This window comes from Vipera ursinii, assembly GCF_947247035.1.
Source record: "Vipera ursinii genome assembly, chromosome: 2".
Taxonomy (NCBI): Eukaryota; Metazoa; Chordata; class Lepidosauria; order Squamata; family Viperidae; genus Vipera; species Vipera ursinii.
This window is the reverse complement of record NC_139513.1, coordinates 291,593,223-291,859,427: the sequence shown is the minus strand read 5'-3', so window position 1 is coordinate 291,859,427 and position 266,205 is coordinate 291,593,223. Positions and strand designations below refer to the sequence as shown.

The 266,205-nt window shown below is 46.7% G+C and overlaps 9 protein-coding genes and 1 pseudogene across 13 annotated transcripts in view; 4 read left to right on the top strand and 6 right to left on the bottom strand.

Moving 5' to 3' along the window:
- Positions 1 to 46,592: 46,592 nt before the first annotated feature.
- Positions 46,593 to 66,890, bottom strand: LOC310635687 (ribonuclease P protein subunit p25-like protein). 2 transcript variants are annotated; one of them, XM_083354908.1, is made up of 4 exons: positions 66,876 to 66,890; positions 51,670 to 51,850; positions 47,316 to 48,189; positions 46,599 to 46,719 (listed from the first exon to the last, which is right to left on the bottom strand). In XM_083354908.1, the coding sequence occupies exon 3, from the start codon at positions 48,176 to 48,178 to the stop codon at positions 47,648 to 47,650; it is 531 nt and encodes a 176-aa protein (XP_083211034.1). In that variant the 5' UTR covers positions 48,179 to 48,189; positions 51,670 to 51,850; positions 66,876 to 66,890; the 3' UTR covers positions 46,599 to 46,719; positions 47,316 to 47,647. The 2 variants fall into 2 exon arrangements, with proteins under 2 accessions (XP_083211035.1, XP_083211034.1); XM_083354909.1 differs by lacking the exons at positions 51,670 to 51,850; positions 66,876 to 66,890 and adding an exon at positions 50,031 to 50,249 and having other exon boundaries at positions 46,593 to 46,719.
- A 6,832-nt stretch (positions 66,891 to 73,722) lies between these two features.
- On the bottom strand, positions 73,723 to 79,599 carry LOC310634681 (NACHT, LRR and PYD domains-containing protein 12-like; the record flags this gene model as incomplete). The annotated part of the gene is made up of 3 exons (XM_083353216.1): positions 79,463 to 79,599; positions 78,955 to 79,009; positions 73,723 to 75,155 (listed from the first exon to the last, which is right to left on the bottom strand). The coding sequence occupies exon 3, from the start codon at positions 74,998 to 75,000 to the stop codon at positions 73,723 to 73,725; it is 1,278 nt and encodes a 425-aa protein (XP_083209342.1). The 5' UTR covers positions 75,001 to 75,155; positions 78,955 to 79,009; positions 79,463 to 79,599.
- Positions 79,600 to 86,279: 6,680 nt separating this feature from the next.
- Positions 86,280 to 109,065, bottom strand: DCTN3 (dynactin subunit 3). 3 transcript variants are annotated; one of them, XM_083354914.1, is made up of 7 exons: positions 100,326 to 100,492; positions 94,776 to 94,862; positions 93,539 to 93,619; positions 91,248 to 91,331; positions 88,828 to 88,886; positions 87,964 to 88,022; positions 86,280 to 86,774 (listed from the first exon to the last, which is right to left on the bottom strand). In XM_083354914.1, the coding sequence occupies exons 3-7, from the start codon at positions 93,579 to 93,581 to the stop codon at positions 86,684 to 86,686; spliced, it is 336 nt and encodes a 111-aa protein (XP_083211040.1). In that variant the 5' UTR covers positions 93,582 to 93,619; positions 94,776 to 94,862; positions 100,326 to 100,492; the 3' UTR covers positions 86,280 to 86,683. The 3 variants fall into 3 exon arrangements, with proteins under 3 accessions (XP_083211040.1, XP_083211039.1, XP_083211041.1); XM_083354913.1 differs by lacking the exons at positions 94,776 to 94,862; positions 100,326 to 100,492 and adding an exon at positions 108,067 to 109,065 and having other exon boundaries at positions 93,539 to 93,625; XM_083354915.1 differs by lacking the exons at positions 94,776 to 94,862; positions 100,326 to 100,492 and adding an exon at positions 98,563 to 98,845 and having other exon boundaries at positions 93,539 to 93,625.
- A 7,403-nt stretch (positions 109,066 to 116,468) lies between these two features.
- Positions 116,469 to 117,282, bottom strand: LOC310635007 (ribonuclease P protein subunit p25-like protein; the record flags this gene model as incomplete). Its single annotated transcript, XM_083353545.1, has 1 exon — positions 116,469 to 117,282. The coding sequence occupies exon 1, from the start codon at positions 117,210 to 117,212 to the stop codon at positions 116,469 to 116,471; it is 744 nt and encodes a 247-aa protein (XP_083209671.1). The 5' UTR covers positions 117,213 to 117,282.
- An 8,206-nt stretch (positions 117,283 to 125,488) lies between these two features.
- On the bottom strand, positions 125,489 to 128,052 carry LOC310634680 (ribonuclease P protein subunit p25-like protein; the record flags this gene model as incomplete). The annotated part of the gene is made up of 2 exons (XM_083353215.1): positions 128,047 to 128,052; positions 125,489 to 126,204 (listed from the first exon to the last, which is right to left on the bottom strand). Exon 2 carries the CDS (start codon positions 126,191 to 126,193, stop codon positions 125,489 to 125,491), a length of 705 nt encoding a protein of 234 aa, XP_083209341.1. The 5' UTR covers positions 126,194 to 126,204; positions 128,047 to 128,052.
- A 1,873-nt stretch (positions 128,053 to 129,925) lies between these two features.
- On the top strand, positions 129,926 to 137,271 carry LOC310635005 (NACHT, LRR and PYD domains-containing protein 3-like; the record flags this gene model as incomplete). Its single annotated transcript, XM_083353541.1, is given in 6 exon segments — positions 129,926 to 130,490; positions 133,577 to 133,653; positions 133,657 to 134,288; positions 134,290 to 135,108; positions 136,654 to 136,824; positions 137,101 to 137,271. Coding segments are annotated over 6 exon segments (2,430 nt in total). The 3' UTR covers positions 137,267 to 137,271.
- A 206-nt stretch (positions 137,272 to 137,477) lies between these two features.
- Positions 137,478 to 247,440, top strand: LOC310635679 (uncharacterized protein). The gene is made up of 5 exons (XM_083354896.1): positions 137,478 to 137,821; positions 140,472 to 140,642; positions 141,603 to 141,718; positions 160,795 to 161,682; positions 246,185 to 247,440. The coding sequence occupies exons 2-4, from the start codon at positions 140,488 to 140,490 to the stop codon at positions 161,394 to 161,396; spliced, it is 873 nt and encodes a 290-aa protein (XP_083211022.1). The 5' UTR covers positions 137,478 to 137,821; positions 140,472 to 140,487; the 3' UTR covers positions 161,397 to 161,682; positions 246,185 to 247,440.
- LOC310635676 (ribonuclease P protein subunit p25-like protein) lies at positions 177,687 to 247,440 on the top strand (annotated as a pseudogene). Its single transcript, XR_014494481.1, has 4 exons — positions 177,687 to 177,857; positions 178,172 to 178,342; positions 182,676 to 182,791; positions 244,703 to 247,440. The product of XR_014494481.1 is annotated as a ribonuclease P protein subunit p25-like protein (transcript).
- LOC310634679 (NACHT, LRR and PYD domains-containing protein 3-like) lies at positions 233,115 to 241,109 on the bottom strand (the record flags this gene model as incomplete). The annotated part of the gene is given in 7 exon segments (XM_083353214.1): positions 233,115 to 233,199; positions 233,319 to 233,489; positions 233,766 to 233,936; positions 235,519 to 235,580; positions 235,584 to 237,202; positions 239,945 to 240,270; positions 241,036 to 241,109. Coding segments are annotated over 7 exon segments (2,451 nt in total). The 3' UTR covers positions 233,115 to 233,171.
- Positions 247,441 to 261,672: 14,232 nt separating the features above from the next.
- Positions 261,673 to 266,205, top strand: part of ENHO (energy homeostasis associated) — an 8,021-nt gene continuing 3,488 nt past the window's right edge. Inside the window, exon 1 of the mRNA XM_083354921.1 lies at positions 261,673 to 261,716. The gene's annotated coding sequence lies outside the window, so the exon portion shown is untranslated. The remainder of the gene's footprint in view (positions 261,717 to 266,205) is intronic.

Genomic DNA, 266,205 nt, shown 5'->3' with positions numbered 1-266,205 from the left:
CAAGCTGTTGGTGAAACACTATCCACGGAAGCCCGGTCTGGGGATAAAAACATGGGCAGCAGACCTGGTAAAACCTCGACCGGACATTCAAAAGATGCGAGGAGTTGGATTATGTCGAGCTCGGTCACTTCGGAATTTAAGCCTTCAGGCCTTGAAGAAGCTGGAGGTCCACCTGACTAAGAAACATTTAGAAGTGCGCTTGGAAACCTTCCCTGCTCTCCCACGAATCTCATGGCGTTGTGTGTGGTTGTCCACAAGCCAACCCCTTCCCAAGCTGATCCTTCCTGGTCTCAGGACCCCCCAGACTCGTAGCCCCTGCCTCTCCTTTGACTTGTCAGCCATGGATCAGATCGAAGTAACTTTGCAACGGGGTCGCTTGGTGTCCCTCTGGGGCCTGGGGCTAAAGTACGTGGAGACATTGGCAGCTATGTGTCCTGGTGGACCTTTGTCTTCAGTCAGGTTCAAAGAGATTCCCGTTGAGTTTTCAGAAGTCAAGTCTCTGTTTTTCAAAAATGCGGTCAGAGAAAACTTAGAAATGCATGTTAAGAAGAAGAGACTACAACATGAGTGGGGATATTGTACCCTGGTCCAGAGATCCCTTAGAAGCTTAATTGGAGAACCACCCAAGTGGCATCGCGATCTTCCAAAGGCGGTGACTCAGATTTCCTTGCTTCATCTAGAGTTGCATTTCCTTTCTGAGAAAGTCAAACAAAACCTGGAGCTCCACATTCAACGGCTAAAGTTACAGCGAAAGTGGGGCATCCCTCAGAAAGTCCATCAGTTTGTAAAGTTTTTTCACTCACTACTTCCAGAGGAGAAACCTCAAGCCACATTTGGAGAAACTCAGGTGGAGAGTGGAAGGTGGGAAGAAACCAACATTCTCCTCCCAAATAACACGGGATAATAATAATAATTTAATTTTTATACCGCCCTTCTCCCGAAGGACTCAGGGCGGTGTACAGGGCAATACAATAAAATACAATATATAAAAATGATGTCTAGAAGATCTGCTTAGATATACTCTGGAGACTCACCTCAAGAAAAAAATCTCTGGAGATTAAGTTCCAGTTAATAAGATATAAGAAGTTTTCTGGCCCCATCGAACATGCTTTTCTTCCTAAATGTTCCCTTGTGTCCTCAGAAATCAAACCCAGGCCATCTTGCTTGTATTTTCTGGAACAGGACATTGTGGAAAAGATGAACTTGAACATTAAATGCAAACAATTAATGCATCTTTGGGGTCTTCCCAGTATCTACACTAAATCCTTAAACAAGATGTTTGGCAATGTTCTTGTAGGAAGCCCACCACTAGAGATGTCCAAGCTCAGGAGGTGGACTCTGGAGAAGAATGTTGGCCAGGAGAGTCAAACAGCCAATGCAATGGATTCCAGAACAAAAGAACTGAGATTCTCAAGGACAGCTCCATGTTTTGTCCAAACAGAGATTTTGGACCTTCTGGAGATGCACGTTCGGCGCAAGAAGTTACAGCATGAATGGGGATTACCATCCATGGTTCAAAAATCTCTTCAGGCCTTTGCTGCACTCCCTTTAGAACCAGAACGGCTGCTGGAGGGACTTGGCATTGCCATCACCGCTTCGTGGGGTGTATTAAAAGTGACAATTAAAATAACCAACAGCTTGTTCTTCTTGGGTCTTGTGACGCAGAAACTACTGGAGGCTCACATGAAGAACCGAACTGCAGTCCATCGATGGGGTCTTCCCAAGCGTGTCCAGGAGTCACTGAAAATGTTTCTGCCCCCTGCTTCTCGTTCCCAGGTTGAGGGCGACCAGGGTCAAGCCGAAACCCCACGGCATGCCTACAACCGACTCTTCCAGACTGCCTCAAAGCCATGGCACAAAGCAGAACACATACATCATGTAACCACAGTCAAGAGGGCTCTCCCCAAAGGTGATCTTCTAGGAGAAAGATCCCCAGGAAAAATCTCAAGGTCTGGGAGAGAAAAAATGGCACTTGCTGAAGAGACCACCCCAATGTCCCTTAAACAGGAAGACCTGGAATTTATGGGATTACATGTACAATAGAAGAGGATCCAACACGAGTGGGGATTACCTGCTCTTGTACACAAATCTCTACAGGCTTTTGCACCAGTCCCACCTGAGCCTCAGAAGAGGTCCTTCAGAGGTCCAGGTCTACAGAGATTGGGAGATGGAAGAAAAAAACACAGGGGGGTACAAGTCCCATCATCTCTGAGTAAAGTACTGGTCCCTCCCCATTGTTTGCATTTTTTTAGTCAAGATGCAAAAGATCACCTGGAGTCCCATGTGAGGAGTTGGATCAGGGAACATAAATGGGGCCTTCCTCAACTGATCCAAGATTCGTTGAGAGCAATGGTTCCTCCTCCACAGGTCTCTGATGAAAAACCCCACTGTGAACGTCATTTGAGATTCCCACTGCAAGAGGGAGCTCATGCTTCCCATTCCAGAAGAAAAGGATCACCATGGTGGACTTCATCCTGGAAAGAAGCCACCATGAAGCCTATGAAGAACATCCACCAGAGGAAACCAGATGCAAGAACTAGTTCCAGCTTTCCAGTGGCTGCCATCAGATCCCCAGAGGTGAGGCTGCTTTTCTACATCCATACGTCCTGGGATCTTTTGGAGTTTCATGTCACCCACAAGAAGATCCAGCACGCTTGGGGACTGCCATCTGCTATCTTGAAATCTCTGCGCATCTTTGCTCCTTTTCCACTTGGCCTACAGAAGCACACCAGAAAGAGAACTCAGAGGAGTCCAACAGACAAGGCAGATTTGGAAACGAAGGCCCAGCAGCTTTGATTCCTCAACACAAATACACAGGAACATCTGGAGACCAGTGTGAGGACCATGGTCATAAAGCATAAGTGGGAGATTCCAAAACGGATTCAACATTCATTTCATCCATTCCTGCCTTCTCTCCCCTCTTCCCAGGTTCCAGCACAGCCTCACTGGCCTTGCAGGTATAGACCATTTCAAGACACATCATCTCCCCGAATTTCAGTGCCATTGCAAAAGGCAAAGCACCATTTGGGGGCGATGAAGATACCTCCCAAAGCATTACAGGTTAAGACAGGGGGGACTACTGAAGCAACAAGGTTCTTATGTCCCAAAATAGTGCTCTCTTTCCTCCCCATTGAGGAGAGGGACCTCCTGGAATTCCATATCCAACGAAAGAAAATCCAGCATGCATGGGGCTTACCATCGATGGTGGTTAGATCTCTCCATGTCTTTGCCCCATATCTTCTTCAATCAGAGAGGACTACTGCGAAAATCACATCTAGGAAACCAAGAAGGGAAAAAATAGATGTGCAGATCCTTAGTCAAGACCTTGTTTTCCTCAGCATTGAGATGAAAGAACGCTTGGAGGCCCATCTGAGACATCGTACATCAGAGCACAGATGGGGCCTTCCAGAAAGAGTTCGGCAATCTCTGAGGGACACTGTGACCAAGATTCCCCCACGGGATAGAGGAGAAGTGCAAATCCTCAGTCAAGACCCCGATTTTCTCAGCGTTGAGGAAAAAGAACTCTTGGAGGCCCATCTGAGACATCTTACATCAGAGCACCGATGGGGACTTCCAGAAAGGGTTCGGCGATCTCTGAGGTTGTTCTTGCCACCCAGATCTCCTTCTTGCTTTGAGATGACTGGATCCCAGCCTCTCTTGCCATATCCACCTTTGTGCAGCCTTCAAGGATTTCTAAGGGGACAGAAGAACCTCAAATCCTGCCACTTTCCTCTCCTTCTGCATACAGAGGACAGCCAAGCACACGGGAAAAACCACGACGAAGTACGGATGACTGGAAAGAGTACCTTTAATAGCAGGATCTCTAAACATGAAAAAAGTCAGCGTTGGGAACCACTCGTCCCAACACTTCTTTTAAACGCAACTACTAATTGAGTAATAGCCCCACCCGTCAGCTCCACCCTCCCCTACGCAGACCAGCATCTGCCTAAACCACGTAAAACCCCACCCCTCTATCCTGTCGCCCCACGCCCCGCTTCCGCCTTTGGCGCCGAAGTCCATACTGCGCGAAAGAAGGCGTAAGTCCAATATCCCCCTCTCTCACCCCCTGGAATCCCTAACGTGCTCCCCTCCACCAACCCTGTGTTTCGTGTCACACCCGTTGTTAAGGCTGGCGTGACTCCCCCATGTGTGACGAGACCCGCTGTCGGCCGCTCAACAACCGTCCGGGCAGGGGCAGGTCCTTCGCCCCGCGCTGCCGGCTGCCGATCAGCTGTGCAAGCAGACGCGGCCTCGGAGTTGGCGCCCAGAACCTTCGTCAGCTGCCGAGCAGCTGAGTGAGATGTTGCGGCTCCAGCGTGGGCGCCCGGGGCTTCCTTCGGCCGTGGATCAGCTGTTAGGCGCGGCTGCGATACGGGCCTAGCGTGGGCGCCCGGGATCCCCATTGGCCGCTGAGCAGCTGTCGGGCGCGGCTGCGGCTGTGGCTGCGGGCGGTGACGGGAACCCTCACCCGGTGAGAATGTCGAGCCCGAAGGGCTCGACAGTCGGCCCCTCCTACCAAGGCTCCTCCTGGAAGGCAAGATGGAGAAGTCAAACAAGCACCAAGGAGAGCAACAGTTTCCCCTCGACCCCCTCCCGAGGGTTTACCAGGGTGCCTCTGGTGGAACACCTTAACTAATCTAGGGGCCTGATCATTCGATTCCGCCACCCAGGATGCCTCAGTAATTGGATACCCTTTCCAAAGCACCAGGTATTGCAGTCGCCCTCTCCGCCTCCTGGAGTCCAGAATCTCCTGTATCTCATATTGTCCATCGCTCACAGGCCCAGGCCCTACTGGATCCCCCCGGACAGGAACAGGGGCTGGTTTTAGTAAGCTGCCGTGAAACACGGGATGCACCTTGCCCAGAAATTTAGGCAGCCGGAGGCGCACCGTAACCGGGTTGATGATGTGGGTGACCTGGAAGGGGCCTATATATTTAGGGCCGAGCTTCTTGCTAGGTAATTGTAACCTCATGTATTTTGTAGACAAGTACACCCAGTCCCCAACTCCTGGAGTGTAGAACGGTTGGCGCTTCTTATCTGCTTGGGCCTTTACGATACTGGCTTGCTTGTTCAGGGCCTCCTTGGTTGCTGCCCATGCCTTTCTCACTTGTAGCATCCACTCCTGGGGTTGACAAGGGGAAGCCGATCCCTGATCGCACTCGGGAACAGGAGGGAAGTCGTAGCCAGACACCACTGTGTACGGCGGGAGACCAGTACTACTGTGCACAGCGTTGTTGTGGGCGATTTCTGCAAACGCCAATAGGTCAGCCTAGTCTGCCTGCTGGTACGAGACATAACTGCGTAGGTATTGCTCTACTGCTGCGTTGGCCCGTTCAGCAGCACCGTTCGTGCAGGGATGATACCCCGAGCTTAATCCCTGAGATGACCCGATGAACTGGAGGAATTCACGCCAAAATCTGGCGGTGAACTGTACTCCTCGGTCCGAAATAACACGTCTAGGCGCCCCGTGTAAGCGGTACACGTGGGTAATAAAGAGCCAGGCCAGACGCCGGGCCGAGGGCAAGCCCCTCAACGGAACAAAATGGGCCTGTTTAGAAAACAGGTCAACTATGGTCCAGATAACAGTGTACCCCCGGCTCTCTGGTAGGTCAACGATGAAATCCATCCCGATGTCCTGCCATGGCCGGCTGGGGTCCGCCACTGTCTGTAAAAGCCCCGCTGGTTTCCCGGGCTGGGGTTTGGCCATAGCACACGTGCGGCAACGCTGGACATAATCTTTGACCTGCCGCCTCATCCCGGGCCACCAGAACTGACGTCTAGCAAGGTGCAGAGTTTTCAGGAACCCGAGGTGTCCGGCCTGCTTGGCATCATGACACCTATAAAGTACAGCGTTTCGCAGGGTCTGCGGCACGTACATCTTACTCCCATACCAGGCCAGGTCGTCCCGTCGGGTTAGGAGCTGCGGGTGCTGCTGTAGCCAGCCATCTCCCGCCAAAGCTTTTTTCAGCCGCTGTTCAAGGTCAGCTACAATCCTGTCCTGTACAGCCCGTACCATCTCTGGGCCGAGAGGAGGGATAAGAGCTTGCACCACCTCCTCCCGCTGGTTGTCATACTGCGGAAGCTGCGAGAGGGCATCCGCCAGGAAATTCTTCCCCCCGGGACGTATTTCAGGGTAAACCTGAACCGCCTGAAATACAGGGCCCACCGTACATGCTTAGGGGCCAACTTACGTGGGGATTGCAGGGCTTCTAAATTTCTATGGTCCGTCCATACTTCGAAGGGCTTCTCTGCCCCCTCTAGGAGATGCCGCCACGTCTCCAATGCCCACCGAATGGCGTAGGCCTCCTTTTCCCAGATAGCCCAGGCGCGTTCGGTGGTCGATAGCTTTTTGGACGCATAAGCACAGGGTTGCAATGCGCCTTCACTGTTGTGCTGCAATAGGACAGCTCCGACTGCCACGTCGCTAGCATCTGCTTGCACAACGTATGGCGCTGCTGGGTCGGGGTGCAAAAGTATGGGCTCTCGGGTGAACAAACCTTTCAGGGTCTCGAAGGCCCGTTGACAGTCTATGGTCCACGTTACACGCAACCCTGGCCGTGGTTTCACCGCTAACTTTTTGGTTTTTAACAAGTCTGTTAACGGAAGAGCTACTGCAGCGAAAGATGGTATGAATTGGCGGTAAAAATTGGCAAACCCCAGGAAGCTCTGTAGCTGTTGTCTGGTCCCCGGGGCTTGCCACTGCAGTATAGCCTCCACTTTCTTTGGATCCATTGCAATCCCGGCCGCCGAGACCCGATAGCCCAAGTAGTCCAGTCGAGACGCGTGAAATTCACATTTTGATAATTTCACGTACAATCGTGCCTCTAGGAGTTTCCGCAGAACCTGGCGCACAAGGGCAACGCGCTGGTCCAGTGTCTCCGTATATATAAGGATGTCGTCAAGATACACGAGCACCCCCCTATATAAATGTTCATGCAAAACTTGATTTATTAGTTGCATGAATACGGCGGGGGCCCCCTGGAGTCCGAATGGCATTACACGAAATTGGTAGCTGCCCAATGGGCAGTTAAACGCCGTTTTCCACTCGTCTCCTCTCTTGATACGCACCTGATAATAGGCCTCGCGCAAGTCCAAGCGGGTAAACACCCTCCCCTTAGCCAGGTGGGACAACATGTCTTTCATTAAGGGCAGTGGATACAAATGTTCAACACACACTGCGTTGACCCCCCGGTAGTCCACACAAAGACGCAGGCCCCCGTCTTTCTTCTCCCTAAAAAGAACTGGTGCTGCCATCCGCGAGCGAGCTGGTTGTATGAACCCCCGTGCAAGATTCTTGTCGATGTAATTCCGGAGTTCTGTCATCTCCCGTGGGGTCATGGCATACATCCGGGGCTTAGGAAGTTTGACCCCCGGCTCCAGCTCAATCGCGCAGTCCGTCGGTCGATGGGGAGGCAAGAGATCGCATTCTTGCTCACTGAAAACCTCGAGGAATTCGGTGTACTCTGGCGGTACGTGTACTTCAGCCCCAGCCCTACAACTCTCCCCCGGCTTCCCTGGCGAGCCAGACGTCCCCGACTGCTCATGATCAGGGGGCTGTGGCCCAATCCCTAAGCGAAGGTGTCGACAACCCCCCTCCCACCAAATGGTCGGGCCCCACCTGTCCAGCCACGTTAGCCCCAGAATCACCTCCTCCGTCATGGAGGGCACCACGATGAACCGCAACCGTTCCCAGTGCTCCCCCATATCCAGCCGCACGAGTTCTGTGACATGGGTGATTGGCACCCCCCCCAGAAGAGACCCATCCACCTGCTGGAAGCGTATTGGATTCCTCAGCCGTACCACCCTAACACCCAGTTTAGCCACCACCTTCCGGCTGATGAGACACCTCGTGCTACCCGAATCAATTAAAGCCTTAACCTCCATCACCTCCCCCGTGGCAGGGTTTGTTAACGTAACCGGGATTGAAAATGGGCTAACCGAAGCACTTACCATGGGGTCCTCCTCTGGTCTATCCCCGTGCTCGCCCGGGGGTTGTGCTCCTTGTTGGGATTGCTGCCGCAACCACCCGGGATGCGGGTATAGGGCAGGCGGCCACACGGTGCCCTGGCTGATCGCACCTGAAGCAACGCAGAACGGACCGTGGTGGCTGGACGACAGGACCCAGCGACGATGGTGACGGCTTCTGCACCTGGCCCTGCGACCTCGGCGGGACCTGACGGGAGTCTCCTACGGCCCGCACACGGCGTTGGTCCAAGGTCCCGGATCTTAGGGCGAACCACAGGTGGGGCCTCTGCCAATTCCCCCACCTCAAGGGGCACAGCAACCCCAGCTGGCTCCTCCCCTCCTGCCACAGGCACACCACCCTGGGTCCCCTCAGCCATGGTAGCAGGCAAAATGCAGAGCCCAACAGAAGGAGTGCTGTGCTAAATGAATGCTGACTTACTGTCAACTCCTCATCTTCGCCGGATCAACAAGCACACGGGAAAAACCACGATGAAGTACGGATGACTGGAAAGAGTACCTTTAATAGCAGGATCTCTAAACATGAATAAAGTCAGCGTTGGGAACTACTCGTCCCAACGCTTCTTTTAAACGCAACTACTAATTGAGTAATAGCCTCACCCGTCAGCTCCACCCTCCCCTACGCAGACCAGCATCTGCCTAAACCACGCAAAACCCCACCCCTCTATCCTGTCGCCCCACGCCCCGCTTCCGCCTCTGCCGCCGACGTCCATACTGTGTGAAAGAAGGCGTAAGTCCAATATCCCCCTCTCTCACCCCCTGGAATCCCTAACGTACTCCCCTCCACCAACCCTGTGTTTCGTGTCACACCTGTTGTTAAGGCTGGCGTGACTCCCCCATGTGTGACGAGACCCGCTTTCGGCCGCTCAACAACCGTCTGGGCAGGGGCAGGTCCTTCGCCCCGCGCTGCCGGCTGCCGATCAGCTGTGCGAGCAGACGCGGCCTCGGAGTTGGCGCCCAAAACCTTCGTCAGCCGCCAAGCAGCTGAGTGAGATGTTGCGGCTCCAGCGTGGGCACCCGGGGCTTCCTTTGGCCGTGGATCAGCTTTTAGGCGCGGCTGCGATACGGGCCTAGCGTGGGTGCCCGGGATCCCCATTGGCCGCTGAGCAGCTGTCGGGCGCGGCTGTGGCTGCGGACTGCGGGCGGCGACTGGAACCCTCACCCGGTGAGAATGTCGAGCCCGAGGGGCTCGACAGAGAGGCACTCTAGAACGGTTGACTCCTCCTCTGAAACCTTCATTTCCTAGAAGGGAACTGAAAAAGTCTCGTAAGAGTTGTCTTTCCTGTCATTCATCAGCCTCAATCTCCTCATCAAAGTCTGATAGACAACCAAAATGGCCAGAGAAAAAGAAGAAAAAGAAGGAAGTCTTATGGAAGGGAGGGGAAGCTGTAGTAGGTGATTCCTCTCTACTAGCAGAAGACAACGAAGCCCAGGATTCTCCTTGGTCCTCAGGAGACAACATGGAAGAGTTGGAAGAGTCCTTAGGAGATAACATGGAAGAGTTGGAAGGGTCCTCAGGAGACAACATGAGTCATTCTTCTCTCCAAGAGCCAGAAGCTGTCAAGATGTATTACAGGCCGTGGGAGGCACATGTTCAACCATATCATGCTCCTATTTCTCAACAAGTCTCATATTTTTCCCCACACCATATTCATGTTCCCAATTCCTGCTACGAGGATGTTGTAGCCAGATGTTAAAGGCAAATCAGGAGGGGGCATCATGCAACACAGAGCAGTAGGCTACAAAGGAGAGGAAGTAGGCTTACATGGAGAGAGTTCCTTGACCATTCTCTGGAAGAAGCAGCCAGGTGCCAAACATTTTTTAGAACCCAACTGCTGGACCATTGGTTCTCCGACTGCGAGAGATTCCTCTACCTGCAACTCCTTCATCCTCTAGAGGAAGAAGAAGACCACAGAAGACCAAGATGTTCAACCTCCCAAGGAGAGTAGAAAGGGCCCCCATCAAAATCAAGACTTTGTAAGGACAGATGTTGAACTTCAGGTCCATCATGAAAGTTGTAGCTTGACCCTGAAGGCAGATAGTGAGGAAGAGGGGAGGATGGAGAGAGTCACCTTTTCCATCGCTAAGGAGCAGAGCCTTTTGTCCCTAAAGACCCTGTCCCAAGGCAGCACAGAATGTAAACACATGAGGATAGATGACTGGGATCAAGGAAGAAGGCTGGAAGTGAAGTGGGAAGATCAGAACAAGGGAGCAGAAGAGTCCTTCAGAGAAGAGATGGGCAGCTGGACATGGGCTAATTCCTCAGTAGTGAGACAACCCCCTTTAGCTGAGGACTCTGCCCCTTCCTTGGTGGCCCTCTCAGAAGAAGCAAGAGTCATCATCAGTGATCAGCTTTGCAGCGGAGTAGCAGAAGTAGTTGTGGGATCACCTAAAGATCATGGTGTCCTAAAACCAGGTGAAATCTCAGAGGGTAAGGATGTGGTCATCTGGCAGAAAAGGCAGATTCCAGTAGACCTCATGCAAGCAGGAGCTGTGGGGCAGGCGAGTGGGGTCCAACGTCCTCTCCCTAGAGGGATGAGGCCTATCAGCTGTTCACCTGGAAGGCCCCCAAAAGCTAGGAAGAAGAAACAGGTGAAGGTAAGCTGGTCTTCCAAGGAAACACACCAATAATGTCTTGTCATCAGAAGGCTGGCCTTTGACCCGAAGCTCAGCCAGACTTTGGAGGTTCCTAGGCAAGGAGCCAACAAGAGACCTCAAGAACAGAAGTCTTCGAATAGCGAAAAGATTACCATGTTGGGTAACATCCTGGAGAAGAAATTGAACTTGCAACAGGGGCTGTTCATTTGAAGGCAGAGCCCCAGACAGAAGGAAGAGGAAGGAAGAGGCCCAAAGAGAGACAAAAGGGAAGGCACAGGAGGACAGGGAGGGAGATCAGCATCATCCACTTCTGTGGACAAGCGGAGCTCCACCCTCACCAGCATCCTGCAGGGGAAGCTCCATCTCTGCAGGAACCTCCTGCTCAAGCAGAAGAACTCAAACTATTCCTACTAAATGGCTTTCCAATCTTTTCTTAAAAACCTCCAGGGATGGAGCACCCACTAACTTCTGAAGGCAAGCCTTTCCACTGAACAACAGAGTTGGAAGGGGCTTTGAAGTTCCTCTAGTCCAGAGGCTCCCAACACCCAGGCTGATATATATAAACGTTATATCTGTTTAATGTTATTAGTTATTGTTAATGAGTTGGTTACATGAGGTAAATACGGCTGGTAAGAAAATGCGGCAATTTGACAGCTGTCAAATTGCCGCCGGCTAGAGTGCAAGCGCGATAGCTGACAGCACAGCACGAGGACTCTAGCTGTCAAAACGCCGACACAGCCGATTGGTCCAGCTTCCCGGCGGGAGAAGCCGAACCGCTGATTGGAGGAACCAACTTCCAGCTGGCTATATAAAGAACTCAAACCGGCAGAGTTTTGCCGGGTGTACCTCAATAAACCTGTAACCCGAGCCTGCTGTCTCCGCGTGATCCTTGCACCCATGAGCCACTTCACTGGCGACGAGGATGGGATCTGCTTGCTGAGCTGAAGTCGCTTAAGCCTAGGAAGGGAAACCTGGAGGCTCAGAGCAAGTCACTAGAAAGGAAGTTATAACTTCCACCACACTCCGGCAAGCAGCGCAAGGACTTAGACAGCATGGCCACTTTCGGTCAGATCCGAGAATTTGACACTCAATACCCCGAACGTTGGGAGTCGCACCTGGGCCAAGTGGAAGGGTTCCTGCTGGTCAGTAAAGTAACCGAGGACCAAGCCAAAGCAGCAGCCCTCCTGTGCTTGAGCGGGCCCGCCGTGTACAACGTGGCCATAGGACTATGCAGTCCAGAACCGGTCGCACAGGCGACCTACGCTGAGCTTACCGAGAAGCTCAGCAAACACTACATGCCAACGTGCTCGGAGATTTACTGGAGGGTCCAGTTCGTGCGTCGACGCCAGCTACCTGGAGAACCGGCAGCCGACTTCGTAGCAGGAGTCAGGCAAGCCGCCCAATGGTGTCAATTTCCGGACCTGGAGGACCGGATCAGGGACCAATTGGTCATAGGGCTGAGGGACGAAACGCCTCCAGAAAAAAATTATAGCAAATCCCACCCTGAATCTAACTGAAGTCACTAGAGAGATTCAGGCGTACGAGGATAGTCACCCCGGAGACCTCGTACAAGCCGGGAACGGACAACTCGGAGCGGTGAACCAGGGTGAGATAGTTCCCAGAGACGGCGGGGAACTTGAATACCTAACTGATGTGGATGCTATCCACCGACGATTCGAAAGACTACAAACACGCAAAACCGAGCGAGGAGAAGGGGCAAGACCAAAAAACAACCCCAGGGAACCGCGAGCCACCTGCGCCAGCTGTGGAGGGAACCACATCAGAACCTCCTGCCGGTTCCGGAATGCCAAATGCCACAACTGTGGCAAATCCGGACACATTAAAACTGTGTGCCGAAGCCGGAATCGTGAGGACCTCCACGAACTCGAAGCAACGTCCTCAGGTATGAGACTCCAACCTTCCCCAAAGACAAAGCCCCCCAGGTACCTAGTACAGGCGGTAGACAGGGACGGGGAAGTAGGGGAGGGCCACCGACTAAATCGGAAAGTTAAGATCAAAGCCAGGCTATAGGGACTCCCCTGTGAGCTGGAGGTAGATTCCAGCTCCTCAGTCACCCTAATTTCGGGAAAAACATTTAAGGAAATTTGCCAAAGGAACCGTAGGTAAATTCCATTAAAAATCCCCCAAATTTATCTAGCGGATTACCAAAAGTCCCCCATACCTCTGAAAGTCAGAGCAAAATTTTTCGTGGAATTTAAGAAATTCTGAGGACCCCTTAACGTCCTAGTCACCCAAGGGGACCGATCCAACTTAATAGGGTTGGATTGGTTCAAGGCTTTAGGCATTAGATTAACAGGGGTAAACACCACACAGGCCGCAAACCTCGACAACGTCTGCAAACAATTTGCAGACGTCTTCGACGGTTCCCTTGGCGAATATACAGGGGCCCCAATCGCTCTTAAACTAAACCCCGAGGTCCCATCCATAAGAAGTAGGGCAAGGAGGGTCCCATTCGCCCTTAAAAAGAAAATTGAGGACGAATTGGACCGCCTAGTCAAAATAGGAGTCTTAGAGCCTACCGACAGAGGGACCTGGGAAACCCCTATAGTTACCCCTATCAAACCCAACGGCCAAATTTGATTATGTGCCGACTACAAAGCCACCCTAAACCGGGCATTAAACGCACATGCTTACCCGGTCCCCGCGGTGAAAGACGTCCTCTCCGTCCGTTCCGGTGCCATTTTCGCCAAGCTTGACTTGGCACAGGTGTATTTACAGCTCCCGGTAACTCCAGAAACCGCAGATGCGCAGACCATCGTTACACACCGCGGGGCTTTTAAAGTCAAACGCCTCCAATTCGGCATTTTGGCAGCCCCGGGAATTTTCCAAGAGATAATGGAAAAAACACTTAAAGGGATTCCTGGGGTATGCCCCTACTTTGACGATGTCCTCATCGCTGGTGAAACTAAACAAAATCTGGCAGACCGGCTATCAGCTGTTCTGAGCAGATTCAGAATGGCAGGTCTCAAATTACAAAAAGACAAATGTGCAATTGGAGTTCCCTCAACCGAATTCCTGGGATACAGAATAGATGCCCAGGGAATCCACCCTACCGGCACCAAGATTAAAGCCATCAAAGCAGCCCCCACGCCCAAAAACAAACAAGAGCTGCAAGCATTCCTTGGACTCTTAAACTTTTACCACTCATTCCTCCCCCACAAAGCCACTCTAGCTGAACCCCTACATAAGCTTTTGGACAAGGGGAGCCCATGGCTCTGGACACCAGATCACGACACTAGCTTCCAAGCCTTAAAGAACACCCTGTGCGACAGTTCCACCATCACCCTATTCAGAGAGGATCTACCCCTATGCATCGCTTGCGATGCATCCCCGTACGGAATAGGGGCAGTTCTCAGTCACTTGCAAGAGACGGGAATTCAAAAACCTATTGCCTTTTATTCCAGGACACTCACGAAGGCAGAAAGAAATTATGCCCAAATAGATAGGAAAGCTCTGGCCATCGTCGCTGGAGTTAAAAAGTTCCATGATTACCTATATGATAGGACTGTAGGAAACCTGTGATATTTCTACCTTAGGCTCACATAAAATGGCGCAGGTCTGGCTCAGGGCAGAGACAAGTTTCGTTTCTGTTCATAAGTTGCAGTTTACCAGAAATCAGATGACCTTGCTACGTGCAGACGGACAATCCCGTTGGAACACGTACAAGAAAGTAACACATACAAGAAAGTTACAGGAACAAAGACATTCCATACAGGGCTATAGCTGAAATGTAACCATTGCATAGCTGAAATGTAACCATTAGATAACTGCGTGTTGCTTGTATCTCAATAAAAGAGAGCTTGGGACTTTGGTCTTGGCCCTCATCCCGAGAACGCTCAGAGAGACGTGTCCTCATTTATTGGCAAGTTCATGAGGAGCCCGCCAGGTGCGAAAAACCCGCAACTGCTGACCCCGACGTGATCCGCCACGAGTGGATACGTTTCTGACGGTCTCCATACTCATCGCCTGGAATAGGCTGTGCACCCGATCTCGCCTCGTGAAGACGACGATCCATTCGTGAGTATGGGGAACAAATTTTCTAAGCAACAGACAGCGCATCTGAAAGAGCTTGAGGAAATAGTCAGAACTTCTAATATTTTACTTAAAAGTAGTGGCAAACAATTACCAGCAGTTTCAAAAAAGGAGTTGATTGCCTTGATGGAATATATTTGGGAAAATACTCCGGCTTATCCGGAAAAGGGCTCGTTGAAAACAGGGACTTGGAGAAAAATTGGAGAATGGCTCCACGAACCTCCTCGAGCACTTCCAAAAATACTAACAGCCTGGCGAGTCTTAATGGAAAGTTTGTTGATTCACGAAAAGGGACTCAAAGAAGCCTTTTCCGTTTCTCCGGCTCCCCCTCCTTATGAGGAACCTATTCAGCCGGGAGAAACTCAGCAGGGCACCTCAGCTGCGGCTCCCAGTGCCCCTCAGGCTCAGCCAGAAGTAATTAACAATTATCCTAAAGAAGGAATGGTGGCAAATGCTAAGATTCAAGGTACTGGTAACGGTATTTAAAGCACTCCATGGCATGGGGCCGGAGTACCTCAGGGAACATCTGCTGCCGGCATCAAGCTCCCTGCGCCCTGTGCGTTCCCACAGAGAGGGTCTCCTCAGGGTGCCACCGATCAGAGAATGTCGATTGGTGGCCCCCAGGGGGAGATCCTTCTCTGTGGGCGCTCCGGAGCTGTGGAATCAGCTACCGGTTGAGCTCCGGATGGCGCCCGATCTTCGCTCCTTTCGTCGCGATCTTAAGACATTTCTGTTTGTACAAGCCGGCCTAGCCTGAGGGGGAGTGTTGGGGTTATTTTATTTTTTGTTTTTTAACTTTTCTTGGGGTTTTTAGTGTTGTATTTATATTGTTTTTAACTAGGGCAATTTGTTTAATCTCTTTTTTAATGTTTGTATTCACTATTTTATTCTGCCCTGTGAACCGCCCTGAGTCCTCAGGGAGAAGGGCGGTATATAAATGTTATTAAATTAAATTAAATTAAATTAGACAGGCCGCCCGATCAGGACAGCTAACATTGGAAGATTTGTCTTGCTATCCAGTAAACATCCAGCCAGCTCCGGCAGCTGGAGGAAATGCTGTTCACACATATGAAGGACTGCAATGGAATGTAGTGAAATATCTTTAAAAAGCCGTTGCTTCATATGGCATTCAATCGCCTTTTGTACAAGGACTTTTCGTTTCCATGGCCGCTACTTATGTGATGGCCTTGGTAGACTGGAAGTCCATTGCACACATGATACTGACACCTTCACAATATGTAGTTTGGGAATCTGAGTATAAAAAAGAAATAGAGAAAAAAATTCTTGCTGGATTACCCCAAGGGGTAGATAGGGATCAATTATTTGGCACGGGACAATTCGTTACGAATGACCAACAGGCTCAAAGCCCAAGGGAGGCTTTTAATTTGATACAGGAAGGGGCTTTAGCAGCTTTCCGCAAGATAGATGATCCTCATGGAAAAGCTAAAATGTCTTTTGCAAAAGTTTATCAAGATCCCAATCAGGCTTATTCAGAATTTGTGGATAGACTGCAGGAAGAAATAACAAGGCAAATAGACAATGAATATGCCCGAAATGAACTCCTGTTGAAATTGGCTTATGAAAATGCTAATGAAGACTGTAAAAAATTGTTAAAATCAATTATTGCCATGCCAAATGCCACTCTTGCTGATTATTTAAACGCATGTCGCATAGTAGGCACAACGGCATATTCTATGGATGCCCTGGCTATGGCACTAAATAATGGAGGACAAAGAAAACCAATGGGAAATTGTTTTAACTGTGGCAAGCCTGGACATTTTAAAGCACAATGCCGGGCACCCGGTAGAGGAGCAAATCAGCCTCAAAATAGCTCCTCCGCGAAAGCAAAAACAGTCTGTCCTCGCTGTAAAAAGGGATTTCATTAGGCAAATCAATGCCGCAACTCTTCTTCATCTGCTCCCCAAGATCAATTCCAGGGAAACTAGGGGGGGCGTTCAGCTAGCCCAGGGGTGTCAAACTCAATTTCATTGAGGGCCGCATCAGCATTGCAGTTGCCCTCAAGGGGCCAGGTGGGTGTGGCCTGGGTGGGTGTGGCCTACTGGGTAGGTGTGGCTAGAGTGCGTATGGCCTACTGGGTGGGCATGGCCAACTCTACATCGTTTGCATCAAGGGTGCCTATGCGGGCCTGGGCAGGAGTGGGACAGATCTGAGGGTCTCTGGCAAAAGGAGGGTCTCTGGGCCAGGGCCAAGGCAGTAGGGGCCTTTCCCTCACTGTTTCCAGGATGGATTCGCGGGCCGCATGAAACCACTTCACTGGCCGGATCTGGCCCCCGGGCCTTGTGTTTGACATGTCTGAGCTAGCCCAACACTAAAGGCTGACTTTTCACAATCACATCCTGATGTTTTTAATATTGTTACATCAGAAGCCCTGGAAATCAATGTGCCTGGGATGGTTTATTTTTTGCCAACTCGGCCCGACCCTCAGGGTCCCCAACCACCAAATGCTCCTTTGTTAGTGTTTCCAGTGCGAGACCTCATGGCTCGGGGAATTTTGGCCTCGCCTTTTTTGCGAGATTCAAACGATTTTTCATCCGTTGCAATGGCGGTTACCGGAAACACACCCACTTCTTTTCAACAGGGAGAACTCGTGGTGACGGCCATTTTGATTTCACCTGCCACACCCTTTCCCTCCTTTCAAATGGCGGATGCACTTGCAATTGAAAAAACGGTTCAGGATGGCCGCCCTATGATGACATTTAAAATTCATAACTGGAACTTTTCTGGTTTATTGGACACAGGGGCTGATGTTAGTGTCATTCGAACAGAAGAGTGGCCGGAAAATTGGGAAACAGAAAGTGCTCCGGCAGTGAGAGGAGTGGGGGGAATTCAACACGCTGTCCGCAGCAAGCAGTGGCTTCCGGTAACTTCCTCTGCTGTGTCTTCTATTGCCTATTTTCAACCTGTGATTTTGCCCATTCACACAAACTTGTGGGGAAGGGATTTGATGTCACAATTTCAAGCAAAAGTGACCCTTGAGTAACATGTTTCAGACCATTCAACCTTTAAAGCTTCATTTGAAAACTGATACGCCCGTTTGGGTAGACCAATGGCCATTAACTCAGAAAAAATTAAGAGCTTTAAAGCAATTAGTAAATGAGCAATTGGACAATGATCACATTGAATCTTCACACAGCCCTTATAACACTCCAGTGTTTGTCATTAAAAAGAAATCAGGCAAATTGAGCTTTTTGCACAATCTCAGAGCCATCAATTCGATTTTGAAACCAATGGGCGCGCTACAACTTGGCTTGCCTAATCCAAATTTAATTCCTCAAAATTATGATTTAATGATAATTGATTTAAAGGATGCATTTTTTTTCTATCCCATTGTGTAAAGAAGACAGACAACCTTTTGCTTTTACATTGCCTGTTTTTAATAATTCAGAACCTGCCCAAAGATACCAATGGAAAGTTCTGCCTCAAGGCATGCTTAATAGCTCCACCATGTGTCAATGGTACGTGGCAAGTGTTGCAGCCATATCGTGATAAGCATCCACATTTTTTGGTTTATCACTATATGGACGATATTTTAATTGCAGCACCAGGCCTCAAAGGAACTGTTATGGCAACTTTTGATTTTTTAACAAAAATTTTAAATCAGTTTGGATTTTTTGTCAGTCCACAAAAAGTTCAACACATGTCGCCTTATTCCTACTTAGGCCATAAGCTTTTGTCCACAGCAGCTTTTCCTCATATTCCAAAATTATTTTTGCCATCAGAACCAACATTGGTACAATTGCAGCAATATCTAGGAACCATTAATTGGGCAAGACCATATCTGTCCTTAACAACATCAGATTTGTCTCCTTTGTTTAATGCCTTGACCTTAGGAAAGCATCCAGCAAACACAATTTGTTTGTCAGAACAACATATTAAAACTTTGCAGTTAGTAAATGATGCCTTAAAAAAGGTCTGGGTAGATTGTATGGTTATCGATGTTCCTTTTGCTGCTATTATTTTAAACACGCCTGGACTATTTACTGCTGCTATCGTTCAATGTGCTAACCAATTGAAAATTTTGGAGTGGATTCATTTATCCCATACGCCCAAAGTTTCTATTTTAACCAGAGAAGCCCAATTGGCTCAATTGATTTTTAAAATTCGTCACCGAACGAAAGCCTTGATTGGGCTGGAGATAGACACTCTTTTTGTGCCTATGTCTTTGCAAATTTGGGAATCATTTTTTCAAACCTCAAGTGAATTGCAGTTTTCCTTAGCTGATTGGCATGGCAAGGTTTCTTGTCACCCACCACCCGATTATCGTTTGCAAATTGTTCTCACTGTACCCATTGACTGGTTGTCACCCTTGTCTCCTCACCCCCTATATTCGGCTGTTACAGTTTTTGCAGATGGGAGCAAGGAGTGTGGCGCCTGTGCCTGGTTGGAGCATGGTCAGTGGATAACCAAGCAAACAACACCCCAGCGGTCAGCTCAAAAAGCTGAATTGGCTGCTTCAATTTTGGCCTGTCAAATTTTTTCATTTCAACCTTTGAATCTTATTGTGGATAGCTTTTATGTTTATCACACAATTCAAGTGATTTATGGATCTTATTTATCCCCATCCATTCAACCAGATTTGTTACAACTCTTTTTAACCTTGCAAAATTTGGTTTTTGAATGCCAACATCCTGTTTTTGTTGCTCACATTCGTAGTCATCAGCCTTTTCCAGGTTTTTTGCAAGAGGGAAACAATGTTGCAGATCAGGCTGCCTCCGGACCTTCCGCCTGTTCCTTGCAACCCCTCACCCCCTGGGAAAGTCATTCATATTTTCAACAAAATTCCAAAGCATTGCAGAAGCAGTTTGGCATCACCGCTGCAGAGGCAATTGCAATTCACCAGCAGTGCCCAACCTGCAGCCAACAAGCAACTGCAATCCCTATGGGTGTCAATCCAAGGGGATTGGAGCCTTGCCAAATTTGGCAAATGGATGTCACACAATATGCACCATTTGCCCCATGGAAGTATTTGCATGTTTCAAGTGATACCTTTTCAGGATTCATCATGGCCACCCCCCAAAGAGGAGAAGCCACCAAATATGTCATTAATCATTGCATTCGGACCTTTGCAGTGCTGGGATGTCCAAAAGAACTCAAAACAGATAATGGCCCTGCCTATAGCAGTCAAGCCATGGCAGAATTTTGTCATCATTGGCAAATAACACACAAATTTGGAATTCCATATAATAGCCAAGGCCAAGCCTTGGTGGAAAGAGCTAACCAAACCTTGAAACATGCTTTAGATCGCTATAAAAATCAGAACGGGGGAAAACGAAGCCCCAACCTCCCAGCAGTGCAAGAAACTCTTAATCTTTGCCTGTACACTCTAAACTTTTCAAACTTGACTGGCTATCCCTTAACCACGGCTGCAGAGCGGCATTTTTCATCTCAAGTTGCAGATCAGCCTAAACCCAAAGTGTGGTATCGCCAACTTCCAGACCTAACTTGGAAAGGCCCCGCAGACCTTCTCACTTGGGGAAGAGGCTACGCAGCTGTTCAACTGCCAGACAAAGTGCTGTGGATCCCCGGTCGTCATGTTCGTCTGTATCATGCCTGCACAAACACAACTGCAGCACCCATTAAAGATGACAGCATGGTTTGTGACTTTTTTCAGCTTTGTTCTAACACCACTGACTGATGCCACTAAAACACAATTCCATCTGAAAGCTTACCCCAGACGTCAAGTTTTGCTGTCTACTCAGCCTGCAGTATTTCATTGTGCCTCCACTTCACCAGCTATCCCATCCCGTTCTTTACAATGGCTCACACCTTTGACATTGGTTCCAGTCAAAAATGACTCTTTTCACACTGTTTTTATTCAAGACTCAGTGCTAACCTTGATTCTTTTTCCACCCATGATCAATCAAACCAACTATTGGTGTTTTGGCTATGACATCATTGATAATTTTGAACATTATTGGATAGGGGTTCGAGTCATTTGGCAGCCACATCCTCGCCCCTCTCGATCCCCACACCATGGGGTGATACTTGGCCCTACCTTTGTTTATGGACATACTGGCGATATTGTTTATTTTCATTGCTCAGATCACTCTCAACCTTATTGCCCCATTGCATGGACCCAGAAGGAACAACCTGTTGTTAACAACGAGTCTATGGTCATTTACCATCATCATCCATGTCGAGTTTTGTTTCAACTTATTGTTAGCCCCAGGACCACTGGCTTCTATTATTGTCAAGGTTTCAGTAGAGGACGCCAATTTAAAGACTGGGTAGGACTTGCTTCCATTGATAACTTTGCTAAACCTGCCCTCTCCCAGGACTTGTTTGTTTACACGCATCGTTATAAGACCAAGGCAGGACAGATGAACACGTATAAAGTTTTGTCCTGGCGTCAACGTTCCACTGATACTCATACTGAGGGACGATGTGAACTCTGTATGGTTACCACCAAGCTAGGTACAACAATAACCAAAACATTGATATTATGCAAAATCGATTGGCCCTCTCTTAGCTAAAGAAGGGGGGGTATGTGGAAAATTTAATCTTACAAATTGTTGTATTGAAATTGATGACAGTGGGAAAGTGATTCAGGAGATCACAGACAAAATGATTAAAGTAGCTCATGTTCCTGTCCAAACTTGGAATGGTTTTAACTTTCAGGAATTATTTGGCTCCTGGTTTCCCAAATTACCTGGTTTGCAAGCTATTGTAGGTTTAATTAGTATGATTGCTTTAGGATGTATTATTTTACCTTGTGTTTTACCTATTTTTGTTAGAACTATCTCCAATAGCATTTCATTTATAGCAGAACAACGTGCCATCAAGCATGTAAATGCCTTGTGGGAAAGAAAATATCAGTTATTGCCTCAAGAAGACCTTGAGTCAAATACTACGGACCGCGCCATTGAAAAGGCCTCCTTCGTATTAGACACAGATGGCGAACAGGGCCAAAAGAAAGCCTTATGCTTAGCAACGGAATGCACCACATCTCTCTCCTCCTGAGCCCCTTGGGTCAAAAAACAAAAAAGGAGGAGATGTAGGAAACCTGTGATATTTCAACCTTAGGCTCACATAAAATGGCGCAGGTCTGGCTCAGGGCAGAGACAAGTTTCGTTTCTGTTCATAAGTTGCAGTTTACCAGAAATCAGATGACCTTGCTACGTGCAGACGGACAATCCCGTTGGAACACGTACAAGAAAGTAACACATACAAGAAAGTTACAGGAACAAAGACATTCCATACAGGGCTATAACTGAAATGTAACCATTGCATAGCTGAAATGTAACCATTAGATAACTGCTTGTTGCTTGTGCGTTGCTTGTATCTCAATAAAAGAGAGCTTGGGACTTTGGTCTTGGCCCTCATCCCGAGAACGCTCAGAGAGACATGTCCTCATTTATTGGCAAGTTCATGAGGAGCCCGCCAGGTGCGAAAAACCCGCATAGGACATTGACCATTTTTACCGACCACAAACCCTGTTAGGCATATGGTGTTAGCCTACAATGTTGGGTTGAAAATATATTAACCGTAATGCTATGGCTTTAAGATGTTAATTGGCCAATGGGTGTGTAAGTGTTCTCATGGCCATAAGAGGAAGCTAGTAACGTAGCTTCTCTCTCTCTCTGAATTCACTGATCTCTACTATTACTGTTTTTGCTCTGTTGTTGGTTTACTACTGTTGTAACCTGAACTGTGTATTGACCTATGGACCGGTAAGAAGACTTTGTAGTTTGGACTGTTGCTATTGTTTATGACCTGGACTGTTTATTTTTGACTGTGCATTTTTGTCTTTACACCACCTCAAAGTAAAATACTTTTTGCTTTTAGAACTCAGTGTACTCCTGTGCGTGACTTTTACTACTCTCAGTACCCTTCCTTGTCTGTGCAACTCTTTGGTAGCACAAGGAGACCCTGCACAACAAATTCCTTAACACTGGTTATGGGCCCAGGCCTGTACTGAGAGTTAGTACACACAGTATTCCTAGCTGAGTTTGTGTTAGCTATTTGGTGTAAAATGGCACAGGAACTGTTGTCAGGCATCTCCTGGATAACCCGGTTGGATGGGACAAACTATATTTCCTGGTCCACAAAATGCTGCTTGCTTTTAGTTTTAGTTTTAGTTTTTATTAAATTTTTATACCGCCCTTCTCCCTAGGGACTCAGGGCGGTGAACAGGGCAGATAATAAAAGTACAAAACTACAAAAGTTAAAATAGAATTAAATTAATGCCCAAGATAAAACAGTAAAATATACAAATATTTAAAAACCCAAATTAACTCCCCATCAGGCCAGGCCAGCTTGTTCAAACAGGTGGGTCTTTAACCCGCGCCGGAAGGAGCGGAGATCCGGTGCCATCCGGAGCTCCACCGGCAGTTCATTCCATAAGGCCGGGGCGCCCACAGAGAAGGCCCTCCCCCTGGGGGCCACCAGCCGGCATTCTCTGACTGGAGGCACCCTGAGGAGGCCCTCTCTGTGGGAACGCACAGGGCGGAGGGGGGTTGACGCCGGCAGCAGGTGGTCCCCGAGGTATTCCGGACCCATGCCATGTAGAGACTTAAAAACCATCACTAAGACCTTGAACCTCACCCGGAAGACAACTGGTAACCAATGTAGCTCGCGGAGCAAAGGTGTAACATGGGAGTACCGGGAAACTCCCAAGACAACTCTCGCGGCCGCATTCTGTACCAGTTGGAGCTTCCGAGTGGTCTTCAAGGGAAGCCCCATGTAGAGAGCATTACAGTAGTCAAGGCGAGAGGTCACGAGCGCATGAGTGACCGTACACAGGGCATCCCGGTCCAGATAGGGCCGCAACTGGCGCACCAGGCGAACCTGGGCGAAAGCCCCCCTAGTCACAGCTGCTACATGATCTTCCAAGGTAAGTCGTGAATCTAGGAGGACTCCCAAGTTGCGAGCCCTATCCACGGGGGGTAACAGCTCACCCCCCATAGAAAGAGATGGAACAATTTGAATGTCCCGGGATGCCGGAATGTACAGCCACTCAGTCTTGTCCGGGTTGAGTTGAAGTCTGTTCCTCCCCATCCAGACCCGAACCGCCTCCAGGCAACGGGACATCACAGCGAGGGCATCACTGGGGTGGTTTGGGGTAGAAATAAAAAGTTGGGTATCATCAGCATATTGATGATACCCAACTCCAAAACCACGAATGATCTCACCCAGCGGTTTCATGTAGATGTTGAACAGGAGAGGCGAGAGAACCGACCCCTGAGGAACTCCACAAACGAGAGACCTAGGGGCCGATCTCTGGCCCCCTGCCAACACCGACTGCGAACGTCCCAGGAGATAGGAGGAGAACCACCGAAGAACTGTGCCTCCCACTCCCAATCCCCTGAGACGCCGCAGCAGGATACCATGGTCGATGGTATCGAAAGCCGCTGAGAGGTCTAATAGGACTAGGACAGAGGAACATCCCCTATCCCGAGCCCTCCAGAGATCATTCACCAGAGCGACCAATGCCGTCTCCATGCTGTACCCGGGCCTGAAACCCGATTGGTACGGGTCCAGATAATCCGCTTCATCCAGGACCAGAGGGAGCTGGTGCGCCACCACACTCTCAACAACCTTCGCAAGAAAGCGAAGGTTGGAGACTGGACGAAAGTTGTTCAACACAGCTGGGTCCAAGGCAGGCTTCTTGAGGAGGGGTCTCACCACCGCCTCCTTCAAGACGGTGGGGAAATTACCCTCACTCAAAGAAGCAGATATCACCGCCTGGAACCAGCCTCGTGTCCTCTCCCTAGCTGCATAAACCAGCCAGGAAGGGCACGGGTCCAATAAACATGTGGTGGAGCTCAGCCTCCCCATAATCCTGTCCACTTCATCAGGGGTCACAGAATCAAACTCCTCCCAGATAACATTGACAAGACCGCCCGTGTCCTGATCGTCAGACTCTGCCCAGCTGGAGTCCAAACCGGTCCGAATACGAGCGATTTTGTCCGACAGATGCTGACCAAACTCCTCGGCACGACCCTGTAAGGGATCCCCCCTCACCTCCTGATTAAGAAGTGAGCGAGTCACCCTAAACAGGGCGGCCGGGCGATTATCTGCGGACGCGATGAGGGTGGAGAAGTAATTACACCTCGCCACCCTCATCGCAGCGAGATAAGACCTAATATAGGTTCTTAACCGCAATCGGTCGGATTCGGATCGGCTGGACCTCCAGCAGCTCTCTAGGCCCCGTTTCCGACGCTTCATCTCCCGGAGCTCCGCGGAGAACCATGGAGCTCGTTGGGATCTGCGCCGGGTCAGGGGCCGCAAGGGTACAACTCGGTCCAGTGCCTCAGTGGCTGCCCTTTCCCAGGCTTCCACTAAGGCATCCGCCGAGTTGTGAGCGACGGAAGCAGGTGGGGATCCCAGCACTGCCTGGAACCCATCAGGGTCCATTAAGCGCCTGGGGCGGTACCATCTAATTGGTTCCGTATCCCCACGGCGGGGGGTGGTAAAACGGAAGACCAGCCGCAGGAGGTGATGATCCGTCCATGACAGGGGCATGATAAATGGAGAGCCCCCACCAAGATCATCCAGCCAACGTCCAGATAAAAAAACTAGGTCCAGGGTGTGGCCTCCCTCATGAGTTGGTTCAGAAATTACCTGCGTCAGGTCCATGGCCGTCATGGAAGCCATGAACTCCCGAGCCAACTCAGATGACCCTCCCAGGGATGGTAGATTGAAGTCACCCAAAACTAAAAGTTTGGGGAACTCAATCACCAAACCGGAGAGGACATCGAGTAGCTCAGGCAGGGCTGCCGCTGTGTGACTAGGCGAAACGTACACCAGCAGCAAGCCCAACTGCGCCCCCGAACCAAACCTCAAAAAGAGAGACTCACACCCGACTATCTGAGGGACGGTGGTCTCCCGCGGGCATAAGGTCTCCCTAATAACTACCGCCACTCCCCCGCCCCTACCATGAGCCCGGGGCCGGTGTAACGCTCGGAAACCTGGTGGGCAAAGATCAACCAAAGGGACCCCACCCTCTGGGCCCAACCAGGTTTCGGTAATACAAGCCAGGTCCGCATGCTCACCCTCCACCAAATCCCGCACAAGGGGAGCCTTATTAACCACGGACCTGGCATTCAGGTACACCAGCCGGAGCTCAGGAGGCTGCGCATCCTCGCTCCCGGCACCTCGGGGAAGAAACAGAGGGTTGGAGCGCCTCACCGCTTGTAAACAGCGGGGACGGCCCTCCCGGTAACGATACGGCCCTCTGTCCATACGCCTGCTGCCATACCCCAGTGTCGTGGGAATCGGCAATCCCACGACCCGCTCCTGAGCCCCAGATGTAACCACACCCCGCTCCCCCCGAACGCAGTCAGACCCAGGCCTGGCCTGCACCGTGGTTGTATGGCCACCCCCCATAGTCAAACAACCATTACCCCCCGCCCCCCTCCCTAACCCCCTAAAAAATTTAACTAAAAAAGTAACCAGGGGCCTCCTATTAAATTTGGATCGAGAGCCCCTGACCTTACCCGGCCATCTCTCAGGGTCCCAATAATTGGGCCCCTCATCGAGACTGGGAATGGCGAAAAAGGCGGGACGCACCCAGGAGAGGGGGGCACCCCTGAGGGCGAGCAAGTCCGTGCTGGAGTATCTATACATAAGTCCAACAAGTCCAGATAAGGCAGTCCCATAATGGAAAAGTCCAGTAGGAGGTTCTAAAGGAAGGGAGTAAAACATTCAGGCCATCAACCAACCTACTGCCACCAGGTTGGATGCTCCCGGGGGCAGACCCCAACCCGTCCTCCCACGACCGGTCGAGAGTCTGAACCAGGGGGATGGTCAAGAATGTATACCCTGGGTGGGGCATAACCCATAGAGCTCCCACCTCTATGGGAGTGCCGATGTGAAAACAGGCCGCTCTCCCACTGCGGCCTGCACCCAGGTCCGTCCCAGTCCAAAGGGGAATAGAGAGGCAGATGGAGAGTTAGTAATTGGCAGTCCACCGGAGCTGCTACGGCCCTCGCAGACCAGATGGAAAAGCACCGACCACCGCCATATCACTGCCGATGGAACGGGCCAGCAAGCCCCGAAAACGCCGTCGTCGCCATCACCGTCGAAGGCCGGAACAAGGCAAACGAAGCAGCAACACCACCGTCGTCGCCGCAGTCGTCCTCTCCACTGCCAAAGGCAGCCCGAGGACGCCATCACCGTCGCCACCTCCGCCGCCGGCAGCGGCTCGAAAAACAATACCAGGGACATCTCTGCCACCAAGCTGACCAGCGGTCGTCCCCTCCACCGTCGAAACGGCCCGAAGACGCCGCAGCCGCCGAAAGCGGCCCGAGGCAGGTCCAACAGAGAGCTCCCCGCCGCCGCCGCCGCTAACATCGCCGCCAACACAGAAGGGCCAAAATAGAGGCGCCGATCAGCTGGAGCTCCGAGGCCACCGCCGACCAGCTGGAACTCCGAGGCCGCCGCCGACATCGCCGCCAACACGGAAGCGCCAAAATGGAGGCGCCGATCAGCTGGAAGTCCGAGGCCGCCGCCGATCAGCTGGAACCTCAGAGACGCCGAAAACCGCCGAGAGCCAGCCAGAAGCAACAGCGCTACTGCCCGAAGCAGCAGAGAACGCCGTCACCACCAGCCACAACCCGTCAAGAGCAGCCCAAGGCAGTCCGGAGACATCGAGGCGAAGCAGCCCGGAGACGCCGAGGCTGTAGAAACCGGCAGGCCGAAACCAAACACAGCGAACACAGCGGCAGCACAAACGAAGCAGATGGAAACAGCGGGCGAAGCAGCAGACGGAGCAGATGGAAGCAGCCACTCACAGACGGGAGAAAACGAACAGCAAGCTACCTCATTCTTTGCCTCTAAAATTAATAGTCTAAATCCCCTACCCAGGGGCTCAAAATGACCCCTGGGGGGCTCCCAAGGGACGCCCAGCAACCGGAGCTCGCGGAGCTCAGCCCAACACGTCCGCCATCTTAGAATAGAAGTCCTTCTTTTCCGCAAAGAAGGACTATGGACTGTTGTAAATAACCCACCAGATACTACTGCTTGGGATCCAGATGACGAAGAGGATGCAAGGAAGATAGACGACTTTAAATGAAGCAATGAGAAAGCTCTTTGCATTATTGGACTAACACTGAATGACCAGCAGCTTGTCCATATTCATGGTGAGGAGTCTGCTGCAAGGTGTTGGGATGTTTTGCAAAGCTTTTATGTTCGTGACAGTGTGGGTGCACATATACACCTTACACGTAAGCTGTTTAGGGCTCGTCTGCAGAAGGATGGAGATATGCTGACGCATTTAAATTACATGAAGGCAATTTTTCAAGAGCTTCATGAAAAGGAGCTGATTTTTTCAGAGTTGCATCAGGTCTACATTATTCTGTCTTCTTTGGATGAGAGTTATGATGGGTATGTTTCTTCTTTGGAAGTCCTGACCAGAGAGGAACTGACTTTGACTAACATTACTGGGAGACTGCTGGAAGAGTCCAGAAGGAGGCGTGACAGAGACCAGCTGAGAGAGACACAGCCACGAGAGGAGCAGCCATTTACCACTGCTTACAACATCAAGAAATGTTATTCTTGTGGGGCTAGAGGGCATATAGCCAAATTCTGCAGAAAGTGTAGAAAACAGAATGTGAATAGCAGTGGAAAGGCTAAAAAGAGCATTGGTTTGGCTATTTCTGGTGAACCAACATCCAGAAACAATGAATTGTGGGTTGTTGATAGTGGGGCTTCACAATGCATTAATAAAGTGAAAGAGAGGTTTATTAATATGAAAAACAGCAACCAATATGTTTCACTAGCCAATGGTTGGAAGATGAAGGCCTCTGGTGAAGGTAATTCCTATTGTCCATGCATTGATGAACAGTTACCTATGTTATATATACCTAAACTAAGATTCAACCTGTTATCTGTAAGGAAATTGGTTAAAGTTGGGTTTGTGGTAACATTCAGAGGGGAGCAATGCACTATTGAGAGGAATGGAACCTGTGTAAATGCTAATTTGAAAGATGGTTTATTCGTTCTCACAAGTAACCAGGTTAGTACAGTTAAAGCTAACTCAATATGTGAGAATAAGAAGCCACATGATGAATGTATACATTTATTGCATAGGCGGTTAGGGCATGTGAACTTTAACTCACTACGTAAAACAGTTGAGTTAGTAGAGGGAATTAAACTGCAGCCATGTAGTAAGTATTTGAATTGCAATGCCTGTAATCAGGGAAAGAGTAAGGCAACTCCTGCAAACAGGATAAACAGCTTCAAAACAACTGTTCCTTTGGAAGTTGTGTTTGCTGATTTAATTGGACCCATGAAGCCAAGTTTAGATGGGTCATGTTATATTTTAAGTAAATTGGACCACTACTCTCGTTATGGATTTTGTTATCTACTTAAGTCAAAGGCAGACACTTTCCAACAATTTGCAAACTGGCTGAAGTTCATGGAAAGGAAAACAAAGAGAAAGGTTCAGTGCATAATTACTGATAATGGTACTGAATTTACAAACAAGCGTTTTGTTGACATGTTAGAATCTGCTGGTATTGAGCATAAACGTTCAGCCCCTTATAGGCCTCAACATAATGCATTTGTTGAGAGACGTGGGCAAACGTTACAAGCATGATGAGAACCATGTTAAGAGATTCTGGCTTGACAGATAGACTGTGGGGGGAGGCAGCAAAATGTGCAAACCATGTTCTGAATATAGTTGTTAATACTTCTACTGGTAAAATACCATATACTGTACAATATGGCATGGTAGAAGACCAAACCTTGATTATCTGCACACGTTTGGCACCCCAGCTTGGGTCCACATTCCTGCACAACTCAGGATTAAAGGCCAACATAGGGCTAGGCAATTATACTTTGTAGGTTACGAAGCTAACCACAGATCATATCGTTTCTGGGAACGAGGCACAACTAATGTATATAACAGTTCTAGTGCAAAATTCCTTGAGCACGTTGGTTGGGATAGGTTAGAGCAAGTAACCATTAATACTGATCCTCTAGTGTTTGAGGACTCCCATGATAACGTAACTAGTAATGATAATGCATCTCCTGTAAATATAAAAGATGAAGAGGAGATAGGGGAGATTAAAGATGAATCAGAGAAAGGAAAGGAGTCAGACATTCAAAGCCCTGTAATTCCTTGGCGTTCAACGCGTATCAGACGTCCACCTGATCGCTATGAAGCAAATGTAATATGTCAAGTTAGTGTAGAGCCATCTAACTATGATGAGATCAGGATGTATCCTGAAAAGGAACAGGCATCATGGAAAGCTGCAATGAACAGGGAGTTGAAGTCTTTGCAGGATCTTAAGGTTTATGTGAAAGCAAAACTGCCACCTGGTGAGCAAGCTATAGGTTGTAAATGGATATATAAGATAAAGAAGGGTGTAGATGGAACTATAACCCATAAGGCACGTTTGGTTGCACAAGGTTTTGCCCAAACTACTGAGGATTATGACGAGGTGTTTGCACCCAGTCTGAGGGCAACTACTTTAAGAGCAGCTTTAGTATGGGTGGCATAAAACCAATATATGGTTAACCATGTAGATGTTGAAACTGCATATTTACATGCTCCATTGCAACATACTATTTATTTAAGAATACCACCAGGATTGACCAGTGATAGAAACCATGATTGTTGGGAGTTAAAGAAAAGCCTCTATGGATTGAAACAATCAGGCTATGAGTGGAACAAATGTATAGTTAATGAGTTAAGTGCATTAGGTTTTGTAGCCAGTAATGCTGATCCTTGTTTGTTTAGAAGAGAACACAACGGAGCATTATCTTTTCTCTTATTATTCATGGATGATATTGCAATAATAACAAAAACTGAGTTAGAAGCACAAACTATCATTTCAAGATTGCAAAATAAATTCACAATTAGAAATCTTGGGGAAATAAGCCACTATTTGGGGTTAGATATTGTGAAAACAAATAGGGGTTTTAAGATTTCGCAAGCCAGTAAAATATCTCAGTTATTAAAGAGATACAATATGGAAATGTGTAAACCAGCAAAAACTCCAGTGGCTATGGATTTTAAGGACACTAATGTTGAGAGTCCTGTATTTGATAAGACTATGTACCAATCTTTGATAGGAAGTCTTATGTATTTGAGTAATTGGACTAGACCTGATATTTCTTACTGTGTAAACCAATTAGCCAGGTACAACAATAATCCAACTGTTAGACACTGGCAGCTAAACGAGTATTAAGGTATTTGAAGCAAACTATTCACTACTCGTTATATTTAGAGCCAAATCGTGAGTTAATCCTCACAGCATATGCAGATGCGAGTTTTGCCTCTGATACAAGCACTCGTAAATCTACTTCAGGGTTGGCTATAATGCAGGGTGATTCTTTGATTGGATGGAAGTCCATCAGACAAAAACACATAAGCTTGTCTACAATGGAGGCTGAATTTTCATGTCTGTCAGTGTTATGTACAGAACTGCTAGTGTACAAACAATTATTGTTAGATATGGGTTTAAATGTAAATGATCCATTCATTGTGTATGAGGACAATCAAGCTGCGATAAAGATGGCTAATAATGCTGCAGTAAGAACAAGATCTAAACATACTGATCTTCGTTATTTAAATGTCAGACAATGTGTCAAGGATAAATTAATACAGCTAGAATATTGTTCATCTGATGTAAATATTGCAGACCATTTTACGAAGGTACAAAGTGCTGTGAAGCACAATGCTAATTGTGAAAGAATGTGCATAAGATTGTAAGAGTTATATATTATTCTACCCAAAGGGGAGAATGTTAGGCATATGGTGTTAGCCTACAATGTTGGGTTGAAAATATATTAACCATAATGCTATGGCTTTAAGATGTTAATTGGCCAATGGGTGTGTAAGTGTTCTCATGGCCATAAGAGGAAGCTAGTAACGTAGCTTCTCTCTCTCTCTGAATTCACTGATCTCTACTATTACTGTTTTTGCTCTGTTGTTGGTTTACTACTGTTGTAACCTGAACTGTGTATTGACCTCTGGACCGGTAAGAAGACTTTGTAGTTTGGACTGTTGCTATTGTTTATGACCTGGACTGTTTATTTTTGACTGCGCATTTTTGTCTTTACACCACCTCAAAGTAAAATACTTTTTGCTTTTAGAACTCAGTGTACTCCTGTGTGTGACTTTTACTACTCTCAGTACCCTTCCTTGTCTGTGCAACTCTTTGGTAGCACAAGGAGACCCTGCACAACAAATTCCTTAACAAACCCCTTCTAGGCGTCTTTACATGGAACAAATTAACCCTGCAAATCCTGTCACCAAGGATATTATGATGGTCGACTTTTCTGTCAGCCTATTCGTACGAACTGGTTCACAAACCAGGGAAGGAATTAGGACACGCAGACGGGCTCAGCAGACTGCCCCTACCCACTTCAGACCCCGACCCGGCTCCGGCAGGGCACATCCTAGCGATTTCAGTACTGCCGGAATGCCCACTAATGGCAAAGGATATATCCTCTGCCACAGCCACCGATAAAATCTGCAACAGAGTGCTACATTGGGTTACGGCAGGATGGCCGGCCACATGCCCCGGACAAGACTTCCAGGCATACATCACAAGAAGACAAGAACTGTCGTCCCATTTAGGATGCATTCTGTGGGGAAACAGGGTAGTAGTCCCAGAGAAACACAGGGAACGAACCTTGCTCACACTACACGAGGGACACCCGGGGATAGTCAAGATGAAAGCCCTGGCCAGAAGCTACGTATGGTGGCCTAAAATCGATAAAAACATAGAAGACCATGTTGCAGGGTGCTATCCCTGCCAGTTAACCCGCTCAGCCCCCCCTCATAGCCCAACACATAGATGGGAAACGACCAAAAACCCGTGGTCCCGGGTTGACTTAGACTTTGCAGGACCCTTCCAGGGAGAAACATTCCTTATTGCAGTGGACAGCTATTCCAAGTGGTTAGAAATAGTACCAGTCCACAGCATTAATACCGCCACCACAGTACAGGTGCTTCGGGGGCTTTTTGCCACACACGGCCTCCCAGATGTCTTGGTCACCGATAATGGACCCCAATTTACGTCTCGTGAATTTCAGATATTCACCAAGGGCAACTGTATTAAGCATATCACATCAGCTCCGTTCCACCCCTCGTCCAATGGATTGGCAGAAGTTATGGTGAGGTCCACCAAAGATGCCCTCCGGAAAATAATTAAAGGCAACTGGCACCGACGACTATCCCAATTCCTGCTCACCCAGCACACCACCCCATGCACCACCACGGGGAAATCTCCGGCAGAGTTACGTTGGGGACATCGACTCATCACTAGGTTGGATAGAATGCACCCCGATATAACCTACACCGACGTAGAACAACCCCTGCCTCAAAGGTCCTTTCCAATTGGTCAAACTGTGCGCGGAACTATGCTGAAGGACCTAAGTGGCTCCAGGGGGTTGTCATCGACCAAACAGGACCCCTTTCATATCTGATAGACACAGGGCGTAATGGTCACATCCGCAGACACACCGACCAATTGAGGAGCCGACAGCCCCAAAACATCACTCAAACGCCGCAACATAACGGGGCCACTCAACAACCGGGACCTGAACCCCTGCACCTTCCCGTATCAAACCAACCTAGACTGGGGGAAAGGGTGCAAGAAAATGAAACACCCCGTCGCTCCAGCCGGACAAGACAACCCACAAACTACTTACAGGACTACGAATGGACAGGCAGCAATCAGCAACCAAGGGGCAGGGCTAACACCAGTTCGGGGGAGGGGTAAGGGGTGATATATATAAACGTTATATCTGTTTAATGTTATTAGTTATTGTTAATGAGTTGGTTACATGAGGTAAATACGGCTGGCAAGAAAACACGCGGCAATTTGACAGCTGTCAAATTGCCGCCAGCTAGAGCGCAAGCGCAATAGCTGACAGCGCAGCACGAGGACTCTAGCTGTCAAAACGCCGACACAGCCGATTGGCCCAGGTTCCCGGCGGGAGAAGCCGAACCGCTGATTGGAGGAACCAACTTCCAGCTGGCTATACAAAGAACTCAAACCGGCAGAGTTTTGGCAGGGACACGGAGAGTGGCGAGCGTGCCTCTGAGCCAGTGCAGAGGGCGTGGGGCGGAGGATTGGGCCCTTTCTCGGCCAGAACCCGCACCTGCCGAGCACCGAAGCGGCGGTCTTTCCCAGGGGGGGAGCCTCGCAGATAGAATATCCCTGTTGCTGGAGGCTCGCTCGGCCCCTTCCCGGGGGCGGGGGAGGGGGGAAAGGTGCTGGCTGGGAAGCCTTGGCGTGGAGTGGGGCTCGCATTGCAGTCGCGACTGCGGGAGGGTCTCAGTGCCCTAGCAGGGCACGACTTCTGGACCTCGGGGTGACCCTCCTGCAAGGTTGAGCCGGGCCAGGACGCTTCGCGTCGGACCGGAAAGCGAATCGGGGCTCAAAGTTGTGCCAAGTTTTTCAGCTGTTAAAAAAAAGGAAAGAAGGAAGGAAGGAAGAAAAGGGGGGGCGGTTCCTCTTTGTGCCTAGATCCACTCTGGGATTTTGGGACACCCCCCCCAAAGTGGGTTGTTTCCTTGGGACCCTTTGGAGAGGGGAGGGGGTCAGCGGCTTCTTCCACAATGCTTCCAGCTGGGATTTCCTCGTGGTCTCCCATCCCTCGCTGGCCTGAGGCTGGGAGAAGGAAGCGAGGTAGGGGTGGCACAGCCCTTCTGATCCCGGCGCCAAGGGGCCCCGCCTGCCCCGGGAACATTTCGGAAATTCTGCCCCAAATCGCATCCTAGAAGGAGTCCCCTGGCAGTACTTCACACATGTAGAAGACTTGCAGGTATCACAGAGATGGCAAAGGGGCCTTTTGAGGCTTTAGGCTTTTCTAGAACTCCTCTTGAAGTTACTAGTCCACAAGCAAACCTCCTACATCCATCTCTCTCTCTCTCTCTCTCTCTCTCTCTCTCTCTCTCTCTCTCTCTCACACACACACACACACACACACACACACACACCTCTTTTGTTTCCTTAAAGTTACAGGTTGCATTCTGGGTGAGGCGGGCGAAGCAAGAGTCCCGGCTCCCGTCATTTCCTACCCTGAGAGCACTCAAATGTACCCCATATGGTTGTCGTGCGATGGGGGAGGGGCTGAACTATCCTTGTTGGATGCCACAAGTGCCACTCTGTGTGTGTGTGTGTGTGTGTGTGTCTTTCTGTATGTGTCTTTTGTGAGATCTGCTGGAGCAGCTTAGTAGAAAGTCTGTGCAGTTGTACTGGAAATATAGCTAGTCCCTGACGTAACAATCATTCGTTTAGTGACCATTCAGTCACAACAGCACTGAAGAAAGTGACTTATGACCAGTTTCACGCTTATGACCATTGCAGCATCCCCGCGCTCACGGGACCAAAATACAGACGCTTGGCGACTGACTCGTACTTATGATGGTTGCAGTGTCCCGGGGGTCATGTGATCAAAATTCAGACGCTTGGTGACTGACTCGTACTTATGACGGCTGCGGTGTCCCGGGGTCATGTGATCCCCATCTGACCAGCAAAGAATGGGGAAGCCAGATTCACTTAAGAATTGTGTTACTAGCTTAACAGCTGCAGTGATTCACTTAACAATCGTGGCAAGAGAGATCGTAAAAAGGGGCAAAACTCACTTAACGACTTATCAGAAATGTTGGGCTCAATTGTGGTCGTAGGTTGAAGACTAGAATTTATTTGCGGGGTTTTCTGGGTTGAGGTGGACCAGAAAACTGTGGAAGCTCAAGATTAGGAGAGCCTTTCCCCTGGAAATAAGCTTCAGAGTTGTTTTCCCAGGTCATGGGAGGTAGTGAGTTCGAGTTGATCCCGCTTGCAGTGGTACATGCAATTGAAAAATAGCAAATCCTAACTCCAAGAGCCAACCACGTAAGAAAGCATTTTTAAAATTGGTTTCCCATCCTATGCAATCTGGGATCTCTCGATGCCTTACACATGCAATAAAGTCGAGCATCAAAAGGCCACCACGGTAAGCTAACAAATTAAAAAAATAGATTTATTTCTGAGCCAGCATGGGCCAATGTTTCTCAAACTTGGCAACCTGAAGATGTTTGAACTTCAACTCCCAGAATTCCTTAGCCAACACTGCTTCCCCATTAACTTCGCAAAAGGGGATTACATGACCCCGAGACACCATCATAACCCTGGGACTGCTACAGTGGTCATGTGAAAAATGGTCATAAACCACTTTTTTCAGTGCCGTTGTAAATTCGAACAGTCGCTAAACAAATGGTCGTAAGTTGAGGACTAGCTGTGTTTTTCCGAGATTGGACTTACAAGTCTCTTTTAAACAAACCAACTACCCAGATTATCTGACCTGGTTTTCCCTTTGCCCACCCCCTGTCGAAACAATTTGGACCTTAGCTTAGAAAGTACAGGTAGTCCTCGACTTACAGCCAACTGAGTCCAACACCTCTGTTGTTAAGTGAGACATTTGTCAAGTGAGTTTTGCCCCATTTTACAACCCTCCTTGCCACAGTTGTTAAAATGAATTATTTTGGTTGTTAAGTTAGTGACACAGTTGTCAGAAAGTTACAAAAGGGGATCACCTGACCCTGGGACAGTACTTATGAATCAGCTGCCAAGCATCTGAAGTTTGATCACATGACCATGGGGATGCTGCAATGGTTGTGAAAGTGTGGAAAATGGTCATAAGTCATGGTTCCAAGTGCCGTTATAACTTCAATGGTCACTAAATGAACTGTTGTAAAATTTATTTATTTATTTTTTATTTTAATTCCATTTATATCCCGCCCTTCTCCGAAGACTCAGGGCGGCTTACAAGCTTAGCAGTAGCCTTCATTCTATGTATATGCCTGCTTATTAGGGCTTTCACACACCCCACAAGCGGCATTATTACAAAGTCAGCTTATTGCCCCCAACAATCTGGGTCCTCAGGGGAACCTCTTTTATTTCTGCCACTGAACTACAAATGCTTTCTTTTGATGTGTTTCTTTAGATCGCAAGAAGAAATATAAGAGGCACATCCAACAGGTTTTTCAAAATCTTCCTCAACTGGGCCCACACCCCAATCCAAGAGTGACCCTGCAAGAGACCTATGTAGATCTTCTTCTGAAGAGGAGACCAGATCTGCCCCAAACAGGTCATGAGATTATGGCTGTGCAGAGAAAGTACTGGGAGATGAAGACCCATCTAGAAGGTGGCCCGAACGTTGATCTGGAGAATTTATTTCATCCAGATCCTGAAGGAGAAAACTCCAAAACTCTTTTGTTGCTTGGACCTTCTGGGGTAGGAAAAACCACAGCCACGTGGAAGTTCATGTTGGACTGGGCATCAGATAAACTATGGCAGACCAAGTTGGATTATGCCTTTTATATCTCTTGCGATGCGCTCCGCTGTGGCACCAAGTTTATGAGTGCAACGGAGATGATCCTCAACAATTGTCCTTCAGGAATGGTATCCATGGAGGATGTTTTGGCCAACCAAGACAACCTCCTCCTCATTGTTGATGGTTTGGAGGACCTGAAGCTCTCTCATGTCCCAATTGATGGGCTGGACAAGGATCCCCATCAAAAGCAAGAGGTGGTGAAGCTGTTGATGGGTCTGCTCAAGAAAAAGATCTTTCCGAAGGGTCACCTCCTGGTGACCACAAGGCCCATGGGTGTACGCTCAATGTTGAAGTATCTGAGATCACCACTCTTGGTGGAGGTTTTTTCAACAAAACCCACAGACAGAACTTCTTCAAGGTATCCCAGAAACTGCAACACTCACCGAAATTCACCTGCATCTCCTCCTGAGTTTCTTGGGTACCTTTTCCAGGCAAAGTCACCTGGAAGACCTGTGCTGTCTAGCAAAAGATGGGATGATCCGCGGAACAATGGTCTTCCGTGAAGAAGAGCTAAAGGAACTCTTCCTTCCTTCCTTCCGAGCAGATGAGGGTCCCAGACCACAGAGCCAACGAGGAGAGCGACTCTCTCTGACTCCCACTATTCTTTATAGCAAGATTCTGAAAATGTTGGAAGTGTCTGATTCTCAGTCTCTCAGAAGGGTGTTGGTGTCAGACAAGCAGCCTTCGGGACAGGGGGTGTCGTCTGTCTGCAGGAAGGGAGTCAGAAAGTCAAGATGGTCAAGGAGGAACCAACCTGGAACTAAGGAGAAATTTCCTGGCAGTGAGAACAAATTATCAGTGAAACGACTTGCCTTCAAATTTCGTGGGTGCTCCACCGCTGGAGGTTTTTAAGAAGAAATTAGACAACCCTTTGTCTGAAATGGCATAGAGTCTCCTCCTCAAGCAGGGGGCTGGACTAGAGGACCTCCAAGGTCCCTTCCAACTCTGTTATTCTGTTTTCCTGATGTGAATACATCATTAAATAAAATGGCATTTGCCCTCTTTCCCAAGGTAAAGGTAAAGGTAAAGGTTCCCCCGCACATGCGTGCTAGTCGTTTCCAACTCTAGGGGCCGGTGCTCATCTCCGTTTCAAAGCCGAAGAGCCAGCGCTTGTCTGAGGACGTCTCCGTGGTCCTGTGGCCGGCATGACTAGACGCCAAAGGCGCACGGAACGCTGTTACCTTCCCACCGTAGTGGTCCCTATTTTTCTACTTGCATTTTTACGTGCTTTCGAACTGCTAGGTTGGCAGAAGCTGGGATGAGTAACAGGCGCTCACTGCTACGCGGCACTCGGGATTCGACCCCCCAAACTGCCAACCTTCTGATCGACAAGCTCAGCGTCCTAGCCCACTGAGCCACCGCGTCCCTTCTCTTTCCCAAACATCGTCCTAAAATGGAAGACTCTAACCAGGAAATGTTAGAAAAACAAAGGAAAACCATGAGAAGGAGGCTTTGGTCTTCTTTGCTTATTTTAATTTATTTATCCCATTTTTAAACTGGCCATCTCCCTCCCTCCCACTTCCTTTAAAAGCTTTGGATAACAAGATTGGGCAAGGATTACCCTAACTTAACTGTCTGCCTTCTTTGCTCACCCTCCAGGAGCTGTATAAAAACGAGGCATTCCATTAAGAAATTGCAAAATAGAGGCTTTTCCTGAAAAAAATGTCCTTGGCTTTCCAGGCCACAGGAAAAACTTTGATGGCCAAGGCGTCTGGAAGACATCTCTGACTAGAGGGGAAAAACCATGGGATAAAATGCCAGCGAGTCCCCCTGTCAATAATTCGATGTGACACTGGCCTACATTTTCCCGCACGCGCCTGTTGACGCAAGCATTGCTCGGTCTGGGACCGTTCGGCTCCCCCCTTGAGTTGCCCAGCAGTCACCAGAGCTGAGAATTGCACTTTCACCCCAAAGGCAGATTTTGAAGGTTAGAGGAAACCTGGGACGACCTGAATGAATGAAAGAGGTCTTCATAAATAGACTGGTGTGTCCGGCTTCTCAGCCCAGATTCAGGCAAAGCAAACAGAGGCACTTTGGGTGTCTTGCATGGAAGAAATTTAGCCCATGTTTTCAGGCATTTCCTGAAGGCCAGACGGGTGGGTGTGGATCCCACCTTGGGGGAAGGGGGGAAAGATATTCCCAAGGGCGGGGGCCATGGCAGAAAAGGCTCTTTTTGGACCCCACCAGCAGCAATTCCTCCCCTGGCAGGATTTGAACATGTTCCCTTTGCAAGTGGGGCAGGCCGATCCCACTGGCCAAGACGGTTCCTTGGGTAGCTGGGCCCCATGCCATGAAGGGCTTGGAAGATAATCCCAAAATGCTTTTCCACAAAGCAGCTGGACTTTCTCGTTTTTCTCCGAAGACGTTTCGCTTCTCATCCAGGAAGCTTCTTCAGCTCTTGACTGGATAATGGGGGAATGGCCGGATTTATACTCCTGGCAGATAGCTGATCCTTTGCCTTCTTTTAGAGCAGACATGTCAAACACAAGGCCCGGGGGCCGGATGCGGCCCGTGAAGTGGTTTCATGCAGCCCGTGAAGCCATCCTGGAAACAGTGAGGGAACGGCCCCCACTGCCTTGACCACATGAGTATGTGTATGGTTTTTAAAAAAGGAGGTTAAGTTGCAAAGAGATGTGTTAAAAGCTTTGTTAGGCTTAACACCCCTATTCTGAATTAAAAAACGTCCCGGTTCCTCTTGACACAAACAGGGTGACGACATCAGGCTCACCCCATTTCTGTGATATTCTTCCTCTCCTTTGGAGGGCACAATTAAAAAGAATAATTAAGTTTCACCTCCTTGCCTTTCCTCAGGAGCAACCTGCGTACACTCGGTCTGGTGTTGGTTGAAACTTCTTTTATGTTTTAAGTGAAAACCTGTTCGGCTAGAGAGGCGTTTTGCTTCATCTCGGTTTTATTGTTCTGTGTTGGAATTACATTGATTTTTGTAAATACTGCCTGGAGATGCACTTTGGAACAAAAGGGCAGCTTCTAAATTCTCAAAATATAATCGTTAATCAATGTGCAGACGGGATGGAAGTCTTTCCCGTGGGAAATGTGGATCTATCCAGGAGGTGAATCACTGTTTGTGGCTAGTTGGCCAAAAACCTGGTTGGTCCTTGGGGGTCCTGAGCTGATGGGACGATAAGAAACACAGGGGTCCCTTCTGCTTGTCCCTGATACTTTCCATTAGCTGGTTTCACCAGAAGTGTCCCGGCAACAAAACGTAACACAACACGTGAGGAAAAGGAAAGAGCCTTCAGATGGAATCAAAGAACTCAGTAAGGTTGACCAAGCCTTAATGTTCTTTTGCGAACCAAACCAGGAGCCATCTTAATGTGGAGTTTCAGGTGCTCTATTGGTAAAGGTAAAGGTTCCCCTGCGACTCTAGGGGCCGGGGCTCATCTCCGTTTCAAAGCCGAAGAGCCAGCGCTTGTCCGAGGACGTCTCCGTGGTCATGTGGCCGGCATGACTAGATGCCAAAGGCGCACGGAACGCTGTTACCTTCCCACCGTAGTGGTCCCTATTTTTCTACTTGCATTTTTACGTGCTTTCGAACTGCTAGGTTGGCAGAAGCTGGGACGAGTAACAGGCGCTCACTCTGCTACGCGGCACTCGGGATTCGACCCGCCAAACTGCCGACCTTCTGATCGACAAACTCAGCGTCCTAACCCACTGAGCCACCGCGTCCCTCTACTCCAGACATGTCAAACACAAGGCCTGGGGGCTGGATCCAGCCCGCGAAGTGGTTTCATGCGGCCCGCGAAGCCATCCTGGAAACAGTGAGGGAACGGCCCCCACTGCCTTGGCCCTGGCCCAGAGACCCTCCTTCTGCCAGAGACCCTCAGATCTGTCCCACTCCTGCCCAGGCCCCCATAGGCACCCTTGATGCGAACAATGTAGAGCTGGCCATGCTCACCCAGTAGGCCATGCACATTCTAGGCATGCCCACCCAGTAGGCCACACCCACCCTGGCCATACCCCCCCTGCCCCGAGGGCAACCGCAGTGCTGATGCGGCCCTCAATGAAATTGAATTTGACCCCCCTGCTCTACTCTATTGGTAGTCCTTGATTTACAACAGTTTGTTTAGTGGCCGTTTGAAGTTACAACAGTACTAAAAGAAGATATTTGTTGTGATTCAGGGTCAGCCTGTGGGTTCGGCAGTTGGGTCGGACGACTCAGAGGAGGAGGGGGGGTGTTGAAGACCTTGCTGAGGGGGTTGAAGATCTTGCTGATGATAGCCCTCAGCCAGGCCCCTCCCACTTGGTCACCACGGAGGCCCAGCTGTGTGAGCCTGACAGTGTGGATGAAGATGACCCACAGCTGGCCCTGTTCAAGGACGCCCGACGCAGGAGGCAGTCAATTAGGAGTAAACAGAGGAAGGCAATGGGGCTTCTCGGAAGGAGGCAGAGAGAAGCCACGCCCTGAACTCTATATAAGGGGAATGTCTGGGAGGGCTGGTTTGCTGAAGGCAACCGCTCGGATGGTTCATGTTTCTTTAAGCTTCTGTTTCTTGGTTCGTGTCTTGTTTGTTTTTGTTGCAATAAATTTGGCAAGCGTATTCCAGCCTCTTGCCGTTTGTGGAGGGGTTGTCCCTGCCTTTTCTGCAGGGCCGGTAGCAGGCTGGTACAGAACAATATTTAGGACTTTTCACACTTATGACCATTGCAGCATCCCCAGGGTCACGTGATCAAAATTCAGCCGCTTGGCAACTGGCTCGTATTTATGACAGCTGCCGCAACCTGGGTCATGTTATATCCCCTTTTGCGACCTTCTGACAAGCAAAGTCAACGGGGAAGCCGGATTCATTTAGTAACCGTGATAGTAACTGAACACTGCAGTGATTGACTTAACTGTGGGAAGAAAGTAAAATGGGGTAAAAGCCACTGGAAAACTGTCTTGCTTAACAATGGGATTTTGGACTCAGTTGTGGTCGTAAGTCAAGGACTATCCGGTATTAAATTCCGACATTCAGTTCCAGAGGAGGGAGTGAAAGTAGCCTGAATGCTTTTTCAATTGTTTTCTGCAATAATCTTGGCTGCGACAACCTTACTCTTTTAAGAGACTTAATTCAGACCCCAGGTGTAAAATTTCCCTGTATGGGCTTCCAACGCATGACATTTATTTTTATGCGCTCCCCTTAATCACCTGGGAGTTTAAGATTTCAATCATGACCCCCTTCTCCCTTCTGTGCTTCAGGCTGCTGATATTCGTGTTTTATTTGACCTTGTCATTTTTGTTGCCGCTCTCTGGACTTGTTGCTCAATCTTATGAATCTCTTTTTAAGTGAGGTCTCCAGAACTGGACACAGTACTCCAAGTGGGGGTCTGACTAAAGTCCTAGGACCTCCCTTTTCTTGCTAGCGATTCTTTTAGCGACACATCCCAGGATTTGGGTTGTCTTCATGGCTGCCTGGCCACACCGATTGTTCATTTTGCAGTCATCCAGAAGGATAGAATCAAGATCACATGAAGCGTTAATGCCATTTTATAAGGCCTTGGTAAGGCCACACTTGGAATAGTGCATCCAGTGTTGGTCACCACGATGTAAAAAAAGATGTTGAGATTCCAGAAAGAGTACAGGAAAGAGCAACAAAGTTGATTCAGAAGGTGGAGGCTGAAATATAGGAAGAACTGTTGCTGCAGTTGGGAATGTCTAGTTTAATGAAAAGAAGGACTAGGGGGTGACATAATAGCAGTCTTCCTTTTCAGAGAAGAGGAAAGGGTCAACCTATTCTCCAAAGCACCTGAAGGCAGGACAAGAAGCAAAGGATGGAAACTTATCAAGGAGAGAAGCAACCTGGAATTATGGAAAACTTTTCTGACGGTGACAACAAATAACCGGTGGAAAGGCTTCCCTCCAGTTGTGGGTGCTCCATCACTGGAGGTTTTTAAGAAGAGACTGGGCAGCCATTTGTCCGGAATTGTCTAAGGCCTCCTCGGGGTTGGACTAGACAACCTCCAAGGTCCATTCCAACTGTTATTCTGTTATCTGCAATGAGTGCTCCTAAATCTTTTTCTTCTATTATTCTAACACTGTGCCCCCAGCGCTTGTTTTTCCCCGAGTGTGTGATCTTACATTTAGAAACCGTGAACTACAATTTCCACATTTCTGACCAATTTTTCAGCAACGTCAAATCATTTCCCATGTTATAAGTACCCCATCAACTCTACTACACACCTTCGTGTCCTTAGCAAAAAACAAGCAAACCTTCCTTAACAATCCTTCTGTTTTATCACTTACAAACACACCGAACAGGACCTAGGACTGAGCCTTGTGGTACATCACTTGTGACTGGTCCTGGTCCATTAACAATCACACGCTGGGATTTATCCCTGGGTCAATTTCTTATCAATTGAAACACAGAGTGGCTAAAACCTGGCCTGTACAACTCGAGCTTGTTATGTGGAACTATATCAAATGCTTTGCTGAAATTCTTTTCTAATCTCTTATCAAGATTTACTAAAATTCTTCATGAGTTCACTCAAGTGCAGAATGCTTTTGCATCCGTGCATATGGTTGCAGCAAATAGCCTCGCTCTGATCTCTCCTGCACTTTCAGCCTGAATTCAAGCCCAGTCTCAAGCTATGATTGTAGAAGCAGAAATAAATGTTCCCAATTCTGCAATTTGACTGCATTAAATCCAAATATACTAGATTCAAGAAAGCATCAAGTTCAGCAAGAGATAGAGCAAGCAATGAACTGGATTTTTTTTCTTTAAAAAAATCAAGATAATCCATCAGGCCATAATTTCAGTGGAAAGGAAATGTTAGATGTCGGAGGGCACTGGGGGATTAAGAACAATCATTGTGGGCAAAGAGCAGCTTGGCAACTGGCATGTCTTTTTGATGGTTGCAATGTCATGTGATCCCCTTTGAGACCTTCCGACTAGCTAAGTCAATGGGGACACCTGATTCGCTTTACAACCGTGATACTAATGCTGGAGTCATTTACTCAACAACTGTGCGAAGAAAGGTTGTAAAATGAGGCAAGTCACTTAACTGTCTTGCTTAGCAACATAATTTTTTGGCTCAGATGTGGTTGTAAGTCAAGGAATATCTGTAATTCTTATTTCTCGATTCTTTCTGTTCTCTTAGTTTTTAGCTACATGTTGTCAATCTATGACTGCTAAATCTTTGGCACAGTATATTTGAAAATCCAATGTCATGAACTGTAGAACATTATCAAGGAAATCTAGAAAAAGAGCAAGACTGTTTTGGTTAGCAGAGATTACCTATAAGCTGGATTCTAATAATTGGAAGTATTTACTGCTTGGGCATTCAAGAACATTCACACTGACAGAATTTTACAACATGCTTAACTAGGTCAGTTCTGCAGTTCCACCACCATCCTAAACTTGCTAAGTGGACTTACTATCATTCATTTTGTGCCAATCATAATGTTCTGGAAACAGGCAAACTTTTTCTTCTTTCAGCAGCAACTTCCCAATTCTCATCTGAAATGTGTTTCAGTTGTGAATTTTTATCTCAGATCTGTGAGATAAAAGTCACTTTATGAGCAGAGATGACATTACAAACTCAGCTTTCTTAGCTCAACCTGTTAGCTGCTCTGACTGATCTTGAAACAGTTAAGCAGCAAAATGTCTGGAAAGTGAATGGAAGACCACTAGAATATTCCAGGAGGGCTGTAGGCCTAACTGGAAACTTGGAACACACATCCTACAAATTATTTTTGAATGATGCCCAAGAAAAGAAGATCAAATCTCTTTGTTTCAACTCAGAAAATTGTGGTTGGACACTGAGAACAGAATGCTAGACAGCTAAGGCTTTAGGCTCCTAGGTTTTTGTTATGTTGTTAATAACGAGATGCGAGCCTCAAAAGTACTAAGAATGTGATTTTTTTAATGGTTTGATTGAATACAAATAATCCATCAGTATTGTCAATGCAGTCAAACAGATAAAATTCCTGCCCCTGCCCACTCGAGCATCAGTGCTTTCAGAGGTACATGAACTTACATCAGCTACAAAGGGAAAATGCTCTTCATAACATTTTACATTTCCTCAGGCAACACTTATGGAGGGAAACAGAATTACTGGAGATAAGTATCAGCAAGTAGCAACAACCCTTTCGTAGATCAACATTTTTCAAACATTGAAAAAAATAATTAAAAATTTAAAAAATAAAATAAAATAGTATTGTTGTGCAATCTTACATCTATTTAACAATCAAATAACCTCAGCATTTTTCCAACTGTCTTTTTGGGCAATCGAGACCGCCTCATGTTTACGCTGAATCAAATCTTGAGTATACAGGAAGGCAGATGCTTAGGTTACAAGGGGGGGGTTGAAGTTGAAATCCATGAGTCATAAAAGAGCCGAGGTTGCCTACCCCTGACCTAGGTTGTGTCATGTAGCACCACCTGGGCCCCTTAGCCGTTTTACCTTTAGATGGGACAGGCAAAGATGTTCCCCAAAGAGGTCCAATGTTGGGACAATTCTTCTCTGCAGGGACCACAGAAGACAGTGTCCGTCTGACGTCCTACCAGCGTCTCCGTCAATTGCTCTGCAAAGACCTGCACTGCCAGGTGTGCCTGCGAGTAGCTCAGGACGCCTGGCAGCTAATTTATTGGCAACGCACAGAGCACTGTGTCCACACCAAATCCAGATTGGATGCAGAGAGGCCATGTCTGTCTGATGGGACCAGGGAGTTTGGCTTTCGTTTTGCAGAAGGGAAGACCCCGTTCTTCCAGCCATCAGCCAGGGAGGTCTTGGAGATGCACCTTAGGAAGAAAAGGATACAGCACCAGTGGGGTCTTCGTTTCCTGGTCAAGAGTTCCCTGAGGAACTTCAGTGGCCGCATGTCCCCACTGCGTCCTTCAAAGGCTGTCACTCAAGCCTCCGTCTTCCCTCGAGAGCTACTTTTCCTTCCTCCAAAAGTCACCAACTTCCTAGAGTTCCACCTTCAGAGGATGAAGCTCCAAAAGAGATGGGGCTTGCCCAGAAGAGTCCTTGAATCGTGTGCCTGCGAGTAGCTCAGGACGCCTGGCAGCTAATTTATTGGCAACGCACAGAGCACTGTGGCCACACCAAATCCAGATTCCTGCTTTCTCCCAGGCCTTGCAAGGAAACCAAAGTCTCCACTGCCACCTCAGTAGAGGAAGAACATGAGTCCTGCCTCTGGTCCTCCAGTGTGACCTCTGCCTGCCTGGGACCTATTTCCTTTGGCCCAGAGGGCACAGCATCCACTGATACAACCCAGCATGTGGCAAGTGTCGCAGCAGGGAAGGCAGCCTCGAAACGTAGCCTCCAGGATCGAAAGACCCAGGGCAGTTTCCTTGGGGAGCTGGACGTTTACACGGAGGACCTCTCGAGCTTGTCCTCATGAGACCTCCTCCATCAGTAGCTGGACAGATTCTTCTGGCCCCTCTACCATCATCTTCAGCAGACTGAGGAGCTGCAGGTCCCTTAAGCACCACAAAAGGGTCCTTCAAAAGCAGAAGAGTAGCAGAAGCTCCAAGCCAGCTTCTCCCGAGGCTGCCAAGGTAGAGGAGATGCACTTTCCATCTGTGTCCGTCTCCTTCATGGAAGAAGCTATGATTCAGAGCTTAGAGTCTCACTGGCTAGCCAATAAGCTCCAGCATCTGCTGGGGATGTCCTGGATTCTCCTCAGGTCCCACAGGAACTTCATGCCCTCTGCTCCAGTTTCCTCCTTGGGGAGGCCCCTGGGGGTCAGGGTTGTGGTGAGAAGGCCTCAGGTCCTCGCCTTTGTGGCCACCAAGACCAAAAAGAAGCTGCTCTTCATAACATTTTACATTTCCTCAGGCAACACTTATGGAGGGAAACAGAATTACTGGAGATAAGTATCAGCTAGTAGCAACAACCCTTTCATAGATCAACATTTTTCAAACATTGGAAAAAATGATTAAAAATTTAAAAAATAAAATAAAATAGTATTGTTGTGCAATCTTACGTCTTTTTAACAATCAAATAACCTCAGCATTTTTCCAACTGTCTTTAGACATACTAAGCTGCACCCTCTGCATGTTGGGCAATCGAGACCGCCTCATCTTTACGCTGAATCAAACACGATAATCTTGACTATACAGGAAGGCAGATGCTTAGGTTACAACGGTGTGTGTGTGTGTGTGTGTGTGTGTGTGGTCTCCAAACTTGACAACTTGTGGACTTCAGCTCCCAGAATCCCCCAGCCAGCATGCGGTCTGGGAGTTGAAATCCACTAGTTTTACAGTCGCCAAGTTTGGAGAGCCCTGTGCTAAAGCCAAAGAATACCACGAAAAACAGGGCCTCCTTCCCCTGTCACTATCCAATTTTGGAACCAGGAAATACCTGCCCTTTCACAGAATTAGATCCTAAGGTAACATCCAAGTCATCCACTGAGGAAATCAGGCAAACGTCATAGCTACCTTCTTGGTAAACAGGCACAGATTTTACACATCTCCTCCAACCAGGAAGGCTTTTTTTCATCATTATTGTTTCGACCACTAGAACAATCCACCAGAGCATTTGTTTCCCTCTGAAAGGAAGAAAAGAGCCCTTTTGCTAGATGCCGATGATCAACCCGACCCAGGCAGTTCTGAAATCTCAGCCTCTTTTCTTCCGCTTCCTTTAAATCAGCCTCTTTCCATTCCAAGGTTCTCCCTTTTTCTCTCTCAACACGAAAAACTGTCCGGCTTTCTTTTGCTCTGTAGGTTAAGTAATTCTGTCAGCTCGACTGAGGCTTGTTTTGGGATTCTTATCAAAAGGCAGAGGAAGGGTGCTTTCCTGCATGGCCTGCCCTTCTTCTGCCCCCCTTCTTCCTTTTCGGCTGACTTTGGGACTCCGAATTCAGCGTTTCCAACCAGAAAGCATCAAAAGATCCCGGAGCCTGATAACCTGGCTCCTGATGATCTAGGGGCTCTTTGCTCAGCAAAACGCAAATGGCAGGGATATTTCGTTTCACAGTCAAGGGATCCAGTCCAGCCTCTGGCACAATCGGTTCCCAGATCTCCTCTATTTGCTGAAAGAACACTTTTGTGATCTGATGAAGATCCTTGAGCCGCCGCTTCATAATCTCCACGCAGGTGATGGTCTTGTTGATGGCTTTGCCAACCCCGCTGAAGAGCATCTGTCTCGTCGTCTCTTGCTCCATCTTGCCAATGGCATAGCCCATCAGATTCCGGATCTTGCTTCCATCCTTCACTTTCATTTCAATGATGTCTGAGGGCAAGCTGGTGAAAGGGAGAGGAGAAGGCTTCTCCACTACCTTGGACTTCTGGTAATTCTCCATGGTTTGCAGTGCTGTAAGGAACAAGGACAGAAATGGCATTTCAGGATCCAATTATGCTATAGGATTACGGATGCAAAGTCTTAGAAATCTGGGAATTTACCCCACTGAACACGACGAGGTTTATCCCCAGTCCCTTGTTCCATCTTCAAGGGTGATAAAAACCCTTCAGGCATGGGCCCAGGTTATCCTTATTGTGCTAGCAGAAGAGGTCTACTGCAGACCATGGCACTCAAGACATTCCAGCTGGTGGGGGCCAGGAGAAGAGCGTTTTCTGCTGTGGCTTCTGCCCTTTGAAATATCATCCACCACCCCGCAGGTGAGATTTGCACACGTCCTGAAAGGGCCTGAAGATCTGGCTCTGCCAGCTGGCCTGGGCCCCCAACTGGGGCATCTCACTCTGGAGGTGGTTAATGTGCTAAGACCCCACCTCCTTTTGTGCATCTTCTTCCCTTTCTTCCCAGCTTGCAATTTCAATTTAATCCTAGTGTTAATATTTATGGTTATTACACTTAAATGTTTCATCTTGAGCTTTTTTTTATTGTAAGCTGCTTAGGGTCGGCTCTAGGCTAGATGGGTGGCATGTAAGCCCCAATAAATAATAAGAATAAAAGGAAAAAAGGGAAGGAGATAACTGTACAATGAAACAATAATTACCGAAAACACTGTTTAGCAAAGACAAGCCAGATCAATGTTTCAACTCACTCCAAGGTGCCTTCGTCACATTAAAGCATCCTTATTCCTGCTCTTATTCACACCCTCGTTAACAATGCATAAGAGGAAGCTTCAGTCACCCATGTATAACTAATGCTTTTGGCTTGCTTTCAAAAGTTGTGGGTGCCGCATCACTGGAGGATTTCAAGAAGAACAAGAAAGAGAAATGGGACCTTGGGAGTCCCAGTGGACGATCATTTAAACATGAGGCAGCCATGTGCAGCAGCCGCCAAAAAAAGCTAATACAATCCTGGGTTGTATAAACAGAGGTATAGAATCAAAATCATATGAAATATTAGTACTGCTTTATAAAGTCTTAGTAAGGCCACACAGTATCCAGTTTTGGTCACCACTTTACAAAAAAGATGTTGTGACTTTGGAAAAATTACAAAGAAGAGCAACTAGATGATTAAGGGCCTGGAGACAAAAACATATGAAGAATGGTTGCAGGAATTGGGTATGGCCAATTTAGAGAAAAGAAGGACCAGGGGTGACATGAGAGCAGTATTCCAGGATTTGAGGGGCTGCCACAAAAAAGAAGGGGTCAACCTATTCTCCAAAGGACCTGAAGGCAAGACAAGAAACAATGGATGGAAACTATTCAAGGAGCAACCTGGAATTAAGGAGAAACTTCCTAACAATGAGAACAGTCGATCAGTGGAACAACTTGCCTCCAGAAGTTGTGGGTGTTCCAACACTGGAGGCTTTTAAGAAGAGATTGGACAGTCACTTGTCTGAAATGGTATGTCAGGGGTCCCCAGACCCCAGTCCGTGGACCAGTACCAGGCTGTGGCATTCCAGCAACCGGTCCGCACAAACAAGCAAAGCCCCATCTGTGGGATGCAGGCAGCACACAAAACCATGCACCTTCCGGTCCGTGGAAAAACCTCTCTCCACGGAACCGGTCCCTGGTGCCCAAAAGGTGGGGACCTCTGGTATAAGTGCCTGAGCAGGAGTTTGGACTACAAGACCTCCAAAATCCCTTCCAACTCTGTTATTCTATGTAATGTTGCTTATGTGCAGCAAGTGAATTTTAAGCCACCCAAAGACACTTTGCAGATTGAGATGGGCAGAATATAAATGTCATAAAAAATAAATGTTTTATTAAGCAGAGCAGGCAAACAAGCGTGTGCTGGTTTACCTTTAAGCGTTCTTCATTAATATCTCATGTTCAACAATCAGTGCTATGCAAATCTAGAAGAAAATGTTCTGTCATTTAAGCCATCAATTTTAATCAGTTGATGCAATCAGTATTCAATTAATCACACAACTCCATCCTCTCATTTCCTTTGAAAGAGAGGACGAGTTGCTGATGTACTTTTAAATGGAATATTAGAGAAAGCCTTGTACCACAGGTAATCTTTGACTTATAACCATTTATTCAGTGATCATTTGAAGTTACAAGGGCAGTGGGGAAAAAAATGACAAGATCATTTTTCACACTGCAGCCTCCCCAAAATCCAGATGCTTGGCAACTGTCTCACATTTATGACAGTTGCAGGGTCACGTGATCCTTTTGTAACCTTCTGACAAGCAAAGTCAACGGGGAAGCCAGATTCACTTAACGACCGGGCGACTAATTGAACAACCCGTTTGATTTACATATATTATTTGGGCTGCAGCGAAACAATTCACTAATATTCCTGAATTACTGTAGCGAAGTAATATTATCTAAGACTATCACTCTGTGCTTATTATCTGGATTACAGAGACCATTCAGTAATATTCCTGAATATATTAGCGAATTATTGTGGTGAAGTAACTCACCAATATTAATCAATTGCTGATAATGAAATAATATTGCAGATATTTTGGTTTGTTTGAACTGGATCCCCTTCTTTTGCAGTGTACTGTATAAATGGTCTTTATGGGGGTGGGAGGAATGTTGGCTCGGTTTTTCTCTCAGGCCAGGCAGGCCCACCTCGCAGGGTTGTTGTGGGGAAAATAGGATCAGGAAAATTTGCTACCTTGAGTTATCCCAAATACATAAAAAGCAGGATAAAAATTCCAACAAGGCGAAATAAAAATTAATAAATTAAATAAAAACGCACCTCACGGCAAAGCACCGAGCTGCGGATTCCCCTCAGAACTGCTGAGGGACCAACCCGGGCTGACCCAGAAACATGTGAACGCGGCCCCGGACTTTTTTCACCTCACCACTGGTCTCCCTAGGCTTCGGGCACTCACCCCCATCATCCCCAGCCCACGCCTTCCTCCGCTCACCGAATTGCCGCCGCCACCGGCGCCGCCGGGCCGCAACCAAAATGGCGCCCACCCGGCTTCCTCAGCGCGAATGATGGACCACGCATGCGCTACAACGCAGAGCGCGGGGAAAGACTCGCGCCTGCGCAAAGAGGGAGGGCCGCCCTTTTCTTCCTATTGGCCAGAGCTGATGTGGGCGGAACTCTCTCTTCCGGAACGCCCCCGTCGCGTGGCTTTAGAAGCTTGTAAAAACTCTGCCAGGTTTGCTTCTTCCTTGACCAAGAAACGTGGTTTATCGTGACTCAGGTTTTTCCCATCGTTCAGCTTTTGTATAAATCTGCTCGGGGATTGCTTATGGTGCGGTGATCACTTTCATCAATATTTTTATTTTTCTTTTGCAGTCAAGGCTCTTGCAATTGTTATTTGTGTATATTGAGAGCTATATGCAACGAAAATCTCAGTTTAATGTATGCCGATTTATTTATAGCACAATAAAGTTCTTATTCTATTTTCTGTAAACATAAAAGGGTGCAACTTGGACTTTAGTAAGACATTTGATAACATAGACCACAACCTACCACTTGATAAGATAGGAAAATGTGGGCTAGCCGCACCAGATGGATTTGTAGCTGGCTGACCGGCAGGCAAAGTCCGCGTGTGGTCCTCAATAGAACCGCATCTACATGGAGGGAAGTGTGTAGTGGGGTGCCCCAGGGCTCTGTTCTGGGCCCAGTGCTCTTCAACATCTTCATCAGTGATCTGGACGAGGGAATATATGGGGAACTCATCAAATTTGCAGGCGACACGAAGCTGGCAGGAACAGCCAACACTCCAGAAGACAGGCTTAAGATACAGAAGGATCTTAACAGATTTGAACATTGGGTGCTATCTCACAAAATGAAATTCAATGATGGAAAAAGTAAGGTTCTACATTTAGGCAAGAAAAACCAAATGCACAGGTATAGTATAGGTGGTACCTTGCTCGATAGTAGTAACTGTGAGAGGGATCTTGGAGTCCTAGTGGACAATCACTTCAATATGAGCCAGCAGTGTGCTGCAGCTGCCAAAAAGCCAACACAATGCTAGGCTGCATTAACAGAGGGATAGAATCAAGATCGTGTGAAGTGTTAATACCACTTTACAATGCCTTGGTAAGACCACACTTGGAATACTGCATCCAGTTTTGGTCACCACGATGTAAAAAAGATGTCGAGACTTTAGAAAGAGAGAAGAGCAACAAAGATGATTAGGGGACTGGAGACTAAAACATACAAAGAACGGTTGCTGGAATTGGGTATGTGTAGTTTAATGAAAAGGACTGTGTGTGTGTAACATGATAACTAGTGTTCCAATATCTCAGGGGTTGCCACAAAGAAGAGGCAGTCAAGCTATTCTCCAAAGCACCTGAAAGCAGGACAAGAAGCAACGGATGGAAACTAGTCAAGGAGAGAAGCAACCTGGAACTAAGGAGAAACTTCCTGATAGTTAGAACAATTAACCAGTGGAACAACCTGCCTCCAGAGGTGGTGAATGCTCCAACACTGGAGGTTTTTAAGAAGAGACTGGACAGCCATTGGTCTGAACTTGTATAAGGTTTCCTGCTTGAGCAGGGGGTTGGACTAGATGACCTCCAAGGTCCCTTCCAACTTTATTATTATTATTATTATGATTATTATTATGTTTATTATGATTATGATTATTATTATTATGATTATTATTATTAAATACAGGAAGAATCCCCTGGCAAGCTGAACATACTGACTTGGAAAGCTACTTGGCAAAAGAAGAAAGCTAGAATTAGATTCAAGAGATTTGACTCGATTTACCAGATGGAGTACTATATGATTAAACACTTGTTTGAATATGGTTAAAAGAATAGATAAATTTTGGATATAGAGGGGCCCTACAGTAAGAGGGATAAGACATGCAAGTAGTATAGTATCTTTTATAACATATGAAATGTAAAAATATTGGGATGGTGTGTGTGAATGAAAAGTTTAGCTGTGTAAAGGCAATTAACTTTGAGAAAATCATGACTGATAAAAATGGTTTGAACACTGAGGGAAAACTAAGCTTAAATAAGAATCTTGAAAACAGGACACATAGTGACTCAATAAGATGGCCTTTATAAATGCAATTGAAACATAAGCCAATTAGAAAAGATGTTATACGTTGATGTTATTGTTATTTGTACAAACCCAAGAAAAATGTTTATATTTAACCTTGAATGCATTGAAAGTATTGGATTTGTTTGATGTTGACAAAAGGGAGAATACTACTGGAAGAGAAGATCAAGGAAAAATATTAATATATTATGGAATTTTAGAAATTAATTATTATTGATTGTTTTTAAATATACGAACCCAGACAACATGCTGTTTGCTAAGCAATAAAAGATTGTTATTGTTAAAAATCAATAAAATATGTTAAAAAAAGAAGAGGGGGGTCAACCTACTCTCCAAGGCAGGGCAAGAAGCAACAGATGGAAACTAATGAAGCAGAGAAGCAACCTGGAATTAAGGAGAAACTTCCTAACAGAGTTAGAACAACTAACCAGTGGAACAACCTGCCTCCAGAAGCGGTGAATGCTCCAACACTGGAAGTTTTTAAGAAGACACCGGACAACCATTTGTCTGAAATGGAATAGGGTCTCCTGCCTGAGCAGGGGGTTGGGCTAGATGACCTCCAAGGTCCCTTCCAGCTCTATTCTGATTTTCTAAGATGATAAACTCCAGATGATAAATGTATAGACATGAGGGTGGAGCATCATGAATTCTAGCAAGTAGGTGAGGGCTTTTCTATGTGACAATTTCCAGGAAGAGGATGATGAGGGACTTTTGAGATGGGGCTGGCATAGTGCTGTGTGGTGACCTTTATGATGCGCTCAGAACACATCATACAAAGACCCTGTTTATCTTTAAACCCAGCCCAGGACTTTAGCTATCTGGATATTTTTTTTCCAGTATGGAGCTGGCAGCTCCATGTTTTGGCATTTTAGCTCTTCAGAAATTGATTCTACTTCTCGGCAAAAATGCCCCTTTGATCTTAGTTTTCTTTATTATCTGGAAAATCTTGAAAACTTTCACAGTGTGGCGTGTGGCTTTTGAGCTGATCCAAAGCAGCTTGAAATTCCTCTTGGACCCTCGTAAATGGTTTCCCAAGGCAGAATCTGTAAGTTTTTGAGACATCTGTGCCATAGGGAAGAAGTCATAGGGAGAAAAATGTGACTTTTCTTAATAAGATGAATTCAAGGCCTGAGTCTTACATCTGTAGTTGAATATGCTGAAGAAACCTGGTGTATAACAGACTAACAGACTTGGAAGGGATCTTGGAGGTCATCTAATCCAACCCCTTGCTCAGGCAGGAGACCCTATACATTTCAGACAAGTGGCTGTCCAGTCTCTTCTTAAAAACGTCCAGTGTTGGAGAGCATTCACAACTTCTGGAGGCAAGCTGTTCCACTGGTTAATTGTTCTAACAGTCAGGAAATTTCTTCTTAGTTCCAGGTTGCTTCTCTCCTTGATGAGTTTCCCATCCGTTGCCTCTTCTTCTGCCTCTGGGTGCTTTGGAGAAGAGGTTGACACCCCTATTCTTTCTGGCAGCCCCTCAAATATTGGAACAGGGCTTTTCAACCAGTGGTACGGGTACCACCTGTGGTACACTGGCACCTGGCAGGTGGCACACGACCATCCTAGAAAAGTAACGGGGGAGGGGAATGAGCTGAACCAGTGGCAGCACCGCACAAGCCTGAGCGAAACATGGCTGGAGCTGCAGGGCTGTCAGGGCTCAGCGGAAGCACCAGGATCAGCACCAGGCTCCAGCTGGAGCTCGGCACTGATCCCGGTGCTTCTGAGCCCAGAAGAAGTGCTGATCAGCTGGAATGTTGCAGCATCTCCAGGGTCTTGTGATTTACATTCAGAGGCTTGGCAACTGATTCATATTTATGACGGTCACAGTATCCCAGGGTCATGTGAAGTGACCAAAACCTGCTGCAACCACCCAGCAGAGGGGGAGAAATAAAAAACAAACAGCCCCCCACCCCCACTGCCAATCCTCAACAGAAATGCTCACAACAATGAAAACCTCGGACAGGAGGAAGAGCGCCACCGGGTGGGCAGGCAGGTGTCTTGCTTGGTTGTGGCTTGGGGGGCACTTTTTCAGTGCCGTTGTAACTTCAAACAGTCACTAAGTGAACTGTTGTAAGTCAAGGCCTACCTGTACTTAATCACTTTTTTCCACCTTGCTAGGCGATTGGTGGTACTCGGATGTTGCCATATCCTAAAAGTGGTACAATGGGTGAAAAGGTCGAAAAGCCCTGAGTTAGAACATTGGGTGTTTCCTTTGCTGTCCTTTCATGACCCAGCATTCAGAGGCCTGCAAGTGACCAGAGAGAGAGTGGGCATCTGGACACATTCACTGTCCCCTAAGTCCTGGTCATCACTTGGAGAAAAGATTTTCTTTTTTCTTTTGTCTCTTTGCAGATTCAGCAGAAAAGTGAGGCCAGCCTGCAGGAAACTAAAACCATCGGAAAAGGTTTTAAGTTGTTTCAAGCATTTAACCCACCAGTTTGTTGCAGTACTTTTTCTGTCTGTCTGTCTATCTATTCATCATCTTTCTCTCCATCCCTCTATCTCTCCATCTCTGTCTGTCTGTCTATCTATCTATCTATCTATCTATCTATCTATCTATCTATCTATCCATCATCTTTCCATCCCTCTATCTCTCCATCTCTGTCTATGTATGTATGTATGTATGTATGTATGTATCTATCTATCTATCTATCTATCTATCTATCTATCTATCTATCTATCTATCTATCTATCTATCTATCCATCTTTCTCTCCATCCCTCTATCTCTCCATCTGTCTGTCTGTCTGTCTATCTATCTATCTATCCATCATCTTTGCATCCCTTTATCTCTCCATCTCTCTCTGTCTGTCTATCCATCATCTTTCTCTTCATCCCTCTATCTCTCCATCTGTTTGTCTGTCTGTCTGTCTGTCTATCTATCTATCTATCTATCTATCTATCTATCTATCTATCTATCTATCTATCTATCTATCATCTATCTATCATCTCTATCATCTCTATCTATCTATCATCTATCTATCTATCTATCTATCCATCCATCCGTCCATCCATCCATCCATCCATCCATCCATCCATCCATCCATCCATCCATCCATCCATCTATCTATCTATCTATCTATCTATCTATCTATCTATCTATCTATCTATCTATCTATCTATCTTTATCATCTCCCTTTTTCTTTATCTCTCTATCTCCCTAGCTAGCTATCATCTTCTCCCTCTCTCTGTCTCTTTCTTCTGTTCCCTTCCCTTCAGGAAATCCCTCCTTAGTTCTAGGTCAGGGGTAGGCAACCTCGGCTCTTTTATGACTCATGGACTTCAACTCCCAGAATTCCTGAGTCAGCATAGTTGAAGTCCATGAGTCATAAAAGAGCCGAGGTTGCCTACCCCTGACCTAGGTTGTGTCATGTAGCACCACCTGGGCCCCTTAGCCGTTTTACCTTTAGATGGGACAGGCAAAGATGTTCCCCAAAGAGGTCCAATGTTGGGACAATTCTTCTCTGCAGGGACCACAGAAGACAGTGTTGCAGCAGGGAAGAAGGCCTCGAAATGGAGCCTCCAGGATCGAAAGACCCAGGGCAGTTTCCTTGGGGAGCTGGACATTTACACGGAGGACCTCTCGAGCTTGTCCTCCAGCACTTATGAGACCTCCTCCATCAGTAGCTGGACAGATTCTTCTGGCCCCTCTACCATCATCTTCAGCAGACTGAGGAGCTGCAGGTCCCTTAAGAAGAGAGTCCAGCTGAAGCTTTGGCAGCTGCCCAGGAGGGTCCAAGAGGGTCTCAGGCAAATGAGGCCACTTCCTCTGCCCAAGAGGGAAACGTCTCTAGTACCGAAACAGGGCAAGAAGGCCAAAAGATCAGTGGTGACAGGTCCACCATTGCCCCAGAGATCATTGGCTGTACTTCAGATGAAGATGAAACTCCACCTGGCTAAGAAGTGTGTCGAAATACAAGCAGAGGTGTTTCCAGATGTGGCCCTTCGCTCCTGGAGACTCTTGGCGCGTTTGACCGCCCAACCTCTGCCCAAGCTGGTATCTCATGCGGACAAACCCTTGCAAACTCGCCTGGTCTTCCTCCCCTTTGAGCTCCCCCAGGAGGCTAAGAAGATGGAGATGGTTGTACAGAAATGGCCCCTGAGTCCCTGTTGGGATTTGGGAAAGTGCTACGTAGAGTCCCTGGTTGCCATGGCCCCTCCTCCATTTTCCTCCAAGCCCTTCCCATGCAGAAGGGAAGCTTCTGAATTCTCGGGGGCGCAGACCCCCTTTCTCCCGCAGCGGGGGCGAGAAACCTTGGAAGCCCACGTGAGAAAAAAGAGACTGCAGCATGAGTGGGGTCTCCCGAGTGTGATCAGGAGATCTCTGAAGGCTTTCCTGCCGAGCACGCCCCCACGTTCTTCCGTCCTCTACAAGACCAGTAGCCGCGTCAAAACTCTGCCACGGAAACTTACCTTTCTTCCCGAGGACACTTGCATCATCCTGGAGTTCCATCTTCAGAGGATGAAGCTCCAGCTGAGGTGGGACTTGCCTAGAAGAGTCCTCAAAACCTGTCGACGGCTGTTGCCGGATGTTCTTTATAAAGAGAAGAGAGTGGCAGTAAAGCCCTTTTCTCAGCAGCCCAGATTGGGGATAGGAACACCACCAGGGCACCTTGTAAGGCCCAAGAAGAAAGAGGAGAAAATTAGGAAAAATCAGGGTCTTCCGTTATGTCCAGCTCAGCCACTCCTCCTGTTAAAAATGAAAGTCTTGAAGAAACTGCAGGTCCACCTGACGAAGAAACATTTGGAGGTGCGCTTGGAAAGCTTTCCTGCTGCCCCACAAATCTGGAAATCTTGGTGGTCTCAAAGACAACCTCTCCCCAAGCTTATCCTTCCTGGTCTCAGGACCCCCCAAACTCGTAGCCCCTGCCTCTCCTTTGACTTGTCAGCCATGGGTCAGATCGAAGTAACTTTGCAACGGGGTCGCTTGGTGTCCCTCTGGGGCCTGGGGCTAACGTATGTGGAGACATTGGCAGCTATGTGTCCTGGAGGACCTTTGTCTTCAGTCAGGTTCAAAGAGATTCCCATTGAGTTTTCAGAAGTAAAGTCTCTGTTTTTCAAAAATGCGGCCAGAGAAAACTTAGAAATGCATGTTAAGAAGAAGAGACTACAACATGAGTGGGGATATTCTACCCTGGTCCAGAGATCCCTTAGAAGCTTAATTGGAGAACCACCCAAGTGGCATCGCGATCTTCCAAAGGCGGTGACTCAGATTTCCTTGCTTCATCTAGAGTTGCATTTCCTTTCTGAGAAAGTCAAACAAAACCTGGAGCTCCACATTCAACGGCTAAAGTTACAGCAAAAGTGGGGCATCCCTCAAAAAGTCCATCAGTTTGTAAAGTTTTTTCACTCACTACTTCCAGAGGAGAAACCTCAAGCCACATTTGGAGAAACTCAGGTGGAGAGTGGAAGGTGGGAAGAAACCAACATTCTCCTCCCAAATAACACGGGATGTCTAGAAGATCTGCTTAGATATACTCTGGAGACTCACCTCAAGAAAAAATCTCTGGAGATTAAGTTCCAGTTAATAAGATATAAGAGGTTTTCTGGCCCCATCGAACATGCTTTTCTTCCTAAATGTTCCCTTGTGTCCTCAGAAATCAAACCCAGGCCATCTTGCTTGTATTTTCTGGAAAAGGACATTGTGGAAAAGATGAACTTGAACATTAAATGCAAACAATTAATGCATCTTTGGGGTCTTCCCAGTATCTACACTAAATCCTTAAACAAGATGTTTGGCAATGTTATTGTAGGAAGCCCACCACTAGAGATGTCCAAGCTCAGGAGGTGGACTCTGGAGAAGAACGTTGGCCAGGAGAGTCAAACAGCCAATGTAATGGATTCCAGAACAAAAGAACGGAGATTCTCAAGGACAGGTCCATGTTTTGTCCAAACAGAGATTTTGGACCTTCTGGAGATGCACGTTCGGCGCAAGAAGTTACAGCATGAATGGGGATTACCATCCATGGTTCAAAAATCTCTTCAGGCCTTTGCTGCACTCCCTTTAGAACCAGAACGGCTCCTGGAGGGACTTGGCATTGCCATCACCGCTTCGTGGGGTGTATTAAAAGTGACAATTAAAATAACCAACAGCTTGTTCTTCTTGGGTCTTGTGACGCAGAAACTACTGGAGGCTCACATGAAGAACCGAACTGCAGTCCATCGATGGGGTCTTCCCAAGCGTGTCCAGGAGTCACTGAAAATGTTTCTGCCCCCTGCTTCTCGGTCCCAGGTTGAGGGCGACCAGGGTCAAGCCGAAACCCCACGGCATGCCTACAACCGACTCTTCCAGACTGCCTCAAAGCCATGGAACAAAGCAGAAGACATACATCATGTAACCACAGTCAAGAGGGCTCTCCCCAAAGGTAATCTTCTAGGAGAAAGATCCCCAGGAAAAATCTCAAGGTCTGGGAGAGAAAAGATGGCACTTGATGAAGAGACCACCCCGATGTCCCTTAAACAGGAAGACCTGGAATTTATGAGATTACATGTACAATACAAGATGATCCAGCACGAGTGGGGATTACCTGCTCTTGTACACAAATCTCTACAGGCTTTTGCACCAGTCCCACCTGAGCCTCAGAAGAGGTCCTTCAGAGGTCCAGGTCTACAGAGATTGGGAGATGGAAGAAAAACACACAGGGGGGTACAAGTGCCATCGTCTCTGAGTAAAGTACTGGTCCCTCCCCATTGTTTGCATTTTTTTAGTCAAGATGCAAAAGATCACCTGGAGTCCCATGTGAGGAGTTGGATCAGGGAACATAAATGGGGCCTTCCTCAACTGATCCAAGATTCGGTGAGAGCAATGGTTCCTCCTCCACAGGTCTCTGATGAAAAACCCCACTGTGAACGTCATTTGAGATTCCCACTGCAAGAGGGAGCTCATGCTTCCCATTCCAGAAGAAAAGGATCACCATGGTGGACTTTATCCTGGAAAGAAGCCACCATGAAGCCTATGAAGAACATCCACCAGAGGAAACCAGATGCAAGAACTAGTTCCAGCTTTCCAGTGGCTGCCATCAGATCCCCGGAGGTGAGGCTGCTTTTCTACATCCATAGGTCCTGGGATCTTTTGGAGTTTCATGTCACCCACAAGAAGATCCAGCACGCTTGGGGACTGCCATCTGCTATCTTGAAATCTCTGCGCATCTTTGCTCCTTTTCCACTTGGCCTACAGAAGCACACCAGAAAGAGAACTCAGAGGAGTCCAAGAGACAAGGCAGATTTGGAAACGAAGGCCCAGCAGCTTTGGTTCCTCAACACAAATACACAGGAACGTCTGGAGACCAGTGTGAGGACCATGGTCATAAAGCATAAGTGGGAGATTCCAAAACGGATTCAACATTCATTTCATCCATTCCTGCCTTCTCTCCCCTCTTCCCAGGTTCCAGCACAGCCTCACTGGCCTTGCAGGTATAGACCATTTCAAGACACATCATCTGCTCCCCGAATTTCAGTGCCATTGCAAAAGGCAAAGCACCATTTGGGGGCGATGAAGATACCTCCCAAAGCATTACAGGTTAAGACAGGGGGGACTACTGAAGCAACAAGGTTCTTATGTCCCAAAATAGTGCTCTCTTTCCTCCCCATTGAGGAGAGGGACCTCCTGGAATTCCATATCCAACGAAAGAAAATCCAGCATGCATGGGGCTTACCATCGATGGTGGTTAGATCTCTCCATGTCTTTGCCCCATATCTTCTTCAATCAGAGAGGACTACTGGGAAAATCACATCTAGGAAACCAAGAAGGGAAAAAATAGATGTGCAGATCCTTAGTCAAGACCTTGTTTTCCTCAGCATTGAGATGAAAGAACGCTTGGAGGCCCATCTGAGACATCGTACATCAGAGCACAGATGGGGTCTTCCAGAAAGAGTTCGGCAATCTCTGAGGGCCTTCCTACAACCTAGATCTCCTTCTCATCCTGGGATGACTGGATTCCAGCCTCTCTTGCCTTTACCACCCAAATCCTTACAGAAAAGTGGACCTGATTTGCAAACCACAGACATCTATGAACCGGTATTGTTTAAGCCAGAGCAGAAGACTTTAGAAAAGCCCAAGAGCAAAGTTGGCAATAAGAGACGGAGAGCAACAGGCAAGTCTAGGCAAACTAAAGTCCAGATTTGCTCCGGTACCAAGACAGGGCTCTCTTTCCTCCCAGAGAGCAGCCGGAACCTTCTGGAATTCCACATCCAGTGGAAGAGAATCCAGCATGCATGGGGCTTGCCATCAACAGCGCTAAAATCGTTGCAAGCTTTTGCCCCACATCTCTTTAAAGCAGAGAAGATCACCGCAGACACTGTGACCAAGATTCCCCCACGTGATAGAGGAGAAGTGCAAATCCTCAGTCAAGACCTCGATTTTCTCAGCGTTGAGGAAAAAGAACTCTTGGAGGCCCATCTGAGACATCTTACATCAGAGCACCGATGGGGACTTCCAGAAAGGGTTCGGCGATCTCTGAGGTTGTTCTTGCCACCCAGATCTCCTTCTTGCTTTGAGATGACTGGATCCCAGCCTCTCTTGCCATATCCACCCATATCCACCTCTGTGCAGCCTTCAAGGATTTCTAAGGGGACAGAAGAACCTCAAATCCTGCCACCTTCCTCTCCTTCTGCATACACCACCAGGGATTACATGCCCAGTGTTGAAAATATAGTGAAGTGGGAAGATCAGAACAAGGGTGCAAAAGTGTCCTTCAGAGAAGAGATGGGCAGCTGGACATGGGCTAATTCCTCAGTAGTGAGACAACCCCCTTTAGCTGAGGACTCTGCCCCTTCCTTGGTGGCCCTCTCAGAAGAAGCAAGAGTCATCATCAGTGATCAGCTTTGCAGCGGAGTAGCAGAAGTAGTTGTGGGATCACCTAAAGATCATGGTGTCCTAAAACCAGGTGAAATCTCAGAGGGTAAGGATGTGGTCATCTGGCAGAAAAGGCAGATTCCAGTAGACCTCATGCAAGCAGGAGCTGTGGGGCAGGCGAGTGGGGTCCAACGTCCTCTCCCTAGAGGGATGAGGCCTATCAGCTGTTCACCTGGAAGGCCCCCAAAAGCTGGGAAGAAGAAACAGGTGAAGGTAAGCTGGTCTTTCAAGGAAACACACCAAGAACGTCTTGTCATCAGAAGGCTGGCCTTTGACCCGAAGCTCAGCCAGACTTTGGAGGTTCCTAGGCAAGGAGCCAACAAGAGACCTCAAGAACAGAAGTCTTCGGATAGCGAAAAGATGACCATGTTGGGTAACATCCTGGAGAAGAAATTGAACTTGCAACAGGGGCTGTTCATTTGGAGGCAGAGCCCCAGACAGAAGGAAGAGGAAGGAAGAGGCCCAAAGAGAGACAAAAGGGAAGGCACAAGGGGAAAGGGAGGGAGATCAGCATCATCCACGTCTGTGGACAAGCAGAGCTCCACCCTCACCAGCATCCTGCAGGGAAGCTCCATCTCTGCAGGAACATCCTAAAAGGAAAGCTCTGCTTCTGGAAGAAAAGCCAGGAACTTTCCAAAACCAGGAGAACTGGGAAATATGGTGGGGTGCAGGGACAAAAATTGGGGACCGTTAAGTAAATTGGCTCTATTCTGCAGTACCTTTTCACCAATAAACCTTTATTTTTGGCAATGTTGTGTTTAGGGTCTGCAGTGCCTGAAAGAACAAAGAATAAGGTTGGAAGGCACCTTGGAGGGACCTTGGAGGTCCTCTAGTCTAACCTTCTGCTCAGGCAGGAGAACCTATCATTCTGGACAAATAGCTGTGTAGTTTCTTTTTGAAAGACTCCAGGGATGGAGCATCCAGAATGTCTGGAGGCAAGCTTTCCACTGATTAATTAACAAAAATAACAGAGCTGGAAGGGACCTTGGAGGTCTTCTAGTCTAACCTCCTGCTCAAGCAGAAGAACTCAAACTATTCCTACTAAATGGCTTTCCAATCTTTTCTTAAAAACCTCCAGGGATGGAGCACCCACTAACTTCTGAAGGCAAGCCTTTCCACTGAACAACAGAGTTGGAAGGGGCTTTGAAGTTCCTCTAGTCAAGAGGCTCCCAACACCCAGGCCACGGCCCACTACCAGGCTGTGGCTTATTCGGAACTGAGCCATGTGAGCAGTGGGCTGGCATGCACATGCGCATGCAGCTCAACTCATGCAAACAGCAGGCTGGCGCACACTTGAAGTCAAGTTGAGCTGTGCACAAGCATCGGCCCATTGCTCGTATGGCCTGGTTCCTGTCTCCCCCACTCCTAGCCGTGCCACCAAGCCGCAAAGGTTGGGGACCACTTGTCAACTGTCCAGTTGGCATTTCCAGAAAAAGAAACTCCTCAGACATGATTTTACCAAGAGTCTAATACTTTACTGAAATTTTACATTGGCGCAGAAGAAGCAAAACCAGCTCTTGATTTTCCGGCTCAAAGGCTTGCTTAGCTAAACAATAAATTCCCTCATCCCCACCCACCAGGTGTTCATATTGTCCAATAGTAACATTTGTTCTTATTATGGAAACAGTCCACTTCCCTGCTGAGCACCTGCATTAGTGACCTTGGCTCTCAGAAGCCTCGGTTGCCTAGAAACCACTCCTCCCAGTTCTGCATCCCATCCCACTGTAAAGCTATAAGCGAGGGTAAAAGGGCGAATCAGTCTTGACACTACTGCTGTAGTCCAATCCCCTGCTCAAGCAGAAGACCTTATACCATTCTGGGCAACTGGCTGTCCACTCTCTTCTTGAAAGCCTCAAGGGATGAAGCACCACAGACTGGTCACTCATGTGCTCCTCAAAGAGGAGGGGTCATTTTTTTTACTGCTGGCTAAGTCCTCGATTTATGACCACAACTGGGTCCAGAATTTAGTTGCTAAGCAAGTTAGTGGTTAAGGAAGCTGCACCCAATGGTCAAGTGAACCATTGCGGTTGTTAAGGGAATCATGTGATCGTTAAACGAATCGGCTTCTCCCCCTTGACTTTGCTTGTTCGAAGCCAGCTGGGAAGGTTGCAAATGGGGCTCACCTGACCCTGGGATGCTCAGTTGTGGTTGTAAGTCGAGGACTACCTATACAACAATCCTGCAAGTCATGAGTAGGACCAATTTGGTTGCTGGTCAGCATCCCAGTCCAGTTCAAAATGTTGGTCATCCCCCCTGAAGCTCTTTATGCTTGTTGAAATAATTTTACAATTTAAGTAATTTTATTCATGCACTCCCTGTGAACTTCGTTAATCATATACGTGCCTGTAGCCAGAAGACAGTATATTAATAAATATTAATAAAGGAGAATATTTGTAGCTCAGAGTTGAAGTGTAGGGTCCTTGGTGCTCTCCAAGCTTGGTTGTTTTCTTGCAGACATTTCAGGACCCAACTAGGTAACATCATCAGTGCTAGAAGGGAGGAGGAGGAGGAGGAGGAGGAGGAATGTGGGGTCTTTGGTGCTCTCTGAAGTGGGTTGTTTTCTTGCAGATGTTTCAGGACCCAACTAGTTAACATCATCAGTCCTAGTAGTCCTAATCTGGGTTATGAAACATCTGCAAGAAAACAACCAAGCTCAGAGAATACTGTCTCCTCAGAAACTAAATTGCAAAGACAATATAAGGTTGCAAATACTCTTCAACTAGTTTAGGTGATAATTGACAGCCAGGCTGAAATTGATTAAATCAAGCTTGGTTGTTTTCTTGCAGACATTTCAGGACCCAACTAGGTAACATAATCAGTGGTAGAAGGGAGGAGGAGGAGGAGGAATGTGGGGTCTTTGGTACTCTCTGAAATGGGTTGTTTTCTTGCAGACATTTCAGGACCCAACTAGGTAACATCATCAGTGCTAGAAGGGAGGAGGAGGAGGAGGAGGAGGAGGAGGAGGAGTCTTTGGTGCTCTCTGAAGTGGGTTGTTTTCTTGCAGATGTTTCAAGACCCAACTAGTTAACATCATCAGTCCTAGTAGTCCTAATCTGGGTTATGAAACATCTGCAAGAAAACAACCAAGCTCAGAGAATACTGTCTCCTCAGAAACTAAATTGCAAAGACAATATAAGGTTGCACATACTCTTCAACTAGTTTAGGTGATAATTGACAGCCAGGCTGAAATTGATTAAATCAAGCAAATAATACAAACTTCCCTGAGCATATAGATGTGGCATTCCAGAATCAGCACATAGACACCTGCCAAAGAAAAGATCTACACACTCAGCAAAATAAGATAAGGCCATCCCTACTGGAACTGCATGTCCACCAAATTAAACATTACAAAGGGCATATTCGCGCACACCTCACAATGGACCATCTTTCTTATAAGTATTACCAGCCTGTATATCCAAAATTGTAGCTACTCCAAGGGCTGTTTCAATGCTCTTGAAAAACAGAACAACAGAATTGGAAAGGACCTTGGGGGTCTTCTAGTCCAATCCCCTACTCAAGCAGGAAACCCTTTACCAGTGGTGGCGAACCTATGGCACGGTTGCCAGAGGAGGCACTCGGAGCCCTCTCTGTGAGCATGCGCACCTCGCTCTTTGGCTAAGTTTTTGCAGGAAAAAGCCATTTCTCAAGCCCCTTCCTAGCCAAAACAAGCCTCTGGAGCAAGCACACTGTTTTTAGCTTTGAATTATATCAAATCTGACACCAGAAACAGATTAACAAATGACCTGAGTGCTGCACGTGTTGCTCTCAAACTTACAAAGTATAAGCCAAGGTTAGACAAATTATCAGCATGCATACAACAGCAAAAATCACATTAATTGTTCAAAAGCATGCCAAAGGCAAACTTTTACCTTTCAGTAAAAAGTTGTTTGAATCGAAAGCTTTGTTATTGTGTTTTTTCTTTTAAGACAAAAGATGTTAATGTATGAGTTGTTTTTTTATAAACGAAAACCTGAGTATTCGGATTAAATTGCCGTGTTGGCACTTTGCGATAAATAAGTGGGTTTTGGGTTGCAGTTTGGGCACTCGGTCTCTAAAAGGTTCGCCATCACTGCCCTATACTATTCAGGACAAATGGCTGCCCAATCTTTTCTTGAAAACCTCCAGTGGTGGAGTAACCAGAACTTCTGGAGGCAAGTCGTTCCACTGATTAATTGTTCTCACTGTCAAGAAATTCCTCTTTAGTTCTAGGTTGAATCTCTCCTTGATTGGTTTCTATCCCTTGGTTTTGTGTTGCCTTCTGGTGCGTTGGGGAATAGGTTGAACCCCTCATCTTTGTGGCAACCTCTCAAACACTGGAATACTGCTATCATGTTGCTCCAGGTCCTTCTTTTCATTAATCTAGGCATACCCAATTCCCACAACTTTTTCTTCATATGTTTTAACTCCAGTCCTCCAGTCATCTTTGTTGAATATACTACTTCTTCTTCAAGCTGTGACTCCGGTGTCATTCTTATGCAAATCCTGGCTCAAACCGGAGCAGGATATTCTTCTGACATGCTAGTTGGAGATTATGGAAGGGATGGATCCCTGAAGGGGATCCCAGTTGAAAAGATCTTCCACATGGCCAAGTCCCACTTGCTCTAAGTCCAGAGGGCTACCATAAGCCTCATAGCCAGGCATGTGAATCAGATGTATGACTGCGATGCAACAGGTAATGCAAAAGCTGAGCTGAGCTGAGCTGGCCTTTGAAGGTTTCCAGATCTACTACCCATCGCACCAACCTTCCAATCCTTGAGGGGCCCAAGGAAAGCAGGTGTGAACTCCACCTTTACTCTTCATCACCTGGGAAGCGGGGAAAATCCGGAGGATAGTAGGAAGTCAGAACTAAGCCAGGATTCTTCTCACAAACTACCTTCAATTTCCACTTCGTGTTTTGGTTTAACAATTTCATGGTAAGTCTGGAAGGAGGAGAAACAAAGCAAAGCATCAGAATTGGGACACTCTCAAGAACACCAATTGGCTTGCAAATCTCTGCTCATCAGCAGCTCTGCAGGGAGTTGGGGGTCAAGCTATTCTCCAAAGCACCTGAAGGCAGGACAAGAAGGAACGGAATGAAACGAATCAAGGAGAAAAACATCTTGGAACTAAGAAGTTTCCTGACAGGGAGGACAATTAATCAGTGGAACTACTTGCCTCCAGAAATTGTGAGTGCTCCATCACTCGAGGTTTTCAAAAAGAGATTGGACAGCCATTTGTCTGGAAAGGTATAGGGCTTATTCCTGAGGAGAGGGTTAGACTAGAAGAGCTCCAAGGTCCCTTCCAACTCTGTTAGTCTGTTTCTGTTCTGTTATTCTGTCACTCTGTTGCTCATCTTCCTTCCTCTGTCCTGACCACTTTCTACAGGGGGAACGATCGAGAGCATCCTTTCATGCAGCATCACAGTCTGGTTTGGAAGCCTCACTGCTTCAGACAGGAAGGCGGTGCAGAGAGTGGTGAGGATGGCCGAAAAGATCATTGGCAGTTCCCTCCCTCCCATCCAGGACGTAGCACAGAAGCATTGTTTGAGCACGGCCCGTAAGATTATCTGGGACACTACTCATCCTCTTCGCGACCTGTTTTCCTTGTTACCTTCTAGGAGGAGACTTTGTGGTATCCGTAGCAGAACATCCAGATTCAGCCATAGTTTCATTGCGTACAGCATTAACCTTGTGAACTCTCAAGCTTCCTCCTTCCGTTATATATTCAAGATGGACAGTATTTAATATTTTATTGTTCTGTATATTTATTTTTTATTTTAATTCCATTTATATCCCGCCCTTCTCCGAAGACTCAGGGCGGCTTACAAGCTTACAAGCTTAGCAGTATGTAGGGGTGTAGGTCTATACATATGTTGTATATAGTATGGTTTAGGTGTGTGTCATGTATGTGTTTGACTTTGAGAGCGGGCAACTAAATTTCATTTTTGATCTGTGCCGTTATGCCCACAGTAAAAAAAATGACAATAAAGGTTATCTTATCTATTCTGCTGAGAGATATGTTGAAAGAGGTCAGCCTTTTGAGCAAATTATGGCATAAATTCATGAGCCACATGGCCTTGTTTTGGAAGCTGATATGGGTGTTGCCCACCAGCCAGGTGGTTGGGAGACCTCTTGACAAAACATTATGCAGAGATTAAATCATCTTTATTTTTCATAGCAGCTTTTGGCAGAGTGGAAAATTCAACGAATCTGGGCTGGAAGATGACAGTCAACTTAAGATGGCAAGGATGTCACCTCTGTTCCCACTCAAAGCTCAAAGGACTTTATTTTGGTCGTTGACCAAGATCCACTCAAAAAAAGAAAATAAAAGAAAGACAAGCTAAATGTACCATTCCCAATGATAACAGAGTTGGAAGGGACCTTGGGAGCCCCTTCCAGCTCTATTATTTTTTTATAATTATTTATTATTTATCATATGGATAGCAATATTCCAATATTTGAGGGGCCGCTACAAAGACGAGGGATGTGTGTGTGTCAAACTATTTTCCCAGGTCCCTGGACAAACTGTACACTTACATCAACTTTTGAAGCTTGCAGCGCCTTTGTATCAACTTCTGGCACAGCTGCCTGATTCCTTTATCTCCCAGGCTGTTATCGCCCAGGTTCAGCTCCAAGAGGGTCTGGCTGGTCTCCAAAACAGAGGCCAGGTTTTCACAGGCAAGGGCTGTCATGCCACAGGAGTGTAAACTGCAAGAGAAGAAAGACAAGGACACCTGTGACCCCATCATGCTTGGGAGATCAGAAAAGCCTTCCTCGCTACAGATAGTCCTTGACTTACAACAGCTCATTTAGTGACCGTTCAAAGTTACAACGGCACTGAAAACAGTGACTTAGGACCGTTTTTTTCACACTTAAGACCATTGCAACATCCCCATGGTCATGTGAACAAAATACGGATGCTTGGCAACCGGTTCATACTTAGGACAATTGCAATGTCTGGGGTCATGTGATCCCCTTTTGTGACCTTTTGACAAGCAAAGTCCATGGGGAAGCAAGATTCGCTTAACCACCATGTTCCTAACTTAACAACTGCCGTGATTCGCTTAACATATAATGCAAGAGAAGTCATCAAATCAGGCAAAATTCACTTAACAAATGTCTCACTTAGCAACAGAAATTTTGTTGTCATAAGTCGTGGACTGCCTGTTCTGGTTCTCAACCTACAAACATTTGTTTAGCGACGGTCCCAAGTTAGGATGGTGCTGAATGGATGGTGGTTAGGAGTGGCCCTCAGAGTTCCAGCCATTCCAGAAACCCAGATTGTGATCTTAGTCAAGCTATTTTCCAAAGCACCTGAAGGCAGGACAAGGAGCAACGGATGGAAACTTATCAAGGAGAGAAGCAGCCTGGAACTAAAGAGAAATATCCTGACAGAACAATTAACCAGTGGAATGACTTGCCACCAGAAGTTGTGGTTGCTCCATCAATGGAGGTTTTCAAGAAGAGATTGGATAACCATGTTGTTTAAAATGTAAATTATCACAGCCTTTTTCTCATTTTCTTCTTGTGATAACACGGGAGCACAAATATCTGACAGTGGTTTGTTCAAAGAATTGTGGTGTAATATATAACATGAAACAACAACATTCAGGGAGCAAACAGAATACAAGATAGTTATCCAGGGGTGGACAACCTTGGCTTTTTTATGACTCATGGACTTCAACTCCCAGAATTCCTGAGCCAGCTATGCTGAGGGGAAAGGGAAAGGTTTCCAAGCTGAGCCATGCTGGCTCAGGAATTCTGGGAGTTGAAGTCCACGAGTCATAAAAGAGCCAAGGTGGCCTAACTCCTGTTATATACAAACCGCTCAAGATTCCAACTGCAATTCTCCTCAGACACAGTCTCTTAAAGGGATACTACCCCCAAATACTCTGCTGACTCATTCTCTATATAACACTTCTGCTGGTCAGCTGCTAAATTATAATTACCTTGACAAGCCACTTGTCTGAAATGGTATAGAGCAGGGGTGTCAGACTCACCACATCACACAATGTGTCACGACGTATCGTGATCTTTTTTCCATTGCTGACAGTGGGGTGGGCGCGGTTTCTGTATGATGAAACCGGCCCGCGGGCTGGCAGTTTGACACCCCTGGTATAGAGTTTCCTGCCTGAACAGGGGTTGGACTAGAAGACCTCCAAGGTCCCTTCCAAGTCTGTTATGAATTAATCAGTGGAAGGGCTTGCCTTCAGAAGTTGTGGGTGCTCCATCACTCGAAGCTTTCAAGAAGAGACTGGACAGTCATTTGTCTGGAATGGTATAAGATCTCCTGCTTGAGCAGTGGGTTGGAGGAGAAGACCTCCAAGGTCCCTTCCAACTCTGTTATTCTGCTGAGTGCTCTGGCAATCAGCTTGTATTTATGGCTGGTTACCAAACACACCGTGATCGCATGATCGTTTTTTTTGCCACTTTCCCCACTGCAAACAGAAAGAAGGGAATTGCTGGTGATATCTGAGGGCAAGGGTGCCTGTTTGGGTGTTTTCCTACTTCCGACTCATGCAAAGGTCTCCAAGAAGTACAACTGTGACATTCACACAACCAGCTAAGGTGGGCTAGAAGTCTCAATCTCCTGCTGATTGGCCCAAAATCACCCAACCGGCTTTCATGGGTGTGGGAAGTAAGCCCCCCAGAGAAGGAAATATTCAAAGGGCAGAAAAAATATATTTCCTCAAAGGATCTTAAAGAGGCAGAAAAGAATGCCCAGTTTTTCTCTTAATAGCCTCAAGTCTCCCTCCCCCAAGCAGAAACCAGCTCTGTAGAAATGCAGGTGTAAGCCATTCAGGAAGGTTGGAGCTAGAAGATTAAGAAGACAAAGACACCTAAAATCTACATACCCCACCCAAACTCTAAGACAGGACATAATAGGATTAACTCACAGAGGCCAAAGGGACACAGGTCAAAATACATGACACAGGAAATGCAAAGCCTCAAAACAGGAACAGGAAACAACTCCAAACAAAAGGTTCCAGAGGGTATAAAAACCCACTCCCTACATGTGCTCACCCCTTTTTTCTCTTTTCTGCCAGAGCCATCTTCCTGTCTGGCTCTCCTCTTCAATAAACTGCAACCTTCTTTCTAAAGCAGTCGCCATGTTGTTTATTCCCGGCTTGGACTGAACCACGTTGAAGACTTTTCCTTCAACATGGATAAGGTGGGACTAGAACTCACTGTCTCCTGGCGATTGGCCCAAAGTCACCCAGTGACTTTGCCATTTGCTCAGGGGATCCAACCAGGAGGCAAATCTTCCCCCAACCTTTTAATCTTCTAATAAATTTCTTTTCATTTTCAGAATTAAAATTCAGGATGCTTTTTTTTTCTTTTCATTTCCGTTTCTGCTCTGGAATGAACCTTTTCCTTCTGAAACAAGCTTGAGAAATTTCCTGGGAGAAGAATGTCCTGGTCACTTCCCTACTCCCTCTGCTACTCTTGGTGGTGGCTGAAGGAGAAATTGGGGGTGGGGTGTAAACTGGCCTCCCCGTGCCCAGCTGCCAACCGGCTCCAAACGCTGTGGGGAAAACCAGGGGCTCAGATCAGGAAATCCCTCACCCCACTTACATGAGTCTCTGCAGCCCAGCAGAGGGGTGCTACAGCCCTTGGCACAGCAGCTTTGCTCCCCCATCACCCAGGGGGTTCGCCCCCAGATTGAGCTCCAGAAGAGAATGTCTGGATTCCAGGACCTGTGAAAGGAGCTGGCAGATGGCGGCCGTGAGGTTGCAGGAGTACAGCCTGTAGGCGACAGAGAATGCGGGGGGGATTTGTACCGGGGTTATAGAATCATAGAATCCTAGGGCTTGAAGGGATCCTGGAGGTCTACTCCACCCTTTGCCCAAGTCCTTGTACCAGGGGTCTTGAAACTTGGCCCTTTTATGACTTGTGGACTTCAACTCCCAGAATTCCTGAGCCAGCATCCCTTGCTGAGGAATTCTGGGAGTTGAAGTCCACAAGTCACAAAAGGGCCAAGTTTGAAGACCCCTCCTTTATACCATCCCAGGCTGCTCACCTGAGACTTTGAAGTTGGCAGGTGGGCTGAAGAAGCCATTCACACAAGTAGGAGACCCCTGCCTCCTCCAGGGGATTATCACCCAAGTCCAGACTGATCAGCCTTGTGTTGGTCATTGCGATGGGTGTCAAGTCTTTGCAGGCAGTGGGGGAGAGGCCACAGTGGTTCAACCTGTGGAAATCAGGAGGCACATAAACATAATTATGGAGGAAATTGGGAGACACACAATCTGCAGGCAGAACTAGAAGCAACAGATGGAAACTAATCAAGGAGAGAAGATAGTTAGAACTAAGGATAAACTTCCTAACAGTGAGAACAGTTAACTAGCGGAATGACTTACCACTAGGCAAACCTTTTAGAGACTGAGTGCCCAAACTGCAACCCAAAGCCCATTTATGTTATCGTCGGGTGCCGGGTGGGCGTGGCCCATTGGATGGGCGTGGCACATTGTATGGGCGTGGCTGTGGTGGTAATGGCAGACTGGGTGGGACTAAAAAGTTCAATCAATTCCAACTTTGCGAGATCTTTTTTTCCCCGCAAGAAGTTGAAATTGATTGATTGATTGACTGAACCTTTTTTTTTTGCACACGGTAGCAGAGCTGAAGGCCTAGGACTAGGGCGATGGCATGCGTGCCCACAGAGAGGGCTCTGCGTGCCAGGTGTGGCACGCATGCCATAGGTTCGCCACCACAGCACTAGAAGTTGTGCATGCTCAATCAATGGAGGTTTTAAAAAAGAAATTGGTCAACCATTTATCTGAAATGGTAGGGTCTCCTGCCTGAGCAGGGGGTTGGACTAGAACAGGGGTCGGCAACCTAAAAAAGGAAAAGAGCCACTGGGAACCAGTTCCATCACAAATTAAAAAAAGTGGGAGCCGCGTGCGTGTGTCCATGCACGCGCATGCGCAAAAAACTTTTGTGCATGCGCAAAACGGTTTTTTGCGCATGCGCGGACGCACGCGGCTGCCATTTTTTTAAAAGTGAGATGGAACCGGTTCCCGGTTGCCCGACGGCGACGGCCCGTCTGCAAAGCTGCCGCTTTCGGCAGCTTTGCAGACGGGCCGTGGCAGCCTCCTCAAAGAGCGGCGCCCCTGCCCATTCCGAGAGGTGCGCGCGCACCTCTCCGAACGACCGGAGGTGCGCGCACACCTCTCCGAACGACTGGAGGTGCACGCGTTCCTCCACGCGAACGGGCAGTGGTGCCGCTCTTTGAGGAAGCTGCCCCGGCCCGTCTGCAAAGCTGCCGCTTTCGGCAGCTTCGCAGACGGGCCGCGGCAGCTTCCTCAAAGAGCGGTGCCCCTGCCCATTCCGAGGGGTGCGCACGCACCTCCCCAAACCTTTGGAGAGGTGCGCGTGGACCTCTGCGCAAAAGGGGCAGCGGTGCTGCTCTTTGAGGAAGCTGCCCATTCCGAGTGCGCGCGCACCTCCCCAAACCTTTCTGGATCTCTGAAGATTTCAAGAATCCTGGTAAAAGTTGTTGGAATCTTTGAGGTCTAAACTCATAGCCAGAGAGCTGAACTGAATTCAAAGTCTCAGCAGCTGACAGGCAAAATGATAAAGCTTCAAAGTCCAGCTTGGTCAAAAGTTGTGTTCTGAGATCCATATTGTGGATATGTTTCATTGTTCTCTGGGCAAAGACGGTGTCCTTCATTTCATAAATACAATGAGTGAGCCTTGGCTTCTTGATCCACGCACCTTAGAAATTCTGGACAAACCTTAGTGGTGGATATCTTGAAGGACCACGATTTTTGAAGGACACTCATCCTTTCCACATTGGACAAGCCGTAGAGAAAATGGATCAACATGAGGTATCTGTTGCTGTTCTTCTTATCACCAAATATCTCACTCAAGTCTTGGTAAGGTGTTCTGGTGGTCTCTTCAGTGTCCAGCAAGTAGAACAAGGCAGCAAGGAACTCCTGAAAACTCAAGTGGGTGAACCTGTACAAGGTTCCCACCTGAACATCTTGGAGGAAAACTTTCTTATTTGCAGAAGGAGAGTCTGAAGTCAAGTAATCCAAGCCACGTTCCTTTAGCTCTTCTTCACGGAAGACCATTGTTCCGCGGATCATCCCATCTTTTGCTAGACAGCACAGGTCTTCCAGGTGACTTTGCCTGGAAAAGGTACCCAAGAAACTCAGGAGGAGATGCAGGTGAATTTCGGTGAGTGTTGCAGTTTCTGGGATACCTTGAAGAAGTTCTGTCTGTGGGTTTTGTTGAAAAATGGAGCCAATGACCCAACAGGTTGCAGGGAGAAAGCACAGACTGAAAAGAGTTTCATTTCTTTGAACCAGTTCAAAGATCTGGTTGGCTTGTTCCATGTTTTGAAAGAAGCGATGAAAATATTCTTTCCTGTGCACAGGAGGAAAACCCAACACCTCCACCAAGAGTGGTGATCTCAGATACTTCAACATTGAGCGTACACCCATGGGCCTTGTGGTCACCAGGAGGTGACACTTCGGAAAGATCTTTTTCTTGAGCAGACCCATCAACAACTTCACCACCTCTTGCTTTTGATGGGGATCCTTGTTCAGCCCATCAACTGGGACATGAGAGAGCTTCAGGTCCTCCAAACCATCAACAATGAGGAGGAGGTTGTCTTGGTTGGCCAAAACATCCTCCATGGATACCATTCCTGAAGGACAATTGTTAAGGATCATCTCCGTTGCACTCATAAACTTGGTGCCACAGCGGAGCGCATCGCAAGAGATATAAACCGCGTAATGAAACTTGGTCTGCCATAGTTTATCTGATGCCCAGTCCAACATGAACTTCCACGTGGCTGTGGTTTTTCCTACCCCAGAAGGTCCAAGCAACAAAAGAGTTTTGGAGTTTTCTCCTTCAGGATCTGGATGAAATAAATTCTCCAGATCAACATTCGGGCCACCTTCTAGATGGGTCTTCATCTCCCAGTACTTTCTCTGCACAGCCATAATCTCATGACCTGTTTGGGGCAGATCTGGTCTCCTCTTCAGAAGAAGATCTACATAGGTCTCTTGCAGGGTCACTCTTGGATTGGGGTGTGGGCCCAGTTGAGGAAGATTTTGAAAATCCTGTTGGATGTGCCTCTTATATTTCTTCTTGCGATCTAAAGAAACACATCAAAAGAAAGCATTTGTAGTTCAGTGGCAGAAATAAAAGAGGTTCCCCTCATTTTACAACAGTTCATTTAGTGACCATTGAAATTATAACGGCACTGGGAACCATGACTTATGACCATTTTCCACACTTTCACAACCATTGCAGCATCCCCATGGTCATGTGATCAAACTTCAGATGCTTGGCAGCTGATTCATAAGTACTGTCCCAGGGTCAGGTGATCCCCTTTTGTGACTTTCTGACAACTGTGTCACTAACTTAACAACCAAAATAATTCATTTTAACAACTGTGGAAAGGAGGGTTGTAAAATGGGGCAAAACACACTTGACAAATGTCTCACTTAACAACAGAGGTGTTGGACTCAGTTGGCTGTAAGTCGAGGACTACCTGTACTTTCTAAGCTAAGGTCCAAATTGTTTCGACAGGGGGTGGGCAAAGGGAAAACCAGGTCAGATAATCTGGGTAGTTGGTTTGTTTAAAAGAGACTTGTAAGTCCAATCTCGGAAAAACACAGCTAGTCCTCAACTTACGACCATTTGTTTAGCGACTGTTCGAATTTACAACGGCACTGAAAAAAGTGGTTTATGACCATTTTTCACATGACCACTGTAGCAGCCCCAGGGTTATGATGGTGTCCCGGGGTCATGTGATCCCCTTTTGCGAAGTTAATGGGGAAGCAGTGTTGGCTAGGGAATTCTGGGAGTTGAAGTTCAAACATCTTCAGGTTGCCAAGTTTGAGAAACATTGGCCCATGCTGGCTCAGGAATTCTGGGAGTTGAAGTCCACGAGTCATAAAAGAGCCAAGGTTGCCTACCCCTGGCCTAGACTCACTTGCAAAGGCTTATAAGAAGGCAGTGGTATTTCAGAATATAGCGGCCATGCCAGAGAATCCCCACCTGTTCTCCCAGATTCTGCTAAGGATGGGACCCCAACAGGCATCTTCCACTTGGTGGAGATGGTCCTTTCTAAGGTATCCTGAAGCCAAGCTATGGAGAGCTTCCTAGCTCCACACCACCATTTTGTGATGGTGTCATCATCCAGCTCGAGATTCCAAATAAATTTCCAGGTTCATTCCATCTCCGAAAATCTTATTGTTTATTGAATACACAGCATGGAAATGTCAAAGCAAAACTATGTCTGAAGTTCCCAGATACCAGTACACAGAATTAAACAATAATTTCTCTGGCCAAACCCCCACTCTCTCACATAGTCCATGTAAACAATTTCACTTTGTTATGGGAACCATCTGCTTACTCTCCACATTTGCTTCAGTGTCCTTGGAAAGGTTTCAAGCTCTCATGGTCTTCAGCAGAATCATAGAGGTTTTATTTCTCCATCTAACCCAGGTGTGTCAAACTGCCAGCCTGCGGGCTGGATGCATAATGCAGAAGCCGCGCCCACCCCATTGCTGGCAATGGCAAAACTGTCCCGATACGTTGCGTGACATCATGTGACATCACAAGTTTGACATGTCTGATCTAACCCATTCTCAAGCAACACCTCCCCCCCTTACTCTAAGGGCAAGTTGAAATGAAGAGGCATGTAGCTGCCAAAGTTTCATTCTTGACAGATGGATTCAGAGGCTCCTTGGAAGTCAAAGCACCAAGCACAAGAGTGACATAACACTTGCCCACCATCTTTCACCCAGTAACAACCTGGCTGCCAGATTTTCTACCAATGGTAGTGTTTGAATCATTTTTACAGCCAGTCCGAGCAGAACAATAATCTAACTGAGAGATGATAAGGGTCTGATGTATGGTTGCCAAGGCTATTCTGGTCCAGATGAGCCATAAAAGCTTATCTGGACCAGATAAGCAGCAGGGGACAAAGGTTTCCTGCCCATTACTTCTCCTGCAGTCCCATCTGGAGCTGGCTGTTTAGAAGTTTTTCCTTTAAGAGGACAGCAGCTGTATCCAGACCTAGTTCTGGAACCATCTCAGAGCAGAATGTTTTCAGACAAACAACAACTCCATCTTGCTAGGGATTGTGTAGGTTTCTACCATCCAGACCATCACAGTCTCAGAGACAGGGTTTCGGATGTCCACGGCATTTCCAGTTTAACAGAATAACAGAAAGGACCTTGGAAGCCTTCTAGTCTAGGGGTGGGGGACCTTGGCTCTTTCATAACTTGTGGACTCCAACTCCCAGAATTCCTGAGCCGGCCATGCTCCAAGGCCCCTTCCCACTATGTCACTCTGTTATTTAATGGATGGAAGCTCCTCAAAGGGGGATCCAACCTAGAACTAAAGAGGAATTTCCTGACAGTGAGAACAATTAACCAATGGAACAGAAGTTGCCTTCAGAAGTTGTGGGTGCTCCAACACTGGAGGCTTTCAAGGAGAGATTGCACAGCTGTTTGTTTAGAATGGCATAGGGCAGGGCTTTTCAACCGGTGGTACACGTACCGCCTGTGGTACATTAGCACGTGGCAGGTGGTACGCAGCCCTGCCCAGCCAAGTGTAGTGGGGGAGGGAACGAGCCAGCGCACGCAATGACTTACTATGAGAGAGTCCTCTGGAGCTGCAGAGTGGCTGGGGTGAGGCAACGGCCCCAGGATTGGCACTTCCAGCTCATCCAGAAGAGAAAGGATGAGGAGGAGGGTGGAGACAAGGAGAGGCTATAAAAAGAGGCAATTTGGGTGGGAGAGGAAGAGAGAGAAAAAGACGTAGCCTTGGGAGGAGGCGGAGTCAGCTCTAGCTGCACTGAAGGGAAAGGAGGAGGAGGAGGAGGGTGGCGGGAGAGGAGAGGAGATGAAGCAGGCCAGCCATGAGGAGATCTACAACTGCTGTGGCAGCCACCTGTGCTGGCAGCAGCAAACAGGCAAGAAATGCAGTGGGGGAGGAGTGGCCCTCCATGAGGAATGAAGAAAGGCAGCAATGAAGAAAGGCAGCATTGACTGGAGATGAGGCATGGAGAGAGGGAGATGGGGAGTGGAAGGATTCTTATGTGCTTTTCTGACTTTGAAGTTCTGGGATTTGTGCAATGTGGGCTTTGTGTTCTTAAGGAGTGTTTGGCAATTTCTATTTGGCTGATGGCTGATGTCTCGTGTTAGCTTCTATTGCTCTGCTATTGTTAGCTGTAAGTTTTGCTGCAAGCGATTTTGATGTATTCTTCTCCTGAATGGATTTTGCCTGTAGTATTCCTTTACTTATGAATGGAGCCATTTGGGGAGGCTGCCTTAGCCTGCAACCAGCACTTACTACATTTTCTTTTTTTCTTCCTTTAAGTGCTGGCTGTGCTCCTTAACTTTTCTTTCTAGCCAGTAGCTAATTCTTAAAGGGGAATGCACCCTTTTAAGCTAGTTCACTCAATGGCTTGTCTTTTCTGTCTCTGAAGGCTTTTCGTTGTTTGATGAATATATGGAAAAGGGAAATATGGGGGTGGGGGTTTGTTTCAAATTCTTCCTTCAGAAGGAGATGGGAATGAGAAAGAGGGAGGGAGGGAGGGAAGGACGTCCCACCTTAGCACTCGGCTACCAGCAGCCTGCCTTTGACTTTGCTTGTCAAAAGGTTGCAAAAGGGGGTCACATGACCCTGGGACACTGTGACCACCAAAAATATGAATCAGTTGCCAAGCATCCAAATATAAATCACATAACCCTGGGCATGCTGCAATGGTCATGTGTGAAAAATGGTCATAAGTCAGTGCAATTGCAACTTTGAACAGGGTTTTTTTTTTTGGTCATCAAATTTCTGACACCTTGCTAGGTGGTACTCGAATACTGCCATATCCTAAAAATGGTACAATTGGTGAAAAGGTTGAAAAGCCCTGGCATGGGGTCTCCTACCTGGAAAGGTGATTGGAGTAAAAGACCTCCAAGGGCTGTTCCATCTCTGTTAATTCTGTTAAGAAAAGCAAAGCTACATCAGCCATGCTTCACTCCAGTCTCACGTGGACATTAACAGCCTCCTCACAGTCCCGTGATCAGTATGTATTTCCGACAGGCAAAATCAGTGCTGGAAACTTAATGACCGTGTGCTTCATTTCACAACTGCAGTGATTCACTTAACAATCATGACCAAAAAGGTTGTAAAATCAGCCTCAACTCACTTAATAACCAAATTGCAATTCAACAGAAATTCTGGGGTAATTGTAGTTGTAAGTCCAGGACTATTTGTGCTTAAAGTGCCCTCGTAAGGAAACGTTCACAGCAACTGATGGTGCAACAATCAGAAAAATCAACAATTGATGTTTCCTCCCTTGCAAGCTAAGGCCTGTTGGATTTCTGCCTGCCAAGGAAAAAAGAAAAGGAAAACAGTAGGATGGCACATTCTAAACAGAAGAAGTCTGCTTACCATTATACCTCCATTTTTGGAGTCGGGAGGCAGAATCTCTCATGTTGATAGCGCGAAGGACTTGGATGGTGGCGTCTTGGGCACCCTGATCTCCGTACGTTTCCAAAAGGAGCCGCAGTACGTCCACCGTGTGGGCATCCTTTAACTTGCCCCATGGGATGGGGTCCTTCTCCTCCGAGTAGGAGAAGTTGAGTTTATGCTTGAACCTCTTGAAATCTTCTCGAGAGAGGTCATCTAAGATGAACAGCAAAACATCTTCCAGTGATTCATGGAGTTCTTCCATTCTGGTTTAGGAAACCAGCCACAGGAAGCGGTTACAGCTCCTTTGAGAGAGAGCAGGAAAAAGCCACATGTAAATCATTTGCGTATTGTTCACTGATTAACCACTAAGTGGCTAATTATCAACTGAGATCTCACAAAGTGACAGAGGAACAAAACAAACCAAGAGTAAGCCTGAGAGTACAACTCTGGGAAGAGAATGCTTGCAAACCTTGGGGTTGAATTCACACAACCGGCTGGCCTTGGCTAGGTTTTAACTTTGACTGGCATTGAGGAGAATACTGTATGGTTGTGTGAATCCAATGTGTTTCAGCTTGTGGCCCAGCATATTCTATAGAAACAGAAGAAAGTTTAAATTGCTCGTTTAGGAAGTAGTTATATACTGTGAACACATGGACAGACTTAAGCATAGTTTCAACTGGGAAACTGTGCGCATCCCAGACCAAGCCAAAAACACTAGAGAATTCCTGTAAGCCTGGTATTCAGACATATTGACCCTCAACAGGAATATAGAGATAAACAAGATCTAGATGCCATTCAAAAGAGACAATCAACAAGCCAAGATGGGAACAAAAACACAACAAAACATATCTTCAACAGCAATCAACACCCCGATGAACAGAGATTAACACCAAGATCAACATTAGACCAATCAAGAAGCAAACAATACCCCAGTTGGGGAACTGCCAATCATACAAACATAATCAATAGGCTAACAAAGAGATTACCAAGAATATGACCCACCCCCAACACTGACAAGACATGTCACTTGTATACAGTATAAACAGGGAGAAAGCAGCTTTCAGCAATGATGAGGTTACCTAGTTGGGTAATGAAATGTCTGCAAGAAAACCATCAAGCTCAGAGGACACCAGGGACTCACAGTCCTCGTCCTCCTCCCTCGTCCCTCGCAAGCCCCACTAGCACTGATAATGTTACCTAGTTGAGTAATGAAACATTTGCAAGAAAACTAGGAAGCTCAGAGTGCACCAGGGACCCCACAGCTCTCCTCCTCCTCCTCCTCCTCCTCCTCTCCACAACCCCTCTCCCTTCTAGCACTGATGATGTTACCTAGTTGGGTCATGAAACATTTGCAAGAAAACTACCAAGCTCAGAGAGCACCAAGGACCCCACAGCCCTCCCCCTCCCCCTCCCCCTCCCCCTCCTCCTCCTCCTCCTCTCCACAACCCCTCTGCCTTCTAGCACTGATGATGTTACCTAGTTGGGTCATGAAACATTTGCAAGAAAACTACCAAGCTCAGAGAGCACCAAGGACCCCACAGCCCTCCCCCTCCCCCCAAAAAAACCACATTTTTAAGACCAAAAGACACACCCTTCCTTCGTTTTGAATTACGTTTGGTGGCATCCTGTGGTTTTCCCCTTCTTAATGCCTTTCCAAACATTTTGGTGCCCCTCCCACACGGGAGATACTGTCCCAAAGCAGAAGGAGTGGGGAAGATCTCTGATACAAAATCCAGGGCTGCTGCAGAGCCATTTCAGAACTTTCTAAGTGGTGATGCTTCATAGATGACTAAAGCACTGAAGACTTTTTTTTTAGTTCATGCCTCCAGACCACCTTACCAATATCCGTTCTTGCCTTCCAGTTTCTAAGCTATGAAATTCCCCCATTTCCTGAGAAAGAGTGACAGAGGCACACATACCGCGTAAGGGTGGCAATGATGGAGTAACAGACTGGTGACCTTCTAGGATTTGTTTGTTGAGGTCCAGCCAGGCGTGGGACAGACTTCAAAAGCAGAAGTGAAAGTGATACTTTCTCCTTTCCTTCCCCTCATCTGGGCCTCCCTCTCCAGTGGGCGGCGAGGGAAGCTTCAAGATGAGATAATGGCTCATAAATTTCCACCACGATCCCTCCCACTTTTGGCTGGGAAAGGGTCAGATCTTCACGAAAGAGCCAGAGAGAAATGGAAAAGACCTCTGGCTGTTTCAGAAGGAGAAGGCATGTGCTGTTGTGGGAGTTTGCATGCGACTATGGACTTCCACGGCTGGAGGTTTTCGGTCCTCAGGTTGATCACAATGACTTACAGGAGCAAGCAAGGCTTGCACAATAGGAAAAAAAAAGATGCTGAGAATCTAAAAAGAATGCAGAGAAGAGCAACAAAGATGACCAGGGGATTGGAGGCTAAAACATATGAAGAACTAGAAAAACAGCCTAGTTTTAAATACCGGAAAAAACAAAGAGATGATTGTCGATTTCAGAAAAGGCAGGCACAGCCACACTTCTCTGTGCATTAATGATTCACCTGTGGAGACAGTTACCAGCATCAAATTCCTGGGTGTGCAGCTAATGAGTAGCCTGGCTTGGTCGCTCAACAGCGAGACACTGGTGAAGCGGACACAGCAGTGCCTGCACTTTCTGTGTCGCATGAGAAAAGCACATCTTCCTTCCCCTGTCCTGACCACTTTCTACAGGGGGAACGATTGAGAGCATCCTTTCATACAGCATCACAGTCTGGTTTGGAAGCATCCCTGCTTCAGACAGGAAGGCGGTGCAGAGAGTGGTGAGGACTGTGGAAAATATCATTGGCAGTTCCCTCCCTCCCATCCAGGACATAGCACAGAAGCGTTGTTTGAACAGGGTCCGTAAGATTATCTGGGACACTACTCATCCTCTTCACGACCTGTTTTCCTTGTTACCTTCTAGGAGGAGACTTTGTGGTATCTGTAGCAGAACATCCAGATTCAGCCATAGTTTCGTTCCATACAGCATTAACCTTGTGAACTCTCAAGCTTCCTCCTTCCGTTATATACTCAAGATGGACAGTATTTAATATTTATTTGTTATGTATATGTAGGGGTGTGGGTCTATGCATATGTTTTTTTTATTAAAGAGTTTTACAAAAACAAGATTTTACAATACATCCCAAAATCCCACCCACCCCAAACCACCCCCCTTCCCCCCCACTTCCCAGAGCTAAATACAGGGTATAGTTATAATAATCATATTCTAGCTAAAGATTATCCATAATATAAAATTAACCAAATTCATAATGTGCTTTAACTCCTCTTTAACATAAATACATTCAAAGTACTAACACTAAAATTAATAACAATATCCTTCTAAAATCTACTCATAAGCTAAATGGAACTTTTTAGTCCCATATTTATTCTGAATATAATCTATCCATCTCCTCCAGGTCTATGCATATGTTGTTTGTAGTATGTTTTAGGTGTGTGTCATGTGTGTGTTTCACTTTGAAAGCGGGCAACTAAATTTCAGTTTTGATGTGTGTTGTTGTGCCCACAATAAAAAATGACAATAAAGATTATCTAACTGGATTGGGTATGTCTAGTCTGGTGAAAAGAAGGACTAGGGGTGCTATGATAGCAGTTTTGAGGGGCTGCCACAAAGAAGAGGGAGGTCAACCTATTATCCAAAGCGCCTGAGGGAAGGTCAAGGACCATTGGATGAAAACTAATCGAGGAGAGAACCAGCCTGGAACTAAGGAGAAATTTCCTTAGTGAGAACAATTAATCAGTGGAACAGCTTGGCTTCTGAAGTTGTGGGTGCTCCATCACTGAAGATTTTTAAGAAGAGACTGGACAACCATTTGTCTAGAACAGGGCTCTTCAAACTTGGCCCTTTTATGACTTGTGGATTTCAACTCCCAGAATTCCTCAGCCAGCATGCCTGGCTGAGGAATTCTGGGAGTTGAAGTCCACAAGTCATAAAAGGGCCAAGTTTGAAGAGCCCTGGTCTAGAACGATAGAGTGTCTCCTGCTTTGGCAGGGGGTTGGACTGGAAGACCTCCAAGATCCCTTCCAACTCTGTTATACTGTTAGTTACTTTTTGCAATTGGAAAAGTGAAGGAGTGGAAAGTCCTTCACACAAATCTACCTTTCCTCTCCTCTAAGGTTGCTTGTAAGAGTGAAGGAGCCCACCTGTATGAAATCCGGCATCTTCTGGATCACTGGGAAAAGGTGATAGCTGATAGGTAGGACTTGCTTTCTAAAGAGTGAAGGTCAATCCTCAACATCTCCACAGTTGAAGGAATCCAATTCAAGAAAGGGCTCTCTAGCCAGGTTCTGCAAACATCCAGTGAAGGGACACACCAATATGGACCAGTGGTTCCACTGTCCAAACGTTCTTCCTACGAGAATTCCTGACCTCCAACCACCAACTTTGGGCTCAGAATCCAACCCTCAACTCAGGACAAGAATCTAACTCAGGGCTCTTCAGACTTGGCCCTTTTATGACTCGTGGACTTCAAGTCCCAGAATTCCTCAGCCAGTATGCCTGGCTGAGGAATTCTGGGAGTTGAAATCCACGAGTCATAAATGGGCCAAGTTTGAAGAGCCCTGATTTAAGTCAGCTCTCCCAATCTGACCACTGTCCAGCCTTTGATGAGCCCATCCAGCACAACGGAGCCCAGACCTTCTCTGCTTGGCTGATTTCATTGTTTGACTGTTCTTCCACCAAGACATTTTCTCCCATTGAGTCAGAACTTCTTTTCTTGCAACTTAAATGCCTTATTTTATATTCTACACTCTGGAACAGAAATTCTCGAGTCTTCATCTGGCGTCCTTTCAGCATTTGTAAAGTGCTGTAATATCGTATACAGCGGTTATGAAGAGTCTAGACCAGGGCTCTTCAAACTTGGCCCTTTTATGACTTGTGGACTTCAACTCCCAGAATTCCTCAGCCAGGCATGCTGGCTGAGGAATTCTAGGAGTTGAAGTCCACAAGTCATAAAAGGGCCAAGTTTGAAGAGCCCTGGTCTAGACAAATGGTTGTCCAGTCTCTTCTTAAAAATCTTCAGTGATGGAGCACCCACAACTTCAGAAGCCAAGCTGTTCCACTGATTAATTGTTCTCACTAAGGAAATTTCTCCTTAGTTCCAGGCTGGTTCTCTCCTCGATTAGTTTTCATCCAATGGTCCTTGACCTTCCCTCAGGCGCTTTGGATAATAGGTTGACCTATTAACTCCCAGAATTCCTCAGCCAGGCACACACACCAAGTTTGAAGACTCCTGGTCTATACACATCCCTGTCAAAATGCCAGCTTTTTGAGATGTAAAAAAAACACAGGCCAAGATTAATCACTTCAGATTTCCCCCCACGCCACCATTAATATAACATACAAGCTGTACAGTTCAACTGAAAAACAAACTGAAATCTTTTAGGGTGAAAAAAAATAGCACTACAAAACTGACAGTCAGGTGGTTGTCTAAGTGTGCACAGCCTCTCATAAATAGGTGTGACTGTGTTCAGAATTAATCATATCCAAACTGCTACCATCTTAAATTCTGTTTTTATTGTTTTCATTTTTGTATGTTTGGCTCGTTCTTGCTTTTAGTAAGGCATTGTGTTACTTTAAAAGTTACCACGGATGTTTTACATTCTACATAAACTAGCGAGGATCTTTTTAGCAAAAGCGCTTAGACTTATATACAGCTTCATCGTGCTTTACAGCCCTCAGCGGTTTACAGAGCCAGCCAATTGCCCACAACAATCTGGGTCCTCATTTTACTGACCTCAGAAGAATGGAAGGCTGTCAACCTTGAGCCGGTCAAGATCGAACTGCTGGCAGTGGGCAGAGTTGACCTGCAATGCTGCATTCTAACCCCTGGGCCAACACGACTCCTTTTTGATCGCAGTAGGATAGAAATGTGTTTAAGAAATAAAATAAGTTCTCTGATTTTGAACATACTTAAGAGAAAGCCTTTTGCTGTTCGTTGCATCGTTTGCTAACTTCAGGTTTTTCAAGCGGCAGCATTCCTGTTGGGTCCAATCCTTATGCTACATAGAAGGCTGATGAACTAATTCAATTTTTTTGTATTTTGTCACATGGCAAGCAGTGTGTCTTCCCTTGGCTGGAACTCAACTCGATTTGAACTGTGCACTAGGTCAGCCTGAAACGAGGTTGTGCAGCTTATGGTTCAGTAAGTTTTGGGGACCTCAAGCTTTCATCTGAGAATTCTGTATAAACCCAAGTAAGATAGTGCGCCATCTTGTGGTTGGTTTGGGGAGAACATGTAGAACAGAGGAGTTGCAGTTTGTTTATTCCGAGTTAGGATTTGAAGACAGTCAATCCTTAGTCACTCAGTAAGGATGGGATATGATCAACAGAATAAGCCTCAATCAATTCACGCTAATCTACAGAAGGGGGCTGGAATAATTCCAGGAATCTGCCCTAAAATATGTGGAAATTCAGAGAGACAAGAACTGAAAGGGGAAGTTTATCAGAGTTGTTCAATGCAGCTGCCAATATGGGAGTGGGTGGGGAGAAAACGGGAAGAGGGAGGGGGGAAGGAGAGGAGGAAGGAAGAGGAAGGAAGGAGGAAGAGAAGAGGAAGGCAGAGAACGGAGGAGGGCAGGGAAGAAGAGGAGTGGAAGAAAGAGGGAGGAGGAGGAAGAGAAGGAAGATTAGAAGAGGGGAGAGGAGAGGAAAAGGGAGAAGGAGGAAGAGAAAAGGGAGGAAGGGGGAGAAAAGAACGGGAGAGAATGGAAGGGAAAGGAAGAGGAAGAAGAGGAAAGGATGGGATGGAGAGGAGGAAAGAAACAAACGCTGGCCAGACTGTTGAGGATTCATGAGGATTTTATTATTATTATTATTATGGTCCACAAGAACAAGTCGTGCATTCCCAACGAATGGGCTGAACGAAGACTAAAAATAAATTAAACAGCAACCTTAAAAAAAGATGGATCTAGAGACTATTTAGGCCCATAAGGTCAGGGGGTAGCTTCCAGATTGAAGGCACCAAGGGTGTCCAACCTGGGCAACTTTAGGACTTGTGGACTTCAACTCCCAGAATTCCCCAGCCAGCACGTTGACAAGATTGGACACCCCTGATCGGACACCCCTGGACACTACGCTAGCAAATGAAGCTGAAGGGTGCTAGCGGTTCCTAGGCAGCTGCTGTTAATATGGAGATTTGGGATCTGAAGCAGGAGATCAGCTGAAGTCCAACGGAGGCCTGGTCTTCACTTGGGTGTGGGCTTCACCTGCTTGGCGGCTTCCAGCTCAGTCAGCATCTCATCCCATTGGACAAACTGTTTGGAAAGGAGGAGGGTCTGCAGGACATCCTTAAGGAAAAGAGAAGCTGAGAAAAAAGCTAAAAAAAAGCGGGCAGGAGAAACGTTGAGCCTTCTCACGAAGAGAAGGGTTAGGGGAGGCAATGTAGCATCTTCCAATATTTGAGGGGCTGCCACAAAGAAGATGCGGGGAGGGGGTGTCAACCTCTTCTGAAAAGCACCCGAGGGCAAAGACAAGAAGCAACGGAGGAAACGAATCAAGGAGAGAAGCAACCTGGAAGTAGGGTGAAATTTCCTGACAGTGAGAACAATTAACCAGTGGAACAACCCGGCTCCAGAACTTGTGAATGCTCCATTGCTGGAGGTTTTTAAGAAGAGACTGGACAACCATTTGGCTCTAGTGGCCTAGGGCAGTGATGGCGAACCTTTTAGAGACCAAGTGCCCAAACTGCAACCTAAAACCCACTTATGTATTGTTGGGTGCCGGGTGGGGGTGGCCCACTGGGTGGGCGTGGCTGCGGTGGTAACGGCAGACTGGGTGGGACTAAAAAGTTCAATCAATCAATTCCAACTTTCCGATATCTTTTTTTTTTCCCACGAGAAGTTGAAATTGATTGATTGAACCTTTTTTTTTTTGGCACACGGTGGCGGAGGCCTAAAGCGAAAAGGTTTTATAAAACCCAGCTGAAGACCTAGGACTGGGGCGATGGCGCACGTGCCCACAGAGAGGGCTGTGTGCTACCTGGTGGCACATGTGCCATAGGTTCGCCGCCACGGGTATAGGGTCTCCTGCCTGAGCAGGGGGTTGGACTAGATGACCTCCAAGGTCCCTTCCAAGTCTGTTGTTCTGTTAATAATTAATCAGTGGAACAGGTTGCCTTCAGAGTTTATGGGTGCTCCATCACTGGAGGTTTTCAAGAAAAGATTGGACAACCGTGTGTCCAGGATGATATGAGGTCTCCTGCCTTGGGCGGTGGGGGGGTGGGTGGGGGGTTTGGATCAGAAGACCTCAGAAGACCTCCAAGGTCCCTTCCAGCCCTAGGATTTTATGCTTCTGTGAATGCAGAAGCAAGCGAATGAAACTCTGATGGACAAGCCAAGGGACTTCAAAAGTTAGATCAAAGCTTGTAAGGCAGTCAAGAGGAAAGCTGAGGTAGCGAACCAGGGGCAGTTCTGTGTGAGTTGCAGAGTATTACAAGCTCCAGACTTAGTGAGGAAAAAAGGATATCAATTTGTTGTAATCGTCTAGAAGCAAACGGACATTCTCTGTCACAGCTTCACACTGATCCTGCAATATGAAAAAGAATTCAGTCAATCCCCGTTTCCTCAGCTGGGGGATTTGGTATTTTAAGTGCAAACCGCTTCAAATGCTCCGTCCCACTTCACAGACAAGAGTTTATTTCTTAATCGTGCAAACTCTCAAGATTTGTGGTTACTAGTTAAAACAAAATGTGGGAGATTCAGCATCAGTGGGGGGGGGGGAAAGGACCCTGTTGGCACCATGTAGTAGATAAACGCTAAAAAATTTCTCTGCTCTCAGATGTCGAGAGATGGCTGCCAAATGAGAGGAGATTTTAATTTCCCAAAAGAAAATTAGCCACTTAGCAATTTCTGAATCACAGAAAGTAACCTTTTAATACTGCCTCTTCCTGTCCTATATGAGTTTCCTGATCTAGCCGCGAAGCTTTATGTTCAAACAAGAGAACTTTCTACAGATCTTGTTACAGATTTGAACTTCTTGTACAAATAAGGCATCTTAGGGATGTTCGAGATAACCAGACCGGATCAAGAAGAGTTAGTCAGTGGCTGCCTTCATACACCACGTGAGAAAGTTTGGTCAGTTTTAAGTTGGTTTACTATTAAATTTATGGTCCGCTGTACAGTGCAATGAGCCACCCAACCCCCAGCTTGATTTGTCAAAAAATACAAGAGGGCAGTTGTGTGATTGGAGAGTCGACTGAATTTTGAAGGAGGTTCATTCATAATGAAAGTAATGCCTCTGCTACCGACAGGCAGGGCCTCAGGTGGGAGTGGACACAGGCTACTTAAAAAGAGGGGTGTGAATTCGTAGCATTTTCCAGCCTGGCGCTTACCTGTTGCTGAAGGTGTATTTGTGAAAGTCGCTGGAGCTTGGTGGCATGATCAGAAGAAGCTGCAAGAGATTGCAAAAGAGGAGGCCAGCCTCTTGTTACGACTGTTCAAAATGGAAATGGGGGTCCCACCTCCCCAAATGGCCTTTGGGGCCTGTCCAGGGAACAGTTTGGCTCAGAAAACTCTCCCATTACTATCTTCTCTGTTCAAACTTCAAACAATTTTTTTTGTAAAGCTCGGAAGCTGAATCTGTTCCCAGGAAGCCTCTCCACTATTAAGCGATTGCTGAACAAATGGTTATAAATCGAGGACTACCTATATTGAAGAATCTGTCTGAAATGGTATAGTGCCGTGATGGCGAACCTATGGTACGTATGCTACAGGTGGCATGCAGAGCCCTCTCTGTGGGCACGCATGCCGTTGCCCCAGTCCTAGGCCTTCAGCTGGGTTTTATAAAACCTTTTCCCTTTAGGCCTCTGCCGCCATGTACCCCTCAAAAAAGGTTCAATTAATCAACTTCTCGTGGGAAAAAAAAGTTCTCCAGGCCACACCTGGAATACTGCATCCAGTTTTGGTCACCATGATGTAAAAAAGATATAGAGACTGTAGAAAGGGTACAGAGAAGAGCAACAAAGATGATTGGGGGACTGAAGGCTAAAACATATAGGGAACGGTTGCTGGAATTGGGTATGTGTAGTTTAATGAAGAGAAGGGTGAGGGGCGACATGATAGCAGTGTTCCAATATCTCAGGGGCTGCCACAAAGAAGAGGGAGCCAGGCTGTTCTCCAGAGCACCTGAAAGCAGGACAGGGAAGCAACAGATGGAAACTAGTCAAGGAGAGAAGCAACCTAGAACTAAGGATAAACTTCCTGACGGTTAGAACAACTAACCAGTGGAACAAGCTGCCTCCAGAAACTGTGAACGCTCCAACACTGGAAGTTTTTAAGAAGAGACTGGACAGCCATTTGCCTGAAATGGTATAGGGTTTCCTGCCTGAGCAGGGGGTTGGACTAGTTGACCTCCAAGGTCCCTTCCAACTTATGATTATTATTATATAAAGTTGGAATTGATTGATTGAAATTTTTAGTCCCACCCAGTCTGTAGCTACCACTGCAGCCACGCTCACCCAAAGGGCCACGCCCACCCGGCACCCGATGATATATAAGTGGGTTTTGGGTTGCAGTTTGGGCACTTGGTCTCTAAAAGGTTTGCCATCACTGGTACAGGGTTTCCTGCCTGAGCAGGGGGTTAGACTAGATGATCTCCACGGTCCTTTCCAATTATTATTATTATTATTATTATTATTATTATTATTATTATTATTATTATTATTATTATTATTATTCAGAATCAGAATCAAGTGAGCAACCAATACTTGGGAAAAGTATAATAGCCACAGGACTCGGCATAAGTAACAGAATAACAAGAATTGGAAGGGACCTTGGAGGTCTTCTAGTCCAACCCCTTGCTCAAGCAGACCCTATACCAGGGGTAGGCAACCTTGGCTCTTTTATGACTAGTCGACTTCAACTCCCAGAATTCCTGAGCCAGCATGTCTGAGCTTGGAAACGTTTCCCTTTCCCCTCAGCGTGGCTGGCTCAGGAATTCTGGGAGTTGAAGTCCACCAGTCATAAAAGAGCCAAGGTTGCCTAGCCCTGCCCTAGACCATTTCAGACAAATGGCTGTCCAGTCTCTTCTTAAAAACCTCCAGTGTTGGAGCATTCACAGCTTCTGGAGGCAGGTTGTTCCACTGGTTAATTGTTCTCACTGTCAGGAAGTTCCTCCTTAGTTCTAAGTTGCTTCTCTCCTGGATTAGTTTCCATCCGCTGCTTCTTGTCCTGCCTTCTGGTGCTTTGTAGCAGAGGTCCCTCAGGACCGGGCCGTGGCCCATTTGGAACTGGGCCACAGATGCGGCAGGCAAGCACACAAACACAGGAAGCTACACTTGCACTTGTGGGAGTGGCAGGAGCACACGCCCACTTGTGCAAATGGGAGTTTGCACGCTCACCCACCGCACAGACGAAACCATCCCCTCTCTTCCCCCCACCTGCTGATCCACAAAGCCCTGGAAAGGTTGGGGAACGTTGCTTTGGAGAATAGATTGACCACCACCCCGTTCTCTGAGGCAGCCCCTCAAATATTGGAAGACTGCTATCATGTCCCCTCTTGGTCCTTCTCTTCATCAAACTAGACATACCCAATTCCAGCAGCCGTTCCTTATATGTTTTAGCCTCCAGTTCCCTAATCATCTTTGTTGCTCTTCTCTGCACTCTTTCCAGAGTCTCAACATCTATTTTACATCGTGGCGACCAAAACCGGACGCAGTATTCCAAGTGTGGCCTTACCAAGGCATTGTAAAGTGGTATTAGTACTTCACGTGATCTGGATTCTCTCAGGGATAAAGGACAGGGAGTCACTCACCTTTGATATGTGCGCTGTCCAAATAGGGCTGCAGGCTCTTCACCTGTTCCAGAAGTGCTGCTTGGGCCACGATGGATTGTTCTTCTGGTGACGGGAAAAAGCATGACGTAAGTCAGGCAAAAACTATTTGCTGGTCCGGTTGCAACAGATCATGTGACCTATGCTTAGATGCAGCAGATTGACAAGCGCTGATGATGTTACTTAGCTGGGTCATGAAAGGTCTGCGAGAAAACCACTAAGCTCAGAGAGCACCAAGGACCCCACGGTCCTTCTCCACCGCCTCTTCCTTCTCTCCTTGGCAAACTCGATTCCCTCCTAGCACTGAGGATGTTACCTAGTTAGGTCATGGAAGGTCTGCGAGAAAACCACCAAGCTCAGAGACCACCAAGGACCCTACAGATTAACAACTAATCGACAACGGGCTACCAAAAAACAAACGTTAAAATACCGGTAGCTTAAAACTGATCTCTTTAGAACTATGCACCACTGAGGTACCATAAGGATCATTGCTCGCTACGAGGTAAAAAGACCAGACCCCGTAGCCTCTGCTGGCCGGCCTTCTGATTTTCAGCAACTCACCCTATCTGAAGACCTAGTGAGAGCTGTATTAAAGGCTGTGAATCCCAGCAAAGCCGCAGGCCCAGATGGGGTGCTGGGGATAGTGGTCAGGAATTGTGCCGATCAATTAGCAGGGGTCCTGACAAGGATTTTTAACATCTCCTTGCAAACGGCCTGTGTACCATCGTGCCTGAAAGCAGCTACCATTGTCCCAGTCCCCAAGAAAACTGCAGTTGAGTGCCTGAATGACTACAGACCTGTTGCATTAACGTCTGTAGTCATGAAATGCTTCGAAAGACTGGTTCTCCAAGATCTCAGGACATGCCTCCCACTGGATTTCAATAAACATCAATTTGCCTACAGGGGAAACAGGTCGACAGACGATGCCATAGCTACTGCTGTACACTCTGTAGCAAGTCATCTTGAGAAACCTGGAAGCTCTGTCAGGATGCTTTTTGTTGATTATAGCTCGGCTTTCAACACCATTTTGCCGAGCACTCTCATCAAGAAGCTGACTGACTTGAAATTTTCCCCATCTGCGATTGGATTCAAGACTTTCTTAGGGACCGGTTACAGTGAGGGTCGGGTCCGCTTTGTCCACCCCCCTGAAGCTTTGCACCGGCTCGCCACAGGGCTGTGTGCTTAGCCCGTACTTGTACTCTTTGTACACATATGACTGTGTATCATCCGACCCATCTACTGTGATAATTAAGTTTGCAGATGATACTACCATGGTGGGTCTTATTACAGGTGGGGATGAGACAGCATACAGGGCGGAGGTACAAAAACTATCCATATGGTGTAGTAACAACAACTTGCACCTAAACATCGGCAAGACGAAAGAGATGGTGTTAGACTTCCGGAGGAAAAAGGAGGAACCTGCCCCACTTTACATCGGGGAGGACTGTGTGAAGAGAGTTTCCTCCTTTAAATTTCTGGGAGTCTACCTCTGCGAAGATCTTACCTGGAAAGTTAATACAACCCAGGTGGCCAGAAAGGCCCAACAGAGACTTCACTTTCTCAGGATCTTGCGGAAGAACAGGGTAGAACAACGGCTGATGACCCTCTTTTACTGGTCTACTATAGAGAGCGTCTTCTCGTATGGTATTGTGGTTTGGTATGCTGGTCTGACAACCGTGGATAGGAAAGCATTACAGAAGGTGGTGAGCACAGCACAAGACATTGTGGGCTGTCTCCTGACACCACTGGATGACCTCGCCAGGGCTCGCTGCCTTGGAAGAGTGAGGAAAATTCTTAAGGACGACTCACACCCTGGACGGTATCTCTTTACTCTCCTACCATCGGGTAGGAGATATAGTATAGCCAGCCATACCAACAGGCTGAAGAACAGCTTTTATCCATGGGCTGTTAGGGTTTTGAACGGGAAATAATTTTATAAACTTTATGCATGATTGACTTGCGAGGCCAGTGCGTTGTGCAATTAGTTCACACGGTGTAATAAGATGGATGGTTTATATCACTGTAAGTTGGGGGTGGGGGCACGAAGGGAGGCTCAGCCAATCTCAATGTATACATGGTTGTACTTTGACAATAAAGGTTCATTCATTCAGGTAAATGTGCACAGGAATATGACCTAAAAAACAGCGTTTGAGATATAGGATTCGGATCATTTCAATTTAAAGTGACTGACAAAAACCTAGTGCAAGAAGCATTTTATACATTAAAATCTACCGCTAAAAAGCCCGTAATGTAAGGGCCTATAATAGATCTACCTGTCAAGATGAGCTGTAGCTTCATGGCATCTGGCACAGCCATTCGATCAATGTACTGAGGATCCAGGTATTTCAAGATGTCTTCAACTTAGAGGAAGAACAACATAAAATAGAAATAGAATTTTAGACTGTAGGAACGATAGAAACATATGCAGGATGCTTAAAAGGATTGAATTGTACATTCCTATGCTCTTTTGTTCCCATTTCTGTATATAGATAATCCTTGACTTACGACAACTGAGCCCAAATTTTCTGTTGCTAAGCGAGACACTTCTTAAGTGAGTTTTATGACTTTTCCTGCCACAGTTGTTAAGTGAATCACTGCAACTGATAAGTTAGTCACCCAGATTGTTAAGTGAATCCATCTCCTCCACTGACTTTGCCGGTCAGAAGGTCACAAAAGGGGATCACATGACCCCAGGACACTGCAACCGTCATAAATATGAGTCAGTTGCCAAGCATCTGGATTTTGATCACATGACCACGGGGATGCTGCAACGGTCTTAAGTATGAAAAATGGTCCTAAGTCACTTTTTTCAGTGCTGTTGTAACTTCGGTCGCTAAACAAGCTGTTGTAAGTTGAGGACTACCTATAATGGGAGAAAAAGGAGGATCGTACAGTGTTCATTTATTTACATTACTAGGCAGCTCCCAAGAGATGCTGGGCAGCAAATATGGCTAAATAAAAATATAATCATCAAAAGGTTCCAAAAATCAATGTTATAGAAATTCATAAATTCATATTTATGAATTTCTTTGCCATCAACAGTGGGCAAAGGGCGTATTACATTCAAAAAACCCAATCTGGAAATGTTCGTCAGTTTAAAACAGACTTTGTCAACATTTAGCAATTATTTATTTTTTTATTTTTATTTTATTTTAATTCCATTTATATCCCGCCCTTCTCCGAAGACTCAGGGCGGCTTACAAGCTTAGCAGTAGCCTTCATTCTATGTATATGCCTGCTTATTAGGGCTTTCACACACACCTCAAGCAGCATTATTACAAAGTCAGCTTAATTGCCCCCAACAATCTGGGTCCTCATTTTACCTACCTGGGAAGGATGGAAGGCTGAGTCAACCTTGAGCCTGGTGGGACTCGAACCTGCACTAATTGCAGGCAGCTGGTGTTACTTAAGGAGGCATTAGCCCACTGCTCCACCAAGGCTCTTTTAAGACCTCTTTTAAGACAGTTGATAGGACAAAGCAGCATTTTGTTTTAGAAAAAAATAGAAAACCACTTTTTTTTTAAAAAAGAATTTTAACTCTCTCCCTTTTGCTTGCAATGTTTCCCAAGGCACCTTGAACTTTGCCTAAGCCATCTGCTACCTAGAGGGGGGAAAGGCCATTTATTCAGAACTGGAGACAGGGGAAAAAAAGCTGCAAACAGATTGCTTTTGAATCAGTGTTTTTTTAAAATTGGCAGTTTTAAGATGAATGGATTTCAACCCCTAGAATTCTCCAGCTAGCATTTGTCCACCTGTCTTAAAGTTGCCAACTTTTTAAAAACACTGCTTTAAACTGACTTTTCAATAATGCGTAATAAATAAAAATGTACTTTACTAAACAGCGGACACTAGAGGGAACTAAACAATACAATTAAAGGAGAAGAACTCGATTTAAAATTACAGAATTTGAGCAAAATATTTCAGTGCTGGACACGCTGAAGGATATTTTTGAACAGGACCCAGAAGTTAATTTTAATAGGGTCTTCCTCTATAACTAATTTGTTTCTAAAAGATGTGATGAAAGAGGAACACATCCTAACCAACAAGATTGAGAGTGGATTTAAAAATGAGAGGCTACAAGAATGATGTGGAAAAAGAGGTTACAGCGGACATAAAAAAGAATCTGGCTGAAGTCTTAAAGGGATATATACAGGTAGTCCTTGACTTACAATAATTGGGACCAGAATTTCCATTGCTAAGCCAGGCAATTATTAAGTTGCACCTGATTTTATGATTTTTTTTCTACAATTGTTAAGCAAATCACCCCAGGTATTAAGGGAATCATGTGGTCATTTAGAAAATCCATCTTCTCCCATTGACTTTGTTGGAAACAGGCAGAGAAGGCATCAAATGGAGATTACGTGACCATGAGATACTGAAACAACTGTAAATACTTGCCATCTGCCAAGTGCCTGGATTTTGATCACATGATTGTCGGAATGCTGTGATCGTTGTAATGATGGGTGCAAGAACTGGTTGTAACTTTTTCAGTGCCGTTGTTAACTTCAAATGGTTGTAAGTCAAGGACTACCTGTGCAAACCACAAACTGAGAGAATGACTTGGATAATTTTCCTATATAGGATTTAAAAAAGAAGCTTGCTAAAGTTTTCAAGAATTTTGTGAGGAGGGACAAAGAAGAAATGAAAAGAAATCAAGTTTTACGGCGTTGTTTGAAGGGACCAAAGATTAGGATGGTTAGAAGTAAAAGGAAGAAAAAGGTTAAAATAGGTAAGTTGTTCTCTCTGATTACTTTTAATTGATTTTTGACAATGAAAACGCTTAAGTATTTGTTAATAGATAAGAGATGGGATATGAGAAGAAGAGAATACATTTGTTGTATTTTAAGAGATGATACTAAAACCATATTTGTTGTGATGAAAGCAGGAAGGACTATCTGTAGCGAGGAAGGCTTTTCTGATCTCCCAAGCATGATGGGGTCACAGGTGTCCTTGTCTTTCTTCTCTTGCAGTTTACACTCCTGTGGCATGACAGCCCTTGCCTGTGAAAACCTGGCCTCTGTTTTGGAGACCAGCCAGACCCTCTTGGAGCTGAACCTGGGCGATAACAGCCTGGGAGATAAAGGAATCAGGCAGCTGTGCCAGAAGTTGATACAAAGACGCTGCAAGCTTCAAAAGTTGACGTAAGTGTACAGTTTGTCCAGGGACCTGGGAAAATAGTTTGACACACACACATCCCTCGTCTTTGTAGCGGCCCCTCAAATATTGGAATATTGCTATCCATATGATAAATAATAAATAATTATTAAAAAATAATAGAGCTGGAAGGGGCTCCCAAGGTCCCTTCCAACTCTGTTATCATTGGGAATGGTACATTTAGCTTGTCTTTCTTTTATTTTCTTTTTTTGAATGGATCTTGGTCAACGACCAAAATAAAGTCCTTTGAGCTTTGAGTGGGAACAGAGGCGACATCCTTGCCATCTTGACTCTCATATTCCAGCCCAGATTCGTTGAATTTCCCAGTCTGCCAAAAGCTGCTATGAAAAATAAAGATGATTTAATCTCTGCATAATGTTTTGTCAGGAGGTCTCCCAACCACCTGGCCGGTGGGCAGCACCCATATCAGCTTCCAAAACAAGGCCATGTGGCTCATGAATTTACGCCAGAATTTGCTCAAAAGGCTGACCTCTTTCGACATATCTCTCAGCAGAATAGATAAGATAACCTTTATTGTCATTTTTTTTTACAGTGGGCATAATGGCACACATCAAAAATGAAATTTAGTTGCCCGCTCTCAAAGTCAAACACATACATGACACACACCTAAACCATACTATACACAACATATGTATAGACCTCCTTAGTTCTATGCTGCTTCTCCTTGATTAGTTTCCTTCGATTGCTTCTGCCTTCAGGTGCTTTGGAGAATAGCTTGACCCCCAACTCCCTGCAGAGCTGCTGATGAGCAGAGATTTGCAAGCCAATTGGTGTTCTTGAGAGTGTCCCAATTCTGATGCTTTGCTTTGTTTCTCCTCCTTCCAGACTTACCATGAAATCGTTAAACCAAAACACGAAGTGGAAATTGCAGGCAGTTTGTGCGAAGAATCCTGGCTTAGTTCTGACTTCCTACTATCCTCCGGATTTTCCCCGCTTCCCAGGTGATGAAGAGTAAAGGTGGAGTTCACACCTGCTTTCCTTGGGCCCCTCAAGGATTGGAAGGTTGGTGCGATGGGTAGTAGATCTGGAAACCTTCAAAGGCCAGCTCAGCTCAGCTCAGCTTTTGCATTACCTGTTGCATCGCAGTCATACATCTGATTCACATGCCTGGCTATGAGGCTTATGGTAGCCCTCTGGACTTAGAGCAAGTGGGACTTGGCCATGTGGAAGATCTTTTCAACTGGGATCTCCTTCAGGGATCCATCCCTTCCATAATCCCCAACTAGCATGTCAGAAGAATATCCTGCTCTGGTTTGAGCCAGGATTTGCATAAGAATGACACCGGAGTCACTGCTTGAAGAAGAAGTAGTATATTCAACAAAGATGACTGGAGGACTGGAGTTAAAACATATGAAGAAAAAGTTGTGGGAATTGGGTATGCCTAGTTTAATGAAAAGAAGGACCTGGAGCAACATGATAGCAGTATTCCAGTTTTTGAGAGGTTGCCACAAAGATGAGGGGTTCAACCTATTCCCCAACGCACCAGAAGGCAACACAAAACCAAGGGATGGAAACCAATCAAGGAGAGATTCAACCTAGAACTAAAGAGGAATTTCTTGACAGTGAGAACAATTAATCAGTGGAACGACTTGCCTCCAGAAGTTCTGGTTACTCCACCACTGGAGGTTTTCAAGAAAAGATTGGGCAGCCATTTGTCCTGAATAGTATAGGGCAGTGATGGCGAACCTTTTAGAGACCGAGTGCCCAAACTGCAACCCAAAACCCACTTATTTATCGCAAAGTGCCAACACGGCAATTTAATTGGAATACTGAGGTTTTCGTTTATAAAAAAACAACTCATACATTAACATCTTTTGTCTTAAAAGAAAAAACACAATAACAAAGCTTTCAATTCAAACAACTTTTTACTGAAAGTTTGGCATGCTTTTGAAAGTTTGGCATGCCTTTGGCATGCTTTTGAACAATTAATGTGATTTTTTATGCATGCTGATAATTTGTCTAACCTTGCCTTAAGTTTGAGAGCAACACGTGCAGCACTCACATCCCCAGCAGATGCTGGAGCCTCTTGGCTAGCCAGTGAGACTCTAAGCTCTGAATCATAGCTTCTTCCATGAAGGAGACGGACACAAACGGACACAGATGGAAAGTGCATCTCCTCTACCTTGGCAGCCTCGGGAGAAGCTGGCTTGGAGCTTCTGCTACTCTTCTGCTTTTGAAGGACCCTTTTGTGGTGCTTAAGGGACCTGCAGCTCCTCAGTCTGCTGCGACACTTGCCACATGCTGGGTTGTATCAGTGGATGCTGTGCCCTCTGGGCCAAAGGAAATAGGTCCCAGGCAGGCAGAGGTCACACTGGAGGACCAGAGGCAGGACTCCTGTTCTTCCTCTACTGAGGTGGCAGTGGAGACTTTGGTTTCCTTGCAAGGCCTGGAAGAAAGCAGGAATCTGGATTTGGTGTGGCCACAGTGCTCTGTGTGATGCCAATAAATTAGCTGCCAGGCGTGCTGAGCTACTTGCAGGCACACCTGGCAGTGCAGGTCTTTGCAGAGCAATTGACGGAGACACTGGTAGGGCGTTGGACGGACACTGTCTTCTGTGGTCCCTGCAGAGAAGAATTGTCCCAACATTGGACCTCTTTGGGGAACATCTTTGCCTGTCCCATCTAAAGGTAAAACGGCTAAGGGGCCCAGGTGGTGCTACATGACACAACCTAGGTCAGGGGTAGGCAACCAGGCTCTTTTATGACTCATGGACTTCAACTTCAACTATGCTGACTCAGGAATTCTGGGAGTTGAAGTCCATGAGTCATAAAAGAGCCGAGGTTGCCTACCCCTGACCTAGAACTAAGGGGGGATTTCCTGACAGTTAGAACAATTAATCAGTGGAACAGCTGGCCTTCAGAAGTTGTGGATGCTCCATCACTGGAGGCTTTTAAGGACACAGCCAATTGTCCAGAATGGGATATGGTCTCCTGCGTGAGCAGGAGGTTGGACTAGAAGACCTCCAAGTTTCCTTCCAGCTCTATTAATTAATCAGTAGAATGGCTTGCCTCCAGAACCTGTGGGTGCTCCATTACTGGAAGTTTTTAAGAAGAGATTGGACAACTTTTGTCCAGGATGAAGTAGGGTCTACTACTTGAGCAGGAGGTTGGACTAGAAGACCTCCAAGTTTCCTTCCAGCTCTATTAATTAATCAGTAGAATGGCTTGCCTCCAGAACCTGTGGGTGCTCCATTACTGGAAGTTTTTAAGAAGAGATTGGACAACTATTTGTCCAGGATGAAGTAGGGTCTACTACTTGAGCAGGAGGTTGGACCAGAAGACCTCCAGGATGTCTTCCAACTCTGTTATTCTGTTCCATGCTCGGTTGAAGAGGGCGGCTTGCAAGCTATTTCTCTAAGAGGGCAGGGGGTGAATGTTTCAGCTGAATCAAGGAATCTTAGGACTCGGAGGGACCTTTGAGGTCATGTAGTCCAACCCCCTGCTCAAGGCAGGAGACCTTATACCATCCTGAACAAATGGTTGTCCCATCTTTTCTCAAAAACCTCCGGCATCCATGACTCTGAGAGCCAATGGTCATTTTTGGCGTGGGGGGAAAAGGAAATTCCTCGTTCAACTGACAGGCAAGCTGTTCCCACGCCAGACCTAGATGGAGGTTAGTGCACCCGGGCAGTGAACCCCCTTTCTGACGTTTACACGTGTTTACACGTGTCGTCGTGGGAACAGAGACATGAAATGTGTCAGTTTAAAAGAATAAAAAATCAAAATAAAATAAAATGCAGTGCCTCTCTCTCTTCTTGGTTGCCCCGCACCTCACAATACACGCCAGGGGCAGCAGAGCTCAACCTGCGGCTGCCAGGGGATGATGGGCTTTGTGATACCTGCCCCCACATGGAGGTGACGCCCCCCCCACCCTCAGCCCCAGCACTTGCCTTCCGAGTGCCCCCCGCAGACGCGGCTCCTGCGGGGGCCCCGAACATCCGCTCCTCCAAGGCGTCGAGGCGGCTTTGAAGCTGCTGCACCTCAAGCACAGCCATCTTGGCTTTCCACCCGTCAACTGGAGCCGAAGAGCCAATCAGAATCTTCCGACCTGAGTGCCCGCTCTAGCCTCCGACAGCGCACCTCTATGGTTATCCCCGCGTCAGGGCGGAGCGGGAGGAGAGTGACGCCACGTGAGAGGCTAGTCACCAGCCGTTCAGAACTCTATGGCCGCTCCTTGGGATGGATGCACACGGCCCGGATCTTTCCCTCAGGGAAACCGGAAGCGAAGGACTTTGGACTCGGCGTCGCCATGGAGACGCGCGGAAGCGTCTCGGTCGGCTTCTGGGCCTGAAGCCTCAGCAGCGGGGAGCCGCGCCCATCATCCCAAGCCCGAGGGGCTCATCACCCGACCCCGAGGGAGGTTTGCTTCCCTGGAATTGGAATGAAGACTGGTCGAATATCCTTGCTGCATGATTGTGGCGGGATGTCGGGGGGGGGATGGGGGGCGCCATCTTGACCGGTTTGACCTCCGTGGGATCATGCGCATCCTGCATCTGAGCTCTGCTGAAAAGCGAGCCTGCTGCTAATGAAAGCCCAAGCCCTTATCACTGCTCCATGACTGGAGGTTTTCAAGAAGAGACTGGACAGCCGTTTGTCTCAAAAGATATAAGGTCTCCTGCTTGAGCAGGGGGTTGGACTAGATGACCTCCAAGAGCCCTTCCAGCTTTATTCTTTGACTGATTTGATTGGGGACAAAATGAAAGCCGCAGATCTAACCTGCCCATCGATTGGAAAGATTTGATCATGAGAACACAACTCGTGGTGACTCATAAGCACAACAAAATCCAAAATCCCTGGAGGCTTCTTCCAGGACCATTCCGGGAGGAGCTTCAATGGCAGCTGTGAACCCTTTTCCAAGCCTCCTCCCACCCATTTTTCCAGAGAACTTGGCTTTGAGTCTCTATGCTCCCCCACATCTCTTTTGCAGCTGTACCAACTCCGAAAGGTGGTAGGTTTATCCTGGAGGATCCTGGCTTAGCATCCCAACCAGGGCGCCCCCCCCACACACACCAGTGCACCCCCCAGAAAAGGGGCCACTCTCAACAGTGCTGCTTGGGGATCCTCATCCCTCCAGACCAAGACCTGGGAGTGATTGGCTGCTTCCTCCTTGGCTGCTGAAGCAACCCATTTTCGGGGAAGATACTTTTAAAGTTCACATGAATCCACCGAGCGGAGTTTGGCCAACATGCTAAACTGACAAAACAAAAAACGTAATTGAAATTTCAGTAGGGTGTGCAATGGATGCTACTCAGTCATAAGCTAGCCTAGTTAATGTGTTGCTGGTCAGCACAGGAAAGGGGATAAATTTATTTATATCCCACTTTTATTACTGTTATAAATAACTCAGGGTGGAGAACATACCTAATACGGTGCTCCTTCCTCCTCTTATTTTCCCCACCACAACATCCTTGTGAGGTGGGTTTTGCTGAGAGAGAGGGACTGGCCCAAAGTCACCCAGCTGGCTTTCATGGCTAAGGCGGGACTAGAACTCACAGACTCCTGTTGATTGACCAAAAGTCACCTAGCCAGCTGACTTTTGTGCATAAAACAGGACTAGAACTCACCATCTCTAGTTGATTGACCCAAAGTCACCTAGCCAGCTCTCATGCCTAAGATGAAACTAGAACTCGCTGTCTCCTGGTGGTTGACTCAAAGTCACCCAGCCAGCTTTCCTGCCTAAGGCAGGACTCGAACTTGCCATCGCTTGGTTTCTAGCCTGGTGCCTTAATCACTAGAATAACCTGGCCCTGAGCTTGCAGATTAAAGATCTGCTGTTGTAAATCAGCTTCGGAAAATATATTTGTATAGGGAGGGACTCCTGAGTTTTGCTCGTTCTCAAATAATGACATGCCCGTTACAGGGGCAGGTATTTAGCGCGCAACCTTGTCACCGAATATGAGTTATTTTTAATTTGTGCCCTCCGGAAGCCGGCTGAAGTCAGCAGGTCCTATCAATACCAGTCCACTTACAGCGCAGGGTGGTGTAATGAAAATCCGATCGGAGGATTGGCGGGAGTAAATAAGTATGTCATTAAAATGAGAAAATCAAATCCCCGGACAGGTCTTTTCTCTCTCTCATTGATTCCTTTTATTACGGAAGTATTGCAGCTAAATAACATTAGTGTGAATCATTTCGATAGTGTTTTCTGTAAATTGCACGTCAATAACCCAATTGCAGCCTTGCTGGGTAAATTCATGGGTTTTCCAGATGTGGTGTTGGTCCTTTGCGTTGACCTTCCCTGCTGCGCTGAGGAGAAAGGAAGAACTATGGTTGATGGGTCAGGTTCTCGTTGCCTATTTGTCTGTCAGTCTGTCTGTCTGCCAGCCTATCTATATCTGTCTGCCTGCCTGCCTGTCTGTCAGTCTATCCGTCCATTCGTCCGTCCGTCTGTCTATCTGTCTGTCTATTGCTAAGCACATTTGATTTGTGCTTAGATTGTAAGCCGCCCTGAGTCTTCGGAGAAGGGCGGGATATAAATGGGATTAAAATAAAAAAAATGAAATAAAATCTATCTATCTATCTACCTACCTACCTACCTACCTACTGGTACCGACTTATCTATCAACAGGTTTGTATCCCTGGTTCATTATTTTAACAAACAAATGGGCTCAGAGAGTAGGCTTTCATGCCTACGTTGGGACTAGAACTCACCCTCTCCTGGTGATTGGCCCAAAGTCACCCAATCAGCTTTTATGCCTAAGTGGGGACTAGAATTCATAGACTGATAATTGGCCCAAAGTCACCCAGCTGGCTTTCATGCCTAAGGCGGAACTAGAACTCACCATCTCCTGGCTTCCCCATTGACTGCTGGCCAGAAGGTCACAAAAGGGGATCATGTGACCCCAGGGCACTGCAATGGTCATAAATATGAATTAGTTGCCGAGCATCCGAATTTTGAACACATGACCGTCAGGATGCTATAATATTCGTAAGTGTGAAATATGGTTATAAGTTGCTTTTTTCAGTGCTGTTGCAACTTCAAACAATCACTAAATGAATGGTTGTAAGTCAGGGACTACAACTATGTCCCCCAACTGCTGGGAACATAATACAAGTATTATATACATCAGGGGTCCCCAACCTGTGGGCCGTGGCCCACTACCGGGTTGCAGTTGCTTGGCCACCAGCCTGCGTGCACTCACCCCCCCACACTCCCACTAGTGCCACCCTGAGCATCCCACCAGCGCTAGCACCACCCCGCCCCAAGTGTCCCACCAGCACTAGTGCTGCCCTGAGCATCCCACCGGCACTAGCACCGCCCCAGCCCAGAGCATCCCACCGGCACTAGTGCCACCCATAGCGTCCCGCCAGTGCTAGCGCCTCCCTGCCTCCAAGTGTCCCACTGGCACTAGCACCACCCTGAGCATCCTGCCAGCGCTAGCACCTTCCTGCCCCCGAGCGTCCCACTGGCACTAGCACCACCCATAGCATCCTGCCACCGCTAGCGCTGCCCCATTTGCAGCACTCACACCCACACAGCCCTGTTTGCATATGCACATGTGGTTGTGTGCGGCCGTTTGCATGTGCGCATGAGCTTGTGCGTGGCCAATTTGCACACATGCATGTAGCAGTGCCTGCCTCAGTTTCTGGGCTCCCAAAACAAAAAGGTTGGAGACCTCTGATATTCATAATACTCTTCCCAACCTTATGGGATAACTCATCTTTGTCCAGATCTCAGTAAATGTGTGACTCAGAGAGAATTTGTCTTTGCCTCCTTGTTCGTGCCAGGCCAGACCTCTTATTTCCTATATTTTCCACGTTCTGAGGTCCAAACCATCATCATCATTATCTATCCACCGCAGGATGATGGCTTCTTCTGCCTGTTTCCAACCCCCACGGTCCTGAGTTTTCTTTTGCCAATTGGGCCCTCAGGACTTGGCTGACGCCCTCGATCCGTCTTGCTTACAGTCTCTTTCGTGGACGCTTTTGATCAAGTGGGATCCGTTCTAGGTCCACCTGCCCTCGGTCCCCCTTGCTATGTGGACCAGCCCATTTCCCTTTCAGTTCTTTGACTCTCTTGATGGCATTGTGTAGTTTCTTTTGTTCTCTAATCCACCTGCGGATCTTTCTGACTCGTCTTGTAGTGCCAAGCGTGTGTCTTTCCATACTTCTTGGTACCACTCCTAGCTTTTGTCTCGATTGTGAAGTTAGTGATAACACTCATTAAGTGCCTATTAAATTTCCTATTGAGGTCTTGCACCCCGTTCAGACCGAAATCTCTCCTCAAGGCATGGCAACCTGTTTTCCTTGTGGTTTGCTCTCGTCAGCTGCAACTCACAATTATTTTCAAGGCTTTGCTGCCAGTAGTGGACAAAGTGAGCAGAAAACACATGTTGGGAAGGAGAAATTTCTCCAACAGAGAACGAACAGTCGAGCTGGCTTTGTACCTAAGGTGGAACTAGAATTTACAACGCCTGTTTTGCAGCCTGGTGCCTTCGCCGCAAGACCACTGGCTCTCCAACAGGCCCAGTTATTGGATAAATGTCTTGATTTGCATATCTGCCCACAGAAACTACTGCTTTACATGTAGCATAAGATAACAGCATCCAATCCCAAAGATGCTTTTTGCTCAGGCAACTGGACTTCCTTGTTTTTCTTTGAAGACATTTCGCTTCTCATGCAAGAAGCTTCTTCAGCTCTAACTGGATGGAAAGATTTATACTCCTTGCAGACAGGTGGTCATTTGCATTCTTTTAATAACCATCCTACAGAGCATGTAGCTGGTTGTGTGAATGTCACAGTTGTGCTTCTTGGAGACCTTTGCATGAGTCGGAAGTAGGAAAACACCCAAACAGGCACCCTTGCCCTCAGATATCACCAGCAATTCCCTTCTTTCTGTTTGCAGTGGGGAAAGTGGCAAAAAAACCCGATCATGCGATCACGGTGTGTTTCGTAACCAGCCATAAATACAAGCTGATTGCCAGAGCACTCAGCAGAATAACAGAGTTGGAAGGGACCTTGGAGGTCTTCTACTCCAACCCACTGCTCAAGCAGGAGATCTTATACCATTCCAGACAAATGACTGTCCAGTCTCTTCTTGAAAGCTTCGAGTGATGGAGCACCCACAACTTCTGAAGGCAAGCCCTTCCACTGTTTAATTCATAACAGACTTGGAAGGGACCTTGGAGGTCTTCTAGTCCAACCCCTGTTCAGGCAGGAAACTCTATACCAGGGGTGTCAAACTGCCAGCCCGCGGGCTGGTTTCATCATACAGAAACCGCGCCCACCCCACTGTCAGCAATGGAAAAAAGATCACGATATGTCGCGACACATTGTGTGATGTGGCGAGTCTGACACCCCTGCTCTATACCATTTCAGACAAGTGGCTTGTCAAGGTAATTATAATTTAGCAGCTGACCAGCAGAAGTGTTATATAGAGAATGAGTCAGCAGAGTATTTGGGGATAGTATCCCTTTAAGAGACAGTGTCTGAGGAGAATTGCAGTTGGAATCTTGAGCGGTTTGTATATAACAGGAGTTAGGCCACCTTGGCTCTTTTATGACTCGTGGACTTCAACTCCCAGAATTCCTGAGCCAGCATGGCTCAGCTTGGAAACCTTTCCCTTTCCCCTCAGCATAGCTGGCTCAGGAATTCTGGGAGTTGAAGTCCATGAGTCATAAAAAAGCCAAGGTTGTCCACCCCTGGATAACTATCTTGTATTCTGTATGCTCCCTGAATGTTGTTGTTTCATGTTATATATTACACCACAATTCTTTGAACAAACCACTGTCAGATATTTGTGCTCCCGTGTTATCACAAGAAGAAAATGAGAAAAAGGCTGTGATAATTTACATTTTAAACAACATGGTTATCCAATCTCTTCTTGAAAACCTCCAGTGATGGAGCAACCACAACTTCTGGTGGCAAGCCATTCCACTGGTTAATTGTTCTGTCAGGATATTTCTCTTCAGTTCCAGGCTGCTTCTCTCCTTGATAAGTTTCCATCCGTTGCTCCTTGTCCTGCCTTCAGGTGCTTTGGAGAATAGCTTGACTAAGATCACAATCTGGGTTTCTGGAATGGCTGGAACTCTGAGGGCCACTCCTAACCACCATCCATTCAGCACCATCCTAACTTGGGACCGTCGCTGAACAAATGTTTGTAGGTTGAAAACCAGAACAGGCAGTCCACGACTTATGACAACAAAATTTCTGTTGCTAAGTGAGACATTTGTTAAGTGAATTTTGCCTGATTTTACGACTTCTCTTGCATTATTTGTTAAGCGAATCATGGCAGTTGTTAAGTTAGGAACATGGTGGTTAAGCGAATCTTGCTTCCCCATGGACTTTGCTTGTCAAAAGGTCACAAAAGGGGATCACATGACCCCAGACATTGCAATTGTCCTAAGTATGAACCGGTTGCCAAGCATCCGTATTTTGTTCACATGACCATGTGGATGTTGCAATGGTCTTAAGTGTGAAAAAAACGGTCCTAAGTCACTGTTTTCAGTGCCGTTGTAACTTTGAACGGTCACTAAATGAGCTGTTGTAAGTCAAGGACTATCTGTAGCGAGGAAGGCTTTTCTGATCTCCCAAGCATGATGGGGTCACAGGTGTCCTTGTCTTCTATTGCAGTTTACACTCCTGTGGCATGACAGCCCTTGCCTGTGAAAACCTGGCCTCTGTTTTGGAGACCAGCCAGACCCTCTTGGAGCTGAACCTGGGCGATAACAGCCTGGGAGATAAAGGAATCAGGCAGCTGTGCCAGAAGTTGATACAAAGGCGCTGCAAGCTTCAAAAGTTGACGTAAGTGTACAGTTTGTCCAGGGACCTGGGAAAATAGTTTGACACATACACACCCGTCGTCTTTTTAGCGGCCCCTCAAATATTGGAATATTGCTATCCATATGATAAATAATAAATAATTATAAAAAAATAATAGAGCTAGAAGGGGCTCCCAAGGTCCCTTCCAACACTGTTATCATTGGGAATGGTACATTTAGCTTGTCTTTCTTTTATTTTCTTTTTTTGAGTGGATCTTGGTCAACGACCAAAATAAAGTCCTTTGAGCTTTGAGTGGGAACAGAGGCGACATCCTTGCCATCTTATGTTGACTCTCATCTTCCAGCCCAGATTCGTTGAATTTCCCAGTCTGCCAAAAGATGCTATGAAAAATAAAGATGATTTAATCTCTGCATAATGTTTTGTCAGGAGGTCTCCCAACCACCTGGCCGGTGGGCAGCACCCATATCAGCTTCCAAAACAAGGCCATGTGGCTCATGAATTTACGCCAGAATTTGCTCAAAAGGCTGACCTCTTTCGACATATCTCTCAGCAGAATAGATAAGATAACCTTTATTGTCATTTTTTTACAGTGGGCATAATGGCACACATCAAAAATGAAATTTAGTTGCCCGCTCTCAAAGTCAAACACATACATGACACACACCTAAACCATACTATACACAACATAAGTATAGACCTACACCCCTACATATACAGAACAATAAAATATTAAATACTGCCCATCTTGAATATATAACGGAAGGAGGAAGCTTGAGAGTTCACAAGGTTAATGAAACTATGGCTGAATCTGGATGTTCTGCTGCGGATACCACAAAGTCTCCTCCTAGAAGGTAACAAGAAAAACAGGTCGCGAAGAGGATGAGTACTATCCCAGATAATCTTACGGGCCGTGCTCAAACAACGCTTCTGTGCTACGTCCTGGATGGGAGGGAGGGAACTGCCAATGATCTTTTCGGCCATCCTCACCACTCTCTGCACCACCTTCCTGTCTGAAGCAGGGATGCTTCCAAACCAGACTGTGATGCTGTATGAAAGGATGCTCTCGATCGTTCCCCCTGTAGAAAGTGGTCAGAACAGGGGAAGGAAGATGAGCAACAGAGTGACAGAATAACAGAACAGAAACAGACTAACAGAGTTGGAAGGGACCTTGGAGCTCTTCTAGTCTAACCCTCTCCTCAGAAATAAACCCTATAACATTCCAGACAAATGGCTGTCCAATCTCTTTTTGAAAACCTCGAGTGATGGAGCACTCAAAACTTTTGGAGGCAAGTTGTTCCACTGATTAATTGTTCTAACTGTCAGGAAATTCCTCCTTAGTTCTATGCTGCTTCTCCTTGATTAGTTTCCTTCGATTGCTTCTGCCTTCAGGTGCTTTGGAGAATAGCTTGACCCCCAACTCCCTGCAGAGCTGCTGATGAGCAGAGATTTGCAAGCCAATTGGTGTTCTTGAGAGTGTCCCAATTCTGATGCTTTGCTTTGTTTCTCCTCCTTCCAGACTTACCATGAAATCGTTAAACCAAAACACGAAGTGGAAATTGCAGGCAGTTTGTGCGAAGAATCCTGGCTTAGTTCTGACTTCCTACTATCCTCCGGATTTTCCCCGCTTCCCAGGTGATGAAGAGTAAAGGTGGAGTTCACACCTGCTTTCCTTGGGCCCCTCAAGGATTGGAAGGTTGGTGTGATGGGTAGAAGATCTGGAAACCTTCAAAGGCCAGCTCAGCTCAGCTCAGCTTTTGCATTACCTGTTGCATCGCAGTCATACATCTGATTCACATGCCTGGCTATGAGGCTTATGGTAGCCCTCTGGACTTAGAGCAAGTGGGACTTGGCCATGTGGAAGATCTTTTCAACTGGGATCCCCTTCAGGGATCCATCCATTCCATAATCCCCAACTAGCATGTCAGAAGAATATCCTGCTCCGGTTTGAGCCAGGATTTGCATAAGAATGACACCGGAGTCACAGCTTGAAGAAGAAGTAGTATATTCAACAAAGATGACTGGAGGACTGGAGTTAAAACATATGAAGAAAAAGTTGTGGGAATTGGGTATGCCTAGTTTAATGAAAAGAAGGACCTGGAGCAACATGATAGTCGTATTCCAGTGTTTGAGAGGCTGCCACAAAGATGAGGGGTTCAACCTATTCCCCAACGCACCAGAAGGCAACACAAAACCAAGGGATGAAAACCAATCAAGGAGAGATTCAACCTAGAAATAAAGAGGAATTTCTTGACAGTGAGAACAATTAATCAGTGGAACGACTTGCCTCCAGAAGTTCTGGTTACTCCACCACTGGAGGTTTTCAAGAAAAGATTGGGCAGCCATTTGTCCTGAATAGTATAGGGCAGTGATGGCGAACCTTTTAGAGACCGAGTGCCCAAACTGCAACCCAAAACCCACTTATTTATCGCAAAGTGCCAACACGGCAATTTAATCTGAATACTGAGGTTTTCGTTTATAAAAAAACAACTCATACATTAACATCTTTTGTCTTAAAAGAAAAAACACAATAACAAAGCTTTCAATTCAAACAACTTTTTACTGAAAGTTTGGCATGCTTTTGAAAGTTTGGCATGCCCTTGGCATGCTTTTGAACAATTAATGTGATTTTTTATGCATGCTGATAATTTGTCTAACCTTGCCTTAAGTTTGAGAGCAACACGTGCAGCACTCACATCCCCAGCAGATGCTGGAGCCTCTTGGCTAGCCAGTGAGACTCTAAGCTCTGAATCATAGCTTCTTCCATGAAGGAGACGGACACAGACGGACACAGATGGAAAGTGCATCTCCTCTACCTTGGCAGCCTCGGGAGAAGCTGGCTTGGAGCTTCTGCTACTCTTCTGCTTTTGAAGGACCCTTTTGTGGTGCTTAAGGGACCTGCAGCTCCTCAGTCTGCTGAAGATGATGGTAGAGCAGCCAGAAGAATCTGTCCAGCTACTGATGGAGGAGGTCTCATAAGTGCTGGAGGACAAGCTCAAGAGGTCCTCCGTGTAAACGTCCAGCTCCCCAAGGAAACTGCCCTGGGTCTTTCGATCCTGGAGGCTACATTTCGAGGCCTTCTTCCCTGCTGCGACACTTGCCACATGCTGGGTTGTATCAGTGGATGCTGTGCCCTCTGGGCCAAAGGAAATAGGTCCCAGGCAGGCAGAGGTCACACTGGAGGACCAGAGGCAGGACTCCTGTTCTTCCTCTACTAAGGTGGCAGTGGAGACTTTGGTTTCCTTGCAAGGCCTGGGAGAAAGCAGGAATCTGGCTTTGGTGTTGCCACAGTGCTCTGTGTGATGCCAATAAATTAGCTGCCAGGCGTGCTGAGCTACTTGCAAACACACCTGGCAGTGCAGGTCTTTGCAGAGCAATTGACGGAGACGCTGGTAGGGCGTTGGACGGACACTGTCTTCTGTGGTCCCTGCAGAGAAGAATTGTCCCAACATTGGACCTCTTTGGGGAACATCTTTGCCTGCCCCTTTAAAGGTAAAACGGCTAAGGGGCCCAGGTGGTGCTACATGACACAACCTAGGTCAGGGGTAGGCAACCAGGCTCTTTTATGACTCATGGACTTCAACTTCAACTATGCTGACTCAGGAATTCTGGGAGTTGAAGTCCATGAGTCATAAAAGAGCCGAGGGTGCCTACCCCTGACCTAGAACTAAGGGGGGATTTCCTGACAGTTAGAACAATTAATCAGTGGAACAGCTGGCCTTCAGAAGTTGTGGATGCTCCATCACTGGAGGCTTTTAAGGACACAGCCAATTGTTCAGAATGGGATATGGTCTCCTGCGTGAGCAGGAGGTTGGACTAGAAGACCTCCAAGTTTCCTTCCAGCTCTATTAATTAATCAGTAGAATGGCTGGCCTCTCTCTGGGGGCTCGGTCTCAAGTACGTGGAAGCTGTTACCGAAATGGCCACCATCATCCAGCAGGATGCAGAGAGGCCACGTCTGTCTGATGGGACCAGGGAGTTTGGCTTTCGTTTTGTAGAAGGGAAGACCCTGTTCTTCCAGCCATCAGCCAGGGAGGTCTTGGAGATGCACCTTAGGAAGAAAAGGATACAGCACCAGTGGGGTCTTCCTTTCCTGGTCCAGAGTTCCCTGAGGAACTTCAGTGGCCGCATGTCCCCACTGCGTCCTTCAAAGGCTGTCACTCAAGCCTCTGTCTTCCCTCGAGAGCTACTTTTCCTTCCTCCAAAAGTCACCAACTTCCTAGAGTTGCACCTTCAGAGGATGAAGCTCCAGAAGAGATGGGGCTTGCCCAGAAGAGTCCTTGAATTGTGCAGACACCTGTTCCCAGGACTTTTTGACAAAGAGAAGACCAAGCTGTTGGTGAAACACTATCCACGGAAGCCCGGTCTGGGGATAAAAACATGGGCAGGAGACCTTGTAAAACCTCGACCGGACATTCAAAAGATGCGAGGAGTTGGATTATGTCGAGCTCAGTCACTTCGGAATTTAAGCCTTCAGGCCTTGAAGAAGCTGGAGGTCCACCTGACTAAGAAACATTTGGAGGTGCGCTTGGAAAGCTTTCCTGCTGCCCCACAAATCTCCTGGAAATCTTGTTGGTGGTCTCAAAGGCAACCTCTCCCCAAGCTTATCCTTCCGGGTCTGAAGACTCCCCAAAGCCGTATCTTCAGCTCCTCCTGTGGCTTGGCAGCCATGAGTCGGATTGGATTGGTGTTGCGACGGGGCCACCTGGCCTCTCTCTGGGGGCTCGGTCTCAAGTACGTGGAAGCTGTTACCGAAATGGCCACCATCATCCAGCAGGATGCAGAGAGGCCACGTCTGTCTGATGGGACCAGGGAGTTTGGCTTTCGTTTTGCAGAAGGGAAGACCCTGTTCTTCCAGCCATCAGCCAGGGAGGTCTTGGAGATGCACCTTAGGAAGAAAAGGATACAGCACCAGTGGGGTCTTCCTTTCCTGGTCCAGAGTTCCCTGAGGAACTTCAGTGGCCGCATGTCCCCACTGCGTCCTTCAAAGGCTGTCACTCAAGCCTCCGTCTTCCCTCGAGAGCTACTTTTCCTTCCTCCAAAAGTCACCAACTTCCTAGAGTTGCACCTTCAGAGGATGAAGCTCCAGAAGAGATAGGGCTTGCCCAGAAGAGTCCTTGAATCGTGCAGACACCTGTTCCCAGGACTTTTTGACAAAGAGAAGACCAAGCTGTTGGTGAAACACTATCCACGGAAGCCCGGTCTGGGGATAAAAACATGGGCAGGAGACCTTGTAAAACCTCGACCGGACATTCAAAAGATGCGAGGAGTTGGATTATGTCGAGCTCAGTCACTTCGGAATTTAAGCGTTCAGGCCTTGAAGAAGCTGGAGGTCCACCTGACTAAGAAACATTTGGAGGTGCGCTTGGAAAGCTTTCCTGCTGCCCCACAAATCTCCTGGAAATCTTGTTGGTGGTCTCAAAGGCAACCTCTCCCCAAGCTTATCCTTCCGGGTCTGAAGACTCCCCAAAGCCGTATCTTCAGCTCCTCCTGTGGCTTGGCAGCCATGAGTCGGATTGGATTGGTGTTGCGACGGGGCCACCTGGCCTCTCTCTGGGGGCTCGGTCTCAAGTACGTGGAAGCTGTTACCGAAATGGCCACCATCATCCAGCAGGATGCAGAGAGGCCACGTCTGTCTGATGGGACCAGGGAGTTTGGCTTTCGTTTTGCAGAAGGGAAGACCCCGTTCTTCCAGCCATCAGCCAGGGAGGTCTTGGAGATGCACCTTAGGAAGAAAAGGATACAGCACCAGTGGGGTCTTCCTTTCCTGGTCCAGAGTTCCCTGAGGAACTTCAGTGGCCGCATGTGCCCACTGCGTCCTTCAAAGGCTGTCACTCAAGCCTCCGTCTTCCCTCGAGAGCTACTTTTCCTTCTGTTGTGATTCAGGGTCAGCCTGTGGGTTCGGCAGTTGGGTCGGACGAATCAGAGGAGGAGGGGGGTGTTGAAGACCTTGCTGAGGGGGTTGAAGAACTTGCTGATGATAGCCCTCAGGCAGGCCCCTCCCACTTGGTCACCATGGAGACCCAGCTGTGTGAGCCTGACAGTGTGGATGAAGATGACCCACAGCTGGCCCTGTTCAAGGACGCCCGACGCAGGAGGCAGTCAAGTAGGAGTAAACAGAGGAAGGCTGTGGGGCTTCTCGGAAGGAGGCAGAGAGAGGCCACGCCCTGAACTCTTTATAAATGGAATGTTTGGGGAGGGCTGGTTTGCTGAAAGCAACCGCTCAGATAGTGTTTCAAAGCTCCTGTATCTTGGTACGTGTCTTGTTTGTTTTTTGTAGTAATAAATTTGGCAGACGTCATTCCAGCCTCTTGCCGTTTATAAAGGGGTTGCCTTTTCTGCAGGGCCGGTAGCAGGCTGGTACAGAACACCTTCCTCCAAAAGTCACCAACTTCCTAGAGTTGCACCTTCAGAGGATGAAGCTCCAGAAGAGATGGGGCTTGCCCAGAAGAGTCCTTGAATCGTGCAGACACCTGTTCCCAGGACTTTTTGACAAAGAGAAGACCAAGCTGTTGGTGAAACACTATCCACGGAAGCCCGGTCTGGGGATAAAAACATGGGCAGGAGACCTTGTAAAACCTCGACCGGACATTCAAAAGATGCGAGGAGTTGGATTATGTCGAGCTCAGTCACTTCGGAATTTAAGCCTTCAGGCCTTGAAGAAGTTGGAGGTCCACCCGACTAAGAAACATTTGGAGGTGCGCTTGGAAAGCTTTCCTGCTGCCCCACAAATCTCCTGGAAATCTTGTTAGTGGTCTCAAAGGCAACCTCTCCCCAAGCTTATCCTTCCGGGTCTGAAGACTCCCCAAAGCCGTATCCTCAGCTCCTCCTGTGGCTTGGCAGCCATGAGTCGGATTGGATTGGTGTTGCGACGGGGCCACCTGGCCTCTCTCTGGGGGCTCGGTCTCAAGTACGTGGAAACTGTTACCGAAATGGCCACCATCATCCAGCAGGATGCAGAGAGGCCACGTCTGTCTAATGGGACCAGGGAGTTTGGCTTTCGTTTTGCAGAAGGGAAGACCCCGTTCTTCCAGCCATCAGCCAGGGAGGTCTTGGAGATGCACCTTAGGAAGAAAAGGATACAGCACCAGTGGGGTCTTCCTTTCCTGGTCCAGAGTTCCCTGAGGAACTTCAGTGGCCGCATGTCCCCACTGCGTCCTTCAAAGGCTGTCACTCAAGCCTCCGTCTTCCCTCGAGAGCTACTTTTCCTTCTGTTGTGATTCAGGGTCAGCCTGTGGATTCGGCAGTTGGGTCGGACGAATCAGAGGAGGAGGGGGGTGTTGAAGACCTTGCTGAGGGGGTTGAAGATCTTGCTGATGATAGCCCTCAGGCAGGCCCCTCCCACTTGGTCACCATGGAGACCCAGCTGTGTGAGCCTGACAGTGTGGATGAAGATGACCCACAGCTGGCCCTGTTCAAGGACACCCGACGCAGGAGGCAGTCAAGTAGGAGTAAACAGAAGAAGGCTGTGGGGCTTCTTGGAAGGAGGCAGAGAGAGGACATGCCCTGAACTCTTTATAAAGGGAATGTTTGGGGAGGGCTGGTTTGCTGAAAGCAACCGCTCAGTGTTTCAAAGCACCTGTATCTTGGTACGTGTCTTGTTTGTTTTTTGTAGTAATAAATTTGGCAGACGTCATTCCAGCCTCTTGCCGTTTATAAAGGGGTTGCCTTTTCTGCAGGGCCGGTAGCAGGCTGGTACAGAACACCTTCCTCCAAAAGTCACCAACTTCCTAGAGTTGCACCTTCAGAGGATGAAGCTCCAGAAGAGATGGGGCTTGCCCAGAAGAGTCCTTGAATCGTGCAGACACCTGTTCCCAGGACTTTTTCACAAAGAGAAGACCAAGCTGTTGGTGAAACACTATCCACGGAAGCCCGGTCTGGGGATAAAAACATGGACAGGAGACCTTGTAAAACCTCTACCGGACATTCAAAAGATGCGAGGAGTTCGATTATGTCGAGCTCAGTCACTTCGGAATTTAAGCCTTCAGGCCTTTAAGAAGCTGGAGGTCCACCCGACTAAGAAACATTTGGAGGTGCGCTTGGAAAGCTTTCCTGCTGCCCCACAAATCTCCTGGAAATCTTCTTCGTGGTCTCAAAGGCAACCTCTCCCCAAGCTTATCCTTCAGGGTCTGAAGACTCCCCAAAGCCGTATCCTCAGCTCCTCCTGTGGCTTGGCAGCCATGAGTCGGATTGGATTGGTGTTGCAACGGGGCCACCTGGCCTCTCTCTGGGGGCTTGGTCTCAAGTACGTGGAAGCTGTTACCGAAATGGCCACCATCATCCAGCAGGATGCAGAGAGGCCACGTCTGTCTGATGGGACCAGGGAGTTTGGCTTTCGTTTTGCAGAAGGGAAGACCCCGTTCTTCCAGCCATCAGCCAGGGAGGTCTTGGAGATGCACCTTAGGAAGAAAAGGATACAGCACCAGTGGGGTCTTCCTTTCCTGGTCCAGAGTTTCCTGAGGAACTTCAGTGGCCGCATGTCCCCACTGCGTCCTTCAAAGGCTGTCACTCAAGCCTCCGTCTTCCCTCGAGAGCTACTTTTCCTTCCTCCAAAAGTCACCAACTTCCTAGAGTTGCACCTTCAGAGGATGAAGCTCCAGAAGAGATGGGGCTTGCCCAGAAGAGTCCTTGAATCGTGCAGACACCTGTTCCCAGGACTTTTTGACAAAGAGAAGACCAAGCTGTTGGTGAAACACTATCCACGGAAGCCCGGTCTGGGGATAAAAACATGGGCAGGAGACCTTGTAAAACAGGGGTGTCCAAACTTTCTGCCTTCGTGAGTGTCCTGGAATAAAAGGAAATAGGTTTTTGAATTCCCGTCTCTTGCAAGTGACTGAGAACTGCCCCTATTCCGTACGGGGATGCATCGCAAGCGATGCATAGGGGTAGACCCTCTCTGAATAGGGTGATGGTGGAACTGTCGCACAGTTGGTTCTTTAAGGCTTGGAAGCTAGTGTCGTGATCTGGTGTCCAGAGCCATGGGCTCCCCTTGTCCAAAAGCCTATGTAGGGGTTCAGCTAGAGTGGCTTTGTGGGGGAGGAATGAGTGGTAAAAGTTTAAGAGTCCAAGGAATGCTTGCAGCTCGTTTGTTTTTGGGTGTGGGGGCTGCATTGATGGCTTTAATCTTGGCGTCGGTAGGGTGGATTCCCTGGGCATCTATTCTGTATCCCAGGAATTCGGTTGAGGGAACTCCAATTGCACATTTGTCTTTTTGTAATTTGAGACCTGCCATTCTGAATCTACTCAGAACAGCTGATAGCCGGTCTGCCAGATTTTGTTTAGTTTCCCCGGCGATGAGGACATCGTCGAACTAGGTGCATACTCCAGGAATCCCTTTAAGTGTTTTTTCCATTATCTCTTGGAAAATTCCCGGGGCTGCCGAAATGCCGAATTGGAGGCATTTGACTTTAAAAGCCCCGCGGTGTGTAACGATGGTCTGCGCATCTGCGGTTTCTGGAGTTACCAGGAGCTGTAAATACACCTGCGCCAAGTCAAGCTTGGCAAAAATGGTGCCGGAACGGACGGAGAGGACGTCTTTCACTGCGGGGACAGGGTAAGTATGTGTGTTTAATGCCCGGTTTAGGGTGGCTTTGTAGTCGGCACATAATCGAATTTGGCCGTTGAGTTTGATAGGGTTCACTAGGGGCTCTTTGCTCAGCAAAACGCAAATGGCAGGGATATTTCGTTTCACAGTTAAGGGATCCAGGCCCGCGTCTGGCACAATCGGTTCCCAAATCTCCTCTATTTGCTGAAAGAACACTTTTGTGATCTGATGAAGATCCTTGAGCCGCCGCTTCATAATCTCCACGCAGGTGATGGTCTTGTTGATGGCTTTGCCAACCCCGCTGAAGAGCATCTGTCTCGTCGTCTCTTGCTCCATCTTGCCAATGGCATAGCCCATCAGATTCCGGATCTTGCTTCCATCCTTCACTTTCATTTCAATGATGTCTGAGGGCAAGCTGGTGAAAGGGAGAGAAGGCTTCTCCACTACCTTGGACTTCTGGTAATTCTCCATGGTTTGCAGTGCTGTAAGGAACAAGGACAGAAATGGCATTTCAGGATCCAATTATGCTATAGGATTACGGATGCAAAGTCTTAGAAATCTGGGAATTTACCCCGCTGAACACGACGAGGTTTATCCCCAGTCCCTTGTTCCATCTTCAAGGATGATAAAAACCCTTCAGGCATGGGCCCAGGTTATCCTTATTGTGCTAGCAGAAGAGGTCTACTGCAGACCATGGCGCTCAAGACATTACAGCTGGTGGAGGCCAGGAGAAGAGCGTTTTCTGCTGTGGCTTCTGCCCTTTGAAATATCATCCACCACCCCGCAGGTGAGATTTGCACACGTCCTGAAAGGGCCTGAAGATCTGGCTCTGCCAGCTGGCCTGGGCCCCCAACTGGGGCATCTCACTCTGGAGGTGGTTAATGTGCTAAGACCCCACCTCCTTTTGTGCATCTTCTTCCCTTTCTTCCCAGCTTGCAATTTCAACTTAATTCTAGTGTTAATATTTATGGTTATTACGCTTAAATGTTTCATCTTGAGCTTTTTTTTATTGTAAGCTGCTTAGGGTCGGCTCTAGGCTAGATGGGTGGCATGTAAGCCCAATAAATAATAAGAATAAAAGGGAAAAAGGGAAGGAGATTGTCAAGGTAAAAATCACCTTTGTAGAGGGCGACGGACCGTGCTTCGGAGAATGCATGATACACTTGCAGGAAGGCAAGAAAAACACGACGCATAATCTTACTAAATACCTTTTACTTACAAAAAATAAAAACTAAATATATATTATACAGAGCTAGCTCACTACATCTTAACGTAACAGACAGTAACAGCAAAGTGAAGAAAAACAATACAGATAATAACTCTGGGAACTTCTTCTAGACATGCGCACTAAACAGACTGAAACCATAACATAGCTAGTCATATGGGATTCACTATGGTTACCAGATAAGTTATCACAACAGGTGCAGAGAACAGGGGAAATGTACAGTTAGAAATGAACTTTTCTGACGAACAAAAAAAAAAAAACGTGCAGTGACATTCCCCTTCTTTCGTCAGCAAAGTGAAGACTCAGGTAAGGCACATCTTCTCACGCAGATACTCATGCTGGGCTGTAGGAAGTGGTTTGTTCAGCATGTCAGCAATTTGATCACGTGTAGGCACATACTGTAACGTCACAAAACCTTGTTTAACCAGTTGCCTTATGTTTTGATATCGGATGTCAATGTGTCTGGACCTTGAACCTGTAAAACGTGTTTCAGAAATATAAACCACAGATTCATTATCTTCCATTACTGTGATTGGTCGAATCGGATGTGTCCAGATATCTGTGACTAAAGCATCAAACCAGGTTAAAGAATTGCATGCATCAGACACACAAGCATACTCAGCTTCTGTAGAGGAACAAGAAACAAAATTCTGTTTACGCACATGCCAGTAAACAGGACATCCATTTAAAAACATCATGTAACCTGATGTACTTTTCCGTGACTTCTTATCACTTGCCCAATCTGAATCTGCAAAACAACATAACTCTGCATAGTCAGTATGTGTGGGTTCCAACAACAACTTCATGTCTTTGGTGTGTTTTAGATACCTCAATAACCTTTTAACACATGTCCAATGAAACTGTTTTGCCTTGCCTACGTGTCGTGATAAAAGATTAACACTAAGTGCAATGTCGGGTCTAGTCCAACTACTAATATACAGCAGCGACCCAATGACTGAGCGATAAAGTGTTTGATCCTCGAACTCAGGACTTGGTTCATGTGCCAAAATATGAAAGTCAGTTTGCATGGGTATACTCACAGGCTTAGCGTCCTCCATGTTACAGTGATGTAACAGTTGTTCAATCTTCTCTTCTTGTGTGAGACTAAACCCCTTCTGAGTTTTGGCAATTTGAACACCTAAATAAGTGTTAATACACCCTAAAGACTTCAATGTGAAAAACTTTTGTAAAGCTTTAGCAAAAACCTCACTCATCTGCTTATTTGGACCAATATAAACAATATCATCGACATAAACAAGAATTATCTCATACCTATTACCGGATCTTTTGGTAAACACGCATTCATCTGTTTCGGACTTAATAAAGCCCATTGAATTTAGTTTGTCAGAAAGACATAAGTACCACATTAAACCAGACTGTTTCAGACCATAAAGACTTTTGTGTAGAAACCAGGTATCCCCTTCTTGCTGTCTGAAACCTGGAGGACCTTTGACGTAGATGTCCTCATCAAGATCAGCGTGAAGATAAGCCGTTTCAACATCGAACTGAAAAACTTCCAGGCCAAGGATAGTTGCAGTGGCTAAAGCAATTTTCACACTTTCAGTCCGCACTGTGGGTGAGTATGTATTTGTATAGTCCTCAGGGTAACGTTGAGCGAAACCCTGGGCTACGAGTCTGGCCTTGTACAACGACTCACCATTCGGCTTCTTTTTGATCCTGTAGACCCATCGAGTACCAATAACTTTCTTGTTTGCTGGAGGGCTTGCAGGCGTAAACACTTGAAGTTTCTTTAAACTGTCCATTTCAGCCTGCATTGCCCCAAACCATTTATCTTGTTCTGATTCAGGGAGATGTTTGATCTGTGTGAACTTCTCAGGTGGAAGTGTAACATTACAAATCAAAGGTACAGGTGTTTTTGTTACTTGCCACGAATACCGTTTTGGAGGGATTCCCTTTGTGGACCTCTTGGAACGTCTCGGGCCAACCGTCCATTCTTCTTCTGTGTCGTCCTCGTCTTCATCGTCGCCAGCAGCAACATCGGCGGCTTGCGAAGACGGAACAGTAGGTTGAGAAGAACTCGTGGAAGGAACATTCTCCTGTGATTCTTGATCAGGTTGTGTGGCATCAGCAACATCATCTCTAGGAAAATAAACTCCAGGATCGTTAGAATGAATCCTGGACCAGTCCGCATCTTCCTCAAAAGTAGCAGATTGTGAAACCACAATAACATGATGAGAGTCAATGTATTTGCTCCATTTTGAATTATCATCAATGCCCATAAATCTCATCCTTTTTGCTGCAGGACCCCCTTTCTTTCTTTGGGCTAAAGGAATATTCACCATAGCATAGGAACCAAAAATATGGAGATGTGAGAGATCAGGCTTGTGTCCATACAACTTGAAATAAGGGGTCTGATTTATCACACTACTCCAAGTACGGTTGATGATATGGTTAGCATATTTGATAGCTTCACCCCAGTATGGAAGACTGAGGTTAGCATCTTCAAGGAGGCAACGCATCATGGTTTGCAGAACTCCATTTCTGCGTTCTGCCACCCCATTTTCAGCTGGAGTATAAGGAGCAGATGTCTGATGTACTATCCCATTCTTACGCATCCAGTCCTGGAAACGCTGAGACATGAATTCAGCACCGCGATCACTCTGGATTCTGGCAATGTTGACCTCGAATTGGGTATAGACAAGACTAGCAAAGTCTTTAAAGATCTGAAAGGTCTCAGATTTTTCTTTCATAGGATATACATATCCATATCTAGAATAATTGTCAACGATTGTCAAGAAATATCTTTTACCACCAAGTGTTGGTGCAAAAGGACCAACTATGTCAGTGTGTACCAAATCAAAAATGCGTGTTGACAGGCGTGTAGCGCGTTTTGGAATTGCTGCTGCCTTGGATTTGGCTTTCTTGCAGACAGCACAGTCCAAGAACACCTTACACCCCTTTAGATCCAAACCTCTTGCGAACTCTGGCATCTTCTTCAGAACACGGAAACTGGCATGACCCAATCTTCTGTGCCACTTATGGATACACCTGGAATGCAAAGGTTTACCTGTTAGTGAATTCTCAACTTTAGCATTTTTATTAGGAACCCCAGGCTTGCTGTGAGCAACCTGTGTCTTTTTTGTATTTTTATTATCTTTAGGAACCTTTGGAGTAGCAACAGGATCTCTCTCTGAGACGTCTCTCTCTGGGCCTGTGCTCTTTGGAACGTGTATACTTGCCTGCTCTTGCTGCTTAGGCTTTGGTTTTAAGTAATAAACACCACCAATCAACATGGTTTCAGCAACAATATCTCCATCTTTGACTATATAACTTGCTTTTTCAAGATGGTGGACCTGAAAATGAGAAAACCTAGACAAATGACTCTGACTAAGCAAATTACTACTGGCAGATGGAACATAGTAAACATTTGGAATGAGAGCATCAAGCTCTTCAATGTAGACAGTTCCTTTTCCCAAGACCTGAACAGGATGATTGGAAAAAGAGTAAAGTTCACGAAGTTCAGGTTCAGGCTCGTGCATCTCAGTGTAAAGCTCTTTTCTGTAGGTAACATGTAATGCTGCTCCACTGTCCAAAGTCCAAAGAAGTCGTCTGTCGTACTCTGGTTGAGGCTGTGGATCGTTGGTCACAACCAATGTGGCAAGTGGAGCTTGTGGATCACGCCTGGAACCACGACCACGACCTTGTCGTCCGCCTCTACCTCTGCCTCCTCTGGAATCTGTTCCTCTGGGCTGGTATGTGACGGGCGCTGGAACTCGTTGGGGACAATCCCGGGTGGCATGTCCCACACGATTGCAGATGTAGCATCTTGGCATCCTTGGAACGTAGGTCCTTCCACGGAAGGCACGCCTCGCTGAAGCTCTTGATGCAGGTGGTTCCCTTAAATGTGGCGCAGCTTGCATAACTGCCTCTTCTTCGGCTAAGATCCTGCATACATGATCCACTGTGCGTTGAGCAATAGGCACTTGATTAATCTTGGAAATAGCATCTTTCCACTCATGATTCAAAGAATTGATGATAATGCTGATCATTTGAAAATCATCAATAGGATAGCCTTTTTCACCCAGTTCTTTTCTTATTCCTTTCATTTTAGTTAAGTGTTCTCCAATATGTTCACCAGGTTTTAATCTGGAACCATGGAACTCAGACAAAAGCAAACATGTAGACTCAATTGATGTAGGCCGATAACATGCCTCTAACTGAGTCCAAATTTGTTGGGCAGTTGCATCTTGTGAAAACGTGAGCTGCAATTCAATGTCCATTGACATCAATAATGTTGTGCATGCTCTATTATCCAAGTCCCATATGTCAGGAGTCCATGGCTGGGCAGGAGGATTAAACACCATCATGTGAGTACCTTCTCTGCGTAACAAAAGTCCAACCTCACTGACCCATGCCCTGTAATTCTGTCCTGACTTCTTTAATTTTGAATCACCAGCCAGTGGTACAATGGAAGGTGTTTGATGAGGAAAATACAATTGAGGTACTGGCTGTGCAGGTTGTGCAATCCGACCATAACCTGCAGGGGGCACCAGTGGCGTCTGTGCCTGGACATGCGGCAGTTGCATTGAAGCTGCCGGTAGTCTTGGTGCTGGCTGTGACTGTCTTTGAGCTGCTATTCCACCCTGGCCAGCAGGAGGCGCTGGCGCTGGGACTGGTGCATTAGCATAATCTGCAGATGACTCTGGCCTTCGCATATAAGAACCCGGTGGCAATTGCATGTGGGCTACATATGGCTGTGCTCTGCCAGGTAGAGGGGCTTGCATAGAAGCAATATTAACAGGAGAAGCAATAGTAACAGGAATCCTAGCACCATCAGGGACTGGAGCCTCAGATGATGGCAGAAATCTTGTATCTCTGAGCAAAGACTCCTCCATAGACAATTGCGAGAGTGAGAGCTCCAATTTATGTCTTAATGCAGCTTCACCAGTAGATGGTGCTATAACATTTGCTTCAGGCATCACTGTGGCTCTGTATGTCCTTTGGGACAGCCCATAATCATGTGACATAGGAGCCTCCGGTTCCCATTCGTCTTGCATGACACTCAATGATGGGCGTGACTTTAGCTTTGGGGAAGAAGGAGGCAATATGGCTTCTCCTTGTGGGTGTGGCAATATGGCCGGTTCATGCTCATAATTCCTCTCATATTGCTGAACCATTGACACATATTTCTTTGCCTGCTGCAAATGCCTTTCAAAAACCCCAATTAGTTCACAGTAGCCTTGCATAGCCCTATCTCGCATAGTTTGCTTGGGGCTTGAAGGAGCAGAAGGAATTTTCTTCGGCTGGACTTTAAGTTTCACTCCAAGCCTTTGAAATTCATCGTGAGCCCCTGGAGTGTGAACATTTTCAAAAGCAGCTGCCAGGGAGCTTGGAAAAATAGAAAAAGGAGTGACTGACCTTGCATCGTGGACAGGAGCAGGCGCGTCTTCTCCAAGGCGTGTGGCCGAAGCTATCGGAGTTCTTAAGGTCGAAGGGATCTGCCCCACAGAAAGACTCCTTTCCAGCCGTGGCTTCCTTCCTGACATGTTTCAGCAGTTAATCACCGCTGCCTCACTAGCACTAACTAACTGATAACAGCCGCAGAAACATGCTTCTCCAAAAACATAAATCAAACCATCCTCGATACCAAAATGTCAAGGTAAAAATCACCTTTGTAGAGGGCGACGGACCGTGCTTCGGAGAATGCATGATACACTTGCAGGAAGGCAAGAAAAACACGACGCATAATCTTACTAAATACCTTTTACTTACAAAAAATAAAAACTAAATATATATTATACAGAGCTAGCTCACTACATCTTAACGTAACAGACAGTAACAGCAAAGTGAAGAAAAACAATACAGATAATAACTCTGGGAACTTCTTCTAGACATGCGCACTAAACAGACTGAAACCATAACATAGCTAGTCATATGGGATTCACTATGGTTACCAGATAAGTTATCACAACAGGTGCAGAGAACAGGGGAAATGTACAGTTAGAAATGAACTTTTCTGACGAACAAAAAAAAAAAAACGTGCAGTGACATTCCCCTTCTTTCGTCAGCAAAGTGAAGACTCAGGTAAGGCACATCTTCTCACGCAGATACTCATGCTGGGCTGTAGGAAGTGGTTTGTTCAGCATGTCAGCAATTTGATCACGTGTAGGCACATACTGTAACGTCACAAAACCTTGTTTAACCAGTTGCCTTATGTTTTGATATCGGATGTCAATGTGTCTGGACCTTGAACCTGTAAAACGTGTTTCAGAAATATAAACCACAGATTCATTATCTTCCACCCGACTAAGAAACATTTGGAGGTGCGCTTGGAAAGCTTTCCTGCTGCCCCACAAATCTCCTGGAAATCTTCTTCGTGGTCTCAAAGGCAACCTCTCCCCAAGCTTATCCTTCAGGGTCTGAAGACTCCCCAAAGCCGTATCCTCAGCTCCTCCTGTGGCTTGGCAGCCATGAGTCGGATTGGATTGGTGTTGCAACGGGGCCACCTGGCCTCTCTCTGGGGGCTTGGTCTCAAGTACGTGGAAGCTGTTACCGAAATGGCCACCATCATCCAGCAGGATGCAGAGAGGCCACGTCTGTCTGATGGGACCAGGGAGTTTGGCTTTCGTTTTGCAGAAGGGAAGACCCCGTTCTTCCAGCCATCAGCCAGGGAGGTCTTGGAGATGCACCTTAGGAAGAAAAGGATACAGCACCAGTGGGGTCTTCCTTTCCTGGTCCAGAGTTTCCTGAGGAACTTCAGTGGCCGCATGTCCCCACTGCGTCCTTCAAAGGCTGTCACTCAAGCCTCCGTCTTCCCTCGAGAGCTACTTTTCCTTCCTCCAAAAGTCACCAACTTCCTAGAGTTGCACCTTCAGAGGATGAAGCTCCAGAAGAGATGGGGCTTGCCCAGAAGAGTCCTTGAATCGTGCAGACACCTGTTCCCAGGACTTTTTGACAAAGAGAAGACCAAGCTGTTGGTGAAACACTATCCACGGAAGCCCGGTCTGGGGATAAAAACATGGGCAGGAGACCTTGTAAAACAGGGGTGTCCAAACTTTCTGCCTTCGTGAGTGTCCTGGAATAAAAGGAAATAGGTTTTTGAATTCCCGTCTCTTGCAAGTGACTGAGAACTGCCCCTATTCCGTACGGGGATGCATCGCAAGCGATGCATAGGGGTAGACCCTCTCTGAATAGGGTGATGGTGGAACTGTCGCACAGTTGGTTCTTTAAGGCTTGGAAGCTAGTGTCGTGATCTGGTGTCCAGAGCCATGGGCTCCCCTTGTCCAAAAGCCTATGTAGGGGTTCAGCTAGAGTGGCTTTGTGGGGGAGGAATGAGTGGTAAAAGTTTAAGAGTCCAAGGAATGCTTGCAGCTCGTTTGTTTTTGGGTGTGGGGGCTGCATTGATGGCTTTAATCTTGGCGTCGGTAGGGTGGATTCCCTGGGCATCTATTCTGTATCCCAGGAATTCGGTTGAGGGAACTCCAATTGCACATTTGTCTTTTTGTAATTTGAGACCTGCCATTCTGAATCTACTCAGAACAGCTGATAGCCGGTCTGCCAGATTTTGTTTAGTTTCCCCGGCGATGAGGACATCGTCGAACTAGGTGCATACTCCAGGAATCCCTTTAAGTGTTTTTTCCATTATCTCTTGGAAAATTCCCGGGGCTGCCGAAATGCCGAATTGGAGGCATTTGACTTTAAAAGCCCCGCGGTGTGTAACGATGGTCTGCGCATCTGCGGTTTCTGGAGTTACCAGGAGCTGTAAATACACCTGCGCCAAGTCAAGCTTGGCAAAAATGGTGCCGGAACGGACGGAGAGGACGTCTTTCACTGCGGGGACAGGGTAAGTATGTGTGTTTAATGCCCGGTTTAGGGTGGCTTTGTAGTCGGCACATAATCGAATTTGGCCGTTGAGTTTGATAGGGTTCACTAGGGGCTCTTTGCTCAGCAAAACGCAAATGGCAGGGATATTTCGTTTCACAGTTAAGGGATCCAGGCCCGCGTCTGGCACAATCGGTTCCCAAATCTCCTCTATTTGCTGAAAGAACACTTTTGTGATCTGATGAAGATCCTTGAGCCGCCGCTTCATAATCTCCACGCAGGTGATGGTCTTGTTGATGGCTTTGCCAACCCCGCTGAAGAGCATCTGTCTCGTCGTCTCTTGCTCCATCTTGCCAATGGCATAGCCCATCAGATTCCGGATCTTGCTTCCATCCTTCACTTTCATTTCAATGATGTCTGAGGGCAAGCTGGTGAAAGGGAGAGAAGGCTTCTCCACTACCTTGGACTTCTGGTAATTCTCCATGGTTTGCAGTGCTGTAAGGAACAAGGACAGAAATGGCATTTCAGGATCCAATTATGCTATAGGATTACGGATGCAAAGTCTTAGAAATCTGGGAATTTACCCCGCTGAACACGACGAGGTTTATCCCCAGTCCCTTGTTCCATCTTCAAGGATGATAAAAACCCTTCAGGCATGGGCCCAGGTTATCCTTATTGTGCTAGCAGAAGAGGTCTACTGCAGACCATGGCGCTCAAGACATTACAGCTGGTGGAGGCCAGGAGAAGAGCGTTTTCTGCTGTGGCTTCTGCCCTTTGAAATATCATCCACCACCCCGCAGGTGAGATTTGCACACGTCCTGAAAGGGCCTGAAGATCTGGCTCTGCCAGCTGGCCTGGGCCCCCAACTGGGGCATCTCACTCTGGAGGTGGTTAATGTGCTAAGACCCCACCTCCTTTTGTGCATCTTCTTCCCTTTCTTCCCAGCTTGCAATTTCAACTTAATTCTAGTGTTAATATTTATGGTTATTACGCTTAAATGTTTCATCTTGAGCTTTTTTTTATTGTAAGCTGCTTAGGGTCGGCTCTAGGCTAGATGGGTGGCATGTAAGCCCAATAAATAATAAGAATAAAAGGGAAAAAGGGAAGGAGATAACTGTACAATGAAACAATAATTACCGAAAACACTGTTTAGCAAAGACAAGCCAGATCAATGTTTCAACTCACTCCAAGGTGCCTTCGTCACATTAAAGCATCCTTATTCCTGCTCTTATTCACACCCTCGTTAATAATGCATAAGGGGAAGCTTCAGTCACCCATATATAACTAATGCTTTTGGCTTGCTTTCAAAAGTTGTGGGTGCCGCATCACTGGAGGATTTCAAGAAGAACAAGAAAGAGAAATGGGACCTTGGGAGTCCCAGTGGACGATCACTTAAACATGAGGCAGCCATGTGCAGCAGCCGCCAAAAAAAGCTAATACAATCCTGGGTTGTATAAACAGAGGTATAGAATCAAAATCATATGAAATATTAGTACTGCTTTATAAAGTCTTAGTAAGGCCACACAGTATCCAGTTTTGGTCACCACTTTACAAAAAAGATGTTGTGACTTTGGAAAAAGTACAAAGAAGAGCAACTAGATGATTAAGGGCCTGGAGACAAAAACATATGAAGAATGGTTGCAGGAATTGGGTATGGCCAGTTTAGAGAAAAAAAGGACCAGGGGTGACATGAGAGCAGTATTCCAGGATTCGAGGGGCTGCCACAAAAAAGAGGGGGTCAACCTATTCTCCAAAGGACCTGAAGGCAAGACAAGAAACAATGGATGGAAACTATTCAAGGAGCAAAGCAACCTGGAATTAAGGAGAAGCTTCCTAACGAGAACAGTTAATCAGTGGAACAACTTGCCTCCAGAAGTTGTGGGTGTTCCAACACTGGAGGCTTTTAAGAAGAGACTGGACAGTCACTTGTCTGAAATAGTATGTCAGGGGTCCTCAGACCCCAGTCCGTGGACCAGTACCAGGCTGTGGCATTCCAGCAACCGGTCCGCACAAACAAGCAAAGCCCCATCTGTGGGATGCAGGCACCACACAAAACTATGCATCCTTGGGTCCGTGGAAAAACCTCTCTCCATGGAACCGGTCCCTGGTGCCCAAAAGGTGGGGACCTCTGGTATAAGTGCCTGAGCAGGAGTTTGGACTACAAGACCTCCAAAATCCCTTCCAACTCTGTTATTCTATGTAATGTTGCTTATGTGCAGCAAGTGAATTTTAAGCCACCCAAAGACACTTTGCGGATTGAGATGGGCCGAATATAAATGTCATAAAAAATAAATGTTTTATTAAGCAGAGCAGGCAAACAAGCGTGTGCTGGTTTACCTTTAAGCGTTCTTCCTTAATATCTCATGTTCAACAATCAGTGCTATGCAAATCTAGAAGAAAATGTTCTGTCATTTAAGCCATCAATTTTAATCAGTTGATGCAATCAGTATTCAATTAATCACACAACTCCATCCTCTCATTTCCTTTGAAAGAGAGGACGAGTTGCTGATGTACTTTTAAATGGAATATTAGAGAAAGCCTTGTACCACAGGTAATCTTTGACTTATAACCATTTATTCAGTGATCATTTGAAGTGACAAGGGCAGTGGGGAAAAAAATGACAAGATCATTTTTCACACTGCAGCCTCCCCAAAATCCAGATGCTTGGCAACTGTCTCACGTGATCCTTTTGTAACCTTCTGATAAGCAAAGTCAACAGGGAAGCCAGATTCACTTAACGACCGGGCGACTAATTTAACAACCCGTTTGATTTGCTTAGCAACGGTGGCAAGGTAGGTTGTAAAATGGGGCAAAGCTCACACCAGCTGTCTTGCTTAGCAACGTAAATTATGGGCTCAATTGTGGTCGTAAGTCGAGGGTTATATTAGTAAATTATGCTTGTGAAATATTAATTAGATGGCTACCTTTTACGTATATTATTTGGGCTGCAGCGAAACAATTCACTAATATTCCTGAATTACTGTAGCAAAGTAATATTATTGAAGACTATCACTCTGTGCTTATTATCTGGGTTACAGAGACCATTCAGTAATATTCCTGAATATATTAGCGAATCATTGTGGTGAAGTAACTCACCAATATTAATCAATTGCTGATAATGAAATAATATTTCAGATATTTTGGTTTGTTTGAACTGGATCCCCTTCTTTTGCAGTGTACTGTATAAATGGTCTTTATGGGGGTGGGGGGAATGTTGGCTCGGTTTTTCTCTCAGGCCAGGCAGGCCCACCTCGCAGGGTTGTTGTGGGGAAAATAGGATCAGGCAAATTTGCTACCTTGAGTTATCCCAAATACATAAAAAGCAGGATAAAAATACCATCAAGGCGAAATAAAAATTAATAAATTAAATAAAATCGCACCTCACGGCAAAGCGCCAAGCCGCGGATTCCCCTCAGAACTGCTGAGGGACCAACCCGGGCTGACCCAGAAACATGTGAACGCGGCCCCGGACTTTTTTCGCCTCACCACTAGTCTCCATAGGCTTCGGGCACTCACTCCCATCATCCCCAGCCCACACCTTCCTCCGCTAACCAATTGCCGCCGTCAACGGCGCCGCCGGGCGGCAACCAAAATGGCGCCCACCAGGCTTCCTCAGCGCGAATGATGGACCACGCATGCGCTACAACGCAGAGCGCGGGAAAGACTTGCGCCTGCGCAAAGAGGGAGGGACGCTCTTTTTTTCCTATTGGCCAGAGCTGCTGTGGGCGGAACTCTCTCTTCCGGAACGCCCCCGTCGGGTGGCTTTAGATTGGTCCTTTTATGACTTGTGGACTTCAACTCCCAGAATTCCTCAGCCAAGATGCTTTAAGTAAAGGCACGCGACGTGGGCGTTCTCCAGAGGGCTGAGCGGGTTCCGCGGGGGGGGGGGGGCTTCGCTCAAGGGGGACCTCCAGGGCCATGTGGCCTCTTTGCAGGGCTAGGCAAAGGCAACCCATGTTCCACAGCTGGGCCCCTTCGCAGGCAAATGGGCCAAGAGTCCTGGATGCTCCATCTCTTCTTCTCCTCCTCCCCCTCTCTTCCTCTTCCTCCTCCTCTTCTCCTCTTCCTCCTCCTCCTCAGCAAACCCCACTCCCTTCTGACCTTGATGATGTTACCTAGTGGGGCCATGAAACGTCTGCAACCCAGCTCAGAGAGCACCCATAGTTCTCCTCCTCCACCCCCTCCCTCCTCCTCCGGGCCCGCCAGAGCTCTGCACATGCTCCAAAACACCCTGCCCTGCAAAGCCAGCTCCCGGGGGACACGAGCAGCGAAGCGGACACCGCTACGCTACGCATCCTCCGGCTCGGGCCGGCCTGGGTCGGAAGGCTGGCCTGCGATCGCATCCCCGGCGCGGGGCGGCTTCCCAGGCGCGTTCACACGACCAGCGGCGGCTCACGTGCAGAGAGGGGGAGCCGGCGCGGGCGGCCAATCAGCGCTCCCCGGGCCCGCCCGCAGCCAATGGCACGCAGGGGCGGGGATCAGCGGCGGCGCCCCCGACCCGGCCCAGCCTGGCCAGGCGAGCCGAGGCGGCGGCGGCGGCGGCTTCCCGAGTCGGCGGCCGGTGGCTCCCGTAAGTAGGCGGGGCGGGGACGCGGAGAGTGGCGAGCGTGCCTCTGAGCCAGTGCAGAGGGCGCGGGGCGGAGGATCGGGCCCTTTCTCGGCCGGAACCCGCAGCTGCCGAGCCCCGAAGCGGCGGACTTTCCCGGGGGGGGGGGAAGCCTCGCAGATAGACTATCCCTGCTGCTGGAGGCTCGCTCGGCCCCTTCCCGGGGGCGGGGGAGGTGGGAAAGGTGCTGGCTGGGAAGCCTCGGCGTGGAGTGGGGCTCGCATTGCAGTCGCGACTGCGGGAGGGTCCCGGTGCCCTGGCGGGGCACGACTTCTGGACCTCGGGGTGACCCTCCTGCAAGGTCGAGCCGGGCCGGGACGCTTCGCTTCGGGCCGGAAAGCGAATCGGGGCTCAAAGTTGTGCCAAGTTTCTCAGCTGTTAAAAAAAAGGAAGGAAGGAAGAAAAGGGGGGGCGGTTCCTCTTTGCGCCTAGATCCACTCTGGGATTTCGGGACACCCCCCCCCCCCCCCAACCCGGGTTGTTTCCTCGGGACCCTTTGGAGAGGGGAGGGGGTCAGCGGCTTCTTCCACAATGCTTCCAGCTGGGATTTCCTCGTGGTCTCCCATCCCTCGCTGGCCTGAGGCTGGGAGAAGGAAGCGAGGTAGGGGTGGCACAGCCCTTCTGATCCCGGCGCCAAGGGGCCCCGCCTGCCCCGGGAACATTTCGGAAATTCTGCCCCAAATCGCATCCTAGAAGGAGTCCCCTGGCAGTACTTCACACATGTAGCAGACTTGCAGGTATCACAGATATGGCAAAGGGGCCTTTTGAGGCTTTAGGCTTTTCTAGAACTCCTCTTGAAGTTACTAGTCCACAAGCAAACCTCCTACATCTCTCTCTCTCTCTCTCTCTCTCACACACACACACACACACACACACACACAAACACACACACAAACCTCTTTTGTTTCCTTAAAGTTACAGGTTGCATTCTGGGTGAGGCGGGCAAAGCAAGAGTCCCGGCTCCCGTCATTTCCTACCCTGAGAGCGCTCAAATGTACCCCATATGGTTGTCGTGCGATGGGGGAGGGGCTGAACTATCCTTGGTGGATGCCACAAGTGCCACTCTGTGTGTGTGTGTGTGTCTTTCTGTATGTGTCTTTTGTGAGATCTGCTGGAGCAGCTTAGTAGAAAGTCTGTGCAGTTGTACTGGAAATATAGCTAGTCCCTGACGTAACAATCATTCGTTTAGTGACCATTCAGTCACAACAGCACTGAAGAAAGTGACTTATGACCAGTTTCACGCTTATGACCGTTGCAGCATCCCCGCGCTCACGGGATCAAAATACAGACGCTTGGCGACTGACTCGTACTTATGATGGTTGCAGTGTCCCGGGGGTCATGTGATCAAAATTCAGATGCTTGGCGACTGACTCGTACTTATGACGGCTGCGGTGTCCCAGGGTCATGTGATCCCCATCTGACCAGCAAAGAATGGGGAAGCCAGATTCACTTAAGAATTGTGTTACTAGCTTAACAGCTGCAGTGATTCGTTTAACAACCGTGGCAAGAGAGGTCGTAAAAAGGGGCAAAACTCACTTAACGACTGTTATCAGAAATGTTGGGCTCAATTGTGGTCGTAGGTTGAAGACTAGAAATTATTTGCGGGGTTTTCTGGGTTGAGGTGGACCAGAAAACTGTGGAAGCTCAAGATTAGGAGAGCCTTTCCCCTGGAAATAAGCTTCAGAGTTGTTTTCCCAGGTCGTGGGAGGTAGTGAGTTCGAGTTGATCCCGCTTGCAGTGGTACATGCAATTGAAAAATAGCAAATCCTAACTCCAAGAGCCAACCACGTAAAAAAGCATTTTTAAAATTGGTTTCCCATCCTATGCAATCTGGGATCTCTCGATGCCTTACACATGCAATAAAGTGGAGCATCAAAAGGCCACCACGGTAAGCTAACAAATTAAAAAAATAGATTTATTTCTGAGCCAGCATGGGCCAATGTTTCTCAAACTTGGCAACCTGAAGATGTTTGAACTTCAACTCCCAGAATTCCCTAGCCAACACTGCTTCCCCATTAACTTCGCAAAAGGGGATCACATGACCCCGGGACACCATCATAACCCTGGGGCTGCTACAGTGGTCATGTGAAAAATGGTCATAAACCACTTTTTTCAGTGCCGTTGTAAATTCGAACAGTCGCTAAACAAATGGTCGTAAGTTGAGGACTAGCTGTGTTTTTCCGAGATTGGATTTACAAGTCTCTTTTAAACAAACCAACTACCCAGATTATCTGACCTGGTTTTCCCTTTGCCCACCCCCTGTCGAAACAATTTGGACCTTAGCTTAGAAAGTACAGGTAGTCCTCGACTTACAGCCAACTGAGTCCAACACCTCTGTTGTTAAGTGAGACATTTGTCAAGTGAGTTTTGCCCCATTTTACAACCCTCCTTGCCACAGTTGTTAAAATGAATTATTTTGGTGGTTAAGTTAGTGACACAGTTGTCAGAAAGTCACAAAAGGGGATCACCTGACCCTGGGACAGTACTTATAAATCAGCTGCCAAGCATCTGAAGTTTGATCACATGACCATGGGGATGCTGCAATGGTTGTGAAAGTGTGGAAAATGGTCATAAGTCATGGTTCCCAGTGCCGTTATAACTTCAATGGTCACTAAATGAACTGTTGTAAAATTTATTTATTTTTTATTTTAATTCCAAGCTTAGCAGTAGCCTTCATTCTATGTATATGCCTGCTTATTAGGGCTTTCACACAGCCCCAAGCGGCATTATTACAAAGTCAGCTTAATTGCCCCCCACAATCTGGGTCCTCATTTTACCTACCTCGGAAGGATGGAAGGCTGAGTCAATCTTGAGCCTCTTGGGACTCGAACCTGCACTAATTGCAGGCAGCTGGTGTTACTTAAAGAGGCATTAGCCCACTGCTCCACCAAGGTAACATCATCAGTGCTAGAAGGGAGGAGGAGTAGGAGTCGGAGGAGTCAAAGTCTTTGGTGCTCTCTGAAGTGGGTTGTTTTCTTGCAGATGTTTCATGACCCAACTAGTTAACATCACCAGTCCTAGTAGTCCTAGTCTGGGTTGTGAAACATCTGCAAGAAAACAACCAAGCTCAGAGAATACCGTCTCCTCAGAAACTATATTGCAAAGACAATATAAGGTTGCAAATACTCTTCAACTAGTTTTAGCCGATAATTGACAGCTTACAAAGTCAGCTTATTGCCCCCAACAATCTGGGTCCTCAGGGGAACCTCTTTTATTTCTGCCACTGAACTACAAATGCTTTCTTTTGATGTGTTTCTTTAGATCGCAAGAAGAAATATAAGAGGCACATCCAACAGGTTTTTCAAAATCTTCCTCAACTGGGCCCACACCCCAATCCATGAGTGACCCTGCAAGAGACCTATGTAGATCTTCTTCTGAAGAGGAGACCAGATCTGCCCCAAACAGGTCATGAGATTATGGCTGTGCAGAGAAAGTACTGGGAGATGAAGACCCATCTAGAAGGTGGCCCGAACGTTGTTCTGGAGAATTTATTTCATCCAGATCCTGAAGGAGAAAACTCCAAAACTCTTTTGTTGCTTGGACCTTCTGGGGTAGGAAAAACCACAGCCACGTGGAAGTTCATGTTGGACTGGGCATCAGATAAACTATGGCAGACCAAGTTGGATTACGCCTTTTATATCTCTTGCGATGCACTCCGCTGTGGCACCAAGTTTATGAGTGCAACGGAGATGATCCTCAACAATTGTCCTTCAGGAATGGTATCCATGGAGGATGTTTTGGCCAACCAAGACAACCTCCTCCTCATTGTTGATGGTTTGGAGGACCTGAAGCTCTCTCATGTCCCAATTGATGGGCTGGACAAGGATCCCCATCAAAAGCAAGAGGTGGTGAAGCTGTTGATGGGTCTGCTCAAGAAAAAGATCTTTCTGAAGTGTCACCTCCTGGTGACCACAAGGCCCATGGGTGTACGCTCAATGTTGAAGTATCTGAGATCACCACTCTTGGTGGAGGTTTTTTCAACAAAACCCACAGACAGAACTTCTTCAAGGTATCCCAGAAACTGCAATACCCACCGAAATTCACCTGCATCTCCTCCTGAGTTTCTTGGGTACCTTTTCCAGGCAAAGTCACCTGGAAGACCTGTGCTGTCTAGCAAAAGATGGGATGATCCATGGAACAATGGTCTTCCATGAAGAAGAGCTAAAGGAACGTGGCTTGGATTACTTGACTTCAGACTCTCCTTCTGCAAATAAGAAAGTTTTCCTCCAAGATGTTCAGGTGGGAACCTTGTACAGGTTCACCCACTTGAGTTTTCAGGAGTTCCTTGCTGCCTTGTTCTACTTGCTGGACACTGAAGAGACCACCAGAACACCTTACCAAGACTTGAGTGAGATATATGGTGATAAGAAGGAGAACAGCAACAGATACCTCATGTTGATCCATTTTCTCTATGGCTTGTCCAATGTGGAAAGGATGAGTGTCCTTCAAGAATCGTGGTCCTTCAAGATTTCCACCACTAAGGTTTGTCCAGAATTGCTAAGGTGGGTGGATCAAGAAGCCAAGGCTCACTCCTTTAGAAGACAGGAGGATCTGCTGGAATTGTGTCATTGTATTTATGAAATGAAGGACACCGTCTTTGCCCAGAGAACAATGAAACATATCCACAATATGGATCTCAGAACACAACTTTTGACCAAGCTGGACTTTGAAGCTTTATCATTTTGCCTGTCAGCTGCTGAAACTTTGAATTCAGTTCAGCTCTCTGGTTATGAGTTTGGACCTCAAAGATTCCAACAACTTTTACCAGGATTCTTGAAATCTTCAGAGATCCAGTAAGTAGAAAGAGACCCAAGGAATAGTTGAGTTGGCAATGGGTTCAAAACTTAACATTTGATTGTCCATGATCCCAATCAATACAGATAGTTCTTCACTTACAACTCGGTTGTTAAGTGAATCTGGTTTCCCCACTGCTTGTCAGAAGGTTGCAAAAGGGATCACACAACATAGCACTGCTCATAGGTATGAACCAACTGCCAAGCATCTGAATTTTGATCACGTGATCATCGAGGATGCAACAAAGGTTGAAACTATGAAGAATGGTCATAAGTCACGTTTTTCAGCGCTGTTGTAACTTTGAATGGTCACTAAATGAACTGTTGTATGTTGAGAACTCTCAGTATTATACCACAAAAACCCTGTAAAAATATCTGGTGTAGTGTTGTTCAACTTTGTGCACTTGAAGATGGGTGGACTTCCAACTCCCAGAATTCTCCAGCCAGCATTCCTCAGCCAGCCAACTCCCAGAATTTCTTATGGCTGGCTGGGGAATTCTGGGAATCAAAGTTTACCCATCTTCAAATTAAGAAATATTGATCCGGTGGGTGATAGAGTATAACGTATGAGAGAATAAAAGAATGACTGAGTTGGAAGGGACCTTGAAGGTCTTCTAGTCCAACCCCCTGCTCAAACAGGAGACCCCGTACCATTTCAGGCAAATGGCTGTCCACTCTCTCCTTAAAATCCTCCAGTGTTGGAGCACCCACAACTTCTGAAGGCAAGCTGCTCCACTGGTTGATTGTTCTCTCAGGAAATTTCTTCTTAATTCTGGGTTGCTTCTCTCCTTGATTAGTTTCCATCTGTTGCTTCTTGTCTTTTGGTGCTTTGGAGAATAGGGTGACCCCTCCTCTTCTTTGAAGGCAAGGCTACACTCAGAATCACAGGGCTGGAAGGGAACTTGGAGATCTTCTAGTCCAACCCCCTGCTCAGGCAGGAGACCCTACCATTTCAGATAAATGGTTGACCAATTTCTTTTTTAAAACCTCCATTGATTGAGCATGCACAACTTCTAGTGCTGTGGTGGCGAACCTATGGTGGCGAACTCTCTGTGGGTACGCATGCCATCGCCCTAGTCCTAGGCCTTCAGCTCTGCTACCGTGTGCAAAAAAAAGGTTCAGTCAATCAATCAATCAATTTCAACTTCTTGCGGGGAAAAAAAGATCTCGCAAAGTTGGAATTGATTGAACTTTTTAGTCCCACCCAGTCTGCCATTACCACCACAGGCACGCCCATCCAATGGGCCACGCCTATCCAATGGGCCACGCCCATCCAATGGGCCACGCCCACCCAGCACCCGACAATAACATAAATGGGTTTTGGGTTGCAGTTTGGGCACTCAGTCTCTAAAAGGTTCACCATCACTGTTCTAGTGGTAAATCATTCCGCTGGTTAACTGTTCTCACTGTTAGGAAGTTTATCCTTAGTTCTAACTTTCTTCTCTCCTTGATTAGTTTCCATCTGTTGCTTCTAGTTCTGCCTGCAGATTGTGTGTCTACCAATTTCCTCCATAATTATGTTTATGTGCCTCCTGATTTCCACAGGTTGAACCACTGTGGCCTCTCCCCCACTGCCTGCAAAGACTTGACACCCATCGCAATGACCAACACAAGGCTGACCAGTCTGGACTTGGGTGAGAATCCCTTGGAGGAGGCAGGGGTCTCCTACTTGTGTGAATGGCTTCTTCAGCCCACCTGCCAACTTCAAAGTCTCAGGTGAGCAGCCTGGGATGGTATAAAGGAGGGGTCTTCAAACTTGGCCCTTTTGTGACTTGTGGACTTCAACTCCCAGAATTCCTCAGCAAGGGATGCTGGCTCAGGAATTCTGGGAGTTGAAGTCCACAAGTCATAAAAGGGCCACGTTTGAAGACCCCTGGTACAAGGACTTGGGCAAAGGGTGGAGTAGACTTCCAGGATCCCTTCAAGCCCTAGGATTCTATGATTCTATAACCCTGGTACAAATCCCCCCCCCCCACTCTCTGTCTCCTACAGGCTGTACTCCTGCAACCTCACGGCTGCCATCTGCCAGCTCCTTTCACAGGTCCTGGAATCCAGACATTCTCTTCTGGAGCTCAATCTGGGGGTGAACCCCCTGGGTGATGGGGGAGCAAAGCTGCTGTGCCAAGGGCTGAAGCACCCCTCTTCTGGGCTGCAGTGACTCATGTAAGTGGGGTGAGGGATTTCCTGATCTGAGCCCCTGGTTTTCCCCACAGCGTTTGGAGCCGGTTGGCAGCTGGGCACCGGGAGGCCAGTTTACACCCCACCCCCAATTTCTCCTTCAGCCACCACCAAGAGCAGCAGAGGGAGTAGGGAAGTGACCAGGACATTCTTCTCCCAGGAAATTTCTCAAGCTTGTTTCAGAAGGAAAAGGTTCATTCCAGAGCAGAAACAGAAATGAAAAGAAAAAAAAGCATCCTGAATTTTAATTCTGAAAATGAAAAGAAATTTATTAGAAGATTAAAAGGTCGGGGGAAGATTTGCCTCCTGGTTGGATCCCCTGAGCAAATGGCAAAGTCACTGGGTGACTTTGGGCCAATCGCCAGGAGACAGTGAGTTCTAGTCCCACCTTATCCATGTTGAAGGAAAAGTCTTCAACGTGGTTCAGTCCAAGCCGGGAATAAACAACATGGCGACTGCTTTAGAAAGAAGGTTGCAGTTTATTGAAGAGGAGAGCCAGACAGGAAGATGGCTCTGGCAGAAAAGAGAAAAAGGGGTGAGCACATGTAGGGAGTGGGTTTTTATACCCTGTGGAGCCTTTTGTTTGGAGTTGTTTCCTGTTCCTGTTTTGAGGCTTTGCATTTCCTGTGTCATGTATTTTGACCTGTGTCCCTTTGGCCTCTGTGAGTTGATCCTATTATGTCCTGTCTTAGAGTTTGGTTGGGGTATGTAGATTTTAGGTGTCTTTGTCTTCTTAATCTTCTAGCTCCAACCTTCCTGAATGGCTTACACCTGCATTTCTACAGAGCTGGTTTCTCCTTGGGGGAGGGAGACTTGAGGCTATTAAGAGAAAAACTGGGCATTCTTTTCTGCCTCTTTAAGATCCTTTGAGGAAATATATTTTTTCTGCCCTTTGAATATTTCCTTCTCTGGGGGGCTTACTTCCCACACCCATGAAAGCCGGTTGGGTGTTTTTGGGCCAATCAGCAGGAGATTGAGACTTCTAGCCCACCTTAAGCATGACAGGCAGCTGGGTAACTTTAGACCAGTCACCAGGAGATGGCGAGTTCTAGTCCTGCCTTGGGCACAAGAGCCAGCTGGATGACTTTGGGAAAATAGGAGGAGGAAGGTATGTTGCATATGCTCACTGCCTTATTTGTAAAATTAATAAAGGTAAGAAGCAAAACTAAATAACTATTTTTAATCAAACTTATATGCTGCCCATCTCACTGTCCAAGATGACTCTGGGCAGCTTACAATATTTGCATCCTGCACACGCCCTCTGGCAATGCCTTCATCCTTGGTCCTTCGCTGCTGTCTCAACTAGACTTATAATAACCATCCTACAGAGCATGTAGCTGGTTGTGTGAATGTCACAGTTGTACTTCTTGGAGACCTTTGCATGAGTCGGAAGTAGGAAAACACCCAAACAGGCACCCTTGCCCTCAGATATCACCAGCAATTCCCTTCTTTCTGTTTGCAGTGGGGAAAGTGGCAAAAAAAACCAATCATGCGATCACGGTGTGTTTGGTAACCAGCCATAAATACAAGCTGATTGCCAAAGCACTCAGCAGAATAACAGAGTTGGAAGGGACCTTGGAGGTCTTCTACTCCAACCCACTGCTCAAGCAGGAGATCTTATACCATTCCAGACAAATGACTGTCCAGTCTCTTCTTGAAAGCTTCGAGTGATGGAGCACCCACAACTTCTGAAGGCAAGCCCTTCCACTGATTAATTCATAACAGACTTGGAAGGGACCTTGGAGGTCTTCTAGTCCAACCCCTGTTGAGGCAGGAAACTCTATACCAGGGGTGTCAAACTGCCAGCCCGCGGGCCGGTTTCATCATACAGAAACCGTGCCCACCCCACTGTCAGCAATGGAAAAAAGATCACGATACGTCACGACACATTGTGTGATGTGGCTAGTCTGACACCCCTGCTCTATACCATTTCAGACAAGTGGCTTGTCAAGGTAATTATAATTTAGCAGCTGACCAGCAGAAGTGTTATATAGAGTGAGTCAGCAGAGTATTTGGGGGTAGTATCCCTTTAAGAGACTGTGTCTGAGGAGAATTGCAGTTGGAATCTTGAACGGTTTGTATATAACAGGAGTTAGGCCACCTTGGCTCTTTTATGACTCATGGACTTCAACTCCCAGAATTCCTGAGCCAGCATGGCTCAGCTTGGAAACCTTTCCCTTTCCCCTCAGCATAGCTGGCTCAGGAATTCTGGGAGTTGAAGTCCATGAGTCATAAAAAAGCCAAGGTTGTCCACCCCTGGATAACTATCTTGTATTCTGTTTGCTCCCTGAATGTTGTTGTTTCATGTTATATATTACACCACAATTCTTTGAACAAACCACTGTCAGATATTTGTGCTCCAGTGTTATCACAAGAAGAAAATGAGAAAAAGGCTGTGATAATTTACATTTTAAGCAACATGGTTATCCAATCTCTTCTTGAAAACCTCCAGTGATGGAGCAACCACAACTTCTGGTGGCAAGCCATTCCACTGGTTAATTGTTCTGTCAGGATATTTCTCTTTAGTTCCAGGCTGCTTCTCTCCTTGATAAGTTTCCATCCGTTGCTCCTTGTCCTGCCTTCAGGTGCTTTGGAGAATAGCTTGACTAAGATCACAATCTGGCTTTCTGGAATGGCTGGAACTCTGAGGGCCACTCCTAACCACCATCCATTCAGCGCCATCCTAACTTGGGTCCGTCGCTGAACAAATGTTTGTAGGTTGAGAACCAGAACAGGCAGTCCACGACTTATGACAACAAAATTTCTGTTGCTAAGTGAGACATTTGTTAAGTGAATTTTGCCTGATTTTACGACTTCTCTTGCATTATTTGTTAAGCAAATCACGGCAGTTGTTAAGTTAGGAACATGGTGGTTAAGCGAATCTTGCTTCCCCATGGACTTTGCTTGTCAAAAGGTCACAAAAGGGGATCACATGACCCCAGACATTGCAATTGTCCTAAGTATGAACCGGTTGCCAAGCATCCGTATTTTGTTCACGTGACCATGGGGATGTTGCAATGGTCTTAAGTGTGAAAAAAGGTCCTAAGTCACTGTTTTCAGTGCCATTGTAACTTTGAACGGTCACTAAATGAGCTGTTGTAAGTCAAGGACTATCTGTAGCGAGGAAGGCTTTTCTGATCTCCCAAGCATGATGGGGTCACAGGTGTCCTTGTCTTCTATTGCAGTTTACACTCCTGTGTCATGACAGCCCTTGCCTGTGAAAACCTGGCCTCTGTTTTGGAGACTAGCCAGACCCTCTTGGAGCTGAACCTGGGTGATAACAGCCTGGGAGATAAAGGAATCAGGCAGCTGTGCCAGAAGTTGATACAAAGGCGCTGCAAGCTTCAAAAGTTGATGTAAGTGTACAGTTTGTCCAGGGACCTGGGAAAATAGTTTGACACACACACACACCCTCGTCTTTGTAGCGGCCCCTCAAATATTGGAATATTGCTATCCATAAGATAAATAATAAATAATTATAAAAAATAATAGAGCTGGAAGGGGCTCCCAAGGTCCCTTCCAACTCTGTTATCATTGGGAATGGTACATTTAGCTTGTCTTTCTTTTATTTTCTTTTTTTGAGTGGATCTTGGTCAACGATCAAAATAAAGTCCTTTGAGCTTTGAGTGGGAACAGAGGTGACATCCTTGCCATCTTAAGTTGACTCTCATCTTCCAGCCCAGATTTATTGAATTTTCCAGTCTGCCAAAAGATGCTATGAAAAATAAAGATGATTTAATCGCTGCATAATGTTTTGTCAGGAGGTCTCCCAACCACCTGGCCGGTGGGCAACACCCATATCAGCTTCCAAAACAAGGCCATGTGGCTCATGAATTTACGCCAGAATTTGCTCAAAAGGCTGACCTCTTTCGACATATCTCTCAGCAGAATACATAAGATAACCTTTATTGTCATTTTTTTTACTGTGGGCATAACGGCACACATAAAAAATGAAATTTAGTTGCCCGCTCTCAAAGTCAAACACATACATGACACACACCTAAACCATACTATATACAACATATGTATAGACCTACACCCCTACATATACAGAACAATAAAATATTAAATACTGTCCATCTTGAATATATAACGGAAGGAGAAAGCTTAAAAGTTCACAAGGTTAATGCTGTACGGAATGAAACTATGGCTGAATCTGGATGTTCTGCTACGGATACCACAAAGTCTCCTCCTAGAAGGTAACAAGGAAAACAGGTCGCGAAGAGGATGAGTACTATCCCAGAGATTTGCAAGCCAATTGGTGTTCTTGAGAGTGTCCCAATTCTGATGCTTTGCTTTGTTTCTCCTCCTTCCAGACTTACCATGAAATCGTTAAACCAAAACACGAAGTGGAAATTGAAGGCAGTTTGTGAGAAGAATCCTGGCTTAGTTCTGACTTCCTACTATCCTCCGGATTTTCCCCGCTTCCCAGGTGATGAAGAGTAAAGGTGGAGTTCACACCTGCTTTCCTTGGGCCCCTCAAGGATTGGAAGGTTGGTGCGATGGGTAGTAGATCTGGAAACCTTCAAAGGCCAGCTCAGCTCAGCTCAGCTTTTGCATTACCTGTTGCATCGCAGTCATACATCTGATTCACATGCCTGGCTATGAGGCTTATGGTAGCCCTCTGGACTTAGAGCAAGTGGGACTTGGCCATGTCGAAGATCTTTTCAACTGGGATCCCCTTCAGGGATCCATCCCTTCCATAATCCCCAACTAGCATGTCAGAAGAATATCCTGCTCCGGTTTGAGCCAGTATTTGCATAAGAATGACACCGGAGTCACTGCTTGAAGAAGAAGTAGTATATTCAACAAAGATGACTGGAGGCCTAAAGTTAAAACATATGAAGAAAAAGTTGTGGGAATTGGGTATGCCTAGTTTAATGAAAAGAACGACCTGGAGCAACATGATAGCAGTATTCCAGTGTTTGAGAGGTTGCCACAAACATGAGGGGTTCAACCTATTCCCCAACACACCAGAAGGCAACACAAAACCAAGGGATGGAAACCAATCAAGGAGAGATTCAACCTAGAACTAAAGAGGAATTTCTTGACAGTGAGAACAATTAATCAGTGGAACGACTTGCCTCCAGAAGTTCTGGTTACTCCACCACTGGAGGTTTTCAAGAAAAGATTGGGCAGCCATTTGTCCTGAATAGTATAGGGTATTGATGGCGAAACTTTTAGAGACCGAGTGCCCAAACTGCAACCCAAAACCCACTTATTTATTGCAAAATGCCAACACGGCAATTTAATCTGAATACTGAGGTTTTCGTTTATAAAAAAACAACTCATACATTAACATCTTTTGTCTTAAAAGAAAAAACACAATAACAAAGCTTTCGATTCAAACAACTTTTTACTGAAAGGTAAAAGTTTGCCTTTGGCATGCTTTTGAACAATTAATGTGATTTTTGCTGTTGTATGCATGCTGATAATTTGTCTAACCTTGGCTTATACTTTGTAAGTTTGAGAGCAACACGTGCAGCACTCAGGTCATTTGTTAATCTGTTTCTGGTGTCAGATTTGATATAATTCAAAGCTAAAAGCAGTGTGCTTGCTCCAGAGGCTTGTTTTGGCTAGGAAGGGGCTTGAGAAATGGCTTTTTCCTGCAAAAACTTAGCCAAAGAGCGAGGTGCGCATGCTCACAGAGAGGGCTCCGAGTGCCGCCTCTGGCAACCGTGCCATAGGTTCGCCACCACTGGTATAGGGTTTCCTGCTTGAGTAGGGGATTGGACTAGAAGACCCCCAAGGTCCTTTCCAATTCTGTTGTTCTGTTTTTCAAGAGCATAGAAACAGCCCTTGGAGTAGCTACAATTTTGGATATACAGGCTGGTAATACTTATAAGAAAGATGGTCCATTGTGAGGTGTGCGCGAATATGCCCTTTGTAATGTTTAATTTGGTGGACATGCAGTTCCAGTAGGGATGGCCTTATCTTATTTTGCTGAGTGTGTAGATCTTTTCTTTGGCAGGTGTCTATGTGCTGATTCTGGAATGCCACATCTATATGCTCAGGGAAGTTTGTATTATAAGGGATTTTCCCTGTTTGCTATTATTTGCTTGATTTAATCAACTTCAGCCTGGCTGTCAATTATCGGCTAAAACTAGTTGAAGAGTATTTGCAACCTTATATTGTCTTTGCAATTTAGTTTCTGAGGAGACAGTATTCTCTGAGCTTGGTTGTTTTCTTGCAGATGTTTCACAACCCAGACTAGGACTACTAGGACTGATGATGTTAACTAGTTGGGTCCTGAAATGTCTGCAAGAAAACAACCCATTTCAGAGTACCAAAGACCCCACATTCCTCCTCCTCCTATTCCTCCTCCTCCCTTCTAGCACTGATTATGTTACCTAGTTGGGTCCTGAAATGTCTGCAAGAAAACAACCAAGCTTGGAGAGCACCAAGGACTCTGAGCTACAAATATTCTCCTTTATTAATATACTGTCTTCTGGCTACAGGCACGTATATGATTAACGAAGTTCACAGGGAGTGCATGAATAAAATTACTTAAATTGTAAAATTATTTCAACAAGCATAAAGAGCTTCAGGGGGGAATGACCAGCATTTTGAACTGGACTGGGATGTTGACCAGCAACCAAATTGGTCCTACTCATGACTTGCAGGATTGTTCTGGACCCAGTTGTGGTCATAAATCGAGGACTTAGCCAGCAGTAATAAAATGACCCCTCCTCTTTGAGGAGCACATGAGTGACCAGTCTGTGGTGCTTCATCCCTCAAGGCTTTCAAGAAGAGAGTGGACAGCCAGTTGCCCAGAATGGTATAAGGTCTTCTGCTTGAGCAGGGGATTGGACTACAGCAGTAGTGTCAAGACTGATTCGCCCTTTTACCCTCGCTTATAGCTTTACAGTGGGATGGGATGCAGAACTGGGAGGAGTGGTTTCTAGGCAACCGAGGCTTCTGAGAGCCAAGGTCACTAATGCAGGTGCTCAGCAGGGAAGTGGACTGTTTCCATAATAAGAACAAATGTTACTATTGGACAATATGAACACCTGGTGGGTGGGGATGAGGGAATTTATTGTTTAGCTAAGCAAGCCTTTGAGCTGGAAAATCAAGAGCTGGTTTTGCTTCTTCTGCGCCAATGTAAAATTTCAGTAAAGTATTAGACTCTTGGTAAAATCATGTCTGAGGAGTTTCTTTTTCTGGAAATGCCAACTGGACAGTTGACAAGCGGTCCCCAACCTTTGCGGCTTGGTGGCACGGCTAGGGGTGGGGGAGACAGGAACCAGGCCATACGAGCAATGGGCCGATGCTTGTGCACAGCTCAACTTGACTTCAAGTGTGCGCTAGCCTGCTGTTTGCATGAGTTGAGCTGCATGCGCATGTGCATGCCAGCCCACTGCTCACATGGCTCAGTTCCGAATAAGCCGCAGCCTGGTAGTGGGCCGTGGCCTGGGTGTTGGGAGCCTCTGGACTAGAGGAAGTTCAAAGCCCCTTCCAACTCTGTTGTTCAGTGGAAAGGCTTGCCTTCAGAAGTTAGTGGGTGCTCCATCCCTGGAGGTTTTTAAGAAAAGATTGGAAAGCCATTTAGTAGGAATAGTTTGAGTTCTTCTGCTTGAGCAGGAGGTTAGACTAGAAGACCTCCAAGGTCCCTTCCAGCTCTGTTTTTCTGTTAATTAATCAGTGGAAAGCTTGCCTCCAGACATTCTGGATGCTCCATCCCTGGAGTCTTTCAAAAAGAAACTACACAGCTATTTGTCCAGAATGATAGGGTCTCCTGCCTGAGCAGAAGGTTAGAGGACCTCCAAGGTCCCTCCAAGGTGCCTTCCAACCTTATTCTTTGTTCTTTCAGGCACTGCAGACCCTAAACACAACACTGCCAAAAATAAAGGTTTATTGGTGAAAAGGTACTGCAGAATAGAGCCAATTTACTTAACGGTCTCCAATTTTTGTCCCTGCACCCCACCATATTTCCCAGTTCTCCTGGTTTTGGAAAGTTCCTGGCTTTTCTTCCAGAAGCAGAGCTTTCCTTTTATGATGTTCCTGCAGAGATGGAGCTTCCCCTGCAGGATGCTGGTGAGGGTGGAGCTCTGCTTGTCCACAGACGTGGATGATGCTGATCTCCCTCCCTGTCCTCCTGTGCCTTCCCTTTTGTCTCTCTTTGGGCCTCTTCCTTCCTCTTCCTTCTGTCTGGGGCTCTGCGTCCAAATGAACAGCCCCTGTTGCAACTTCAATTTCTTTTCTAGGATGTTACCCAACATGGTCATCTTTTCGCTATCCGAAGACTTCTGTTCTTGAGGTCTCTTGTTGGCTCCTTGCCTAGGAACCTCCAAAGTCTGGCTGAGCTTCGGGTCAAAGGCCAGCCTTCTGATGACAAGACATTCTTGGTGTGTTTCCTTGGAAGACCAGCTTACCTTCACTTGTTTCTTCTTCCCAGCTTTTGGGGGCCTTCCAGGTGAACAGCTGATAGGCCTCATCCCTCTAGGGAGAGGACGTTGGACCCCACTCGCCTGCCCCACAGCTCCTGCTTGCATGAGGTCTACTGGAATCTGCCTTTTCTGCCAGATGACCACATCCTTACCCTCTGAGATTTCACCTGGTTTTTGGACACCATGATCTTTAGGTGATCCCACAACTACTTCTGCTGCTCCGCTGCAAAGCTGATCACTGATGATGACTCCTGCTTCTTCTGAGAGGGCCACCAAGGAAGGGGCAGAGTCCTCAGCTAAAGGGGGTTGTCTCACTACTGAGGAATTAGCCCATGTCCAGCTGCCCATCTCTTCTCTGAAGGACTCTTCTGCTCCCTTGTTCTGATCTTCCCACTTCACTTCCAGCCTTCTTCCTTGATCCCAGTCATCTATCCTCATGTCTTTACATTCTGTGCTGCCTTGGGACAGGGTCTTTAGGGACAAAAGGCTCTGCTCCTTAGCGATGGAAAAGGTGACTCTCTCCATCCTCCCCTCTTCCTCACTATCTGCCTTCAGGGTCAAGCTACAACTTTCATGATGGACCTGAAGTTCAACATCTGTCCTTACAAAGTCTTGATTTTGATGGGGGCCCTTTCTACTCTCCTTGGGAGATTGAACATCTTGGTCTTCTGTGGTCTTCTTCTTTCCTCTAGAGGATGAAGGATGTTGCAGGTAGAGGAATCTCTCGCAGTCGGAGAACCAATGGTCCAGCAGTTGGGTTCTAAAAAATGTTTGGCACCTGGCTGCTTCTTCCAGAGAATGGTCAAGGAACTCTCTCCATGTAAGCCTACTTCCTCTCCTTTGTAGCCTACTGCTCTGTGTTGCATGATGCCCCCTCCTAATTTGCCTGTAACATCTGGCTACAACATCCTCGTAGCAGGAATTGGGAACATGAATATGGTGTGGGGAAAAATATGAGACCTGTTGAGAAATAGGAGCATGATATGGTTGAACATGTGCCTCCCACGGCCTGTAATACATCTTGACAGCTTCTGGCTCTTGGAGAGAAGAATGACTCATGTTGTCTCCTGAGGACCCTTCCAACTCTTCCATGTTATCTCCTAAGGACTCTTCCAACTCTTTCATGTTGTCTCCTGAGGACCAAGGAGAATCCTGGGCTTCGTTGTCTTCTGCTAGTAGAGAGGAATCACCTACTACAGCTTCCCCTCCCTTCCATAAGACTTCCTTCTTTTTCTTCTTTTTCTCTGGCCATTTTGGTTGTCTATCAGACTTTGATGAGGAGATTGAGGCTGATGAATGACAGGAAAGACACCTCTTACGAGACTTTTTCAGTTCCCTTCTAGGAACTGAAGGTTTCAGAGGAGGAGTCAGCCCTTCTAGAGTGCCTCTCTCTTTGGCTGTCCTCTGAAAACCAACTTTGCTTTGCCGGGCAACCATCTTTGCCTTAAAGCCTGGAAGAGGCATCTTGTTCTTCACCCTTGGTGTGGTCCTTCCACTTCCAAACTTCACTTTTCGGAAGCTGGCTATATTTTCAACACTGGGCATGTAATTCCTGGTGGTGTATGCAGAAGGAGAGGAAGGTGGCAGGATTTGAGGATCTTCTGTCCCCTTAGAAATCCTTGAAGTCTGCACAGAGGTGGATATGGGTGGATATGGCAAGAGAGGCTGGGATCCAGTCATCTCAAAGCAAGAAGGAGATCTGGGTGGCAAGAACAACCTCAGAGATCGCTGAACCCTTTCTGGAAGACCCCATCTGTGCTCTGATGTACGATGTCTCAGATGGGCCTCCAAGCGTTCTTTCATCTCAATGCTGAGGAAAACAAGGTCTTGACTAAGGATCTGCACATCTATTTTTTCCCTTCTTGGTTTCCTAGATGTGATTTTCCCAGTAGTCCTCTCTGATTGAAGAAGATATGGGGCAAAGACATGGAGAGATCTAACCACCATCGATGGTAAGCCCCATGCATGCTGGATTTTCTTTCGTTGGATATGGAATTCCAGGAGGTCCCTTTCCTCAATGGGGAGGAAAGAGAGCACTATTTTGGGACATAAGAACCTTGTTGCTTCAGTAGTCCCCCCTGTCTTAACCTGTAATGCTTTGGGAGGTATCTTCATCGCCCCCAAATGGTGCTTTGCCTTTTGCAATGGCACTGAAATTCGGGGAGCAGATGATGTGTCTTGAAATGGTCTATACCTGCAAGGCCAGTGAGGCTGTGCTGGAACCTGGGAAGAGGGGAGAGAAGGCAGGAATGGATGAAATGAATGTTGAATCCGTTTTGGAATCTCCCACTTATGCTTTATGACCATGGTCCTCACACTGGTCTCCAGATGTTCCTGTGTATTTGTGTTGAGGAACCAAAGCTGCTGGGCCTTCGTTTCCAAATCTGCCTTGTCTCTTGGACTCCTCTGAGTTCTCTTTCTGGTGTGCTTCTGTAGGCCAAGTGGAAAAGGAGCAAAGATGCACAGAGATTTCAAGATAGCAGATGGCAGTCCCCAAGCGTGCTGGATCTTCTTGTGGGTGACATGAAACTCCAAAAGATCCCAGGACGTATGGATGTAGAAAAGCAGCCTCACCTCCGGGGATCTGATGGCAGCCACTGGAAAGCTGGAACTAGTTCTTGCATCTGGTTTCCTCTGGTGGATGTTCTTCATAGGCTTCATGGTGGCTTCTTTCCAGGATAAAGTCCACCATGGTGATCCTTTTCTTCTGGAATGGGAAGCATGAGCTCCCTCTTGCAGTGGGAATCTCAAATGACGTTCACAGTGGGGTTTTTCATCAGAGACCTGTGGAGGAGGAACCATTGCTCTCAACGAATCTTGGATCAGTTGAGGAAGGCCCCATTTATGTTCCCTGATCCAACTCCTCACATGGGACTCCAGGTGATCTTTTGCATCTTGACTAAAAAAATGCAAACAATGGGGAGGGACCAGTACTTTACTCAGAGACGATGGCACTTGTACCCCCCTGTGTGTTTTTCTTCCATCTCCCAATCTCTGTAGACCTGGACCTCTGAAGGACCTCTTCTGAGGCTCAGGTGGGACTGGTGCAAAAGCCTGTAGAGATTTGTGTACAAGAGCAGGTAATCCCCACTCATGCTGGATCCTCTTGTATTGTACATGTAATCCCATAAATTCCAGGTCTTCCTGTTTAAGGGACATCGGGGTGGTCTCTTCATCAAGTGCCATCTTTTCTCTCCCAGACCTTGAGATTTTTCCTGGGGATCTTTCTCCTAGAAGATCACCTTTGGGGAGAGCCCTCTTGACTGTGGTTACATGATGTATGTCTTCTGCTTTGTTCCATGGCTTTGAGGCAGTCTGGAAGAGTTGGTTGTAGGCATGCCGTGGGGTTTCGGCTTGACCCTGGTCGCCCTCAACCTGGGAACGAGAAGCAGGGGGCAGAATCATTTTCAGTGACTCCTGGACACGCTTGGGAAGACCCCATCGATGGACTGCAGTTCGGTTCTTCATGTGAGCCTCCAGTAGTTTCTGCGTCACAAGATCCAAGAAAAACAAGCTGTTGGTTATTTTAATTGTCACTTTTAATACACCCCACGAAGCGGTGATGGCAATGCCAAGTCCCTCCAGGAGCCGTTCTGGTTCTAAAGGGAGTGCAGCAAAGGCCTGAAGAGATTTTTGAACCATGGATGGTAATCCCCATTCATGCTGTAACTTCTTGCGCCGAACGTGCATCTCCAGAAGGTCCAAAATCTCTGTTTGGACAAAACATGGACCTGTCCTTGAGAATCTCAGTTCTTTTGTTCTGGAATCCATTGCATTGGCTGTTTGACTCTCCTGGCCAACATTCTTCACCAGAGTCCACCTCCTGAGCTTGGACATCTCTAGTGGTGGGCTTCCTACAATAACATTGCCAAACATCTTGTTTAAGGATTTAGTGTAGATACTGGGAAGACCCCAAAGATGCATTAATTGTTTGCATTTAATGTTCAAGTTCATCTTTTCCACAATGTCCTGTTCCAGAAAATACAAGCAAGATGGCCTGGGTTTGATTTCTGAGGACACAAGGGAACATTTAGGAAGAAAAGCATGTTCGATGGGGCCAGAAAACTTCTTATATCTTATTAACTGGAACTTAATCTCCAGAGATTTTTTCTTGAGGTGAGTCTCCAGAGTATATCTAAGCAGATCTTCTAGACATCCCGTGTTATTTGGGAGGAGAATGTTGGTTTCTTCCCACCTTCCACTCTCCACCTGAGTTTCTCCAAATGTGGCTTGAGGTTTCTCCTCTGGAAGTAGTGAGTGAAAAAACTTTACAAACTGATGGACTTTCTGAGGGATGCCCCACTTTTGCTGTAACTTTAGCCGTTGAATGTGGAGCTCCAGGTTTTGTTTGACTTTCTCAGAAAGGAAATGCAACTCTAGATGAAGCAAGGAAATCTGAGTCACCGCCTTTGGAAGATCGCGATGCCACTTGGGTGGTTCTCCAATTAAGCTTCTAAGAGATCTCTGGACCAGGGTAGAATATCCCCACTCATGTTGTAGTCTCTTCTTCTTAACATGCATTTCTAAGTTTTCTCTGGCCGCATTTTTGAAAAACAGAGACTTTACTTCTGAAAACTCAATGGGAATCTCTTTGAACCTGACTGAAGACAAAGGTCCTCCAGGACACATAGCTGCCAATGTCTCCACATACGTTAGCCCCAGGCCCCAGAGGGACACCAAGCGACCCCGTTGCAAAGTTACTTCGATCTGACCCATGGCTGACAAGTCAAAGGAGAGGCAGGGGCTACGAGTTTGGGGGGTCCTGAGACCAGGAAGGATAAGCTTGGGGAGAGGTTGTCTTTGAGACCACCAAGATTTCCAGATTTGTGGGGCAGCAGGAAAGCTTTCCAAGCGCACCTCCAAATGTTTCTTCGTCAGGTGGACCTGCAGTTTCTTCAAGACTTTCATTTTTAACAGGAGGAGTGGCTGAGCTGGACATAACGGAAGACCCTGATTTTTCCTAATTTTCTCCTCTTTCTTCTTGGGCCTTACAAGGTGCCCTGGTGGTGTTCCTATCCCCAATCTGGGCTGCTGAGAAAAGGGCTTTACTGCCACTCTCTTCTCTTTATAAAGAACATCCGGCAACAGCCGTCGACAGGTTTTGAGGACTCTTCTAGGCAAGTCCCACCTCAGCTGGAGCTTCATCCTCTGAAGATGGAACTCCAGGATGATGCAAGTGTCCTCGGGAAGAAAGGTAAGTTTCCGTGGCAGAGTTTTGACGCGGCTACTGGTCTTGTAGAGGACGGAAGAACGTGGGGGCGTGCTCGGCAGGAAAGCCTTCAGAGATCTCCTGATCACACTCGGGAGACCCCACTCATGCTGCAGTCTCTTTTTTCTCACGTGGGCTTCCAAGGTTTCTCGCCCCCGCTGCGGGAGAAAGGGGGTCTGCGCCCCCGAGAATTCAGAAGCTTCCCTTCTGCATGGGAAGGGCTTGGAGGAAAATGGAGGAGGGGCCATGGCAACCAGGGACTCTACGTAGCACTTTCCCAAATCCCAACAGGAACTCAGGCGCCATTTCTGTACAACCATCTCCATCTTCTTAGCCTCCTGGGGGAGCTCAAAGGGGAGGAAGACCAGGCGAGTTTGCAAGGGTTTGTCCGCATGAGATACCAGCTTGGGCAGAGGTTGGGCGGTCAAACGCGCCAAGAGTCTCCAGGAGCGAAGGGCCACATCTGGAAACACCTCTGCTTGTATTTCGACACACTTCTTAGCCAGGTGGAGTTTCATCTTCATCTGAAGTACAGCCAATGATCTCTGGGGCAATGGTGGACCTGTGACCACTGATCTTTTGGCCTTCTTGCCCTGTTTCGGTACTAGAGACGTTTCCCTCTTGGGCAGAGGAAGTGGCCTCATTTGCCTGAGACCCTCTTGGACCCTCCTGGGCAGCTGCCAAAGCTTCAGCTGGACTCTCTTCTTAAGGGACCTGCAGCTCCTCAGTCTGCTGAAGATGATGGTAGAGGGGCCAGAAGAATCTGTCCAGCTACTGATGGAGGAGGTCTCATAAGTGCTGGAGGACAAGCTCGAGAGGTCCTCCGTGTAAATGTCCAGCTCCCCAAGGAAACTGCCCTGGGTCTTTCGATCCTGGAGGCTCCATTTCGAGGCCTTCTTCCCTGCTGCAACACTGTCTTCTGTGGTCCCTGCAGAGAAGAATTGTCCCAACATTGGACCTCTTTGGGGAACATCGTTGCCTGTCCCATCTAAAGGTAAAACGGCTAAGGGGCCCAGGTGGTGCTACATGACACAACCTAGGTCAGGGGTAGGCAACCTCGGCTCTTTTATGACTCATGGACTTCAACTTCAACTATGCTGACTCAGGAATTCTGGGAGTTGAAGTCCATGAGTCATAAAAGAGCCGAGGTTGCCTACCCCTGACCTAGATCTAAGGAGGGATTTCCTGACAGTTAGAACAATTAATCAGTGGAACAGCTGGCCTTCAGAAGTTGTGGATGCTCCATCATTGGAGGCTTTTAAGGACACAGCCAATTGTTCAGAATGGGATATGGTCTCCTGCGTGAGCAGGAGGTTGGACTAGAAGACCTCCAAGTTTCCTTCCAGCTCTATTAATTAATCAGTAGAATGGCTTGCCTCCAGAACCTGTGGGTGCTCCATTACTGGAAGTTTTTAAGAAGAGATTGGACAACTATTTGTCCAGGATGAAGTAGGGTCTACTACTTGAGCAGGAGGTTGGACTAGAAGACCTCCAGGATGTCTTCCAACTCTGTTATTCTGTTCCATGCTCGGTTGAAGAGGGCGGCTTGCAAGCTATTTCTCTAAGAGGACAGGGGGTGAATGTTTCAGCTGAATCAAGGAATCTTAGGACTCGGAGGGACCTTTGAGGTCATCTAGTCCAACCCCCTGCTCAAGGCAGGAGACCTTATACCATCCTGAACAAATGGTTGTCCCATCTTTTCTCGAAAACCTCCGGCATCCATGACTCTGGGAGCCAAACTCTTACGCTGATTACAGGTAGTCCTCAAGTTACGACTACGGTTGTGTCCAAAATTTCTGTTGCTAAGAAAGACATTGGTTGGGTGATTTTTGCCCCATTTTGACAAGCTTTCTTGCTACAGTTGTTAAATGAAGCACTGCAATTGTAAAGTTGGTCACACGGTTGTCAAGTGAATCTGACTTCCACATTGAGGAAAACTAATTCACTTAAAATTGCGGACTCTGCTTAACAAACACAGCAGTCACTTAACAACCGCCGCATAAAATGTTAAAAAAGCGTATCCAGTCTTGTGATGCCTTGACTTACAAGCACAATGACTTACGGCCATAATCGCAGTTTTGATTATGGTTATAACTTGAGGAGTCGTTGTATGCCCAGTTCTACTGCCTTTGTTTTAAGTTAAATAGTGCCTTTCGTTCATTTTAAATGGTTAGTCCTGGAGTAAGGTGCTGTTGATTACTTTTGATGGATATGCCTTGATTAATACAAGGTAAGCTGTCCTGGGTAGCATTTTTAGAGAAAAGCAAAATTGGAACGAAACAGAGAGGATCGCCCTTGGCAAGGATGACAAGCTCATTGGTGAAGTGATCCATATTTTTGGGACACAGTTAGGTGTCATGATGATAGCATCAGGCTAGAATCCGGAATCTGGGATCCTGAGTTCTAATGCTGCCTGGGGCACAAAGCCAGATGAGTGGCCTTGGGCTAGCCACTTCCTCTCAGCCCTTGGAAGCAGGGAATAGCAAACCACTTATGAAAAACCTTGGCAAAAAAACTACAGGGCCTTGCCCAGAAGCGGACACACAAGGGAACAGAAGAGACAGAGAGAGGGAGAAGATGATAGCTAGCTAGGGAGATAGAGAGATAAAGAAAAAGGGAGATGATAAAGATAGAGAGAGAGAGAGAGAGACAGACAGACAGACAGACAGACAGACAGACAGACAGACAGAGATGGAGAGATAGAGGGATGAAGAGAAAGATGATGAATAGATAGACAGAGAGAGATGGAGAGATAAAGGGATGGAAAGATGATGGATAGATAGATAGATAGATAGATAGATAGATAGATAGATAGATAGATAGATAGATAGATAGATGATAGATAGATGATAGACAGACAGACAGACAAACAGATGGAGAGATAGAGGGATGAAGATAAAGATGATGGATAGATAGACAGAGAGAGATGGAGAGATAAAGGGATGGAAAGATGATGGATAGATATAGATAGATAGACAGACAGACAGACAGACAGACAGAGATGGAGAGATAGAGGGATGGAGAGAAAGATGGATAGATAGATAGATAGATAGATAGATAGATAGATAGATAGATAGATAGATAGATACATACATACATACATACATACATACATACATACATACATAGACAGAGCTGGAGAGATAGAGGGATGGAAAGATGATGGATAGATAGATAGATAGATAGATAGATAGATAGATAGATAGATAGATAGATAGATAGATAGACAGACAGAGATGGAGAGATAGAGGGATGGAGAGAAAGATGATGAATAGATAGACAGACAGACAGACAGACAGACAGACAGAAAAAGTACTGCAACAAACTGGTGGGTTAAATGCTTGGAAAAACTTAAAACCTTTTCCGATGGTTTTAGTTTCCTGCAGGCTGGCCTCACTTTTCTGCTGAACCTGCAAAGAGACAAAAGAAAATCTTTTCTCCAAGTGATGACCAGGACTTAGGGGACAGTGAATGTGTCCAGATGCCCACTCTCTCTCTGGTCACTTGCAGGCCTCTGAATGCTGGGTCATGAAAGGACAGCAAAGGAAACACCCAATGTTCTAACTCAGGGCTTTTCGACCTTTTCACCCATTGTACCACTTTTAGGATATGGCAACATCCGAGTACCACCAATCGCCTAGCAAGGTGTCAAAAACTTGATGACAAAAAAGGAAAAAAGTGATGAAGTACAGGTAGGCCTTGACTTACAACAGTTCACTTAGTGACTGTTTGAAGTTACAATGGCACTGAAAAAGTGCCCCCCAAGCCACAACCAAGCAAGACACCTGCCTGCCCACCCGGTGGCGCTCTTCCTCCTGTCCGAGGTTTTCATTGTTGTGAGCATTTCTGTTGAGGATTGGCAGTGGGGGTGGGGGGCTGTTTGGTTTTTATTTCCCCCCTCTGCTGGGTGGTTGCAGCAGGTTTTGGTCACTTCACATGACCCTGGGATACTGTGACCGTCATAAATAAGAATCAGTTGCCAAGCCTCTGAATGTAAATCACAAGACCCTGGAGATGCTGCAACATTCCAGCTGATCGGCGCTTCTTCTGGGCTCAGAAGCACCGGGATCAGCGCCGAACTCCAGCTGGAGCCTGGTGCTGATCCTGGTGCTTCCGCTGAGCCCTGACAGCCCTGCAGCTCCAGCCATGTTTCGCTCAGGCTTGTGCGGTGCTGCCACCGGTTCAGCTCATTCCCCTCCCCCACTACTTTTCTAGGATGGTCGCGTACCACCTGCCAGGTGCCAGTGTACCACAGGTGGTACCCGTACCACTGGTTGAAAAGCCCTGTTCCAATATTTGAGGGGCCGCCACAAAGAATAGGGGTGTGTGTCAACCTCTTCTCCAAAGCACCCAGAGGCAGAAGAAGAGGCAACGGATGGGAAACTCATCAAGGAGAGAAGCAACCTGGAACTAAGAAGAAATTTCCTGACTGTTAGAGCAATTAACCAGTGGAACAGCTTGCCTCCAGAAGTTGTGAATGCTCTCCAACACTGGACGTTTTTAAGAAGAGACTGGACAGCCACTTGTCTGCAATGTATAGGGTCTCCTGCCTGAGCAGGGGGTTGGAGTAGATGACCTCCAAGGTCCCTTCCAACTCTGTTAGTCTGTTATACACCAGGTTTCTTCAGCATATTCAACTACAGACGTAAGACTCAGGCCTTGAATTCATCTTATTAAGAAAAGTCACATTTTTCTCCCTATGACTTCTTCCCTATGGCACAGATGTCTCAAAAACTTACAGATTCTGCCTTGGGAAACCATTTACGAGGGTCCAAGAGGAATTTCAAGCTGCTTTGGATCAGCTCAAAAGCCACACGCCACACTGTGAAAGTTTTCAAGATTTTCCAGATAATAAAGAAAACTAAGATCAAAGGGGCATTTTTGCCGAGAAGTATAATCAATTTCTGAAGAGCTAAAATGCCAAAACATGGAGCTGCCAGCTCCATACTGGAAAAAATATATCCAGATAGCTAAAGTCCTGGGCTGGATTTAAAGATAAACAGGGTCTTTGTATGATGTGTTCTGAGCGCATCATAAAGGTCACCACACAGCACTATGCCAGCCCCATCTCAAAAGTCCCTCATCATCCTCTTCCTGGAAATTGTCACATAGAAAAGCCCTCACCTACTTGCTAGAATTCATGATGCTCCACCCTCATGTCTATACATTTATCATCTGGAGTTTATCATCTTAGAAAATCAGAATAGAGCTGGAAGGGACCTTGGAGGTCATCTAGTCCAACCTCTTGCTCAGGCAGGAGACCCTATTCCATTTCAGACAAATGGTTGTCCGGTCTCTTCTTAAAAACTTCCATTGTTGGAGCATTCACCGCTTCTGGAGGCAGGTTGTTCCACTGGCTAATTGTTCTAACTGTCAGGAAGTTTCTCCTTAGTTCCAGGTTGCTTCTCTCCTTGATTAGTTTCCATCCGTTGCTTCTTGTCCTGCTTTCAGGTGCTTTGGAGAATAGCTTGACTGCCTCTTCTTTGGGGCAGCCCCTGAGATATTGGAACACTGCTATCATGTCACCCCTCACCCTTCTCTTCGTTAAACTACACATACCCAATTCCAGCAACCGTTCTTTGTATGTTTTAGTCTCCAGTCCCCTAATCATCTTTGTTGCTCTTCTCTCTTTCTAAAGTCTCGACATCTTTTTTACATCGTGGTGACCAAAACTAGATGCAGTATTCCAAGTGTGGCCTTACCGAGGCATTGTAAAGTGGTATTAACACTTCACACGATCTTGATTCTATCCCTCTGTTAATGCAGCCTAGCATTGTGTTGGCTTTTTGGCAGCTGCAGCACACTGCTGGCTCATATTTAAGTGATTGTCCACTAGGACTCCGAGATCCCTCTCACAGTTACTACTATCGAGCAAGGTACCACCTATACTATACCTGTGCATTTGGTTTTTCTTGCCTAAATGTAGAACCTTACTTTCTTCCATCATTGAATTTCAATTTGTTAGATAGCACCCAATGTTCAAGTCTGTTAAGATCCTGCTGTATCTTAAGCCTGTCTTCTGGAGTGTTGGCTGTTCCTGCCAGCTTCGTGTCGCCTGCAAATTTGATGAGTTCCCCATCTATCCCCTCGTCCAGATCACTGATGAAGCTGTTGAAGAGCACTGGGCCCAGAACAGAGCCCTGGGGCACCCCACTACACACTTCCCTCCATGTAGATGCGGTTCTATTGAGGACCACACACGGACTTTGCCTGCCGGTCAGCCAGCTACAAATCCATCTGGTGCGGCTAGCCCACATTTTCCTATCTTATCAAGTGGTAGGTTGTGGTCTACTTTATCAAATGTCTTACTAAAGTCCAAGTTGCACCCTTTTATGTTTACAGAAAATAGAATAAGAACTTTATTGTACTATAAATAAATCGGCATACATTAAAATGAGATTTTCGTTGCATATAGCTCTCAATATACACAAATAACAATTGCAAGAGCCTTGACTGCAAAAGAAAAATAAAAATATTGATGAAAGCGATCACCGCACCATAAGCAATCCCCAAGCAGATTTATACAAAAGCTGAACGATGGGAAAGACCTGAGTCACGATAAACCACGTTTCTTGGTTAAGGAAGAAGCAAACCTGGCAGAGTTTTTACAAGCTTCTAAAGCCACGCGACGGGGGCGTTCCGGAAGAGAGAGTTCCGCCCACAGCAGCTCTGGCCAATAGGAAGAAAAGGGCGGCCCTCCCTCTTTATGCAGGCGCGAGTCTTTCCCCGCGCTCTGCGTTGCAGCGCATGCGTGGTCCATCATTCGCGCTGAGGAAGCCGGGTGGGCGCCATTTTGGTTGCGGCCCGGCGGCGCCGGTGGCCGCGGCAATTGGTGAGCGGAGGAAGGTGTGGGCTGGGGATGATGGGAGTGAGTGCCCGAAGCCTAGGGAGACCAGTGGTGAGGCGAAAAAAGTCCGGGGCCGCGTTCACATGTTTCTGGGTCAGCCCGGGTTGGTCCCTCAGCAGTTCTGAGGGGAATCTGCGGCTCGGCGCTTTGCCGTGAGGTGCGTTTTTATTTAATTTATTAATTTTTATTTCGCCTTGATGGAATTTTTACCCTGCTTTTTATGTATTTGGGATAACTCAATGTAGCAAATTTGCCTGATCCTATTTTCCCCACAACAACCCTGCGAGGTGGGCCTGCCTGGCCTGAGAGAAAAACCGAACCAACATTCCTTCCCCCCCCCACAATGAAGACCATTTATACAGTACACTGCAAAAGAGGGGGATCCAGTTCAAACAAACCAAAATATCTGCTATATTATTTCATTATCAGCAATTGATTAATATTGGTGAGTTACTTCACCACAATAATTCGCTAATATATTCAGGAATATTACTGAATGGTCTCTGTAATCCAGATAATAAGCACAGAGTGATAGTCTTCAATAATATTACTTCGCTACAGTAATTCAGGAATATTAGTGAATTGTTTCGCTGCAGCCCAAATAATATACGTAAAAGGTAGCCATCTAATTAATATTTCACAAGCATAATTTACTAATATAACCCTCGACTTACGACCACAATTGAGCCCAAAATTTACGTTGCTAAGCAAGACAGCTGTTGTGAGCTTTGCCCCATTTTACAACCTACCTTGCCACCGTTGCTAAGCAAATCAAACAGGTTGTTAAATTAGTCGCCTGGTCGTTAAGTGAATCTGGCTTCCCCGTTGACTTTGCTTGTCAGAAGGTTACAAAAGGATCACGTGACCCTGCAACTGTCATAAATGTGAGACAGTTGCCAAGCATCTGGATTTTGGGGAGGCTGCAGTGTGAAAAATGATCTTGTCATTTTTTCCCCCACTGCCCTTGTAACTTCAAATGATCACTGAATAAATGGTTATAAGTCAAAGATTACCTGTGGTACAAGGCTTTCTCTAATATTCCATTTAAAAGTACATCAGCAACTCGTCCTCTCTTTCAAAGGAAATGAGAGGATGGAGTTGTGTGATTAATTGAATACTGATTGCATCAACTGATTAAAATTGATGGCTTAAATGACAGAACATTTTCTTCTAGATTTGCATAGCACTGATTGTTGAACATGAGATATTAATGAAGAACGCTTAAAGGTAAACCAGCACACGCTTGTTTGCCTGCTCTGCTTAATAAAACATTTATTTTTTATGACATTTATATTCGGCCCATCTCAATCCGCAAAGTGTCTTTGGGTGGCTTAAAATTCACTTGCTGCACATAAGCAACATTACATAGAATAACAGAGTTGGAAGGGATTTTGGAGGTCTTGTAGTCCAAACTCCTGCTCAAGCACTTATACCAGAGGTCCCCACCTTTTGGGCACCAGGGACCGGTTCCGTGGAGAGAGGTTTTTCCACGGACCGGAAGGTGCATGGTTTTGTGTGCTGCCTGCATCCCACAGATGGGGCTTTGCTTGTTTGTGCGGACCGGTTGCTGGAATGCCACAGCCTGGTACTGGTCCACGGACTGGGGTCTGGGGACCCCTGACATACCATTTCAGACAAGTGACTGTCCAATCTCTTCTTAAAAGCCTCCAGTGTTGGAACACCCACAACTTCTGGAGGCAAGTTGTTCCACTGATTGACTGTTCTCATTGTTAGGAAGTTTCTCCTTAATTCCAGGTTGCTTTGCTCCTTGAATAGTTTCCATCCATTGTTTCTTGTCTTGCCTTCAGGTCCTTTGGAGAATAGGTTGACCCCCTCTTTTTTGTGGCAGCCCCTCAAATCCTGGAATACTGCTCTCATGTCACCCCTGGTCCTTCTTTTCTCTAAACTGGCCATACCCAATTCCTGCAACCATTCTTCATATGTTTTTGTCTCCAGGCCCTTAATCATCTAGTTGCTCTTCTTTGTACTTTTTCCAAAGTCACAACATCTTTTTTGTAAAGTGGTGACCAAAACTGGATACTGTGTGGCCTTACTAAGACTTTATAAAGCAGTACTAATATTTCATATGATTTTGATTCTATACCTCTGTTTATACAACCCAGGATTGTATTAGCTTTTTTTGCTGCACATGGCTGCCTCATGTTTAAGTGATCGTCCACTGGGACTCCCAAGGTCCCATTTCTCTTTCTTGTTCTTGAAATCCTCCAGTGATGCGGCACCCACAACTTTTGAAAGCAAGCCAAAAGTATTAGTTATATATGGGTGACTGAAGCTTCCCCTTATGCATTATTAACGAGGGTGTGAATAAGAGCAGGAATAAGGATGCTTTAATGTGACGAAGGCACCTTGGAGTGAGTTGAAACATTGATCTGGCTTGTCTTTGCTAAACAGTGTTTTCGGTAATTATTGTTTAATTGTACAGTTATCTCCTTCCCTTTTTTCCTTTTATTCTTATTATTTATTGGGCTTACATGCCACCCATCTAGCCTAGAGCCGACCCTAAGCAGCTTACAATAAAAAAAAGCTCAAGATGAAACATTTAAGCGTAATAACCATAAATATTAACACTAGGATTAAGTTGAAATTGCAAGCTGGGAAGAAAGGGAAGAAGATGCACAAAAGGAGGAGGTGGGGTCTTAGCACATTAACCACCTCCAAAGTGAGATGCCCCAGTTGGGGGCCCAGGCCAGCTGGCAGAGCCAGATCTTCAGGCCCTTTCAGGACGTGTGCAAATCTCACCTGTGGGGTGGTGGATGATATTTCAAAGGGCAGAAGCCACAGCAGAAAACGCTCTTCTCCTGGCCCCCACCAGCTGGAATGTCTTGAGTGCCATGGTCTGCAGTAGACCCCTTCTGCTAGCACAATAAGGATAACCTGGGCCCATGCCTGAAGGGTTTTTATCACCCTTGAAGATGGAACAAGGGACTGGGGATAAACCTCGTCGTGTTCAGCGGGGTAAATTCCCAGATTTCTAAGACTTTGCATCCGTAATCCTATAGCATAATTGGATCCTGAAATGCCATTTCTGTCCTTGTTCCTTACAGCACTGCAAACCATGGAGAATTACCAGAAGTCCAAGGTAGTGGAGAAGCCTTCTCCTCTCCCTTTCACCAGCTTGCCCTCAGACATCATTGAAATGAAAGTGAAGGATGGAAGCAAGATCCGGAATCTGATGGGCTATGCCATTGGCATAGCCCATCAGCAAGAGACGGAGCAAGAGACGACGAGACAGATGCTCTTCAGCGGGGTTGGCAAAGCCATCAACAAGACCATCACCTGCGTGGAGATTATGAAGCGGCGGCTCAAGGATCTTCATCAGATCACAGAAGTGTTCTTTCAGCAAATAGAGGAGATCTGGGAACCGATTGTGCCAGAGGCTGGCCTGGATCCCTTGACTGTGAAACGAAATATCCCTGCCATTTGCGTTTTGCTGAGCAAAGAGCCCCTAGATCATCAGGAGCCAGGTTATCAGGCTCCGGGATCTTTTGATGCTTTCTGGTTGGAAACGCTGAATTCGGAGTCCCAAAGTCAGCCGAAAAGGAAGAAGGGGGCGGGAGAGGGGCAAGCCATGCAGGAAAGCACCCTTCCTCTGCCTTTTGATAAGAATCCCAAAACAAGCCTCAGTCGAGCTGACAGAATTACTTAACCTACAGAGCAAAAGAAAGCCGGACAATTTTTCGTGTTGAGAGAGAAAAAGGGAGAACCTTGGAATGGAAAGAGGCTGATTTAAAGGAAGCGGAAGAAAAGAGGCTGAGATTTCAGAACTGCCTGGGTTGGGTTGATCATCGGCATCTAGCAAAAGGGCTCTTTTCTTCCTTTCAGAGGGAAACAAATGCTCTGGTGGATTGTTCTAGTGGTCGAAACAATAATGATGAAAAAAAGCCTTCCTGGTTGGAGGAGATGTGGAAAATCTGTGCCTGTTTACCAAGAAGGTAGCTATGACGTTTGCCTGATTTCCTCAGTGGATGACTTGGATGTTACCTTAGGATCCAATTCTGTGAAAGGGCAGGTATTTCCTTGTTCCAAAATTGGATGGTGACAGGGGAAGGAGGCCCTGTTTTTCGTGGTATTCTTTGGCTTTAGCACAGGGCTCTCCAAACTTGGCGACTGTAAAACTAGTGGATTTCAACTCCCAGACCGCATGCTGGCTGGGGGATTCTGGGAGCTGAAGTCCACAAGTTGTCAGGTTTGGAGACCACACACACACACACACACACAGACACACACACACACACACCGTTGTAACCTAAACATCTGCTTTCCTGTATAGTCAAGATTATCGTGTTTGATTCAGCGTAAAGATGAGGCGGTCTCGATTGCCCAACATGCAGAGGGTGCAGCTTAGTATGTCTAAAGACAGTTGGAAAAATGCTGAGGTTATTTGATTGTTAAAAAAACATAAGATTGCACAACAATACTATTTTATTTTTTAAATTTTTAATTATTTTTTTCAATGTTTGAAAAATGTTGATCTATGAAAGGGTTGTTGCTACTTGCTGATACTTATCTCCAGTAATTCTGTTTCCCTCCATAAGTGTTGCCTGAGGAAATGTAAAATGTTATGAAGAGCAGCTTCTTTTTGGTCTTGGTGGCCACAAAGGTGAGGACCTGAGGCCTTCTCACCACAACCCTGACCCCCAGGGGCCTCCCCAAGGAGGAAACTGGAGCAGAGGGCATGAAGTTCCTGTGGGACCTGAGGAAAATCCAGGACATCCCCAGCATATGCTGGAGCCTCTTGGCTAGCCAGTGAGACTCTAAGCTCTGAATCATAGCTTCTCCCATGAAGGAGATGGACACAGATGGAAAGTGCATCTCCTCTACCTTGGCAGCCTTAGGAGAAGCTGGCTTGGAGCTTCTGCTACTCTTCTGCTTTTGAAGGACCCTTTTGTGGTGCTTAAGGGACCTGCAGCTCCTCAGTCTGCTGAAGATGATGGTAGAGGGGCCAGAAGAATCTGTCCAGCTACTGATGGAGGAGGTCTCATAAGTGCTGGAGGACAAGCTCGAGAGGTCCTCCGTGTAAACGTCCAGCTCCCCAAGGAAACTGCCCTGGGTCTTTCGATCCTGGAGGCTACATTTCGAGGCCTTCTTCCCTGCTGCAACACTGTCTTCTGTGGTCCCTGCAGAGAAGAATTGTCCCAACATTGGACCTCTTTGGGGAACATCTTTGCCTGTCCCATCTAAAGGTAAAACGGCTAAGGGGCCCAGGTGGTGCTACATGACACAACCTAGGTCAGGGGTAGGCAACCTCGGCTCTTTTATGACTCATGGACTTCAACTTCAAACCCCCCCCCCCCGTTGTAACCTAAGCATCTGCCTTCCTGTATAGTCAAGATTATCATTTTTGATTCAGCGTAAAGATGAGGCGGTCTCGATTGCCCAACATGCAGAGGGTGCAGCTTAGTATGTCTGAAGACAGTTGGAAAAATGCTGAGGTTATTTGATTGTTAAAAAGACGTAAGATTGCACAACAATACTATTTTATTTTATTTTTAAAATTTTTAATTATTTTTTCCAATGTTTGAAAAATGTTGATCTATGAAAGGGTTGTTGCTACTTGCTGATACTTATCTCCAGTAATTCTGTTTCCCTCCATAAGTGTTGCCTGAGGAAATGTAAAATGTTATGAAGAGCATTTTCCCTTTGTAGCTGATGTAACTTCATGTACCTCTGAAAGCACTGATGCTCGAGTGGGCAGGGGCAGGAATTTTATCTGTTTGACTGCATTGACAATACTGATGGATTATTTGTATTCAATCAAACCATTAAAAAAATCACATTCTTAGTACTTTTGAGGCTCGCATCTCGTTATTAACAACATAACAAAAACCTAGGAGCCTAAAGCCTTAGCTGTCTAGCATTCTGTTCTCAGTGTCCAACCACAATTTTCTGAGTTGAAACAAGGAGATTTGATCTTCTTTTCTTGGCCACCATTCAAAAATAATTTGTAGGATGTGTGTTCCAAGTTTCCAGTTAGGCCTACAGCCCTCCTGGAATATTCTAGTGGTCTTCCATTCACTTTCCAGACATTTTGCTGCTTAACTGTTTCAAGATCAGTCAGAGCAGCTAACAGGTTGAGCTAAGAAAGCTGAGTTTGTAATGTCATCTCTGCTCATAAAGTGACTTTTATCTCACAGATCTGAGATACAAATTCACAACTGAAACACATTTCAGATGAGAATTGGGAAGTTGCTGCTGAAAGAAGAAAAAGTTTGCCTGTTTCCAGAACATTATGATTGGCACAAAATGAATGATAGTAAGTCCACTTAGCAAGTTTAGGATGGTGGTGGAACTGCAGAACTGACCTAGTTAAGCATGTTGTAAAATTCTGTCAGTGTGAATGTTCTTGAATGCCCAAGCAGTAAATACTTCCAATTATTAGAATCCAGCTTATAGGTAATCTCTGCTAAACAAAACAGTCTTGCTCTTTTTCTAGATTTCCTTGATAATGTTCTACAGTTCATGACATTGGATTTTCAAATATACTGTGCCAAAGATTTAGCAGTCATAGGTTGACAACATGTAGCTAAAAACTAAGAGAACAGAAAGAATCGAGAAATAAGAATTACAGATATTCCTTGACTTACGACCACATCTGAGCCAAAAATTTATGTTGCTAAGCAAGACAGTTAAGTGACTTGCCTCATTTTGCCACCTTTCTTCGCACAGTTGTTGAGTAAATGACTCCAGCATTAGTATCACGGTTGTAAAGCGAATCAGGCGTCCCCATTGACTTAGCTAGTCGGAAGGTCTCAAAGGGGATCACATGACATTGCAACCATCAAAAAGACATGCCAGTTGCCAAGCTGCTCTTTGCCCACAATGATTGTTCTTAATCCCCCAGTGCCCTCCGACATCTAACATTTCCTTTCCACTGAAATTATGGCCTGATGGATTATCTTGATTTTTTTTAAAAAAAATATCCAGTTCATTGCTTGCTCTATCTCTTGCTGAACTTGATGCTTTCTTGAATCTAGTATATTTGGATTTAATGCAGTCAAATTGCAGAATTGGGAACATTTATTTCTGCTTCTACAATCATAGCTTGAGACTGGGCTTGAATTCAGGCTGAAAGTGCAGGAGAGATCAGAGCGAGGCTATTTGCTGCAACCATATGCACGGATGCAAAAGCATTCTGCACTTGAGTGAACTCATGAAGAATTTTAGTAAATCTTGATAAGAGATTAGAAAAGAATTTCAGCAAAGCATTTGATATAGTTCCACATAACAAGCTCATTAAAAAGTTGTACAGGCCAGGTTTTAGCCACTGTGTTTCAAGTCACTCTTTAATCAATGACTCGTCTCAACTACTCCATCACTGCCTTATTCGCCCTTAGGGGTTCCCCCTCCTCCTGGATGCAACCCGCCTCACCAATCTACCTCTTGATGAAGGGCCCAATTGTTGGGACCCTGAGAGATGGCTGGGCAGGGATAGGGGCCTTGGTTACGAACCTAATAAGAGGCCCCTGGTTAATTTTCTAGCTAAATTTTTTGTGGGGTTAGGGAGAGGGGAGGGTTTAGAGTTTCGGTCAGATACCGGAAGGTGTCCACCAACCGCTACTCAGGCCAGGCCTGAGATTGATCACGCTGAGAGGGAGCTTAGATTAGCTACCCTCGGGGCCCCGAAGCAGAGTTTGGGATTACCTATTCCAACAACGGTAGGGAATGGCAGTAGGTGTCCAAACAGAGGACCGCATCAACATCCGGGAGTGCGTCCCCGCTATCTTCAAGCGGTGTTGCACTCCGACCCTCTGGTTTCGGCCCGTGGTACCGGGAGCGAAGATAATCAACCACCTGAGCTCAGGCTTGTATATCTTAATGCCAGATCCATAGTCAATAAAGCTCCTCTCATCCGAGATTTGTTTGAGAGTGAACATGCGGATCTGGCCTGCATTACGGAAACCTGGTTAGGACCTGAGGGTGGTGTCCCTTTGGTAGATCTTTGCCCACCAGGTTTCCGGGTGCTACACAGGCCTCAGGCTCAGGGAAGAGGTGGGGGAGTGGTGGTAGCGGTGAGGGAGAACCTGTATCCGCGAGAGGCCACTGTGGTCCAAATAGCCAGGTGTGAGTCTCTCCTCCTTAGATGTGGCCCTAAGGCTCAGTTGGGCTTGCTGCTAGTGTACCTTTCACCTAGTCGCATAACAGCAGCCCTACCCGAGCTTCTTGTCATCCTCTCGGGACTGGTGGTTGAGTTCCCCAAAATTATGATCTTGGGTGACTTCAACTTACCATCCCTGGGGAGATCATCTGAGTTGGCTCGGGAGTTCATGGCTTCCATGACGGCCATGGACCTGACGCAGATAATCCAGGGCCCAACTCATGTAGGAGGTCACATGCTCAATTTGATTTTCCTATCTCTGGGTGGGGGCTCTCCAATTGTTACGCCCCTGTCATGGACAGATCATCATCTCCTGCGGCTGACCTTCCGCTTTGCCACTCCCCGTCATGGGGTTACTGAACCAACAAAATGGTACCGCCCCAGGCGGCTAATGGACCCTGGGCGGTTCCAAACAGCGCTTGGCCCCCCACCTGCCTCCTTTGCTCATAGCTCGGCCAGTGCCATGGTGGAAGCCTGGGAAAAGGCAGCCACAATAGCACTCGACCGAGTTGTACCCATGCGGCCCCTGACCCGTTGCAGATCCCAGTGGGCTCCATGGTTTTCTACAGAGCTCCGGGAGATGAAACGGCACAGATGGGGCCTAGAGAGCTGTTGGAGATCCAGCCGATCCGAATCTGACCGATCGCGACTAAGGTCCTTTATGAGGTCTTATCTCGCGGCGCTAAGGAGGGCAAGGTCTAATTACTTTGCTGCCCTTATCACGTCCGCAGATAATCGCCCGACCGCCCTGTTTAGGGTGACCCGCTCCCTCCTTAATCTAGAGGTGAAGGAGGATCCCTTGCAGGGTCGTGCTGAGGAATTTAGCCAACATCTGCTGGACAAAATCGCTCGGATCTGGACCAGTCTGGATTCCAACTGGGCAGAGTCTGACGATGAGAACATGGACAGTCTTGTTGATGTTATCTGGGAAGAGTTCGATCCTGTGACTCTGGACGAGGTAGAAAGGATCATGAGGAAGCTAAGCTCCACTACATCCTTATTGGACCCGTGCCCCTCCTGGCTGGTTTATGCGGCTCGGGATGGGACACGAGGCTGGATCCATGCAGTGGTAACTGTTTCATCTTTCAAAAGGGCAGTTTCCCCGCAGCCTTGAAGGAAGCGGTGGTGAGACCCCTCCTCAAAAAGCCTTCCCTGGACCCAGCTGTTTTAAACAACTTTCGCCCGGTCTCCAACCTTCGCTTTCTTGCGAAGGTTGTTGAGAGCGTAGTGGCGCATCAGCTTCCTCTGTTCCTTGAAGATACTGATTATCTAGAAGCGTACTAATCGGGTTTCAGGCCCGGACACAGCACGGAGACAGCATTGGTCGCTCTGATGAATGATCTCTGGTGGGCTCGGGACAGGGGTCATTCCTCTGTCCTGGTCCTATTAGACCTCTCTGTGGCTTTTGATACCATCGACCATGGTATCTTACTGCGGCGTCTCAGGAGATTGGGAGTGGGAGGCACTGTTCTTCAGTGGTTCTCCTACCTTCTGGAACGTTCACAGTGGGTGTTGGCGGGTGACCAGAGATCGACCCCGAGGCCTCTCATTTATGGAGTTCCTCAGGGGTCGGTCCTCTCACCTCTCCTGTTTAACATCTATATGAAGCCGCTAGGTGAGATCATCCGTGGTTTTGGAGTGGGTTATCATCAGTATGCTGATGACACCCAGCTTTTCATCTCGACCCCAAACCACATCAGTGATGCCCTCGACATGATGTCCCGTTGCCTGGAAGCGGTCCGGGAATGGATGGGGAGGAACAGGCTTCAACTCAACCCGGACAAGACTGAATGGCTGTACATACCGGCATGTCAGGATATTCAGATTATTCCATCTCTTAATATTGGGGGCGAGTTATTACCCCCCCCCCGTAGATAAGGCTCGCAATCTGGGTGTCCTCTTAGATTCACAGCTCTCCTTAGAAGATCATATAGGAGCTGTGACTAGAGGGGCCTTCGCCCAGGTTCGTCTGGTGCGCCAGCTGCGACCCTATCTGGACCTGGATGCCTTGCGTAGTCACCCATGCACTTGTGACCTCTCGTCTTGACTACTGCAACGCTCTTTACATGGGGCTGCCCTTGAGAACCACTCGGAAGCTTCAGCTGGTGCAGAGTGCAGCTGCACGAGTGCTTTTGGGGGTCTCCCGATACTCCCATATTACACCTCTGCTCCGTGAGCTGCACTGGCTTCCAGTTGCCTTCCGGGTGAAATTCAAGGTGCTAGTGATGACATACAAAGCCCTACATGGCATGGGTCCGGATTACCTACAGGAGCACCTACTGCCAGCGTCAACATCCCTCCGTCCTGTGCGCTCCCACAGAGAGGGCCTCCTCAGGGTGCCACCGGTCAGAGAATGTCGGCTGGTGACCCCCAGGGGGAAACCATTCTCGGTGGGTGCGCCAATCCTTTGGAACCGCTTACCAGCTCAAATCCGGATGGCCCCCGACCTTCGCTCCTTCCGGCGTGATCTAAAAACTTATCTATTCCAACAAGCCGGCCTGGCCTGATGGATTTGGGTTTTAAAATTTTCTCACTTTATTGCTTTATTGTATTCTTACTTTATTGCTCTGTACACCGCCCTGAGTCCTCCGGGAGAAGGGCGGTATATAAAACAAACAAATAAATAAATAAATAAATTGACCCAGAGATAAATCCCAGCGTGTGATTGTTAATGGACCAGGGACCAGTCACAAGTGATGTACCACAAGGCTCAGTCCTAGGTCCTGTTCGGTGTGTTTGTAAGTGATAAAACAGAAGGATTGCTAAGTAAGGTTTGCTTGTTTTTTGCTGAGGACACGAAGGTGTGTAGTAGAGTTGATGGGGTACTTATAACATGGGAAATGATTTGACGTTGCTGAAAAATTGGTCAGAAATGTGGAAATTGTAGTTCACGGTTTCTAAATGTAAGATCACACACTCGGGGAAAAACAAGCGCTGGGGGCACAGTGTTAGAATAATAGAAGAAAAAGATTTAGGAGCACTCATTGCAGATAACAGAATAACAGTTGGAATGGACCTTGGAGGTTGTCTAGTCCAACCCCGAGGAGACCTTAGACAATTCCGGACAAATGGCTGCCCAGTCTCTTCTTAAAAACCTCCAGTGATGGAGCACCCACAACTGGAGGGAAGCCTTTCCACCGGTTATTTGTTGTCACTGTCAGAAAAGTTTTCCATAATTCCAGGTTGCTTCTCTCCTTGATAAGTTTCCATCCTTTGCTTCTTGTCCTGCCTTCAGGTGCTTTGGAGAATAGGTTGACCCTTTCCTCTTCTCTGAAAAGGAAGACTGCTATTATGTCACCCCCTAGTCCTTCTTTTCATTAAACTAGACATTCCCAACTGCAGCAACAGTTCTTCCTATATTTCAGCCTCCACCTTCTGAATCAACTTTGTTGCTCTTTCCTGTACTCTTTCTGGAATCTCAACATCTTTTTTTACATCGTGGTGACCAACACTGGATGCACTATTCCAAGTGTGGCCTTACCAAGCCCTTATAAAATGGCATTAACGCTTCATGTGATCTTGATTCTATCCTTCTGGATGACTGCAAAATGAACAATCGGTGTGGCCAGGCAGCCATGAAGACAACCCAAATCCTGGGATGTATCGCTAAAAGAATCGCTAGCAAGAAAAGGGAGGTCCTAGGACTTTAGTCAGACCCCCACTTGGAGTACTGTGTCCAGTTCTGGAGACCTCACTTAAAAAGAGATTCATAAGATTGAGCGGCAAGTCCAGAGAGCAGCAACAAAAATGACACAAGGTCAAATAAAACACGAATATCGGCAGCCTGAAGCACAGAAGGGAGAAGGGGGTCATGATTGAAATCTTAAACTCCCAGGTGATTAAGGGGAGCGCATAAAAATAAATGTCATGCGTTGGAAGCCCATTCAGGGAAATTTTACACCTGGGGTCTGAATTAAGTCTCTTAAAAGAGTAAGGTTGTCGCAGCCAAGATTATTGCAGAAAACAATTGAAAAAGCATTCAGGCTACTTTCACTCCCTCCTCTGGAACTGAATGCCGGAATTTAATACCGGATAGTCCTTGACTTACGACCACAACTGAGTCCAAAATCCCATTGTTAAGCAAGACAGTTTTCCAGTGGCTTTTACCCCATTTTACTTTCTTCCCACAGTTAAGTCAATCACTGCAGTGTTCAGTTACTATCACGGTTACTAAATGAATCCGGCTTCCCCGTTGACTTTGCTTGTCAGAAGGTCGCAAAAGGGGATATAACATGACCCAGGTTGCGGCAGCTGTCATAAATACGAGCCAGTTGCCAAGCGGCTGAATTTTGATCGCGTGACCCTGGGGATGCTGCAACGGTCGTAAGTGTGAAAAGTCCTAAATATCTTCTTTTAGTACTGTTGTAACTTCAAACGGCCACTAAACAAACTGTTGTAAATCAAGGACTACCAATAGAGTAGAGCAGGGGTGTCAAACTCAATTTCATTGAGGGCCGCATCAGCATTGCGGTTGGCCTCAGGGGGCCGGGTGGGTGTGGCCAGGGTGGGCGTGGCCTACTGGGTGGGCGTGGCTAGAGTGCGTATGACCTACTGGGTGAGCATGGCCAGCTATACATCGTTTGCATCAAGGGTGCCTATGGGGGCCTGGGCAGGAGTGGGACAGATCTGAGGGTCTCTGGCAGAAGGAGGGTCTCTGGGCCAGGGCCAAGGCAGTGGGGTCCGTTCCCTCACTGTTTCCAGGATGGCTTCGCGGGCCGCATGAAACCACTTCGCGGGCCGGATCCAGCCCCCGGGCCTTGTGTTTGACATGTCTGGAGTAGAGGGACGCGGTGGCTCAGTGGGTTAGGACGCTGAGTTTGTCTATCAGAAGGTCGGCAGTTTGGCGGGTCGAATCCCGAGTGCCGCGTAGCAGAGTGAGCGCCTGTTACTCGTCCCAGCTTCTGCCAACCTAGCAGTTCGAAAGCACGTAAAAATGCAAGTAGAAAAATAGGGACCACTCCGGTGGGAAGGTAACAGCGTTCTGTGCGCCTTTGGCATCTAGTCATGCCGGCCACATGACCACAGAGACGTCCTCGGACAAGCGCTGGCTCTTCGGCTTTGAAACGGAGATGAGCACCGGCCCCTAGAGTTGCAGGGGAACCTTTACCTTTACCAATAGAGCACCTGAAACTCCACATTAAGATGGCTCCTGGTTTGGTTTGCAAAAGAACATTAAGGCTTGGTCAACCTTACTGAGTTCTTTGATTCCATCTGAAGGCTCTTTCCTTTTCCTCATGTGTTGTGTTACGTTTTGTTGCCGGGACACTTCTGGTGAAACCAGCTAATGGAAAGTATCAGGGACAAGCAGAAGGGACCCCTGTGTTTCTTATCGTCCCATCAGCTCAGGACCCCCAAGGACCAACCAGGTTTTTGGCCAACTAGCCACAAACAGTGATTCAGCTCCTGGATAGATCTGTTGAAAACATCCACATTTCCCACGGGAAAGACTTCCATCCCGTCTGCACATTGATTAACGATTATATTTTGAGAACCTTTTTTTTAAAAAAAAATCTGCATCAGCTACGGTGGCCCACTGGACCGCCTGACAACGGAGGATCCATACAATAATTTAACCGTCAGTTACAAATGAAATGAGGGGTCCTTGGTGTTCTCTGAGCTTGGTTGCTTTCTTGGAGATGTTTCATGAGCCAACTAGGTAACATCATCAGTGCTAGAAGGGAGTGGGGTTTGCAGAGTAGAGGAGCAGGGAGGAGGAGGAGGAGAGAGAGAGAGAGAGAAGGGGAGAAGGAAGAGGGGGAAGACTGTGAGGATCCTTGGCGCTCTCTGAGTGTCAGGACCCACCCCAATCCACGTCTTAGGAAAACAAAAACTCTTGGAGTCAGTTCTAGTCCAAAAGGAATTTTTACTAGGACATGTTTGGTTGTGGAAATACAAGACAGGACCTGGTATTGTTTTACAGATTGAGACTTTATAAGGAGTTCCTGGTTCAACCCACCTTCCCTCAACCCCATTTGGTCAGCCCCCCCCCCCCATCATTTACTTCGTGTCATCCCTTTCGTGGGAAAAAGGGATCTTCCGATCTTTTACGGTTATTGCCTTCTTCCTTTACAGATTCAAATGGAGACACAGGCCAGATGCCTCCTTCCCTAACCCTCCCCTTTGTTCCCCCAGTTCAAAAGGTTTCCCTTGGTCTTTGAAATAACCTAAGGCAGGCTGAATCCACATCCGCTCCTCCTTCCTCGGGAGATGGCAGAATCCAGGAGGGGGGGATAATGTTTTAAACATACATTTATGAATGTGATATAAATGGATTCAGACACTGAGCTTGGTTGTTGTTGTTTTTTGCATCTTTCATGACCCAACTAGATAGCATCATCAGTCTTAGAAGGAAGGGAGTTTGTGAGAAAGAGACGGAGACGACTGTGTAGTCCCAACTGCGCTCTGAGCTTGTTTTTTTCCCCTGCAGACATTTAACGACCCAACTACATAGCAGCATCAGTGCATCCGAAGGGTACTAATGATGTGACCGAGTTGGGTTATGAAACGTCCGCAATAAACCCACCAACCCAGAGAGCACCAACCGACTCCACAAGTCGGTTCCAAACTGGACAGCAACTTTTGCTCAACGTGTTACCCAAAACAAGGCTGAATCCCAGGTCTGTATAGTTTCGGGGAGATTTTTAGCATTCCACTCAAAGCGATTTCCTTCCGTCCCCCTTTTTTTCCTATGCCTTGTGCAAATCCAGGAATATAAATTGAGTTCAGACAATATCGGTTGTGCCAAGATGGCTCTTGATCAGGCACCTTGTTGGGGGTCAATTCTCCATTTGGGAGGCTCCGGAGTCTTGATGGCCCTTGCTAAGACTGGCTACTTTCTGGGTGTGCCTGGGGGGGGGGTCCCCCTAAAAATGAAGCAAGGTTTTAGCAGACCAAAAGTAGCACCTGCTCTTTCTGACTTCCTCAGGTCAGGCTGGATGGAGGCCATCAAGGTCAGGGGTCTTCAAACTTGGCCCTTTTATGACTTGTGGACTTCAACTCCCAGAATTCCTCAGCCAGCCTGGCTGAGGAAGTCTGGGAGTTGAAGTCCACAAGTCATAAAAAGGCTAAGTTTGAAGACCCCTGATCTGGGTGGTGGGGAAGCTTCTGAAACTAAACCAACTGGCCTTCTCCAACCTATTTGGTGGGTCTGTGGGGAGATGGCCACCACGTCCCCTTGGTGTCTCACAAGACTTCACAAGCAGCCATGCTTTTTCCAGATTTTGCAGACATGATACAGACACCTGAACATGTGTGCTGCATCAGCCAGACAACCGCAACAGGGCACATGCATCCTTCCTCATCCTACCTCTGGGCTGCTTCCTCTTAAGCTGCACCATTTTTGTCTTTAGTGGAAATCACACCCGATAGCAATATTCCTACAATGAGTTTGCCAAAATCCAAACAGGTGGCGCTTCCAGCGACGGGATGGAGAAATCTCTAAAGCGTGCCAAGTGAACCTCACGGTCCTCTTCCCCCGTGCAGAATAGCAGCTCCAGATCTTGGGGAGGAACGCAACGTTTTCAAGCGACTTCGCAATCGACCACGTGGCACTAATTAGTCACGAGACCCATGTGCAGGACACATAAATAGCTCAGAGGCATCCATGGCTGCTGCGTTGCTCCTGACCAATTTGCCAATCAGAGCTTTGGGTTCCTGAAAGGATTCCTCAGAGGAATATTACATAGAAGCCAAGCGTCCCTAATTTATTTCAGCCTGCTATACGGATAAATCAGCCAGCCAGCCCAGTCAATTAATTGCACCCATTTTACTCAATAATTGAGTCAATCTGTTTTCGTTTTCCTGCCCGTCATGCAAAATGACAAGACGACGTGCTCAGATGATGCCCTAGTGGGTTGCAGATAGTCCTGAGTAGACAATAAGTAATTGGCGGCTTTTTCTTTTTTTTTTTTTATTGAAAAGTTTTAAAATACAGTTTTCCTTTAAAAAACCCCCCTTCCCCTACCCTCCTCCCCCCCTACCTCCCCCCTCCCCCTCCCCCCCCTAACTCCCCCCTTTCCCACCCTCCTTCCCCCCTACTTCCCCCCCTCCCCCCTACCCCCCCCTGACTTCCCAGAGCTAAATACAAGGTATATATCTAAAAAAAACAATCATAAACAATCATATACTAACAACTATAAACTCTAAAATCCATCACTCTCTAGCTTATATAAAATAAACCAATCCTTAATAATATTAAATATATATAGAAAACTAAGATAAAAAAAAACTAGCGTCATTCATGTTAAAAAAGAAAAAAAAACAGAAAACCTTCCTCCACTGTCTACATTCTTCCACAATTGTCTATTTACTAAACAAATTCTCATTTACACACCACAAACACCTATCCCTATTATCCTAATCACTCTCTAACCAAAATAGTCTATAATAGATAATTCTTACACAAATTAACCCACATTAGCCCATAAAGCTTTCTTCCATTTCCTCTGTAGTAAATTTAATCCATTAGTTCCACTGCTTAACTGTAAGTATTTAGTAAATTTAGTCCATTGTCCACTGCTTAGCTGTAAGTACATTATAGAAGTTCCATAGATTTCTGCAAGTCTTATTTTTTAATCTTCTTTGAACGTTTTAAAGCAGCACGCGTCACTCTCTGTTCTCTAGGGTCATCCAAAAGATTTATGGCTTGATCTCCTCCTACACCCTTCTCATCTGTTTGTCCATCTTCATCCTCTTGATATTCTCCTTCTCCAGATCCCTCTGCATCTTCCGAAAGTATTGATGGGATTACTTTTAAAACATTGTTGTAAAAATCACGCGCTTGCTTCACAGTAACCAAACAATACCTTTTGCCTTCATACGTCAAGCTCAAGCCAAGTGGAATCTCCCATCTGAACCTTATATCTCGTTGCTTAAGCTCTTGCACAAGAAATATAAAGTCCTTCCTTCTCTTTAAAATCTTTGGAGGAATTTCTTTTAAAACCAGAACTTCTTGATCAGCAATCACAACTTTAGTATCATAGGCAGCTTGTATAACTTCATCTCTAATTTCCCTTTTTAAAAAATAAACCACCACATCTCTAGGCAGCTTTCTCTGTTTAGCAATCCACGAGTTCACACGAAACACTTTGTCCATGCCTTGTTTTATTTCAGATGCTGGCTGATTCAATACCACCTCAAAAGCCTCTGAGACCAGCTGCTTTAGGTCTTCCTTAATATTCTCTTTTAAACCTCTAATTCTAACAGCAAACTGCATCTGGTAAAATTGAGCCAGACTCAGTTCGTTATCCATTTTGTCTTTTAACTCTTCAATTTCCAATACTTTTGCTTCTAATATAGCATTCTTTTGAGTCAAATCTTCCACTTTTTCCTCCAGATCTTCCACACATACAGCTACTTTATGCACTGAAGTCAAAATGTCTACCTTCATCTCTCTAAATTTCTGTTCCATCCTCTCTTCCATTCTCTCCTCCAATTTCTGCAATTTCTCCTCCATCTGTAGAAATTTAACACCCATTGATTCCAAAATTAACTGGGTATGCTTTTCAAGATCCTTCAATGTCAATACATCAGAAGAATGCAGCGCCTGCAATAATGAATGTTGTTGCACCGGAGAATTTCCTGCACTCCGGAAAGTTTTAGGAGGAGGTTTAGCCGCCATCTTTTACTTAAGTAATTGGCGGCTTTTTCGTTTTGCCACGTTCCTCCTGGGAGGTTATTGGACCTCGGCAGGGTTTTTTTGATAAATGGCTGAACACAAAACACTTTCCTAAAATTGCAGGCTAATTAAAACGGGAGCATCTCAGCCAAGCAGAATGTTCTGGAATCTACTTAACAAATTATTCCGCAGCTGGATGCAGTTTGATGGCAGTCAGTCTCCTTGGTTCTCCTTCGGAGGGTTTTTTGGGGGTGGGGGGGATGTCGATCCCCCAAATCTCACTATGTTTTTTCTTCTGGGTCCAGTTTGGAAAATCCCAAGTTACGGTTGCAGAGTCAGATCTGCCGGCTGAGATGCGTTTTGCAAACAGGAACTCCCAAAGCCTCAGAAACGGATAAAAGTTTAGCCATAATTTATCTGTTTCCTAACATTCTTCCTACAGATGCTTTTAACCTCTTAACAATTCACATGGCCGTAACTGAGTCCGTCCTTCTTGATACTGGTTGTCTTCTTCTTTTTTCCGGTCCAAAAACCTTTTCCAAAAAATGGATCTTCGCCACCTGTGTCTGAAGTAAAGGTGGTCCTCAACTTAGGACCACAACCGAGCCCCAAATTTCTGTTGCTAAGCCAGACAGATGTTAAGTGAATTTTGAACCCATTTTGCGAGCTTTCTTACCACCGTCGTTAAGTGAATCGCTGCAGTTGTTAAGTGAGCTACACCATTATTAGGTGAATCTGGCTTTCCCCACCCCACCCCCCAACCCCGGACTTTGCTTGTCAGGTCACAAAAGGAGGATCACGGGACCCCAAGGACACGGCAACCGTCATAAATATGAACCAGTTGCCAAAAGCATCTGAATTTTGATCACGTGATCATCGAGGATGCAACAAAGGTTGCAACTATGAAGAATGGTCATAAGTCACGTTTTTCACCGTTGTTGTAACTTTGAATGGTCACTAAATGAACTGTTGTATGTTGAGAACTCTCTGTATTATACCACAAAAACCCTGTAAAAATATCTGGTGTAGTGTTGTTCAACTTTGTGCACTTGAAGATGGGTGGACTTCCAACTCCCAGAATTCTCCAGCCAGCATTCCTCAGCCAGCCAACTCCCAGAATTTCTTATGGCTGGCTGGGGAATTCTGGGAATCGAAGTTTACCCATCTTCAAATTAAGAAATATTGATCCGGTGGGTGATAAAGTATGATGTATGAGAGAATAAAAGAATAACTGAGTTGGAAGGGACTTTGAAGGTCTTCTAGTCCAACCCCCTGCTCAAACAGGAGACCCCGTACCATTTCAGACAAATGGCTGTCCACTCTCTCCTTAAAATCCTCCAGTGTTGGAGCACTCACAACTTCTGAAGGCAAGCTGCTCCACTGGTTGATTGTTCTCTCAGGAAATTTCTTCTTAATTCTGGGTTGCTTCTCTCCTTGATTAGTTTCCATCTGTTGCTTCTTGTCTTTTGGTGCTTTGGAGAATAGGGTGACCCCTCCTCTTCTTTGAAGGCAAGGCTACACTCAATCACAGGGCTGGAAGGGACCTTGGAGATCTTCTAGTCCAACCCCCTGCTCAGGCAGGAGACCCTACCATTTCAGATAAATGGTTGACCAATTTCTTTTTTAAAACCTCCATTGATTGAGCATGCACAACTTCTAGTGCTGTGGTGGCGAACCTATGGCACGCGTGCCACAGCTGGCACGCAGAGCCCTCTCTGTGGGCACGCATGCCATCGCCCTAGTCCTAGGCCTTCAGCTGGGTTTTATAAAACCTTTTCGCTTTAGACCTCTGCTGCCGTGTGCAAAAAAAAAAGGTTCAGTCAATCAATCAATCAATTTCAACTTCTTGCGGGAAAAAAAAGATCTCGCAAAGTTGGAATTGACTGAACTTTTTAGTCCCACCCAGTCTGCCATTACCACCACAGCCACGCCCATCCAATGGGCCACGCCCATCCAATGGGCCACGCCCACCCGGCACCTGACGATAACATAAATGGGCTTTGGGTTGCAGTTTGGGCACTCAGTCTCTAAAAGGTTTGCCATCACTGTTCTAGTGGTAAGTCATTCCGCTAGTTAACTGTTCTCACTGTTAGGAAGTTTATCCTTAGTTCTAACTATCTTCTCTCCTTGATTAGTTTCCATCTGTTGCTTCTAGTTCTGCCTGCAGATTGTGTGTCTACCAATTTCCTCCATAATTATGTTTATTTGCCTCCTGATTTCCACAGGTTGAACCACTGTGGCCTCTCCCCCACTTCCTGCAAAGACCTGACACCCATCGCAATGACCAACACAAGGCTGACCAGTCTGGACTTGGGTGAGAATCCCCTGGAGGAGGCAGGGGTCTCCTACTTGTGTGAATGGCTTCTTCAGCCCACCTGCCAACTTCAAAGTCTCAGGTGAGCAACCTGGGATGGTATAAAGCGGGGGTCTTCAAACATGACCCTTTTGTGACTTGTGGACTTCAACTCCCAGAATTCCTCAGCCAGGCTAAGCTTGTAAGCCGCCCTGAGTCTTTGGAGAAGGGCGGGATATAAATGGAATTAAAATAAATAAAAATAAATAAAATAAGAAAGGGCCAAGTTTGAAGACCCCTGGTACAAGGACTTGGGCAAAGGGTGGAGTAGACCTCCAGGATCCCTTCAAGCCCTAGGATTCTATGATTCTATAACCCCGGTACAAATTCCCCCCCCCCATTCTCTGTCTCCTACAGGCTGTACTCCTGCAACCTCACGGCCGCCATCTGCCAGCTCCTTTCACAGGTCCTGGAATCCAGACATTCTCTTCTGGAGCTCAATCTGGGGGCGAACCCCCTGGGTGATGGGGGAGCAAAGCTGCTGTGCCAAGGGCTGAAGCACCCCTCTTCTGGGCTGCAGAGACTCATGTAAGTGGGGTGAGGGATTTCCTGATCTGAGCCCCTGGTTTTCCCCACAGCGTTTGGAGCCGGTTGGCAGCTGGGCACGGGGAGGCCAGTTTACACCCCACCCCCAATTTCTCCTTCAGCCACCACCAAGAGCAGCAGAGGGAGTAGGGAAGTGACCAGGACATTCTTCTCCCAGGAAATTTCTCAAGCTTGTTTCAGAAGGAAAAGGTTCATTCCAGAGCAGAAACGGAAATGAAAAGAAAAAAAAAGCATCCTGAATTTTAATTCTGAAAATGAAAAGAAATTTATTAGAAGATTAAAAGGTTGGGGGAAGATTTGCCTCCTGGTTGGATCCCCTGAGCAAATGGCAAAGTCACTGGCTGACTTTGGGCCAATCGCCAGGAGACAGTGAGTCCCACCTTATCCATGTTGAAGGAAAAGTCTTCAACGTGGTTCAGTCCAAGCCGGGAATAAACAACATGGCGACTGCTTTAGAAAGAAGGTTGCAGTTTATTGAAGAGGAGAGCCAGACAGGAAGATGGCTCTGGCAGAAAAGAGAAAAAGGGGTGAGCACATGTAGGGAGTGGGTTTTTATACCCTCTGGAGCCTTTTGTTTGGAGTTGTTTCCTGTTCCTGTTTTGAGGCTTTGCATTTCCTGTGTCATGTATTTTGACCTGTGTCCCTTTGGCCTCTGTGAGTTGATCCTATTATGTCCTGTCTTAGAGTTTGGGTGGGGTATGTAGATTTTAGGTGTCTTTGTCTTCTTAATCTTCTAGCTCCAACCTTCCTGAATGGCTTACACCTGCATTTCTACAGAGCTGGTTTCTGCTTGGGGGAGGGAGACTTGAGGCTATTAAGAAAAAAACTGGGCATTCTTTTCTGCCTCTTTAAGATCCTTTGAGGAAATATATTTTTCTGCCCTTTTAATATTTCCTTCTCCGAGGGGGGGGGCTGACTTCCCACACCCATGAAAGCCGGTTGGGTGATTTTGGGCCAATCAGCAGGAGATTGAGACTTCTAGCCCACCTTAAGCATGACAGGCAGCTGGGTAACTTTAGACCAGTCACCAGGAGATGGCGAGTTCTAGTCCTGCCTTGGGCACAAGAGCCAGCTGGATGACTTTGGGAAAATAGGAGGAGGAAGGTATGTTGCATATGCTCACTGCCTTATTTGTAAAATTAATAAAGGTGAGAAGCAAAACTAAATAACTATTTTTAATCAAACTTATATGCTGCCCATCTCACTGTCCAAGATGACTCTGGGCAGCTTAAAATATTTGCATCCTGCACACGCCCTCTGGCAATGCCTTCATCCTTGGTCCTTCGCTGCTGTCTCAACTAGACTTATAATAACCATCCTACAGAGCATGTAGCTGGTTGTGTGAATGTCACAGTTGTGCTTCTTGGAGACCTTTGCATGAGTCGGAAGTAGGAAAACACCCAAACAGGCACCCTTGCCCTCAGATATCACCAGCAATTCCCTTCTTTCTGTTTACAGTGGGGAAAGTGGCAAAAAAAAACAATCATGCGATCACGGTGTGTTTGGTAACCAGCCATAAATACAAGCTGATTGCCAAAGCACTCAGCAGAATAACAATGTTGGAAGGGACCTTGGAGGTCTTCTACTCCAACCCACTGCTCAAGCAGGAGATCTTATACCATTCCAGACAAATGACTGTCCAGTCTCTTCTTGAAAGCTTCGAGTGATGGAGCACCCACAACTTCTGAAGGCAAGCCCTTCCACTGATTAATTCATAACAGACTTGGAAGGGACCTTGGAGGTCTTCTAGTCCAACCCCTGTTCAGGCAGGAAACTCTATACCAGGGGTGTCAAACTGCCAGCCCGCGGGCCGGTTTCATCATACAGAAACCGTGCCCACCCCACTGTCAGCAATGGAAAAAAGATCACGATACGTCACGACACATTGTGTGATGTGGCTAGTCTGACACCCCTGCTCTATACCATTTCAGACAAGTGGCTTGTCAAGGTAATTATAATTTAGCAGCTGACCAGCAGAAGTGTTATATAGAGAATGAGTCAGCAGAGTATTTGGGGGTAGTATCCCTTTAAGAGACTGTGTCTGAGGAGAATTGCAGTTGGAATCTTGAACAGTTTGTATATAACAGGAGTTAGGCCACCTTGGCTCTTTTATGACTCATGGACTTCAACTCCCAGAATTCCTGAGCCAGCATGGCTCAGCTTGGAAACCTTTCCCTTTCCCCTCAGCATAGCTGGCTCAGGAATTCTGGGAGTTGAAGTCCATGTGTCATAAAAAAGCCAAGGTTGTCCACCCCTGGATAACTATCTTGTATTCTGTTTGCTCCCTGAATATTGTTGTTTCATGTTATATATTACACCACAATTCTTTGAACAAACCACTGTCAGATATTTGTGCTCCCGTGTTATCACAAGAAGAAAATGAGAAAAAGGCTGTGATAATTTACATTTTAAGCAACATGGTTATCCAATCTCTTCTTGAAAACCTCCAGTGATGGAGCAACCACAACTTCTGGTGGCAAGCCATTCCACTGGTTAATTGTTCTGTCAGGATATTTCTCTTTAGTTCCAGGCTGCTTCTCTCCTTGATAAGTTTCCATCCGTTGCTCCTTGTCCTGCCTTCAGGTGCTTTGGAGAATAGCTTGACTAAGATCACAATCTGGGTTTCTGGAATGGCTGGAACTCTGAGGGCCACTCCTAACCACCATCCATTCAGCGCCATCCTAACTTGGGTCCGTCGCTGAACAAATGTTTGTAGGTTGAGAACCAGAACAGGCAGTCCACGACTTATGACAACAAAATTTCTGTTGCTAAGTGAGACATTTGTTAAGTGAATTTTGCCTGATTTTACGACTTCTCTTGCATTATTTGTTAAGCAAATCACGGCAGTTGTTAAGTTAGGAACATGGTGGTTAAGCGAATCTTGCTTCCCCATGGACTTTGCTTGTCAAAAGGTCACAAAAGGGGATCACATGACCCCAGACATTGCAATTGTCCTAAGTATGAACCGGTTGCCAAGCATCCGTATTTTGTTCACGTGACCATGGGGATGTTGCAATGGTCTTAAGTGTGAAAAAAAGGTCCTAAGTCACTGTTTTCAGTGCCATTGTAACTTTGAACGGTCACTAAATGAGCTGTTGTAAGTCAAGGACTATCTGTAGCGAGGAAGGCTTTTCTGATCTCCCAAGCATGATGGGGTCACAGGTGTCCTTGTCTTCTATTGCAGTTTACACTCCTGTGTCATGACAGCCCTTGCCTGTGAAAACCTGGCCTCTGTTTTGGAGACTAGCCAGACCCTCTTGGAGCTGAACCTGGGTGATAACAGCCTGGGAGATAAAGGAATTAGGCAGCTGTGCCAGAAGTTGATACAAAGGCGCTGCAAGCTTCAAAAGTTGATGTAAGTGTACAGTTTGTCCAGGGACCTGGGAAAATAGTTTGACACACACACACACCCTCGTCTTTGTAGCGGCCCCTCAAATATTGGAATATTGCTATCCATAAGATAAATAATAAATAATTTTAAAAAATAATAGAGCTGGAAGGGGCTCCCAAGGTCCCTTCCAACTCTGTTATCATTGGGAATGGTACATTTAGCTTGTCTTTCTTTTATTTTCTTTTTTTGAGTGGATCTTGGTCAACGATCAAAATAAAGTCCTTTGAGCTTTGAGTGGGAACAGAGGTGACATCCTTGCCATCTTAAGTTGACTCTCATCTTCCAGCCCAGATTTGTTGAATTTTCCAGTCTGCCAAAAGATGCTATGAAAAATAAAGATGATTTAATCGCTGCATAATGTTTTGTCAGGAGGTCTCCCAACCACCTGGCCGGTGGGCAACACCCATATCAGCTTCCAAAACAAGGCCATGTGGCTCATGAATTTACGCCAGAATTTGCTCAAAAGGCTGACCTCTTTCGACATATCTCTCAGCAGAATACATAAGATAACCTTTATTGTCATTTTTTTTACTGTGGGCATAACGGCACACATAAAAAATGAAATTTAGTTGCCCGCTCTCAAAGTCAAACACATACATGACACACACCTAAACCATACTATATACAACATATGTATAGACCTACACCCCTACATATACAGAACAATAAAATATTAAATACTGTCCATCTTGAATATATAACGGAAGGAGAAAGCTTAAAAGTTCACAAGGTTAATGCTGTACGGAATGAAACTATGGCTGAATCTGGATGTTCTGCTACGGATACCACAAAGTCTCCTCCTAGAAGGTAACAAGGAAAACAGGTCGCGAAGAGGATGAGTACTATCCCAGAGATTTGCAAGCCAATTGGTGTTCTTGAGAGTGTCCCAATTCTGATGCTTTGCTTTGTTTCTCCTCCTTCCAGACTTACCATGAAATCGTTAAACCAAAACACGAAGTGGAAATTGAAGGCAGTTTGTGAGAAGAATCCTGGCTTAGTTCTGACTTCCTACTATCCTCCGGATTTTCCCCGCTTCCCAGGTGATGAAGAGTAAAGGTGGAGTTCACACCTGCTTTCCTTGGGCCCCTCAAGGATTGGAAGGTTGGTGCGATGGGTAGTAGATCTGGAAACCTTCAAAGGCCAGCTCAGCTCAGCTCAGCTTTTGCATTACCTGTTGCATCGCAGTCATACATCTGATTCACATGCCTGGCTATGAGGCTTATGGTAGCCCTCTGGACTTAGAGCAAGTGGGACTTGGCCATGTCGAAGATCTTTTCAACTGGGATCCCCTTCAGGGATCCATCCCTTCCATAATCCCCAACTAGCATGTCAGAAGAATATCCTGCTCCGGTTTGAGCCAGTATTTGCATAAGAATGACACCGGAGTCACTGCTTGAAGAAGAAGTAGTATATTCAACAAAGATGACTGGAGGCCTAAAGTTAAAACATATGAAGAAAAAGTTGTGGGAATTGGGTATGCCTAGTTTAATGAAAAGAAGGACCTGCAGCAACATGATAGCAGTATTCCAGTGTTTGAGAGGTTGCCACAAACATGAGGGGTTCAACCTATTCCCCAACACACCAGAAGGCAACACAAAACCAAGGGATGGAAACCAATCAAGGAGAGATTCAACCTAGAACTAAAGAGGAATTTCTTGACAGTGAGAACAATTAATCAGTGGAACGACTTGCCTCCAGAAGTTCTGGTTACTCCACCACTGGAGGTTTTCAAGAAAAGATTGGGCAGCCATTTGTCCTGAATAGTATAGGGCAGTGATGGCGAACCTTTTAGAGACCGAGTGCCCAAACTGCAACCCAAAACCCACTTATTTATTGCAAAATGCCAACACGGCAATTTAATCTGAATACTGAGGTTTTCGTTTATAAAAAAACAACTCATACATTAACATCTTTTGTCTTAAAAGAAAAAACACAATAACAAAGCTTTTGATTCAAACAACTTTTTACTGAAAGGTAAAAGTTTGCCTTTGGCATGCTTTTGAACAATTAATGTGATTTTTGCTGTTGTATGCATGCTGATAATTTGTCTAACCTTGGCTTATACTTTGTAAGTTTGAGAGCAACACGTGCAGCACTCAGGTCATTTGTTAATCTGTTTCTGGTGTCAGATTTGATATAATTCAAAGCTAAAAGCAGTGTGCTTGCTCCAGAGGCTTGTTTTGGCTAGGAAGGGGCTTGAGAAATGGCTTTTTCCTGCAAAAACTTAGCCAAAGAGCGAGGTGCGCATGCTCACAGAGAGGGCTCCGAGTGCCGCCTCTGGCAACCGTGCCATAGGTTCGCCACCACTGGTATAGGGTTTCCTGCTTGAGTAGGGGATTGGACTAGAAGACCCCCAAGGTCCTTTCCAATTCTGTTGTTCTGTTTTTCAAGAGCATAGAAACAGCCCTTGGAGTAGCTACAATTTTGGATATACAGGCTGGTAATACTTATAAGAAAGATGGTCCATTGTGAGGTGTGCGCGAATATGCCCTTTGTAATGTTTAATTTGGTGGACATGCAGTTCCAGTAGGGATGGCCTTATCTTATTTTGCTGAGTGTGTAGATCTTTTCTTTGGCAGGTGTCTATGTGCTGATTCTGGAATGCCACATCTATATGCTCAGGGAAGTTTGTATTATAAGGGATTTTCCCTGTTTGCTATTATTTGCTTGATTTAATCAACTTCAGCCTGGCTGTCAATTATCGGCTAAAACTAGTTGAAGAGTATTTGCAACCTTATATTGTCTTTGCAATTTAGTTTCTGAGGAGACAGTATTCTCTGAGCTTGGTTGTTTTCTTGCAGATGTTTCACAACCCAGACTAGGACTACTAGGACTGATGATGTTAACTAGTTGGGTCCTGAAATGTCTGCAAGAAAACAACCCATTTCAGAGTACCAAAGACCCCACATTCCTCCTCCTCCTATTCCTCCTCCTCCCTTCTAGCACTGATTATGTTACCTAGTTGGGTCCTGAAATGTCTGCAAGAAAACAACCAAGCTTGGAGAGCACCAAGGACTCTGAGCTACAAATATTCTCCTTTATTAATATACTGTCTTCTGGCTACAGGCACGTATATGATTAACGAAGTTCACAGGGAGTGCATGAATAAAATTACTTAAATTGTAAAATTATTTCAACAAGCATAAAGAGCTTCAGGGGGGAATGACCAGCATTTTGAACTGGACTGGGATGTTGACCAGCAACCAAATTGGTCCTACTCATGACTTGCAGGATTGTTCTGGACCCAGTTGTGGTCATAAATCGAGGACTTAGCCAGCAGTAAAAAAAAATGACCCCTCCTCTTTGAGGAGCACATGAGTGACCAGTCTGTGGTGCTTCATCCCTCAAGGCTTTCAAGAAGAGAGTGGACAGCCAGTTGCCCAGAATGGTATAAGGTCTTCTGCTTGAGCAGGGGATTGGACTACAGCAGTAGTGTCAAGACTGATTCGCCCTTTTACCCTCGCTTATAGCTTTACAGTGGGATGGGATGCAGAACTGGGAGGAGTGGTTTCTAGGCAACCGAGGCTTCTGAGAGCCAAGGTCACTAATGCAGGTGCTCAGCAGGGAAGTGGACTGTTTCCATAATAAGAACAAATGTTACTATTGGACAATATGAACACCTGGTGGGTGGGGATGAGGGAATTTATTGTTTAGCTAAGCAAGCCTTTGAGCTGGAAAATCAAGAGCTGGTTTTGCTTCTTCTGCGCCAATGTAAAATTTCAGTAAAGTATTAGACTCTTGGTAAAATCATGTCTGAGGAGTTTCTTTTTCTGGAAATGCCAACTGGACAGTTGACAAGCGGTCCCCAACCTTTGCGGCTTGGTGGCACGGCTAGGGGTGGGGGAGACAGGAACCAGGCCATACGAGCAATGGGCCGATGCTTGTGCACAGCTCAACTTGACTTCAAGTGTGCGCTAGCCTGCTGTTTGCATGAGTTGAGCTGCATGCGCATGTGCATGCCAGCCCACTGCTCACATGGCTCAGTTCCGAATAAGCCGCAGCCTGGTAGTGGGCCGTGGCCTGGGTGTTGGGAGCCTCTGGACTAGAGGAAGTTCAAAGCCCCTTCCAACTCTGTTGTTCAGTGGAAAGGCTTGCCTTCAGAAGTTAGTGGGTGCTCCATCCCTGGAGGTTTTTAAGAAAAGATTGGAAAGCCATTTAGTAGGAATAGTTTGAGTTCTTCTGCTTGAGCAGGAGGTTAGACTAGAAGACCTCCAAGGTCCCTTCCAGCTCTGTTTTTCTGTTAATTAATCAGTGGAAAGCTTGCCTCCAGACATTCTGGATGCTCCATCCCTGGAGTCTTTCAAAAAGAAACTACACAGCTATTTGTCCAGAATGATAGGGTCTCCTGCCTGAGCAGAAGGTTAGAGGACCTCCAAGGTCCCTCCAAGGTGCCTTCCAACCTTATTCTTTGTTCTTTCAGGCACTGCAGACCCTAAACACAACACTGCCAAAAATAAAGGTTTATTGGTGAAAAGGTACTGAAGAATAGAGCCAATTTACTTAACGGTCTCCAATTTTTGTCCCTGCACCCCACCATATTTCCCAGTTCTCCTGGTTTTGGAAAGTTCCTGGCTTTTCTTCCAGAAGCAGAGCTTTCCTTTTATGATGTTCCTGCAGAGATGGAGCTTCCCCTGCAGGATGCTGGTGAGGGTGGAGCTCTGCTTGTCCACAGACGTGGATGATGCTGATCTCCCTCCCTGTCCTCCTGTGCCTTCCCTTTTGTCTCTCTTTGGGCCTCTTCCTTCCTCTTCCTTCTGTCTGGGGCTCTGCCTCCAAATGAACAGCCCCTGTTGCAACTTCAATTTCTTTTCTAGGATGTTACCCAACATGGTCATCTTTTCGCTATCCGAAGACTTCTGTTCTTGAGGTCTCTTGTTGGCTCCTTGCCTAGGAACCTCCAAAGTCTGGCTGAGCTTCGGGTCAAAGGCCAGCCTTCTGATGACAAGACATTCTTGGTGTGTTTCCTTGGAAGACCAGCTTACCTTCACTTGTTTCTTCTTCCCAGCTTTTGGGGGCCTTCCAGGTGAACAGCTGATAGGCCTCATCCCTCTAGGGAGAGGACGTTGGACCCCACTCGCCTGCCCCACAGCTCCTGCTTGCATGAGGTCTACTGGAATCTGCCTTTTCTGCCAGATGACCACATCCTTACCCTCTGAGATTTCACCTGGTTTTTGGACACCATGATCTTTAGGTGATCCCACAACTACTTCTGCTACTCCGCTGCAAAGCTGATCACTGATGATGACTCCTGCTTCTTCTGAGAGGGCCACCAAGGAAGGGGCAGAGTCCTCAGCTAAAGGGGGTTGTCTCACTACTGAGGAATTAGCCCATGTCCAGCTGCCCATCTCTTCTCTGAAGGACTCTTCTGCTCCCTTGTTCTGATCTTCCCACTTCACTTCCAGCCTTCTTCCTTGATCCCAGTCATCTATCCTCATGTCTTTACATTCTGTGCTGCCTTGGGACAGGGTCTTTAGGGACAAAAGGCTCTGCTCCTTAGCGATGGAAAAGGTGACTCTCTCCATCCTCCCCTCTTCCTCACTATCTGCCTTCAGGGTCAAGCTACAACTTTCATGATGGACCTGAAGTTCAACATCTGTCCTTACAAAGTCTTGATTTTGATGGGGGCCCTTTCTACTCTCCTTGGGAGATTGAACATCTTGGTCTTCTGTGGTCTTCTTCTTTCCTCTAGAGGATGAAGGATGTTTCAGGTAGAGGAATCTCTCGCAGTCGGAGAACCAATGGTCCAGCAGTTGGGTTCTAAAAAATGTTTGGCACCTGGCTGCTTCTTCCAGAGAATGGTCAAGGAACTCTCTCCATGTAAGCCTACTTCCTCTCCTTTGTAGCCTACTGCTCTGTGTTGCATGATGCCCCCTCCTAATTTGCCTGTAACATCTGGCTACAACATCCTCGTAGCAGGAATTGGGAACATGAATATGGTGTGGGGAAAAATATGAGACCTGTTGAGAAATAGGAGCATGATATGGTTGAACATGTGCCTCCCACGGCCTGTAATACATCTTGACAGCTTCTGGCTCTTGGAGAGAAGAATGACTCATGTTGTCTCCTGAGGACCCTTCCAACTCTTCCATGTTATCTCCTAAGGACTCTTCCAACTCTTTCATGTTGTCTCCTGAGGACCAAGGAGAATCCTGGGCTTCGTTGTCTTCTGCTAGTAGAGAGGAATCACCTACTACAGCTTCCCCTCCCTTCCATAAGACTTCCTTCTTTTTCTTCTTTTTCTCTGGCCATTTTGGTTGTCTATCAGACTTTGATGAGGAGATTGAGGCTGATGAATGACAGGAAAGACACCTCTTACGAGACTTTTTCAGTTCCCTTCTAGGAACTGAAGGTTTCAGAGGAGGAGTCAGCCCTTCTAGAGTGCCTCTCTCTTTGGCTGTCCTCTGAAAACCAACTTTGCTTTGCCGGGCAACCATCTTTGCCTTAAAGCCTGGAAGAGGCATCTTGTTCTTCACCCTTGGTGTGGTCCTTCCACTTCCAAACTTCACTTTTCGGAAGCTGGCTATATTTTCAACACTGGGCATGTAATTCCTGGTGGTGTATGCAGAAGGAGAGGAAGGTGGCAGGATTTGAGGATCTTCTGTCCCCTTAGAAATCCTTGAAGTCTGCACAGAGGTGGATATGGGTGGATATGGCAAGAGAGGCTGGGATCCAGTCATCTCAAAGCAAGAAGGAGATCTGGGTGGCAAGAACAACCTCAGAGATCGCTGAACCCTTTCTGGAAGACCCCATCTGTGCTCTGATGTACGATGTCTCAGATGGGCCTCCAAGCGTTCTTTCATCTCAATGCTGAGGAAAACAAGGTCTTGACTAAGGATCTGCACATCTATTTTTTCCCTTCTTGGTTTCCTAGATGTGATTTTCCCAGTAGTCCTCTCTGATTGAAGAAGATATGGGGCAAAGACATGGAGAGATCTAACCACCATCGATGGTAAGCCCCATGCATGCTGGATTTTCTTTCGTTGGATATGGAATTCCAGGAGGTCCCTTTCCTCAATGGGGAGGAAAGAGAGCACTATTTTGGGACATAAGAACCTTGTTGCTTCAGTAGTCCCCCCTGTCTTAACCTGTAATGCTTTGGGAGGTATCTTCATCGCCCCCAAATGGTGCTTTGCCTTTTGCAATGGCACTGAAATTCGGGGAGCAGATGATGTGTCTTGAAATGGTCTATACCTGCAAGGCCAGTGAGGCTGTGCTGGAACCTGGGAAGAGGGGAGAGAAGGCAGGAATGGATGAAATGAATGTTGAATCCGTTTTGGAATCTCCCACTTATGCTTTATGACCATGGTCCTCACACTGGTCTCCAGATGTTCCTGTGTATTTGTGTTGAGGAACCAAAGCTGCTGGGCCTTCATTTCCAAATCTGCCTTGTCTCTTGGACTCCTCTGAGTTCTCTTTCTGGTGTGCTTCTGTAGGCCAAGTGGAAAAGGAGCAAAGATGCACAGAGATTTCAAGATAGCAGATGGCAGTCCCCAAGCGTGCTGGATCTTCTTGTGGGTGACATGAAACTCCAAAAGATCCCAGGACGTATGGATGTAGAAAAGCAGCCTCACCTCCGGGGATCTGATGGCAGCCACTGGAAAGCTGGAACTAGTTCTTGCATCTGGTTTCCTCTGGTGGATGTTCTTCATAGGCTTCATGGTGGCTTCTTTCCAGGATAAAGTCCACCATGGTGATCCTTTTCTTCTGGAATGGGAAGCATGAGCTCCCTCTTGCAGTGGGAATCTCAAATGACGTTCACAGTGGGGTTTTTCATCAGAGACCTGTGGAGGAGGAACCATTGCTCTCAACGAATCTTGGATCAGTTGAGGAAGGCCCCATTTATGTTCCCTGATCCAACTCCTCACATGGGACTCCAGGTGATCTTTTGCATCTTGACTAAAAAAATGCAAACAATGGGGAGGGACCAGTACTTTACTCAGAGACGATGGCACTTGTACCCCCCTGTGTGTTTTTCTTCCATCTCCCAATCTCTGTAGACCTGGACCTCTGAAGGACCTCTTCTGAGGCTCAGGTGGGACTGGTGCAAAAGCCTGTAGAGATTTGTGTACAAGAGCAGGTAATCCCCACTCATGCTGGATCCTCTTGTATTGTACATGTAATCCCATAAATTCCAGGTCTTCCTGTTTAAGGGACATCGGGGTGGTCTCTTCATCAAGTGCCATCTTTTCTCTCCCAGACCTTGAGATTTTTCCTGGGGATCTTTCTCCTAGAAGATCACCTTTGGGGAGAGCCCTCTTGACTGTGGTTACATGATGTATGTCTTCTGCTTTGTTCCATGGCTTTGAGGCAGTCTGGAAGAGTTGGTTGTAGGCATGCCATGGGGTTTCGGCTTGACCCTGGTCGCCCTCAACCTGGGAACGAGAAGCAGGGGGCAGAAACATTTTCAGTGACTCCTGGACACGCTTGGGAAGACCCCATCGATGGACTGCAGTTCGGTTCTTCATGTGAGCCTCCAGTAGTTTCTGCGTCACAAGATCCAAGAAAAACAAGCTGTTGGTTATTTTAATTGTCACTTTTAATACACCCCACGAAGCGGTGATGGCAATGCCAAGTCCCTCCAGGAGCCGTTCTGGTTCTAAAGGGAGTGCAGCAAAGGCCTGAAGAGATTTTTGAACCATGGATGGTAATCCCCATTCATGCTGTAACTTCTTGCGCCGAACGTGCATCTCCAGAAGGTCCAAAATCTCTGTTTGGACAAAACATGGACCTGTCCTTGAGAATCTCAGTTCTTTTGTTCTGGAATCCATTGCATTGGCTGTTTGACTCTCCTGGCCAACATTCTTCACCAGAGTCCACCTCCTGAGCTTGGACATCTCTAGTGGTGGGCTTCCTACAATAACATTGCCAAACATCTTGTTTAAGGATTTAGTGTAGATACTGGGAAGACCCCAAAGATGCATTAATTGTTTGCATTTAATGTTCAAGTTCATCTTTTCCACAATGTCCTGTTCCAGAAAATACAAGCAAGATGGCCTGGGTTTGATTTCTGAGGACACAAGGGAACATTTAGGAAGAAAAGCATGTTCGATGGGGCCAGAAAACTTCTTATATCTTATTAACTGGAACTTAATCTCCAGAGATTTTTTCTTGAGGTGAGTCTCCAGAGTATATCTAAGCAGATCTTCTAGACATCCCGTGTTATTTGGGAGGAGAATGTTGGTTTCTTCCCACCTTCCACTCTCCACCTGAGTTTCTCCAAATGTGGCTTGAGGTTTCTCCTCTGGAAGTAGTGAGTGAAAAAACTTTACAAACTGATGGACTTTCTGAGGGATGCCCCACTTTTGCTGTAACTTTAGCCGTTGAATGTGGAGCTCCAGGTTTTGTTTGACTTTCTCAGAAAGGAAATGCAACTCTAGATGAAGCAAGGAAATCTGAGTCACCGCCTTTGGAAGATCGCGATGCCACTTGGGTGGTTCTCCAATTAAGCTTCTAAGGGATCTCTGGACCAGGGTAGAATATCCCCACTCATGTTGTAGTCTCTTCTTCTTAACATGCATTTCTAAGTTTTCTCTGGCCGCATTTTTGAAAAACAGAGACTTTACTTCTGAAAACTCAATGGGAATCTCTTTGAACCTGACTGAAGACAAAGGTCCTCCAGGACACATAGCTGCCAATGTCTCCACATACGTTAGCCCCAGGCCCCAGAGGGACACCAAGCGACCCCGTTGCAAAGTTACTTCGATCTGACCCATGGCTGACAAGTCAAAGGAGAGGCAGGGGCTACGAGTTTGGGGGGTCCTGAGACCAGGAAGGATAAGCTTGGGGAGAGGTTGTCTTTGAGACCACCAAGATTTCCAGATTTGTGGGGCAGCAGGAAAGCTTTCCAAGCGCACCTCCAAATGTTTCTTCGTCAGGTGGACCTGCAGTTTCTTCAAGACTTTCATTTTTAACAGGAGGAGTGGCTGAGCTGGACATAACGGAAGACCCTGATTTTTCCTAATTTTCTCCTCTTTCTTCTTGGGCCTTACAAGGTGCCCTGGTGGTGTTCCTATCCCCAATCTGGGCTGCTGAGAAAAGGGCTTTACTGCCACTCTCTTCTCTTTATAAAGAACATCCGGCAACAGCCGTCGACAGGTTTTGAGGACTCTTCTAGGCAAGTCCCACCTCAGCTGGAGCTTCATCCTCTGAAGATGGAACTCCAGGATGATGCAAGTGTCCTCGGGAAGAAAGGTAAGTTTCCGTGGCAGAGTTTTGACGCGGCTACTGGTCTTGTAGAGGACGGAAGAACGTGGGGGCGTGCTCGGCAGGAAAGCCTTCAGAGATCTCCTGATCACACTCGGGAGACCCCACTCATGCTGCAGTCTCTTTTTTCTCACGTGGGCTTCCAAGGTTTCTCGCCCCCGCTGCGGGAGAAAGGGGGTCTGCGCCCCCGAGAATTCAGAAGCTTCCCTTCTGCATGGGAAGGGCTTGGAGGAAAATGGAGGAGGGGCCATGGCAACCAGGGACTCTACGTAGCACTTTCCCAAATCCCAACAGGAACTCAGGCGCCATTTCTGTACAACCATCTCCATCTTCTTAGCCTCCTGGGGGAGCTCAAAGGGGAGGAAGACCAGGCGAGTTTGCAAGGGTTTGTCCGCATGAGATACCAGCTTGGGCAGAGGTTGGGCGGTCAAACGCGCCAAGAGTCTCCAGGAGCGAAGGGCCACATCTGGAAACACCTCTGCTTGTATTTCGACACACTTCTTAGCCAGGTGGAATTTCATCTTCATCTGAAGTACAGCCAATGATCTCTGGGGCAATGGTGGACCTGTCACCACTGATCTTTTGGCCTTCTTGCCCTGTTTCTGTATTGGAGACGTTTCCCTCTTGGGCAGAGGAAGTGGCCTCATTTGCCTGAGACCCTCTTGGACCCTCCTGGGCAGCTGCCAAAGCTTCAGCTGGACTCTCTTCTTAAGGGACCTGCAGCTCCTCAGTCTGCTGAAGATGATGGTAGAGGGGCCAGAAGAATCTGTCCAGCTACTGATGGAGGAGGTCTCATATGTGCTGGAGGACAAGCTCGAGAGGTCCTCCGTGTAAACATCCAGCTCCCCAAGGAAACTGCCCTGGGTCTTTCGATCCTGGAGGCTCCATTTCGAGGCCTTCTTCCCTGCTGCAACACTGTCTTCTGTGGTCCCTGCAGAGAAGAATTGTCCCAACATTGGACCTCTTTGGGGAACATCTTTGCCTGTCCCATCTAAAGGTAAAACGGCTAAGGGGCCCAGGTGGTGCTACATGACACAACCTAGGTCAGGGGTAGGCAACCTCGGCTCTTTTATGACTCATGGACTTCAACTTCAACTATGCTCACTCAGGAATTCTGGGAGTTGAAGTCCATGAGTCATAAAAGAGCCGAGGTTGCCTACCCCTGACCTAGATCTAAGGAGGGATTTCCTGACAGTTGGAACAATTAATCAGTGGAACAGCTGGCCTTCAGAAGTTGTGGATGCTCCATCACTGGAGGCTTTTAAGGACACAGCCAATTGTTCAGAATGGGATATGGTCTCCTGCGTGAGCAGGAGGTTGGACTAGAAGACCTCCAAGTTTCCTTCCAGCTCTATTAATTAATCAGTATAATGGCTTGCCTCCAGAACCTGTGGGTGCTCCATTACTGGAAGTTTTTAAGAAGAGATTGGACAACTATTTGTCCAGGATGAAGTAGGGTCTACTACTTGAGCAGGAGGTTGGGCTAGAAGACCTCCAGGATGTCTTCCAACTCTGTTATTCTGTTCCATGCTCGGTTGAAGAGGGCGGCTTGCAAGCTATTTCTCTAAGAGGACAGGGGGTGAATGTTTCAGCTGAATCAAGGAATCTTAGGACTCGGAGGGACCTTTGAGGTCATCTAGTCCAACCCCCTGCTCAAGGCAGGAGACCTTATACCATCCTGAACAAATGGTTGTCCCATCTTTTCTCGAAAACCTCTGGCATCCATGACTCTGGGAGCCAAACTCTTACGCTGATTACAGGTAGTCCTCAAGTTACGACTACGGTTGTGTCCAAAATTTCTGTTGCTAAGAAAGACATTGGTTGGGTGATTTTTGCCCCATTTTGACAAGCTTTCTTGCTACAGTTGTTAAATGAAGCACTGCAATTGTAAAGTTGGTCATACGGTTGTCAAGTGAATCTGACTTCCACATTGAGGAAAACTAATTCACTTAAAATTGCGGACTCTGCTTAACAAACACAGCAGTCACTTAACAACCGCCGCATAAAATGTTAAAAAAGCGTATCCAGTCTTGTGATGCCTTGACTTACAAGCACAATGACTTACGGCCATAATCGCAGTTTTGATTATGGTTATAACTTGAGGAGTCGTTGTATGCCCAGTTCTACTGCCTTTGTTTTAAGTTAAATAGTGCCTTTCGTTCATTTTAAATAGTTAGTCCTGGAGTAAGGTGCTGTTGATTACTTTTGATGGATATGCCTTGATTAATACAAGGTAAGCTGTCCTGGGTAGCATTGTTAGAGAAAAGCAAAATTGGAATGAAACAGAGAGGATCGCCCTTGGCAAGGATGACAAGCTCATTGGTGAAGTGATCCATATTTTTGGGAGACAGTTAGGTGTCATGATGATAGCATCAGGCTAGAATCCGGAATCTGGGATCCTGAGTTCTAATGCTGCCTGGGGCACAAAGCCAGATGAGTGGCCTTGGGCTAGCCACTTCCTCTCAGCCCTTGGAAGCAGGGAATAGCAAACCACTTATGAAAAACCTTGGCAAGAAAACTACAGGGCCTTGCCCAGAAGCGGACACAAGGGAACAGAAGAAAGAGACAGAGAGAGGGAGAAGATGATAGCTAGCTAGGGAGATAGAGAGATAAAGAAATAGGGAGATGATATAGATAGATAGATAGATAGATAGATAGATAGATAGATAGATAGATAGATAGATAGATGATAGATAGATAGATGATAGACAGACAGACAGACAAACAGAGATGGAGAGATAGAGGGATGAAGATAAAGATGATGGATAGATAGACAGAGAGAGATGGAGAGATAAAGGGATGGAAAGATGATGGATAGATATAGATAGATAGATAGATAGATAGATAGATAGATAGATAGATAGATAGATAGATAGATAGACAGACAGACAGACAGACAGAGATGGAGAGATAGAGGGATGGAGAGAAAGATGATGGATGGATAGATAGATAGATAGATAGATAGATAGATAGATAGATAGATAGATACATACATACATACATACATACATACATACATACATACATACATAGACAGAGCTGGAGAGATAGAGGGATGGAAAGATGATGGATAGATAGATAGATAGATAGATAGATAGATAGATAGATAGATAGATAGATAGATAGACAGACAGACAGAGATGGAGAGATAGAGGGATGGAGAGAAAGATGATGAATAGATAGATAGACAGACAGACAGACAGACAGACAGACAGACAGACAGACAGACAGAAAAAGTACTGCAACAAACTGGTGGGTTAAATGCTTGGAAAAACTTAAAACCTTTTCCGATGGTTTTAGTTTCCTGCAGGCTGGCCTCACTTTTCTGCTGAACCTGCAAAGAGACAAAAGAAAATCTTTTCTCCAAGTGATGACCAGGACTTAGGGGACAGTGAATGTGTCCAGATTCCCACTCTCTCTCTGGTCACTTGCAGGCCTCTGAATGCTGGGTCATGAAAGGACAGCAAAGGAAACACCCAATGTTCTAACTCAGGGCTTTTCAACCTTTTCACCCATTGTACCACTTTTAGGATATGGCAACATCCGAGTACCACCAATCGCCTAGCAAGGTGTCAAAAACTTGATGACAAAAAAGGAAAAAAGTGATGAAGTACAGGTAGGCCTTGACTTACAACAGTTCACTTAGTGACTGTTTGAAGTTACAATGGCACTGAAAAAGTGCCCCCCAAGCCACAACCAAGCAAGACACCTGCCTGCCCACCCAGTGGCGCTCTTCCTCCTGTCCGAGGTTTTCATTGTTGTGAGCATTTCTGTTGAGGATTGGCAGTGGGGGTGGGGGGCTGTTTGGTTTTTATTTCCCCCCTCTGCTGGGTGGTTGCAGCAGGTTTTGGTCACTTCACATGACCCTGGGATACTGTGACCGTCATAAATATGAATCAGTTGCCAAGCCTCTGAATGTAAATCACAAGACCCTGGAGATGCTGCAACATTCCAGCTGATCGGCGCTTCTTCTGGGCTCAGAAGCACCGGGATCAGCGCCGAGCTCCAGCTGGAGCCTGGTGCTGATCCTGGTGCTTCCGCTGAGCCCTGACAGCCCTGCAGCTCCAGCCATGTTTTGCTCAGGCTTGTGCGGTGCTGCCACTGGTTCAGCTCATTCCCCTCCCCCACTACTTTTCTAGGATGGTCGCGTACCACCTGCCAGGTGCCAGTGTACCACAGGTGGTACCCGTACCACTGGTTGAAAAGCCCTGTTCCAATATTTGAGGGGCCGCCACAAAGAATAGGGTGGGGTGTCAACCTCTTCTCCAAAGCACCCAGAGGCAGAAGAAGAGGCAACGGATGGGAAACTCATCAAGGAGAGAAGCAACCTGGAACTAAGAAGAAATTTCCTGACTGTTAGAACAATTAACCTGTGGAACAGCTTGCCTCCAGAAGTTGTGAATGCTCTCCAAGATTTGGACGTTTTTAAGAAGAGACTGGACAGCCACTTGTCTGCAATGTATAGGGTCTCCTGCCTGACCAGGGGGTTGGACTAGATGACCTCCAAGGTCCCTTCCAAGTCTGTTAGTCTGTTATACACCAGGTTTCTTCAGCATATTCAACTACAGACGTAAGACTCAGGCCTTGAATTCATCTTATTAAGAAAAGTCACATTTTTCTCCCTATGACTTCTTCCCTATGGCACAGATGTCTCAAAAACTTACAGATTCTGCCTTGGGAAACCATTTACGAGGGTCCAAGAGGAATTTCAAGCTGCTTTGGATCAGCTCAAAAGCCACACGCCACACTGTGAAAGTTTTCAAGATTTTCCAGATAATAAAGAAAACTAAGATCAAAGGGGCATTTTTGCCGAGAAGTATAATCAATTTCTGAAGAGCTAAAATGCCAAAACATGGAGCTGCCAGCTCCATACTGGAAAAAAAATATCCAGATAGCTAAAGTCCTGGGCTGGGTTTAAATATAAACAGGGTCTTTGTATGATGCGTTCTGAGCGCATCATAAAGGTCACCACACAGCACTATGCCAGCCCCATCTCAAAAGTCCCTCATCATCCTCTTCCTGGAAATTGTCACATAGAAAAGCCCTCACCTACTTGCTAGAATTCATGATGCTCCACCCTCATGTCTATACATTTATCATCTGTAGTTTATCATCTTAGAAAATCAGAATAGAGCTGGAAGGGACCTTGGAGGTCATCTAGTCCAACCCCCTGCTCAGGCAGGAGACCTATTCCATTTCAGACAAATGGTTGTCCGGTCTCTTCTTAAAAACTTTCAGTGTTGGAGCATTCACCGCTTCTGGAGGCAGGTTGTTCCACTGGTTAGTTGTTCTAACTCTGTTAGGAAGTTTCTCCTTAATTCCAGGTTGCTTCTCTGCTTCATTAGTTTCCATCTGTTGCTTCTTGCCCTGCCTTGGAGAGTAGGTTGACCCCCCTCTTCTTTTTTTAACATATTTTATTGATTTTTAACAATAACAATCTTTTATTGCTTAGCAAACAGCATGTTGTCTGGGTTCGTATATTTAAAAACAATCAATAATAATTAATTTCTAAAATTCCATAATATATTAATGATATTTTTCCTTGATCTTTTCTTCTTCCAGTAGTATTCTCCCTTTTGTCAACATCAAACAAATCCAATACTTTCAATGCATACAAGGTTAAATATAAACATTTTTCTTGGGTTTGTACAAATAACAATAACATCATCGTATAACATCTTTTCTAATTGGCTTATGTTTCAATTGCATTTATAAAGGCCATCTTATTGAGTCACTATGTGTCCTGTTTTCAAGATTCTTATTTAAGCTTAGTTTTCCCTCAGTGTTCAAACCATTTTTATCAGTCATGATTTTCTCAAAGTTAATTGCCTTTACACAGCTAAACTTTTCATTCACACACACCGTCCCAATATTTTTACATTTCATATGTTATAAAAGATACTATACTACTTGCATGTCTTATCCCTCTTACTGTAGGGCCCCTCTATATCCAAAATTTACCTATTCTTTTAACCATATTCAAACAAGTGTTTAATCATATAGTACTCCATCTGGTAAATCGAGTCAAATCTCTTGAATCTAATTCTAGCTTTCTTCTTTTGCCAAGTAGCTTTCCAAGTCAGTATGTTCAGCTTGCCAGGGGATTCTTCCTGTAAATAATAATAATAATAATAATAATAATAATAATAATAATAATAATAATAATAATAATAATAATAATAACAACAATAATAACAATAATAACAACAACAACAACAACAATAATAAAGTTGGAAGGGACCTTGGAGGTCATCTAGTCCAACCCCCTGCTCAGGCAGGAAACCTTATACCATTTCAGGTAAATGGCTGTCCAGTCTCTTCTTAAAAACCTCCAGTGTTGGAGCATTCACCACCTCTGGAGGCAGGTTGTTCCACTGGTTAATTGTTCTAACTGTCAGGAAGTTTCTCCTTAGTTCCAGGTTGCTTCTCTCCTTGACTAGTTTCCATCCGTTGCTTCTTGTCCTGCTTTCAGGTGCTTTGGAGAATAGCTTGGCTCCCTCTTCTTTGGGGCAGCCCCTGAGATATTGGAACACTGCTATCATGTCACCCCTCACCCTTCTCTTCGTTAAACTACACATACCCAATTCCAGCAACCGTTCCTTATTTTTGTCAGTGTTGTTGGGAATAGGAAAGACAAATTAGGTAGGATGTGCATTTTTTATCTCCCAAACAGTAATTCTCCTGGCAGCTCTATAATCCATTTTGTTAGTTCTTCTATCTTATCCTCAAGGTGCTTTGGAGAATAGCTTGACTGCCTCTTCTTTGTGGCAACCCCTGAGATATTGGAACACTAGTTATCATGTTACACACACACAGTCCTTTTCATTAAACTACACATACCCAATTCCAGCAACCGTTCTTTGTATGTTTTAGTCTCCAGTCCCCTAATCATCTTTGTTGCTCTTCTCTCTTTCTAAAGTCTCGACATCTTTTTTACATCGTGGTGACCCAAAGTAGATGCAGTATTCCAAGTGTGGCCTTACCAAGGCATTGTAAAGTGGTATTAACACTTCACACGATCTTGATTCTATCCCTCTGTTAATGCAGCCTAGCATTGTGTTGGCTTTTTGGCAGCTGCAGCACACTGCTGGCTCATATTGAAGTGATTGTCCACTAGGACTCCGAGATCCCTCTCACAGTTACTACTATCGAGCAAGGTACCACCTATACTATACCTGTGCATTTGGTTTTTCTTGCCTAAATGTAGAACCTTACTTTTTCCATCATTGAATTTCATTTTGTGAGATAGCACCCAATGTTCAAGTCTGTTAAGATCCTTCTGTATCTTAAGCCTGTCTTCTGGAGTGTTGGCTGTTCCTGCCAGCTTCGTGTCGCCTGCAAATTGGATGAGTTCCCCATCTATCCCCTCGTCCAGATCACTGATGAAGATGTTGAAGAGCACTGGGCCCAGAACAGAGCCCTGGGGCACCCCACTACACACTTCCCTCCATGTAGATGCGGTTCTATTGAGGACCACACGCGGTCTTTGCCTGCCGGTCAGCCAGCTACAAATCCATCTGGTGCGGCTAGCCCACATTTTCCTATCTTATCAAGTGGTAGGTTGTGGTCTACGTTATCAAATGTCTTACTAAAGTCCAAGTTGCACCCTTTTATGTTTACAGAAAATAGAATAAGAACTTTATTGTACTATAAATAAATCGGCATACATTAAACTGAGATTTTCGTTGCATATAGCTCTCAATATACACAAATAACAATTGCAAGAGCCTTGACTGCAAAAGAAAAATAAAAATATTGATGAAAGCGATCACCGCACCATAAGCAATTCCCAAGCAGATTTATACAAAAGCTGAACGATGGGAAAGACCTGAGTCACGATAAACCACGTTTCTTGGTCAAGGAAGAACCAAACCTGGCAGAGTTTTTACAAGCTTCTAAAGCCACGCGACGCGGGCGTTCCGGAAGAGAGAGTTCCGCCCACAGCAGCTCTGGCCAATAGGAAGAAAAGGGCGGCCCTCCCTCTTTGCGCAGGCGCGAGTCTTTCCCGCGCTTTGCTTTGTAGCGCATGCGTGGTCCATCATTCACGCTGAGGAAGCCGGGTGGGCACCATTTCGGTTGCGGCCCGGCGGCGCCGTTGGCGGCGGCAATTGGTGAGCGGAGGAAGGTGTGGGCTGGGGATGATGGGAGTGAGTGCCCGAAGCCTAGGGAGACCAGTGGTGAGGCGAAAAAAGTCCGGGGCCGCGTTCACATGTTTCTGGGTCAGCCCGGGTTGGTCCCTCAGCAGTTCTGAGGGGAATCTGCGGCTCGGTGCTTTGCCGTGAGGTGCGTTTTTATTTAATTTATTAATTTTTATTTCGCCTTGATGGTATTTTTATCCTGCTTTTTATGTATTTGGGATAACTCAAGGTAGCAAATTTGCCTGATCCTATTTTCCCCACAACAACCCTGCGAGGTGGGCCTGCCTGGCCTGAGAGAAAAACCGAGCCAACATTCCTTCCCCCCCCCACAATGAAGACCATTTATACAGTACACTGCAAAAGAAGGGGATCCAGTTCAAACAAACCAAAATATCTGCAATATTATTTCCTTATCAGCAATTGATTAATATTGGTGAGTTACTTCACCACAATAATTCGCTAATATATTCAGGAATATTACTGAATGGTCTCTGTAATCCAGATAATAAGCACAGAGTGATAGTCTTAAATAATATTACTTCGCTACAGTAATTCAGGAATATTAGTGAATTGTTTTGCTGCAGCCCAAATAATCTAATATTTCACAAGCATAATTTACTAATATAACCCTCGACTTACAACCACAATTGAGCCCAAAATTTACGTTGCTAAGCAAGACAGCTGTTGTGAGCTTTGCCCCATTTTACAACCTACCTTGCCACCGTTGCTAAGCAAATCAAACGGGTTGTTCAATTAGTCGCCCAGTCGTTAAGTGAATCTGGCTTCCCCGTTGACTTTGCTTGTCAAAAGGTTACAAAAGGACCCTGCAACTGTCATAAATGTGAGACAGTTGCCAAGCATCTGGATTTTGGGGAGGCTGCAGTGTGAAAAATGATCTTGTCATTTTTTTCCCCACTGCCCTTGTAACTTCAAATGATCACTGAATAAATGGTTATAAGTCAAAGATTACCTGTGGTACAAGGCTTTCTCTAATATTCCATTTAAAAGTACATCAGCAACTCGTCCTCTCTTTCAAAGGAAATGAGAGGATGGAGTTGTGTGATTAATTGAATACTGATTGCATCAACTGATTAAAATTGATGGCTTAAATGACAGAACATTTTCTTCTAGATTTGCATAGCACTGATTGTTGAACATGAGATATTAATGAAGAACGCTTAAAGGTAAACCAGCACACGCTTGTTTGCCTGCTCTGCTTAATAAAACATTTATTTTTTATGACATTTATATTCGGCCCATCTCAATCCGCAAAGTGTCTTTGGGTGGCTTAAAATTCACTTGATGCACATAAGCAACATTACATAGAATAACAGAGTTGGAAGGGATTTTGGAGGTCTTGTAGTCCAAACTCCTGCTCAAGCACTTATACCAGAGGTCCCCACCTTTTGGGCACCAGGGACCGGTTCCATGGAGAGAGGTTTTTCCACGGACCGGAAGGTGCATGGTTTTGTGTGCTGCCTGCATCCCACAGATGGGGCTTTGCTTGTTTGTGCGGACCGGTTGCTGGAATGCCACAGCCTGGTACTGGTCCACGGACTGGGGTCTGGGGACCCCTGACATACCATTTCAGACAAGTGACTGTCCAATCTCTTCTTAAAAGCCTCCAGTGTTGGAACACCCACAACTTCTGAAGGCAAGTTGTTCCACTGATTAACTGTTCTCATTGTTAGGAAGTTTCTCCTTAATTCCAGGTTGCTCCTTGAATAGTTTCCATCCATTGTTTCTTGTCTTGCCTTCAGGTCCTTTGGAGAATAGGTTGACCCCCTCTTTTTTGTGGCAGCCCCTCAAATCCTGGAATACTGCTCTCATGTCACCCCTGGTCCTTCTTTACTCTAAACTGGCCATACAACCTGCAACCTTTCCACTGGGACTCCCAAGGTCCCATTTCTCTTTCTTGTTCTTGAAATCCTCCAGTGATGCGGCACCCACAACTTTTGAAAGCAAGCCTAAAGCATTAGTTATATATGGGTGACTGAAGCTTCCCCTTATGCATTATTAACGAGGGTGTGAATAAGAGCAGGAATAAGGATGCTTTAATGTGACGAAGGCACCTTGGAGTGAGTTGAAACATTGATCTGGCTTGTCTTTGCTAAACAGTGTTTTCGGTAATTATTGTTTCATTGTACAGTTATCTCCTTCCCTTTTTTCCTTTTATTCTTATTATTTATTGGGCTTACATGCCACCCATCTAGCCTAGAGCCGACCCTAAGCAGCTTACAATAAAAAAAAGCTCAAGATGAAACATTTAAGCGTAATAACCATAAATATTAACATTAGGATTAAGTTGAAATTGCAAGCTGGGAAGAAAGGGAAGAAGATGCACAAAAGGAGGAGGTGGGGCCTTAGCACATTAACCACCTCCAGAGTGAGATGCCCCAGTTGGGGGCCCAGGCCAGCTGGCAGAGCCAGATCTTCAGGCCCTTTCAGGACGTGTGCAAATCTCACCTGCGGGGTGGTGGATGATATTTCAAAGGGCAGAAGCCACAGCAGAAAACGCTCTTCTCCTGGCCCCCACCAGCTGGAATGTCTTGAGTGCCATGGTCTGCAGTAGACCTCTTCTGCTAGCACAATAAGGATAACCTGGGCCCATGCCTGAAGGGTTTTTATCACCCTTGAAGATGGAACAAGGGACTGGGGATAAACCTCGTAGTGTTCACCGGGGTAAATTCCCAGATTTCTAAGACTTTGCATCCGTAATCCTATAGCATAATTGGATCCTGAAATGCCATGTCTGTCCTTGTTTCTTACAGCACTGCAAACCATGGAGAATTACCAGAGTCCAAGGTAGTGGGGGATGATATTTCTATTAAATATTTAATAGATATTTCTATCATCTATCTATCTATCTATCTATCTATCTATCTATCTATCTATCTATCTATCTATCTATCTATCTATCTACAGTTGCAAGAAAAAGTATGTGAACCCTTTGGGATTATGTGGTTTTTTGCATGAATTGGCAATAAAATGCGCTCTAAACGTCATGTAAGTCACAACAATAGAAAAACACAGTTGTCATGTTTTAATTGAAGATAAGATGGAAACATTCACAGTGCAGGATGGAAAAAGTATGTGAACCTTTGGACTTAATAACTGGTTGACCCTCCTTTGGCAGCAATAACCTCAAGCAAACGTTTCCTGTAGTTGCAGATCAGACCTGCACAATGATCTGGAGTAATTTTGGACCACTCCTCTGCACAAAACTGTTTCAGTGTAGCAATATTCTTGGGATGTCTGGTGTGAATCGCTCTCTTAAGGTCATGCCACAGCATTTCAATCGGGTTGAGGTCAGGACTCTGACTGGGCCACTCCAGAACGTGTATTCTGTTCTGTTGAAGCCATTGTTTTGTTAAATTACTTGTATGCTTTGGGTCATTGTCCTGTTGCATCACCCATCCTCTGCGGAGCTCCAGTGGTGGACAGATGGTCGTATGTTTTCCTGCAAAATGTCCTGATAAACTCTGGAATATATTTTCCCATCAATGACAACAATCCGTCCAGGCCCTGAGGCAGCAAAGCAGCCCCAAACCATGATGCTCCCTCCGCCATGTTTTACTTTGGGGATGAGGTTTTGATGTTGCTGTGCTGTGCCATTTTTTCTCCACACATAGTGTTGTGGGTTTTTCCCAGACAACTCAATTTTGGTTTCATCTGTCCATGTTTGAAGTTTGCAAAAGAGCACCTGGATGTTCCACAGCATTACTGGCAAAATATACTGTGGACAAATGAAACCAAAATTGAGTTGTCTGGGAAAAACACACAACACTATGTGTGGAGAAAAAATGGCACAGCACAGCAACATCAAAACCTCATCCCCAAAGTAAAACATGGCGGAGGGAGCATCATGGTTTGGGGCTGCTTTGCTGCCTCAGGGCCTGGACGGATTGTTGTCATTGATGGGAAAATGTATTCCAGAGTTTATCAGGACATTTTGCAGGAAAACGTACGACCATCTGTCCACCACTGGAGCTCCGCAGAGGATGGGTGATGCAACAGGACAATGACCCAAAGCATACAAGTAATTCAACAAAACAATGGCTTCAACAGAACAGAATACACGTTCTGGAGTGGCCCAGTCAGAGTCCCCGACCTCAACCCGATTGAAATGCTGTGGCATGACCTTAAGAGAGCGATTCACACCAGACATCCCAAGAATATTGCTACACTGAAACAGTTTTGTGCAGAGGAGTGGTCCAAAATTACTCCAGATCGTTGTGCAGGTCTGATCTGCAACTACAGGAAACATTTGGTTGAGGTTATTGCTGCCAAAGGAGAGTCAACCAGTTATTAAGTCCAAAGGTTCACATACTTTTTCCATCCTGCACTGTGAATGTTTCCATCTTATCTTCAATTAAAACATGACAACAGCTAATGTTTGTGTACTATTATTTTAAGGAGACTGTGTTTTTCTATTGTTGTGACTTACATGACGTTTAGAGCGCATTTTATGGCCAATTCATGCAAAAAACCACATAATCCCAAAGGGTTCACATACTTTTTCTTGCAACTGTATCTATCTATCTATCTATCTATCTATCATCTATCTATCTATCTATCTATCTATCTATCTATCTATCTATCTATCTATCTATCTATCTATCTATCTTTATCATCTCCCTATTTCTTTATCTCTCTATCTCCCTAGCTATCATCTTCTCCCTCTCCCTCTCTCTGTCTCTTTCTTCTGTTCCCTTGTGTCCGCTTCTGAGCAAGGCCCTGTAGTTTTCTTGCCAAGGTTTTTCATAAGTGGTTTGCTATTCCCTGCTTCCAAGGGCTGAGAGGAAGTGGCTAGCCCAAGGCCACTCATCTGGCTTTGTGCCCCAGGCAGCATTAGAACTCAGGATCCCAGATTCCGGATTCTAGCCTGATGCTATCATCATGACACCTAACTGTCTCCCAAAAATATGGATCACTTCACCAATGAGCTTGTCATCCTTGCCAAGGGCAATCCTCTCTGTTTCGTTCCAATTTTGGTTTTCTCTAAAAATGCTACCCAGGACAGCTTACCTTGTATCAATCAAGGCATATCCATCAAAAGTAATCAACAGCACCTTACTCCAGGACTAACCATTTAAAATGAACGAAAGGCACTATTTAACTTAAAACTGTCACTGCACGTTTGTTCGTCAGAAAAGTTCATTTCTAACTGTACATTTCCCCTGTTCTCTGCACCTGTTGTGATAACTTATCTGGTAACCATAGTGAATCCCATATGACTAGCTATGTTATGGTTTCAGTCTGTTTAGTGCGCATGTCTAGAAGAAGTTCCCAGAGTTATTATCTGTATTGTTTTTCTTCACTTTGCTGTTACTGTCTATTACGTTAGGATGTAGCTAGCCAGCTCTCTGTATAATATATATTTAGTTTTTATATTTTTGTTAGTAAAAGGTATTTAGTAAGATTATGCGTCGTGTTTTTCTTGCCTTCCTGCAAGTGTAACATGCATTCTCTGAAGCACGGTCCGTCGCCCTCTACAAAGGTGTTTTTTACCTTGACATTTTGGTATCGAGGATGGTTTGATTTATGTTTTTGGAGAAGCATGTTTCTGCGGCTGTTATCAGTTAGTTAGTGCTAGTGAGGCAGCGGTGATTAACTGCTGAAACATGTCAGGAAGGAAGCCACGGCTGGAAAGGAGTCTTTCTGTTGGGCATCTCCCTTCGACCTTACGAACTCCGATAGCTTCGGCCACACGCCTTGGAGAAGACGCGCCTGCTCCTGTCCACGATGCAAGGTCAGTCACTCCTTTTTCTATTTTTCCAAGCTCCCTGGCAGCTGCTTTTGAAAATGTTCACACTCCAGGGGCTCAGGATGAATTTCAAAGGCTTGGAGCGAAACCTAAAGTTCAGCCGAGGAAAATTCCTTCTGCTCCTTCAAGCCCCAAGCAAACTATGCGAGATAGGGCTATGCAAGGCTACTGTGAACAAATTGGGGTTTTTGAAAGGCGTTTGCAGCAGGCAAAGGAATATGTGTCAATGGTTCAGCAATATGAGAGGAATTATGAGCATGAACCGGCCATATTGCCACACCCACAAGGAGAAGCCATATTGCCTCCTTCTTCCCCAAAGCTAAAGTCACGCCCATCATTGAGTGTCATGCAAGACGAATGGGAACCGGAGGCTCCTATGTCACATGATTATGGGCTGTCTCAAAGGACATACAGAGCCACAGTGATGCCTGAAGCAAATGTTATAGCACCATCTACTGGTGAAGCTGCATTAAGACATGAATTGGAGCTCTTACTCTCGCAATTGTCTATGGAGGAGTCTTTGCTCAGAGATACAAGATTTCTGCCGTTATCTGAGGCTCCAGTCCCTGATGGTGCTAGGATTCCTGTTACTATTGCTTCTTCTGTTAATATTGCTTCTATGCAAGCCCCTCTACCTGGCAGAGCACAGCCATATTTAACCCACATGCAATTGCCACCGGGTTCTTATATGCGAAGGCCAGTGTCATCTGCAGATTATGCTAATGCACCAGTCCCAGCGCCAGCGCCTCCTGCTGGCCAGGGTGGAATAGCAGCTCAAAGACAGTCACAGCCAGCACCAAGACTACCGGCAGCTTCAATGCAACTGCCGCATGTCCAGGCACAGACGCCACTGGTGCCCCCTGCAGGTTATGGTCGGATTGCACAACCTGCACAGCCAGTACCTCAATTGTATTTTCCTCATCAAACACCTTCCATTGTACCACTGGCTGGTGACTCAAAATTAAAGAAGTCAGGACAGAATTACAGGGCATGGGTCAGTGAGGTTGGACTTTTGCTACGCAGAGAAGGTACTCACATGATGGTGTTTAATCCTCCTGCCCAGCCATGGACTCCTGACATATGGGACTTGGATAATAGAGCATGCACAACATTATTGATGTCAATGGACACTGAATTGCAGCTCACGTTTTCACAAGATGCAACTGCTCAACAAATTTGGACTCAGTTAGAGGCATGTTATCGGCCTACATCAATTGAGTCTACATGTTTGCTTTTGTCTGAGTTCCATGGTTCCAGATTAAAACCTGGTGAACATATTGGAGCACATTTGACTAAAATGAAAGGTATTAGAAAAGAACTGGGTGAAAAAGGCTATCCTATTGATGATTTTCAAATGATCAGCATTATCATCAATTCTTTGAATCATGAGTGGAAAGATGCTATTTCCAAGATCAATCAAGTGCCTATTGCTCAACGCACAGTGGATCATGTATGCAGGATTTTAGCCGAAGAAGAGGCAGTTATGCAAGCTGCGTCACATTTAAGGGAACCACCTGCATCAAGAGCTTCAGCGAGGCGTGCCTTCCGTGGAAGGACCTACGTTCCAAGAATGCCAAGATGCTACATCTGCAATCGTGTGGGACATGCCACCCGGGATTGTCCCCAACGAGTTCCAGCGCCCGTCACATACCAGCCCAGAGGAACAGATTCCAGAGGAGGCAGAGGTAGAGGCGGACGACAAAGTCGTGGTCGTGGTTCCAGGCGTGATCCACAAGCTCCACTTGCCACATTGGTTGTGACCAACGATCCACAGCCTCAACCAGAGTACAACAGACGACTTCTTTGGACTTTGGACAGTGGAGCAGCATTACATGTTACCTACAGAAAAGAGCTTTACACTGAGATGCACGAGCCTGAACCTGAACTTCGTGAACTTTACTCTTTTTCCAATCATCCTGTTCAGGTCATGGGAAAAGGAACTGTCTATATTGAAGAGCTGGATGCTCTCATTCCAAATGTTTACTATGTTCCATCTGCCAGTAGTAATTTGCTTAGTCAGAGTCATTTGTCTAGGTTTTCTCATTTTCAGGTCCACCATCTTGAAAAAGCAAGTTATATAGTCAAAGACGGAGACATTGTTGCTGAAACCATGTTGATGGGTGGTGTTTATTACTTAAAACCAAAGCCTAAGCAGCAAGAGCAGGCAAGTATACACGTTCCAAAGAGCACAGGCCCAGAGAGAGACGTCCCAGAGAGAGATCCTGTTGCTACTCCAAAGGTTCCTAAAGATAATAAAAATACAAAAAAGACACAGGTTGCTCACAGCAAGCCTGGGGTTCCTAATAAAAATGCTAAAGTTGAGAATTCACTAACAGGTAAACCTTTGCATTCCAGGTGTATCCATAAGTGGCACAGAAGATTGGGTCATGCCAGTTTCCGTGTTCTGAAGAAGATGCCAGAGTTCGCAAGAGGTTTGGATCTAAAGGGGTGTAAGGTGTTCTTGGACTGTGCTGTCTGCAAGAAAGCCAAATCCAAGGCAGCAGCAATTCCAAAACGCGCTACACGCCTGTCAACACGCATTTTTGATTTGGTACACACTGACATAGTTGGTCCTTTTGCACCAACACTTGGTGGTAAAAGATATTTCTTGACAATCGTTGACAATTATTCTAGATATGGATATGTATATCCTATGAAAGAAAAATCTGAGACCTTTCAGATCTTTAAAGACTTTGCTAGTCTTGTCTATACCCAATTCGAGGTCAACATTGCCAGAATCCAGAGTGATCGCGGTGCTGAATTCATGTCTCAGCGTTTCCAGGACTGGATGCGTGAGAATGGGATAGTACATCAGACATCTGCTCCTTATACTCCAGCTGAAAATGGGGTGGCAGAACGCAGAAATGGAGTTCTGCAAACCATGATGCGTTGCCTCCTTGAAGATGCTAACCTCAGTCTTCCATACTGGGGTGAAGCTATCAAATATGCTAACCATATCATCAACCGTACTTGGAGTAGTGTGATAAATCAGACCCCTTATTTCATGTTGTATGGACACAAGCCTGATCTCTCACATCTCCATATTTTTGGTTCCTATGCTATGGTGAATATTCCTTTAGCCCAAAGAAAGAAAGGGGGTCCTGCAGCAAAAAGGATGAGATTTATGGGCATTGATGATAATTCAAAATGGAGCAAATACATTGACTCTCATCATGTTATTGTGATTTCACAATCTGCTACTTTTGAGGAAGATGCTGACTGGTCCAGGATTCATTCTAACGATCCTGGAGTTTATTTTCCTAGAGATGATGTTGCTGATGCCACGCAACCTGATGCTCAAGATGCACAGGAGAATGTTCCTTCCACGAGTTCTTCTCAACCTACTGTTCCGTCTTCGCAAGCCGCTGATGTTGCTGCTGGCGACGATGATGAAGACGAGGACGACACAGAAGAAGAATGGACGGTTGGCCCGAGGCGTTCCAAGAGGTCCACAAAGGGAATCCCTCCAAAACGGTATTCGTGGCAAGTAACAAAAACACCTGTACCTTTGATTTGTAATGTTACACTTCCACCTGAGAAGTTCACACAGATCAAACATCTCCCTGAATCAGAACAAGATAAATGGTTTGAGGCAATGCAGGCTGAAATGGACAGTCTAAAGAAACTTCAAGTGTTTACGCCTGCGAGCCCTCCAGCAAACAAGAAAGTTATTGGTACTCGATGGGTCTACAGGATCAAAAAGAAGCCGAATGGTGAGTCGTTGTACAAGGCCAGACTCGTAGCCCAGGGTTTTGCTCAACGTTATCCTGAGGACTATACAAATACATACTCACCCACAGTGCGGACTGAAAGTGTGAAAATTGCTTTAGCCACTGCAACTATCCTTGGCCTGGAAGTTTTTCAGTTCGATGTTGAAACGGCTTATCTTCACGCTGATCTTGATGAAGACATCTACGTCAAAGGTCCTCCAGGTTTCAGACAGCAAGAAGGGGATACCTGGTTTCTACACAAAAGTCTTTATGGTCTGAAACAGTCTGGTTTAATGTGGTACTTATGTCTTTCTGACAAACTAAATTCAATGGGCTTTATTAAGTCCGAAACAGATGAATGCGTGTTTACTAAAAGATCCGGTAATAGGTATGAGATAATTCTTGTTTATGTCGATGATATTGTTTATATTGGTCCAAATAAGCAGATGAGTGAGGTTTTTGCTAAAGCTTTACATAAGTTTTTCACGTTGAAGTGTTTAGGGTGTATTAACACTTATTTAGGTGTTCAAATTGCCAAAACTCAGAAGGGGTTTAGTCTCACACAAGAAGAGAAGATTGAACAACTGTTACATCACTGTAACATGGAGGACGCTAAGCCTGTGAGTATACCCATGCAAACTGACTTTCATATTTTGGCACATGAACCAAGTCCTGAGTTCGAAGATCAAACACTATATCGCTCAGTCATTGGGTCGCTGCTGTATATTAGTAGTTGGACTAGACCCGACATTGCACTTAGTGTTAATCTTTTATCACGACACGTAGGCAAGGCAAAACAGTTTCATTGGACATGTGTTAAAAAGTTATTGAGGTATCTAAAACACACAAAAGACATGAAGTTGTTGTTGGAACCCACACATACTGACTATGCAGAGTTATGTTGTTATGCAGATTCAGATTGGGCGAGTGATAAGAAGTCACGGAAAAGTACATCAGGTTACATGATGTTCTTAAATGGATGTCCTGTTTACTGGCATGTGCGTAAACAGAATTTTGTTTCTTGTTCCTCTACAGAAGCTGAGTATGCTTGTGTGTCTGATGCATGCAATTCTTTAACCTGGTTTGATGCTTTGGTCACAGATATCTGGACACATCCGATTCGACCGATCACAGTAATGGAGGATAATGAATCTGTGGTTTATATTTCTGAAACACGTTTTACAGGTTCAAGGTCCAGACACATTGACATCCGATATCAAAACATAAGGCAACTGGTTAAACAAGGTTTTGTGACGTTACAGTATGTGCCTACACGTGATCAAATTGCTGACATGCTGAACAAACCACTTCCTACAGCCCAGCATGAGTATCTGCGTGAGAAGATGTGCCTTACCTGAGTCTTCACTTTGCTGACGAAAGAAGGGGAATGTCACTGCACGTTTGTTCGTCAGAAAAGTTCATTTCTAACTGTACATTTCCCCTGTTCTCTGCACCTGTTGTGATAACTTATCTGGTAACCATAGTGAATCCCATATGACTAGCTATGTTATGGTTTCAGTCTGTTTAGTGCGCATGTCTAGAAGAAGTTCCCAGAGTTATTATCTGTATTGTTTTTCTTCACTTTGCTGTTACTGTCTATTACGTTAGGATGTAGCTAGCCAGCTCTCTGTATAATATATATTTAGTTTTTATATTTTTGTTAGTAAAAGGTATTTAGTAAGATTATGCGTCGTGTTTTTCTTGCCTTCCTGCAAGTGTAACATGCATTCTCTGAAGCACGGTCCGTCGCCCTCTACAAAGGTGTTTTTTACCTTGACAAAAACAAAGGCAGTAGAACTGGGCATACAACGATTCCTCAAGTTATAACCATAATCAAAACTGCGATTATGGCCGTAAGTCATTGTGCTTGTAAGTCAAGGCATCACAAGACTGGATACGCTTTTTTAACATTTTATGCGGCGGTTGTTAAGTGACTGCTGTGTTTGTTAAGCAGAGTCCGCAATTTTAAGTGAATTAGTTTTCCTCAATGTGGAAGTCAGATTCACTTGACAACCGTGTGACCAACTTTACAATTGCAGTGCTTCATTTAACAACTGTAGCAAGAAAGCTTGTCAAAATGGGGCAAAAATCACCCAACCAATGTCTTTCTTAGCAACAGAAATTTTGGACACAACCGTAGTCGTAACTTGAGGACTACCTGTAATAAGCGTAAGAGTTTGGCTCCCAGAGTCATGGATGCCAGAGGTTTTCGAGAAAAGATGGGACAACCATTTGTTCAGGATGGTATAAGGTCTCCTGCCTTGAGCAGGGGGTTGGACTAGATGACCTCAAAGGTCCCTCCGAGTCCTAAGATTCCTTGATTCAGCTGAAACATTCACCCCCTGTCCTCTTAGAGAAATAGCTTGCAAGCCGCCCTCTTCAACCTAGCATGGAACAGAATAACAGAGTTGGAAGACATCCTGGAGGTCTTCTAGTCCAACCTCCTGCTCAAGTAGTAGACCCTACTTCATCCTGGACAAATAGTTGTCCAATCTCTTCTTAAAAACTTCCAGTAATGGAGCACCCACAGGTTCTGGAGGCAAGCCATTATACTGATTAATTAATAGAGCTGGAAGGAAACTTGGAGGTCTTCTAGTCCAACCTCCTGCTCACGCAGGAGACCAGATCCCATTCTGAACAATTGGCTGTGTCCTTAAAAGCCTCTAGTGATGGAGCATCCACAACTTCTGAAGGCCAGCTGTTCCACTGATTAATTGTTCTAACTGTCAGGAAATCCCTCCTTAGTTCTAGGTCAGGGGTAGGCAACCTCGGCTCTTTTATGACTCATGGACTTCAACTCCCAGAATTCCTGAGTCAGCATAGTTGAAGTTGAAGTCCGTGAGTCATAAAAGAGCCGAGGTTGCCTACCCCTGACCTAGGTTGTGTCATGTAGCACCACCTGGGCCCCTTAGCCGTTTTACCTTTAGGGACTGCAGCACTTAACCAACTATAAGGGCAGCACGAGGAGCATGGCAAACACCGATGCCTCGTTGGCTGAGGAGCTGAATATCTTCTTCGCCTGCTACGAGGTTAAAAGACCAGACCCCGTAGCCTTTGCTGGCCGGCCTTCTGACTCTCAGCCACTCACCCTGTGTGAACACCATGTGAGAGCTGTATTAAAGGCTGTGAATCCCAGCAAAGCCGCAGGCCCAAATGGGGTGCTGGGGATAGTGGTCAGGAATTGTGCCGATCAATTAGTAGGGGTCCTGACAAGGATTTTTAACATCTCGCAAATGGCATGTGTACCATCATGCTTGAAGGCAGCTACCATTGTCCCAGTCCCCAAGAAAACTGCAGTTGAGTGCCTGAATGACTACAGACCTATTGCATTAATGTCTGTAGTCATGAAATGCTTCGAAAGATTGGTTCTCCAACATCTTAGGACATGCCTCCCACTGGACTTTGATAAACATCAATTTGCCTACAGGGGAAACAGGTCGACAGACGATGCCATAGCTACTGCTTTACACTCTGTAGCAAGTCATCTCGAGAAACCTGGAAGTTACGTCAGGATGCTTTTTGTTGACTACAGCTCGGCTTTCAACACCATTTTGCCGAGCATTCTCATCGAGAAGCTGACTGACTTGAAATTCTCCCCATCTGCGATTGGATTCAAGACTTTCTTAGGGATCGGGTACAAACAGTGAGGGTCGGGTCTGCTTTGTCCACCCCCCTGAAGCTTTGCACCGGCACGCCACAGGGCTGTGTGCTTAGCCCCTACCTGTAGTCTTTATACACTTATGATTGTGTATCATCTGACCTATCCACTGCGATAATCAAGTTCACAGATGTTACAACTGTGGTGGGTCTTATTACAGGTGGGGATGAGGCAGCATATAGGGCGGAGGTACAAAAACTATCCATATGGTGTAGTAACAACAACTTGCACCTAAACATCGGCAAGACGAAAGAGATGGTGTTAGACTTCCGGAGAAAAAAGGAGGAACCTACCCCACTTTACATCGGGGAGGACTGTGTAGAGAGAGTTTCCTCCTTTAAATTTCTGGGAGTCTACCTCTGTGAAGATCTGACCTGGAAAGTTAACACAAGCCAGGTGGCTAAAAGGACCAACAGAGGCTTCACTTTCTTAGGATCTTGCGGAAGAACAGGATAGAACAACAGCTAATGACCCTCTTTTACCGGTCTACTATAGAGAGCGTCCTCTCGTATGGTATTGTGGTTTGGTATGCTGGTCTGACAGCCGCGGATAGGAAAGTATTACAGAGGGTAGTGAGCACAGCACAAGACATTGTGGGCTGTTCCCTGACACCACTGGATGACATCGCCAGGGCTCATTGCTTTGGAAGAGTAAGGAAGATTCTAAGGGATGACTCACACCCTGGACGGTATCTCTCTACTCTCCTAACATCCGGTAGGAGATATAGGAATATAGCCAGCCGTACCAACAAGCTGAAAAATAGCTTTTATCCGTGGGCTGTTAGGCTTTTAAATGGGACATAATCTTATGCAGAATTGACTTGGGAGGCCGGTGTGTGGTGTAGTTGGTTCACATAGTGTGGTGGGATGGAGGGTTTGTTGTCACTGTGTGTTGGGGGGAAAGAGCACAGGGGGAGGCTCAGCTAATCTCAATGTACACATGTTGTACTTTGACAATAAAGGTTTATTTTATTTATTATTATTTATAGATGGGACAGGCAAAGATGTTCCCCAAAGAGGTCCAATGTTGGGAAAATTCTTCTGTGCAGTGACCACAGAAGACAGTGTCCGTCTGACGTCCTACCAGCATCTCCGTCAATTGCTCTGCAAAGACCTGCACTGCCAGGTGTGCCTGCGAGTAGCTCAGGACGCCTAGCAGCTAATTTATTGGCAACGCACAGAGCACTGTGTCCACACCAAATCCAGATTGGATGCAGAGAGGCCACGTCTGTCTGATGGGACCAGGGAGTTTGGCTTTCGTTTTGCAGAAGGGAAGACCCCGTTCTTCCAGCCATCAGCCAGGGAGGTCTTGGAGATGCACCTTAGGAAGAAAAGGATACAGCACCAGTGGGGTCTTCCTTTCCTGGTCCAGAGTTCCCTGAGGAACTTCAGTGGCCGCATGTCCCCACTGCGTCCTTCAAAGGCTGTCACTCAAGCCTCCGTCTTCCCTCGAGAGCTACTTTTCCTTCCTCCAAAAGTCACCAACTTCCTAGAGTTCCACCTTCAGAGGATGAAGCTCCAGAATAGATGGGGCTTGCCCAGAAGAGTCCTTGAATCGTGTAGACACCTGTTCCCAGGACTTTTTGACAAAGAGAAGACCAAGCTGTTGGTGAAACACTATCCATGGAAGCCCGGTCTGGGGATAAAAACATGGGCAGGAGACCTTGTAAAACCTCGACCGGACATTCAAAAGATGCGAGGAGTTGGATTATGTCGAGCTCAGTCACTTCGGAATTTAAGCCTTCAGGCCTTGAAGAAGGTGGAGGTCCACCCGACTAAGAAACATTTGGAGGTGCGCTTGGAAACCTTCCCTGCTCTCCCACGAATCTTATGGCGTTAACCAACAATTATTTATTTATTTATTTATTTAATTTGTATACCGCCCTTCTCCCGAAGGACTCAGGGCGGTGAACAGGGCAATACATATTAAAAACAAGATGCAAAAATTAAAAGCGATTAAACAACAATGCCCATGAATAAATTGTTGTTGTTAGTTGCGAAGTCGTGTCTGACCCATCGTGACCCTATGGACAATGTTCCTCCAGGCCTTCCTGTCCTCTACCATCTTCTGGAGTCCATCTAGGCTCACGCCTACTGCTTCAGTGACTCCATCCAGCCACCTCATTCTCTGTCGTCCCCTTCTTCTATTGCCCTCAATCTTTCCCAGCATTAGGCTCTTCTCCAGTGAGTCCTTCCTTCTCATTAGGTGGCCAAAGTATTTGAGTTTTAGCTTCAGGATCTGGCCTTCTAAAGAGAATAAACTAGTACACATTAAAAAAGTTAAAACAGATTTATAAAACCCAACCCCATCCCATCAGGCCAGGCCAGCTTGTTCAAAAAGGTAGGTTTTGAGATCGCGCCGGAAGGAGCGGAGGTCAGGCGCCATCCGGAGCTCAACCGGAAGATGGTTCCATAAATCCGGCGCGCCCACAGAAAACGCCCTCCCCCTGGGGGCCACCAGTCGACATTCTTTGACCGGTGGCACCCTGAGGAGGCCCTCTCTGTGGGAGTGTACTGGGCAGAGGGAAGTTGACACCAGCCGCAGGTGCTCCCCAAGGTATTCCGGACCCATGCCATGTAGGGCTTTGTAGGTCATTACCAACACCTTGAATCTCACCCGGAAGACAACTGGAAGCCAATGCAGCTCGCGGAGCAGAGGTGTAACATGGGAGTGTCGGGAAACTCCCAACACAACTCTTGCGGCTGCATTCTGTACCAGTTGGAACCTCCGAGTGGCCTTCAAGGGTAGCCCCATGTAGAGAGCGTTGCAGTAGTCCAGACGAGAGGTCACGAGCGCGTGAGTGACCGTACGTAAGGCATCCCGGTCTAGATAGGGCCGCAACTGGCGCACCAGGCGGACCTGGGCGAAGGCCCCCCTAGTCACAGCTACTATATGGTCTAAAGAAAGTGTGAATCTAGGAGGACTCCCAAGTTGTGAGCCCTATCTACGGGGGGTAATAACTCACCCCCCATAGAGAGGGATGGGATATCTTGAATATCCCAAGATGCCGGTACGCACAGCCACTCAGTCTTCTCAGGGTTGAGTCGAAGCCTGTTCCTCCCCATCCAGACCCGAATCGCCTCCAGGCAACGGGACATCACGTCGAGGGCATCACTGGGGTGGTTTGGGGTCGAAATGAAAAGCTGGGTATCATCAGTATGCTGATGATACCCAACTTCAAAACCACGAATGATCTCACCCAGCGGTTTCATGTAGATGTTCAACAGGAGAGGCGAGAGGACCGACCCATGAGGAACTCCACAAACGAGAGGCCTCGCGGTCGACCTCTGCCCCCGTCAACACCGACTGCGAGTGTCCCAGGAGATAGGAGGAGAACCACTGAAGGACCGTGCCTCCCACTCACAATCCCCTGAGACGCCGCAGTAGGATACCATGGTCGATGGTATCGAAAGCCGCTGAGAGGTCTAATAGGACTAGGACAGAGGAATATCCCCTGTCCCGAGCCCTCCAGAGATCATTCACCAGAGCAACCAATGCCGTATCCGTGCTGTACCCGGGCCTGAAGCCCAATTGGTACGGGTCTAGATAATCCGCTTCATCCAGAACCAGAGGGAGCTGATGCGCCACCACACTCTCAACAACCTTCGCAAGAAAGCGAAGGTTGGAGACCAGACGAAAGTTATTTAACACAGCCGGGTCCAAGGCAGGCTTCTTGAGGAGAGGTCTCACCACCGCCTCTTTCAAGGCGGCGGGGAAACTACCCTCACTCAAAGAGGCAGATATAACTGCCTGGAACCAGCCTCGTGTCCCCTCCCGGGCTGCATAAACCAGCCAGGAAGGGCACGGGTCCAATAAACATGTGGTGGAGCTCAGCCTCCCCATAATCCTGTCCACTTCCTTCGGAGTTACAGGATCGAACTCCTCCCAGATAACATTGACAAGACCATCCATGTCCTGATCGTCCGACTCTGCCCAGTCGGAGTCCAAACCGGTCCGAATCCGAGCGATTTTGTCCGACAGATGTTGACTAAACTCCTCGGCACGTCCCTGCAAGGGTTCCTCACTCACCTCCTGATTAAGGAGGGAGCGGGTCACCCTAAACAGGGCGGCCGGGTGATTATCTGCAGACGCGATAAGGGTAGCGAAGTAATTAGACCTCGCCACCCTTATCGCAGCGAGATAAGACCTAATATGGGTTCTTAGTCGCAATCGGTCGGATTCAGATCGGCTGGACCTCCAACCGCTCTCTAGGCCCCGTCTCCCACGCTTCATCTCCCGGAGCTCCGCAGAGAATCATGGAGCCCACTGGGATATGCGCCAGGTCAGGGGCCGCAAGGGTACAACTCGGTCAAGTGCCTCCGTGGCCATCCTTTCCCAGGCTTCCACTAAGGCATCTGCCGAGCTGTGAGCAGAGGAGGCAGGTGGGGACTCCAGCGCTGCCTGGAACCTCTCAGGGTCCATTAAGCGCCTGGGGCAGAACCATCTAGTTGGCTCAACACACCCACGGTGGGGAGTGGCAAAACGGAAGACCAGCCGCAGGAGATGATGATCGGTCCATGACAGGGGCATAACAATTGGAGAGCCCCCACCAAGATCATCTAACCACCGTCTAGATAGAAAAACCAAATCCAGGGTGTGACCTCCCACATGAGTCGGTCCATGAATTACTTGCGTCAGGTCCATGGCCGTCATGAAAGCCATGAACTCCCGAGCTAACTCAGATGCTCCTCCCAGGGATGGTAGATTGAAGTCACCCAAAACCATCAGTTTGAGGAACTCAATCACCAGCCCCGAGAGAATATCAAGAAGCTCAGGCAGGGCTGCTGCTGCGCGACTAGGCGAAAGGTACACCAGCAGCAAGCCCAACTGCGCCCTAGGACCACACCTCAATAAGAGAGATTCACACCCGACTTATCTGGAGAACGGTGGCCTCCTTCGGACATAAGGTCTACCTCATAACCGCAGCCACTCCCCCACCTCTACCCTGAGTCCGGTGTAGCACCCGGAAGCCTGGTGGGCAAAGATCAACCAGGGGGATACCACCCTCTGGGCCCAACCAGGTCTCCGTGATGCAAGCCAGGTCCGCATGCTCACCCTCGACCAGGTCCCGGACGAGAGTAGCCTTATTAACGACGGACCTGGCGTTCAGGTACACTAGCCGGAGCTCAGGTGGCTGCACATCCTCGCTCCCGGAGCCTTGGGGTGAAGACAGATATCATTGCAATCCAAGAAGTCCACATAAAGGAACAACAAAAACATCTGCTAGCCCAACCAAAAATAGGGAACTTATTCGTTTCATTAGACCGACAAAAGAAAAAGAGAGGAGTGGCCTTATATGTAAACCAGAAACTGGCAGCCAAACAAATTTATAATGATAAAGAGGGTAGAATACTGATAGTTGAGGTTGAAATAAACCATAGGAAGGTCATGATGGTAGAGATATATGCCCCAAACTGTAATCAAGAACAGTTCTTCAAAATACTACACAATTAGATATGTAGCATTGACCATGATGAGATCTGCTTGCTAGGGGACTTTAATGCTATCCTAGATACGAATTTGGATTATATGGGCAAGACGATTAGGAAAAAGAAAAGAAGAACTTTACCGAGATCTTTTTTTAATTTTGCTAGAGACCTAAACATTTAAGATATCTGGAGGGAGAGAAATCACAAGGCAAGACAATATACATATTACTCTAATCAGCATAATTCATGGTCTAGAATAGATATGGTATGGATGACAAAAGAAATCAACTCTGAAGTTGAAGAGGTGTATATTGAGACAGGTACTTGGGCAGATCATAACCCTATTAAATTTAGCTGGAAAGGTTCAAAAAAAATATCTAGATGGACCTTACAAAGAGCAATCTTAAAAGAAGATGATTTTAAATCAAAGATGGAGAATGAAGTCTCTTTTTCAAGGAAAATAAAGCTGAAGACGCCTCTACAAAATAACTGGGACACAGCCAAGGCAATAATGAGAGGGGTAGCGATGGCATATATGATAAATAAGAACAAGGGGAAAAAACAACAACGGGAAAGGTTAGAAGGGGAATATAAAAGTTTAGAAACAATACTCCAACAAGACCCACAAAAAAAGAATATCAAACAATCAATGGATTTGATTAAACATAAGCTTAATATCTTAGACAAAGAGAAACTAGCACAACAAATGAGAAGCACAAAGCAAAACTTTTTTGAAAATGCAAACAAACCAGGCCGATGGCTCGCATATAAATTGAAAAAACAAAAGGAGAAAAGCTGGATTAGCAAATTATGTGATGACGAAGGGAGAGTACACCACCAGGAAGAGGAGAAAAAAACTATAGCCCAGGAATTTTATGAGCAATTATACAAAGAAGATAGTCAGGTAACTGTGGAGAAAGTGGAGGAATGTTTCCAAAAAGCTAAATTACCTAAGGTTACAGAGGACATCAGAAATATGCTGAACGATGAAATTAGGCTGTCCGAGGTGATAAAGGCCATTAATGAACAAAAAAAACAATAAAGCACCAGGTCCTGACGGTCTCCCGATAGAAATTTATAAGGAGCAACAAAATATCTTAGCACAACCCCTACTGGAGGTATTCAATGCAGTATTAGAAGACGCAAGAACACCTAGATCTTGGTCTGAGGCAAATATAGCTCTTATCCCGAAAGACAATACTGATCACACATTAATTCAAAATTATAGACCTATATCGCTTCTCAATTCGGATTATAAGATATTTACATCAATTATAGCGGAACGACTTAAACGATTCCTGAATGATTTCATACATGTAGATCAGAATGGTTTTCTTGCATAGAGGCAAACTAAACACAATATTAGAGTCATACTGGACACGGAGTATTACGAACTACACAGCGGACAACAGATGGCGTTACTATTTTTAGATGCCCAGAAGGCCTTTGATAATGTTAAATGGTCATTTTTACACCAACAACTCAGTTTTATGGATATGGGTGAAAAATTTATAAATATAATTAGGGCGATCTATACTAACCAGGAAGCAAAAGTAATTATTAATGGGGAAACATCTAGGAAATTTCAAATCCAAAAGGGAACACGGCAAGGTTGCCCTTTATCCCCACTGCTGTTCATACTGACACAAGAAGTCCTAACGAGAACAATTAGAAATGACCCACAGATAAAAGGATTAGCTATTAAAAAGGAAACTTTTAAACTCCAAGCATTTGCGGATGATCTGGTCTTCATCATGGAGGACCCATATCACACGGGACCAAAATTATTAGAAGAATTAACTAAATATGGTGAAGTTGCTGGATTGAGAATAAATAGAAATAAGACCAAGATGATTGTTAAAATATGACTAATAAACAAAAAGAAAAATTGGCTGGAATCATGGACATAGAAATAGTCAAAAAAATAAAATATCTAGGAATTAATATCACGGCTAGATGCACCTCACTTAAAGAAGATAATTATGATAAAATAGTGAATCAAATAAAAGGTGATCTGGAAAGATGGGGAAATTTGAAACTTTCCTTATTGGGGAGAATTGCTGTCATCAAGATGAATGTCCTGCCCAAAATCTTGTTCTTGTTCCAAAATATCCCAATACAACTTGACTCCAAATTCTTTCGAAATTTGAACAAACTATCCCTAAATTTTGTTTGGCAAGGGAAAAAACCAAGAATTAAAATGAAATACTTGCAGGACTCGAAGGAAAACGGGGGTTTTGGACTGCCAGACTGGGAATTATATTACCTTAAATTGGATTAGAGAATGGATAATTTTGAAAAATAGAAGATTACTGACTTTAGAGGGTCACGATTTACAATTTGGCTGGCACGCTTTTTTATGGACGGAGAAACAAGGATTATTCTCACACTTTCAAAAACATCGGATTAGGCAAGCATTATTTAACATTTGGAACAAAATTAGAACTCACAATTATACCAAAGTACCAGTCTGGCTATCTACTCTCGAAGCGATTGTTTACCCAAATCTATTTGATTTGGACAACATAATTTCATATAAGGATATCATGAATGAGGAGGGGGAATTGAAGTCTAGAAATGAATTAGATTCACAAGGTATAAAACTAGATTGGTGGGCCTACTTACAGATTCAATCAAGATTCGGGAAGGATAAAAAAGAATGGGGGATAAACACCCAGGAAACGGCCTTGGATAAAATATTATTGGGCCCAGATAATAAACAGATAAAGAAACTATACAATCTGCTCCTGGGATACAAGCTGTTTGAAGAACAAGTGAAGGACCCTATGTTGACTTGGGCTAAAAATCTGGGACATGGCATTGATCTTGATACATGGCAAACGCTCTGGGACAGAAATAAAAGAATAACACTGGCTTCATCTTACAAAGAAAACCTATTTAAAATGTTCTATCGATGGCATCTTCCTCCAGCACGTCTAGCCAAAATGTATAAGACAGTATCTCCCAAATGTTGGAAGTGCTCCGAAGAACTAGGTACATACTTCCATACGTGGAGGTCCTGTAGCAAATCACAAAGATTTTGGAAAATGATTTGGACATGGCTGAAAGAAATATTAAGACAAGAAGTTGAGTTTAGTCCAGAATTTTTCTTATTGGGCATAACAAAAGAGTTGTATCTGATGTTTCACATTATTACAGCAGCAAGAATGTCATTTGCTCAAAATTGGAAAAGGAATGAAATCCCAGTAGAAAATGAGGTAATTAAGAAAATTTGGGAATGCGCAGAAATGGATAAATTAACTTTGGAATTTAAAAATAAAGATCAATCAGATTACTACAGAATTTGGAATAAATTTTATATTTGGCGGGAACAAAAGGAAGGTCTCTATTAGGTCTTACAGATTGGTTTACTGTTCTAAGTATAGTATTATACTTAACTGATTTGTATCTTAAGTGTATTTAAGTGTTTTTTAGGTATATATATATATATATATATATATATATATATATATATATATATATATATATATATATGTATGAATATTGTAGACAAGAAGGTTTGTCAGTCCGTTTGTACCGTGTCCAATGTTTTTAAATAATAAATTTAATAAAATATATTATATAAAAAAAGAAACATTTAGAGGTGCGCTTGGAAACCTTCCCTGATCTCCCACGAATCTCATGGCGTTGTGTGTGGTTGTCCACAAGCCAACCCCTTCCCAAGCTGATCCTTCCTGGTCTCAGGACCCCCCAGACTCATAGCCCCTGCCTCTCCTTTGACTTGTCAGCCATGGGTCAGATCGAAGTAACTTTGCAACGGGGTCGCTTGGTGTCCCTCTGGGGCCTGGGGCTAACGTATGTGGAGACATCGGCAGCTATGTGTCCTGGAGGACCTTTGTCTTCAGTCAGGTTCAAAGAGATTCCCGTTGAGTTTTCAGAAGTAAAGTCTCTGTTTTTCAAAAATGCGGTCAGAGAAAACTTAGAAATGCATGTTAAGAAGAAGAGACTACAACATGAGTGGGGATATTCTACCCTGGTCCAGAGATCCCTTAGAAGCTTAATTGGAGAACCACCCAAGTGGCATCGCGATCTTCCAAAGGCGGTGACTCAGATTTCCTTGCTTCATCTAGAGTTGCATTTCCTTTCTGAGAAAGTCAAACAAAACCTGGAGCTCCACATTCAACGGCTAAAGTTACAGCGAAAGTGGGGCATCCCTCAGAAAGTCCATCAGTTTGTAAAGTTTTTTCACTCACTACTTCCAGAGGAGAAACCTCAAGCCACATTTGGAGAAACTCAGGTGGAGAGTGGAAGGTGGGAAGAAACCAACATTCTCCTCCCAAATAACACGAGATGTCTAGAAGATCTGCTTAGATATACTCTGGAGACTCACCTCAAGAAAAAATCTCTGGAGATTAAGTTCCAGTTAATAAGATATAAGAAGTTTTCTGGCCCCATCGAACATGCTTTTCTTCCTAAATGTTCCCTTGTGTCCTCAGAAATCAAACCCAGGTCATCTTGCTTGTATTTTCTGGAACAGGACATTGTGGAAAAGATGAACTTGAACATTAAATGCAAACAATTAATGCATCTTTGGGGTCTTCCCAGTATCTACACTAAATCCTTAAACAAGATGTTTGGCAATGTTATTGTAGGAAGCCCACCACTAGAGATGTCCAAGCTCAGGAGGTGGACTCTGGAGAAGAATGTTGGCCAGGAGAGTCAAACAGCCAATGCAATGGATTCCAGAACAAAAGAACTGAGATTCTCAAGGACAGCTCCATGTTTTGTCCAAACAGAGATTTTGGACCTTCTGGAGATGCGCGTTCGGCGCAAGAAGTTACAGCATGAATGGGGATTACCATCCATGGTTCAAAAATCTCTTCAGGCCTTTGCTGCACTCCCTTTAGAACCAGAACGGCTCCTGGAGGGACTTGGCATTGCCATCACCGCTTCGTGGGGTGTATTAAAAGTGACAATTAAAATAACCAACAGCTTGTTCTTCTTGGGTCTTGTGACGCAGAAACTACTGGAGGCTCACATGAAGAACCGAACTGCAGTCCATCGATGGGGTCTTCCCAAGCATGTCCAGGAGTCACTGAAAATTTTTCTGCCCCCTGCTTCTCGTTCCCAGGTTGAGGGCGACCAGGGTCAAGCTGAAACCCCACAGCATGCCTACAACCGACTCTTCCAGACTGCCTCAAAGCCATGGCACAAAGCAGAAGACATACATCATGTAACCACACTCAAGAGGGCTCTCCCCAAAGGTGATCTTCTAGGAGAAAGATCCCCAGGAAAAATCTCAAGGTCTGGGAGAGAAAAGATGGCACTTGATGAAGAGACCACCCCGATGTCCCTTAAACAGGAAGACCTGGAATTTATGGGATTACATGTACAATACAAGAGGATCCAGCATGAGTGGGGATTACCTGCTCTTGTACACAAATCTCTACAGGCTTTTGCACCAGTCCCACCTGAGCCTCAGAAGAGGTCCTTTCACAGGGATCTTTTGGAGTTTCATGTCACCCACAAGAAGATCCAGCACGCTTGGGGACTGCCATCTGCTATCTTGAAATCTCTGTGCATCTTTGCTCCTTTTCCACTTGGCCTACAGAAGCACACCAGAAAGAGAACTCAGAGGAGTCCAAGAGACAAGGCAGATTTGGAAACGAAGGCCCAGCAGCTTTGGTTCCTCAACACAAATACACAGGAACATCTGGAGACCAGTGTGAGGACCATGGTCATAAAGCATAAGTGGGAGATTCCAAAACAGATTCAACATTCATTTCATCCATTCCTGCCTTCTCTCCCCTCTTCCCAGGTTCCAGCACAGCCTCACTGGCCTTGCAGGTATAGACCATTTCAAGAGACATCATCTGCTCCCCGAATTTCAGTGCCATTGCAAAAGGCAAAGCACCATTTGGGGGCGATGAAGATACCTCCCAAAGCATTACAGGTTAAGACAGGGGGGACTACTGAAGCAACAAGGTTCTTATGTCCCAAAATAGTGCTCTCTTTCCTCCCCATTGAGGAGAGGGACCTCCTGGAATTCCATATCCAACGAAAGAAAATCCAGCATGCATGGGGCTTACCATCAATGGTGGTTAGATCTCTCCATGTCTTTGCCCCATATCTTCTTCAATCAGAGAGGACTACTGGGAAAATCACATCTAGGAAACCAAGAAGGGAAAAAATAGATGTGCAGATCCTTAGTCAAGACCTTGTTTTCCTTAGCATTGAGGTGAAAGAACGCTTGGAGGCCCATCTGAGACATCGTACATCAGAGCACTGATGGGGTCTTCCAGAAAGAGTTCGGCAATCTCTGAGGGCCTTCCTACCACCCAGATCTCCTTCTCATCTTGGGATGACTGGATTCCAGCCTCTCTTGCCTTTACCACCCAAATCCTTACAGAAAAGTGGACCTGATTTGCAAACCACAGACATCTATGAACCGGTATTGTTTAAGCCAGAGCAGAAGACTTTAGAAAAGCCCAAGAGCAAAGTTGGCAATAAGAGACAGAGAGCAACAGGCAAGTCTAGGCAAACTAAAGTCCAGATTTGCTCCGGTACCAAGATAGGGCTCTCTTTTCTCCCAGAGAGCAGCCGGAACCTTCTGGAATTCCACATCCAGTGGAAGAGAATCCAGCATGCATGGGGCTTGCCATCAACAGTGCTAAAATCGTTGCAAGCTTTTGCCCCACATCTCTTTAAAGCAGAGAAGATCACCACAGACACTGTGACCAAGATTCCCCCACGGGATAGAGGAGAAGTGCAAATCCTCAGTCAAGACCTCGATTTTCTCAGCGTTGAGGAAAAAGAACTCTTGGAGGCCCATCTGAGACATCTTACATCAGAGCACCGATGGGGACTTCCAGAAAGGGTTCGGCGATCTCTGAGGTTGTTCTTGCCACCCAGATCTCCTTCTTGCTTTGAGATGACTGGATCCCAGCCTCTCTTGCCATATCCACCCATAGCCACCTCTGTGCAGCCTTTAAGGATTTCTAAGGGGACAGAAGATCCTCAAATCCTGCCACCTTCCTCTACTTCTGCATACACCACCAGGAATTACATGCCCAGCGTTGAAAATATAGCCAGCTTCCGAAAGGTGAAGTTTGGAAGTGGAAGGACCACACCAAGGGTGAAGAACAAGATGCCTCTTCCAGGCTTTAAGGCAAAGATGGTTGCCCGGCAAAGCAAAGTTGGTTTTCAGAGGACAGCCAAAGAGAGAGGCACTCTAGAAGGGCTGACTCCTCCTCTGAAACCTTCAGTTCCTAGAAGGGAACTGAAAAAGTCTCATAAGAGTTGTCTTTCCTGTCATTCATCAGCCTCAATCTCCTCATCAAAGTCTGATAGACAACCAAAATGGCCAGAGAAAAAGAAGAAAAAGAAGGAAATCTTATGGAAGGGAGGGGAAGCTGTAGTAGGTGATTCCTCTCTACTAGCAGAAGACAACGAAGCCCAGGATTCTCCTTGGTCCTCAGGAGACAACATGGAAGAGTTGGAAGAGTCCTTAGGAGATAACATGGAAGAGTTGGAAGGGTCCTCAGGAGACAACATGAGTCATTCTTCTCTCCAAGAGCCAGAAGCTGTCAAGATGTATTACAGGCCGTGGGAGGCACATGTTCAACCATATCATGCTCCTATTTCTCAACAAGTCTCATATTTTTCCCCACACCATATTCATGTTCCCAATTCCTGCTACGAGGATGTTGTAGCCAGATGTTACAGGCAAATTAGGAGGGGGCATCATGCAACACAGAGCAGTAGGCTACAAAGGAGAGGAAGTAGGCTTACATGGAGAGAGTTCCTTGACCATTCTCTGGAAGAAGCAGCCAGGTGCCAAACATTTTTTAGAACCCAACTGCTGGACCATTGGTTCTCCGACTGCGAGAGATTCCTCTACCTGCAACATCCTTCATCCTCTAGAGGAAAGAAGAAGACCACAGAAGACCAAGATGTTCAACCTCCCAAGGAGAGTAGAAAGGGCCCCCATCAAAATCAAGACTTTGTAAGGACAGATGTTGAACTTCAGGTCCATCATGAAAGTTGTAGCTTGACCCTGAAGGCAGATAGTGAGGAAGAGGGGAGGATGGAGAGAGTCACCTTTTCCATCGCTAAGGAGCAGAGCCTTTTGTCCCTAAAGACCCTGTCCCAAGGCAGCACAGAATGTAAAGACATGAGGATAGATGACTGGGATCAAGGAAGAAGGCTGGAAGTGAAGTGGGAAGATCAGAACAAGGGAGCAGAAGAGTCCTTCAGAGAAGAGATGGGCAGCTGGACATGGACTAATTCCTCAGTAGTGAGACAACCCCCTTTAGCTGAGGACTCTGCCCCTTCCTTGGTGGCCCTCTCAGAAGAAGCAAGAGTCATCATCAGTGATCAGCTTTGCAGCGGAGTAGCAGAAGTAGTTGTGGGATCACCTAAAGATCATGGTGTCCAAAAACCAGGTGAAATCTCAGAGGGTAAGGATGTGGTCATCTGGCAGAAAAGGCAGATTCCAGTAGACCTCATGCAAGCAGGAGCTGTGGGGCAGGCGAGTGGGGTCCAACGTCCTCTCCCTAGAGGGATGAGGCCTATCAGCTGTTCACCTGGAAGGCCCCCAAAAGCTGGGAAGAAGAAACAGGTGAAGGTAAGCTGGTCTTCCAAGGAAACACACCAAGAATGTCTTGTCATCAGAAGGCTGGCCTTTGACCCGAAGCTCAGCCAGACTTTGGAGGTTCCTAGGCAAGGAGCCAACAAGAGACCTCAAGAACAGAAGTCTTCGGATAGCGAAAAGATGACCATGTTGGGTAACATCCTGGAGAAGAAATTGAACTTGCAACAGGGGCTGTTCATTTGGAGGCAGAGCCTCAGACAGAAGGAAGAGGCCGAAAGAGAGACAAAAGGGAAGGCACAGGAGGACAGGGAGGGAGATCAGCATTATCCACTTCTGTGGACAAGCGGAGCTCCACCCTCACCAGCATCCTGCAGGGGAAGCTCCATCTCTGCAGGAACATCCTAAAAGGAAAGCTCTGCTTCTGGAAGAAAAGCCAGGAACTTTCCAAAACCAGGAGAACTGGGAAATATGGTGGGGTGCAGGGACAAAAATTGGAGACCGTTAAGTAAATTGGCTCTATTCTGCAGTACCTTTTCACCAATAAACCTTTATTTTTGGCAGTGTTGTGTCTAGGGTCTGCAGTGCCTGAAAGAACAAAGAATAAGGTTGGAAGGGATCTTGGAGGTCTTCTAGTCTAACCTTCTGCTCAAGCAGGAGACCCTATCATTCTGGACAAATAGCTGTGTAGTTTCTTTTTGAAAGACTCCAGGGATGGAGCATCCAGAATGTCTGGAGGCAAGCTTTCCACTGATTAATTAACAGAAAAACAGAGCTGGAAGGGACCTTGGAGGTCTTCTAGTCTAACCTCCTGCTCAAGCAGAAGAACTCAAACTATTCCTACTAAATGGCTTTCCAATCTTTTCTTAAAAACCTCCAGGGATGGAGCACCCACTAACTTCTGAAGGCAAGCCTTTCCACTGAACAACAGAGTTGGAAGGGGCTTTGAAGTTCCTCTAGTCCAGAGGCTCCCAACACCCAGGCCACGGCCCACTACCAGGCTGCGGCTTATTCGGAACTGAGCCATGTGAGCAGTGGGCTGGCATGCACATGCGCATGCAGCTCAACTCATGCAAACAGCAGGCTGGCGCACACTTGAAGTCAAGTTGAGCTGTGCACAAGCATCGGCCCATTGCTCGTATGGCCTGGTTCCTGTCTCCCCCACCCCTAGCCGTGCCACCAAGCCGGAAAGGTTGGGGACCGCTTGTCAACTGTCCAGTTGGCATTTCCAGAAAAAGAAACTCCTCAGACATGATTTTACCAAGAGTCTAATACTTTACTGAAATTTTACATTGGCGCAGAAGAAGCAAAACCAGCTCTTGATTTTCCGGCTCAGGCTTGCTTAGCTAAACAATAAATTCCCTCATCCCCACCCACCAGGTGTTCATATTGCCCAATAGTAACATTTGTTCTTATTATGGAAACAGTCCACTTCCCTGCTGAGCACCTACATTAGTGACCTTGGCTCTCAGAAGCCTCGGTTGCCTAGAAACCACTCCTCCCAGTTCTGCATCCCATCCCACTGTAAAGCTATAAGCGAGGGTAAAAGGGCGAATCAGTCTTGACACTACTGCTGTAGTCCAATCCCCTGCTCAAGCAGAAGACCTTATACCATTCTGGGCAACTGGCTGTCCACTCTCTTCTTGAAAGCCTCGAGGGATGAAGCACCACAGACTGGTCACTCATGTGCTCCTCAAAGAGGAGGGGTCATTTTTTTACTGCTGGCTAAGTCCTCGATTTATGACCACAACTGGGTCCAGAATTTAGTTGCTAAGCAAGTTAGTGGTTAAGGAAGCTGCACCCAATGGTCAAGTGAACCATTGCGGTTGTTAAGGGAATCGGCTTCTCCCCCTTGACTTTGCTTGTTCGAAGCCAGCTGGGAAGGTTGCAAATGGGGCTCACCTGACCCTGGGATGCTCAGTTGTGGTTGTAAGTTGAGGACTACTTATACAACAATCCTGCAAGTCATGAGTAGGACCAATTTGGTTGCTGGTCAGCATCCCAGTCCAGTTCAAAATGCTGGTCATCCCCCCCCCCAAGCTCTTTATGCTTGTTGAAATAATTTTACAATTTAAGTAATTTTATTCATGCACTCCCTGTGAACTTCCTTAATCATATACGTGCCTGTAGCCAGAAGACAGTATGTTAATAAATATTATGCAGATGTTTCAGGACCCAACTAGTTAACATCATCAGTCCTAGTAGTCCTAGTCTGGGTTGTGAAACATCTGCAAGAAAACAACCCACTTCAGAGAGCACCGAAGACTCCGACTCCTCTGACTCCTCTGACTCCTCCGACTCCTCTGACTCGTCCTGGTGGTTGGGAGACCTCTTGACAAAACATTATGCAGAGATTAAATCATCTCTATTTTTCATAGTAGCTTTTGCCAGACTGGAAAATTCAACGAATCTGGGCTGGAAGATGACAGTCAACTTAAGATGGCAAGGATGTCACCTCTGTTCCCACTCAAAGCTCAAAGGACTTTATTTTGATCGTTGACCAAGATCCACTCAAAAAAAGAAAATAAAAGAAAGACAAGCTAAATGTACCATTCCCAATGATAACAGAGTTGGAAGGGACCTTGGGAGCCCCTTCCAGCTCTATTATTTTTTATAATTATTTATTATTTATCTTATGGATAGCAATATTCCAATATTTGAGGGGCCGCTACAAAGACGAGGGTGTGTGTGTGTGTCAAACTATTTTCCCAGGTCCCTGGACAAACTGTACACTTACATCAACTTTTGAAGCTTGCAGCGCCTTTGTATCAACTTCTGGCACAGCTGCCTGATTCCTTTATCTCCCAGGCTGTTATCACCCAGGTTCAGCTCCAAGAGGGTCTGGCTAGTCTCCAAAACAGAGGCCAGGTTTTCACAGGCAAGGGCTGTCATGACACAGGAGTGTAAACTGCAATAGAAGACAAGGACACCTGTGACCCCATCATGCTTGGGAGATCAGAAAAGCCTTCCTCGCTACAGATAGTCCTTGACTTACAACAGCTCATTTAGTGACCGTTCAAAGTTACAATGGCACTGAAAACAGTGACTTAGGACCTTTTTTTCACACTTAAGACCATTGCAACATCCCCATGGTCACGTGAACAAAATACGGATGCTTGGCAACCGGTTCATACTTAGGACAATTGCAATGTCTGGGGTCATGTGATCCCCTTTTGTGACCTTTTGACAAGCAAAGTCCATGGGGAAGCAAGATTCGCTTAACCACCATGTTCCTAACTTAACAACTGCTGTGATTTGCTTAACAAATAATGCAAGAGAAGTCGTCAAATCAGGCAAAATTCACTTAACAAATGTCTCACTTAGCAACAGAAATTTTGTTGTCATAAGTCGTGGACTGCCTGTTCTGGTTCTCAACCTACAAACATTTGTTTAGCGACGGTCCCAAGTTAGGATGGTGCTGAATGGATGGTGGTTAGGAGTGGCCCTCAGAGTTCCAGCCATTCCAGAAACCCAGATTGTGATCTTAGTCAAGCTATTCTCCAAAGCACCTGAAGGCAGGACAAGGAGCAACGGATGGAAACTTATCAAGGAGAGAAGCAGCCTGGAACTAAAGAGAAATATCCTGACAGAACAATTAACCAGTGGAATGGCTTGCCACCAAAAGTTGTGGTTGCTCCATCACTGGAGGTTTTCAAGAAGAGATTGGATAACCATGTTGTTTAAAATGTAAATTATCACAGCCTTTTTCTCATTTTCTTCTTGTGATAACACGGGAGCACAAATATCTGACAGTGGTTTGTTCAAAGAATTGTGGTGTAATATATAACATGAAACAACAACATTCAGGGAGCAAACAGAATACAAGATAGTTATCCAGGAGTGGACAACCTTGGCTTTTTTATGACTCATGGACTTCAACTCCCAGAATTCCTGAGCCAGCTATGCTGAGGGGAAAGGGAAAGGTTTCCAAGCTGAGCCATGCTGGCTCAGGAATTCTGGGAGTTGAAGTCCACGAGTCATAAAAGAGCCAAGGTGGCCTAACTCCTGTTATATACAAACCGCTCAAGATTCCAACTGCAATTCTCCTCAGACACAGTCTCTTAAAGGGATACTACCCCCAAATACTCTGCTGACTCATTCTCTATATAACACTTCTGCTGGTCAGCTGCTAAATTATAATTACCTTGACAAGCCACTTGTCTGAAATGGTATAGAGCAGGGGTGTCAGACTCGCCACATCACACAATGTGTCGCGACGTATCGTGATCTTTTTTCCATTGCTGACAGTGGGGTGGGCACGGTTTCTGTATGATGAAACCGGCCCGCGGGCTGGCAGTTTGACACCCCTGGTATCGAGTTTCCTGCCTGAACAGGGGTTGGACTAGAAGACCTCCAAGGTCCCTTCCAAGTCTGTTATGAATTAATCAGTGGAAGGGCTTGCCTTCAGAAGTTGTGGGTGCTCCATCACTCGAAGCTTTCAAGAAGAGACTGGACAGTCATTTGTCTGGAATGGTATAAGATCTCCTGCTTGAGCAGTGGGTTGGAGTAGAAGACCTCCAAGGTCCCTTCCAACTCTGTTATTCTGCTGAGTGCTCTGGCAATCAGCTTGTATTTATGGCTGGTTACCAAACACACCGTGATCGCATGATCGTTTTTTTGCCACTTTCCCCACTGCAAACAGAAAGAAGGGAATTGCTGGTGATATCTGAGGGCAAGGGTGCCTGTTTGGGTGTTTTCCTACTTCCGACTCATGCAAAGGTTTGCAAGAAGCACAACTGTGACATTCACACAACCAGCTACATGCTCTGTAGGATGGTTATTATAAGTCTAGTTGAGACAGCAGCGAAGGACCAAGGATGAAGGCATTGCCAGAGGGCGTGTGCAGGATGCAAATATTGTAAGCTGCCCAGAGTCATCTTGGACAGTGAGATGGGCAGCATATAAATTTGATTAAAAATAGTTATTTAGTTTTGCTTCTCACCTTTATTAATTTTACAAATAAGGCAGTGAGCATATGCAACATACCTTCCTCCTCCTATTTTCCCAAAGTCATCCAGCTGGCTCTTGTGCCCAAGGCAGGACTAGAACTCGCCATCTCCTGGTGGCTGGTCTAAAGTTACCCAGCTGCCTGTCATGCTTAAGGTGGGCTAGAAGTCTCAATCTCCTGCTGATTGGCCCAAAATCACCCAACCGGCTTTCATGGGTGTGGGAAGTAAGCCCCCCAGAGAAGGAAATATTCAAAGGGCAGAAAAAAATATATTTCCTCAAAGGATCTTAAAGAGGCAGAAAAGAATGCCCAGTTTTTTTCTTCATAGCCTCAAGTCTCCCTCCCCCAAGCAGAAACCAGCTCTGTAGAAATGCAGGTGTAAGCCATTCAGGAAGGTTGGAGCTAGAAGATTAAGAAGACAAAGACACCTAAAATCTACATACCCCACCCAAACTCTAAGACAGGACATAATAGGATCAACTCACAGAGGCCAAAGGGACACAGGTCAAAATACATGACACAGGAAATGCAAAGCCTCAAAACAGGAACAGGAAACAACTCCAAACAAAAGGCTCCACAGGGTATAAAAACCCACTCCCTACATGTGCTCACCCCTTTTTTCTCTTTTCTGCCAGAGCCATCTTTCTGTCTGGCTCTCCTCTTCAATAAACTGCAACCTTCTTTCTAAAGCAGTCGCCATGTTGTTTATTCCCGGCTTGGACTGAACCACGTTGAAGACTTTTCCTTCAACATGGATAAGGTGGGACTAGAACTCACTGTCTCCTGGCGATTGGCCCAAAGTCACCCAGTGACTTTGCCATTTGCTCAGGGGATCCAACCAGGAGGCAAATCTTCCTCCGACCTTTTAATCTTCTAATAAATTTCTTTTCATTTTCAGAATTAAAATTCAGGATGCTTTTTTTTCTTTTCATTTCTGTTTCTGCTCTGGAATGAACCTTTTCCTTCTGAAACAAGCTTGAGAAATTTCCTGGGAGAAGAATGTCCTGGTCACTTCCCTACTCCCTCTGCTGCTCTTGGTGGTGGCTGAAGGAGAAATTGGGGGTGGGGTGTAAACTGGCCTCCCGGTGCCCAGCTGCCAACCGGCTCCAAACGCTGTGGGGAAAACCAGGGGCTCAGATCAGGAAATCCCTCACCCCACTTACATGAGTCTCTGCAGCCCAGAAGAGGGGTGCTTCAGCCCTTGGCACAGCAGCTTTGCTCCCCCATCACCCAGGGGGTTCGCCCCCAGATTGAGCTCCAGAAGAGAATGTCTGGATTCCAGGACCTGTGAAAGGAGCTGGCAGATGGCGGCCGTGAGGTTGCAGGAGTACAGCCTGTAGGAGACAGAGAATGGGGGGGGGAATTTTTTACCGGGGTTATAGAATCCTAGAATCCTAGGGCTTGAAGGGATCCTGGAGGTCTACTCCATCCTTTGCCCAAGTCCTTGTACCAGGGGTCTTCAAACTTGGCCCTTTTATGACTTGTGGACTTCAACTCCCAGAATTCCTGAGCCAGCATACCTGGCTGAGGAATTCTGGGAGTTGAAGTCCACAAGTCACAAAAGGGCAAAGTTTGAAGACCCCCGCTTTATACCATCCCAGGCTGCTCACCTGAGACTTTGAAGTTGGCAGGTGGGCTGAAGAAGCCATTCACACAAGTAGGAGACCCCTGCATCCTCCAGGGGATTATCACCCAAGTCCAGACTGGTCAGCCTTGTGTTGGTCATTGCGATGGGTGTCAGGTCTTTGCAGGAAGTGGGGGAGAGGCCACAGTGGTTCAACCTGTGGAAATCAGGAGGCACATAAACATAATTATGGAGGAAATTGGTAGACACACAATCTGCAGGCAGAACTAGAAGCAACAGATGGAAACTAATCAAGGAGAGAAGATAGTTAGAACTAAGGATAAACTTCCTAACAGTGAGAACAGTTAACCAGCGGAATGACTTACCACTAGAACAGTGATGGCGAACCTTTTAGAGACTGAGTGCCCAAACTGCAACCCAAAACCCATTTATGTTATTGTCGGGTGCCGGGTGGGCGTGGCCCATTGGATGGGCGTGGCCCATTGGATGGGCGTGGCTGTGGTGGTAATGGCAGACTGGGTGGGACTAAAAAGTTCAATCAATTCCAACTTTGCGAGATCTTTTTTTTCCCCGCAAGAAGTTGAAATTGATTGATTGATTGACTGAACATTTTTTTTTGGACACGGCAGCAGAGGTCTAAAGCGAAAAGGTTTTATAAAACCCAGCTGAAGGCCTAGAACTAGGGCGATGGCATGCGTGCCCACAGAGAGGGCTCTGCGTGCCAGCTGAGGCACGCGTGCCATAGGTTCGCCACCACAGCACTGGAAGTTGTGCATGCTCAATCAATGGAGGTTTTAAAAAAGAAATTGGTCAACCATTTATCTGAAATGGTAGGGTCTCCTGCCTGAGCAGGGGGTTGGACTAGAAGATCTCCAAGTTCCCTTCCAGCCCTGTGATTCTGAGTGTAGCCTTGCCTTCAAAGAAGAGGAGGGGTCACCCTATTCTCCAAAGCACCAAAAGACAAGAAGCAACAGATGGAAACTAATCAAGGAGAGAAGCAACCCAGAATTAAGAAGAAATTTCCTGAGAGAACAATCAACCAGTGGAGCAGCTTGCCTTCAGAAGTTGTGGGTGCTCCAACACTGGAGGATTTTAAGGAGAGAGTGGACAGCCATTTGTCTGAAATGGTACGGGGTCTCCTGTTTGAGCAGGGGGTTGGACTAGAAGACCTTCAAGGTCCCTTCCAACTCAGTTATTCTTTTATTCTCTCATACGTCATACTCTATCACCCACCGGATCAATATTTCTTAATTTGAAGATGGGTAAACTTCGATTCCCAGAATTCCCCAGCCAGCCATAAGAAATTCTGGGAGTTGGATGGCTGAGGAATGCTGGCTGGAGAATTCTGGAAGTTGGAAGTCCACCCATCTTCAAGTGCACAAAGTTGAACAACACTACACCAGATATTTTTACAGGGTTTTTGTGGTATAATACAGAGAGTTCTCAACATACAACAGTTCATTTAGTGACCATTCAAAGTTACAACAGTGCTGAAAAACGTGACTTATGACCATTCTTCATAGTTGCAACCTTTGTTGCATCCTCGATGATCACGTGATCAAAATTCAGATGCTTGGCAGTTGGTTCATACCTATGAGCAGTGCTATGTTGTGTGATCCCTTTTGCCACCTTCTGACAAGCAGTGGGGAAACCAGATTCACTTAGCAACCGAGTTGTAAGTGAAGAACTATCTGTATTGATTGGGATCCTGGACAATCAAATGTTAAGTTTTGAACCCATTGCCAACTCAACTATTCCTTGGGTCTCTTTCTACTTACTGGATCTCTGAAGATTTCAAGAATCCTGGTAAAAGTTGTTGGAATCTTTGAGGTCCAAACTCCTAGCCAGAGAGCTGAACTGAATTCAAAGTTTCAGCAGCTGACAGGCAAAATGATAAAGCTTCAAAGTCCAGCTTGGTCAAAAGTTGTGTTCTGAGATCCTTATTGTGGATATGTTTCATTGTTCTCTGGGCAAAGACGGTGTCCTTCATTTCATAAATACAATGACACAATTCCAGCAGATCCTCCTGTCTTCTAAAGGAGTGAGCCTTGGCTTCTTGATCCACCCACCTTAGCAATTCTGGACAAACCTTAGTGGTGGATATCTTGAAGGACCACGATTCTTGAAGGACACTCATCCTTTCCACATTGGACAAGCCATAGAGAAAATGGATCAACATGAGGTATCTGTTGCTGTTCTCCTTCTTATCACCAAATATCTCACTCAAGTCTTGGTAAGGTGTTCTGTTGGTCTCCTCAGTGTCCAGCAAGTAGAACAAGGCAGCAAGGAACTCCTGAAAACTCAAGTGGGTGAACCTGTACAAGGTTCCCACCTGAACATCTTGGAGGAAAACTTTCTTATTTGCAGAAGGAGAGTCTGAAGTCAAGTAATCCAAGCCACGTTCCTTTAGCTCTTCTTCACGGAAGACCATTGTTCCGCGGATCATCCCATCTTTTGCTAGACAGCACAGGTCTTCCAGGTGACTTTGCCTGGAAAAGGCACCCAAGAAACTCAGGAGGAGATGCAGGTGAATTTCGGTGAGTGTTGCAGTTTCTGGGATACCTTGAAGAAGTTCTGTCTGTGGGTTTTGTTGAGAAATGGAGCCAATGACCCAACAGGTTGCAGGGAGAAAGCACAGACTGAAAAGAGTTTCATTTCTTTGAACCAGTTCAAAGATCTGGTTGGCTTGTTCCATGTTTTGAAAGAAGCGATGAAAATATTCTTTCCTGTGCACAGGAGGAAAACCCAACACCTCCACCAAGAGTGGTGAGCTCAGATACTTCAACATTGAGCGTACACCCATGGGCCTTGTGGTCACCAGGAGGTGACACTTCGGAAAGATCTTTTTCTTGAGCAGACCCATCAACGGCTTCACCACCTCTTGCTTTTGATGGGGATCCTTGTCCAGCCCATCAATTGGGACATGAGAGAGCTTCAGGTCCTCCAAACCATCAACAATGAGGAGGAGGTTGTCTTGGTTGGCCAAAACATCCTCCATGGATACCATTCCTGAAGGACAATTGTTGAGGATCATCTCCATTGCACTCATAAACTTGGTGCCACAGCGGAGCGCATCGCAAGAGATATAAAAGGCGTCATCAAACTTGGTCTGCCATAGTTTATCTGATGCCCAGTCCAACATGAACTTCCACGTGGCTGTGGTTTTTCCTACCCCAGAAGGTCCAAGCAACAAAAGAGTTTTGGAGTTTTCTCCTTCAGGATCTGGATGAAATAAATTCTCCAGATCAACGTTCGGGCCACCTTCTAGATGGGTCTTCATCTCCCAGTACTTTCTCTGCACAGCCATAATCTCATGACCTGTTTGGGGCAGATCTGGTCTCCACTTCAGAAGAAGATCTACATAGGTCTCTTGCAGGGTCACTCTTGGATTGGGGTGTGGGCCCAGTTGAGGAAGATTTTGAAAATCCTGTTGGATGTGCCTCTTATATTTCTTCTTGCGATCTAAAGAAACACATCGAAAGAAAGCATTTGTAGTTCAGTGGCAGAAATAAAAGAGGTTCCCCTCATTTTACAACAGTTCATTTAGTGACCATTGAAGTTATAACGGCACTGGGAACCATGACTTATGACCATTTTCCACACTTTTACAACCATTGCAGCATCCCCATGGTCATGTGATCAAAATTCAGATGCTTGGCAGCTGATTCATAAGTACTGTCCCAGGGTCAGGTGATCCCCTTTTGTGACTTTCTGACAACTGCGTCACTAACTTAAGAACCAAAATAATTCATTTTAACAACTGTGGCAAGGAGGGTTGTAAAATGGGGCAAAACTCACTTGACAAATGTCTCACTTAACAACAGAGGTGTTGGACTCAGTTGGCTGTAAGTTGAGGACTACCTGTACTTTCTAAGCTAAGGTCCAAATTGTTTCGACAGGGGGTGGGCAAAGGGAAAACCAGGTCAGATAATCTGGGTAGTTGGTTTGTTTAAAAGAGACTTGTAAGTCCAATCTCGGAAAAACACAGCTAGTTCTCAACTTACGACCATTTGTTTAGCGACTGTTCGAATTTACAACGGCACTGAAAAAAGTGGTTTATGACCATTTTTCACATGACCACTGTAGCAGCCCCAGGGTTATGATGGTGTCCCGGGGTCATGTGATCCCCTTTTGCGAAGTTAATGGGGAAGCAGTGCTGGCTAGGGAATTCTGGGAGTTGAAGTTCAAACATCTTCAGGTTGCCAAGTTTGAGAAACATTGGCCCATGCTGGCTCAGAAATAAATCTATTTTTTTAATTTGTTAGCTTACCGTGGTGGCCTTTTGATGCTCGACTTTATTGCATGTGTAAGGCATCGAGAGATCCCAGATTGCATAGGATGGGAAACCAATTTTAAAAATGCTTTTTTACGTGGTTGGGTCTTGGAGTTAGGATTTGCTATTTTTCAATTGCATGTACCACTGCAAGCAGGATCAACTCGAACTCACTACCTCCCACGACCTGGGAAAACAACTCTGAAGCTTATTTCCAGGGGAAAGGCTCTCCTAATCTTGAGCTTCCACAGTTTTCTGGTCCACCTCAACCCAGAAAACCCCGCAAATAAATTCTAGTCTTCAACCTACGACCACAATTGAGCCCAACATTTCTGATAACAGTCGTTAAGTGAGTTTTGCCCCTTTTTACGACCTCTCTTGCCACGGTTGTTAAGCGAATCACTGCAGCTGTTAAGCTAGTAACACAATTCTTAAGTGAATCTAGCTTCCCCATTCTTTGCTGGTCAGATGGGGATCACATGACCCCCGGGACACCGCAGCCGTCATAAGTACGAGTCAGTCGCCAAGCGTCTGAATTTTGATCACATGACCCCCGGGACACTGCAACCATCATAAGTACGAGTCAGTCGCCAAGCGTCTGTATTTTGATCCCGTGAGCGTGGGGATGCTGCAACGGTCATAAGCGTGAAACTGGTCATAAGTCACTTTCTTCAGTGCTGTTGTGACTGAATGGTCACTAAACGAATGATTGTTACGTCAGGGACTAGCTATATTTCCAGTACAACTGCACAGACTTTCTACTAAGCTGCTCCAGCAGATCTCACAAAAGACACATACAGAAAGACACACGCACACACACAGAGTGGCACTTGTGGCATCCACCAAGGATAGTTCAGCCCCTCCCCCATCGCACGACAACCATATGGGGTACATTTGAGCGCTATCAGGGTAGGAAATGACGGGAGCCGGGACTCTTGCTTTGCCCGCCTCACCCAGAATGCAACCTGTAACTTTAAGGAAACAAAAGAGGGGTGTCTCTCTCTGTGTGTGTGTGTGTGTGTGTGTGTGTGTGTGTGTGTGAGAGAGAGAGAGAGAGAGAGAGAGAGAGAGAGAGAGAGAGAGAGAGAGAGATGTAGGAGGTTTGCTTGTGGACTAGTAACTTCAAGAGGAGTTCTAGAAAAGCCTAAAGCCTCAAAAGGCCCCTTTGCCATCTCTGTGATACCTGCAAGTCTTCTACATGTGTGAAGTACTGCCAGGGGACTCCTTCTAGGATGCGATTTGGGGCAGAATTTCCGAAATGTTCCCGGGGCAGGCGGGGCCCCTTGGCGCCGGGATCAGAAGGGCTGTGCCACCCCTACCTCGCTTCCTTCTCCCAGCCTCAGGCCAGCGAGGGATGGGAGACCACGAGGAAATCCCAGCTGGAAGCATTGTGGAAGAAGCCGCTGACCCCCTCCCCTCTCCAAAGGGTCCCGAGGAAACAACCCGGGTTGGGGGGGGGGGGTGTCCCGAAATCCCAGAGTGGATCTAGGCGCAAAGAGGAACCGCCCCCCCTTCTCTTCCTTCCTTCCTTTTTTTTAACAGCTGAGAAACTTGGGACAACTTTGAGCCCCGATTCGCTTTCCGGCCCGGCTCGACCTTGCAGGAGGGACACCCCGAGGTCCAGAAGTCGTGCCCCGCCAGGGCACCGGGACCCTCCCGCAGTCGCGACTGCAATGCGAGCCCCACTCCACGCCGAGGCTTCCCAGCCAGCACCTTTCCCCCCTCCCCCGCCCCCGGGAAGGGGCCGAGCGAGCCTCCAGCAGCAGGGATAGTCTATCTGCGAGCCTCCCCCCCCCCGGGAAAGACCGCCGCTTCGGGGCTCGGCAGGTGCGGGTTCCGGCCGAGAAAGGGCCCGATCCTCCGCCCCGCGCCCTCTGCACTGGCTCAGAGGCACGCTCGCCACTCTCCGCGTCCCCGCCCCGCCTACTTACGGGAGCCACCGGCCGCCGACTCGGGAAGCCGCCGCCGCCGCCGCCTCGGCTCGCCTGGCCAGGCTGGGCCGGGTCTGGGGCGCCGCCGCTGATCCCCGCCCCTGCGTGCCATTGGCTGCGGGCGGGCCCGGGGAGCGCTGATTGGCCGCCCGCGCCGGCTCCCCCTCTCTGCACGTGAGCCGCCGCTGGTCGTGTGAACGCGCCTGGGAAGCCGCCCCGCGCCGGGGATGCGATCGCAGGCCAGCCTTCCGACCCAGGCCGGCCCGAGCCGGAGGATGCGTAGCGTAGCGGTGTCCGCTTCGCTGCTCGTGTCCCCCGGGAGCTGGCTTTGCAGGGCAGGGTGTTTTGGAGCATGTGCAGAGCTCTGGCGGGCCCGGAGGAGGAGGGAGGGGGTGGAGGAGGAGAACTATGGGTGCTCTCTGAGCTGGGTTGCAGACGTTTCATGGCCCCACTAGGTAACATCATCAAGGTCAGAAGGGAGTGGGGTTTGCTGAGGAGGAGGAGGAAGAGGAGAAGAGGAGGAGGAAGAGGAAGAGAGGGGGAGGAGGAGAAGAAGAGATGGAGCATCCAGGACTCTTGGCCCATTTGCCTGCGAAGGGGCCCAGCTGTGGAACATGGGTTGCCTTTGCCTAGCCCTGCAAAGAGGCCACTTGGCCCTGGAGGTCCCCCTTGAGCGAAGCCCCCCCCCCCCCGCGGAACCCGCTCAGCCCTCTGGGGATCCCCTGTAAGGCCGAGCGGCCATCTTGACTTCTTTGACCACAGGAGGGAGGGGAAGGGCGTGCCTTGGGACAAGGGACAAAGTTGGCTGGAGCAGGAAGGCCCGGTTGGGTCGAGCAAGCCAGTTCTGAAAGAGGCTCATCCGGTTACAGAAGTGACCCCTTGTCTGGGTCTGGGCCGGACCTTGAACCCCGGACTGCCGATGGCTGTAGCCTTCACCCGGCACTCAGGCTAAGCCCTGACGTGGGTAGGAGGGCAAGGGAGATGGCTGCTGGGTGAAGAAGCCGGGGGGGGCAGGGGGGAAGGCCAGATTTTTCTGGGGGGGGGGAGCGATGCCAGGTGTTCCCTGCGGGGTCCAGCCGAAGATGGCTGACCTTTGTCTCTGGAGGGAGATGCCAAAAGGCAGCCAGGAGCTGTTTGCCCGGTTGAGTGCCAGGGCTGGGGTCATGCCAGGAGGAGCAGCATGGAAGGTGCCAGGTAGTGCCTGATAAAAGTGGGTGCCAGAAAAGATATTGCCCCCCCTCCTCCCTCCTTCCTAGCACTGGTGTTATCTCAATGGGATATGAAATGTCTGCAAGGAAACAGCCAAGCTCGGTGCTAAGGATCTTCCCTTTCCCAGTGGAACAGCCGCCCTTTTCTTCCTATTGGCCAGAGCTGCTGTGGGCGGAACTCTCTCTTCCGGAACGCCCACGTCGCGTGCCTTTACTTAAAGCATCCTGGCTGAGGATTTCTGGGAGTTGAAGTCCACAAGTCATAAAAGGGCCAAGTTTGAAGACCCCTGTTCTAAAGGCACGCGACGGGAAGAGAGAGTTCCGCCCACAGCATCTCTGGCCAATAGGAAGAAAAGGGCGGCCCTCCCTCTTTGCGCAGGCGCGAGTCTTTCCCCGCACTCTGCGTTGTAGCGCATGCGTGGTCCATCATTCGCGCTGAGGAAGCCGGGTGGGCGCCATTTTGTTTGCGGCCCGGCGGCGCTGGTGGCGGCGGCAATTGGTGAGCGGAGGAAGGTGTGGGCTGGGGATGATGGGAGTGAGTGCCCGAAGCCTAGGGAGACCAGTGGTGAGGCGAAAAAAGTCCGGGGCCGCGTTCACATGTTTCTGGGTCAGCCCGGGTTGGTCCCTCAGCAGTTCTGAGGGGAATCCGCGGCTCGGCGCTTTGCCGTGAGGTGCGTTTTTATTTAATTTATTAATTTTTATTTCGCCTTGATGGAATTTTTATCCTGCTTTTTATGTATTTGGGATAACTCAAGGTAGCAAATTTGCCTGATCCTATTTTCCCCACAACAACCCTGCGAGGTGGGCCTGCCTGGCCTGAGAGAAAAACCGAGCCAACATTCCCCCCACCCCCATAAAGACCATTTATACAGTACACTGCAAAAGAAGGGGATCCAGTTCAAACAAACCAAAATATCTGAAATATTATTTCATTATCAGCAATTGATTAATATTGGTGAGTTACTTCACCACAATAATTCGCTAATATATTCAGGAATATTACTGAATGGTCTCTGTAATCCAGATAATAAGCACAGAGTGATAGTCTTAAATAATATTACTTCGCTACAGTAATTCAGGAATATTAGTGAATTGTTTCGCTGCAGCCCAAATAATATACGTAAAATGTAGCCATCTAATTAATATTTCACAAGCATAATTTACTAATATAACCCTCGACTTACGACCACAATTGAGCCCAAAATCTACCTTGCTAAGCAAGACAGCTGTTGTGAGCTTTGCCCCATTTTACAACCTACCTTGCCACCGTTGCTAAGCAAATCAAACGGGTTTTTCAATTAGTCGCCCGGTCGTTAAGTGAATCTGGCTTCCCCGTTGACTTTGCTTGTCAAAAGGTTACAAAAGGACCTTGCAACTGTCATAAATGTGAGACAGTTGCCAAGCATCTGGATTTTGGGGAGGCTGCAGTGTGAAAAATGATCTTGTCATTTTTCCCCCCACTACCCTTGTAACTTCAAATAATCACTGAATAAATGGTCATAAGTCAAAGATTACCTGTGGTACAAGGCTTTCTCTAATATTCCATTTAAAAGTACATCAGCAACTCGTCCTCTCTTTCAAAGGAAATGAGAGGATGGAGTTGTGTGATTAATTGAATACTGATTGCATCAACTGATTAAAATTGATGGCTTAAATGACAGAACATTTTCTTCTAGATTTGCATAGCACTGATTGTTGAACATGAGATATTAATGAAGAACGCTTAAAGGTAAACCAGCACACGCTTGTTTGCCTGCTCTGCTTAATAAAACATTTATTTTTTATGACATTTATATTCGGCCCATCTCAATCCGCAAAGTGTCTTTGGGTGGCTTAAAATTCACTTGATGCACATAAGCAACATTACATAGAATAACAGAGTTGGAAGGGATTTTGGAGGTCTTGTAGTCCAAACTCCTGCTCAAGCACTTATACCAGAGGTCCCCACCTTTTGGGCACCAGGGACCGGTTCCGTGGAGAGAGGTTTTTCCACGGACCGGAGGATGCATGGTTTTGTGTGCTGCCTGTGTCCCGCGGATGGGGCTTTGCTTGTTTGTGCGGACCGGTTGCTGGAATGCCACAGCCTGGTACTGGTCCACGGACTGGGGTCTGGGGACCCCTGACATACCATTTCAGACAAGTGACTGTCCAGTCTCTTCTTAAAAGCCTCCAGTGTTGGAACACCCACAACTTCTGGAGGCAAGTTGTTCCACTGATTGACTGTTCTCATTGTTAGGAAGTTTCTCCTTAATTCCAGGTTGCTTTGCTCCTTGAATAGTTTCAATCCATTGTTTCTTGTCTTGCCTTCAGGTCCTTTGGAGAATAGGTTGACCCCCTCTTTTTTGTGGCAGCCCCTCGAATCCTGGAATACTGCTCTCATGTCACCCCTGGTCCTTTTTTTCTCTAAACTGGCCATACCCAATTCCTGTAACCATTCTTCATATGTTTTTGTCTCCAGGCCCTTAATCATCTAGTTGCTCTTCTTTGTACTTTTTCCAAAGTCACAACATCTTTTTTGTAAAGTGGTGACCAAAACTGGATACTGTGTGGCCTTACTAAGACTTTATAAAGCAGTACTAATATTTCATATGATTTTGATTCTATACCTCTGTTTATACAACCCAGGATTGTATTAGCTTTTTTTGGCGGCTGCTGCACATGGCTGCCTCATGTTTAAGTGATCGTCCACTGGGACTCCCAAGGTTCCATTTCTCTTTCTTGTTCTTGAAATCCTCCAGTGATGCGGCACCCACAACTTTTGAAAGCAAGCCAAAAGCATTAGTTATATATGGGTGACTGAAGCTTCCCCTTATTAACGAGGGTGTGGATAATGCTTTAATGTGACGAAGGCACCTTGGAGTGAGTTGAAACATTGATCTGGCTTGTCTTTGCTAAACAGTTTTTGCGGTAATTATTGTTTCATTGTACAGTTATCTCCTTCCCTTTTTTCCTTTTATTCTTATTATTTATTGGGCTTACATGCCACCCATCTAGCCTAGAGCCGACCCTAAGCAGCTTACAATAAAAAAAAAGCTCAAGATGAAACATTTAAGCGTAATAACCATAAATATTAGCACTAGAATTGAGTTGAAATTGCAAGCTGGGAAGAAAGGGAAGAAGATGCACAAAAGGAGGAGGTGGGGTCTTAGCACATTAACCACCTCCAGAGTGAGATGCCCCAGTTGGGGGCCCAGGCCAGCTGGCAGAGCCAGATCTTCAGGCCCTTTCAGGACGTGTGGAAATCTCACCTGCGGGGTGGTGGATGATATTTCAAAGGGCAGAAGCCACAGCAGAAAACGCTCTTCTCCTGGCCCCCACCAGCTGGAATGTCTTAAGTGCCATGGTCTGCAGTAGACCTCTTCTGCTAGCACAATAAGGATAACCTGGGCCCATGCCTGAAGGGTTTTTATCACCCTTGAAGATGGAACAAGGGACTGGGGATAAACCTCGTGTTCAGCGGGGTAAATTCCCAGATTTCTAAGACTTTGCATCCGTAATCCTATAGCATAATTGGATCCTGAAATGCCATTTCTGTCCTTGTTCCTTACAGCACTGCAAACCATGGAGAATTACCAGAAGTCCAAGGTAGTGGAGAAGCCTTCTCCTCTCCCTTTCACCAGCTTGCCCTCAGACATCATTGAAATGAAAGTGAAGGATGGAAGCAAGATCCGGAATCTGATGGGCTATGCCATTGGCAAGATGGAGCAAGAGACGACGAGACAGATGCTCTTCAGCGGGGTTGGCAAAGCCATCAACAAGACCATCACCTGCGTGGAGATTATGAAGCGGCGGCTCAAGGATCTTCATCAGATCACAAAAGTGTTCTTTCAGCAAATAGAGGAGATCTGGGAACCGATTGTGCCAGAGGCTGGCCTGGATCCCTTGACTGTGAAACGAAATATCCCTGCCATTTGCGTTTTGCTGAGCAAAGAGCCCCTAGATCATCAGGAGCCAGGTTATCAGGCTCCAGGATCTTTTGATGCTTTCTGGTTGGAAACGCTGAATTCGGAGTCCCAAAGTCAGCCGAAAAGGAAGAAGGGGGCGGGAGAGGGGCAAGCCATGCAGGAAAGCACCCTTCCTCTGCCTTTTGATAAGAATCCCAAAACAAGCCTCAGTCGAGCTGACAGAATTACTTAACCTACAGAGCAAAAGAAAGCCGGACAGTTTTTCGTGTTGAGAGAGAAAAAGGGAGAACCTTGGAATGGAAAGAGGCTGATTTAAAGGAAGCGGAAGAAAAGAGGCTGAGATTTCAGAACTGCCTGGGTCGGGTTGATCATCGGCATCTAGCAAAAGGGCTCTTTTCTTCCTTTCAGAGGGAAACAAATGCTCTGGTGGATTGTTCTAGTGGTTGAAACAATAATGATTTAAAAAAGCCTTCCTGGTTGGAGGAGATGTGGAAAATCTGTGCATGTTTACCAAGAAGGTAGCTATGACGTTTGCCTGATTTCCTCAGTGGATGACTTGGATGTTACCTTAGGATCTAATTCTGTGAAAGGGCAGGTATTTCCTGGTTCCAAAATTGGATGGTGACAGGGGAAGGAGGCCCTGTTTTTCGTGGTATTCTTTGGCTTTAGCACAGGGCTCTCCAAACTTGGCGACTGTAAAACTAGTGGATTTCAACTCCCAGACCGCATGCTGGCTGGGGGATTCTGGGAGCTGAAGTCCACAAGTTGTCAAGTTTGGAGACCACACACACACACACACACACACACACACACAGACACACACATACACCGTTGTAACCTAAGCATCTGCCTTCCTGTATAGTCAAGATTATCGTGTTTGATTCAGTGTAAAGATGAGGCGGTCTCGATTGCCCAACATGCAGAGGGTGCAGCTTAGTATGTCTAAAGACAGTTGGAAAAATGCTGAGGTTATTTGATTGTTAAAAAAACGTAAGATTGCACAACAATACTATTTTATTTTTTAAATTTTTAATTATTTTTTTCAATGTTTGAAAAATGTTGATCTATGAAAGGGTTGTTGCTACTTGCTGATACTTATCTCCAGTAATTCTGTTTCCCTCCATAAGTGTTGCCTGAGGAAATGTAAAATGTTATGAAGAGCAGCTTCTTTTTGGTCTTGGTGGCCACAAAGGCGAGGACCCGAGGCCTTCTCACCACAACCCTGACCCCCAGGGGCCTCCCCAAGGAGGAAACTGGAGCAGAGGGCATGAAGTTCCTGTGGGACCTGAGGAGAATCCAGGACATCCCCAGCAGATGCTGGAGCCTCTTGGCTAGCCAGTGAGACTCTAAGCTCTGAATCATAGCTTCTTCCATGAAGGAGACGGACACAGATGGAAAGTGCATCTCCTCTACCTTGGCAGCCTCGGGAGAAGCTGGCTTGGAGCTTCTGCTACTCTTCTGCTTTTGAAGGACCCTTTTGTGGTGCTTAAGGGACCTGCAGCTCCTCAGTCTGCTGAAGATGATGGTAGAGGGGCCAGAAGAATCTGTCCAGCTACTGATGGAGGAGGTCTCATAAGTGCTGGAGGACAAGCTCGAGAGGTCCTCCGTGTAAATGTCCAGCTCCCCAAGGAAACTGCCCTGGGTCTTTCGATCCTGGAGGCTCCATTTCGAGGCCTTCTTCCCTGCTGCAACACTGTCTTCTGTGGTCCCTGCAGAGAAGAATTGTCCCAACATTGGACCTCTTTGGGGAACATCTTTGCCTGTCCCATCTAAAGGTAAAACGGCTAAGGGGCCCAGGTGGTGCTACATGACACAACCTAGGTCAGGGGTAGGCAACCTCGGCTCTTTTATGACTCATGGACTTCAACTTCAACCCCCCCCCCCCCCCCCCCGTTGTAACCTAAGCATCTGCCTTCCTGTATAGTCAAGATTATCGTGTTTGATTCAGCGTAAAGATGAGGCGGTCTCGATTGCCCAACATGCAGAGGGTGCAGCTTAGTATGTCTGAAGACAGTTGGAAAAATGCTGAGGTTATTTGATTGTTAAAAAGACGTAAGATTGCACAACAATACTATTTTATTTTATTTTTAAAATTTTTAATTATTTTTTCCAATGTTTGAAAAATGTTGATCTATGAAAGGGTTGTTGCTACTTGCTGATACTTATCTCCAGTAATTCTGTTTCCCTCCATAAGTGTTGCCTGAGGAAATGTAAAATGTTATGAAGAGCATTTTCCCTTTGTAGCTGATGTAACTTCATGTACCTCTGAAAGCACTGATGCTCGAGTGGGCAGGGGCAGGAATTTTATCCGTTTGACTGCATTGACAATACTGATGGATTATTTGTATTCAATCAAACCATTAAAAAAATCACATTCTTAGTACTTTTGAGGCTCGCATCTCGTTATTAACAATATAACAAAAACCTAGGAGCCTAAAAAGCCTTAGCTGTCTAGCATTCTGTTTTCAGTGTCCAACCACAATTTTCTGAGTTGAAACAAGGAGATTTGATCTTCTTTTCTTGGCCACCATTCAAAAATAATTTGTAGGATGTGTGTTCCAAGTTTCCAGTTAGGCCTACAGCCCTCCTGGAATATTCTAGTGGTCTTCCATTCACTTTCCAGACATTTTGCTGCTTAACTGTTTCAAGATCAGTCAGAGCAGCTAACAGGTTGAGCTAAGAAAGCTGAGTTTGTAATGTCATCTCTGCTCATAAAGTGACTTTTATCTCACAGATCTGAGATAAAAATTCACAACTGAAACACATTTCAGATGAGAATTGGGAAGTTGCTGCTGAAAGAAGAAAAAGTTTGCCTGTTTCCAGAACATTATGATTGGCACAAAATGAATGATAGTAAGTCCACTTAGCAAGTTTAGGATGGTGGTGGAACTGCAGAACTGACCTAGTTAAGCATGTTGTAAAATTCTGTCAGTGTGAATGTTCTTGAATGCCCAAGCAGTAAATACTTCCAATTATTAGAATCCAGCTTATAGGTAATCTCTGCTAAACAAAACAGTGTTGCTCTTTTTCTAGATTTCCTTGATAATGTTCTACAGTTCATGACATTGGATTTTCAAATATACTGTGCCAAAGATTTAGCAGTCATAGGTTGACAACATGTAGCTAAAAACTTAAGAGAACAGAAAGAATTGAGAAATAAGAATTACAGATATTCCTTGACTTACGACCACATCTGAGCCAAAAATTTATGTTGCTAAGCAAGACAGTTAAGTGACTTGCCTCATTTTACAACCTTTCTTAGCACAGTTGTTGAGTAAATAATAATAATAATAAACCTTTATTGTCAAAGTACAACATGTGTACATTGAGATAAGCTGAGCCTCCCCCTGTGCTCTCTCCCCCCAACACAGTGACAACAAACCCTCCATCCCACCACACTATGTGACTCCAGCATTAGTATCACGGTTGTAAAGTGAATCAGGCGTCCCCATTGACTTAGCTAGTTGGAAGGTCTCAAAGGGGATCACATGACATTGCAACCATCAAAAAGACATGCCAGTTGCCAAGCTGCTCTTTGCCCACAACGATTGTTCTTAATCCCCCAGTGCCCTCCGACATCTAACATTTCCTTTCTACTGAAATTATGGCCTGATGGATTATCTTGATTTTTGTAAAAAAAAAAAAAATCCAGTTCATTGCTTGCTCTATCTCTTGCTGAACTTGATGCTTTCTTGAATCTAGTATATTTGGATTTAATGCTGTCAAATTGCAGAATTGGGAACATTTATTTCTGCTTCTACAATCGTAGCTTGAGACTGGGCTTGAATTCAGGCTGAAAGTGCAGGAAAGATCAGAGCGAGGCTATTTGCTGCAACCATATGCACGGATGCAAAAGCATTCTGCACTTGAGTGAACTCATGAAGAATTTTAGTAAATCTTGATAAGAGATTAGAAAAGAATTTCAGCAAAGCATTTGATATAGTTCCACATAACAAGCTCATTAAAAAGTTGTACAGGCCAGGTTTTAGCCACTGTGTGTTTCAATTGATAAGAAATTGACCCAGGGATAAATCCCAGCGTGTGATTGTTAATGGACCAGGGACCAGTCACAAGTGATGTACCACAAGGCTCAGTCCTAGGTCCTGTTCGGTGTGTTTGTAAGTGATAAAACAGAAGGATTGCTAAGGAAGGTTTGCTTGTTTTTTGCTGAGGACACGAAGGTGTGTAGTAGAGTTGATGGGGTACTTATAACATGGGAAATGATTTGACGTTGCTGAAAAATTGGTCAGAAATGTGGAAATTGTAGTTCACGGTTTCTAAATGTAAGATCACACACTCGGGGAAAAACAAGCGCTGGGGGCACAGTGTTAGAATAATAGAAGAAAAAGATTTAGGAGCACTCATTGCAGATAACAGAATAACAGTTGGAATGGACCTTGGAGGTTGTCTAGTCCAACCCTGAGGAGGCCTTAGACAATTCCGGACAAATGGCTGCCCAGTCTCTTCTTAAAAACCTCCAGTGATGGAGCACCCACAACTGGAGGGAAGCCTTTCCACCAGTTAATTGTTCTCACTGTCAGAAAAGTTTTCCATAAATCCAGGTTGCTTCTCTCCTTGATAATTTTCCATCCTTTGCTTCTTGTCCTGCCTTCAGGTGCTTTGGAGAATAGGTTGACCCTTTCCTCTTCTCTGAAAAGGAAGACTGCTATTATGTCACCCCCTAGTCCTTCTTTTCATTAAACTAGACATTCCCAACTGCAGCAACAGTTCTTCCTATATTTCAGCCTCCACCTTCTGAATCAACTTTGTTGCTCTTTCCTGTACTCTTTCTGGAATCTCAACATCTTTTTTTACATCGTGGTGACCAACACTGGATGCACTATTCCAAGTGTGGCCTTACCAAGCCCTTATAAAATGGCATTAACGCTTCATGTGATCTTGATTCTATCCTTCTGGATGACTGCAAAATGAACAATCGGTGTGGCCAGGCAGCCATGAAGACAACCCAAATCCTGGGATGTGTCGCTAAAAGAATCGCTAGCAAGAAAAGGGAGGTCCTAGGACTTTAGTCAGACCCCCACTTGGAGTACTGTGTCCAGTTCTGGAGACCTCACTTAAAAAGAGAGATTCATAAGATTGAGCGGCAAGTCCAGAGAGCGGCAACAAAAATGACAAGGTCGAATAAAACACGAATATCGGCAGCCTGAAGCACAGAAGGGAGAAGGGGGTCATGATTGAAATCTTAAACTCCCAGGTGATTAAGGGGAGCGCATAAAAATAAATGTCATGCGTTGGAAGCCCATACAGGGAAATTTTACACCTGGGGTCTGAATTAAGTCTCTTAAAAGAGTAAGGTTGTCGCAGCCAAGATTATTGCAGAAAACAATTGAAAAAGCATTCAGGCTACTTTCACTCCCTCCTCTGGAACTGAATGCCGGAATTTAATACCGGATAGTCCTTGACTTACGACCACAACTGAGTCCAAAATCCCATTGTTAAGCAAGACAGTTTTCCAGTGGCTTTTACCCCATTTTACTTTCTTCCCACAGTTAAGTCAATCACTGCAGTGTTCAGTTACTATCACGGTTACTAAATGAATCCGGCTTCCCCGTTGACTTTGCTTGTCAGAAGGTCGCAAAAGGGGATATAACATGACCCAGGTTGCGGCAGCTGTCATAAATACGAGCCAGTTGCCAAGCGGCTGAATTTTGATCACGTGACCCTGGGGATGCTGCAACGGTCGTAAGTGTGAAAAGTCCTAAATATCTTCTTTTAGTACTGTTGTAACTTCAAACGGCCACTAAACAAACTGTTGTAAATCAAGGACTACCAATAGAGTAGAGCAGGGGTGTCAAACTCAATTTCACTGACGGCCGCATCAGCACTGCGGTTGCCCTGGGGGCCGGGTGGGTATGGGGGCCGGGTGGGGGCCGGGTGGGCGTGGCCTACTGGGTGGGCGTGGCTAGAGTGCGTATGGCCTACTGGGTGAGCATGGCCAGCTATACATCGTTGGCATCAAGGGTGCCTATGGGGGCCTGGGCAGGAGTGGGACAGATCTGAGGGTCTCTGGGCCAGGGCCAAGGCAGTGGGGTCCGTTCCCTCACTGTTTCCAGGATGGCTTCGCGGGCCGCATGAAACCACTTCGTGGGCCGGATCCAGCCCCCGGGCCTTGTGTTTGACATGTCTGGAGTAGAGGGACGCGGTGGCTCAGTGGGTTAGGACGCTGAGTTTGTCGATCAGAAGGTCTGCAGTTTGGCAGGTCGAATCCCGAGTGCCGCGTAGCAGAGTGAGCGCCTGTTACTCGTCCCAACTTCTGCCAACCTAGCAGTTTGAAAGCATGTAAAAAGGCAAGTAGAAAAATAGGGACCACTCTGGTGGGAAGGTAACAGCGTTCTGTGCGCCTTTGGCATCTAGTCATGCCGGCCACATGACCACGGAGACGTCCTCGGACAAGCGCTGGCTCTTCGGCTTTGAAACGGAGATGAGCACCGGCCCCTAGAGTAGCGGGGGAACCTTTACCTTTACCTTTACCAATAGAGCACCTGAAACTCCACATTAAGATGGCTCCTGGTTTGGTTCGCAAAAGAACATTAAGGCTTGGTCAACCTTACTGAGTTCTTTGATTCCATCTGAAGGCTCTTTCCTTTTCCTCATGTGTTGTGTTACGTTTTGTTGCCGGGACACTTCTGGTGAAACCAGCTAATGGAAAGTATCAGGGACAAGCAGAAGGGACCCCTGTGTTTCTTATCGTCCCATCAGCTCAGGACCCCCAAGGACCAACCAGGTTTTTGGCCAAATAGCCACAAACAGTGATTCACCTCCTGGATAGATCTGTCTGAAAACATCCACATTTCCCACGGGAAAGACTTCCATCCCGTCTGCACATTGATTAACGATTATATTTTGAGAATTTAGAAGCTGCCCTTTTGTTCCAAAGTGCATCTCCAGGCAGTATTTACAAAAATCAATGTAATTCCAACACAGAACAATAAAACCGAGATGAAGCAAAACGCCTCTCTAGCCGAACAGGTTTTCACTTAAAACATAAAAGAAGTTTCAACCAACACTAGACCGAGTGTACGCAGGTTGCTCCTGAGGAAAGGCAAGGAGGTGAAACTTAATTATTCTTTTTAATTGTGTCCTCCAAAGGAGAGGAAGACTATCACAGAAATGGGGTGAGCCTGATATCGTCACCCTGTTTGTGTCAAAAGGAACCGGGACGTTTTTTAATTCAGAATAGGGGTGTTAAGCCTAACAAAGCTTTTAACACATCTCTTTGCAACTTAACCTCCTTTTTTAAAAACCATGCACATACTCACTTGCACGCACATCGCACACAAAGACTGTGGAAAAGCACACATTTGCTGCTGAATTTCAACAATGAGCTTGGAAGGGGTCCAGAACAGAGGAGTGTGTGTCTCTGTGTGTGTTATTCCCATTGTTCTGGGTCCTTTTCATTCCCTTCGCCTCCTGGCTGCTTCTCTCACACAAAAAAGACAAAGCAACAGGGGAAGAAAAACAGTTGGATCCCAGTAAATCCAGACAAGTGTTCATTCTTTAAAGAATGCTCAGATATTTGTTCCGCAGGTATGATTTTGTACTTCCAACTGTTATTTTTAGATCCGCCTTTCAAAATAAAAATCCTTCTCAGGCAGCTGGCATCAAGATGCAACCTTTTTTTAAAAAAAAAATCTGCATCAGCTAAGGCGGCCCAGTGGACCGCCTGACAACGGAGGATCCATACAATAATTTAACCAAGTCAGTTACAAATGAAATGAGGGGTCCTTGGTGCTCTCTGAGCTTGGTTGCTTTCTTGGAGATGTTTCATGAGCCAACTAGGTAACATCATCAGTGCTAGAAGGGAGTGGGGTTTTCAGAGTAGAGGAGCAGGGAGGAGGAGGAGGAGAGAGAGAGAGAGAGAAGGGGAGAAGGAAGAGGGGGAAGACTGTGAGGATCCTTGGCGTTCTCTGAGTGTCAGGACCCACCCCAATCCACGTCTTAGGAAAACAAAAACTCTTGGAGTCAGTTCTAGTCCAAAAGGAATTTTTACTAGGACATGTTTGGTTGTGGAAATACAAGACAGGACCTGGTATTGTTTTACAGATTGAGACTTTATAAGGAGTTCCTGGTTCAACCCCCCTTCCCTCAACCCCATTTGGTCAGCCCCCCCATCATTTACTTCGTGTCATCCCTTTCGTGGGAAAAAGGGATCTTCCGATCTTTTATGGTTATTGCCTTCTTCCTTTACAGATTCAAATGGAGACACAGGCCAGATGCCTCCTTCCCTAACCCTCCCCTTTGTTCCCCCAGTTCAAAAGGTTTCCCTTGGTCTTTGAAATAACCTAAGGCAGGCTGAATCCACATCCGCTCCTCCTTCCTCGGGAGATGGCAGAATCCAGGAGGGGGGGATAATGTTTTAAACATACATTTATGAATGTGATATAAATGGATTCTGACACTGAGCTTGGTTGTTGTTGTTTTTTTTTGCATCTTTCATGACCCAACTAGATAGCATCATCAGTCTTAGAAGGAAGGGAGTTTGTGAGAAAGAGACGGAGACGACTGTGTAGTCCCAACTGCGCTGTGAGCTTGTTTTTTTTTCCCTGCAGACATTTCACGACCCAACTACGTAGCAGCATCAGTGCATCCGAAGGGTACTAATGATGTGACCGAGTTGGGTTATGAAACGTCCGCAATAAACCCACCAACCCAGAGAGCACCAACCGACTCCACAAGTCGGTTCCAAACTGGACAGCAACTTTTGCTCAACGTGTTACCCAAAACAAGGCTGAATCCCAGGTCTGTATAGTTTCGGGGAGATTTTTAGCATTCCACTCAAAGCGATTTCCTTCCGTCCCCCTTTTTTTCCTATGCCTGAGGAAGTCTGGGAGTTGAAGTCCACAAGTCATAAAAAGGCTAAGTTTGAAGACCCCTGATCTGGGTGGTGGGGAAGCTTCTGAAACTAAACCAACTGGCCTTCTCCAACCTATTTGGTGGGTCTGTGGGGAGATGGCCGCCACGTCCCCTTGGTGTCTCACAAGACTTCACAAGCAGCCATGCTTTTTCCAGATTTTGCAGACATGATACAGACACCTGAACACGTGTGCTGCATCAGCCAGACAACCGCAACAGGGCACATGCATCCTTCCTCATCCTACCTCTGGGCTGCTTCCTCTTAAGCTGCACCATTTTTGTCTTTAGTGGAAATCACACCCGATAGCAATATTCCTACAATGAGTTTGCCAAAATCCAAACAGGTGGCGTTTCCAGCGACGGGATGGAGAAATCTCTAAAGCGTGCCAAGTGAACCTCACGGTCCTCTTCCCCCGTGCAGAATAGCAGCTCCAGATCTTGGGGAGGAACGCAACATTTTCAAGCGACTTCGCAATCGACCACGTGGCACTAATTAGTCACGAGACCCATGTGCAGGACACATAAATAGCTCAGAGGCATCCATGGCTGCTGCGTTGCTCCTGACCAATTTGCCAATCAGAGCTTTGGGTTCCTGAAAGGATTCCTCAGAGGAATATTATATAGAAGCCAAGCGTCCCTAATTTATTTCAGCCTGCTATACGGATAAATCAGCCAGCCAGCCCAGTCAATTAATTGCACCCATTTTACTCAATAATTGAGTCAATCTGTTTTCGTTTTCCTGCCCGTCACGCAAAACGACAAGACGACGTGCTCAGATGATGCCCTAGTGGGTTGCAGATAGTCCTGAGTAGACAATAAGTAATTGGCGGCTTTTTCGTTTTGCCACGTTCCTCCTGGGAGGTTATTGGACCTCGGCAGTTTTTTTGATAAATGGCTGAACACAAAACACTTTCCTAAAATTGCAGGCTAATTAAAACGGGAGCATCTCAGCCAAGCAGAATGTTCTGGAATCCACTTAACAAATTATTCCGCAGCTGGATGCAGTTTGATGGCAGTCAGTCTCCTTGGTTCTCCTTCGGAGGGTTTTTTTGGGGTGGGGGGGGATGTTGATCCCCCAAATCTCACTATGTTTTTTCTTCTGGGTCCAGTTTGGAAAATCCCAAGTTACGGTTGCAGAGTCAGATCTGCCGGCTGAGATGCGTTTTGCAAACAGGAACTCCCAAAGCCTCAGAAACGGATAAAAGTTTAGCCATAATTTATCTGTTTCCTAAAATTCTTCCTACAGATGCTTTTAACCTCTTAACAATTCACATGGCCGTAACTGAGTCCGTCCTTCTTGATACTGGTTGTCTTCTTCTTTTTTCCGGTCCAAAAACCTTTTCCAAAAAATGGATCTTCGCCACCTGTCTCTGAAGTAAAGGTGGTCCTCAACTTAGGACCACAACCGAGCCCCAAATTTCTGTTGCTAAGCCAGACATGTTAAGTGAATTTTGAACCCATTTTGCGAGCTTTCTTGCCACCGTCGTTAAGTGAATCGCTGCAGTTGTTAAGTGACCTACACCGTTATTAGGTGAATCTGGCTTTCCCCCCCCCCCCCAACCCCGGACTTTGCTTGTCAGGTCACAAAGGAGGATCACGGAACCCATCATAAATATGAACCAGTTGCCAAAAGCATCTGAATTTTGATCTCATGACCATGGAGATGCTGTAACGTTCGTGTGAAAAACACTTTTCCAATTTTTTCCAATTCAAACGGTCATTAAACGAACAGTTTTAAATCCAGGATTTACCTGTAGGCTCATTTCAGCTCTGACGTTCGTGCTTCGAGGGAGAACGCTGGTTTCATTTGTTCAATAGTCCATCGGTTTGTTTTCGTGGCTGTCTGAAGTCTCGGGTGTTTTTCCCAACGTCAAAGTTCAAGGACATCAATACTCTTTCCTATCCTATCCCAAAGGTGCTTTTTCTCCCCAAAAGACAACTGGACTTTGCTTTTTTTTATTCCCCCCCCCTTCCTCTAAAACACTCTGCTCATCCAAGAAGCTTCTTCGGTTCGGTTCAGCTTCTCGGATGAGTGAAGTGAAACATTTTCAAGGGAAAAAAAGCCAAGGTGCCTTTTTTTGGGGGGGGGGGGAAACACACCTTTGGGACAACCGGGACCTGGACCAATTGAGAATCTCCATAGACTCTCTCTCTTTTTCTTTTTTTTTAAAATCCCATTTATATCCTGCCCTTCTCCGAAGACTCAGGGCGGCTTACAATCCAAGAAGCACAAATCAAATGTGCTTAGCAATAGCCTTCATTCTATGTATATGCCTGCTTATTAGGGCTTTCGCCCCCGCCCCCCAAGCGGCATTTTTACAAAGTCAGCTTAATTGCCCCCAACAATCTGGGTCCTCATTTTACCTTCCTCGGAAGGATGGAAGGCTGAGTCAACCTTGAGCCTGGTGGGACTCAAACCTGCACTAATTGCAGGCAGCTGGTGTTACTTAGGGAGGCATCAGCCCCCTGCTCCACCAAGGCTCTCTTCCTCTCCTACATCTTCAGAATCTGACTTCGGCTTCCGTAGAGGGTCACAGGGAATGTCACGGCTTTCGAGGTCCCCTGGTTGACCCAGACTCCATCACTGTTGGGTGAGCTTCCCTGGCGGCCGATCTGCTTCCGGGTTCATCTCCAAAGTGTTGGTCCCTACCTTTAAAGCCTACGGCGATTCTCCGTCATCCAGGTCACGGTTGTCCCAAAGGTGCTTTTTTTTCAGGAGGCAGCTGGACTGTCTCGTTTTTCTCTGAAGACGTTTCGCTTCTCATCCGAGAAGCTTCTTCAGCTCTTGAGTGGATGGTGGGGAACGGAAGGATTGATACTCCTGGCAGACAGCTGGTCATTTGCAATCGTTTAGAGCAGTGGTGGCGAACCTTTTAGAGACCGAGTGCCCAAACTGCAACCCCAAACCCACTTATTTATCACGGGGTGCCAGGTGGGCGTGGCCCACTGGGTGGGTGCAGCTGTGGTGGTCATGGAAGATTGGGTGGGTGTGGCCAAGGTGTGTGTGGTCACCTCAATCTTGCTCGTGGGGAGGGACACCTGTGGGGGGTGGGCAGGGTTGGGGGAGCTCCAGGAGGTTTCTGGCAGGTGGGGCGATAGGCAGGAGACTCATCCTGTGGGGTGAGGCGAGGCAGGGTGGGGATGCCATTGCCACGGGGCAAGGCAAGGGCTGGGGCAGCTGCTGCCTGACACCATCGGCCCCCGCACACAGGCCAGCGAGCGCATGGGGGCCAACGGTGTCCGTCAGTAGCCACAGCCTGCCGATCCCTCGACAGGCGCACTCTGTTGCTCCGCAGCCCGTCGCCAGCAGTTCAAAGAAGCCGCCTCCGAGATGGATGGTCAGCCGACAACTGAGGAAGTGATGCAGTGGGTCGTGCCTGGGAAAAGGAAGGACGGGATGGGGGGTAGGAGGGAAACCAGCCGTGCCGGGATGCATCCAGCCACGTGGAACCTCGACGAATTAGCAGGCGGCTGGTTGAAGAGGGACAGTTGCCACTTCCGGGGCTTGGCGCGGGTGCCCCCAGAGAGGGCTCCGAGTGCCCCCTCTAGCACCCGTGCCATAGGTTCGCCACCACTGGTTTAGAGAATCCAAATGGCCTCAATGACTCTCTAAAACAGGGGTGTCAAACTCAATTTCATTGAGGGCCACATCAGCATTGCGGTTGCCCTCAGAGGGCTGGGTGGGTGTGGCCAGGGTGGGCGTGGCCTACTGGGTGGGCGTGGCTAGAGTGCGTATGGCCTACTGGGTGGGCGTGGCCAGCTCTACATCGTTGGCATCAAGGGTGCCTATGGGGGCCTGGGCAGGAGTGGGACAGATCTGAGGGTCTCTGGCAGAAGGAGGGTCTCTGGGCCAGGGCCAAGGCAGTGGGGGCCGTTCCCACACTGTTTCCAGGATGGCTTCGTGGGCCGCATGAAACCACTTCACGGGCCGCATCCGGCCCCCGGGCCTTGTGTTTGACATGTCTGCTCTAAAAGAAGGCAAAGGATCAGCTGTCTGCCAAGAGTATAAATCCTGCCATTCCCCCATTATCCAGTCAAGAGCTGAAGAAGCTTCCTGGATGAGAAGCGAAACGTCTTCGGAGAAAAACGAGAAAGTCCAGCTGCTTTGTGGAAAAGCATTTTGGGATTATCTTCCAAGCCCTTCATATCACGGGGCCCAGCTACCCAAGGAACCGTCTTGGCCAGTGGGATCGGCCTGCCCCACTTGCAAAGGGAACATGTTCAAATCCTGCCAGGGGAGGAATTGCTGCTGGTGGGGTCCAAAAAGAGCCTTTTCTGCCATGGCCCCCGCCCTTGGGAATATCTTTCCCCCCTCCCCCCAAGGTGGGATCCACACCCACCCGTCTGGCCTTCAGGAAATGCCTGAAAACATGGGCTAAATTTCTTCCATGCAAGACACCCAAAGTGCCTCTGTTTGCTTTGCCTGAATCTGGGCTGAGAAGCCGGACACACCAGTCTATTTATGAAGACCTCTGTTTCATTCATTCAGGTCGTCCCAGGTTTCCTCTAACCTTCAAAATCTGCCTTTGGGGTGAAAGTGCAATTCTCAGCTCTGGTGACTGCTGGGCAACTCAAGGGGGGAGCCGAACGGTCCCAGACCGAGCAATGTTTGCGTCAACAGGCGCGTGCGGGAAAATGTAGGCCAGTGTCACATCGAATTATTGACAGGGGGACTCGCTGGCATTTTATCCCATGGTTTTCCCCCTCTAGTCAGAGATGTCTTCCAGACGCCTTGGCCATCAAAGTTTTTCCTGTGGCCTGGAAAGCCAAGGACATTTTTTTCAGGAAAAGCCTCTATTTTGCAATTTCTTAATGGAATGCCTCATTTTTATACAGCTCCTGGAGGGTGAGCAAAGAAGGCAGACAGTTAAGTTAGGGTAATCCTTGCCCAATCTTGTTATCCAAAGCTTTTAAAGGAAGTGGGAGGGAGGGAGATGGCCAGTTTAAAAATGGGATAAATAAATTAAAATAAGCAAAGAAGACCAAAGCCTCCTTCTCATGGTTTCCCTTTGTTTTTCTAACATTTCCTGGTTAGAGTCTTCCATTTTAGGACGATGTTTGGGAAAGAGAAGGGACGCGGTGGCTCAGTGGCCTAGGACGCTGAGCTTGTCGATCAGAAGGTTGGCAGTTTGGGGGGTCGCGTAAACAGAGTGAGCGCCTGTTACTCGTCCCAGCTTCTGCCAACCTAGCAGTTCGAAAGCACGTAAAAATGCAAGTAGAAAAATAGGGACCACTCTGGTGGGAAGGTAACAGCGTTCTGTGCGCCTTTGGCGTCTAGTCATGCCGGCCACAGGACCACGAAGACGTCCTCAGACAAGCGCTGGCTCTTCGGCTTTGAAACGGAGATGAGCACCGGCCCCTAGAGTTGGAAACGACTAGCACGCATGTGCGGGGGAACCTTTACCTTTACCTTTACCTTTACCTTGGGAAAGAGGGCAAATGCCATTTTATTTAATGATGTATTCACATCAGGAAAACCGAATAACAGAGTTGGAAGGGACCTTGGAGGTCCTCTAGTCCAGCCCCCTGCTTGAGGAGGAGACTCTATGCCATTTCAGACAAAGGGTTGTCTAATTTCTTCTTAAAAACCTCCAGCGGTGGAGCACCCACGAAATCTGAAGGCAAGTCGTTTCCCTGATAATTTGTTCTCACTGCCAGGAAATTTCTCCTTAGTTCCAGGTTGGTTCCTCCTTGACCATCTTGACTTTCTGACTCCCTTCCTGCAGACAGACGACACCCCCTGTCCCGAAGGCTGCTTGTCTGACACCAACACCCTTCTGAGAGACTGAGAATCAGACACTTCCAACATTTCCAGAATCTTGCTATAAAGAATAGTGGGAGTCAGAGAGAGTCGCTCTCCTCGCTGGCTCTGTGGTCTGGGACCCTCATCTGCTCGGAAGGAAGGAAGGAAGGGAGGGAGGAAGGAAGGGAGGGAGGAAAAGAAAGAAAGGAGGAAGGGAGGGAGGAAGGAAAAGAAAGAAAGAAAGGAGGAAGGGAGGGAGGGAGGGAGGGAAAAGAGAAAGAAAGAAAGAAAGAAAAGAAAGAAAGAAAGAAAGAAAGAAAAAGAAAGGAGGGAGGGAGGAAGGAAAAGAAAGAAAGAAAGAAAGAAAGGAAAGAGGAAGGAAGGGAGGGAGGAAGGAAAAGAAAGAAAGAGAAAGAAAGAAAGAAAGAAAGAAAGAAAAAGGAAAGGGAGGGAGGAAAGAAAGAAAGAAAGAAAAAGAAAGAAAGAAAAAGAAAGAAGGGAAAGGAGATAGGAAGGAAGGAAGGAAGGAAGGAAGGAAATGGAATGGAATCTAAAAGGGACCTCGGAGGTCTTCTAGTCCAGCCCCCTTGCTCAAGTAGGAGAACGTATATCATTTCAAATAGCTGTCCACTCTCTTCTTAAACTCCTCCAGTGATGGAGCACCCACAATTTCTGAAGGGCGGCTGTTCCACTGGGAAAGGGAAGATCCTTAGCACCGAGCTTGGCTGTTTCCTTGCAGACATTTCATATCCCATTTAGATAACACCAGTGCTAGGAAGGAGGGAGGAGGGGGGGGCAGTATCTTTTCTGGCACCCACTTTTATCAGGCACTACCTGGCACCTTCCATGCTGCTCCTCCTGGCATGACCCCAGCCCTGGCACTCAACCGGGCAAACAGCTCCTGGCTGCCTTTTGGCATCTCCCTCCAGAGACAAAGGTCAGCCATCTTCAGCTGGACCCCGCAGAGAACACCTGGCATCGCTCCGCCCCTCCCCCCCCCGCTTCTTCACCCAGCAGCCATCTCCCTTGCCCTCCTACCCACGTCAGGGCTTAGCCTGAGTGCCGGGTGAAGGCTACAGCCATCGGCAGTCCGGGGTTCAAGGTCCGGCCCAGACCCAGACAAGGGGTCAGTTCTGTAACCGGATGAGCCTCTTTCAGAACTGGCTTGCTCGACCCAACCGGGCCTTCCTGCTCCAGCCAACTTTGTCCCTTGTCCCAAGGCACGCCCTTCCCCTCCCTCCTGTGGTCAAAGAAGTCAAGATGGCCGCTCGGCCTTACAGGGGATCCCCAGAGGGCTGAGCGGGTTCCGCGGGGGGGGGCTTCGCTCAAGGGGGACCTCCAGGGCCAAGTGGCCTCTTTGCAGGGCTAGGCAAAGGCAACCCATGTTCCACAGCTGGGCCCCTTCGCAGGCAAATGGGCCAAGAGTCCTGGATGCTCCATCTCTTCTCCTCCTCTTCTTCTTCTCCTCCTCCTCCTCTTCTCCTTCTTCTTCTCCTCCTCCCCCTCTCTTCCTCTTCCTCCTCCTCTTCTCCTCTTCCTCCTCCTCCTCAGCAAACCCCACTCCCTTCTGACCTTGATGATGTTACCTAGTTGGGCCATGAAACGTCTGCAACCCAGCTCAGAGAGCACCCATAGTTCTCCTCCTCCACCCCCCTCCCTCCTCCTCCGGGCCCGCCAGAGCTCTGCACATGCTCCAAAACACCCTGCCCTGCAAAGCCAGCTCCCGGGGGACACGAGCAGCGAAGCGGACACCGCTACGCTACGCATCCTCCGGCTCGGGCCGGCCTGGGTCGGAAGGCTGGCCTGCGATCGCATCCCCGGCGCGGGGCGGCTTCCCAGGCGCGTTCACACGACCAGCGGCGGCTCACGTGCAGAGAGGGGGAGCCGGCGCGGGCGGCCAATCAGCGCTCCCCGGGCCCGCCCGCAGCCAATGGCACGCAGGGGCGGGGATCAGCGGCGGCGCCCCCGACCCGGCCCAGCCTGGCCAGGCGAGCCGAGGCGGCGGCGGCGGCGGCTTCCCGAGTCGGCGGCCGGTGGCTCCCGTAAGTAGGCGGGGCGGGGACGCGGAGAGTGGCGAGCGTGCCTCTGAGCCAGTGCAGAGGGCGCGGGGCGGAGGATCGGGCCCTTTCTCGGCCGGAACCCGCACCTGCCGAGCCCCGAAGCGGCGGTCTTTCCCGGGGGGGGGGAGCCTCGCAGATAGACTATCCCTGCTGCTGGAGGCTCGCTCGGCCCCTTCCCGGGGGCGGGGGAGGGGGGAAAGGTGCTGGCTGGGAAGCCTCGGCGTGGAGTGGGGCTCGCATTGCAGTCGCGACTGCGGGAGGGTCCCGGTGCCCTGGCGGGGCACGACTTCTGGACCTCGGGGTGTCCCTCCTGCAAGGTCGAGCCGGGCCGGGACGCTTCGCTTCGGGCCGGAAAGCGAATCGGGGCTCAAAGTTGTGCCAAGTTTCTCAGCTGTTAAAAAAAAGGAAGGAAGGAAGAAAAGGGGGGGCGGTTCCTCTTTGCGCCTAGATCCACTCTGGGATTTCGGGACACCCCCCCCCCCAACCCGGGTTGTTTCCTCGGGACCCTTTGGAGAGGGGAGGGGGTCAGCGGCTTCTTCCACAATGCTTCCAGCTGGGATTTCCTCGTGGTCTCCCATCCCTCGCTGGCCTGAGGCTGGGAGAAGGAAGCGAGGTAGGGGTGGCACAGCCCTTCTGATCCCGGCGCCAAGGGGCCCCGCCTGCCCCGGGAACATTTCGGAAATTCTGCCCCAAATCGCATCCTAGAAGGAGTCCCCTGGCAGTACTTCACACATGTAGAAGACTTGCAGGTATCACAGAGATGGCAAAGGGGCCTTTTGAGGCTTTAGGCTTTTCTAGAACTCCTCTTGAAGTTACTAGTCCACAAGCAAACCTCCTACATCTCTCTCTCTCTCTCTCTCTCTCTCTCTCTTTCTCTCTCTCTCTCTCTCACACACACACACACACACTCACAGACACCCCTCTTTTGTTTCCTTAAAGTTACAGGTTGCATTCTGGGTGAGGCGGGCAAAGCAAGAGTCCCGGCTCCCGTCATTTCCTACCCTGAGAGCGCTCAAATGTACCCCATATGGTTGTCGTGCGATGGGGGAGGGGCTGAACTATCCTTGGTGGATGCCACAAGTGCCACTCTGTGTGTGTGCGTGTGTCTTTCTGTATGTGTCTTTTGTGAGATCTGCTGGAGCAGCTTAGTAGAAAGTCTGTGCAGTTGTACTGGAAATATAGCTAGTCCCTGACGTAACAATCATTCGTTTAGTGACCATTCAGTCACAACAGCACTGAAGAAAGTGCCTTATGACCAGTTTCACGCTTATGACCGTTGCAGCATCCCCGCGCTCACGGGATCAAAATACAGACACTTGGTGACTGACTCGTACTTATGATGGTTGCAGTGTCCCGGGGGTCATGTGATCAAAATTCAGACGCTTGGCGACTGACTCGTACTTATGACGGCTGCGGTGTCCCGGGGTCATGTGATCCCCATCTGACCAGCAAAGAATGGGGAAGCCCGATTCACTTAAGAATTGTGTTACTAGCTTAACAGCTGCAGTGATTCGCTTAACAACCGTGGCAAGAGAAGTCGTAAAAAGGGGCAAAACTCACTTAACGACTGTTATCAGAAATGTTGGGCTCAATTGTGGTCGTAGGTTGAAGACTAGAATTTATTTGCGGGGTTTTCTGGGTTGAGGTGGACCAGAAAACTGTGGAAGCTCAAGATTAGGAGAGCCTTTCCCCTGGAAATAAGCTTCAGAGTTGTTTTCCCAGGTCGTGGGAGGTAGTGAGTTCGAGTTGATCCCGCTTGCAGTGGTACATGCAATTAAAAAATAGCAAATCCTAACTCCAAGAGCCAACCACGTAAAAAAGCATTTTTAAAATTGGTTTCCCATCCTATGCAATCTGGGATCTCTCGATGCCTTACACCTGCAATATAGTCGAGCATCAAAAGGCCACCACGGTAAGCTAACAAATTAAAAAAATAGATTTATTTCTGGGCTTTGCAACCCAATGCCCTCTCGACAATAACAGAATAAGAGAGTTGGAAGGGGCCTTGGAGGTCTTCTAGTCCAACCCCCTGCTCAAGCAGAAGTCTTATATCATTTCAGACAAATGGTTGCCCAGTCTCTTTTTGAAGCCTCCAGTGATGCGGCACCCACAACTGTTCCACTGGTTAATTGTTCTCACTGTCAGGAAATTCCTCCTTAATTCCAGGTTGCTTCTCTCCATGATTAGTTTCCATCCGTTGCTGCTTGCCCTGCCTTCTGGTGCTTTGGAGGATAGGTTGACCCCCCCCTCTTCTTTGTGGCAGCCCCTCAAATACTGGAAGACTGCTATCGTGTCACCCCTAATCCTTCTTTTCTCTAGAACTAGACATGCCCAATTCCAGCCCCCTAATTATCTTTATTGCTCTTCTCTGCAATCTTTTGAGTCTCAACTTTTTTTATTTAGTGGCAATGAAACCTGGATATAATATTCTAAGTGTGGTTTTTACCTTGAGGATCCAGATTGGTGTGTGGTGGTGGGCATTACAGACACTCTAAGCCATCCTGTAAAGCACTATGGGCTGCTATATAATTGCTATTATAAAGTGGCATTAACGCTTCACGTGATCTTGCTTCTAACCCTCTGTTGGTGCAGCCTAGGAGTGCTCGACAAATGAACCCAGGGCACACTGGCACACCGGCCACTAACCAGGGCGGTGTGTGTTTTTAGGGAGGGTGAGAGCTGTTCCTGCCAAGGGCCTCTGCCATGTGACAGACACACACCCCGGGGTCCATCTGAGTCGTGCCAGGCCCTCCAAATACTTGTCAAGACAGAAGATCAACTTCAATGGGGTCATTCATAAGCCACAATGCAGCCTTTTTTCCAGTAACCAAGAGAGATTCACAACACAAGGCCATCCTTTGTAAACCACACCACCACCACCAAGACACACACACACACACAGAGAGAGACACATTCTTTCTTTAATCCATCAGCTCATTTGAGGAAATTATGGGCTGGACCGCTGATTCTCGATTCGTGTAATCTTCAATTTCCTAGAATCCCCCAGGCAGCCAGAGAGAGATTCCCTCAAAGACACCCAGACAGCTTTCATGCCCAAGGCAGGACTAGAACTCAGCGTCTCCTGGTGACTGGCTCAAAGTCACCCAGATGTCTTTCATGCCCAAGGCAAGATTAAAACTCAGGGTCTCCTGGCTTCTAGCCTGGTGTCTTCACCCCCTAGACCAGGGGTAGGCAACCTTGGCTCTTTTATGACTCGTGGACTTCAACTCCCAGTATTCCTGAGCCAGCCATGGCTGGCTCAGGAATGCTGGGAGTTGAAGTCCACGAGTCATAAAAGAGCCAAGGTTGCCTACCTCTGCCCTAGACCAAAGTGGCTTCTGCATCACTGTGTGATGGCACCATTAGTCAAAGTGGGATGAAGGAGGCAGACAGAGTTCCTGTCTTTTCCAAGCCACAAGAAGCTCACATCCCAAGGAAAGCATGCCAGCGGCTGACCCTAAGTACCACAGCCCTGAGAACGCCCCGCTCCTTGGGCAGTTTCGCCTCGGGGCTGTCGGGAAGAGCTGCTCACAAATACAAAAAACTAAACACACAAGACATTTTTTTATTTAAAAAAATGTGCAGATTTTATATGTTACTTATAGTATGTAAGGGTGTAGGTCTATACATGTATTGTATATAGTATGTTTAAATGTGTGTTATGTATGGGTACACCTTGAGAGGCAGCAACTAGATTTCATTTTTAATCTGCACCATCGTGCCCACAGGAAAAAAAATGACAATAAAGGTTATCTAATCAGTTAAAAAAAACAATTATTTTGTGTGTGTGTAGATAGATAGATAGATAGATAGATGATAGATAGATAGATAGATAGATAGATAGATAGATAGATAGATAGATAGATAGACAGACAGACAGACAGATATAGATATAGATATAGATATAGATATAGATGATATAGATATCCTTTTTTGCCTTTTCTTTGGAAGTTTTTTATTTTAACTTTTTGAATAAAAATAAAAGGTTTGGGGGGAAAAAGGAAAGAGTTCCTCACAAGATAGTGGGGCAGGCATAGGTGCCAACTCTCAAGAGCCCTTTCAGCTTGGATCGCTTGGGCAACATCAGCACCAAATTCTGAGTTTCTCAAGCAGGGATCTGAGCCAACTTTGGGATGACTTGGCCTCAAATTCAAATCCAGAGTCCAGAGATGTCACCACATGGACAAACAGATGCCAAAGAAAGGGACAGGATGATAATAATAATAATAATAATAATAATAATAATAATAATAATAATAATAATAATAATAATAATAATAATAATAATAATACTGCACTACTCGGAACATCTTACTTTTTAAGGAGATACCTGGCTGATATCTAGGATGCTGGCAGCAACCTGTGTCAACCATTAGTGCCAGTCAGTGTTCAGTTGACTGAATTCCATGTTTTATGAATAAAAGTTTTATAATAATAATAATAATAATAATAATAATAATAATAATAATAA

Excerpts from the sequence above, each read along its gene's own strand:
- DCTN3 (XM_083354913.1), bottom strand. The coding sequence starts at position 108,142 with ATGGCCGAAAAGATCATTGGCAGTTCCCTCCCTCCCATCCAGGACGTA. Across the intron at positions 88,887-91,247 it reads GGACAGCGCACATATCAAAG|CTTCTTCTGATCATGCCACC; the intron begins GTGAGTGACTCC and ends AATCTCTTGCAG. Across the intron at positions 88,023-88,827 it reads AAATACACCTTCAGCAACAG|GATCAGTGTGAAGCTGTGAC; the intron begins GTAAGCGCCAGG and ends TTCATATTGCAG.
- LOC310635687 (XM_083354908.1), bottom strand. The coding sequence starts at position 48,178 with ATGGAGAATTACCAGAAGTCCAAGGTAGTGGAGAAGCCTTCTCCTCTC.
- LOC310635679 (XM_083354896.1), top strand. The coding sequence starts at position 140,488 with ATGACAGCCCTTGCCTGTGAAAACCTGGCCTCTGTTTTGGAGACTAGC. Across the intron at positions 140,643-141,602 it reads TGCAAGCTTCAAAAGTTGAT|ACTTACCATGAAATCGTTAA; the intron begins GTAAGTGTACAG and ends TCCTCCTTCCAG. Across the intron at positions 141,719-160,794 it reads GGATTTTCCCCGCTTCCCAG|CACTGCAAACCATGGAGAAT; the intron begins GTGATGAAGAGT and ends TGTTCCTTACAG.